This window comes from Neovison vison, chromosome X (assembly GCF_020171115.1).
Source record: "Neovison vison isolate M4711 chromosome X, ASM_NN_V1, whole genome shotgun sequence".
Lineage (NCBI taxonomy): Eukaryota > Metazoa > Chordata > Mammalia > Carnivora > Mustelidae > Neogale > Neogale vison.
Window position 1 is genome coordinate 37,810,148 of NC_058105.1, and position 288,358 is coordinate 38,098,505.

Genomic DNA, 288,358 nt, shown 5'->3' on the forward strand with positions numbered 1-288,358 from the left:
CACCTCAGGAGGTTGGGAAGCCTTTCTTCTCCTCTGCCCTCAAGGCTTTGCCATGTTCTCAGTACTGGAGGGACGGAATCTGAAAACGGCCCGGATGTGGCTGATCAGCGCCGGTACACATTCGCACATGCAGCAGGCCTACCATACACCCAAAAGATGTCCCCAGTTACTTTTCCAGTTCTGGAGTGGCAGGAGGTGAACTCTACTCCTAGCTGGAGTTTGGGGAAACCATCTTGAGTAGAGGGCAAGGCAGCCGGTGGCGCTGACCTTCCGGGGCCAGATAAGAGCCTGCATTGAGAGACGGCGAGCTCTTGGTGGGCCACCTCTCTCCCAGCTGTTGCCTTATCTCTTCCCCCATGGAAAGGCCACCAAGGACATTGCTCGAATACCTCAGGCTCTTTCTAAATCATTTGCTGTCTCAGTTCTAAATCCTATGCCGTCCCATGCATATTTCAGGATTAATCGCTCATGAATGCACGCGGGCTTCTTTTCTGTTGCATTGCCCCAAAGCCCTGCCGCCCGTGTGAATTTGGTGACACGTGTTGATGTCAATCACGGGGGCTAAAAACAGCCATCTCAGATCCCGGAGGACTACTGTGGTGTTGAATAGTGCTCCATTAAGGCAGCCATCTGCTCGAGGTTTATCCAGTTCCATCATTCATGGTTAATGGTACATGGGATTCTTATTTTTTGGGGGGGGGTAACGATGTAGACAATATTAATAGGCTCAGGTAGAACGAAGTAATTGCATGAGCCCACAGCCTTCACTTTTATCGCATTAGTGGTTAACTCAATGGTCTGGACAGATTTCAACTTCAACAATCACACTCCACCTACCTAAATTCTTCAAAGAGCTTCAGCATTTCCCCCTGGATTTCACGCCCCACTAGGCACCTTGGAAATAGCCCCGCTGCTTCAGAGGAGCGGCGCGGCTGTTCCTCTCTGTTGATGGAAAACACTCTCATGCCCGAGGGGTCCCATCGGAGTGAGCTGGGGGCAGTCGGCCGTGGCGAAATCACACGCCGATTCAGAGCTGCCAGTCGGGAGCGCTAGTGAAGGACGGCTTCCCACACTTCCTGCAGCTCTGACCCCGGGAGCCAAGACAAGTGTGGGTGTGGGCAAAGCCGTCGTGGCTTCCCCTCTGCTTGCCCAGGCCTTCGCCTGCAGGAGGAATAACGGAATGGGGGGACACGCATGAGGTGGGCCCTGGGGAGATGGCGTGGGCTCCTACGTTAAAAGGCACCCCCCCTTTAATCCTATAGCTTGTGGGACAATCTCCTGCTCCAGACCCCAGGCATGTGGAAAGAAATCGTTCACGATGGGGAGGAAACTGCCTTAGATCCTAATTAAGTACACTTCTGAAGCCAGCTGACCTCGTCCTGAGAACTTGGTTACGACCGGATTTAAAAATGACCCTGAATAGATTACGTTCAGGTTGCACTGTCACAAATCGTTTCAATGAACTGGCCTAGAGGCCTGGTAAAGGCCATGTGCCTTATATAATTGAACACGGATCCACGCTTGCAGATCTCCCCCATGACCGATGATCACATGAGCCCGACAGAGCTTAGATGTAGGGTGCGCTCCGTGCTCACCAACCGCCCTGGCGGCCTTGAGCTCATGCTCCCATTCTAGAAGGATGCCGCTGAGTCACAAGGAGCTGGTCATTTGCTCAGCCTTTGGTCTCCCTCCACCGTGGGAGGCTCTCTTTGCTTTTTTAATCAAAATCTCAGCTGACATCTCATTATGTTACAAATTCAAGATTAAAAGCGGTATTTTGTTGTTCTAAATTACAAATGCACACCGGTTCCTTAGCTAATGAGAACAACAAGGCTGTGGTGAGGACTATAAAAATTTATAATCGGGGCAACAGATGATGGAGGCAGAGCCTCAGCACCCCATTGATTTCTGTACTCTGGGCTGTCCAACAGCAAAAAGGTCCTGATTTGCACAGAGAAGAGAGGGTATCTTACTCCTCTAGTTTTAGGACAGTGGGCGTGCCTTGGCCTAAACCATGAAATCCTGGTGCTGTCTTCACCTTCTGATCCAGGCCTGACGAGGCCTACAAGAAGTTCAGGCAGCAGACGCATCACTCCTGAGGTTTGAACAGAAATGAGGCCACCCAACCGCTCCCACTAACCCACTGGGATGCGTTAGGGGTTTCTTTCAGGTTGTATTGGTTTTTAAATACCATACATTTATACACACTTTTTTTTCTTTTGAAGTGAATGTTTATGGAAACTTGAATTGGTTCCAACAGAATGCCAGGTCCCACAGGACAATATGAAGATCATGGCTGGAGCCCCAACCTGCCCAGGTATCTTGAGAGCCTTTGGCAAGCTGTCATCTCCTCTCCTCTCCCACTCCGGCCTTTCGCTCCCAAATGTCAGGCTCAACGTGATCCATCAATATTTTCTGAGTGCCTGTCCCCGCAGAGGCATGGCCCCGTGCTTCGTTTAAGAATGATAATAGCGTTAATATCATGAAAACAAATGAACCATCCGCTTGGAGCTTAGAGTTGGTGGGGGGCATCCAAGTTCCGTCTAGTTGGGCAAAGTCGTTCAGACCGGGGCCCAGGCAACATCCGGCTGGATTTACAGGGTCCCTTGAAATTGCTTCCACCTCAGAGGGGCCCTTGAACAGAGTTGTCGCTTCCCCTATGGCCCCCCAGCTATCTTGTTCCCTAGCGGCAATGCGCCCGCTGGTTGAGAAAGAAAACATGTGATCGCAGAAGTAGGTTTGTGTTCACGCGGAAGGGCATTTGGTGGTGGAGAGTTGTGCCTCTCGCTGCAAAGCTGCCCTCTCAAAGGCTTTGGGCCCTTCCCGTGACCGGGAGGGAGAGAACAGCATGGATGAAGACCGGGCTGTTTGTGCTAAGAATCCTGGAGGCCCGAGGAGCCTAAGAAAGCCTATATAGTATGCCGACTGGCTGAAAAATTATCCCGTAGCTGGGGGAAAAATCTATTCACAGAGCAGGAGAGAGAGGATGGTAGGGGTGACCCACCCAGAGAGGAAAATCAGAGTCCCTCTCGGTGTAACTTTCACCGACTCCGTAGGCCAGGAAGGCAGGAAGGCAGTATTCAATCTGGATTCTTGTAAAACAGGAAATCAAGTAGTAGTATGCAAGACAGTAGGTAAATCACAGCTGAACCGACAAGAAGCCGCTGAGAGTTGGGAGTCATGGCCGAAACACCAGACAGCTTTGAAACTAGGAGGTGCTCTAGTCACTTTCCATCGAACCAGCATTTCTGTCTCAGTGATCTTCCGGAACGATCCAAGGTTACGGTAGGTGTCAACCCATACAAGTGGATTGGTGTGTATCGGCATAGGAGATGGGGGTTGAGCAAACAGCTGGATGGGGCAATCATATTGCCCACCTCTACACATCCTGGTGGAGTAGGAAGGGCGTCTTGGCTGGAAAGAGTGGGAAACCCCCATCTTTCTGGAAGGGCCGTACTAGTGTGAGTAATGCACACATTTCCCCAAACTTTCTTCACTTCACACATTCAAATGAATTCCAGGAACTCTGGCCAGGGACAGTGGTGGGTGGCCATAGTCACCCCTGTACATGCAGCCATGCCCCTTGGTGACCTGGTTTGTGTTTACCTTGCCCAGCAGACGTGGTCCCTGGTACACATGAATGATGGGGATGGAAGGGGGGCACAGGGTTAATACTGCTACTCAAGTAGGGTGGGATTGCTCTGGTGGGGCAGACAGACCGAACTAGCTCCCTTGTACTCCAGAAGAATCTGCGGCCTTGGAGGAGGTCAAATCAAAATCGCTCTGGTGGGGTAGATGAGCCAAACTGGCTCCTTCTTCCCCCATTTGGGTTTATACCACTCCAGAAGAATCTGCAGGCTTGGAGAAGGTCAAATCGAAATCACTAATAGGCAAAGTGCAGGTGACACCCTCGTTTCTTTTTTTTTTTTTTTTTGACACCCTCGTTTCTAAGGAAGGCTGCACAGTGAGTCCCACAAGCAGGGTACCAGGACACTTGCGAGGTAAAAAGAAACTCTCTTCTTTTCACCTCCTTTGTTTGACATTTTCTTTTATTGAGATGAAATTCACATAAAGTACAATGAGCCACTGCAAAACACACAATTCAGTGATCTTTAGTGGATTCACAATGCCATGCAACCACGAGCTTGCTCTAGTTTAAAACTTTTTCATCAATCCATAAAAACACCCCATCCCCATAAGAGGTGATTCCTCCTTCTCCCCTTGCCCATTCCCTAAGTAACCTCTAATCTTCTTTTGTTCTGTCTCTCCCGGAATTGACCTATCCTGGATATATATACACATGGAGTCATACAAAGTGTGACCTTCTGTCCCTAGCTTCTTTTACTTAGCAAAATGTATTTGAGGTCCGTCTACGTCACGGCTCGGTAGGTGTTTTATGGCTGAATGATATTTCATTGTATGGCTCTACCACAATTGGCTTATCCATTTATCCACCAATGAACATTTGCACTGTTTCAAACATGTGGCTCTTATGAATAGTGCTGCTGTAAACATTTGTGTCTAAGTTTCTGTGGGCACATGCATTTTCATCTTTCTTGGGTATATACTTAGGCTTGGGATTGCTGCCTCATAAGATCATTCTGTTTACCTTTTGGAGGAACCATCAAACTTTTCCCACCAGTCGTGTATGCTGGTTCCAGTTTCACTACATCCTCACCAATACCCAGTTAGAGTCGGTCTGATCATGGTCATTCTTGTGGGTGTGAACTGATATCTCACTGTGATTTTAATTTGCATTTCGTTAATGACCAGTGAGGTTGAAACACCTTTTCATGTGCTAATCTGTCCACTTGTAGATCTTCTTTGGAAAAATGTCTATTCAAGTCCTTTGCCCAGTTTTTATTTGGGTTGTTTCTTTTGCTTTATACAATATGTATATTGTAATGGTATACATATGTATGTATACTGGTGTGTGTGTGTGTGTGTGTGTCTGTGTGTGTGTGTGTCTGTGTGTATTGGATATTAAACCCTTATCAGAGAAATAATTTGAAAATACTTTATTCCACTCTGTAGTTGGTCTTTTTCCCATTCTTTATAATGTCCTTTAATGAACAAAACTTTCTAGTTTTGATGAAACCCAGTGTATCTATCTTTTTCTTCTGTTACTCATGTTTTTGGTGTCAAACCTAAGAATCAACTGCCAAGTGCTGGATCATAAAGATTTATCCCTATGTTTTCTTTTAATAATTTTAGCCCTTCTGTTTAGGTTGTTGATCTGTTTTGGGTTAATGTTTATGTGTGGTTTGAGGGAGAGGCCCCAATCTCATTCTTTTTAACATGGTTATCCAGTTATCCTGATACTGTTTACTGAAAAACCTATTCTTTTCCCCATGGAATGGTCTGGGCACCCCTGTCGAAAATCAGTTGGCCATGGAAGTTTGGGCTTCTTTCTGTACTCTCAGTTCTATTTCCTTGGTCTATATGTCTACCCTTATGCCAGTACCACACTGTTTTGATCACTCTAGTTTTGTAGTAAGTTTTGAAATTGGGAAGCGTGAGTCCCCCTGCCTTGTTTTTCTTTTTCACCATTGTTTGAGCTATTCAAGGATCCTTGAGATTTCTTATATATTTGAGGGTTGGCCTTTCCATTTATGGAAAAAAAAATTGGACTTCTAATGGGGATCGCTTTGAATCTGTATATTGCTTTAGGGAACTGTTGCCATCTCAATATTAAGTCTTTCAATCCATGAGCATGAGATGCCTTCCCATTTGTCTTCTTTCTTTTTTTTTCCTAAAGATTTTATTTATTTATTTTATTTGACAGACAGAAATCACAAGTAGGCAGAGAGAGAGAGAGAGAGAGAGGAGGAAGCAGACTCCCCGCTGAGCAGAGAGCCTGATATGGGGCTCGATCCCAGGACCCTGGGATCATGACCTGAGCCGAAGGCAGAGGATTTAACCCACTGAGCCACCCAGGCGCCCCTCAGTTATAAGCCTTTCGCCACCTTGGTTAGATTCTTATTCTTTTGGGTGCTATTTTAAATGGAATTGTTTCTCTTAACTTCCTTTTTAGATCATTCATTACTGGCATATAGAAACACCACTGATTTTTGTGCACTGATCTTATATCTGGCAACTAAACTAACCTTGTCTTTCTTTTTTTTTTTCTTCTTTCCTTTCTTCCTTTCTTGTCTTTCTATTTTCCCTTTTTTCCTTCCTTCCTTTCTTCCCTTCCTCCCTACCTTCCTTCCTTTCTTAATTATACACTAGTTGTGTGTGTGTGTTTGTGTGTTATGGGATTTTATATAGAGAGAATCATATCACCTGCAAATATAGTTTTACTTCTTCCTTTCCATTTTGGGTGGCATCTCGGGGGAAAACTTTCAGTCTTACACTACTGGGTATGATGTTAGCTGTGGGTTTCTCATAAATGCCCTTTATCATGTTCAGGTAATTGCATTCGACTCCTAGTTTGTTTGATGTTTTTGTCATGAAAGCTTGTTGCCTTTGTCAAATGCCTTTTCTGCCTTCTGAAATGCTCACTTCTCATTTCTTCTCTTAATGTGGTGTACTTAACACTGCTTGATTTTTAAAGTAGGCTCCATCCATATCCAATGTGGAACCCAATGCGGGGCTTGAACTCACAATTCTGAGATCAAGACCTGAGCTAAGATCAAGAGTCAGAAGCCTAACTGGTTGAGCCATACAGGCACGCCACCGGTTGATTTTCTTATGTTGAACCACCCCTTCATTTCCGGGATAAATTCCACTTGGTCATGTGTAAGATCCTCTTAATGTGTTGTTGGATTTTGTTTGCTGATATTTTGTTGAGGACTTTGGTGTCTATACTCAAAATGGATATTGGTCCATGTTTTCTTTCTTTATGGTATCTTTGTCTGGCTTTTGTATCGGGGTACTGCTGGCTTTATAGACTGTGTTAGGAAGTGTTGCTTTCTCTTCTGTTTTTTTGGAAGAGTTTGAATAGGATTACTGTCAAATCTTTGAATGTTTGGTAGAACTCACCAGTGAAGCCTGGGTTTTTCCTAGTTGGGAGGTTTTTTATTCTGATTCCATCTCTTTATCTATTACAGGTCTACTGAGCGTTTCTATTTTTTCTTGAGTCAATTTTGGTAATTCGTGTGTTTCTGGGAACTTGTCCATGTCCTGAAGACTACCTAATTTATTGGCATACAGCTGCTTATAGTGTTCTCTGATAATCCTTAAAATTTTTGTAAGGTTGGTGGTAACATCCATGTTTCATTTCCAATTTTAATTATTTATGCCTTTTTCTTCTTAATGAGTGTAGCTCAAGTGTTGTCAATTTTGTTGAACATTTCAAAGAGCCAGCTATCAGTTTCATTGACTTCATTTTTTTTTCTATTCTTTTTTCATTAACTCTGTCCTCATCTTTATTATTTCCTTCTTTCTGTTGGCTTCAGGTTTAGTTTTTCTTTTTTGTAGTTCCTCCAGGTATAAAGTTAAGGTGTTGATTTCAAAGCTTCCTTTTTAATGTAAGTGTTTACAGCTATAAATTCAATTCTGAACACTGCCCGTCACTGTATCCTGTGTGTTTTGGTATACTGTGTTTTCGTTCATCACAGAACATTTTCTAAGTTCCCTGGTGACTTCTTTAACCCATTGGTTAAGAGTGAATTGTTTAATTTCCACATATTTGTGGGGGTTTTTTTCAGTTTCCCTTCTGTTGTTGATTTCTAGTTTCATTCCATTTGGTCAGAGAAGATACTCTGTATGATTTTCATCTTCTAATTTGATTTTCATCTTCAAATTTCAAAAGCAATTTGTTGAGAATTGCTTTATGTCCTAACATATGGCCCATCCTGGAGGATGTTCCATGTACACTGGGGAAGAATGTGTGCTCTGCTCTTGTTGGGTAGAGTATGCTGTGTATGTCTTTGATGTCTAGGTGGTTTATAGTGCCATTCAAGTCTTCTATTCCTTATTGATCTATTGTCTAAGTGTCCTATCCATTATATAAAGCAGGGTAAGGAAGTTGCCATCTATCATTGTAAAACTGTCTATTTCTCCCTTCAATTATGTCAGTTTCCTTCATATCTTTTAAATCTCTGTTGTTTGGTATCTATGTTTATAATTGTTACAATTTCTGGATGAATTGATCCTTCCATCAATAAAAATGCTCTTCTTGGCTTCTTATAACAATTTTTCACTTAAAATCTATCTGCCCTGCTGTGATTTAGCCACCCCAGCTCTCCTTCAGTGACCACTATTTCCATTGAATATCTTTTTCATCCTTTCACTTTCAACCTATTTGTGTCTTTGGGTCTACATTGAGTATTTTGTAAGCAGCACATAGAGCTTGTCTTTGTCATCCACTTTGCTAATCTTTCTTTTAATTGGCAAGTTTAACCCATTTACGTTTAGTGATTATGGATAATGAAGGATTTTTTTTTCTGCTGTTGTGCTATGTGTTTTCTATGTGGCATATCTCTTTTCATTCCTCAGTTCCTCCAGTGCTGCCTTCTTTTATGTCTGATGGGTTTTTTTTTTCTTGTGAATCATTTTGATTCCCTTGTCCTTTTCCGTATCTTTCATTTATCTTCTTTGTGGTTACCACGAGGATTATGTTAACATCCTAAATTTAAAACAATCTAGTTTGATCACCTTTTTGTTTTTCTTTCCTTTCAAACAGACTGTATTTTAATGCAGTTTTAGGTTCACAGCAAAGTTGAGCAGAAAACAGAGTTCCCGTATACTCACTGCCTGCCACCCTGCTCTCTGCAAATGGCCTCTCCCCTGACCCCGCCACTATCAGTCCCTCCACCATGAGAGTGGTGTATTTGTTACAACTGATGAACCTACACTGATAATGTCATTATCACCCAAAGTCCAGCATTTACATTAGGATTCACTCTTGATGCTGTACATTCTATGAATTCAGATCAATGTTTAATGACATGTGTCTACCATTTTATTATCATACAGAGAGTAGTTTCACAGCCCTAAAAAGCCTCTATACTTCATCTATTCATCTCTCCCTACCCAGCCCCCGGCAACCACTGATCTTGATCACCCCTTTTAAATAATTAAAATAACCAACCTTCACTGAGTGCTTCCTGTGTGATGAGGACCATGGTATGCACTTTTCAACAGCCTTATAAAGTTCCCATCTTACAGCACAAGAATCTAGTTAAAGAAATGATCAATTATCTAAGGCCACCCAGCTACAAATGGCAGAGCTAGGATTCAGACCAAGTTTGTCAGGCTCCAGAGACTGAGCTTTTTGGCATTCACGCTGATGTCTGGATGAGGATAAGGATGAGGATGAGGTTGGCAATGGTGGTGGTGGCAGTGGTGGCAATGATAGCAGATAGCATTTAACATTGACGGAAACAGTGCTTACAATGTGCTGGCCCTGTGCCAAGTGCCTTCTGTGCCTTATCTCTTCAATCTTCCCCCCAGTTCTGTGAGGTAGGCACTATTATTATTGCCATTTTACAGACGAGTAAACTGAGGCTCAGAGAAGTTAAATCGCAATCTCCCTCAAACACCCAGAACCTACTGAATGGAGGCTGGTGACTATGATTGAAGGCTTTGATTTGATGCTCTGCCAACCCTCGCTAGGGCTGGAGATGGCAAAGACAAGGGAAAAGGTCCTTGGCTGAAAACTGGTTGGTTTGGGTTTTTGAAGTTCAAAGTCCAGGCACTTAGATTTGACGTTATTTGACTTTTTCTTTTACAAGGACACACGAGGTCTGACAGCACTTCTCTCCCACAGGCACGGCAGACTCTGCCCTTGGCTGTCTAGCCTTAGTTATTGTCTTTCTTGTCACAGGAGGATGGCCCTCAGGCTTCCGGGTACACAACTAGGACTCAGAAATAGCCTCCTAATCGGCCTCATCAGCTTTGAAGGAGGCCACTGCAGGAGGGGCCTAAGTAGGCCAACACTTTAACCCAGTTATATGAGGGCAGCTGTAATCCAGGCTGATCATGTCTTGCTAAGCTCTTGTGGGGGGGTGGGGGGGGGAGCAGGGGATGTCCACAAACTGCTTCCTGTGCCCAAGTATCCCTGGGTCTCCCTGCAGACACTCCTTCCCCTTCTGGAAGAGCTTGGTCTAAAGGCCACAGAGACCAAGGTTAACGAGAGTGGCCGCCAGCACCCAGGGAAGGTTGGTGGCCATTTCCCATTGTGGTCAATGTCCATGGCTCATGCTGCTCCAGGCCAAGGTGCTGCTTTTCCTTGAAAGGCCCACTGCCTAACTCTTCTGCCTTGTGGGACAAGGTGAGGAAATCATTGTCTTCCTCCGTGCGGACCAGACAGCTGCTCCGGTCAACCCCAGGAGTTCAGAGCAAGGCTGGGCTCCTTCCCTCTACACCCTTCTTGGCTCACCTCTGGTAATGACGGGCCCTGGTAATTCCCCACGGAAGCAGGCTGAGCTGTCTGGCCAGGTTGTGGTTGGGAAATAAAGAAACCAGAGCTGTTGGGGATGGCTAGCCTGGCTTTTCTGGCTCCCTCCCCAACTCTCTTTCTGGCTTCCTCCTTCCCTCCCTCCCTCTATCCCTGATGGTTGGCACCATGGGTTTTATTATGCAGGTGCGCTCTGCCCCCTCCCCTTCATGGTCCACAAACCATCTGCCCCAAGAGGCAGCCCAGCAAAGTGAGCCCCCCTCTGGTCGGAAGCAGAGAGCTTGCCTGGCCTGCCTGGACGCTGGCAGGAAAGAAGGAGAAGATGGAGTGTTGAAAGTTTGTAAGTTTTTCCGAAGGGGTTTCCTCTACCAGGAGGGGGAGTCTCCTGGGAGCCAGCAAGGGGAATCAAAAGCAACAATTCTGGCATCTCGGCTACTCTAAGGCACCTTGGGTTGTAAGTTGTCCCTAGTTTATCTGCCTCTGGAAAAGAAAACTACGCTCTGCTCGAACTATGTCATGCCATTTGATTTTAAGATGCAACCCAGATTTAGAGATATTAAAACTCAAAAAAAAAAAAAAAAAAAAGAGGGCGGAGAGGCCTTTAGAGTCCACGAAATACAGAAACATTCCTTAAAACGGAGGCATCTAAGAATGGAATAGCACTTAAAAAAACAAAAAACAAAAAAAACCCCAAAACAAAACAAAACAAACCCGAGGCATCACCTCTGCTACACACCCCAGAGACGCCCAACCACACAGGGCACATTAAGGCACAGTGGGTTAAGTGTAGTCAAAACCCCAAAGACCCTTTGCGCTCTGAGAATAAGCATCGTCACTACCCTGTCTGGAAATAGGGCCCCTCTCTGACACCAAACAGGACTTTACAAAGCCATCTTTCTCCCTGGGTGTCCCACAGCCACCTTGGAGTTGAGAGAGGTAAGATTGGGCCAAGGGCACCTGGGGCCTTCGAGGGGGCAGCGAACAGCTGCAGTGCTACTGCAGTGGTTTCTTCAACTATGGCAGGACGACCGCAACCGAGGGCTGGTGAGCGTGGAAAGAAGTGACTTCGACGTCTTTCCTGATGGAATTCTGTACGGAACCTCAAGGTACCGAACGGAACAAAACTGGGAGTTGTTCCAGGTGAAGCAAGAGAAAAAGGCCAGAACCTCACATGCCCAGCCCCCACCCATCCCTCATCCCCAGGTGGCCTCCCCAGACCCCCTATGTCTCTGAGGAACACTCTTCAAGTTTCCAGAGTGAGGGGGCTCCCACTGTCTCAGCAAGGTTGTTTTTGTGAAGCTGAATTTTGGTTATTATTCTTCAGACCTTTTTGGCAGGTCTTCGAAATCTCATTTATAAGAGGCTCGGGAGTAGAGGGTCAGGGCAAAGAGATGACTCACAACCCAGCCTGGAAGCCTCAAGTGAAAACAAAGCAAAACAAAAGTTTGCTTTGCATCATGAGTTGGGGTGAAGCCTGGGCACTGGGAGTGCGGTTAAACTCCCGCGGTGATTCTAATACACAGGACAATTTACAGGCTCCTGTCTTCATGGTTCTCTATCTTGTCAGCTCCAATGTTCTCGAAATCTGAGGGTGTGTTCTGGACAGCACAGGAAGACCCCTCCATTCCCAGGGCGGGCAGGAAACCCCAGAGCCCAGGGCCTCCTTCTAAAAATTTCCTAGGGAAGGCACTGGGGACTCCTGGAAAGTAGGGAAGAAACAGCCAAAGGGACAGCCTAAGCAGGCAGCACCCCTGGCAACCCCGTGAAGGCGAGGCGGGTGGGGAGAGGCCAGAGAGACCAGGGAGCAGAGGGGCAGCTGGGGAGGCGTCGCTGGAAAGAACACTCACGCAGCTCACGCCACTGGCCACGTGACCTATCAGAGCTTGGTCAAGGAAGCATCTGACCTCCTTGCCAAGACCTGCCTTGTCGCGAGACTCCAGGGCTACTGGCTGGCTGAGAAGCAGGAGGAGCTGTGCTGAAGTGAGGACATCGGCTGCAAAGGGCCAAGCCCTCTGGGTCATCCGGGAGCCACAGGAGTGGCCTTCCCTGTTGCCTCCCAGGCAGACGCTGAGCCCTCTTTGCCAGGCAGCTCAGACACCCCAGCGGTGCCATCCAGATGCTGGGCAAACTCTGACTGGGAGGGGAGTGGGGACGGGCGGTAACAGAGAGTCCTTGACTTTGGACGTGGCCCGCCTTGTCCGTTGCCAAGGTTAGCAAACCACATTTCCTTTGAATAAGCCACTGCGTTTGTCAGACTGACGTGGATCTCTGCCCCTCCACTGGCCTTGGCAAAGCAGGACAAGGGGGAAACTCAGTGGGGGGGTGATCACGGTGTAACCATCCCAAGCCACTCCCTCCCCCTCAGAGGGGCTTTGGCCATGCCAATACCAACTCCGTGCACCCCAGGGAACAGAGGGGTGACCCTGGTGGGGACCATAGCAAAGATACAGAGAAGAAGTTGGAAGCCTTGGTCACCTTCCACCCAGGGGCCTGGGGAAGGCTGGGCACGGAGGCCTACACAAAGACACAGCTCCACATGGGAGAGCCCATGGGGTTAGGGACAGCTGATGTGGCACGGTTCCTCCCTTCGCTGGCGGTGCGGCCTCCCACCGTGTTGCATCTCTCTGGGATGAGCTGGGTGGTCACTGAGCACCTGCTATGGAACAGGTCCTGCACCGGGGACAGGAGAATGAATGAGTCCCCACCCTGTCCTCCAGGAGCTCAGTCTGCAGAGGGACAGGCTGCCGGAATGCACTGCCTAGTTGGGGGTGAACCTGCAGTGAGAACCAGGAGTTGGACAGGAGCAGGGTGGCAGGGAGCAGGCAGCGGCAGAAGCCAAGCTGAGAGGTACCTAAGTCAGACTGGGGCTCAGGGAAGCCTGGCCCAGGAGCAGACACTTGAGCTCGGGCTTTTGGACAAGAAGGGAGACTGGGGAAAGGCAAAGGGGAAGACGGCCAGCGGGAAAAGTGGACCAGGAGATGTTGGGAGCAAAGGGTCTCTCCCTCTGTGTGGTCCTGGAGTACACGGGGCTGTGGGGGCAGATGTTTACGGGGCGCAGGGAAGCTGTGCAGTCGGATCTGCATTTGTTGTCTGCAGTAGGAGGGGCCAGACTGGAGTAGAGAAGGCCCAGGGCAGAGAAGGCATGGCCTAGGTCACTGCCATCCAGCTCTTTCTGAAAAGGGATTCACGCAGAAAGGCCATGTGACCCATCTTTCTGTCCTGAGCCAATTCTTGCCCTCCTTTACTCCTGTGCATTTCGGCTATGTTTTGGGGCTCTCCCCGGGGTCACAGGATGTGTTTGGCTCCTCTGCTTTGCACATTCGCGGAGCTCCCCTTCCTCTCTCTTGCTTTCCACATCGCCGCCTGGATCTACTCCCACTCCTCTTGGGGCTGGGGGTCCCTGGGCAGGGGTTGACCCAGTAATGGCGCCCCCCCCCACCCCAGATAGGCAGCTGAGTCCCGGGAGAGCACAAAGCACATGGGCTGTGGAATTTAACACCCAGCATCTCCTTTAGCTCAGAGACTGCTCTCTGGGTGTCTGCCCATCCACTGGGGACAGCATTACCAGCCAGCTCGGCCTTCTGCTGCAGGGATCACAGGAGGGAATGTGTGTGCAGGGATTTAGTGCCTTGCCGGGCACACGGATATAGCCATCCTTCTACAGGTGGAGAACCGGGGGACGTGGCTCGGCCTGAGCTAGCGGTTCTGTGGCCCCAGAATTGCATGGCCCTGGCTTATTTATAGCCTGGCCCAGTGCACCTGGCGGGGCGGGGTGCTGGATGAAGCCAGCAGATGTCCCCAGAAGACAGTACCCGCCAAGAGCAAAAGACCTCCTGTGTCGCTGGTGGTAGCAGGCAGCATGCGTGGGAATTTCCGGGTGCACGGCTCCCGGGGCAGAGCTGCCCTTTGGTGGTCCACCACGGTGTGGGGCACGAATGGCCCCTTTGGTCTCCTTTTCAAAGCAGAGGGACTTCCGAGAGGTTTCTGGGAAGGAAGGCCAAGACACCTAGGTTCTCATAAATCTTTTAATGAGAGTAAATGAAGAAAACATCGTAACATTAAGTCCCATGGTCAGGGGGTCCTTTATTATTCGGGGATCTTCAACCACAGAAACACCTAAGACTAAAATTCTAGAATGCTAGGTACACAAATTAATGACCATTTATTTCCAAAGGTGACTGCCGAAACTATTTCCGTACACAATCAAAGGCTTTTACAAAACAGAGAAAACACATTACCAAATGCCCCAGGGAAGTGGGCAAACTGGTTGTGGGGTGGGGGGTGGGCAGCACAGAGCACCTGAGAACCAGCTTGGCAAAAATAGTCCCCCTGCTGCTGTCTAGGGGGCTTGAGAAGACTGGTTCTACAGGGGGCCCCCAGGAGGGGGTATGCGGAGTGCCGGGGCGTCTGCCCAGAACACAGCAGATTCACCTGGGGATGGGGAAGGAACGAGGAGCGAGCCCAGGGCAGAGGCGCTGGCCAATTTCCTGGCAAAAATCAGACTATCGTATTCTCTCTACCACAGTAACACGGATATAAATGAAGAATTCTTCATAGTACAAAACTCACACCCAAAGAAAGCCAGTTCCCAAAACAACAGCTTTGCTTGAGATGACTTTTGCTTTGCTTTGTTTCTTGCCACGAGGAGCAAACCAGTGTACAAAAAAAAAAAAAAAAAAAAAAAAAGTCATAGACAAGAGCAACCACAAGTGACTAGGTTTTCCTGAGCACAGACTGGTTCACTCTATATACAGAAGAAGGTGGCTCACTCCCTCTCGCGGACTCTGCCCTGTCTGAGAGGGCAGGGCAGGGCAGGGCCTGCAGTGAGGGACCCCTCTCCATATGGGGGCCTGCTGATCTACGCATCTTGCCCCTCGTCTCCTCCCCCACTGCCCCCTCAGTCTCCCAAAGAGGACAGAGAACTCTGGATCAAAGGCAACAAATCCAGGGAGGTCTGTCTGGCCCAGAGAGGGAGAGGAAGGACTTTCTGGTACCCCCACCATGCCCCAACACCAATGCACGGAGATAGACTGACAGTTTGCTGTTGGTGAGGAGGAGGGGAGCTGGGCCCACACCACACAACGCTGAGTTAGCAAGGAGTACGGGCAGCAGAGCCCTGAAGGAGGCTAGGCTGGAGGTAGCAGACGGCAAAGTCAGCCGACCGTCCCGCTCAACCCCACCATCCTCCAAGCAGACAAATGAACCCGTTCCCGGGCCTCTGGGAAGAAGATGGGCCAGACCATATTTGGTGTATGGAACCAAATACTGGGAACAGGGATGGGGCTGTAAGCAGGCGCTATCATCTCTGCTATTCTGAGCTGCTGCCTACGCGCTCAGACACCCTCTCTCTTTCTCTCTCTCTCTCTCTCACACACACATACACACACACACACACACGGTGAGCTCCCCCACGCTGGCAAATGGCATCTGAAAAGTTGGCCAAGGTGGCTAAGGAACCTCCTTGGTGCCACCAGGAAGCCCTAGGCAGGAGCTGGGAAGGCTGGGCCCCCTGGCACGGGAGGCCACCCTCCAAGGCAGGCTGTCTTAGGTGGGCTCAGACCATGTCAGGTACTTGCTACACCCCAACCCCTTGAACAGAAGCCAGGGGTCCCCGTGCAGCCCACGGACTTGGCCCCCGCTCTCTTTCCTCTGCCTGCCTGTTTCGGAGCCCCCCTGGCCCTAGGGCTCCCCCTCCTCCAGCTCCCTCTTCCCCGACAGGTGGAGCTGCCTCTGCCCCAGCCAGGTGCATGGCTTCTTTCCCTTCCTTCCTTCCTCCCTTCCTTCCTTCCTTCCTTCCTTCCTTCCTTCCAAGCAGCAGAGAGGACCAGCCAGAATGGGGCACCGAGCCACAGCCCAGGGAAAAGGTGAGCTTCTAGAAGCATGCCACCGCTGGAAAGACTGGGCTGACTGGCCACCCATGCCCCAAAGACAGGGAGGAAGGGCGAGCGTGCAGAGTCTCTGCAAAACCATGGCATTTGGATGCCAAGCATCCACCTACAGGACTCCGTGTTCTGGAAGGAGACAGAACGTGCCACCAGGGGCTCCTCCTGTGACCTCCCTTTCAACCTCTCCTTTTGTAAAGAGCCGAGGGGCACTGAGGCCTCACGTGTTTTCTTATCAGTCATCCCTACACGCAGCAGCCCGGTGACCGCCGGGGTGGGTCCAGCTGCTCAAGAGGGACCCCTTCTGGAGGACAACCCTATGGTGAGAGACGCTGAGACAAACTTGGCCAAGCCCTTGCGGGGAGGGAGAGGCAGAAAATGGGGTATGTCATGAGGAGCTCAAGGGGAGTAAGAGTACTGGGCTTCCTCCCTCTGGCTCCTCCACGTCCTGGGAACTCATTGTCCCCTGTGCCAGCAGCCTCTGCAGCACGGCGCTTCCTCCCGCAGCTGCTTCCCAGACCTCACCTTACTCCAAGAGACTCTCCTGCACCCTGTTGCCTTCTGTAGGTCTGTTTGCTCAGATCACGACCACTGAGTCACTGAAGCTCAATCTAGGTCTTGACAGTATAGTAACACCTGGAATATGGGACCCAGGCCAGGACTACGAGGTTGCCTAGAGTGGAGCAGGGGATAGGGCCATCAGAGGAAGCCATCGAACCACCTTTTCTGTTCTTGGGCAAACCTGTTCTTGGTTAAAACCCACAAGGAGTCAGCAAATGCCCAGCCACTGGTTCTCTCCTTGAAGCCTGTGTGACTGAGCTCAAGTCTTTGTGCCCAAGGTCTTCCTTTTGAAGCACTTAAACCTGCACCCATGATTTCTTGGTACCTCCTTTGCAACCCAGACATGGGCTGTGGGGGTGGGCCAGGTGGGCGGGGAAGTGTGTGATGCCCCACCACGTGAAACAGTTCGGCATGGAATCTGGCTGCGGTGATGATACATGGCCCTAGGGTAACAACACCAACAGGATCTGTATCTTCCCCCAACCCAGGATGCTGACATCGCCTGTGAAAGCACAGAATGCATGGATAGGAGCCTCTGCGGAGATGGGTTCCTGACCCAAGGATTCTCTGAGTTAAAACATCCAAAAACAAGGGAGAAAACAAATTAAAAAAAAAAAACCCAAAAAGCAAAAAACCCAACTCCAGCTCACCCTTCCCTGAAGCTGCCTTTGAGAGAGAGAGAGAGAGAAATATTTCAGGGGTATTCAAGATTAAAATGGCATCTACTATCAAACATTCAACTAAAATGGAGCATATGCTTCAAATCACAGTTTTCTCAAGTTATCACTTCCATTGATTAATTTCTAACGTTCACCTCTGATAGGGATATGGGTCACTTTTTGGCTCCCTCAGGCAGAATTTACCCAGGGTCCTGCCTAGTAAGAGTGGTGGATATTTTCAACTTATTCACTTTGGATCTGCTATCCCAACAGCTCTCCATTCCCCTCAATGGAATCTAGCCTTGGGGCCAAGGAGCGCCCCCACCACCCACCACAGGCAGCATCTTGGAGGGAGTGGCTGGTTGGCTGCTTGCTTTGAGTCATGAGACACCAGTGGGAAGACTCTGGCAGGTTCTATTTTGGCCACGAGCTGGGAAACCCCTTGGCTCTCGGCTTGCCGCTGGTGTAGAAACAAGGCCTCGGTCCCATTATGGTGGGGGCTGGGCTGGAGACAAATGGGGACCCCAGAGTAAGCCTGGAGGTCCCTGGCAGTGGAGAAATGAAACCCAACCCAATCTCATCACTTCAGTGCCAAGAGAACTACTGCTTGTTGTTCCCCGTCCCTTTAACCAGCTGTCATTAAAGCACCAACAAGCAGAGTGAAAACCACTGACTACCATCGCCTACATAAGGCCACTAGGAGCAGGGAGGAAGAGCCAGAGGGGAGGAGGAGGAAGAATCCAGCCCTTGGCACTATCCCCCACCCCCAGGCTCTAGGAGATGTCCTGGGGGTTAGAGCTGGGGAAGGAAGCGTGGTGGAAGAAAGTGACAGAGAGGAGGGGAAAAAGAAATACACCAAACATCCTACTGCCCTCTCCCCATGATTTCATCAAGAACTGGGTGTTCTCCAAGTCAAGTCAGGACTTGCTTCCTCAGGGAGAAAAAAAAAAAAAAAAGACAAGCACCTTCAGTCTATTTTCTTGGCTGGAAGCCGGAGCAAATCCAGCAGATATTTACACAAGGGCCCAGCCATGTATGAGAACAGGATGACCAGCTTCCCGTGGGTCATGGTCATGAGAGTCTGGTGTCCCGAGGCCCAGATGCGATACCAGGGGCCGTAGAATGGGTCTGAGATGGCCGGACACAGCATGTTGTTCAAATTCACTTCGGTGACCTGCAGGGACAAGGGAGGTAGAGTGAGCGTTCACCATCCTGAGGCTTTCTCTGGCTTCTGCCAGTTCAGCCATCTCTACCTAATGGGGGGCTAGACAAGGAGGGATTGACCAATCCCCACCTGTTCATGATGGGATTTCTCTGCCCTAGGGTTTTGGGGGTGGGTCAAGGCTAGAGCCCTTGGGAGGCGATGGGGGAGGCCATCCAATGGAAAAGCTGTTTGGCGTTGCTCAATCTTGCCTTCCCGCTGGATCCAGAGCCTGCTGTCATTCCTAAGCATCTACCACGTGCCTAGTCCCCCGAGAGGTGTCAGGGGATGACAGAACAGTCAACGACATGGTCCCTGCCTCCACTTATAACTGGCCACCAACCGAGTCGGTACGGGCAACCACATCTGACCTCAAACCAGACGGTGCTCACCAGGTTTTCCCCACCAGGAGATCTGGGGGGAGGGTACAGAATGGGCACGGAGTTCTCAGAGAAGATTTCATGAAGGAAGTGGCACCCTGAACGGACTCATGAAGGATGGATGGGGGTCATGGCGCGGAATGGAGCGAGCGGGGCCTTCCTTGTAGGAGGCGTGGCCTGACCCAGGCCTGCAGGTGGGACTGAGCATGGTTTGTATGGTGACATGAGAACACGGACCCCTCTGGAATCAAGCAGTCCCAGTGGAGAGCGCTCAGAGCCAGGTGTGAAAGTCATCCTGTTGCCTTCCTCAAGTGTGGGAGCGTTCATGCCACTGGCCAAGAGCTCCAGCTGTCCCCCAGGCAAACCAGAGCAGAGTAGAATGCCAGGGTGGGGAAGAGAAAGGGACTGCTCCTCCAGAGGCACTGGTGACCTCGGTCATGTGCCTTAGTCCGCCAGGCCCCACGAGGCCCCACACGGCTGATGCTGCATTCATGCCGCTCGCACACAAAATCAGATACGCTGCTCCCGTCCCGAAGATGGCTGCGGCACCTGCCTTCCACAGCCCTTCCAGCCCATCCACGTTAGAGACACGTCCTCACCACCTCTTGGGGAGGCTGGCGGTTTGGTTCCATGTCTCAGAGGGGGGCCAGCTCGCTGCCCTCGACGGGGAGGTGACTCACCCAGAATGGTGGCAGAGCCAGGACTTGAACTGGGTCTCCTGACCCCCCACAGGCCCGAGTTCTTCCTCCTTCACTTTGGCACCAATATAGACAACCATGCACTCAGCAATGTTGGGCTCTGGATAACTCAACTACTGAGTCCGGCCTTCATCCACGCTCCGGGCGGGTCTGAACACCCCAGAATACCATGGGAGTCACCCCGACACGGCACTTCCACTGGCCACACAGCTCAGGGCCTGGAAGTCGGCCCAGAATGGACCTAAGGTTGGAAACCTCCTCTCCAGGCCCAGGCCAAGGTGGAGGTCCTGCCTTCACCCCCCAACGGGTAAGTAACAAACTACTTTCCAGCCGCAGCTCGCTGTTTGCAATCCGGGTGGTCGTGAACGAAGGGCATCTTTGCCTCCCCAGGGATGAAAGAAACGGTCAATACTGTAGATTTCCGAAAACCCTTTGGAGAGGCCCAGGCCATGGTGCATAAATCAGCAACCCAGACACAACAATCTGACATCCTGGCCTTTGGCATCTTGTATTTTCGAAACAAAACGATACACTAGCGCCAACCAGGATTATGAAGATTTATGGAGAACTCCGCACAAAGGGGAATCAGAGGGGACCAAACCAAACTTACCAGGCCCAGGATCTGTAAGATGCTGAAGTGGTAAAAGAACATGAGGCCAGTTGAGAGAAGGGCCCACCGGAAACTGCTGAGGGGCTCTGGGGTGTAAGCACCTGGAGGAAAAGGGGACACGGTGAGACTCACTTCTCCTTTGCTCCTCAAGGTTACAGGTGCCGAGGCCGCAGCCACCACTGGCCAATTGCCCCCTGTCACTACTTAGAAGATGGGCCCGCTGACATGCCAGGGCCGTTATGGAGGGAGGATTTTTTTTTTTTTTTGGATGATGAAAGGAATGCATGATTGTTAGAGGAAATTTAGAAAATGTTACAGGAGTGGCAATGAGATGGGGAAAATGTAGAGCAACACATCCCCGGCCCTCTACTCCCCACATGCAGCGCTGCTGGCTTGTGGGTGTGCAAGCCGGCAGGACTGCCCTATGCTTCAGGAGTTGGTTTGCTTTTTTTTTTCTTTTTAATTACTAATTGGAGTCTAACTGTATATATAATCACGCATCCTTCCCTTTCACACTGACTTTCATCCTTCCCTCACGTCTCTAAAGAAAGAGCTCTTTCGGCATGGTGGTTGGAAGGGTCCACTTTCATGGCCCACGGATTTGGGCTCAAATCTAGATTCTACCACGTCTGGGCTATGTGGCCCTGGAAAAGTTGTGGAAACTCCCTAAGTCTCAGTTTTCCTGCGTGTAGAATGAGGATACCAGTCCTACCCACTCCTTAGCACTGTGGCAAGGAATGAAGGGAATAAGCTATCGGATGCTCGTGGTCTAGACTTGGGTACCATGTGAGTGTTCCACGGGTGTGAGGTACTACCATGATCACGCTTCCAACAACGACAGAATGTGCTGTATCCAACGGCTGTGCCATTTCCCAACTGTTACCCAACTCCTTCCCCCACCCCGGAACAGCAAGAATGATATATTTTTTCCTTCTAGCCTCCCCAGGAAATGAGCCTCCCGGAAGGCTTGGATGCATTCCAGAGCTGGCAGAGCTGGAGTATGGCTTATAGGATGCTGTGGGGTGTCACTCGGAATGGAAGGCTTGGAGATGGGGGTGCTCCAGAATGAAAGGAAGCTGGAACCCTCCATCCCAAGCAAGTAGGTGGCAACATTACACCCTGGAGTAGTATCTTCCCAAGTCAGTCTTTCACTGATTCATCCATTCATTCACCAGTTATCAGGCACCTATTACGTTTCCAAGCTCTGTACTAGCCTCTGAGGTATAGGAAGATAAAGAAGACAGGCTCCCTACAATTCCAGATTCCTAGTCTGCAGGGGAGGCAGACATGCCAATCGACAATTAGAACCCAGTACAATGGCGGGATGCCATTATCAAGGGAGGACAGAACTCAGCTGGAGGCGGAGGAGGGGGGAGGAAGATGTAGGAACAAGGACTGCTTCTCAGTAGACGGGGCACAGAGCAATCCCAAAGGACCAATGGGACTTAACCAGGGGCCCAGGCATTCTAGAGCCAGAAGCTTACACAAAGACAGACATGCAGACATGAGCCCTGGGTGTAAGGCAATTCAGAGAACTATGGGTAAGAGTTGGGGCCGCAGCGGAGGGTGTGGCGGGGTGGTGCGCAGGAGTAAGACTCGGTGTTGGATGAGGGCTGGCTTGGGCTTCAGCCCATACCTGCAGGGTCATGAGCCCCGATGCCACAAGGCTCAGGTAGGTAACTGGGAGAAGAAAGCCTGTGCGTGCCCCTTCTGAAGATGGCAACCACCACTCGGCTCCATCCAACCACTGCCCCCCTGGAACATGTTCCCAGAGTTGCCAGTTTTTTCAGTTTTGCAAGAAGAGCCAGAAATACGAACCTGTGTGTGGAATTTCCTGATTTTTAAATGTTGGCAAATAATTCAGAATGTTTTAAGAATGCTCAACGGACCAAACAAAACATGTCTTCTTGGATGGATTTCAGCACATGGATGGCGAGCTCGGAGCTCTGCTGCCAAGCCACAGGAAGGAGCAGGAAAGTGATGTGATCAGACATGTGCTTGACAAAGGTCCCGCTGGCTGGTGCAGGGGAAGGACTGGAGCAGAGAACATCGAGGCAGGGAGACGGATAAGGAGGCTGCTGCAGGAACCCACAGAGGGAAAGGGACAGACGGCCCTCTAAGTTTATGGAGGCAGGGCTGGAGAGAAGTGGAAGGAGATCTCAGCAGATGTGAGTCATGGATGCTGGGGAGCAAGGATGAGGACGGACAAATCTAGAAAGGCCTCTAGCTTGGGCCTCGTTGGGTTGATGGTGCCATTGATTGTGATGGAGAAGAATGGGGAAGGCAACAGAAGGCAGAAGGCAGGGAGACGATGAAGCCAATTTCAGACATATTGAAATCAAGGCGTCTGCGGAATATCCGAGTGGACACGTCTCGGTCAGTTTCACTCATCTATAAAATGGCATGCCACCGCCCACTTCATAAGGTTGTTGGGTAGATGAGATGACTTAATTTAAGTCACGTCACACACTCACTGGAGAAGATGGGGCTGAACATCCAGATGTAGGTGTCAGCAGCACCCACTAGCTACTAAAGACACAAGGGCACATGTGGACTGGGAGAGGAAGGCGAGAGGCAGAACACCAAGGAACACCACAGGGGCAGGGTGGGGTAGGGTAGGGTAGGGTGTGGCAGGAAGGAGTGAGGTGGGGTGACTGAAGCCAGGTAGGTCTTCTGGGGGAAAAGCTCGGGCTTATTATGGGCACATGAGCCAGGCTCACAGCACCTGTAAGTCACAAGGCCCTTGGAGAGCATCAAACTCATTCTTCCAGATTAGAGATGGAGACAAAGGCCAGGAGATTTGTGGTGCCACCGCCAAAGTAAGAGCAGGGTGCTGGGCTCTCAGACGCTGCCAGGCCGCTCACTGCTCAGTGCCCCTGTTGCCACTTGTCCAGACCAGCACCACACCAATTCATAAGGTCTCTTTCCATGTCTGTTTTCCTCTCTGGACCAGAGCTCCACGGGGAGGGGGCCCTTGTTGGATTCGTTTCTGTGCCCCTAGCATCTAGAACAGCGCTTGGCTTGCAAAAAGGCACTGGGCTGCGCACTGAAACTTTGTGCACCTCCCTGTTTGCTGAATGAATGGGAATCAGGCACCCTGTTGTCCCCCTGGCTTCTAGGGTGTTAAGGGGAAGAGCGGACCTGGAGGACCCGCAGGCGCCTCTCAAGGCTGGACTTATTTCCCTCCATCCTCTGCTTGGCTCCCCCTAGTGGCAGCTGGGCAGCAGTGACCGGTCCCGTGGGCCACGGGGCCCCTGGAGGAAAAGGACAGGGGCGGGCAGCCAGGAAGTCCTCAGCCTCGAGGTAGTTCAGCCACCAACCTGGGGAAAGCCGGGATGAGGCCCTTTTCCTCATCATGCTCCTCCCTGCCCCGCAGGCCCTGCCACACGCTATGGGGGAGAGGCACACTCAGACACAGCCAGGGGTCCACGTTTTCACTGCCCCTTGCCCCAACCCCCACTTTCCTACAACCACTTTGGGTTACCCCATCCGCCCCACACCAGACTGTCAGTTCCATGAATGAGGGGCTGTTTCGGAATCCCCCCTTTACCTCCAGCACCTGGTATACAGTAGGCACTCCAAAATTCAGCCTGGTGTGAGCGATCAAATGGCAGAACCCTTCCGGAGAAATCATCAAACTCTATAAAACCCTTTGGCCTGGCAATCCTACTCCGAGAACTTCCGTCAAATACCTAAAGAACCCAACAGACCACCCTTATTTGCACAAAGATATTTACACCTGCGCCACCTGTAACACTGAGGTCCTGGAAACAAACCAAGTGGGGAGATAAAGTGAACTCTGGCCCCTTGGTATTGTGCAACCACCATTCAAATGACAACCAAACCATGCGCGTGAGGAGAAGTCCCTGGCTGGTAGTGGCAGATGTCGAAGGCAGAACACCAAACAACATGCCAGGGATGGAAAATAGAGCTGAAGAGGTGAAAACAAAGGGCTTGGAAGTGGAAGCCCTGGGTGTAAATCCCCTGCCTGCCACCGCCTGGGGTCGGGGCAGGGGGACAGTGGTGGCGGGTGGGGAGGTCCCTTGGGCAGATCCTGTTGCATTGCCCTCTCCGACTGCTTCCTGTATAAAGACTGGAGGTAACATCCAGCTCTCAGGGCCATAACATCTACCTCTCAGGGCCGCCAAGTAGGATAAGAGATACAGAAAAGTAAACAGAGCAGCTTGCTTGGCACACAGCAGGTGGCTGCTACTTTTATCATGGAGAAACCACAGCCATCCAAAATCTCCAAAAAGACTGGAAGAAGCCAGGGAATCTTGCAAAGAAGTGCTCTTCTCTGTGAAGGGCTGGGGAAGGGGGGCTTGCCTACGGTTTCCACTATCTTTTCACTGTTGATGGTTCTTTTCATTGTACAGATAATCAAAGATTCAATTTCTCAGAAACTTAAAAAAAAAAAAAAGAAAAGAAAAGAAACCAGAAAGAGAGCCAGCCAGGAAGAAAGCAAGCAAGCACCCTGAGAATAAATGATCCACCCCACATAGATATATGCAAATGGTATGCACACGCGCATCATTCCTTTTTTTCTCCATATACCTGAATGTGGCCCTTGGGATAATCTGAGTGAAAAACTAGTTTTCTTCTAAAGGAAAAGAGAAACTTAAGCACTTTTGGAAAAATTAAACACATAAAACTTTTTTTTTCTACTCTAAGAAAGAAATGTGACATTTTCCTGCTAGCATCGTGTATCCCAGGAGGATAGAAGCGTTTCATCTCTAAAGGTGGGGGGAGCGAAGATAATAGCTTTTTCTGAAATCGATTTCTGCCAGAAGGAAGCATCACACGTGCTGGGAAAGAAGTCACCTGCACCACCAGCGGCAGCAAAGACAGCTCCCGAGAGGCCTCCCAGGGACCGTTCTCCCGTCCTATAATCCTACCCAGGAAGGACTTAGACCAAGGAGTTGAGGCTGGGCAGGGTGGCATCCTGTTCTCCGGTCTTTGTCCTGCTTCCTTCGACCCATTCACTTCATCCAACGCTGGGCACCGGATCCCATGGCTAGGCGGTGGGGACAAGGGGACAGAAATAGTCCCCGCTCCTGATAACTGTCCGGCACTTACAAGTGAACAATGAGGGGAGCACTTAGGTGGCTCAGTGGGTTATGTGTCCAACTCTTGATTTTGGCTTGGGTCTTGATCTCAGGATCCTGGGATCGAGCCCTACATCGGGCTCTGTGCTGTGTGGAGTCTGCTTGTCCCTCTCCCTGTGCCCCTCCGTCCACTCATGTCCTCTCTCTCTCCAACAAATAAAATCTTTTACAAATAAATGAGTGAATCACGAGATGGTGTAGGCAGGTAAGCACAGGAAGTAAGGGGGCACAGAGGAAGGGTAGCTGGACACGACAGCTGAGAAGCACAGGGAGGAGCTGGGGTCGGAGCGTGCAGGAGGGAAAGGTCCTCCACGTGGTGGTTACAGCCTGCCAAGAGGTGTGGAGGCATGATGTGGCACACTGTCTGCATGTCATCTCAAGCATCACAAGGTCTGTGTCACTGCAGCATAAAGTGGGAGGGGACACATGTCAAGAGATGAAGCTGGAGAGACCAGCGAGTGGGGTCAGGTCATGAAGAACATCATTCGCCATGGTCAAGAACTTGGCCTTGATCCTGAACATGATGAGATGCCACTGGGAGGTTTTACACAAGGGAGTACAGGTCAGATTTCTGTTTGGGATGGCTAGGGAGGCAGGCCAGGCAGCTTCCAAGTCTATGACTTCAGAATTCACTACAAGTCTTACCTCAGTAACTGAGTTGAATTAGGGGAAAGAGTTCAACGTGGAATGCGCTGACACCAAATTCCTATGGGTTGTCCCCGTGGAGAGTTTGGGACAGAAATGGCATGGACAGAGCTTGGAGCGGAGAGATCAACGAGAAGAGTCCGTGGAATGAGAGTAAAGTACCGATCGTTCCCAGAAGAAAGTGGACCCCCTGCCCAAGAAGGCAGGATTGAAGACAAGATGAGCCCGCCAGCCACATGTGACAGTTTACTAAAGAAATTAAAATGAGATAAAACTAGAAATTTGATTCCTCGGCTGTGCCAGCTGCATTTCTAAGTGCTCACATGAGTAGTGGCTACCCTACGGGGCAAGGCAGAAGCAGAACATTCCCACCATTAACGAACATTCCACCGGGAGCATACTTCTCTATAGAGGTAAAGACCAACACCTCCCCTGGCTTTAGTGACATGCTGGCCATGTACTCTCGGCAATAGCCATTTCAGGAAAATAGTGATAGGAGCTAGGTGGTCAGAGCTAAAGAGGAGTTTTTTCAGGTGTACAAGGAAGGGAATTCCAGGGGAAGGGAACAGGATCTGCAAAGGCACAGAGAAATCATTACTCAAATCCCCAATACTTCATTCATGTCTCTGAATGTCCCCTTCATCCTTTGGCTCACACCCACCCTACCTCTGCCCGCGAAGAGCCTGCTTCCCCTCTGGCCTTCAAAAGCAGCCTCACTGGTTTTTCTCCTTTGGCCCATGTAGGTAGGGTGGGTAACTTCTTTCTTTGCACTGCTGTTCCCAGACCACTGGCCCCCCTCTCTCCCGGAAACTTTACAACCACCATCCCATACCAGCCCACTTCTCTTCCCTTTTATGGCTGTCTACAAACATCTGCGTCATGGCCCTCAGTATCCCTTGAGGATGTCAGTACCTGGCTTGGTAGCACTCTCTCCAAAACCATCCCTGTCCTACTTCTTGATAATTTCCACACATGCCTGGATGAACCTTCTAGGACCCTGGTCTCTCGGTTCCTTGCCCTGCCCCCCCCCCAATCCTCAGTCCCCTTGTCCTCTCTAGCACATCAGCCACTCACTTCCATGCTCATGCCTGAGACCTCAGAATTGTGAATATCTGCAACCCCTTCTAAGTCAAACATTCCTTCTTCAACTACGACTTCTTCGTTCAGGCTTACACTCTCACCCTGACCCCGACACTTTGACGCAGCCAGAATCTGTATCAGTAGGTCCCACCATCTCTTGCTGTCTCTCGTGGCTCCTGCTTCCCTCCTTACATCCCGCGGCCCATCCCATCGTTCGAAAGATGCCTGGCATCCTCCTTTCACTTCCCAGCGCCTGTCAGGATCATACTCATCTTGGAGGGGGGGAACCCAACAACCCAGGCCTGGTTAAATTCCAACGTGCTCCTCTTCCTTGCTTGCACCCACACAGCTGAATGTGTCTGGAGAAAAACAACAGCGCTGACTGTTCTCACTTCAAATTCGTGATCACAGACCTCTAGTGCAGCCTTCCTGTTGCCAGGCAATCACGCTTTACCTCCCCTGTCCATTCACTCTCTCAGGCAACGATTTCCTATGGTCTCCTCTCTTCTCAAACCTCCCATAGGGCTAGCCCATTCTCATTCTGATGATGACCTTGCCTCCTACTTCACTGAGAAAAAAAAAGAATCAGCCCCCCCCCAAAAAAAAACCCAACCAAACAAACAAACAAAAAACAGCCTCTTAAATCTGGGGCACCTGGGTGGCTCAGTCAGGTGTCTGCCTTCCTGGAGTCCTGGAGTCCCCTGGCCCTCATAGGGCCCCCTGCTAACAGGGGGTCTGCTTCTCCCACTGCCCCTGCTCATGTTCTCTCTCTCTCTTTCTCTCTCTCTCAAATAAACAGAATCTTTAAAATTTTTTTTTTCTCAAAGCTCTCATGATTGCCTCTAACTACGTACCTGCCTCAGTGACTGATGTGCTCTGCCTTCACCCCTCTTGCCATGGATGTCCTGCCCAAGACCCCAGCCAAGGCCAGCCTTCCCCTTTGTATCCAGATCCCATCCCCTAGTCAGTATAGTCAGTATCACTACAGCCGCTGCAAACACCTGACTTTGCTTCCCCTTCCATCCCCAGCCCCTCTTTAGAGCAAAACTCCTTGAAAGATTCCTTTATACGTGGATCATCCAGTATGGCAGCTACTGGCCACGTGTGGCTACTGAGCCCTCGAGAGGCGGCTAGTGTGAACTGACATGACCCATTAGTGTAAAATACACACTGGGTTTCAAAGGATGTAAAATATCCTGGTAGTAATGTTATGCTGGTTACATTGGAATGAGAACGTTTTGGATATACTGGGTTAAATAACATAGAAGAGATGTTAAAATTAATGGCACCAGTTTCTTTAACAATTTCTGAGTGTGGCTACTAGACTATTAGATTATATTCACGCTCACATCTTTTTTTTTTTTTTTGACAATACATGTCCATACTTTCTGTCCGCAATTCCTCTCATCCCATTCTCTCTTAACCTGCTCTAATTAGGCATCTGCTCCTACCTCCCCCCTCCACTCACTCCCCCCAAAACGGCTCCCCGCAGGGTCAGAAATAACCTTTCCACTGCTGAATCCAACGGTCAATTCTCAGGCTTTATCTTACGCATCCTCTTGTTCTGGAAACGTTCTTCGTCTGGAGTCCAGGATACTGCTCTCCCTTCATTTTCCTCCTGCTCCACAACCTGCTTCTTCTCTGTCCTCTCTAGCAGTTCCTCCCCCTCTCTGTGACCTCTAAATGATGGAGGCTGCGGAACTCGGAGGTTTTCTCTTCCCTATACGCTTTCATTCCCTGAGCAGTTTCAGCCGATCTCATGGCTTGAAGGTGATCTATGCACTGATGACTCCAACATGCACATCTCAGCCCGGACCTCTGCCTCGAATTCCAGGCTCACGCATCTCACAGCTTTCTCAATACCTGCACTGGGATACGCAAATGGGCATCTCCCGTTCTCGAACCCAGCTTCAGACCTTAACTCCTATGGTAGATGATTACCGTACTGGCTCCCAGTAAGTCATACCCTCCCAGTATCCACACCCTCATGTGCTCCTCTCCCACGCTGATCAGGCCACGTGACCCATGTGGCTCAGCCATGCAACTTGCTTTGACCCACGGGATTACATCCAAAAAAGTTGCCACTGGAGGCGTGATAAGCACCTGTACCCAGGAGTGTGCCCTCTTGGAATGCTGCCCTGAGAGCCCCATGCCATGAAAGGCCATGAGGATAGAGAGGGACAGCTAGCCTGACTGCTCCAGGCGAGCCCAGGCAAGACCAGTAGAAAACTATCTCAGTCAGCAAGGGCTGCCATAACAAAACACCATAGACTGGGTGGCTTAAAAAACAGATGTTTCTTTTTTCTGTTCTGAAAGCTATAAAGTCTAAGATCAAGTGCACAGGCAGGTTCATGTCTAGGGAGAGCCACTTCCTGATTCATAGGACGGCCATCTTTTTGCTGTAGCCTCCCAAGGTGGGAGGGGCTAGGGAGCTCTCCCATTCATAAGGGCCCCGCCCTCATGACCTAATTGAACCCCAATTACTGCCCAAAGGCCCTATGTCCAAATACAAGCACACTGGGAGTTAGGATTTCAACATAAGAATTTGCCGGGGCTGGGGCACAAACACTTGGGCCATAACAATGAATGACCCAGTCAACCCACACAGTTGTGAAAAATAGGATATCACTGGTTTTTTTGGGGGTACCCCTTAATCCCTCTTCATCAATTTTGCCCATTCCCCCCAAAGCCCCTTCCCTCTGGCAAGCACGAGTCTGCTCTCTGTATTTAAGAGTCTGTTTTTGTTTGTTCATCTGCGTTGTTTTTTAGATTCTAAATATAAATGAAATCATATGGTATTTGTCCTTTTTTGGGGCTTACTTAGTAAAATACCTTTCAGGTCCATCCATGTTGGCACATATTGCAAGGTATCCTTTTCTTATGGCTGAGTAATATTCCACTGTGTGTGTGTGTGTGTGTGTGTGTGTGTATCTCACAGCTTCTTTATCTAGTCATCTACTGATGGACACTCGGGTCACCTCCCTACCTTGGCTATTGTCAACAATGCTGCAATAAAAACAGGAGTGTGTAGATCTTTTCCCATTAGTGTTTTCAGTTTCCTCAGATAGATACCCAGTAGCGGAATTACTGGCTTGTACAGTATTTCTATTTTTAATGTCTTGAGAAACCCCCATACTGTTTTCCACAGTGGCTGCACCAGCCTGCATTCCCACTGGCAGTGTAGGAGGGTGACCTTTTCTCCCCATCCTTGCCAATACTTGCTTCTTGTCTTTGATACTAGGAATTCTGACAGGTGAGAGGTGGTACCTCACTGTGGTTGAGACTTGAATTTCCCTGATGACGCATCATACCGAGCAGCTCTTCATGGGTCTGTTGGCCATCTGGCTGTCTTCTTTGGGAAAAAAAGTCTATTCAGGTCTTTGGCCCATTTTTAATTGGATTATTTGGTCTTCTGGTGGTTAGCTGTGTAAGTTCTTCATAAATCCTGGCTACTAACCCTTTAGCAGATATGTCATTTGCAAATCTCTGCTCCCATTCAGCAGGCTGCCTTTTTGTTTCGTTGATTGTTGCCTTCAGTGTGCAAGAACTTTTTACTTTGGTGTCATCCAATAATAAGTCAGTGCTTTAAGCCACTATGTTTTGGGATGTTTGTTACTTCCATTCCCTATCCCCCTCTCCCAAAACCAATGAACAAGAACAGAGCCCTTCTCCTAGTCTTCCTGATCTCAATTAATGGTCTTCCATCTAAGTTACTCAGGTTATAGCCTTCAAGAGTCACCCTTGACCCCTCCTTCTCTCATACCCTATATCTGATCCATCAGCAAATCCTGCTGGCTGCACCCAATGACTCTCCTCTGGCTCTCCTGTCAGTACCCCCGCTACTAGCTTCTCCTGTCTGAGTTACTATACACATCACTTACAGGTCTTCCTGCTTCCATCCTTGTCCCCCTGCGGTCTAATTTGAGCATAGCAACTGGGTGATCCCTTTAAAAATTCATTCGGATCGTCTGAGTCCATGGCTCAAAACCCTCCAATGGCCTCCCATCTCCCCAAAAGTAAACTGCCAAGTCCTTCTTGTGGTCTGTGAGGCCTTCTATATAATCTGCCCCTCATCTACAGCACCTTTCTGACATCGTCTCCTATAACATAACCCCTTCCTTCACATGGCTCTAGACACACGGACCTATTTGCCGTTGCTGGAATATTCTAGAAACATTCCATGTCAGGGCCTGTATACTTCTTTGCTCTTCTTGGCATATTCTTCCTCTAGGTATCTGATGGCTCAGTCCCTTGCCTTACAAACCTTCACTCAAATGTCACATTCTCAGTGACGCCTTCTCTTTAAATGAGGCTACCTCATTTAAAACTTCAGCCTCCCTAGCCATTCAGTGTCCCTGTACTCCTTAACCTGCTTTAGCTTTTCCTCTCTGACACTTAACATCATCTGATTTACTAGACACTTCACTTGATTCTTTACTGTCTCCTTCCACAAGAATGTAAACTCCCTGAAAGCAAACATATGTGTCTGTTTGGCTCACTGCTTTATCCCCAGCAAGTGCTTGATGCAAAGTAGGGGTTCGATAAATATTTGCAGAACAAATGAAGTGAGCAGCCCCACATGTTCGAGAATTTTCGGCAGCTCAGTATCACTGGACTATCATATAGGAGGGAGGGATAAAGAGGAGATGGGAGCCGGTTCGTGAAGACTTCTGTTTGCCACATTAGATATTTTGGACATTACAAATCACCTAGAGATCTTGGTAAAGGGCAGGTGCAGTGTGTCCTGGGTACAGATCTAGGGTCTGCGTTTCTAACTGACTCCCGAGTGCTGCGGGCCCACAGACCACACTTTGAAGCAAGGGGCAGAGCATGCGCTCTGGCTGCTGACTGAAGTAGAGTGAGGCTAGAGGCAGGGATCGAACAAGTCAGGCATGATCCAGTCTGAACTAAAAGTGGAGCACAGGGAATAAATTTGAGAAATGATCAGGAGGTCAAATTGATAGCATTTGGCCACTGACTGGATGTGGGGGAGAAGGGGGGTGAAGCGCCGATGATTCTGTGCAGATCTCGGCCCGGGTAACGAGTGGACCATGGTACCACGTGATGGGATGGGGACCATGAGAGAAGGCGAGGCCTTGGGAATAGGGAACAGAATGACTAACTTAGCTCCCAACAACATCCCAAACCTTTGTGCCCTCTACACGAGACGCCTCCATTTCGAGCTTTTGCAAGCCTATGCCCCCCAGGGATGATCCCAAGATGACCACGGATATGGGATTTCCCATTCTCACCACTGAGCACAGGCCTAAGTCAGGTTCCCCTTCATCCAGGCATTTGACCAAATGAACTGCGCCTTCTAGTCTGTTCAACGTGTAAGAGGCTGTCCTGAGGTAGATGTCCAGGTAGAAGATCCATCTGGTAACCTCCTATCCTGAGGGGCTGGAGAGCCCCCTCAGGCCATGCCGCCTCTGGCTAGGCAACTTAAAGACCCCCCAAATCTCCAAGGACCCCAGTCAGCCCTCCGACAACCGACCATGGAGTGAGGACCCTGAGTTGGCCAAGTACCCAAGTAGTAGGCCCGGCCTAGCAGCTTCAGCACTGGAGTCAAGAGACCCCGGTCCCCGCGTCCACGCTCATCCGCGCGGTGCAGATCAAAACCCCTCTAAGCAGCACTGCCCCACTTGCAGGGAAATTTCAGGCCCTCTCTATCCTGCAGGAGCACATAGAAAAGCCAAAGGAACGTGGAGCTATTCTACACAAAAAATGGTACTGAAACCCGTAACACAGCACAGCGCCTTGCACACGTTACGCGGTCAGTGTCAGCAAGTAGGGGGCCACTCTTGGAACATTTGAGGTAATGAGGCCTAAGCTTCAGCCTGTATCCGAATCCCTTAAGGGAGTGGTGCTCAGACTTCAGCTGGCCTCAGAAACCCCTTGAGGGCTTGATAAAAGGGACCTTGGCAGCCACCACCGCAGGGTTTCTGATTCAGTGGGTCTGGGGTGAGACCCAGAGTCAGGAACCTGAGAATCTGTATTCCTGATAAGTTTCCCAGTTAGGCAGCAGCTGCTGCTCGTCTGGGAAGCACCCTGTGAGGACCCCTGTCCTTGAGAACCTGTAGGAAAAGCAGGTGTCTGGGCCCCACCCCAGAGACCTCAGTCCAGGAGAGGGGCCCCCCAATCTGGCCCTGTCTGAGAAGCAGTGCCTCCTGGAAGCGGGTAAAATTACAATGGGAAGTACTTGCCTTAATTCTCCAAAGCATGCTTGAGCCCCAATTCCTTCCTCTTCCAGGGGGAAAATCCCACGGTCATTAGAAACTCTCCAATCCATTCCCCCAGCACGAGCCTCGGCCCCTGGCCAGTTTTTCAAATTCCCCAGCCGTTCCCTCACCCCATGGGCCCTGCAGGAGCCTTCAGAATCTGCCTGAGCCCAAGCCGCTGAGCCTTTCCCCTGCCCTCCACCTGGCCCGCAAAGTGGAAGTGGGAAGCCAGAGACAGAGAACATTCCCAGCACCTTAAGGCTAGTTAGTCAAGAGAGGTGGATGAGCTAATGGGCTGGGCGGGGGAGAAACAGGCAGACTGAAGTCAGTATGACCTTGGGGTCAGTTTTCAAGCCTTCACTGGCCACAGTACTCTTGCTTTAACTGTCCTAGAAACTAGCACACCGGTTGTGTCCCAACCCTCATCCTCCAAGAGGTAAGCTTAAAGCTTATCTCCAGAGACATGAGGCTTGCCCGTGTAAACCTTGGGGTTCTCACACCCCAGTTTCCTGAAATGTCCCCAAAGGAAATCTGATCTGCTGTGCTTCAAAATACCTTTCTTACCCTCTGTCAGGCCTGAGTCCCTGGCTCCCCAATTTTGAAACAAGAGCTCCCTCTAGTGAAGTAAAAAGGGGTTTCCAAGTAGCCTGGAGGCTCCTTCATCCTGGGGGGCCCCTCCACAAGCCCCTCTGGGAGTGGGGCACAGATCCCCCTGGCAGCATGGGACACTAGTGAAACCCTCCTCAGAAGAGGGTTTTGAAGACATAAAAGGCAAAGTGTTACAGGAGAAGCCAGTGATATAAAAACAGTCATCAAAATAGGAGAAAAAGATCTTTAACAGTTCTCGTGTGTTTCTTTACTAATGCATTTAATGAGCTCTAGCAGCGAGCATGATTTCAAGGCAGTGGTGAGTATCAACTTTTCCCACTGGAACCCCTGGAAACCTGATCCTGGTACTTCCTCGCCCTGTGGAGCCCTGGCTCTCCCCCAGGACGCTGCTCCTCCCTCGAGCTGCTCTAAGCCAAGGCTCTTCCTCTGCCTTGTCCTGTGCTCGCAGCCAGCTTGTGTGGGGAGAATGGGGGTTGAAGATCCCCCCTCTCATTACTGCTTCTGGGTACTTACTCTTGTCTCCTTCTTGCAAGCTTCACCTTCTGTTGTCACCACGGTCCTGCCCCACCCACCCTCGTCCCAGATCACTCTCACTGAGCTTACAGTCCCCCTTTACATCAGGCCTTTTCCTGCCAGTACTGCTCTGGGGGATCTCACCACCACTTCTAATATCCTAACCTCTAGGTCTCCTTTACTTCCTTAACTCCACACACCCACACCTTCATGCCACCTTCCTACCTATAACCAGCTTCAGGGAGCACCCCTGGCCAGTCCGCCTCAGTTCTAGTCCTCTGACCACAACCTCCCGTGGTTTCAGATTCCATTTTCTCATTTGCACTGGGCACGAGCCCGCTCCCCTCCTGGTGACCTCTGATCTCTTGATTCCGACCCCACCCCCACCCCCATGGACGTCCTCCTCCTCTTTTCTTCCATACCACCTGCAACAGCATGACGATCACTTGAACTAGCCCCCTCAACTCCCAGTCGGGCAGAGGTTGCTCTTTATCCCTGTCGCTCCACACTTCTCCCTACCCGCTCGCTAGCTCATCCCCAAGGGGTGGCCTACTAAGGGCAAGAACCTAAGAAACGGGGCGCCTGGGTAGTTCAGTGGGTTAAAGCCTCTGCCTTCAGCTCAGGTCACGATCCCAGGGTCCTGGGATCGAGCTCCGCATCGGGCTCTCTGCTCGGCAGGGACCCTGTTTCCTCCTCTCTCTCTGCCTGCCTCTCTGCCTACTTGTGATCTCTGCTTGCCAAATAAATAAATAAAATCTTTAGAAAAAAAAAAAAAAGAACCCAAGAAATGGTTCAAACCACACTTTAGGAGACTGGTAGGCAGAGTCATGGTACCTTAGCAAACAGAAACCATTTGAAGAGCAAATTTACATAATGGGAACAAAGTGATGGGCATTATTCCTATTTTACAGATAAAGAAACTGAAGCCCAGGAAGTTCAGGAACTTTGCTAAGGTCACATGGCTCGTAAGCCACAAAACCGAGGTTTAAAAGCAGGTTAGTCCAGCTTCCACAGGGCCGTATCTCAGAACTGTCTCAGCCAACAGCCAGACGCCAGGCCTGTCCAAATTTCCTCTCAAGCTCCTCAGTTCCTTTTCCTGGGCTGGGAAAATGTTCAAGGCCAGTGTACAAACCTGGCCACTTCAGATGGTCGGGGTCCGGAACAGAAAGCTCAAGTAGGTGTCTAAACCAAAGCTGCAGGCTCTAGCCTCACGGGCCAAAGCAGCCTCGCTCAGCTCATAGCAAGGTAAGCACTCTGCTTCCCGTTCTGTTATTGTTCCGTGGGTGACCTGCCCTTGGTCAGAAAACCGAAAGGAGGAAAGTGAGTGACAGGGTTACCAAAACCCTGTCCCAAACCCCAAACACCCCCTACTTTCTGGATCTTCAACACTATCAATCCACCCTTGGATAGATACTTCAAACCCGATGTTCTGCCCCTCCACGCAGGCTGCTAAGCCTTCCTGGAGAAAACAGGGTCACTGTACAGACCACTGCCGTAAAACCGCAAGGAAATCTGTTCCAGGAGGGTCCCCTCCACGCAACTCAACAAATTTCTAGAGCTACACTGTTGGGACATGGTAGCAAAACCATGCCTCGGTCCTAGTTCCTGGGCCACACTACCCCTGTGCCCTCTGCTCGGGACCACATGGAGTGAGCAGTGACCACACTGAGCACAGCAGACCTAGACCATCTCCGTCAGCGCAGAGAATTCTATTGGACAGTGTATGAACAGTCCAGCCTTCTCTCCTGCTCCCATCTCCCGCCACACCCCACCTCCATCCAGTACACAGCCCCTTCCCTCTCAGCAGGGGCCAGCACCCTGTCGCTCCTCCCCTCCCCTGCCTCCCTAGTACCTTCAAAATACTCCCTCTCACTACTGGCCTTCACCTTAGCACCTAAATGTGCCCAGCCTTGGGCAGAGAGGAAAGGGGATGAGGGGGAAAGGAAAGGCAGAAAAAAGGCTGGGGTAAGGGGAGAAAAATTGCCCCCTTGGCTCTACAATACCCTTAACCCCTCCTTCCTTAACACCCTGCCCTTTCCCTCCCATCCCCACTTCTCCAACGGCCTTATTTCACTAGAACTCTCTGAACAGACATGTTCCTGATCACTACCACCTGATGAACCTTTCTCCTGCCTCAGTTTCCAGGACAAAAGCCTACACCTTCTTGCAATCCCCTAATACTCCTTTTCCTTTTTTTTCTATTCACAGATTGATGTTCCCTGAGGCCTTTTCTCCAAATCCTGTTTCTTCCCCACTGGATGTAGCTACTCCAGACCATCTCATTCACTTCCCTGTACGTGTGTGCAACACCTTTAAATCAATGATACGGAAGTCAGCCTCCAACCCAGACTCCCCTAAACATCTCCAGAATATTCCACCAAACTGCATCCTAGACATCTCAGCCTGATAGCCTAGAAGTGTGTCAAACTCAAGTTTAAAAAAAAGTCTTCTGGGGCGCCTGGGTGGCTCAGATGGTTAAGCGTCTGCCTTCGGTTCAGGTCATGATCTCTGGGTCATGGGTTTGAGGCTCATGTCAGGCTCCCTGCTCAGTGGAGAGTCTGCTTCTCCCTCTGCCTCTTCCCCTGCCTGCACTCTGTCTGTCTCTCTCTCTCAAATGAATAAATAAAATCTTTTTTAAAAAAATCTTCCTTCCTAAAACATGTTCCTTTTCTTCTGTGGCCCGAAGTCCATTAGAGGTACCCTATCTCCCCCCAACAACCCAGGCAGAAATCCTGGGGCCTCACAGACTTTGCCCTTTCCCTCGCTCCCATAGCATCTTATCTATAATAAATACTATCAGCTTAATTATATAGGATTATTAATTTAAATTAACATAACAATGATCTTAATGTATAGAGCCTTGGTTCCTGAAAAGACAAAAAGTGGAGACTACTGCCACCTTGCGGCAAAACACTCATAAACACTGATGAGGCCATTGCAGTGCTCAAGGCAAATGAAAGTATAAAGAGAACGTTCAGGAAAGAGTGCTTCAGGCTGCTTAAGGAAGTCAGACACAACTCCGGAGGGGGTGGGGCAGCATCGCTGAGCTAATGTTCAAGGAGGACATGGAGTTTGCCAGGTTCCAGGTAGACAATTTGTTGTGTGCACGGACATGGGGTTGGGGGCAGGTGGACCAAACCCAGCAACAGATGTATTCATTTGGAAGGTAAAGTGATGGGAGTTGAAATCTCAATGATGGGAAATGAGGTCAAAGAGACAGATAAGGGTAGAACTGTATCCATCTTTAATGCCATGTAAAGGAGTGTGGTCTGCCTCCTGGACAGGATTTTTAAGCAGGGGAGCAAAATCTGATCAAATAGGTCATTCTGGACAAGGGAGGGAGGACAGATAGGGGGAGACGTAGGGGGCAATTGAGGGGCAGGGACCTGAGAGGGAAAACAGAACTAGTCCCTGGCGACAGAGGCTGAGAGCCTAGACTTGGGCAGGGAGGGATGAAAACAGAGAAGAAGAGCTGAATTTGCAAGCATTTTGAGAATCTGGATCATCAGGAAACTTCTGAACTGATTGGCGACAGGGCTGAGGCAGAGGAAGAGATCCAGAAAGTTTCTGGCCAGGTTTTTGGCTTTGGCCCTGGGTAGATGGTGGAGTTGGTAATAGAGGAAAGAGAAGAGGAGGAGAAAGAGCAGCTGGGAAGAAGGCGTATGGAACTGAGTAGTCTAACTGCAGACAAGTTTCCTTTGAAGGACCTGTGGTGTTTCTCGAGCCTGCAGTGAGATCTGGGGTGGAGAACATCAGGATGTCTGGGGCAGGCAGAGCAAAGGGGCCCAAAGACCACCCACCAGAAGAGAGAACAAGGAGACAGGGGTGTCACGCAGCCCGAAGGAGAAGCAGGCATCGAAGGGATGCCAGCAAGGTTAAACCTGCCGACAAACACGAACTTCATAGGCACAAGGCTCTGTCACTTCAGAATTAAGCAAGGACCAATCCTGACCTCAAGAGCCACAGTGGAGAAGACAAACACGTAGTTAACAAGAGGCAGTACCGCGGTGCAACAGGAAAAGTACGTAACACCAGGTGCCAGGCATGGTTCTACGTATTTACACATATGAGCTCATTGAACCCTCATGGCACCCCTGTGAGATAGGCACTATTCCTGTCCTCCTTGTACAATTGAGAAAACAGATGCAGAGAGATTTACGACACCAGCCTAAGTGCCAAACTCAGGATTTGAACCCACAATCCATCTGAGCCCAACAACAACATGCAGAAGCAGCACTGGGTGGTGGTGAAGCTTGCTCGCCTGGTTTCCGGTACCGGATGAACCTCTAGTGCTCCTAACCTTTGTGGTGCTATGGATTCCTTGGACAATTTGGGGCCTCCCCTCTCAGGATAAAGGTTTTGGTTGGTTTTTTTGTTTGTTTGTTTAAAGATTTTATTTATTTGTCAGACAGCGAGCACAAGCAGAGGGAGCGGCCGGCAGAAGGAGAAGCAGGCTCTCTGCTGAGCAAGAAGCCCAAAGCAGGGCTCCATCCCAGGACCCCGGGATCATGACCTGAGAGCCCAGGGCAAAAGCTTAGCCGACTGAACTACCCAGGCACCCTGGTGGGATGAAGTGTTTAAGGAGACAAAATAAGAGACACAGGATTAGAAGAGAAAACAGTAATAGTGAAATAGCAAAGTACTTGAAAAAATTAAGGCTTTGAAATGTTTAGGTAATGATGAAGTGCAAACGGTTTTGTGAAATCCTTACAGCAGCCAAAATGGGAGAACAATTGACATTGACAACAGCACCCCGAGTCCTGTGGACAGTCGCCTAGGATTCGGCACTGAAGGAAATGCTGGACGTCAGTTGCAGTTAATGCAAATGAAGATGTGATTTTTTTTCTCCCATCCAAGGTCATGGGCCCCATAAGTCTCGTGGACTTACAAGGATTAAATAGGATCAAGATCAGGCAAGTAAAACACTGACCGAGTGCCTAGTTGGTGGAAAGTGCAAAATAAACGTTAGCTTGTAAGATATGTACAATGTGCTGTGTGTGGCGATAGAGTCCTTCATTCATTCAGCCCCAAAAGACCAAGAACAGAAGAAGGGTTCCTGTCCTCTTGCAGACAGGCAGACACCTGCATTGCAGTGGGAAAGGGACAATCGCAGAACAGCTCCAGGGCCTGCCTGGAGAAACTAACATCCAAGGTTGAGTTTTGCAGACAGAACGGGTTCCGGGCCACCAAGCTGGAAAAGGGCATTCCCGGTAGAAGTCTTGTCATCTTCAGGGCAAGGAGGCATGAAAGCATAGGGGACCCTATGGATTTTGGTATCCCCTGAGTGTGGGGGACAAGGAAGGGAGGAGCATAAAGAGAAGAGGCTGGGGAAAAGGGATCAGGCCAGGTCATGCTGGGCCTTTTGTGCCTCCTAGAAAATCCACAGTGATCCGGGGACAAGGGGGAGCCACTGGAAATTTCTGGAGCAGGGAAGCACCTGATCCTATCTGGGCTTCTGGCACAGCTTTGGAAGCTACAGGAACAGGTTGTTGGCTAGAGACGGGGAGGCCAGAGGTGGGGGGAGACCATGTGGAGTCAACTGTCATGGTTGAGGTGAGAGAGGAGTAAGGCCCAGGCTAGGGTAGGAAGACTGATGGACTTGAGAAAAACTGGGGAGGTCAAAGCAGAAGAACATGGCGATCTCTCTGCCCAGCAGCCAGAATGATTTTTCCCCAAAGCATACCTGATCATGTCCAACTGTCTGCTCAGTCGTTTGGGGACAAATGAGAAACCATCTGGAAATAAAGTCGGATCCTTACTGCACATTGTCTACTGGGATAAATTCCAAGTGGATGAAAGATTAAAAGCTTTAAATGAAAAATGAACTATTAACACAGGAAGGGAAAAAAATGGTAGATATTTTTTGTAGCCTGGTAGTAGAGAAGGATTTCCTCACCATGACTCCAAATTCAGAAGCTATATGGTAAGAGCCAGATAAATTACACAGAAATGTAAATGGGGAAAGATACCCACAGCTCAGATCACAAAGGGGGAACTCCTAATATTCATATACAAATAAATAGAAATATATTTCAATTATATAGAAATAGAAAGTATATATAGAAATATATATAAATCTAGAAATAGAAATATTTATTTCTATTACATATGAATATACAGAAGTATAAACAAATATATAGATTATAAAGAGCTCCTAAGATTCAATTTTTTTGAAGATTTGATTTATTTGAGAGAGAGAGAGAGAGAGCACAAGCAGGGGGAGAGGCAGAGGGAGAGCAAGAAGCAGGCTCCCCCCTGAGCAGGGAGATCAATGTGGGGCTCGATCCCAGGACCCCGGGATCATGACCTGAGCTAAAAGCAGACCCTTTAACCCACTGAGCCACCCAGGCGCCCCCTCCTAAGATTCCATTTTGTTAAAAAGGCCAACAATGCAAGGAAACGATGAGCACGTGAGAGGAACATGGAGTTCAAAGAAGAGGAAATTGAATGCCAGTTCAAACATGTAAAAAGATGTTCTCCTTCACCCAAAGTGAAAGAAATTCAGATTAAGTCTGAATTGCTACACCATTATTTTAACCCAACAGATTGGCAAAAACTGAAAAATGCTGAGAATTCACTCTTTTGGGGAGGGTGTATGGAAACAGGCACCCTTACCCACTACCGGTGGGCATTTACATTCATACGACTTTTATGAATTTGGAAACACCCGTCAACATTATGAACACACATTCACTTTTGATTCAGCAATTCTACGTAGGGGGATTGATCATATTTGAGACCCTCACACACACACAAATTTGCGTGGGTACCAGATCACACAGCGCAGTGGTATTTGTATTAGCCGAAGATTTGAAACTACCTAAATGTCTACCAACAGGAGACAGAATAAATAAATTATGGTGTCCTGTCATAGCCTTACATTTAACACCAAGAACCCCAGAGACATACCAATGGGTTCAAATCCCTGGTCTTCCCCTTACTAGTGGAGCTTCAGTTTCCTCATCCATAAAGGGGATGTAACAGCAGCCCTGCCTAAGAGGACTGCGGTGGGGATGAAATGAGTTCATGTGTGCAAAGAGCTTGAAACAATGGCTGGCACCTCCTAGTGCTCTATAAGGCATAGCTATTTCTATTAGACTGTATTTTAACATCCACATAATGGAACACATGGGCTACTTTGTAAAAGAATGAGGAAGCTTCTTATGGGCTTACAGGAAGAGCTGTCTAAAGAAATACTGTGAAGGCAAAACAGAAACAACAACAAAACAGTTGTGCAGTATGCTATTTTGGGATGTGTGCCTTACAGAGGAGGGAAAAGAAAAGAGTTTTTGAATTTACTTATATATGTGAGAAGAACCTCTGAGAGGAGATGCAAAAAACCAAAATGGCGGCTACCTGGGGAGTTGTAGGGTATACCGCATGGATGGGTAAAAGGTGGGAAGGTGATCTGTTACAGAATGATCTTCTGGATTTTAGAGTTTGAACTCTATAAAGGACTTACATAGGAGAAGAATCAACAGGAAAGCAAGCTGGTGTTACGAACCTTCTTAAAACTTTCCCTGGCTCTCCATAGTTCTTAGAATAAAGGCCAAATCCCAGACCATGGCTGACAAAGCCCTCCATATCTGACCCATGCCTGCCCCTCAGGCCATGTCATCCAACCTCTCCTTGGCTCTCCCTCCTGACACAGTGCCATTATACGTGTGTTTTCGTGAGGTTATAAGGGTGTACCCCCCCACCCTACTCTTGCCTAGTGAACCCCCAGTGATATGTATCCTTCAGACTTCAGATGAAAGGTCACTTCTTCACGGAACTCTCCCCAAACCTCCAAAGTAGGTGTAAGTTTTACTCTTAGCCCTCATTAAAGCACGTTCCCTTCCTTCAGAGTACTTACCTCAGTTGTCACTATATACTTATTTGATTATTCGATTCATACCTGTCTCCTCCCACTACATTATAAACTCTATCAGGGAAGGGATGGTATCTGGTTTTCACTGATCAGGGCATCCCAAAAGCCAGTGGAGAGCCTGGCAGAAAGAAAAGAGTGTACAAATAGGTTGCTTTGGTTTGAATGTCTGTGTCCTTCCACATTCATATGATGAAATCCTCACCACCAAAGATGGATGGTTTTAGGGGTGAAGCCTCTGGAAGGTGTCTTAGGTCATGAGAGCAGAGCCCCCATGAATGGGATTAGTGCCTTATAACAGGGACCCCTGAGAGCTCCCTTGCCCCATCTGCCATTTGAGGACGTGGCAAGAATGGGCCAGCTGGAAACCAGGAAGAGGGTCCTCCCAAGAAGGCAACCATGCTGGTGACTTGATCTTGGACTTTCCAGCCTCTGGAGCTGAGAACAAGAAATTTATGTTGTTTATAAGCTACCCAGTTGGTGGTATTTTGTTATGGCAGCCAGAGAGGAGTAAGACGTATGTGTCAGTTGAAGGGATCAAATAGGTGTGGGGGTAGGGGGATGATTTCCAGGTTCTAGCTGGGGTGATGGGGTGGTACCATCTATCAAGGACCACAGGGAGAGTAGCAGGGCTGACGGGGAAAATAATGAGTGCAGCACAGACAGGCTGAGTTGGAGGTGTTCTGGAGCTTTCAGGTGGAGATGCTGAATAAACTACACGAAACTAAAATCTCATTAAGTCTGGACTGCTGACAGCAACATGGCGGCCATGACTCTTCCAGCTGGTGGCTGACCTGTGTGAACACGTGACTACTTGGGGAGCAGCAGAGCCAAGAGGCAAGCCCAGAACAGAACTCTGGGGAAATGAACATGTCAGGGGGACAGAGAAAAAAGAACCCCCGATGGAAACGTGTGGAGGCATGGTCAGTGAGACAGGCGAGCCAGGAGTGGGAGAGACTTCGGAGGCCCTCAGAGGAGAGCCATCCAAAGAGGAGTGATCAACGTACACCACAGCAGAGAACTCCAGCAGGAGCTGAGAGGGAGCTGTTAGGTTTTATCAGGTAGACATAGTCATCGTCAGCAGTGTTATTTCTGTGAACAGGTGGGCCACGAGGGGGGGCAGGGGTAGATACCCCATGGCAATGTTCTAACGGCTGGGAGGTGATTGAATAGACGGGGTCATGAAATGCCGGCAAGTGCCACCCACAGTTATGTTCTGTTTCCTGGGGTGATTTCAGGTGATAAACAGGGAAACATATCATTTTTAATAGCTATGTATTTAAAAACATTAAATATGTACTAAAAATATTAAATATTAAAAATATGTCACCAGTGTACTGAATCTAGATTTTATTGAGTACAAACATATTTTAGAAAAATGATATATATATTTATAAATTCATATATAAAAATGTAGAGTTTTAAGTATATATAAATATATATATTTATAAATACATATAAATATATATAATATATATATATTTTTTTTAAGACTTTTATTTGAGAGAGAGCAGGGAAGGGGGGTTGTAGGGGCGGGGGAGTAGAATCCCCACTGAGCAGGGAGCCTGGCATGGAAATCAATCCCAGGATCCTGAGATCATGACCTGAGCCAAAGGCAGACACTTAAGCGACTGAGCCACCCAGGTGCCACGCAAACAAATATATTTCAGGACAAAGAAAAATCAGTAGATTTAAAGACATACGTAGATAATAATACAGATGGCTCTGTGGATAAGGCACAAATTATCATACCCAAAGAACCGAGTTTTAGGAAATCTTGTTTGGCTAATAATCTTTGAAAATGCTTAGTTGTGGAGGGAAGATGAAAATAGATGGTGTAGGGTTGAAACATTTTTTTTTCTTTTTTTAAGAATGGGAAGACTTCAGCATCCTTCTTGGCTGAAAAGCCAGGAGTGACAAAAAGAGTTGAAAATCCAGGTAAACAAAAACAAGAGAAGACAAAAAGAGAAGAAAATCCAAGTAAAGGAGGGAGACTTGAGGGCAAGAAGTTCCAGGGGCTGGGGAGGGAGGTGAGGTAAGGACAACACGGCTTCCTCCAAGATGCGGGCTGGAGTGCAAGGACAAAGGCTGGGAGTGGGGTGAAGCAGCTTTCACAGCAGAGGGAAATAACAGAGGGAATCCCTGCCAGGAAGTCACTGTCTTCTCAGTCCTTGGTTGACAGTGGGGAGGACAGGGAGTTTGAGGGGGGTGGTCAAGGTTCAGCCCATGACTTCTCAGGGCAATGTGTAGCAGAGCTGACCAAAGACAGAACACAAGAGCAATGGTGTTAAGAGCACAATTACAATAGACCATGAAATCGGAGGGGCCCCAAATCCGAATGACTTGAGAGATTTCCCCCAGGAGGCCAAGACTGGGCATTGGGACTGGACGATGATGCCTGTTAGAGGAATGAGGGGTTGAGGCACTTTGAGGAGCTGGTGAAATGAAATTTCCAGTAATTGGTTATAGTGGGACGAGCTGATTGGGAGGGTGAGGAGGCTGGAAGGAGTAGAGATTCGGGTCACAGAAAGGGATATAGGGGCTAAGGATCTTAGATAGACGAGTTTTAGGGGGAGGCGGAGGGCAAGGCCAGTTGACGAAGGCAAGAGGACACAGAAGTCACCGCAGGGGAAAAGTCCAAGCTCTGAGAAGCAGGAGTGTTTGGAGTGGTCTTCACTGGAAACCTCTATGGTTGCTGGCCAGGGTCGGAATAGAAAAGCTTGAGTGCCAGGCATCTAAAGGCATCCAAAGGCATCTAGGAATATGGGAGAAATGGCCAAGAGTGGTCATAGTGAGGAAAAGAAAAGGTGGAGAGAATGGTAAAAGAGAAAGCATTTTCACTGAAGGGAGAAATGGAATATTGGTCTGCAAGAGACACGGGGGCCCGCAACAGGCCATGGAGCTGAGCAGGGAGAGCGACGTCCATTAGGGGGCGCTTCAGGCAAGAGATAGGAGGACTTGGTGTTCCAAGGAGAGCTGGTTACTTTGGAGGGGATGGGGTTCTAAAATACACATGGAGCACTGGGTGTGGCGCAAAAACAATGAATACTGTTATGCTTTAAAGAAAAAATTTTAAAAAATAAAATAAAATACATATGGTTGACCCTTGAACACCACGGGTTTGAACCTGGCAGGTCCACTGAGATGAGGACTTTTTTCTGACAGATGCAGAAAAGTATCATAAATGTGTCTGCTCTTCCTTATGATTTTCTTCAGAACGTTTTCTTTTCTCCAGCTTATTTTGTTGCAGGAATATAGTACCTAATACATGTGGCATACAAACTAGGTGCTAAGAGACAGTTTTTCTTACTGGTAAGGCTTCTTGGTCAAGGCTTCTTGGAAGCTATTAAAGCTTTAAGTCTGGGGGGAGTCAAAAGTTGTGCATGGGTATTAGGGCTGTGCCATGGGGAGGGGACTATATTCCTAAGCTGCACATTGTTCCTGATCAACAGTATCTCCAGAGAGCCAAAGGTAAGGAGCTGGGAGAAAAGGAAACAGAAATCAAGAGGCAAGCTGGAGGAAGAATAGAACAGTGGGGGAGAAAGGATGTCCTGTTTCCTACAGCGGTGCCAAAGGACCACAGAAGTAACAAAGGACCACAGAAGTAAAGGAGGGACGGGATCCCTCCTGAGCACCAGCCAGCTACCCAGAAGCCACAGAAAGCGGCGGGACCTTGCCTTTCAGGGAAATAGGGCTCCTGGCCGTGGGCGGTATCTACGGGACAGCTGTCTTGCCTTGGATAGACACTTGGAACTCAGTTATTTCTGGAAAATTACACGACTTCTAGGAAAGTGAATCCCCCAACCCCTCAGCTGTTTTGATTGATAGGGAATCTTCTTGTCCCTGCTCACTCCAGATGGATTTGCCCTCTACAGGGCCCAGGTCCAAGGCTCAGGAACAAAGGTGAAATCAGCCTTAGGAAACCTAGCCTTTTCTTGAAGAGAGCATAATTTCCCCCAAGCGAACAGCAGATGACAGCAAAGAGCCAGAAAGGAAGCAGAGGCATCACAAGAGCCCAGAAATGGTGAGGAATAAATCAGATTATGTTCCCCCAGTGCCCTCTGTTGCACTTAACGCCGATGTAGTACAAATACAATGCTCTCTTCCCCCCCTAGACAGGAACTCCCTGCACTGGGGCATCTCTGATTCCCTAGTGCAAATGCTGGGCACGTAGTAGGTGTTCAATGAATATGCTGTGGGGGCAACTGGCTGGAGGGGAGACCCCCTGACCGGATGTGGTTAGGAGATAGACACCTGCCTTTTAGAACAACAAGGTGTGTGAGGGAAACTTGCTCATCTGAGAGGGAAATCTAGGCCAGGTTTTGAATCCTGGCTCTGCTACTTAAGGCCGGGGGCAAGATACCTAGCATTTCTGATCCCCAGTTTTCTCCTCTGTAGAAGGGGCATTTTCCACCAGGGCTGGTTATGATGACAGAACACACAAAACAGGTCTAGCAAAGCATCTCACACACAGGAAACTCAAAAAGTTGGTGTTCACCATGGTTATAATTACTGTTAGAGTTCTTAGAGGCAGCAGAGGAGAGAGGAAAGAATCACTAACAGTTAGTGAGAAATAAATTGGAATGAGGCCTTGGAATCCCTACTTCCTCTGCTCGGTTCCCCCCAAATGGTGCAACAACAGATCCAACAGAAGGCTGCATTGGCATCTATCACTTCTAGAAGCTGCAGCTTCCCAGACTGTAGGGTTTTTTTGTGTGTGGGGGGGGGGTGGTGGAGGGGGGTAGTGGGGATGCCTACTTGGTATTTGCCAGGTCAGGATAGTCAGCTCAGTTACCTAACAGTTTGTTGTGGGCACCTCAGAGCACCTTTGGCCAGAACCTGACTCACAGGCTCCAGAAAGGGGGGTTGGTTCTGGGGCTCTGAGACAGCTGCCTGCCTGATTCTAGTCAGAATGAGTGTAACCCTCAGACTGAAATATTATTAGGAAGCTGTTTCCTGTGCCACAGGGGACAGACCTGAAAAATGGCCCAGGGCTCCTGGCTACTGAGACTTTCCTTAGAGCTTACACGGGGGAATAGTGCATGGAGAGCAAATTCAAAGGAAGTGCTGACTTGGTGAGACCCCAAGTGGCTGCACAGCATAAAAACAGCCTCAAAGAAGACAAATCCCAAGACATTGACAGAAACCAGGGCACAGGGGGCCAGGCCCTCCACCAGCACGAGACTCCAAGGGGAGCAACTGTGCCCATTCTTCACTGTGTGTCTTGCGGCTGACTGGTCCTTGAGGCTAGCTTAGGCCAGAAGTTCTCGAGATTTGCCAGGATTCCTGAGTTAGAGGAAGCACGACTTCGAAACTGTCCTCCAGTGGCCCCAAAGGCCCGTGTAGCTGCATATCATTTTTAACGTGTAGAAAGGAAGCCCTTGCTGCTTGAATTGAGGTGGGGGGGGGTCTGGTCTCCCGGAAAAGCCCCAGCAACTAACACAGAGAGGCTAGTAGCTGAGACTGAAAGGGGGTGCCTTCAAGGTATAGGCCTTTGAGGAAGGTTAGAGCCTCGAGAGGGAGGGCTCACAACTCTTCTAGAAGGGATGGGAACTCCCCTTCCATCTACCACATGATAGAGGAAGGAAGGGATACTTTAAGGGTCACTGTGAGGTCACAAAGAGTTCAGTCAACTTTCCTAGGCTATCTCAACCAAGTTGGTCGTCTCTCCCTTGTGACGCAATCAAGGTCAATGGTTTATTTTACAAGGTAATCCTTGTTTTCTGACCTGCTTCTCTCCATCCTATAACCCCACAGTCCCTGAATTTCTTGCCGCTCTCAATATCTTCTTTGGTTCTGAGAGGATGGATATAATGAGCAAGGGCATACGGTCCCTCTCTTGAGAAGGCCAGGGGGCTTCTGCCTCTCCTACTCTACGCTGTACACTGAGGCAGGGGGAAGGCACAGTGTGAGGGAGCGACCAAGTGTGTGGGTATAGGGAGGCTCCATGTAAGCCCAATGCCACCACAGACAACGAGCCCAAGGCCTAGACCCTAGGACACACAATCAGCGGCACCGTGCTCGCCCACAAAGGATGGTTCTGGAAATCCCCCCAGGACTCTTTGCAGGCCTTATCCATGCCCATCTCCCCACCCTCTGGTGAATGGCAGAAGACATCCTACAGACACCCAGCCAGGCAGCAGCCCAAGATCCTGGTAGGCACCCAATACCCTGTGATTCCCCCAAACAGAAGGGAGCGGCGAGGGGTGACAGGGGCACGAAGGTGTGCTTTGCTGGCCTTACCTCCTTTCCAAAGCAGGTAGATGGGCACCACGTAGAGCATAACATGCTGAATGTAGTAAATCTCCAATTCGAAGGGGAGCTAGAAGGACAGGAGGAGGAGAGGTGTTTCAGAGCAGGAAGTACTCACGTCAATAGCTTCTCAAGTTGAACATCCTTGCTCTTTGGGACCCGCATCATAACCCCCTCCCCCCGCAGTGAGTCAGGGGCTCACTTCCCTTTACCATGAGGGAAATAAAGAATGGAAGGGACAGACACTTAGGACCTAGGCTGGCATCTTCCAAAACGTATTTGGCAGAGATGGTGCTTGCAGAATGTTCCACGAATAAAGCTGGTTACAACGGAAGAAATGTCACACAGACCAGGTACCCCGAGAGCCACCATGTATCCTCGTGGTAGAGTGAGGATCTGGGTGGTCTCTGCAACTACAAAACCGGCTTACCATGGTCTACCTAGTGTTTCCCAACCTTAGTGAGCCTGTGCCTTTTTGTTCACGTAACACTCAGTACTCTGCGGGATATACTTGAACAAACACAACCTGAAGTCCCTCTTTGCTCCTGGGGAGGAGGCAGCGAACAGTTTAAAAGCTTATTCCTTGGCTGATAGGAAGAATGCGTGGAGTAGGATTTCTTACTCCCATTTTCCAGGTTAAAAAAAAAAAAGTAATTGCTAGGTCTGGCCTGGTCTAGATCCAAGCATAAAGAGCTTCCCTGCTGGATATCTGGGGTCAGTCCAGAGTTAGCCCTCCTTTTGGGTGAAGACCAAGCAGCTGGGCTGATTCTGACAATGGCTTGCCAGAGAGAGCATCCCCACCCTCCCTCCCCGGGACGGGCGGTCTCGCTCACTGCTGCTTTCCACCTCTCTCAAAATGGAAGCTCCAGGTTCTCAAAGCAGAGCACGGATTCCACCTGGCACACGGTCCGCGCTACAGAGTTTGGCAGAGGGCAAAGGAATGGAAACAGCTGGATGGCTAACTCAATTCTAAAGAAGGGGATAAAAAAACTTCAGCAGCTGGCACAAGGCCTGGCCTCTGGGGCTTCCACAGCCCACAATACACACACACACACACACACACACACACACACACACATACACACACACACACACACACACACACACACGCACGCGCGCCTCTAAAGGGAAGCCCAGAGAGACAAGGACACCCCGGGGGAAGGGTCAGCTGCCTCCCTGTTCCCTACAAGGCAAGCACAGAGCCCAGACTGTGTGCTAATGACAACCCAAGCCTGCCTTGTGCCAAGGGCTGGAACCAAAAGATGGCAGAGCGCCCAGAATGGGGGCTGGGACGACTGTGGACCCTGAACAGAGACACTGGCTCTGGCCCTTGAAAATAAAAGCCCACGCAGAGGGAAAATTTCCCGTGGATCCAGACGAGGCCCAACTACTATTTTATGCTCACAGAGGGATGTGAATTCTCCAAAAAAGAGATGAGGTTCTGCGGGGCTCTGTGGACTGTGCTGGAATCACTAGAAAAGGACTGATAATGGACTAGATTTCGCTATGCCCTTAATAGCCTGGTGGACTCACTCTGGCAAGCCACATCACCTCTCCGCCTCTTCTGGCAGCAGTAAAATGAAAATGGTTACAGTGTTCTCAGATTATTTTAATTTTTTTTTAACTTTTAGAGGTCGATCCTTTTTTTTTTTTTTTAAGATTTTATTCATTTGTCGGAGAGAGAGCGCAAGCAGGGGGAGCGGTGGCAGGCAGAGGGAGAAGCAGGCTCCCCGCTGAGCAAGAAACCTGATGTGGGGCTTGATCCCAGGACTCTGGGATCATGACCTGCGCTGAAGGCAGATTCTTAACTGACTGAGCCATCTAGGTATCTCAATTTTTAATTTTTAATATAACAAACATGCATACAATATTCATGTGCCTGGAACAAGTAAGCACTTTCTTCACTATCAAGTCACCCAGTCCTCGTAACAACTGTGCTGTTCTAGTCATCTCCAGATATGAGAAACTGAGGCACAGAAAGTTTTGCTGACTAAGTCTACCCAGCTCATGTGGTAACAGAGCCAGGATCCTACCCCAGGCAGTCCGGCTCTTGAGTTTACAGGATCATCTTGCACTACCCCTGCCCCGCTCTCTCCTCTACTCAAAAAGCCTGACACTGCTGTGATCAGTGGGTATGTGGTAACCTTCCACATGGGAACTGGGCCCAGCCCTTCCCTGTTCACATGCTTCTCACCTCCGCGGCCTGCGCTGGCCCACTGTGATCTCACTGTGAGCCCACATCATGCCATGGCCTGGCCTGGCCGACCACACGGGCCCCTCTGCTCCCGAGACTCTTGTCACTAGCCCTCTGAGTGGCTTCCAGAAACATTTTCCTTCCTCACAGGGCCACCTCACCCCCTATTCTAAGAGTTCCCCACCTCAGAAGGTCACAGAAAGCATAAAACGAGGTGTGGGCACTGGCGACAGCTCCGGCCAAAGAGGAGAAAGAGGATAGAGGCAAAGGAGGATATGTGTGTGTGGCAGGGGAGGGTAACAGGGAGTGGAAGGCAGGGAGGAAATGAAAGAGAAAGGGGCAGCATAAGAAAAAAACACCCAAGTGGCAGGAAGAAGGGAGTGGAATGGGAACAAGAAAATGACTCCTCGTCATTTCATAATACTTACTATATACTATGTGCCATGTGTGGGGTTACACAATTTTACATGCACTGTCTCACTTAACTATTACAAGTCTCTATGTAGCAAGAACAATGGTCATTCCCATTTGACAGATAAGGAAACTGAGGCACAATGCTGTAAAATGACATCCAAAGAAGAAACAGGGCAGGGCGCCTGGGTGGCTCAGTCAGGAGAGTGTACGAGTATGGGTTTCAGCTCAGGTCATGATCTCAGGGTGGTGGGATCGAGCCCCATGGCAGGCTCTGTGCTCAGCATGGAGTCTATTTCAAATTCTTTTTCCCTCTGCCCTTCCCCCAACTTGAGCACACTCTCTCTGTCTCTCAAATAAATAAAATATTTTAAAAAAACAAAACAAAACAAAACAAAGAAGAGACGGGGCAAGGATGGCATTAAAGGACATTCAGCATTGAAGAAAATGGGTAGTTTTCTTTACTGAACACTGGATCTGTCCTGAGTTCCCCAAAACTTTCTCACAGAGCCTCCCCCATCTTCTTTTCCCCATTTCACAAACATGATCTGGAAAGTTCCCTCAGTAGAAGTTCCACTCTGCTGATTCATTTCTGCTCTACAGAACTCACATCTGGAATGCTACTCCAACATAACTATCCTGGTGCCTTTTTAGATGGAAGATTCTGGAGGTTTTAGACCAAAAGTCCTATATCACCGCAAGTGAAAGCCAAAAACCACTAACAATGTTTTAAACCACACAGGTCATTAGCTTCCTTCTCACACCCAAGTCAACATCTTTATTTTATTTTATTTTTTAAAATCCAAAGAGAAGACTGATAAACCCCAGCAGGCCTCTGGGCTCAGACGGCGTAAAAATGAGGGGCATGGACTCTGTCCGTGATCCGAGCATGACCTCCTTTCTCCCAGTGAGCAGCCCTGCCAGCCGTACCCCCGCACTCTGCCATGGAGACAAGCAATCCCATCGTGGCCTCCATCCCTGGTCACTTAAGTCACCGTAAGAAGCCCCAAACTCTGGGGCACCTGCGTGGCTCAGTCGGTTAAGCACCCAGCTCCTGGTTTTGGCTCAGGTTGTGATCTCGGGATTGTTGGATTGGGCCCTGAGTTGGACTCCGTGATCAGTGATCAGCATGGAGCCTGCTTGGATTCTCTCCCTCTGCCAACACCCCCTCCCCGGCCACTTGCTGTGCTCTAAACAAATCAAACAAACCTTAAAAAAAAAAAAAGCCCCAAATCCCAGGTCACCACGCAACACCTGAATTCTAATCCCCCCCCACCACAATCTGACCTCATTAGCCACCTTCCCTCAATTCTAGAAACTCCGGCAGCCTACCCTCTGGAACCCATAGACTCTTCATTAGCAAAATCCCCTGTATCCTCACTGTCCTCCGAGCAGTTCCTTCACCTTCTCGCTTTAACAAAAACCCTGTTTCCTCACCCTCTGAGAACGCTGCCCTCCCAACAGCCTCCTCCAGTGCTGGGTGGTTTGCCTGCCACGTTGTCTTGTGCCCTGCCTGCTTCATTGGTGCTTTCGTGAGCATTCTCTCTGCTTCCTTCCTCACCACTCCCCTGATTTCAATCTCATGCCCTTGGCCTCTGCCACCCACCACTCTCCCCACAGCAGTCCCCTACAGAACCTCTCCCCAGGCATTCCCCTTCATCCTTGAAGACAGTGCCTCCTGCCTCCCTTGCCATTTCTATGCAACACTCCCATGTCAAAACCCGTGTGTTCTCAACCGCCACCTCCTACCTAGCCAACTCACCCACCTCCCATCCACCTTCCAACCTCACTGGCACCTCCGGTCCACTGATCCCACCACCTTTTTACTGCCCCTGACTGGCCAGCAGTCCTCAGCTCCACGCTTGCTTATCAGTCCCTTCGCCATATTCTCAGCTCTCCTGACACTCTCTCCCCCTGCATCCTACTTGCCTTGCAAAGCCACACTGCTGGTAAAATTTGCCAGAGAAAAATCCAAAGCTATGCAGTTGATCCTTTAAATTCATGACTACGGGTTGGAAGTCAGCCCCTAATGCTACCCTATCATCCATCTACATTCCCAGATGCATTCGCTCTCCTCTCTCTTGGACAACTATTTCACAACCTATACAACTTTCCTCAAACCTTCGCCCATCCTCCTCCATGGTGATAAGGTGTCCTATTCCATTTGAGGGGGAGCAACAGGAAAAAAACATCCACGAGCTCCCACTTCCACATTTCCCTCCTCTCTGCACCCATCCCCCCAGCTGCCTTTTCTTCTGTGGCTCTTCAGAAAACCCCCACCACCACACTGAGGGCCAAGGCCAGTCCCCTCCTTTGTATGCTAGATCCAACCTTCCCTTGCCAACTCAAGGACACTGCACCAGCAATCGTCCCTTTTCTTTCTACTGGATCATTCCCATCAGAAAACAAATAAATTACAATTTTTCTCATCAGAAGAGAGGAAAAATTCTTGCCCCACTTCACCCTCACCCAGGTGACTTCTTTGTACAAACTTTAAATAGCCACCCCTTCTTCACCCCCATGCCAGGGTGTCAAGAAGATCTTTGGCACCTCGTGCAGTCAACAACATACTGGTCCTGCAGGTGATCGTTCTCTCGTCCTTGAAATACTTGCTGCACTAGGCAGAGAGTGGTATTTTGTTCTTCCCCTGCCTCGATGACTCCCCTTTGCAACCCCCTTTACTACATCTTCCTTCTGTGCCTCATACTGGAGGAGCCCAGAACCAAGTCCTTGGCTCTCTTTTAGAGCTACTCTCACTCACTGGATCATCTTACCCGGGGTCCTGGCTCTAAAGGCCATGTGGATACTGATGACTCCCAAACGAATATGTGCAGCCTAGAGTCAGGCTGCTAAGACTGAAACGACAGCTCCATCATTTGGTTGCACTGTACTTTGGGGCCAATCCCTTAGTCTTGCTGAGCTTCACCTGGCTCATTTGTAAAACAGGAATAATGATGCCGATTGCATCAAGTTGCGGTGAAATTGGGTGAGGTAAGGCATGTAGGGCTCTTGGCCCAGCGCTGGCACACGGCATGTATGCAACATTAGTGGCTGGCCCATCTTCCTCTTCAGCATTAATCCAGCCAGTAAGCAGTAAAGAAAGGCAAAATTTCAATTCCAGCTAAAACTGGTTTTCTAAGATTTTACTTATTTGATAGCGAGAGAGTGAGTGAGAGAGAGAAGGATCGGGGGAGAGGCAAAGGGAGAGGGAGAAGCAGGAACCCCATGTGGGGCTCCATCCTAGGACTCCAGGATCATGACCTGAGCTGAAGGCAGACGCTTAACCTACTGAGCCACCCAGGCGTCCCTCCAGCTAGTAAGACTCAATGCCAGGCCTCTCTGGGTCAAAAGCAGGAGCACTTTTTACCTTGTCATCCTGCGTTAGCAAGAGCCCCTAGCAAGAGATGGTGGAGTTTGGACCTGTTCCACAGCCCTAAATCACACATCGATGTATTTGTCAGATGATGACCAAGATAAATTTTAGCTTCCCAATGTAATTCATTCTTTGGGCCCATCTCTAGGTGAGTTTTCCCTGGAGACTTATTTATTTCTCAAAAGAATGGCAATACCACTCTCTTCTTCTTACCTATGACAGTCCTATTCTTACTATCATCCAGTTAGTAGAAAAAAAAAACATTTATTGAGATACTACTGGGTGGCAGAGAATGTTCCTGGCTCTGGCTATATAGCCACGATGAACACACAGTCCCCGCCCTATGAGAGTGCGTGGTCTAGTCAAGGAGGCGAATGGATAAAGGGATGAGGTCTGTGCAGCAAATGATCACGGAAAAACCTACAGATCAAGCCTGGGATCTGGTTTGAGTTTTCTCTGAAAGTGAGGGAGAGGGGCGCCTGGGTGGCTCAGCTGGTTATCCCTCCCCACCCACCCCCACCCTGTCATGCTCACTAGCTCACAGGGGACCCGCAACAGGAAGGTCTAAATCAAACTCAAGGTGGAGGAAGCCAGAGAAGGGAGGGTGGGTAGCTGTGAGAGAAGGTAAGGGAGCTGAATCACCAAGACTTTGACTGATTGGACAGGAGGAAGAAAGAAGCCAAAGGTGACCCTGGGACCAAGGGCCTAGATGGTTAGCAGGATGGTGGGGCTTCCTCTTACGTTGGGGCCTACAGTCAAGGAAGCTGATTGAAGGAGACTAAGAAAAGCAGTTGGCTCATGCTGAGTTTGAGGCCAGTCTGCTAGCCTGGCAGAGGAATGCCTACCTCAGTGGGAATGTGGGGCTATATCTTAGGGAGGCCGGAAAGTTGCAAGGCAAATGATATACATGTGTAACGGTATGTTTTGATCTAGACATGTACATTATAAAACACTGGCATGGAAAAATAAGAAGATGATACTCTGAGATGCAGAGAAGAGCTAGTATTTTCTTTAAGCCTCCCGAGAACATCTATGCACTCCACTTCACAGAACCCTGGGCCATGGTCCTTTCAACAAGAGAGTGTGGGTGGAGAGAGATGGAAATCATAACCCCAGGTTAGTAACCACAGAGAAATAACTGTGAAGAATGGGACAGACTCGAACATATTGTTGGTTTAAGGGAAGGAGGCAGTGGAGAGGGAGAAGCCGGAGAAGCAGGACAAGCAGGAGGCACTGGACAGTGAGAGGGCCTACAGCAGGCATGGGCTGGGACTGGGGGCATGGGAGAGGATTAGCATGGGCTCCAGGAGACGAGGAGGGAAGGCCGAGACGTGAGAATAACATAACTGTATGAGGGAGGGGCGTGGAAGAAGTCCAGGGAGCTCACAACCTCGGAGCCCATGCTACACAGCAAGAGATTTGGCCTTACCAGAAGAATCCACGGTTGATGATAAGGTACAGAATTAGGAAGAGGTGGTTACAGAGGGCAGACCCTGGTCTAAGCTCAGTCCCACATTGCAGAATCCCAAAAGAAGTCAGAGAATCAGACAAGATCATTGCTGACAGTCCGAATGTTGTGTCTCTTCCCCAAGTTCATGCCCCCATGTGATGGTCTTAGGAGGTGGGGCTTTAGGATGTGATCAGGTCGTGAGGGGGGATGCCCTGTGAATGGGATCAGGGCCCCTGTAAGAGAGCCCAGAGAGCTCCCTCACCCCTTCTACCCCGTGAGGACCCAGCAAGAAGCCTGCAGTCCAGAAGGGGGCCCTCACCCAACCACTCAGACTTCCAGCCTCCAGGACCATGAGAAATACTTCTCCGTTGTAGAAGCTACTCAGCTCGTGGTATTTTGTTATGGCCGCTGAATGGACCCAAACAAGAATCTATCTCCTGTAGAGGGGAAAGGGAAGGGGAAAGGAGGTGACCCACTCTTAACTGAGGCCTTGGGTAATGTTCCTGCCACTTGAGTCTGGCTTTGGAACACTTTGTCTTCATTAACTGACCACAGACTTGCACTATGGCCTACGGGTGCCACAAACTCCTTGCCACTAAATGCCACTTGTTAGAGGAGCTGCGAAAGGAATACCCACAACCTAAAATAAACCACAAGATACTCATGGAGCAGAATAGCAATCTGCCATTAAAAACAACAATGTGCCATGAGCAGACAGCCTGGCAAATCCAGAATGTGGAAGATCTGTAAAAAGACTGGCCCGGATTCATCAGGATTTCAGTGCCATGCAAAAAGAAGGCGGGGACCATTTGTAGATTAAAAAAAAAATAAACAAACACTAAATAGAACAGTCAAAAGCAATCTTGAAACCTGACTGAATCCTGATTACAAAAAAAAAAAATTAAAGCCATTCTTGGACCCATTGGGAGAAATTTCAATATAAACTGATTATCAGATAAAGTAGACAGTATTATAGAATTGTGGATAATTTTCTTGAGTGCAATCACAGTATTGTGGTTGTACAAGAGCCCTTCTTTATCTTTATTCTTGGGAGCTGCGGCAAAAGTCTTTAGAACTAAAGTGTCAGGATGTCTGTGACTCTGTTTTGAAAAAGAAGAGGTTGTGATAGAAACAGAATATGGAGAAATGTTTAGTTGTTACATCTAGCTGGAGGGCACATGTCATTGTGCACCACACTAACTATCATTTCAATTCTGCTACAAAAATTCCAACAGTAAGAAGTTGGAAAAGTTTAAAAATTTAAATAAATTTAATTGAGGTAAATTTGTACAACCTAATATGGTAGAAACCCTAAGATACAGGAATGGGAGGGGAAAACAAGGTGCATTCATTTTGGAGAATAACTGGTCAATATTTACCCAAATTTTTAAATACCCATTCACTTTGACTCACTTTTACAAATTTATACTAACAGCAATGCTTGTATTCACACCCAGAACCGTATGTGTAACGATGCTCAATGCAAAGTCATTTGTAATAACAAAAAGTGCACAACAACAAAAACGTAAACTGTCCATTAGTGGGAAAGTCATCAAAAAATACTGTGGAGGGCAAACTATGCAACCATTTACAAAAAAGGGAGGTACAACCATTTATCGGTAAAACTGAGCAAATCTAGGGGCGCCTGGGTGGTGCAAGCACTGAGCGCCCAACTCTTGGTTTCAGCTCAGGTCATGATCTGAGGGTTGTGAGATCGAGCCCCATGTCAGGCTCCATGTTGAGTGCAGAGTCAGCTAAAGACTCTCTCCCTTTTCCACTGCCCCTGCTCTCACTCGTTCTATCTCTCGCTCTCAAATCAATAAATAAGTCTTAAAAAAAATCTACCTTGTACAAAGAATGATCCTTTTTGTAGAGAAAAAAGGACTGATGAGTATTTGTGCTTTTAGGTATATGTGAAATGCACAGCGAAAGGACTGGGCAGAGGCAGAGGGTTGGGGAGGAGACGCTGGGATAGGGGAAACCTTGACTTTGGATCCGAGAGACTTATACAGTTGGAGCTTTGTGACAAATGAATATATTCCTTTATTAAGCATGAAGCTAAAAGTTTTTAAAAAGTCAAAGACAAGGTCAAAAGAGGAATGTGAACTGTTAGCAGCAATGAACTCTGTGGAGTGGGAGGGGAGAACTTGCGTGTTATACAGCCTCCTTATCTCTACACTGCAGGAATCCTTAACTAGGAGGACGCCTGCAGCCATTAGGGATGATTACAGTGAATTTTTCTACCTTCTACGAAGCCCCCTCTCAGAGTATCTGAGCACGTAGAGAAAAGAACAAACACGTAACAGAACGAGAGCGGGGGGAGGGTCTTTTTTAGACACCCCCACCCCCACATTCCGGCCAAAATCCTTTGTTCTCCCAGTATCTTCCCTTATGAGCCACCCCCGGCCCCAGTAAAGACAGCTGCCCACAGCCTGACCAAAACCAGGGTATTCCATCCTATTCTCATGGTCTGATGTGGAGAGAGGGACTGGTGAGAGGGGAGACAGGTAGGGGGGAGACTGATCCTTGGCTTCAGAGTCCAAATCCCATCAGGGCTGCTCCTGACTTCCTCCTTCGGTGCTCAGAGGCCACAGAAGAGCAGAACAGAGTCGTGGTTGTCAGGAAGCCGCCTCAGGCCAGCTCCCTAATGTCAGAACAAAATATTTTCAACCCGTGAAAAATGCTGTCTGCTCTGGTGGCCCAACTACTTGCGAAAGCGCCTTTTGGGGTATGAGATACAGCAGCCCAGAGTGGCCTGCCTCGGCCTGGCGTGCCTGTAACAGGACTTAGACTGTCTGAGTGGCAATCTGGGGTCAGTCAGCCATTGTGCATGCTGCAAGGCCTCGCTCAACTATTCCCTTTATGTAAGATGAAAATGATATCCCCTAGCTCTTCTTCCTTCTCCTACCTCTAACAGACGCAGGAACTAGTCAGGAGGGGAGTTTGGGCTTAGGAATTGGGAGGACAAGGTGGAGAAGGAAGATAATGGTGCTCATATTGGTGTATGCTTACTAACTTTTATGGGGTTGTGTCCCCACCCCCGCCAAACTCATATGTTGAAGTCCTAACCCCCAGTACCTCAGAATGTGACTGGCTTTGGCGACAGGGCCTTTCAAGAGGAAGTAAAGATAAAATGAGGCCCGATGGGTGAGGCCTAGCCTAATGCCTGCTGTCCCCCCAGGAAGAGGAAAGTAAGACACAGAGACGCAGAGCAAAGACCACGGGAAGACAGCCGAAGAAGACCGCCATCTACAAGCAAAAGAGAGAGGCCCTCAGAAGAAACAAACACTACCGACACCTTGATCTTAGACTTTTAGCCCCCCAAACTGTGAGGAAATAAGTTTCTATTGTTTAAGCCATCCAGTCTATGGTACCCATCACGACAGCGCGAGCAAAAGCAAATGAAGACACTGACCCACCATATACTACTGAGCCAGGCCCTGTACTAAAGCACTTCACACCTGTGAACTCCTTCCGTCTTCCCAACACACTTATGACGTAGCACCCATTGCTATTCTCCAGTTTTAAGAGGAAGAAATTGAGGCATAGAGAAGTTTTCTTGTGATAGCAAGGTACTAGGAATGACCAAATGCCCATCTAAAGGAGAATGGAGAAAGACATTGGGGTCTATTCATAGGACAGAATGCTTTGCCCGAATGAAAACATAACTAGAGTTATACTCAGTAACAGGGATGAATCTTAGCCATATAATGTTGAAGAAAACAAGCAAATCCCAGAAGACTATATACAATATAATAACATTTTCATGAGGATCAAAAAAGAAAAAAAAAACAACTAAAATGTACAATGTAATACCGTTTTTATATGGGTAAAGAACAACTGAAATTAAATATCTTATGTAGATATATATATATGTATATATTCACTCATATGTACATATGAGAGAGAAAGATGAAACTTTTCAAAAACAGCAAAGCAATAATGACCAAAATTCAGGTTAGTGGTTCTGTCAAGATGGGTAAGAAGGAAGGGAGCCAGGTGGGGGAAGCACACACAGCATACGTCTGTATTACCAAAGGAGCTGGTTCATGGGTTGGGCACATAGCAACAGCTTATTACGTTATGCATAAATAAATAAATACACCCATGAAGAAAATTAAAGCAGGCCATGCACGGACCACTGGTGGAGTCCACTAGGAGTTAAGGATTATAAATACGATTACCACAATTGTGGGCACCCCATGTGGGTTTAGAAAGAAAAGGGGGTGGGGGTTCAATCAAATAACTTCCCCCAGATCTCAAGTCTCATTAAGTGGACTTCCTGATACCTTCTAGAACTTGGCACAATACTAGACACACAGATTAGTGGGTATCTATCAACTTATTTAGAGATATGGCAGGAGAGCACTGAGAACAGACAGATGGCCAGACCCATGAAGAGAATTAGAATGCCCTCCTGACTGCCCCCAACAATAAGGACACCACTGCAGAAGGCTGGACTGTGTGGACCATACAAGACCCAGACTTCCATGTCTGATTATACTCAATGGAAGACCAAATATAGCCACGAGTGGGCCCTGGGCACTCCATCATAGCAGGGTCCCTGGAGCTCTCTCTCTAGGGAGAGCCTGCTGTCACAGGATACAGTGTTGTGCGGTGGTTGTTCCACCTACTGAAACTGATTGACAGGAACGTGGTCTATGGGATGAATAGACAAGAGAAGGCGGAGCTCCACCAATCCTGGCTGGAGAGTGGGGATCTCAGATCCCCCCCTTCTCTCCCAGTTCCTTTTCCCTCTCCACACTGCCAATGCAGCACAGAGGGAGTGAAATTCAAAGGTATCTGGAATGAGAATTCTCGCCTAACGGCCTATTCAGTTCAAGAAGAGAAAGAATTTTTCTCTTGGTCCCCACCTTTGCTACTAAGAGTTGGGTCTTGAGGTACACCGAAACACCTCGCCAGGACCAAGTTGGAGGAGATGATTTTCTCGGGACAGCTCAGCTCAGGCCACACATGTGCTATCAGTGCCACCTAGACCTTGCTCCATGGGAGAAGCATCCATCCCTCCTCTCAAGACAGGGACTGTCCTCTCTGGCCCAAGTTGCAGCTGACCTTTGGCCTAGCTTGGAAACGGAGCAACACCAGTTGCATGCAGTGAATGTGGCGCGAGGCCCAAATGGGAGTGGTCTGATTCTTTCGACACCAACTAGACCAATGACAAACTGCCCTCTTCATCACCAGTCACATCACGAACACCCATTCCATACAGAACCTCGTGTCCTCCCACTTCTCCAACACAGACACAGATTTCCCCAAGCCCTCTTCATGAATTCCTGTTTGCACTGTTTGTGTCTCAGGGTGGGCCTCTGGAAAATGGAGGGGGAGAACAGTAGTTAATGTCTACTTGGAAGAGAATTCTGGAAAGCAGAAAGCCATAGATAGGCCTCTTTCCGAGCCAAAGCAAAGCCCGAGCTCAGCAGAAGATGTCCAGATGGCTCCCAGAGCCAACAGTCTGTCACCGTCACAGGGCAGAAGCTACTGGGAGCCCACAGCTGAGAGTTCCTCATGCTTGGAGACTCCCTGTCCTTGGGAGAGGGGAGAAGTATGTTTCAGATCAGCAAGAGAAAGCGAAGTAGGACTCCCCTGACCCTTCTGTCAGCCCCTGCTCTTCCCCTATGGAACAGACCCCAGAGGGCAGCCCACGAGTCAGGTGAGAAGCAGGGAGGAACCAGGGAGCTTCTGAAAAATTCCGTCTCTTCTCTTCCTTTCTGTTTCCCCACCAAAGAGGCATTTTAAGTTGCTGTCATCTCAGAATAACGTGATCCTGGTCTATATAGCCATGTTTCGCTTCTCTAGAGCCCACTCCCCCCCCGCCACCCACAACCTATTTTGGGCCAACATAATTTACAATTCCCAGAAACGTCTGAGAAGTGGCATACACACTTCTGGTGCCAAAGCCTGGCCGGTTTTACAGATTTTCATTTAGCAGGTGTCTGTTGCTAAATCAGTAGCAGCTGCTAATTGCTTTTCCTCCCTCGAACCTTCAGACAGAATGAAACATCTGGTGTTCTCTCACTTCGGGTTAAAATCAGATACCTTATCATTCCTCCTTTGGGTGCCATTTTTATTAGAACGCTTTCAGCTGACGCCTGGAACAGGCCACACACAGCACTGTCACCTCAGAAGATTGGGGGGGACAATTCAAAGGACACCACCACAGGACACCCCTATCTTGTGCCTCCAGGCCTCCTGCCCAGCTGCGGGGTTGCTGGCCTGTCGCCACAAGGTGGAGCTTTAAGCCCATAACCGCCCAGGGAACGAAGGCCTCAGGATGGTCCCGGTCACCAGAAAGTGATGAGGGGAAGGGGATGCGCCGAGTGGGGAATCCTGAGCCAGGCCCACTGACCTCTGCAAAAGGGTGGCTATGGTTTGGGTTCTGTAAGAAAAACTCTTGAACAACAAGAGCTGATGAGCTTGTCGGCTGGTGAAAACATCCGCCTGTCAGGTGAATGGCACACCCTCCTGCCGTTGGGGACAGAGGCTCCCGCACTTATGACCCTTCTGAACTCTACCCTATATACCTCTTCATCTGGCTGCCCCCCAAAGATCCCTTCCAATAAACTGGTAAACATCAGTCCATGCTTCTGACTTCGGTGAGCTGCTCTAGCAAGTTCATCGAACCTGAGGAGGGGGTCATAGGAGACTCCGATTTACAGCCAGTCAGAAGCACAGGTCAAAAGCTGGACTTAAGACCGGCACTGGAGATGGGGGCAGTCTTATAGGACGAGCCCTGAACCTGTGAGATCTGATGCTATGGCCAGGCAGTGTCAAAATGAGTTAAATGGTAGGATACCCACCTGGTGTCACACAACTCTCTGGTGTGGGGACACCCAACACACACACACACACACACACACACACACACACATACATACACACAGAGCATTCCATTCAGTACTTATGTGACAGGGGAGGCAGAAAGAGCACGGGTCTGGGAGTCAGGAGACCTGAGTTCTGGTCACAAAGCTGTTGTTCACTGGCCATACAACCTAGACATCTCCCTTTCCTGGGCTCTGTCATGTGCAGTATGATGTAGTTAGATAACCTGAATTTCTCAGGACCTCCCAAGCTCGAAAGTGCTAGGATCCAGTTGATTTTCTGAAGCCAGTTTTTGACTCCCATAAAATCTGGAGCCACCTGGACTCCCATAAAATTTCCTTTCTGTTCCTCAGGTGCTACCTTTTAGGATTTTTCGGAATATCAGCACTGTCCCCGACATAGTCGTCTTCCCAGCTTTGGGGCACAAGCAAATCTGGCCTTTTCGGGAGCACTCTGTGCCCTGATCTGAGTCACCATCAACCCCTTAAATTAGTTTAACAAACCATGAAGCCAGCTAACTGCACTGTCTGTTACTAAGACCTTAATACTCTAGCTTAATTGTCTAGCTTGGTTCTTGGGAAAATGACTTACCAACATCCAGATTATACTCTGGCTTCCCCTAATAAGCGTCAGAGTAATCCTATCAAAACAAAACATGGTAAGTTTCACAATAGTGTATTTTGGGGAGCCTATGCTGGCTCCTGGTCCTGTTTCCACGTGGCTGGAGACCAACAGCCTCAGACACCGTTCCTCAGTTTGGCTGGAGGCTGTTCTGCATGGGTATCTCTTAGATCTAGAACGCCCAGTGTTTAACCTTTGCTCCTTTCAAAAACCAAAAGAGCCAGGGCACCTGGGTGGCTCAATGGATTAAGCCTCTGCCTTTGGCTCAGGTTATGATCTCAGGGTCCTGGGATCAAGCCCCACAACCGCTCTCTGCTCAGCAGGGAACCTCTTTCCCCCTCACTCCACCTGCCTCTCCCCTCTCCGCCTACTTTTGATCTCCCTCTCTGTCTAATTAATTAATTAATTAATCTTTTAAAAAATCAAAAGAGCTATTCAACCTTGCTTTGGGTCCCCTCACCTAGTTATGCTCTATAAACTGTCAAATTCACCTGCAGTGGATTTTAGGATTTCAGGTCCTAATCGTCTACTTTCTTTTTTGTTGAGGTATAACTTATATACCGTAAAGTACAAAACACCTCCATTTTTGTCAAGCCCTATAGTCTGGGCCTCAGTTACAACAGCTGGGTCCCTGATCAGCAAGGCCTCCATTTTTACCATGTATGCTCCGCCCACACCTGCTAGAAGATAGGGCTCTTTAAAGGACAGAACAGTAGCAGAATAAGAGCGGAGTAGGACGGAGTTGCCTTTGCTCCTTTGTACACTATGTCGGTCATTTGCTTCCTCTCCATCTTGCTTCCCAGGACTTTTAAAAATTTCGCCTGCACACCAATCCCCAGGAGATCTTGTTAAAATGCAGACTATAGGTCTAGATGGGGCCCAAGACTGCATTTCTAGTAAGTTCCCAGGGGAGGCCAATTCTGCTGGCTGGTGGACCACACTTTGAGTGTCAAGGACCTAGGATACAGGATGGAAGGTGGCGTGGGTACTGGAAAGAGAACGGGCTTTAAAAACAGAAACATGGGTTCTAATTTGCAAGCTGGCCACTCACTAGCTCAGTGCCTTTAGGTGATTTGCTTAATCTCTCTGCTCCTGTAGGCAGGCAGATTTTGCCACCCCAAGATATGCCTCTTGGGCCAATTGGTTATTCTAAGCTGGTTAATTTTTGAAAAAACCTACAGACACAAAAGCAACTCTGAAAATGGAGTTCATTACCCATTTTAAGAGACATTTACATCCGTTATGGTGATCTGAACTAATATACCTACCCTAAGTATAGGGACTATTCTGTAACCATAAGCCACTATATGCCAGCAGTGAAGGATTTTTTTTTTTAAAGAATTTATTTATTTGACAGAGAGAGATCAAGTAGGCAGAGAGGCACGCGAGGCGGGGTGGGGCGGGGGGGGGGGAAGCAGGCTCCCCGCTGAGCAGAGAGCCGGATTCGGGACTTGATCCCAGGACCCTGAGATCATGACCTGAGCCGAAGGCAGAGGCTTAACCCACTGAGCCACCCAGGCACCCTGAAGGATCCTTTTTATCTGCCTTTAATTCTCTCAGGGCAATGCAGTAGCACTGTAAATTAAGAGAAACTCTATTAGCTTTATCTGTTCTTTCAAATATGCTGATGCTTCCATATTTTAATTTGAATGTACATGACTCCAAGCCCCTGAAGTATTGCAATGCCTCCCTTGGGACAAAGTGACATTTTCTCACCCAAAGCAATTCCAAACTTTGAATGACGAAGTAACTCCACATCCAGCAACTGGGTGGAGAACCCCACAGTTCTCCAATAGTGAACATTTATTAAAGGTCACTGAAGAAGCTTCCCCAACCTGATAAGGGCATCTGTGAAAAACCCAGAGTTCAAATCGTACTTGATGATGAAAGAGCAATGCTTTCCCCTTAAGATGAGGAAAGACATGGATGTCCACTCTTGCCACTTCTATTCAACACTGTACTAAAGATTCCAGCGAGGGCAACTGGGCAAAAAGAACAAATACAAGGCATCCAGATGGGAAAGGAGAAGTAAAACTACCTCTATTTGCAGATGACATGATCTTATCTATTTTTAAAAAATTGAAAAATACACACATACACAAAAATATTAGCAGTAATAAATGAGTTCTGAAAGTTTATAGGATACAACATCAATTCAGAAAAAGTGAACTGTATTTCTAGAGTAGCAAAAAGCAATCTGAAAACAAAATTAACAATTCCATTTGCAATACCATTAAAAGGAATAAAATACAGGGGTGGCTGGATGGCTCAGGCGGTTAAGCATCTGCCTTCAGCTCAGGTCCTGATCCCAGGGTCCTGGGATGGAGTCCCATGTCAGGTTCCCTGCTCCCTGCTGAGCAGGGAACCTGCCTCTCCCTCTTCCTCTGCTCTGCTCATGTTTTCTCTTGTTCTCTCTCTCAAATACATAAAATCTTTTTTTTTAAAAAAAGAGGAAAATACATAAGAATAGATACAACAAAAGAAGGGTAAAGCCTATACTCTAAAAACTACAAAACATCATTGAAAAAATTAAAGACCTAAATACATAGATAGAACACATCCTGCGTTCACAGACTGGAGGGCTTAATATTGCTAAGAAAGCAATATTCTTCAAACTGATCTACATTTAATGCCACCCCTATGACTGCTTTGCAGAAATTGACAAGATGATCCTGAAATTCATGTGGAAATGCAGGGCACCAGAATGGCCAAAACAACCTTGAAAAAGATGAACAACTCTGGAGTACCCACACTTCCCAGTTTCAAAGCTTTCTACAAAGCTACAATAATCAAGACAGTGTGGCGCTGGCATAAGGAGAGACATATACGTCAATGGGATAGAATTGATGGCCCAGAAATAAACCCTTACTTTTATTTTTGAATGAGTTTTGACAAGAGTTCCAAGACATTTCAACAGGAAAGAGTCTTTCAACAAATGGTGCCAGGACAACTAGATATCCATATGCAAAAGAATGAATTTGGACCCCTTCCTCACACCATATAAAAATTAACTTGAAATGGATCATAGACCTAAATGTAACAGCTAACACCATGAAACTCTTATAAGAAAACAGTCATAAGACTTCATGGCAGTGGATTTAGGCAACAGTTTCTTACACAGGATACCAAAATTGCAAGCAACCAAAATAAAATTAGAGATTTGACTTCATCAGAGCTTAAAGATTTTGTGCTTCAAAGGATACCATAAATAAAATGCAAAGGCAACCCACAGAATGGGAGAAAATGTTTCAAATCGCATATCTGATAAGAGTCTAGTATCCGAAATACATAAGAACTGTCACAACAATAAAGAACAAATAACCCAACAAAAAAATGGGCAAGAATTTGAAAAGACATTTCCCCAGAGAAGACATACAAATGGCCAATAAGTATAATAAAGTATTTAACATCATTCATCATCAGGGAAATGCAAATCAATCCTACAGTGAGTCATCACTTCGCAGTCATTAGGATGGTTACAATAAAAAAGGCCCAACAATACAAAGTTGGTGAGAATGCAGAGAAGCTAGAGCCCTCATATACTGCTGGTAGGAATATGAAACTGCACGGCCACTTTGAAGAACAATCTGGCAGCTCTCCAAAAGGTTAAAAAACCAAGCTACCATATGATCCAGCAATTCCACTTCTAGGTATCTACCTAAAAGCTAACATTCAAACAGATACTTTTACAAGAATGTTTACCATGGCATTATTCACAATGGTCAAAAGGTGGAAACAACCCAACGGCCATCAGTGGATAAATGGAGTAACAAAATGTGGTCTATCATACAAAGGAATATTATTCACCCATGAAAAAGAATGAAGTACTGATACATGCCCCAAGAACAGTGGATGAACTTGCAACTTTATGTTGAATGAAAGAAGTCACTCAGAAAAGGCCACATAGTATATGATTCCAATTAAATGAAAAGTCCAGAATAGGAAAATCCATAAAGACAGAAAGTTCGTAAGCAATGGGCAAGATCCTAGAGAGGGAATAGAGAGACAACACTAATAGGTAGTGGGGGCCCAGGGCAGTGGCCCCAAGATATGCTTTGGTGGCATATTGATTATTTTAAATTAAAGTTACTTAAGAAACCGCCAGTGTAAGAAAACTCCCCACCTTTTGTCTCCAGAAAGCAAGAAATACATTTTCCATGTGAAAGGTACCTTCCCTGCACCAGAAAGCAGAGGGACATCCTTATCAGCAAAGGCCATGAATCTAGGGCCAAAGAAGCCTATATAAAAAAATCTTATTACTTCTGGTAATTTACTACCCAAATTCTGTTTAGAATGCCTTACAAATTAAAGGTCTCAAACATAAGTTTTCCTTGTCTTGTCAAGTCCTCATAAATTTATTGTTTCTTTGCCTAAAAAGTATAAAAGCTGCCTCTTAGTTACTTCTTAGGTCCCAAATTTATGAGACCTCTGTATGTACAAAGGAATTTTTTTCTCCTGCTAATCATTTTGTGTCAGTTTAATTCTTAGACCAGCCAGAAGAATACTGAAGGGTAAAGTCTTTCCTTACCAACAGGTACACGATGCTGCTTTGGGGATGATGACAATGTCCTAAAATTAAATATAGTGGTGATGACTGCATAACTCTGAGAACACACTAAAAATATTGAATTGTACATTTTAAAAGAATAGATTTATGGTGTATGAATTACGTCTTAAGTAAACCCCCCCTTAAAAAAGTGACTGAAGGGAGAGGTAACAAGGCTCATTCGCGTAGTGCTTTTAACCTTCCAAAGCTCTTTGCTATCTCTTTGTTATCTCTTCTTATCCACTATCCCTTCTTCCTGACCTATCCCAGAGGTAGAGAGAGCAGATATAATCCCATCTGAGAAATGAGGAAAGTGGGGGGGTTCGATGAAGCAACATTATATCATTCAAAGCGCCAGGGGGGCACTCAGCAGCAGGATGGGACTGGAACAGGATGCCTAGCAGAACTGCACATTGGATTTACCTGGGGTGATTTTCGAAAATGGGTATGTTTTTATTTTTTTTAATTTTTTTTTAAAGATTTTATGTATTTATTTGACAGAGAAATCACAAGTAGATGGAGAGGCAGAGAAGCAGGCTCCCTGCCGAGCAGAGAGCCCAATGCGGGACTCGATCCCAGGACCCTGAGATCATGACCTGAGCCGAAGGCAGCGGCTTAACCCACTGAGCCACCCAGTATGTTTTTAAATCGCCTCTGGTGTTTCTATGTGGCTGGGGTCAAGAACAACCGCTCCGCAGGGGCGCCTGGGTGGCTCAGTCTATTAAGCGTCTGCCTTCAGCTCAGGTCATGATCCTGGGGTCCTGGGATCCAGCCCTGCCGCAGGCTCCCTACTCAGCAGGAGGGATCTGCGTCTCCCTCTTTCTCTGCCCCTCCCCGCCACTTGGGTGCTCCCTTACTCTCTGTCTTTCAAATAAATGAAATTTTACAAAAAAAAAAAAAAACAGCTGGTCCACAGACTGGAGAGAGGGATACCACCCACCAGAGAAGGCTTTTATTGCATAAAGATACACTGCTTGGGGTTAATGGCTCAAGGCTGGATGAGAAGCCCTAGTTACAACTGCCGGAGGCTGGCCCTTCTAATCTCATTTTAAGAAAACAAAACAAAGGCAGATAACTCCAAGCTCCGGAGGCAGGAAGGCTACTGCCCGGTGCTCCCTGCTGCCCCTCCCTCCACAGGCTGTAGGGCTTGGGCCTCACTGGCAAACCCAAAGGTCTGGATAGTTTCTTCTCACTGGAAGAAAAACCAGAAGGGGGCCTAATTCACCTGTTAGCATGGAGGAGAGAGAGCTGGCCAGTTCTCAAATCAAACAGGCGGCCTTTGAAACGCATGCAAAAAACAACGGTGCAGTTAGTGTGGAAAAGGAAGCCTGCCAGGGAATTTTAATCTTGCTCAGCATGGCTAATTCCGAAACAAAGCCCCCTTTGCTTCACCATCACCCAACAGCTTAAGGAGCGAGGGTGGGAGGGGCAAAGTTCTGAAGACGGACATCACAGGGGCGCCTGGGTGGCTCAGTGGGTTAAGCTGCTGTCTTCGCCTCAGGTCATGATCTCAAGGTCCTGGGATCAAGTCCCGCATAGGGCTCTCTGCTCAGCAGGGAGCCTGCTTCCTCCTCTCTCTCTGCCTGCCTCTCTGCCTACTTGTAATCTCTCTCTGTCAAATAAATAAATAAAATCTTTAAAAAAAAAAAAGACGGACATCACAAAAAACCCACATGCCAGCAGGAACGCCCCTCGATTTCTAAGATAATATTAGGAACTGCAGGAAGGACAACAGCATCTGACACTATGTGCCAGGCGCGGGCTGTGGACTGCTTACCACACGTAATCTCCATTCACCTGCACACCGTGTCATAGATAAGAAAACAAGTTCACAGAAGCCAGGGAACTTTTGCAAGGTCCCATGGCTAAAGGCAGGGGGCAAGGCACAAAACCACAGACAGGGCGGCTCCAACACTGGCAGTGTGACCCCTGCACCAGACGAACTCTTTTTTTTTTTTAAGAAATATCTTTTTTTTTTTTTAAGATTTTATTTATTTGTCAGAGAGAGAGGGCGAGAGAGCGAGCACAGGCAGACAGAATGGCAGGCAGAGGCAGAGGGAGAAGCAGGCTCCCCGCCGAGCAAGGAGCCCGATGTGGGACTCGATCCCAGGACTCTGGGATCATGACCTGAGCCGAAGGCAGCCACTTAACCCACTGAGCCACCCAGGCGTCCCACCAGACGAACTCTTCACATCTACGCAGAGACAGAAGACTTTGAGACTACACGGCAAACAATGTTTAACCATCGTTATGGCTCAATGATGCGCTTTATTCTGGTGTTTTTCTGTAGTCACTATTTTTTTTCCATTATGAACGGATATTACTTTTGTAAATAAAACAGTTACACATTTGTAAAGACAAAGGCACAACGTCTCACACTTGTTGTTGTTGTTGTTGTTTTAAATGAATTGAAAAGGGGCACCTGGGTGGCTCAGTTAAGCGTCTGCCTTTCGGCTCAGGTCATGATCCCGGGGTCCTGGGATGGAGCCCTGTGTCCAGCTCCCTGCTCAGTGGGGAGTCTGCTTCTCCCTCTCCCTCTGCTCCTGCCCCCTGCTCATTCTCTCACTCACTCTCTAAAATATGTAAATAAAATCTTAAAACAAAATAAAATGCATTGAAAAGTAACCACCTTTGCACTGAGGGTGATTTTTATTTTTCACATATACTTTCACATATTTCATAAATTCTCCCCCATACACATGTCTTTTGTTGTAATCAGGAAAACAGTATTATTATAAGTGGTTCAAAAAAATAATTCACCTGGGAAAAATATCATCTATCATCCCCCTGTTTTCACTCTCAAGATCTCAAGACATGTGTGAGAGGGATCCCTGGGATTTCCCTGAGCAGAACAGAGGGTTAGATTGGCCAACTAATTTATTTATCCTCTCTGTGGATACTTACTATATACTAGGTGCAAGGTCCTACAGGGGACAGACTCCACAAAAGTCTCTACCCTTACCCACCAAGACTAGTTAAGATGTAGTGCTGGGAACCCAGAGAGCACTGGCTGAATACAGAGTCCAACCCAACTACAGAGTGCTAGGCAGCCACTAGAAAAGAACGAGTTACATCCATTATCTACAGTGATCACCGATTACCACTGTTAAAGGAAAATACACTGGAGCAATGTTTACAGTGTAATGTCAATTGTGTAGGAAACCTACACCCAAACAAACCAACAACCCTAAGAAATACGAAAACTCTTTCTCAGCATTTATGAGCAAAAGAAAAATGTAGAAAGATACACAAGCCTTTATTGCAACTTATCCCTGGGGTGCAGCAGGGGGTGGGGTGGGATTGAACATCGGTGGGTAAAATGATGAGCTCTTTCTTTATATTCCTATTGGTTTTGCAATGAGTATATCCTATTTTTATTAAAAAAGAAGCCTAAAAGTATAATCAATCCCCCAAATCTCTAATGGGTATTGTATAAAATTTACTACAAAGAGCTGATTTGGCTCAATAACTGAAAATCAATGTACGTAATTAAGAAAGAGGAGGAAGTCCATGAGCTTTGTATCAGAAAGGCCAAAGCTCTCGGACCAGTTCTGTCTCTGTGTCCCAATACAAGCTACTGAAAACTTTGGATGGCTCAAGGCACCTGGGTGGCTCAGATGGTTGGGTGTCTCACTTCAGCTCGGGTAGTGATCTCCAGGTCCTGGGATCGAGTCTCACATCGGGCTCCCTGCTCAGCAAAGAGACTGTTTCTCCCTCTCCCTCTGCCTCTCCCCCACCCTTGTGTGCTCTCTCCATCTCTCTCTCTCCCAAGTGAATAAAATCTTTTAAAAAAAACCAGTAATTTTGGAGGGCCCAATCTATAAAACAGTTATACTAATTCCACCTCACAGGATTTCTGTGAGGATCCCAGACTAGTAACTAATAGCTAACCCTAATTGAGAGCTTCCAGTTTGCCAGGTGCTGACCTCCATGCTTTACCCATATTAATGACTTAATCTCGGGATAGTTTTAAGTAAGCATTACTATCAACCTTCCTTTTATAGATGGGAGAACCTTGGTCCACAGAAGTTAAGTAATGGCCAAGTTCCCTCTCTCTCCCTCTTTCCCTCCCCCTCTCCCTTCTTCACAGGTGCGCACACACACGGGCAGGGGCACGGGCGCGGCACTCATACACACACAGGGGAGTAGCACAGCCAGGAGGTGAACCTGCATCCCTACCCTTGCTCCCGACATCCACATTCTTTTTTTTTTTTTTTTTTAAAGATTCTTTAATTTACTTAATTGTCAGAGAGAGAGAGAACACAAGCAGGGGGAGCAGCAGGCAGAAGGAGAAGCAGGTTCCTCGCTGAGCAAGGAGCCTGATGCGGGACTCGATCCCAGGACCGTGGAATTATGACCTGAGCCAGGGGCAACGCCTAACCAACTGAGCCACCCAGGCATCCCCCACCCCCACCCCGGACATCCATATTCTTAATACACTAGGGTGAGATATTTGTGCAAGAGCTTTTCTGGCTACGAAGTCCCATCCACCTGTAAGGAATTCTTACCAGTAGAGGTGGAAAAGATAAGAAATGCCCAGGAATCGAAAGGTGGTGATAAAGGGTGAAAAGACTTAACAGAAGCAGGGTTGTGGATATCATCTGGTAGCCTGCAAATAAGTGCCAATGTTTCCACATACAACGAGAATTATGATTCTCCATCCTACTTCTCAGACTCTCGGGGACAGGATGAGTGCACAGTGATGAATGCTTGGTATCCTACCTACCCCCTCACCACCCCCCCGGCCCTGTGCTCTGGCCACCGCCATGGTCACGCCATTCCCTTATCCGAATCACTTTGTTCCTCTGCGACTGCGTGCATATTCTAATCACCCTTCTGAGGCTCAGCTGGAGCTTTATTTCTCAGTGAGACTTTTTCCGACCGCGTAATCCACTGGTCTCTCCAGGAGGCAGTGTATGAGCATGCCCGGGGCATGGGTTTAGCTGCAGCATTCTAGAAACCATGTAACTCGGGCACCTGCATGGCTCAATTGACTAAACGACTGCTTTTGGCTCAGGTCATGGTCCTGGGGTCTCCAGCTCCCTCTGACCCTCCCCCTTCTCATGCTCTATCTCTCTCTCTCACGCATTCTCTCTCTCAATAAATAAACTCAAATAAATAAACTCTTTAAAAAAAAAAAGAAAAGAAAAAGAAGCCATGTAACCCTGAGGAAGTCATTCAACCTCTCTGAACCCCAGTTTTGTCATAGATAAAACAGGGTTCTTGTGCAAGTTAAATGATAACATATGTAAATTACGTGACACACAGTAGGTGCCTGAGAAATGCTAACATTAATCCTCTTCTCATCTCAGAGCTTGGAATGATTGTAAATTTAGCAATTAAGCCTGAACTGCCTTGCGATATACACTTTTCATGATTTCAGTTGTAATGCTGCCATAGTTTAGGCCTCAACTTTCTAACTAAACTGCAAGTTCCTAGTGAGCCTGGAACACACCCTAGCTGTCTCTGAATCCCCTGCCGCGTCTACGGCCATACCACCCTGAACGCGCCCGATCTCGTCTGAATCCCCTGCCGCACGCAGCATAACACATCACACCAAAACATCATAGAAGTCTGGATGGACTGCTGGGTTGGGACAGACTCACAGAGGACTGAAGACACTCCAAGATTAATCCTGAAATAAAGGCAGGGATTAGACATATTCTAGAATAGTCCCTAGCATTTGGTTTAGTTTGGCCCAGGAACACTGGACTCTTGTCCCCATCTGAGGCACAGTTTTGCCCACATCCAGTGTCCAGAAAGCAAAGGCCTCTTCTGAAACGAAGCTTTTCATCATTTAAGTACTCTCAGGAAAGCAAAGGGACATTCTGTCCCTAGTTGAGGTCCAAAATCCAAAGTATACGTTTTTAAATAGCTCAATTTGCCAGTCACAGAAATAACTTTTCTAGGTCAATTAGCACATTTCAATGTGCCAATTAGCAAGGAGTAAGATTCTCAAGGCGAAGAGGCAGACATGAGGACGAGGTGTGCCAGTGGTAAAGCTGCATCTTGAGTACATTAAGATAATGACTGTGGAATCTGGGGAGCCGCCCCAGTAATGAAAACAATCTTTACTAACCCTTCCTCTTGGTCTTGGAGTTAGGGACATTCAGGAGAACCATCTAACAGCACAGTAGCCGAGCAAAAGGGGAAGGAGGGAAGGGAAAGGAGTGGAAAAAGAACTAACATGAGAGATCAACAGGGATGTACAATAATGGGCAATTTTGATAATGAGATAATAATACACACAAGGCTTTGGGCCTTGAAGAAGAAAGGAGCTTGATGAAAAGAATCATTACCATTCTTCTTATTATTATTCTCATAGAAGACAGATGGCTGCAACCGCAAAGAGAGGCCAGGCTACAGTCTTCAGTCAGGAAAGGGGGCTGATACGGTGTTTTGGAAGTTTGTTTTCTGTTTCCATTCCACCTTGCTCAGAACACTCTGCATTCTGAAGGGACTCTTGTGGGCATCTGAGGACAAAAGGCACAGGGCTGGGGATGCAGCTTCTGCCCAGTGCCTCACTCTGAGGACCAGATCAACCTTGCAAGGTACGAGATGGAACTGAAAATCTAATATGTAACCAGGTTCCATGGGCATCCTACTTAGCTCCCACCTCTTGGCTTTCACTTTCCAGAAGGTGTTTTGGCCTTGAAGAGACATGTTCTTTTAAGTTATAGGCAATAGGTAAGGAACCCAGCCTTAACACCAGCTGAAAGCCAATGGCTACAACAAGGAGCTCATAAACTAGGCAGCATCTATTCTTCAAACCATGGACTACTGCCAACTTGGGTGGGGGATCTTAACATGGGCTCCACGGATGGGCTAGGAGTTGGCAGTGGGGGGTAAGGGTGTGGAGGAACAGCAGGTGACAGTCTCCTGAAATTAACTGCAAAACCGTGTTTGTGCATTTATCTGAGAAAGAGGCTCTACGGTATCCTTCAGCTTCTCAAAGAAACCTACGGCCCAACTCTTTCAGGTGGACTGAAGCTGAGAAGCATCTCCAGCATCTGGACTCACCAGCTTTCAAACTCACCCTGAACTGCAGTCATAGAATAGGAAAAGAGCTCTGAAGTCATGTGAGTCAGGAGAGCTGGATTTTAGAGGCACCCACCTTGGCTCCTAAGGCAAGGCATTAATCCATTGAAGGACCCCCCTCTAGAAGGTAAGATGATTCCAGACAAGCCTTTAGCTCCCTGCTAATATAATAATCAATAGTTCTGTGATACATTTCCTCTCTTTCTCTCTAAGAAGCAAAAAAAAAATTGCCCTTAAGACACTTCATCAGAAGCCAGAAACAGACCTACTCCAGAATCCCGGCAGCAAAGACCATTTCCTTGTAATATGAGCCATTGGAATACTTGTTCCTTCCTCCAAGGTGTCAGCTGCTAGGATGGAGAGCCCGGAGAAACTGGAACCCAGGCATTCTCTAGCTGGTCTGCAAATCCCAGAGCCCGTAAGGCACAGGACAGAGCTCAGCAAATGGAAATGCACTGACGACCCCAAATCCTTCAGCTGACCATGGCAACTTCTTGGAACTCCCTCCTTCTCTGTCCTTATATCCGTGAGTGTATGTTTGACTGTGTTACTGAGGTACACACTAGCTTACTATCTTCTCCTTGCTTCCATATAACTACTCAGAAAAACAACAAAGGAAGATTAAAAAGAAAGGGTCAAGAAGAAAGAGCAAAGAGAAGTCAAAAGCTAAGTTCTTACCTAATTGGATCATCAGGCTTAAAAAAGAGTTGCCTGGAGCACCTGAGTGGCTCAGTGGTTAAGCCGTTGCATTTGGCTCAGGTCATGATCCCAGGGTTCTAGGATCGAGCCCCGCATTGGGCTCTCTGCTCAGCAGGGAGCATCCTTCCCCCTCTCTCTGCCTGCCTCTCTGCCTACTTATGATATCTCTGTCAAATAAATAAATAAATAAAATCTTTTAAAAAAAGAGTTGCCTGCTTATTTTAAGTCAATCTGAGCTCAGCGAAGGGGTTGCAAAGCAGAAAGTCCTTGGCCAGAGCTAGCCCAGGAGAGGTCCCAACCCTTTAAAATAACCAAGCCAACACCAGCCGACAAGCCACTTGCAAACAGAGCTCTAACTCTGAGCTCTTCTCAGCTTCAGTTTAGAAAAAAGGGCAACAAGATTATTTACCAGAGTGATTGGAATCTCTCATTAAGCTCATCAAGGAAGTTTCAGTGTTAAAGAAAGTTACTTGAACATTCCTGATGAGCTGGTTGGCTATAGCTTGATATATAATTAGAAAGTACTAGGTGTTACAGCAACTATTATAGCGAATCTGCCATGAGAAAGGAAAAGAAGGGGAGAGGGAGAAAGAGAAAGAAGGGCGAGCGGGGAGGAGAGAGAAACATTGCTTTTTGTACAGAGCAGAAAGCCGTTAGGGGCTGAATTATGTCCCCACCAAAATTTGTATGTTGAAGGCCTAATCTCAGAATGTGACTATAATTGGAAATACCTCCTTTAAAGAAGTGACTATGTTAAAAGAAGGCCATTAGGTGGCCCTGATCCAATCTGACTGGCACCCTCATAAAGGGAGAAAATTTGGACACGCAGGAAGGTACAAGCGATGTGAACGCACAGAGAAAAGACAACGTGAAAAGGCATCAAGATGGTGGCCATCCACAGGCGAAGGAGAGAGGCTTCAGAGAAAACCAACCCTGCCAGCACCTTGATCTTGGGGATAATTATCAGTGCCTTGCCTCAGAAGTTTATTGTGAGGATCAAATACATTAGCCCACATAGAGCACTACCAGACTCACGGTAAATGCTCCGAAAGTGTCAGCTGGCCCTGTGCAGACAGGCCACTGTGGTATGACAATACCAGCTGAAGGAAAATTTCACCACTGCTGTTCTGACTTCAGGTGTCTGAATGAGCTCTGGCCTGGGGCGGAGGTGGGGGGGCTGTATTTTCAAGCTCACATGACGGGGAATCATCAAGTCTGCTGATGCTCAGTGGTTCTGCAAGGCGAAGACTATCTAGCTTTCCTTAGGGAGAAGGTCCCACTAGGAAGAGAGACGCAGGTGACCTGTTTAGAGGAACCTGCCTCCAGTGATGGCAGAGATGGATCAAAGCTGTGGGCTGGAAGCTCTCAGACTCAGGGCCACTGACTATATGAGCCCAGGGCAAGGAGAGGGGGTGTTTTCTGGTGCGCCACCCCTTCCTAGAATCTGACAGAGCTGCTGAAACTGAAGAAGGAGAGCAGCTTTTTCTCTGCCCTACCTCTTCATTAGAGAAAACAGTGACAGGGTGAACGGACAGGTGGGATAAGATAGCGCGGGATCCTCCGCGGTGTCTTAGCCCGGAACCTCCACAGGCAGGGAGCAGACCCCGCCTCCAGCGCTGTTCCACGACCCTGAGCCAGGGAAGAATCTGTTTTCAGTGTGTTTGCTTTGCACCATTCTTGGGTACCTCTCCCCCACAGCTCTGGGACCACTGCAGGAGTTCTGCTGAAAGACTCGGATGAAGTCAGGCAAGTCACAGATTGTGGGGAATACAGAAGGCGGAGCAAAGGTAGCTAAGTTAGCAGCCTGTGCCTGCTGGTCCCAGCTCACAGGGGAACACTGGGCTGAGTGTGCTGGCCTCTCATGACAGAAATGATCCCACCTGCCCCTCTCCCACCCTGGTGTTATCCTCCTCAGGAGGTCCTACAGTGTCCTACACAAAAATGCTCTTTGGAAGAAAGAGGGGGAGGCCCTCTAAACCACCTGTTAAAATGCAGACTCCCATGCAGCAGGTTGGAGGTGGGGCTGAGAATTCTGCCTTTCTAACAGGGAGCACCTATGTGATGCTCATCTTCAGACCTCAACTGGAATTCCACACTTGGAGTAACTTAGGATCATGATCACTTGGGATGCTGATCCTCCAAGAGTGGTCCGAGGACCCCAGCAGTCAACATTACTTGGGGACTTACTATCAGTGCTCATTTCCTGGTCTCATACCAGTTCTTCTTAATCTGACCTTCTGGGGATGAGGTCTGGCAAACCTCATTTCTCAGCCATTTCCTCGGGTGACTGCTATGGACAGACTAAGTTTCAGAGCCATTGCTCAAAATCGGTGGTCCTCAGCTCCACATTAGAAACACTTTTCAAAAACACTATGCTGAGGCGTGTCACAGATTAAGAACTCAGGCACTCAAAGTGAGGGGCCAGGATGTCAGTCCTTTAGGTCTGTTTGTTTTTCATTGTTGTGTTCATCTTTTGGTTTGGTTTGGTTTAGTTCGAAGCACCCCTACATGAGCTGAAGGCAAAATTTTGAGCCTGGGTTCAAAATCACTGCTTTAGATGAATGCTTCTTCTTTTAATTTCTATTGATGTACAATATCCACCTAGAAACATACAACAATCATAGGGGTATATATGAATATTTGTGGGGAGGGTGTGACTACATCTTTGGAGAGAGCAAGGTATATCTGTGCTTATAGGGCCTAGAGGCCTCTCCACTCCTAACTCTGCCACTTAGAACTTGTGTGTCTCCCTGAGCATCAGTGTCTTCCTCTGTAACAAGAGGCCATAATGCTTGCCTTTACCTACCTCACACAGCTGTCATATGAAAAAACCCTGTAAACTAGAAAATGCTATCCAAAGAGGAAGGATTATTATTTTGAGATTTAAACTATGATCTTTAATGCATGAGGCAAATTTAAGCCATGAAAGTAGGAAGGATTTTACAGGTGATTTCTTTCCCTGTGCTTTCTAACATGGCTGGCTAATCCCTCCACAGTCCCACATGAAGAAGTCTAAGGACAGGGCCCTGCCACCCTAGCCCTATAGCTCCCTCTTGTCTCTATGTACGCTTAACACCCAGCCCCTGGCTACAGCGAGATTCTACTGGCTAGCCACTAGGTGTGGGGTGGCCCAGCCCTCCCTGTGGGTTTGGCTAAATGGGGAAAGAAACTAATTCTTGCCCAACAGAGCCCTTGGCAAAGCAGACAGGCTTTGAGTCTCCCCGTCGGATTATTATGGGCCAATGTGGCTGAGTCCAAACTAGAGCCCCTTAGAACATCTGGAAACTTCTAATGAGTGGGGCTCCCAGCCCCTCTTCTCTCCACCAAATCTCTCAAGAGCTCCTGTAGGCTTTTTCGGTCTCTCCTGGTTCTGGCCTGAACATTTAACACAGCCCCAGAGTTCCATCAGACACTCCCACACATACCTACCAAGCTCCCCTGCACCCAAGAAGGGCGATGTCCGAGTACAATAGTAAATACACATGTATTTTAAAGCTCACATGGGTACGTGAGCCCAGGTCAAGGGTAAGCCCTGGATAAGGAAGGAGGGAGCAAACCACCGGTTTGTAGGTTGGCAGTACATTCTTACAAGACGCTACTCACCAGCCGGGTATTTACCACAGGAAACACCAGAGCCAGAAGTGCTCCATTCAGCATGTGCATCTGGAGCCTGGAGGGGGAGAAAAGAGAAAAAAAAAAAAACCGTTAAAGTCCAGGTCACACTCTGACTCTGTTGTACGGGCAGGCAAAAATGTGCCACGTCATGCCCTGCCATATGGGAGGGCATGTAAACAAGTGCACTCTCCGTGTGAGAATGGCCCTAGAGCTGGCGCGCACACAGAGTCAATTTCAAGCGGCCTATTCCACGCTAATGAAATGTTCTGAGCGCTGCCTCAAAAATCCCCCAGATGCTCCCTGAACGCACTTGGGCTACAACACTCGATTACAGAATGAGCTCCGTGCTCCCTAAATGTCCAGTGGGCCGCCAGCAGCAGCTCCGGCCCCTGCAGCTCAGGCAAGAGGTGAAAAGACGGGCTCCACCCAGCGCGGGCCCTATGATTCCAGTACAGTCCTGGGATGCCTGTTATCGTGTAAGACGCCCGTTTGTTTACACAGCCAGGCCCAATCCTTTCACCCAAACAGCGTCCCAGGCGTGAAAAGGCGAGTCAAACCAACCAGCAGAGTGCAGTGCTTTGTCAACTGCGGTCCCGGACTTTCTTAGAAATGTCCTCAGGGCTGCTGCAGGAGGTAGGGACGGCAGAAGTGGCAGGCTTCCAGGCTTGCTTTGATTGATTTTACAGACTGGGTTTTATGACTTAAAAGCAAAACAAAAAAGAGAAAGATCGGGAGGAGGGAGGCAGGGAGAAGAAGAAGAAAACCACTGGTCTCTAGCAATCGGGTAATAATCGTTTCCTAATACCAGACTTGCTGAAGCATATGCTAGAAACCCTTGATAACTCAAGAACAACCAGGCCAGGAACCAACTGCCTGAGAGCTCAGAGGAGGGACTTAAGCAGCTTCTTTCATCATTCAAGGCAAATGGTCCTTTACAACTGAGGGAGAAGACAAGAATGACACACAGTCTTCCTCCTGAAGAAAAGCAGATTTGATAGGTCAGCGCTCTCTCTCTCTCTCATGCACACACACACTCTCACACACAGCAGCACTGCAATACCAGGATTTCCATACTCCGTGAATGGGAAAGCAGTCCATACTGTTTTTTAAGATTTATTTGGGGCGGGGAGAGCACACATGCACAAGAAGGGGGTAGGGGCAGAGGGAGAGGGAGAAGCAGACTCCCTACTGGGAGCCCGATGCAGGACTCGATCCCAGGACTCTGGGATCATGACCTGAGCCCAAGGCAGAAACTTAACTCCTGAGCCACCCAGGTGCCCTTTGAAGACACTCAAGTACTCTAGGTATTCTCTTGAAGCTCACAGATGTGTGCCTAAGAATGAGAGACATTACAAGGAGATCCACAAGAACTGTACAGAAGCCCCAAGGATGGTTTTCATTTCCCACAGTCTGTTTATTACTGTTGCTCATTTTTACCAGTGCCAAAAGGATGGCAATAATGTGCACTTAGCATCATCTAGGCAAGTTATCTAATTAATTGCTTTACATAAATTCTCTCACTCAATTTTTACATCAATCTTCTGATACAGGTACAATTACTTTTCCCATTTGTTGATGAGGCAACCAAGTTCAGAGAAGCAAAGTGGCCTGGCCTGGTTGGTGTCACACATAAGCTAGAAGAGCCAAGATTCAAGCCCAGGTTTATCTATCTTGAGACCCCAAACTCTTATATCTCTCTTGCTGCCTGATACCAGAGCTCCCCCTCCCCTGCCACCGTCCCTCACAAATGTGACCTCAGGTGGAGAGTCAGAGAGGCTCCTGTCTCCTCCCTTTGGGTTTCAGGGGTCTCTCTCCCTTTGGGTTTCAGGGGTCTCTCTACCGCCTTAGCCATCCCCTGGCCTAGGCCTAATATGCTTTCAGGGGGGTGACCAAGGAAAGAATGCTCCGAGAACTGACTGCTGAAGACTCTTGCTTGAGCCTCAAGTGCCTTCAGCAGGGGTCATTAGTGGCCATTCCAGGCCTGGCCTAACTCTGTCCCTGGGCCTGCCTATGGGAGGCCTGGGACATAAGTATTCTTGTTTAACCACAGCGTAAACATTCACTCCGGGAAAGAGAAACATCACATTAATAGTCCAGATAAAGCTGGACTCTGGTCCAGGCTTTGCCACTGGCCTTAAAAGAATTCTGGCATATACACAAAGCCAATTAGCTAGGTGGGCGCCATAAGTTAATCATCATCATGAGGATGATGGAATTGATCCCAAGGGCCCACAAAAGGCCAGAAATAAAGAAGATAAAACCAACTTCCAGGTTCCAAACAACTAAGAAACTCCCAAATAAAGACAAGCCTGTGCTGGGTCCTCAAAATTCAGTTCTACAAGCTATTATATATACCAAAGTGTGGATTGTCCCTTATACTTAACAAGGTCTTATACATCAATAATTACAAAAGGACTGAACATGTACAGAGCATTTCTACATGCCAGTCACTGGGGTAAGTACTCAAATGCATCATCTGATTTATCCTTCAGTTTTTATTATAATCATTATCATCTTCTTTAATTTCACGGCTGAGAACATCAAAACACTGAGTGATTACATGACTTAGCACAAATCGCTGAGTTTCGAGACTGTGCTTTTGCCACTGGACCCTGCTTTAAATCCAAGACCTGAGCCATGAACATTATACATGTTCCACGAGTATAAGTGTGTATGAGAGAGAGAGAGAGACGGAGAGTCAGACTGTAGGACAGGTAGGAAAAGATTCTGGGCTGCCCATTGAGAGAGAGGGTCACACCTAAGGGCAAGAGAACTCCCTGGGCATTTTGGGGCAAAGCTACCCCTCAATTATATACCTGCTCTGCCCTATAGACGCTGAGCACAGCCTAGCAGGTAAAGTGACTGGCCATATGAAAGGCAAAGCCTTTTGTTTTCACTTTATATCCACCTCTGGCCTGCCACTCAGATTTCTATTGTGTGTGGGAAATGGACAATGGGCCACTAGAAAGTCCTATGGGAGTTGCCTCAACTGTACAATGGGAACAAGAGTACCCAACTCATAGGACTGTTTTAAGGAGTTAACATGTATAAAGTGCTTAGAAGAGCACATGGTATATAGTAAGACTCACACATGTGTTTCATAAACCAATGGTAAGAAGTTCGCCTAAATCTTCAAGATGTAAAGGGCGGGGAGGGGAAAAAAGGAAATCATGTGACAGAGTCAAACGATGAAACAAATTCAAAGTATGAACAGGAGGTCCACAGAGAGCAAAAGGGCAGACTAAAGACCAGAACTAAACAGCACAACCTGGAGATGGACTCCTGTTCAGTCAGTCATACTTGTACATCTCCTTGACAGCTCAAAGCCTTGGCCATTATGACTGTCACAAATATTTTGTCAGCTTTTTTGTTTTTGTGCAGGAGAGTGAGCTAAATTAGCTTAGTTGGTAAGAAACTGCGGCAATATGGCAAATGTCACAGGTTTAATTCTCTTCCAGGTCAGTTCATGCCATTAAATTGAGTTCCACAAACATAAATCAATCCATTACTCTGTGTCTAACATGGTTCCAGGTGCTGTAGAGAAAAGGAGATCAGTATAAGACATAGTTTCTGCCTTCAAGAACATAACATCTTACTGACAAGGCAAGAAATGAAACAATGAAAGGAAATGTCGCATAATGGTGAAGAACTCGGGGTTTCGCAACAAACCTACACTCAATTTCCAGATCTACTATGTTGTGGTTGAGCGACTCAGGACAAGTGACTTAAAGTACGTGTCTCAGTTTCCTCAATTATAAAGTGGGGCTAGTAACAGTACCTCGCTGAAAAGTTTGTTAAGAGAATTTAATAAGACCATGTGAACTGATCAGCACAGAGCCTAGGACATAGTAAACACTCAATATATGGCAGCTACAATTATCCTTAATAAAGCAATGAAAATGAATATCACATTACTATTCATAACAAGTGAAGCTACAAAAAACCCTCGTGAAATGATTTATATTTCAACTTAATGCACTTGATTACCACCAAGAACCAAAAAGTGCAGAACAGATGACACGTTATCTAAGTGACTAGAAAGGCAAGTTCATAGAGAGGAATTCTCAAAGGGAATTACAAAATACCTTGAACTGGACAAAAATAAAAAGACACCATACCAAAATGTGTTGGATGCTTATAACATAAAATTTAGAGATTAGGAAAAAAAAGAATCATCTCAACTCAGTAATCCAAGCTTCTGCCATAAAAAATCCAGAGAACAAGAGCAAGATAAACCAAAAGCAAGCAGAAGGAATGAAACAATAATAGGAGCAATAATCATTAAAAGTAGAAACAAAAACAATAGGGAAAAATCAATGAAAATGAAAGCTTCCCTTTGAAAAAGTCAATACCACTGATAAACTTCTAGGAAGAATGACATGCACAAAAGGAGAGAAGACAGGACTTAGCAATGTCAGGAAGGAAAGCAGGGATATCAATGCAGAATCCCCCCCCCAGGAATTAAAATAATAAGGAGAAACTCAGAACAATCTATGCACAGAAATTTGACTTCGATAAAATGGAGCATTTCCTCTAAAACCACAAATTACCAAAACTCCCCCAAGATGAAACTGATAACCTGAACAATCCAACTAAAGAAATTGAATAAATATACAACAGACTTTTATTCAGCCATTTAAAAAAAGGAAATCTTGCCATTTGCAACACCAATGGCCCCTGAGGAAATTATGCTAAGGGAAATAAGTCAGATGGAGAAAGACAAATGCCATACAATTTTGCTTACATGTGGAACATAAAAAACAAAAACAAAAACTGAGCTCACAGGGCGCCTGGGTGGCTCAGTGGGTTAAACTGCTGCCTTCGGCTCAGGTCATGATCCCAGGGTCCTGGGATGGAGTCCCGCATCGGGCTCTCTGCTCGGCAGGGAGCCTGCTTCCCCCTCTCTCTCTGCCTGCCTCTCTGCCTACTTGTTCTCGCTCTCTGTCAAATAAATAAATTTTAAAAATCTTAAAAAACAAAAAAACAAAAACTGAGCTCACAGATATAGAGAACAGACTGGTGGTTGGCAGAGGCAGAGAGTCTAGGTGGGCAAAATGGGTGAAGGTGGTCAAAAGCCACAAAGTTCCAGTTATCCAATAAATAAGTGATGGGGATGTAATGTACAGCACGGTGACTATAGTTAATAATACTGTAGTGTATATTTGAAAGTTGTTAAGGGAGCAGATCTTAGAAGTTACCATCACAAAAAAGTTGTAACTGTGTAGTGATGGATATTAACTAGATTTACTATATGTCATTTTTAAAAAACTGAATTTGTAGTTAAAATCTTCTGAATAAGAAATCTCCGGACTCAAATGGTTTCTGTGACTAAGTCTACCAAATATTTATACAATCTTGTCCAGAAAATAAAACAGAAGGAAACATTTCCCAACTCATCTGATGAGGCTATTATGCAGACAACAAACCAGACAAATATGGTACAAAAAAAAAAAGAAAGAAAATCAAACCTAAATGAATATCCCTCATGAATGCAGAAACAAAACTACTCGGTAAAATTTTAGCCAATCTAATGCAGCAATATAAAAAGATTAAGATTCTGCAGGCACCTGGGTGGCTCAGTTGATTAAGCATCCAAGTCTTGATCTCAGCTTAGGTCTTGATCTCAGGGTCATGAGTTCAAGCCCTGCACTGGGTTCCACACATATGGAGCCTAATTTTTTAAAAAGTGAATAATATTTTGTGACCTAGTGTTTTTTGTTCTGGTAATGAAAAGTTGATTTAATGTTCGAAATTCAATTAATAAATTCCAGCAGGTTAACAGTGTAAAGACTACAAAGTACATGGTCATATCAATTGATACAGAAAAGACATTTGCCACAATTCAACATCTATTTATGATAAAAAATAAATACCAACAAATTAGGAATAGTAGGTAATTTCCTCAACCTGATAAAGAACATCTAAAAAAAATTACTACAGCCAACATCATAATTACTGATGAAAAACTGAATGCTTCCCCCACTAACATCAGGAACAAGAATGTCCACTCTCAAAATCAATAAGGCAACAAAGGGAAAAGAAGAAATAAAACTGTCCCTATTTGCAAAGAACATAATTATATACGTAGAAAATCTCAGGGCCTACCAGAAAACTCTTAGAACTGATGCATGAATTTAGCAAGGTTGTAGGATTGTAAAGCCAACACATAAACATCAATAATATTTCTACATAATAACAGTGCAAAATTTGAAAGAATTTTTTTTTTAATTTTATTTATGTATTTGAAAGAAAGAGCGAGCAAATGGGAGGGGAGAGGGAGAGACAGATAATCTCTAGCAGATTCTGCATGAGTGGAGAGCCTGTTGTGGGGATCAATCTCAGAACTCCAAGATCATGACCTGAGTGGAAACCAAGAGGCAGATACTTAACAGACTGAGCCACTTATGTGCCCCTGGAACCCAGTTTCTTTAAACTATTTAAAATATCTCCCCCCCAAACTGAAATACTTAAGTCTAAAAAAATATGTATAGAACCTATATACAGAGAACTGTAAAAAGTTTATAAAAGAAATGAAGGAGGACCTAAATAAATAGACATACCATATTCAAAGACTGAAAGGCTTAACACAGAAAAGATGTCAATTCTCACCAAAACTATCTGTAGATTCAATGTACTTCTGTACATTCAATATACTATCTGTACAGGATATTTTGCATTCAGATAAACTTACTCTAAAATGTATATGGAAGGGTAAAGAAAGAAGAATATCTAAAATAATTTTGTAAAAGGAGAAGAATGATGAAAGAATCATGTTATCAGATTTTAAGGCTTACTATAAAGCTACAGCAAGCAGAATAGTATAATACTGGCCAAGAAAAAACATCATTCTGTGAAACAGAATAGTCCAGAAACTGACCCAGAGTGATACAGTAATTTGATTTTTCACAACAGTACAAAAGCAATTCAGTGGAGAAAAGCCATAGCTTTTTCAATAAATGGTATTACAGTAATTTGACAGAATATATAAAATAATGTATTTAGCTTAAACCTCACAACTTACATAAAAGCTAAGTCATAAATCTAAACAGAAAATGTAGGGGCTCCTAGGTGGCTCAGTCACCTGGAGTATCTCAGTCATCTTAAGTCCCAGGATTGAGCCCCACATAGGCATTGGGCTCCCTGCTCAGTAGGGGAGTCTGCTTCTCCCTCTCCATCTCTTTCTTCTACTCCCCTTGCTCATGTTCTCTCTCTAATAAATAAATATAATCTTTAAAAAATCTTCAAAGAAAATATAAAATTATAAAACTTATAAGAAAACATAGCAGAAAACCTCCATGACCATTACTTAGGCAAGTAGTTCTTAAATATGACACCAAAACACAAAACATTCAAAAAATGATAAACTGAACTTAGTCAAAATTTAAAATTTTGCTCTGTGACAGACACTGTGTCAAACTGTGGTACAGACATATCAATAAAATGTGGTATATACATACTCAGCAACAAAAATGAATGAACAAATCATACATACAAGAACTTGGATAAATCTTAAAGCTGTGTGAATAAAGCCAGTCTCAAAAAGTTACGTATTACAGGATTCCATTTTGATGATATTCCTTAAACAACAAAACTATAGCAAAGGAGAACAAATCAGCAATTGCCACAGTTTAGGGATGTGCTAAAAGAGTGCTGTAGGTTGAAATAAAAGGACACCAGATCATCACTCGAAGCCATATAAAGAAAGAAAGATCATGGTAAAGGTAAATATATGGGCAATTATAAAAGCTGGTATTATCTTAACAACAGTTTATAACTCCGACATTTTGTTTTTTTACATAATTTAAGAGATTAATACATTTTAAAAACCACAGTGTATAAGAACTATTATTATAAATTTTATTTGTAACTCCACATTTTTTTCTGCATAATTTAACAGATTAATGCCTTTGAAAATAATTACTTTACATTTTGGGGCACACATTTCATAAAGATGTAGTTTTGTGCCATCAATACCTGAAAGGGGTTGAGAATGACACTATAAAGGTGCAGCTTTTTGTATGTTTAAATTAAGCTCATATAAACTCAAAATAAAATGCTATGACTTTAGGTTGTTAAATGTAATCCCCGTGATAACCACAAAGAAAACAGTTAAAGAATATATACAAACAGAAATGATAAGGGAATTAAATTGTTAGACTACTAAGAAATCAACCAAATACCAAAGAAGACAGTAATGCAGGAAATGAGGGACAAAAAAATTATACAACGTATGGAAAACAATTAGCAAAATTACAGAAGTCTCTCATCAGTAATTACTTTAGATGTAAATGGATTAAAACTGTCCAACTAAAGGACAGAGATTGGCTGACTGAATAAAAAACACGATTCAATTCTAGGCTGTCTACAAGGGACTCACTTTAGATTCAAAGACACAAATAGGTTGAAAGAGAAAGGATGGAAAAAGATATTCCATGCAAATGGTAACCAAAAAAAAGAGCAGGGGCAGCTATACTAATATTAGGCAAAATAGACTATAAATTAGAACAGTTTACAAGAGAGAGAGGATATTATTTATTAATAAAAGGTTCAATACTGCAAAAGATGTAACAATAATAACCTTTTACATACTTAATAACAGACCATCAGCATCTATAAAGCAAAAACATGAAGATTCAAAGGGAGAAATAGCTCTACCATAATGGCTGGAGACTTCAATACTCCACTCTCAGTACTAAATAGAACAGCAGAGAAAAGAAAAGCAAGGAAATCAAAGACCTGAACAACACAATAAACCAACTACATCTAACAGACATTATAGAGGACACTTTAATCAGCAACAATAGAATTCATTCCTCTCATGTGCCCATGGAACAGACCATATATTAGGCCATAAATTAACTCTGAACAGATTTAAAAAGGTGGGTATCAGGGTACCTGGGTGGCTCAGTTGGTTAACCATCTGCCTTCAGCTCAGGTCACGATCTCAGGGTCCTAGGATGGAGCCCCACATCCGGCTCTGTGCTCATTGGGGAGTGTGCTTCTCCTTCTCCCTCTATCCCTCCCCCTACTCATGTTCTCTCTCTCTCTCAAATCAATAAATAAAATATTTTTTAAAAATTTAGAAAAGGTAGGTATCATACAAAGTATTTGCTCAAACCACAACATGATAAGGTTAAAAATCAATAAGGAAGTAAAATGGGAAAATTCACAATTTGTGAAAATTAAATAACACACTCTTAAACAACCAATGAATCAAAAAAGGAATCACATAGGACATTAGAAAATGAAATGCAGAACAAAATCCCAATCAGATACTATCTGACACTATTAGAATGGCTACGACCAAAAAAAAAAAAAAAATCCACAGAAAATAACAAATATTGGCAAAGATGTGGAGAAACTGGCACTCTTGTACACTCTTGGTGGGAACGTAAAATGGTACTGCAGCTGTGTAAAACAGTTTGGCAGTTCTTCGAAAAATTAAAAATGAAATTACCGTATGATCAAGCAATTCCACTTCTGGGTATATACCCAAAAGAAATGAAAGCAGGGTCGCTAAGGAACATTTGTACACCCACATCATAGCAGCATTATTTACAACAGCAAAGAAGTGGAAGCCACTCTTAGAACTGTATGCCAAAAAGTCAATTTTATAGTATGATAATTAAATTCAAAAATATAGATGAAAAACAAAACACTGAAACTCCCCCGGTCTCAACAACCACAAAATAAAGATCCCGAGATTCTAAGAAGCCTTTTAAACTATGTTTCTTCCCTCTAGTTCTTTACATAAAAATTTTCTTACATACAGAAAAGTATAAAAAGAGTAAGAACCTCTGTGCCCACCATCCTGCTTTAGACAATTTGAACATTACAGATTCAGCTGAAACTCTGTGGACCCCTCCTGAGTGCTATCCATCCCCCTCTACCCCCTAACCAGAGGAAACTTTTATTCGGAAATAGTGGGATTCCTTTTATGATTGTATAGATTTATTATATTTGTATGTATCCACAAACCCCATACATTGTTGCTTCCTGATGTACTTTCTATCTTTCTGCAAATTACATTTTTCACTCTACACAGCTTGTGTATTGATGGACACCTGGGTCTACGTTCTTTCCCTGCAGCCAGAAGCTATGTTGAGATTTTTTTTCCACAATTTGTATTATACAAACAATAGATCTCTTGCCACTATCCCAGAGCCCAGGGTCCTTCTACTCTGACATTATCTCTTCCATCAGCCCTTGGCCTGAGAGCATTCGCCTTTTTTTTTTTTTTAAGATTTTATTTATCCACTTAACAGAGAAAGACAGATTAGAAGCAGGGGGAGTGTAAGAGGGAGAAGCAGGCTCCCCGCCGAGCAGGCAGGCTGACTGGGGGGGGGGGGCAATCCCAGGACCCTGAGATCATGACAGGAGCCGAAGGCAGAGGCTCAACCAACGGAGCCATTCAGGAGCCCCGAGCGTGCACTTCCTGCCCGCCCTGTGAGCTCTGCAGGACAGTCCTGTCAGACAGCAGGAAATGTAGTCAGGACCTCACATTTTTTAACTCACGTATCAGAAACCAGGACAAAAATCGCTGAACTTAGGTAGCGATCATACAAGTGTTTGGTGTACTGCCCTGCTCCCTTTACTGCATGTTTGAAATTTGTTCAGGATAAGAGCCGGAAAAGAAAAAAAAAAAAAAAAAAACAAGAAAAGAAATACAAACAAGTTTAACAAGAAGGTCTGACTCGCTTTGCCTGGGGCACAAAGATAGAAGACTTGAGAGACTATTAAAGATAGAATACAGGACTGATTGTAACCCCGGATTCCCACCTGCTTGCTATCCACCAAATGGGGCACCAACTGCCAAGGTCACAGAACCTTCTCTTCCTGTGAAGTCCAGATGGCCAAAGCCCCAATGTGCAAGGCACTCGACTAGTAATACAGGCTACTTATCTGAAGGCAGTCTGCATTCTGAAATTTGGCTTTTTTTGAATGAAAACAGCTTTCATTTCCTGGGACCCTAATTCTAACAGCAGGTAAGTACGCAAGACGGTGAGGCATCGAGACAAAACTCAGGCTATGTATTTTTAACATTCACTGATTAGTCTGTTAGGATCCATGCTAAGAAATGAACATGGAGCAGCTCATTTAATTGTTACCACCACTCAAGAAAGCAGTTGCTATTCATAGCATTCTCTTACCAACGAGGAAATGGAGGCTGATGACTGTCAGCCTTGCTCAGAAGTCTTAAGAAGTAGCCAAACCACACTAGATAACCTAAGCCATCTACTTGCATAGCACCATGTAAGGTTCCTTTAAAATAGTATCTGATCATCGAACCCCATGCCAAATAACAGGGCACTGTTTAAATAGATCATATTCTGTTCATCCGAATGATCAACTATCAAATACGATGCTGTCATCAGAAATCATGTGCCTTAAGGAAGGCACCTAAAATGAGCACTGGGTATGCTATACAACTGAAGAATCACTACACTCCAGCTCTGAAAATAATAATAAATTCTATGTTAATTAACTGAGTTTAAATTAACAACAAAGAAATCATGCGCAGTAGAATACTTAATGACCTGGGGAAACACATATATTAACTTCGGAGAGATTACAAATCGTATCTTTGCAGATGTCTAGAAAAATCCCATATTCAGTTTTTAAGAAATGGGTATGGGGGTGCCTGGGTGGCTCATTTGGTTAAGCATCAGCCTTCGGCTCAGGTCATGATCCCAGGGTCCTGGGATCGAGTCCTGTATCAGGCTCCTTGTTCAGTGGGGAGCCTGCTTCTCTCTCTTTCCTGCATGTGCTCTCTCTCTCTGTCTCAAATAAATAAGTAAAACCTTAAAAAAAATAAAATAAAAAATGGGTATGTACACACAGAAGCTTAGGAAGACATTATTCCCACATATTTATTACCAGACGAATTATTGGGTACTTTCATTTTCTACATGATTGCTTTCTGTAACATTTGATGTCTTTCTTCCAGGGATCATGGATGGCCTTTATAAAAACAAAATAGTTTTATCTCTTCATTACCCACCACATAGCACCTACAGATCTTGCCCAAACCTCATCTATTATGCTGCGCTGCTTTTTTTTTTTTTTTTCCTGGAATTGCTTTCGCCTGAAACATAGCATCATAGATATGCCACTTAGCTTCTGTAAGGACTGGGCAGGCTGGCAAAGTAAAAAAGAGGGCCCAAATGATCAATCCCTATTGTTCTGCTGAATACTGCTTCCCACGCTTTGCTGGACGAGAAAAGTTACCTGCATCCCCAGCATTCCTTTTACTGGGAGATGATCTACATCCAAGCACATGTTTGAAGCCAAGCAGCCCGAGAGGAAGGAAAAAGGAAAAAGGAAAGGAAAGGAAGAAAAGCAGTCCTGGCTCCAGAAACCTTCAGAGAGATTTCCTGGAGACGATCTGGTTGGGGCTTTGAGAATACCCAGTCAGAAAATATGGGCCAGGACTGGAGCAGCCCAAGCTCCCAAGAGAGAACAAAACTGAATACATACACGTGGAAAGGCAGGCAGCTTCTCAGGTGTACGGGAGAGGAGGCCCGCAGACAACCTGAAAGCATCTTCCCTGTTCTAAGCACCAAGAAAGATGATGTATGGATGCAAGGCAGCAAGCTGATAGTTAATGGCTCCTAGGAAAGCAGGCGCCAGAGAAGCATTCGGCGTAAGATGAGAAACTGGTCTCCTTGCACGGCTACTTACTTACGATGAATTTTCTCTGTTCCTGGTGTCTCCCCTTTTAAACCTGCAGCATTCATAGACAGGGCTTTCTCTCCCTTGCCAAGAGCAGTCTTACTAAAGCTGCTCAGGTCAGAGACAGTCTCGTAAGCACCCTGTGCAGTGAGGCCAAAGCTAAGCCCCAAAGCAGCTACGCCCCAGGTGAGGGTGCCAAAAGGCTGCTCTTTTGGGGGGTCCTAGGGCAGCTGATGGATGTCCTGTGTACTAGAAAAGGGAGTGCTGCGTGGTCAAGCCATTCCAAGACTTTAAGGCACAGGAGGTCCAACCTGAGCCGCCCCTCCCCTCCTGAACTCAGGACGGTCCCAGCAAGAGGAAGGCTCCCTGCCCCAAGTCCTGCTGTTTAAAAATTGGAAAGTACAATAAGCGGGATCTAGACAAAGAAAAGGTCGCAGGGCTACCAAACTCTCGTAGTATCACGTGGCCCAAAGGCCAACAGGGCATCGATCTTACAACGCCAGGATCGCATGTCAGGCTGCCCTCACTCCCCTCACCCAGCCCCATGCTTCCCTCACCTACCTTGGCTCCACACCCGGCCTACGGTCCTCTCTCCAGCCAGCAACGCGCCCCCTGCTCTGTGCAGCACAGATGAAATTTCATCTCCTCTCCTTCAAAACCCTTGCCAGACTGAGTCAGCAGACACTCATGACCACATAATCCCACTTGCATCACAGATCCACTCCTCTCCATGTGGACAAGAAAATGAGCCGATTGAAGGGTTTCCGCTTGCTCCTGGCGGAAGGGCCATGGTACACTTCCCGAGGCAGAAGATGTGCACTAGCTTCTCTGCTATGCACTTTCCTTATGGGGCAGGGCAGGGGAAGAGTGCCCTGCCATTCAGTGGGCCCGGCTCAGTGACTCACTCCCTGAGGGCCCCCTACCCTTGCAGCACACACTCAGACAACCAGGCTCGTTAAGTCGTGGGTGCTCACAAGGCAGCTGAACTGTCTGATCACAACCCAAAGCCAGGGAAATCTTAACAGCCACTCCCTCTCCCTTCATTTGGTCCTTCGAAATACCCCAGCTCAGACAGAAGAGAGTTCCAAAAGGCTGGCTTCCCTAAGAGGCCCCCAGTCTCTGGTGAAACCAAGAATTTCATCCTCTTCAAAAAAACAAAAGCAAAAACAAAAAACACCAGCAGCCAGGATGCCAGCGAGTAAGCTGAAAACTAAGAAGCTGACTGCACTCAGAGCGCTCTGCGGTGCTGGGATCCATGGAGACTGGAAGGGGGACCACGTGGTGATAACACCCTCCTTCAGCCAGGATAACAGACCCACCAGAGACCAGGAAAGTCCAAACCACCGCGTGCTGGGAGGGGGACCTCCATTTGCTAACTCTGCTCCAAGAACAGCATTAAAAGCACCAGAGACCTGCTTGGGGCTCGTTCAAGGTCTTGGCCAAGCTAAGCTCATGAGGCCGAGGTTGGAGCCGGAAAGCAGGAGCCTCCTGTCCACACCACTCAGAGAAAAGCGGTGTGGGGTCCCTAGAACGGCATTGTTCCTGGTGCCCAGGGCCCAGGTCTCCAGTTGACAGGTGAATCCTGATGGCTCAGGAATCTTGGCAAGGAGGTGCAGAATCAGCTGACTGACCTGTGGCTCCTCTTTTTTATCCAGTGAGTCTGCTATGGTTAATAACTAAAAAGCTAGGATTCTCTAGCCCCAGGAAGAGACCCCATTAGCTACAGGAAGCATCACCAGTCACCTAGAAGGAAGGGCTGGCTGGTTGTTCAGTTGCCTCGGAAGAGAAAAATCCTTGATCTGATCCTTATGCCAAAAAGTGTGACTACGAACTCTGTGTCTCTTTATCTCTAAAGACCAAGGGCTGATGTCACCACAATGAACTGCAGTTTTCCGGAACCTGGCCCCACTCTCACTGAGGTATTCCTCAACAGTGTCACTCTGTCCTGCTGAATACATTTAATTTCTTCCTCCCTCCCTCCCTCTCTTTCCATGTACTAGATTTAATTGCTCTAAACTCAGGGTCAGCAAGATATGGTCGCCCTGTTATGTTCTGGGTTTTTTGGGGGGGGGGGATGGTAAAATAGACATATCACAAAATTTACCATCATAACTATCTTTAAGTCGACAGTTCTGTGGCATTAACCATTCACACTGGTATACAACCATCACCATCATCCAGCTCCAGAACCTTTTAATCGGGTTGTCCTGTGTTTATAAATCAACTTTTATTGGAACACAGCCAAGCCCATTCACTTAGGTACTATCTATGGTGCTTTCAAGGTACAAAAAAACTTACATGGGTAAAACACAGATCACATGGCCCACAACATTCGGAAAGTTTACTATCTGGCCCTTTACAGAGAAAGATTGCCGACCTCTGCTCTAAACCAAAATATACACTGAATTTCTACTTTAAAGTAGAACTTGGCTAATATCCAATAACATAGCCCCTCCCAGCTTTCTACTAAAATTCCTATGAAAAGAGAGAAAAAGGTTAAAAAAAAACAATTAAAAGACCTTAAATCACTGCAAACTTAGACTGATGGTCATCCTATTACAAGACTCTGGAAGAAATCTCCACTACGAATAAGGCTAATGCTGAAATGAGAAAAAAAAAATGTGGCCAATGCACGCAGCGGAAACCTGAAACAAGTCAGAAGACACTGAGTCCTTCCTGCCATTGTCGGCCTCTTGGTGTAGAAATCCCGCAACGAGCACGCTGGGCAGTCATGTCTCCACTCCAGGACTACTGCTTGCAAAGGAAATCAGACTGCTCTACATGCATCTGGAGACTGACTCCTACTCCCTCAAATCCAAAAGGCCAGAAGTGATGGCTTTGGGGCTGGCATACTGTGTCCTGGAAGTGGAAGTCTGACCAAATAGAACTCAGGTGGCAGTGCGTGTGGGAGGTTATAGTTTCTCGTCTACCGTAACTGCTCAGAGTATCAGAGAACCTAGTGGTAGGGTAAGTGATTCTGCCCAGGTCTGACAAGAACCCACTAGATGAAGCTGGCAAACAGGCTAAGAAACCATGGATATCTGTCTACCTTTCACCAAGATGAGGAGCTGAGAAGGGCTTCTGGCCAATACCAAAGAGAACATGAGAATACTCAAAGGCAATCCAGAGACCCTACCTTGAACAAATAATAAATAAATCCTCCTTTCAATATGTATAAACACACCCAAAAAACCAGTATGGTTCCTAGGAGAGCCTCTAGCAGCAGAAGTGCCCATTATTTTTATTTTGAGGAAGCACAAAAGTAAATTTAGTGTCTGAACCGGAAGAAGTATTTTACAAAACCGGAAGAAGTATTTTACAAAACGGCATCCTCCGTAGAATCTGAGAAAACATGGACTTGCTGAAACGGGTAGAGAATGCCATCAGAATAAAGCATATGGCGGAGGGGTGCCTGACTGTCTCAGTCAGTGATGCACACGACTCCTAATTCTTGGGGTTGTGAGCTTGAGCCCCACGTTGGGTACAGAGATGACTTTTAAAAAAGTACTGAGAAGGAAAGACACCAAACTGGGGAGAAAGGGAGTAGCAAAGCAAGAAAGAATTAGAAAGACATTAAGACTGTAGCAGCAGAAATAAGTATCACATTCAAGATGGCAAAGAGCAAAATCAATCAAATTCGCAGTACGGGATCCAATCCTGAATCTCTTGCAGACATGCAGAGGGAAAGGAAAGTTGACCTTAGAAATCCAACAAAGGTTGTTATTAGGAAATCTATTTATTTAACATACCAAATGGGGAGTTCAAAGGAGAAAACTCAAATGACCCTCTCAACTTACTCTTAAAAACCATTAGCTAAATTAGTTAATTTGACAACCAATCCTGATTTAAAAAAAAAACTTGGTAATTTAAGAATAAGAAAATTCTTTAACATTATAAAGGACATCTAAACTAAACCAACAACCTTCATCAGAATCAACAGTGAAACACTAGAACCATTTTCATTAAAATCAGAAACAGGGCAGCAATTCCTGCCAGTATCACTATTATTTAATACTGTCCTAGAACTTCTAGCCAATACAATCAGGCTAGAAACAGGGGTGTGGGATGGGGAGGAGTTTCACTCTTTATAAGGAGCTAAGATTACCATATGGGTGTTGACACCATTAATTTTCAAAATAATCCAAGTGAAGCAACTGAAAAACTATTAAAATAGTTAAGCATGGTGGCCAAAGATAAAACGAACATGTAGAATCAAAATCTGTCATGTGTACCAGTAATAACTACTTTGAAAATATAATAAATAATAAATATACCATAAACTACAAATTGTCCACGAATGACCCTGATGAGAAACACATGGGATACACACATACGCACTCACGGTTAACACAAGAGTTGGATACATTAAGAAATTTACCACATCTTTTCCTATACGTACAGACTCTGTATTATAGTGATGTTAATGGCATTTTACGTAAAAGTCATTTCTGTCAAAATTAATAGAATTTGAAGGAGAATCTGACAAAAAAATTCTAAGTTCATTTGGAAGGAAAAAGTGGTTCAGACTAGCTAAGAAAAAAGTGTGGGTAAAGTAACAGGCTATGAACAATGGCAAAGAGAAATCAGGCCTGCTAGCCTGTTGCAAAGATGAGAGTATGAAACTGGCGAGGATCCAAAAGAGAAATCAGTGGAATAGTACAACAAGCCCCCAAAATAAATAAGAATAAGAATACATAAGAATTTAAGTACACAACGGCAATAATCACAGGGAGTGCTTATTCAATAAACAGTGCTCCAAAAAAAATGACAATTTGAGGAAAAAAATATAAAGTATATCCCTACCTCATAGTAGGCACAAAATAAATTTTAGATGAACTGACAGCTAAGTATTTTTTAAAAAACAATTTAAAAACCAAAATGTCGGGACACCTGGGTGGCTCAGTCAGTTAAGTGTCCAACTCCTGATTTTGGCTCAGGTCATGAACTCAGGATTGTGAGACTGAACCCCATGTCGGCTCCACACTCAGCATGGAGTTTACTTAAAATTCTCTCTCTCCCTCTCCCTCTGCCTCTCCCCCTGCTCTCTCTTGCTTTTTCTAAAAATAAATGAAAAACAAAACAAAACAAAAAAGCCCAGACAAAGAAAAAAGAAAACCAGATTGTCTACCTGATCTTTGAAAGGGAAAATTTTCAGGCATAAAAGCACCAGAAGAAATTATCACGGTCTGAAGGCAGCTTGGAAACCAAGCAGTTTGTCCAATAAAAGCATCAACGGTGTATCAAAAGCAACATCAACAAGTTAGAATACAATCTGGGGTAAACACTTCCTGCAAAGTTGATAAAGGATTAATGCTCTATATATGGATGGTTTGTGCAGACCAACAAGAGGAGAAATAACCCTATGTAGTAACTGGGCAGAGAACACAAAGTGACAATACACAGATTAAAATATATAATGAGTAACTGGCATAATGTGTACGGGTTTGGAGCTTTCTATAATGAAATCTGAAGGGTGGGGAGAGCTGTGCAGGACCTGGCTCCCCTGTGACAAGGCCCTCCTTCCACTCCCTTAGGTTCACAAAAGGGTGCCTTAGGCATCAAGAACCTTGATCCATCAATGGATGGATAGAAAAGCTACAGTCTGGAAAGATGATGGAGTATTACTCAGCCATCAAAAAGGATGATATTGTGCCACTTGCAACAACTGAGATGGACCTAGAGAGTATTATGCTAAGTGAAATAAGTCAGTCAGAAAAAGACAAATACCATATGACTGCACTTACACGTAGAATCCAAAAAACAAAACCAAAAAACAAACCAAAAAACAAAATCAGAAACAGACTCATAAATGCAGAGAATAAACTGGCGATTGCCAGACTGGAGGAGGGTAGGGGGACAGGCACTATGGCTGAAGGAGATCAAGAGGTACAGACTTGCAGTTATAAAATATTAAAGTCACAGGGACGAAAAGTACAGCACAGGGGCTATCATCAATACTAGTGTAATAACTTAGTGTGGTGACAGATGGTAACTACACTTACGCCAGTGAACACTTTATAATATATATAATTGTTGCATCACTATATTATTTACCTAAATTAACACTATATGTCAATAATACCTTAATTAATTAATTGATTATGAACCGGTGACACAGCCTGGTTCATATTATGGGGCTGAGTATGTGTGATCAAGGTGATTGAGACAGGTAGCTTTTTTTTGAAGTTTGTAGCAGGACAGTACACCCAGAACAATCTCTAAAAATGTACGGGTTTTGCTCAAAGCTGAGTAAGAGAGGATGAATTCTGTGGCTTGGATATTGAAGGTACCAGGATATGCCTCTACAGGGAATAAACACACAACACAGCAGGCAGTTCAGGTGCTGTTCTATGAGCATCTGCCTGTTGTGTTGTGTGTGTACCTGGAGCACTGTTCTCTACCTCTCTGAATCTGAGCCACTTTCTTTTCACTCATTTTGGCTGTTTTGAGTGGTTCTTCCCTGAAGAGCCATATCCTGGTACCTTCGATATCCAAGCCACAGAATTCATCCTCTCTTAAAAGAGCACCATGCCCTAGAGCTTCCCTATGACCCTGCAACTGCACTCCTGGGTATTTACCCCAAAGACACAGATGTCGTGAAAATAAGGGCCATCTGTACCCCAATGTTTATAGCAGCAATGGCCACGGTAGCCAAACTATGGAAAGAACCAAGATGCCCTTCAATGGATGAATGGATAAGGAAGATGTGGTCCATATATACTATGGAGTATTATGCCTCCATCAGAAAGGATGAATACCCAACTTTTGTAGCAACATGGACGGAACTGGAAGAGATTATGCTGAGCGAAATAAGTCAAGCAGAGAGAGTCAATTATCATATGGTTTCACTTATTTGTGGAGCATAACCAATAGCATGGAGGACAAGGGGCGTTAGAGAGGAGCAGGGAATTTGGGTAAATTGGAAGGGGAGGTGAACCATGAGAGACTATGGACTCTGAAAAACAATCTGAGGGGTTTGAAGTGGCGGGGGGTGGGAGGTTGGGGTACCAGGTGGTGGGTATTATAGAGGGCACGGCTTGCATATGGAGCACTGGGTGTGGTGAAAAAATAATGAATAATGTTTTTCTGAAAATAAATAAATTGGAGAAAAAAAAAGAGCACCATGCCCAAGGTTGCTGTGATGGTGGGCCAGGAAGGAATCCCTGCTGACTTCAGCTCTGTCCTCCGCATACATGCTTTCTGCTGAGGAAGCCTTTCTTAGTTGCAGACTTAGCCGGTCACATATCAACGGAGGGGCACATAAGTGAAGCAATCTGGGATCCAGCCAGAACACGGGAGAACCACCATTCCCTCTTGTCAAGTGCACGCTGGGAACCCTGTGGAGAATCCCGCCCCCTGCCCACCCTAAAAAGAATTGCCAGCCCCTGCCCAGCATGGGGCGGGCAGCCTCCTGGGCACATGATACCCCTTTCCTGCAGCGTCTGGGCATGCCTCCAAGAAGAACATGCCAGCCCCTGTTTTGCTGGGAAGCAGACAAACTCATGCTTGGCTGGCACAGCAAAGGGCCAATAGAAAAAAACAAGAGATGGGGCTATAGTGCTAGTCAGTGCAACCTCCAAAACATACTGACATAAAGTGGTGCCCATCAGTGTACACTGAGATTTGTGGAGTTTTCATTAGGATGCTTTCATAGTTCTAATGCCTTAAATAATAATAGAAGAGCAAGAGAGCAGAAAACACCAAGGTCACTTCAACTTCCTGAGCCTCCAATAACTTGATGTAACTGGGGATACAATTTCTACCACCCACGTAAGTTTGCTGGAAGAACTAAATGAGATAACCCATGTTAAGTGTTTCTCCCCCATCCCTAAGCACACAGTAAACCTGATTATGAGCATTAGCAGGAAAAGAAGAGAATCCTGGTTCTGCCACTCTGTAATGTTAGACAAGCTATCTAACACCTCTTGGCCCCAACTGTTTGATTTGTAGTATGAATAATATAGTCCCTATCTCATGGCATTATTTGAAGGATTAGATGAGCTTGTTTAAGAAAAGTACTTTGAAAACAGGAAGGATCTATACTGATGTAAGGTGCAGTTATTATTTTGAGAACTATTTTCTGAAATACTGATTTTTAACTTTGCACTGCATGTTGTATTTCCACACAGTGGACTAGTATGCACCCATGAAAAATCACGCTTATGATTAAAACCTTGGATGGATCTGCAAGGAATTATAAGCTTAAAAAAGGCCAGTCCTGGGGCACCTGGGTGGCTCGGTGGGTTAAGCCACTGCCTTCGGCTCAGGTCGTGATCTCAGGGTCCTGGGATTAAGCCCCACATCAGGCTCTTTGCTCAGCGGGGAGCCTGCTTCCCCCTCTCTCTGCCTGCTGCTCTGCCTACTTGTGATCTCTGTCAAATAAATAAATAAAATATATTTTTTAAAAGGCCAGTCCTGAAGGTAACACACCGTATGATTCCATTTATATAGCATTCTTGAAATAACACTGTTTCAGACATGGAGAACAGATGAGTTGCCAGGGGTCAGGGACAGGACGCAGGTGGGAGAGCAGTGAGCGTGGCTGTAAAAGGGCAAGAGTAGGGGCGCCTGGGTGGCTCAGTCCCTTCAGCATCCAATTCTTGGTCTCAGCTCAGGTCATGATCTCAGGTCATGAGATCAAGCTCCAAGTTGAGCTCTACACTCAGCACGGAGTCTGCAGGAGATTCTCCTTCTTCCCCTCTCACTCACGCTCCCTGTCTCGCTCTCTCTCAAATAAATAAATAAATCTTTTAAAAACTAAAATAAATAAATAAAAAGGCAACAGGGAAGACCTGCATGGTGATAGACCTCTGCTATACCTCGACAGTGCCAATGTCAATATCCTGGTTCTCACACTGCACTACAGTTTTGCGAGCGGTTACTACTGGAGGGAACTAAGTGAAGGGCACCTAGCATCTCTCTGTAGTCTTCTTACAACTGCATCCGTATTATGATATGATATTCATTATGCTATATAATTATCTCAAAATATAGAAAGTTTAATTTTAAAATGATGTGGATGATGACTTTGTAATAAAATGGGGATAATGATATTAAGTAAATAAAGCAGAATAGAAAATGATAATTAAAGAAGGCAAGGAGGAAAGGAATAAAAACACACCTTTTGACCATGTAGATATAAAACTATATCCAAAACCAGGTTGTATAAAGCAACCAAAAACAGATAGAGTACTTACTAACCTGACTAAACTATAAATAATGAAAACACAAAGACAGACAAGATTAAACCGAAGAAAGAAGACATGACTATAGATGAGGACAGAGTTTTTAAAATTACAAAATAAGAGGCTACTACATGCTTCACTCAACTCATGGCAACAAATCTGAAAACTCAGAAGAAATGGGTAACTTCCGAATAAAAGATAAATGACCACAACTGACTCAAAGATATGAATAAATTACCAGAGAAGACACTGGAAAGGTGAGTATGGGTGTACGAAATGAAAAAGTCACTAGGACCAGATGAGCTTTGCAGTTGAGTTTTACCTGACCATTAAAAAAAAAACATAATTTCTAAAATAACAAACACCACCCAAGAAAGGAAAGAAAAGTAATTTTTAAAAGTCGAAAAAAAAAAAAAACCCCACATAACTTCCATTGGTAATTAAATTATTCTAAGCCAGAGAAGGAGAAGTACTCTGCAATTCCATTTTAATCCTTACAACTCATGAAAAGAATCCAAAAAAAATGACTCCCATCTTGCTTATGAATTCTGAGGCAAGGGTTCTAAAGAACGGATTGACAAATGGACTCCAGCAATGCATAATAATAATACACTATGACTAGCAGGACTTACGTCACTATATAACAGTAATTTGAAATCAGGGTATTCTTCAACATAACTCACTGTATCAAATACTTAAACAGAAAAAAAAAGCATACTCAAGAGACGTGAAAAAGCGTTTGATAAAATGCAGGAACTGTTTTATTTGAAAATACCTCTAAGTAAATGTGGAAACTTTACATGTAATGGGCTAACAAACACCAACAGCAAATACGGAGACACACAGAGACATTCTCCATTTAAAATCACTTTAGAGAGAGTGGCCCAAGAACACCATTTTTATTTCACTCTGAGTTTCAAGCAAAAGAAAAACCGAAGAAAATAACCAGTGTAACCATCAGAAAGACAGGATAAAATGAAAATAAATTTTACAAAACTAATAAGAGAGTCTGGTAAGATGGTGAGATATGAAGACTACTGTTAAAATCAGTAAGCTTTTTCTATTCTAGTATGAAGCACTTCAGAATGGAAAGGAGAGCAATATTCAACTCATAATGGACAGAAAAGCTATTATTCTTTAGGAATAAATGTATCAAGAAAGGCATAAAACAAGATCTGAACAGATGGGAAAAAAACACAATTTCTTAGATTACATTATATTACATTATATCACAGCTACATAATTTTAAAACATCAGCTCTCACAAAACCAAAATATGCATTTAATGCAATTCTAATTAGAATCCAAACAGGGCTGGTGGGGAGGGTTGAATAAAAGTGATCTTCAAATTTACATGTAAGAAAAAAATGCTGATAAATAGATAAAAAAAATATTTAAGCTAATATAATCAAATCAATATGATCTGAGTACACAAATAGACAAACAGATGGAACTGAATACAGAAACTATGAGTGGAGTCTCATATGTAAAAAGTTTAATAGGTGAAAAAAATGGTAGTTCAGTTCACGGGGGAAAGTAGGGATTATGTAATACATCACGCTAGCACAACCAGGTAGCCATCTTTAAGAAAATCTTCTTAACTAAAACTGGGAACCCAGAAGCTATAAGAAAGTAATCATACTTGAATATAAAAAAAAATGTAAAAAAACACATAGCAAAATATACTATCAGCCAAGTCAGCACATCCAGATTTGGGAATTATATCTATCATAATGCCGATAGACAAAGGGACAATATCCAAAACATACAAAGAAGTCTTACAAATTAAGAAAACCTAAGCAACCCATAAGAAAGGGGCAGATGGTATGAACAGACAATTCAAAGAATAAATTTAATTGGATAAAAATTATTCGATGATACTGAAATTCATTAGTAGCCAAGGAAATGCACCCATTAAGTTGTCAAAATTATAAAAGAATCATAACACCTTATGCTGGTATGGATGTGAAAAAAATAATAATCTCATGTTTTACATACAAAAGGGAAAGCGAATTATTACAGCCTGTTTTTGTATATCAGAATGGAAATATCTATTAACATAAATATGTATATTTATATGTAAACACTTGTGTGTGTATGTATATATATTTACAAATTGAAAGCTCCAGTATTTAAGGGCATATGCACAAAGATGTTGATTTCAGCATTGGTTATAGTAGCAGCAATATGGAAAGAACGAATACAAACATTCAAGAATAGAAGAATAACTAGGGAAACCTGGCTGGCTCGGTCAGTGGAGCACATGACTCTTAATCTCAGGGTCATCGGTTTGAGCCTCACATTGGATGGAGAGATTACTTAAAAGTAAAATCTTAAAAAGGAATGAGAAGAATGGCGAAATAAGTTGTGCATCCATGAAATATTTCACAGCTTCATAAAGGAATAAGATATGCCAATAAACTTTAATAGATTCCTATGAGATATTGTTGAGTGAAGAAGCAAGATGTATTACAGTTAATATAAGATTCTATTTTTGTAAAACCATCAATGAACAACAATAGTAAAACATTCCAAAATCCCTCTGTGTGTGTGTGTGTGTGTGTGTGTGTGTACCAAATGAGTACAGAGTAAAATCTGGAAGGATACATACTGGTTTGGTAATCTGCAGGTCTGGAAAGGCAGAAGTAGGAGTCAAACAAAACAAGGACAAGAGGGAAAAAAAAAAAGAGCCACTCTAAAAAAAATCTAGCAGTCATGTTTATGTACTTTCATATGCATACACGTATACAAATTGAATTAAATTTAGAAGATACAGTAAGAATCCTAAATATGATCTCTGCTTCTTAAAAAAAAGCAGTAACCAAAATTATGTCTTAGTGGTAGATTAAGGATGATGTTTATTTTCTTTTTTATGTGTCTCTGTATTTCCTATAATGAGAATTGTTACTTTAATAATAATGAAATAAAACCAATAAATGTTACTTTAAAACATTACACTGAAAAATAGAGCTCATTTTGGGAAATGAAGGGAGGGAAACAGGGTTAAATAGCCTTCCACTTAGGAGCTTTTCAAGTACAAGATATGTGAGATCAGGATCCATTTGCCCTCATCCAGTAGAATGTTACTCACCTAAGGCAAGAGACTAAGTGGCTATTCCAAGGAGCTGTTTGAAGCAGCAAATGGGGTATATTTCCCCCTACCTAACACTTTAATGACTTAAGTAAATCAGAAAGCCATTTACACCACTCTTCCATTACCCAAGGATCTGCTGGGCCCCTTACTTCCTGTCTCCTCCTTCTGGCCTGCAGCCATTTCAGGAACAGCTCCAAAATGGGGGCCAGGGAAGGGGGAAAGAGATGAAATTAATTTGGTCAATTTAGCTTCTCATTAGCAACTCCAATAAAAGGCTTGATAAATGAGATGGTCACAACTCATGGTTAAAAGGAGGGTTCTGGGTCTCTTGAGAATTTCCTTGAAGCAAATTTGCCCTCAGATAACATGATTTGTCAGCAGTACACTTTAATGGATTTGATGCTTGCTATTTTTAAGAAAATCAGGACTGGTAAAGGTGATATTTTCTTCCCCTTACTTTAATTTGCACTTTAAGGAAAAAAAAACCCACAGAAACAGAAGAACAAAGGTCTTCAAAGTATAGAAGTACAGAAACAGAAACAAAGTACAGAAACAGAAGAACAAAGGTCTTCAGGGGAGCAGCTGGACCACAAAACAGTGATTCTTTTTTTTTTTGAAGATTTTATTTATTTATTTGACAGACAGAGATCACAAGTAGGTAGAGAGGCAGGCAGAGAGAGAGAGAGGAGGAAGCAGGCTCCCTGCAGGGCAGGGAGCCCGATGTGGGGCTCGATCCCAGGACCCTGGGATCATGACCTAAGCCAAAGGCAGAGGCTTTAACCCACTGAGCCACCCAGGCGCCCCCAAAACAAAGATTCTTAAGAGGAGGGAAGGTGTGTGGCCCCCAGCATGCTCTCAAGAGAAACTGCAGGAAGTCAGCAACCTTCCAAGGGAGCAGGACTTGGCCAGAAACCACTACCACAAACACTAGCTAAAGAGGACTTGTCAGGGCTTGACCAAAGCCGAGTCTCTGCATGTCATAGCCCAGTGTTTCACTGGGCCGCATAGCCTTTTGTTCCTTGAGAAGCCCAGAGACAAAGCGGGGCAGGCCCAAGATGTTCACATCAACATGCTCATCACTCTTTGTTATCAAAAAGACCGAACATTTGGAATAGCAATGGCAACAGAGCAAAAACCGGATTTTCCCTTACTTGAAGACGACGATAGCTCCAGGACACGGAGGGCAGGCCAGGAGAAAGATCTGCAATTGAAAAAGAGTTAAGTATGGTCATCAAGAGCAGTACTGGACACAGACAATGTGACTTCAATAACAATAGTAAAATGATCATAGTAACAATAAATAACCAGACTCTAACACAAAGAATGCAATATAAAATAAAAACTTGAAAAGGCAAGCACGTGGTTTTCCAAACGTGTTTCTGTTTGCACAGGCATCTAGGTGTGTGGACGTGTGCGTGTGTGCATGTGCATATGTGTGCGTGTGTGTGTGAGACAGAGCTACAGTGGGGGAGAGGGAGAGACGCAGAGAGTGAGGGAGTGTTTGGGGGCAAGATGGGCAAGATGGGAAAAGCCTTTCTTAGGCTTTTTTTTGGGGGGGGGTCTCTAGAACAGTTCCTTTTAATCTCTAGAACAAGACTCAATTTTTCAACTCCTCAATGTCAATATGATATAGTAGCCAGTCTGAGAAGCTTTTAACCTAAGACAAACAAAAATATATTCCATGAATGGGACAAAGCATATAAATGCCAGCTGCTTTGCCTCCCACAGGGGAAGGTGGGTTAATCAATATCCAGCACTGCCAGATTTAGCAAATAAAAACACAGGAGGCCCTGTTAAATTTGAATTTCAGATAAACAATGAATAATGTTTTGTGTAAGTATGTTCCATGCAATATTTAGGATATACTTATATAAAAACATTATTCATTGTTTATCTGAAATTCAAATTTAAGTGGGCCTACAGTGTTCTATCTGGCAACCCTACCAATATTGCCACCTCCAGGCTCCAAACCTCCCTTTGATTTTGAAGGGGAGCAGAATTTGCCACCCTGAAATATGTCTCTTTGGCATAAGGATTATTTTAGACTGGTTATTTTTTAAAAACAGCAGACATAGGAAAAACACTGAAAAGTAATTAGAAGTTACCCTTTTGTAGGAGATATTTACATTTATAAGGAAAATCTCCATTTGTAAGAATTGTTCCCCCTCTATACCAGGAAAAGAAGGATGACTTAAACTCTAGACACTCTTATCAATGGAGAAGACACTGACCTCAACCCGCATAATGACCTTACCCTTGATTACCATGCTCTTCCTGGTCCCCTCCCATAACTGGCCTTCTGCCCTACACAACCCCCACCACCCAATGTCTTCCCTTTGTCTCTAAGCTAGAGGTGGTATTTAAGGTGGTAGCTTGGGCCATTTCGGGGAGTTACTCAATTTTCCTGGGTCTCTCCCATGTCTGCAAGAGGTACACATGGTATTAAACCTCCATTTGTCTTTCTCCTGTCAATTGGTCTTTTATTACATTGGCCCGGTGGGTAGGAGGGCTAGGGGGAGGAGGTCTCAGTAAAGAACCTAGAAGTGTAGAGGGAAAATTACTTTTCCTCCCCCACATTTGATTGGCTTATTTCTTACCATGACCAGGTAGTTCTACTCTTCTATTCTCCCCAGAGGGCAAACCAAACAAGAACCTCGTCCTTCTAAGAGACAAATCGGTTCCATGCTGGGTTATAGAACAACTGCATCTGTATGACCTTCATCAGAGCACTGGTTCTCAAGAGAGACAACAAAACCTCTGCAGAGCAACTGGTTGAACATGCAGATTCCTAGGCTCCCCCATTAGGAATGCTGACTCCAAAAGTCTGGGACTCCAGGAATCTGCATGTTTAACAAATGCCCCAGGAGACTCGACCACTCCTGGCAGCCAAATATGATGACTGTTTGACCTTGGCCTGGACTACTACAGGAGTCAAAGACATTCAACAGGACTAAGGATTAATGAAAGAATGAAGCTCACGTTTGTGGAGCTCCTTCCTATACAGTGATTTAATGGTGTGGTTTACAAAGTCACTGATACATGTCCCTCTCTAGTGAGCATTTATTAAAATAGGTTATCTGTGGGGCACCGGATGTCTCAGTTGTTGGGCATCTGTCTTCAGCTCAGGTCATGGTCCCAGGGTCCTGGGATCAAGCCCTGCATCAAGCTCCCTGCTCAGCGGGAAGCCTGCTTCTCCCTTTCCCACTCCCCCTGATTGTATTCTCTCTCTTGCTGTCTCCCTGTCAAATAAATAAAATATTTTTAAAATTTTAAAAAACAAGCTATCTGCATTATAAACTTGTTTCGCTCTGTCATGTGTATATTCTTTAGCATTTGTCTCTTTGGTTTCCTCGAAATCTACATTTAGAAATAAAGGGCACTATAAGGAAAATCACTACAAAGAAAGACACCTGCTTGAATCCCTACCAAGAGGAAGAGAAAGAAGAATGGAAAAGAGAATGGGTCTTGAAAGGAACGTGGCCAGGAGTCCATCACCTGAGAACCCAGAAAAGGAAATATCCACTGAGAACGAGCCTTTCCCCCTGTGGATCAATTTGATTAATAATGCAAAACCAATGACAGTTACAGGCCCATAATCCTTCACTGGTAACACCAAATCCAAAAAGCTCTAAAAACCAAAAGATGGGTTTTTTCAAAGCTAATTTGATAGCAAGTATGACTTGAACTGAGCTGAAACTATTCATGGACTCCTTTATTCCACTTATGCTGAGTATTCATATAGCTTCCATAAAAATAGTATCTTTTGGGGGCACCTAGGTGGTCAGTCTGTTGATCATCCAACTCTTGATTTTGGCTCAGGTCATGATATCAGGGGTCCTGAGATCAAGCCCCGCATTAGGCTCCTTGCTCAGCAGGGAGTCTGCTGGAGATTCTCTTTCCCTTTCCCCTTTCTGTTCCCCTGCTCATGCTCTCTTTTGCAATCTCTCTCTAAAATAAATAAATAAGTAAATAAATACATCTTTAAAATAACAATGATATTAATAATAATCTTTTGATTATGGGGTGTTACCCCAGATCCTACTGGGAGGGTATATAAAATACTCCATATTCACTCTATTGACTTTCTGATTTATTTTAAGTAAAGCTCTACACCCAACAAGGGGCTTGAATTTATAACCACAAGATCAAGAGTCAAGTGCTCAACCAAATAAGCCACCCAGGTTCCTCTGTATTACCTTGAAATCCAAAAATTTCTGACTTCTGAAATACATCTGACCTGAATGGTTTGGGATAAGGACTCTCAATTTGGATTCTCAATCATCTGAACATTAATTTATCCCCACTCCCCACCCTACTCTTCAGGAGCAATCCAAGAAAGAAAGAAACAAAGCTGGTATTCTCTACCCCTGACACAGCAGTAAAGTTACTCACCTGAAGCAAGGGACCAAGTTGGAGGTTACACTCAGTTACCAAGCATCAGGCCATCAAAGACTACACTCACTCACAAGGTACAGAATACAGAGAATAGACAGGGGCCCCCAACCACCTTGGAAAGGTCCTCAATACTTTTGGAGTCACCTAAGAGCCATGACAGCAGCCTTCCTGAGATTCTGGAATAGCCAAGATACTTCATGCTAACATGCTAAACAGAGAAGCAAAAATACAACACTGGGCCCCACAGTTAACTCTAACTTTTCCCACAGCCAAGAAGAGATGACCAGATTCCTGGGACAGATTCCCCTACACCTGCTCCATTTGGCTGCCTCTAACTCATGATAGCCCTATGGCAAAAGCCCAGAAACCTACTAAAGGGAGCAAAGCCTCTAGCCCCAACCCAACGATGGGTCTAATCTCTTTTGAGGCAGCTAATCAATCTAGTTTTGACCCCAAATGAGCTCTGCAACAGTTTCACATGGTCCAAGCCACTCCCATCAACACTTTGGCCTTTCTCATCTGGTGTGTCTATTCCCATCACCAAGATAGAGAGTATCTTCTTTGAGCAACCTTTAAATCAGGTACATGTAGAATGCCACATCAGCAGATCTGAAAAAGGACCCCAAATCCATCCTATTCCATTTCCAGTAAACTCAAGGCCTCCCTCAGCAACTTCAAAGATTTATGACATTGAACCTCTCTGCCCTAGCATTCTGGAGCCACATCTATAATCACCATTAACCAAAGGAGCCATGTAGAAATAACATTTTAATTCAGAGGCCCAGTGGGCCCCCAGCCTTGGACTGAACATCCCTGCTTTCTTCCTTGCTGGGCTGCCATTTGCCTCCAAATTTTCATAGCATGTTTTAGACCAAATTTTTGTAGCATGTTTTAGCAGATGGAAAGTTAACGGATCCCTTCAGTTGCAAACAGGGTGGGAAGAAAGGAGACTCAGAAGCACAAACAAGGACAGTAGGAAGATGGGAATGTGTCTGTGTGTCTGAGCGTATCCCATCACCAAGCTGGTGCTTCTGTACTCATGCTGAAATCTACCCAGTTCAGCACCTGAAGAAAAGGACAAGGACAGGTGGTAACAGACAGAAGGAGGTGCTACAGAACAGAAGGAGGTGCTACAGAACACTTCTACTCTCCCATTGTTTGGGAGATGAGCAGGGCCTTGTTATTAAATTCCACTTTGTAGATGAAGTAACCTAAGGGAAAACATTCCAACCAAGTACCAAGATCCCGTAAACTCCCAATTCAACACATCTTCCACCTCACACCTGACATGGTCCACACCTTACGGTATTCTCTTCTTCAGACTCTAGCCCTACTGCTTGACCCAATGGCACATGGAGAGTCACCCCAATGCCCCCACACCTGTACCACCACACAGTTCACAATATGTAGTCACTATAAGGTGAGCCCTCTCCAAACACAATCAAACGGGGCAGCAAATTAAGTTTATATAGATGGGCTGCAGAGTCCAACATTCCCTAAAGACATGCTCATCTTAGCCCCAAGCCACCTCATTCAGAACCAGGTTTGCTGGGCTCTGATACTCTTTAGATCCTTACAAAATGGAGGTCTTTTTCTGGAGAAAAGGTACAGGTTCCATTCAAAGCCATACCCTCTCAGATTCCCCAGGAAAGGTCCCTGTACTACTTCAAGGTTCTCCTTCCCACTGCTAAAAGAAAGCCACAGGCCCAAGGTGGAGTCACTCACCTCCAAGATAACAAACCAAGACTTAACTGCAGTTTCATCTCCCCCCAGTAGAATTTTCAGCCAATCAATCTGGAATTTTCTGGCCAGCACCAGAGAAATACTCCATTCTCCAAAGAAAGATGATGTAATCCAGCTAATAAAACCCTCTGCCCCTCCCCCTAAGGGAAGGGGACCTTGCCTGAAACAATCCTTTCTTTCCTTTTTTTCTCCTTTGCTAATAACTCCCTTGCCCCACCTTACTTCCTATAGAAACCAACTGTTTTGTACAACTCCCCTCCCCTGGCTGGATGGGATGCTGCCTGACTCATGAATCTCTTAGTAAAGCCAATTAGATCTTCAAATCTACCCTGCTGAATTTTGTTCTTTAACATTGGCAATTTGTAAATTCAGCTCTTTTCAAAGCACCTAATCTAGGCAGCTGTCCCAGTTCCTCCTCTACCTCTGAACTGCTCTGGTTCCCCACCCAACCTACCCCTCTGGTATCACTTGTTCTCCTTCCTGTTCCTGTCCTCACAAGTTCAAAGTTCATTGGCATCATTGTCCAGCCTCCCATCAACTGCTTCACTCCAACATTAAACCTGATAAATCCCCATCTTCATGACGCCTAAGGAAGATTAAATTTTGTTCGCGGGAGGAAGTGTCGGTACTATGGCAGTGTAATGGGGGGGAAAAAAAGGCCACTTGCCAAGACTATTCTAAATGAGGAACTAGCCAGGTAAATCAGTGAAGAGGGTAGAAAAACTTAACGAAACAGAAACCATGGAAGAGGACCAGGTGAGTGGTGTTTGGTCTGGTGCACAATCTTCTCAGGCCCTGTCCTATGGCTCTAGTTCCCCTGGTCCTATCTCCTAGGATGGTACACAGCGATTTAGGGATTCCTGAGTGCTTATAACTGTTACCAACCATAGAGAAGATCCATTCCTTGAACTGCCCAAAGTCTGTCCTAGGCTCTAGTCACTAATGATCATACTCCTGGACCCACACCCTCTCTCCCTGGACCACTGAGATAATCTCTTCACTGGTCTCCCACCGCCAGATACACTGCTGAAAGAAAGATCTACCTAAAACACTGTTCTCATCTGCCACTTAAAATCCTACAAAATGACTTGCCAGTTTCTACGGAAAAATCCCAAACTTCTTAGCATTGCAGACAACACTTTCTCTGCTCCAGACACTGTCTACCTCTTCAACCTGGAAGCTTCATGCTTTGTGCCAAATTGTACCCTGAATATACTCCATGTCAATAAACACACTTCTACAACCTCATTTTCTAATTGCTCCATTTCGTTCAATTATAGATATGCAACAATTTACTCAACCAATCTCCTCCTACTGCACATGTTGTTATGTCTACGTTTTCAGATCCTTTACTATTTCCTTAGTCTACATTTGTGCAAGGAGGAGTTCTAGGTCTTCAAAGGGAATATACATTTTAAGGCTTTTAACCTATAATTCTAAACTGCCTTCGAGAAAATTTCTTTGAATTTATACTCCCACCAGCAACATATGAGAAAGTGTTTCTGCTACAACCTGTTTAAAAAGCAAAACACGGAATGGGAGCAGAATTTGCCACCCTGAAATAAGTCTCTTTGGCATAAGGATTATTTTAAGGCTGGTTATTTAAACACACACACACACACACACACACACACACACACACACAACAGCAGACAGGGGACAAGCTCTGAAAAGTAAGTAGAAGTTACCCTTTTTTAGGAGATATTTACATTTATAAGGAAAATCTCCATTTGTAAGAACTGCCCCCCCCCACCAGGAAAAGAAGGATGACTTAAACTCTAGACACTCTTATCAATGGAGAAGACACTGACCTCAACCTGCATAATGACCTTACCCTTGATTACCATGCTTTTCCTGGTCCCCTCCCATAACTGGCCTTGTGCCCTATACAACCCCCACCACCCAATGTCTTCCCTTTGTCTCTAAGCTAGAGATGGTATTTAAGGTGGTAGATTGGGCCATTTCGGGGAGTTACTCAATTTTCTTGGTTCTCTCCCTTGTCTGCAGAAGGCATACATGCTATTAAACTTCCATTTGTTTTTCTCTCCTGTTAATTGGTCTTTAATTATGGGGTCGGGGGAGAGGATCTCTGGCAAGAACCTAGAAGGGTAGAGAGAAAATTATTTTCCTCCCCAATAACACACACATTCAACTTATTCCTTTAATTGGTATGTTTCAAATGAACAAAAATGTTTGACTATTTTCTAACATGTTTTTTGGACAGCTATATTTCTTCTTTGGGTATGTGACCACCTGTGGCCTTTGCCTATTTTATAACTGGTGTGTTTTTTTCCTTACTGTATTGTAAGAGCCATTTATGTTTTAATGATATTTTATACAGATTATTTGATATTTATTGCAAATATTTTCCCCAGGACATCAGTGTTGTCACTTTGCTTATGTTAGTTTTTTTTATATACAGAAGTTTTTTATCTTTATGTAATCAGATATATTTGTCACTTCCTTTATGGCTTCTGTCTCTGCTGTCATGTTTAAAAGTCTCACAACCCTGGGATTATATAAGAGTCACCTACTATTTTCATAATTTTATTTTTAAAATTTCAATCTTTACTGCTAATATGATTCACTCTTCCAGAATGGCCTTCTCATCTTAAATTTTCTGGCCAATCCCTATTTATCCTTCAAATACAAAATTAAGCACCCTTTTCTCCAGGAAGCCTTTCATTAAATGCCCACCCTCTATCCTTCCATTAACTCCTTCTGCTTACCTCTTTCTGAGAAATTACCAATTTTGTCAGTTTAAAGAACTGATGAAAAGAGAGCTTTCTCTTAAGAATTTAGGGGAAAAAAGGAAATAAGCATACTTATAAAGAGTTGGGTTTTAGAATCAACCTAAAATGGATTTAGAAGGTTATAAGGTCATCTTAAAACCAGGATGGTTCCTAGACTTCAAAGAACTGATTGTAACCTGCTTGAATTATACCTTAAAAAAGAATGGGGTGGGGCACCTGGGTGGCTCAGTGGGTTAAAGCCTCTGCCTTAGGCTCAGGTCATGATCCCAGGGTCCTGGGATCGAGTCCCACGGCGGGCTCTCTGCTCAGCAGGGAGCCTGCTTCCTCCTCTCTGACCGCCTCTCTGCCTACTTGTGATCTCTCTCTGGGTCAAATAAATAAATAAAATCTTAAAAAAAATGGGTTTGCTCAACCACTGAGTAATCCAACAAGGAGAGTCACAGAGAGGTGTATTTTGTCATGTCCACACCCAAGCACTAGCAAGGGGCCAGAGAAGCTTAGCTCATAAACACCAAGCTTTCTGGTCCCACTGGTAAATTCATCCCTATTAAGAGAATGAAAGCAAGACAGGTAGCACTGCTAAGTGGTTCAGATTATGGGTTTTAGAGTCAAAACAAACTTGGGTCCACAGGCTGTCTCTGCCATTCACGGCACAGTGAGCTTAGGCAAGAAACTGGAGGAATTCCCGTTTCTCAAACAGGGACAAAAATAGTATCTATGTCTCACGAGGTTTTGGAGAGGATCAAATGCAACAGAGCAAGCAAAGCTCTTGGCACGATGCCTAGTGTATAGCTAGCACTCAATACCTAAGAACTATAATTGTTCTGATCTCAGTAGAAAAATCCATCCCTACTGTGAGCTATATCAGCACAGCTCATGTTAAATTTCCAGGAAAAACAAGAACTTCATGGTGGAGAAATCTGGCAGACACTGTGTTGACTGAATGACTGTGGTTAACATCGCTGGTAAGAAGACATATCATCGTGTACTCCCTAAAATGACACACAAAAAGGATAAAGCTTCACTTCTGTGCTGTTTTTGTCTGTAACTGCCAAAATCTGAGCAAGAAAAAAAATCAGATAAATCTAAATTAGGGACGCTTTACAAAGGAACTTACCAGTGCTCTTCAAACTGTCAAGGTAATGAAAGACAGAATGGTGAACTGTCATGGACAGAAAAGACTAAGAAGACATGACAACTAAATCTAATTTAGTTGGAATGGACCCTGGAATAGTAAAGGGACGTTTGTGAAAAAATCGGTGAAATCAGAATACAATCTATAGTTCAGTTCATAGCACCAATGACAATTTCTCAGTGTTAATAATTTTTCCATGATTATGCAAGATGTTAACATTAGGGTAGCTGAGTGAAAGCATACAGAAATTTTCTGTAATATTCTTTACAAATCTTCTGTAAATCAAAAATAATTTTAGGGGCACCTGGGAGGCTCAGTCAGTTAAACATCCGACTCTTGATTCCAGCTCAGGTAATGATCTCAGTCAGGGTCATGAGATCAAGCCCCGCACTGGGCTCTGCACCAAGGGTAGAGATTGCTGAAGATTTCCTTTCTCACTCTCCCTCTGCCCTTTACCCTCCCCCCCCACCAACATGCATATGCATGCATATGCTCTCTCTCTCTCTCAAAAAAAAAGAAAGAAGGAAAAATAAATAAAACACAGAGTCTATAAAACTACGTCATCTAATCAGTTAACCTATTTTCAAACTTTGGAGCTATTGTTCATGGCACCCCCTTCGTCTGCCTCCACATGTAGTCAGTCCCCAAGTCCTATCATGTTGACAGCTCAACCTTTTCAATATATCTCACATTTATCCTCACCATCTTTTCCTCCTTTAGTCCCTCTCATTTTCTTGAACTACTATAACAATTTCCTATCTGATCTCCAGGTCTCCAGTATCTCCCCTCCTTTACTCTAGGGTTCATACATTACATTACTGTCAGGTTCTTATTCTTAAAATAGAGCCCTCATAATGTTATGTTCCTCCTTAAAATTTTCAGATGACCAATTCAACAAAATCACTATTGAAATCTCGGCTGACTTCTTTGTAAAAAATGACAAGCTAATTCTAAAATTCTTATGGAACTGTAAGGGACTCCAAATAGCCAAAACAAGGTGAAAAGAACAAGAAGAAGGACGCACATGACTTGCTTTCAAAACTCCTTACAAAGCAATAATAAAGACTGCATGGTACTGGCATAAGGAGAGACACACAGGCTAATGGAATGGAGTTGAAACTCCAAAAATAAACACAACTGATTTTCAACAAGGGTGCCAAGACCGTTCAATGGCAGAAACGGTCTCTTCAACAAATGGTCCTGAGACAAGTGGACCCATGCATACAGATGGGTGAACCCCATCTCACAACCACACACCAAAGTTAAGCCAAATTCAACCAAAGACCTAAATGTAAAAGCAAAAACTATAAAACTCTTAAAAGTAAACAGAGTAGGAGCGCCTGGGTGGCTCAGAACTGCCTTCAGCTCGGGTCATGATCCCAGGGTTCTGGGATGGAGGCCTGCATCGGGCTCCCTGCATGGCAAGGGACTGCTTCTCCCTCTGCCTCTCTTGCTCCCACTGCTTGTGCTCTCCTGCTCTCTCGATCTGGCAAATAAATAAATGAAATCTTTTTTAAAAAGTAAACATAATAGTCAATCTTCACGACCCCAGATTTGGGAATGGATTCTTAGATGTGACACAGAAAGCAAAAGCAACAAAAGATAAAAACAGCTAAATGGGACTTCATGAAAATTAAAATCTTCTGTGATTCAAAGGACACCATTATGAAAGAAAAGAGACAACACAAAGAATGAGAGAAAATTTTTGCAAATCCTATGTCTGACAAGGGTCTCTTATCCAGAATACATAAAACCCTTGAAACACAACAATAAAATGACAAACAACCCAATTAAAACTGGGCTCAGGATCTGAATAGACATTTATCCAAAGAACACAAGCAAATAGCCGGTGCACTCATGAAAAGATGCTCAATATCAGCCATTAGAGAAATGAAAATCAAATCCACAAGGACATACCACTTCATGCCCACAAGAAAGGCTAAGATAAAAGACAATCACAGGTGTTTGTAATGATGGGGAAAAACTCAAACCTCATACAGACACATCTCATTTTATCCTGCTTTGCTTTACTGCACTTTGTAGATACTGCATTTTTTTATTTTTATTTTTTTTAACTAATGGAAGGTCAATGGCAAACTTGCATTGAACAAGTCTATCAGTGCCATTCTTCCAACACCATCTGTTCACTTTGTATCACTGTGTCACATTTTGGTAATTCTTAAATATTTCAAACTTTTTATTATTTGTTAAGGTGATCTGTTATGGTGATCTTTGCTGTTATACTGTAATTTTTTTCAGACGCCACAAACAGCGCTCGCATGAGACAGCAAACTTAATCGACACATGTTGTCTGTGTTCCTAACTGTTCCACTGACCAACTGTTCCCCCATCACTCACCCTCTCCTTGGGCCTCCTTATTCCCTGAGACACAATACGGATGTTGGGCCATTTATTAACCCTACAGGGGCGTCTAAGTGTTCAAGTGAAAGGAAGAGTTGCACACCTCTTACTTTGAATCAAAAGCTAGAAATGATTAAATTTTGTGAGAAAGGCATGTTGAAAGCCAGTAGGCCAAAAACAGGGCCTCTTAAGCCAAGCAGCTGGCCAAGCTGTGACTACAAAGGAAAAGTTCTTGAAGGAAATTAAAAGTGCTACTCCAGTGAACACATGAATGGTAAGAAAGCAAAACAACTTTTGGTGAATACGGAGAAAGTTGGAGTGGTCTGGACAGAAGATCCAACGAGCCACCACATTCCCCTACGCCAAAGCCTAATCCGGAGCAAAGCCCTGACTCTCTTCAATTCCATGAAGGCCAAGGGAGGTGTGGAAGCTGTACAGAGAAATGTGCAGCTAGCAGAGGATGGTTCATGAGGTTTAAGTAAAGTTGTCTCCTTAAATGCTGACGTAGAAGCTGCAGCAGCTTCTCTAGAAGGTCTAGCTAAGATAGTTAATGAAGGTGGCCACACTAAACAACAGATTTTCAATGCAGATCAAACAGACTTTTATTGGAAGAAGATGCCATCTCGGGCTATCATAGCTAGAGAGGAAAAGCCAACACCCGACTTCAAAGCTTCAGAGAATGGCGGACTCTCTTACTAAGTGCTAAAGCAGCTGGATACAGATGTTCGAAACCAAAGCTTGAAGTCGAAGCCAATGCTCATTTGCCATTCCAGAAATCCTAGGGCACTTAAGAATTATGCTAAATTTCCTCTGCCTATGCTCTATAAATGGAACAACACCAGCCTGTATGACAGCACATCTGTTCGCAACATGGTTTGCTGAATATTTAAAGCCTACTGTTGAGACCTACCACTCGGGGGAAAAAAAAAAGACTCTTTTCAAAATCTTCCTGCTCACTTACAATGCACCTGGTCACCCAAGAGCTCTGGTGGAAATGTGTGCCATTAATGTTATTTTCATGCCTGCTAACATGACATCCATTCTGCGACCTGTGGCTCAAGGAGTCAAAATTCCAACATGAATGGGAGTTTGGAAAAAGTTGATCCCAACCCTCGTGGATGACTTGAGGGGGTCAAGACTTCCATAGAGAAAAGAACTACAGATGCAAAAGAAAGAGGAAGAAAACTAGAATCAGAAGTGGAGCCTGAAGGAGCGCCTGGGTGGCTCAGTGGGTTAAGCATCTGCCTTTGGCTCGGGTCATGATCCCAGGGTCCTGGGATCGAGCCCTGCATCAGGCTCCCTGCTCGACAGAAAGCCTGCTTCCCCTCTTCCACTCTCCCTGCTTATGTTCCTGCTCTCTCTATCTCTCTGTCAAATAAATAAATAAAATCTTAAAAAAAAAAAAAAGGAAAGAAAGAAGTGGAACCTGAAGATGGAACTGAACTGCTGCCATCTCATGACTGAACCTGAACAGCTGAGGAGCTGCTTCTTATGGATGGGCAAAGAAAGAGGTTTCTTGAGATGGAATCTACTCCTGGTGAAGATGCTGTGAAGAGTGTTGAGATGACAACATAGAATTGAGTCCAATTTTTGTAGAAGTTCTACTGTGGTAAAACGCTATCACACAGCATCACACGCTACATTGAAATCATTTGTGAAAGGAAGAGTCCATCAGTGCAGCAAAGCTCAATGTTGTCTCATTTTAAGAAACTGCCCCGACCACACCAGTCTTGAGCAACCACCACTCTGATCAGTCAGTGGCCATCAGCTTCGAGGCAAGACCAACCACCAGCAGAAAGATTATGACTCACCGAAGACTCAGATGGTTAGCATTTTTCGCAATAAAGTATTTTTTTAAATTAAGGTACATGCATTGTATGCTTGGACAGAATGGTATTGCACACTTAGCAGACCATGGCATAGTGTAAGCATTACTTTTAGATATATGGGGAAACCAACAAATTCATTTAACTTGCTCTACTGTGGTATTTGCTTCACTGCAGTGGTCTGGAATGGAATCTCTGAGGTACAGCTGTACACTGGAAAATGGTGCCACCACGCTGGAAAATGGTCTCGCAGTTCCTCAAAAGGCTAAACATAGTTATCATATGACCCAGCAACTCCATTTCCATGTATATGTCCAAGAGAAATGTCCACATAAAAACTCATACACGGATATGTATGGCAGCCATATTCACAGCCGTCAGAAGGCGGAAACAATGCAAACACTCCTCAGTGAATGAATAGATAAACAAAATGTGGTGCACCCTCACAATAGAACGTTACTGGGCCACTAAAAGGCGTGAAGTTCTCATCCATGCTACAATATGGACAAAACTTAAACACATACTAAGTGAAAGAAACCAGTCAGAGAAGACAGTGTATTATATGACTCCATTGCTATGAAACATCTAGACCAGGCACATCTATACAGACAGAAAACAGATTCGTCATTGCTTAGACCAGAGGTAGGGGGAAGGACAGGTATGGGAGTGACAGCTACATGATATGTAACTTCTTTTTGAGATGATGAAAATATTCAAAATTGTGGTGATGGCTGCACATAACTGTAAATATACTAAAAACCACTGACTGAACACTTCAAATGGGTGAACTGTACAGTAAGTGTTATATCTCAATAAACTATTTTTAAAAACAATCAATTTAGGTTGGCTCCTTAATGCTTATTAAATGAAGCCCAAACTCCTTAATTTGACATCCAGGATCCTCCCCTCCCCCTTCAGCATTTGAAACCACCTGCCCCCAACCAGCATTACTGCTTACTACTCTTCTTCATGTGCTTTTCTATAAAAGCAAGAGAATTTCTCCCCACTACCCACATATCCCACCATGCAGTTTCCCATCTGTCTTTCCTCCCCCTCTTCCCTTTCCCCGGAACTCTTTTCTCACAACCCATTTTCACCTGTTATTTTCCTTCTTCTTTCATAAAGCCCAGTTCAAATGCTCCCTCCTATGCAAATCCTTCTCTGTTCTTCACCCCTCATAAGGTAGTCCCTCAAAAAATGATTTACTGAAAGAGTGAAGGTCAGTAGTCCTCCCATAGGAGAAAAGACTTCCACCTCAAAACCACAAGCAGTAATGCAGGACTCTCCAAAGGCTGGATAATCCCCTCAAAGCCACAACTGCACTTCTCTCTTCCTTTCCAAATCACAGTGGCAGCTCACTGCTTCAGCCCCCTTACCAAGTCCTGGAGAACGTTCCAAACTGCTACTCTCTACCTTTCCCCAAAACCCTGCCCTTGATTTAAAAAAAAAAAAAAAAAGCACTGATATTATGCCAGGGCTGCCGAGTACAGTTGTGTAGGTTGTGCACTGCACAACCCTAGTGGCGCCATTCAATTATAGTCTATGTGAATGGCACCCTCTCCTAGGGTTGTGCAGTGCAAAGCCATTCGTGGCAGCCCTGCTTAGAAACATCAGTACAATTTAGGAACAAAGCCAAAAAAAAAAAAAAAAAACCCTCAATGAGAGAATCACTGCATCTATATTGCTACTGAGAAGTGGATATTCTCCAAATCTTATCAAGAAGATTTTTAAAAACTTGGGGGGTGGGGAGAAAAAGAACATGGTCATAGCATGCACACAGTATTATCATGGAGTTAGAAAATGGAAACACCCAAGAGAAAAATTGTCATTAATGTTTTCCCAGCACTGTAGAGAAAAAAGGATACACATTCTGGCTAATACAGTGGTTTGATGTACCTATGCCGTTTCTCTTGAAACCCTTCAACCCCTGTTAGGTTCTATTTTTAGGTTACCAAACAAGTCCCTGATTAATCTGGCTTCAAGAACCTGGTTATCAGGAAGGATATGACCCGACTGATAGACACAAGTGTTGTCTCTACACGGGTCCCTCCCCCATTGTCAATCCATTCTCCCACCTTGTGGTTTATTGCAATGTCTCCCCTAAGGTTGCAGAGTGTGAAACCAACCTCCCTGGGTGAGCTGATAAAAACTAGGCCTTGAGGGGCGCCTGGGTGGCTCAGTGGGTTGGAGTCTCTGCCTTTGACTCGGGTCGTGATCCTGGGGTCCTGGGGTCAAGCCCCGCGTCGGGCTCTCTGCTCGCCAGGGAGCCTGTTTCCTACTCTCTCTCTCTCTGCCTGCCTCTCTGCCTACTTGTCATCTCTGTCTGTCAAATAAATAAATAAAAATCTTTTTTTAAAAAATTAAAAAAAAAACAAACTAGGCCTTGGACCCACAAACCAAGTTGCTGAGTCAGGGCCCACATCAAACACTCTAAAGCTCAGCCAGAGCAGCCAGCCAATAAGGACCCCCTCTAAACTGCAAGTAGTAAAGCAGGACCCTCCAAATGGGGAGTCATAAAGGGCTGGAGGTGATTAGCTGTAAATATAGGTGAGCTGCTGGTCAAGACTAAATATGCCTGATGCCGTCTTGGTTCCTTCTTTTGGGTCCCTGTTCCAACTCAGTTCAGCCTCCCACATTTCGTTCCACTTCTCCTCCCTCCTCCAGCGACTTCCCCCGGATCACCCACCAAAACTGATCATTCCTTTTCTGAACTACACTGGTACTGACTGGTGCTATACACTTATCATTCCATTAGTCTCCTACAACTGTAAATAATAATGACAGTGGCAACAGCAGTAATAATAGTAATAGTAATGGCAGTACCTGTGCCTGGCCCTACATTCAGCGTCTTCCTTGTACTGTTTCATGTATTCCTCACAGCCATCCTAGGAGATCAGGGCTATTCCCCACCCCACCCCTATTTACACAGGAGGAAATGGAGCTAATAATGAAAGTAACTTGCCCAAGGTCACACAACTAAGTGGGGGAGTCCGGCTTGGAACCCGGGACTGGTTCCAAAGATCACGTCCATAGCCAATACCACCTCCTATCTTCCCTATATGTTACTTTGGCATTTAAAGAGTTGGCTCTGCCTCCACTCCTCAAAGTGTATAACACAGTGTGGGATGCATAAAAGTTCCCCAGGAAACACATGCGATCGAGAGTCTACTCCCCACCCAGCTGGAAGAGAAGGGAAGAGGGGTAACGTGTCCAGAGAGGCTCAACCTTTCAAGGAGCCATGGGAGTCCGCCTCCTCTGACCCATTTAAGAGAGGATCATGCTGCTGACTTGACCTCAATCCCAGAAAAATATTTAGAATAGAATGACCTGGTTGTCTTAAAAACCCTTCCAGACAACTGGGAGGGAATAGAGCCTAGGCCAGCCCATGGGAGGGACAGAGGGTATCCAGTTCCCCACAGGAAGGGGACCAACTATGTCAGGGTCACAGCTATGCGGGCCAGCAAATATTGGTGGAGCCCTGCCACCGAGAAGCTATCTGACTGTGCTCAAGGATCTGTGGGGCGGGAGGAGAAATATAGGAGATTAATTTTAAAGGAGGAAGGTTTTTCTGAATTCCTTGGGCCCCAGTTGTTTTCATCTTTAAAAATAGGAAGAAGACTACCTGCCATGTGCAGTGTGGCCAAGGTATCAAATAGGAATGGAAGTCAAGTATATGGGGCCTGATGCCTATGTCAGTTTGTCCTTGCTGGGGTCCTGGGCTTCCAGCAAGATGAAGGACACAGTTCCTAGCTACAAGAAGTTTATGGTCCGTCTACAAAAGTCTTCTGCTCTACAGTACCGCTAGCACTCTGCCAACCACTGACAAAGCTGGCTGGATTACCCTAACTCCCAGTAAGGCCGTTTTGTCGGACAGAAATTCTGGCGGGGAGAGAAGAAAATCGCTGGCAAGGATCAAGGCCGGGGAGTTATGTCTCTGCTGCCAATCTCCCACCTACGCCTCTGTATCAGGAAACTGGGGAAGGGGACTCTGGATCACTATTCGGAAAGCAACATACATAAACCCTGTTATTTTCCTTCACAACACTTGCTACTGTTTCTCACTTTATAGCAGCCGTGTTCCTTGTTTGTTTGTTTGTTTTAATGCCCATCTTCCCTGCTAGAATGTCGGCTCTTGGAGGACAGTGGCTGTGTGCTGATCCTTGTTGTAGATTCAGAAGCTAACACAATGCCTGGAACATAAAAGTCGCTCAACATGTACCTGTGCGCTCCTTGCATTTATTCACATGACAAGTATTGGTTGAGCGTCTCTGGTACATGCGATAGCATTGGGCACTCTAAAATACTCAAGCCTTGCTTATGTATAGAATGCCTCTCAAGATTTCTAAGGAACTGGTAATGGTGGTTTGTTTGCAGGGAAAAGAAATAGGAGTCGGGTCGGGGGGTTGGAAGGAATCCTACATCCTAGTCTGCTCCATGCAAATTGAGTTTTTAAATGACAACTAATTGAACATGAAACCTGTAGGGAACACATGCTTACAGGGTCTAATCTCTGGGAGATAAACTTCTCAGAGGCTTTTTGTCATGTGTCTTATTCTTGTCATGTTGCAGGCTTAGATTGGGAGCTTGTGCTGCTCTTATGGTAGAATCACACGATAAAAAGGCAATTTTGCAAAGAACAAAGATACAGTGCCTAGCTCTGCTAACCACTCGGGGTATGGACAGGGAGACTGCTAGAAGTTGGGGTGGGTTCAAAAACCCAGGAAGCTTTGTCCAAACGGCAGTGGGGGAGTGAAACTCCTAGTCTTCCCCACAAATAAGCTCCTTCTTCAAGCAACTGGAAAGATTTATTTTAATCCCTGAGACGGCCTCCAGCCACTGTTAACAGCCCAGACACCAAGCCAGAGAGATAATTGGATTTTTTTTTTCCTGAAGGGAAGGTGTCGCATTTTTGTCTGTGACAGTAATGATGGGGCCCTCACAGTGGGCTTGTAACTCCACAAGATTTCCCGGTCCCATCTTCTAAGCAAGAAACACTAACGTAGAGAAAAGTTGATCCTCTTTCAACAGCCCAGAACCCAGGTCGTTGGTTTTGCTGTTCAAACGCAATGGTTCTACATGCTGAAGGCACCTTGGACTCATCCGGACAGTTCACTTAAAGTAAAAACACCAACTCTTGGGGCCCATGCCTCAAGACCCTGAATCACCTGGTCAGGCCTGGGGCTGGGGCAGTCCTATCTTGGAGGTGATTTTCAACATACAACCACCTTTGCAAACCACAGTTCTCTCCACTGCTGAAGAGCCCAGCAGCCTTGAAGAAGAGAGAGTCCTTACTCACTATTTTTAAAACTCCCCTTCGAGCAGTATATTCCCCCTCCAAAAAAAAAAAAAAAAAAAAAAAAAAAAAGAGGCAGGATGAAGAAGTCTGTAACCAAGACAACAAGCCGGGAGCAGCACAAAGAGATAGGTCTTCTGTGATTTGAACCAAAGGAAGCGGAAGAAGAGGAGCAGAGGAGGCTAAACACAGACACCAAGTAACAGACCAGGAAGCTAAAAGTTGAACAAAAGCATGGTGTCCAAGCGAGCACCCAAATGCCGAAACCTCGGGCTCCTGCTCCATTGTTCCAACTGGGTACCCTGAACAGAGCCACTCAAGCTGGAAAGGAACCCTGAATTAGTAAACTACACCCTTTAAAAAAAATGCTTTCTTCTGAATCAGACTTCTGGGATGAGGTAGGGGGAGTGGGACTGGAAGGTCTGCTTTGGCTGAGGTTATAAACTACTTTGTTCCCCCCTTCCAACCCTACCTGCCCTGACCAGGATGACAATGAAACATGATATTCGCATGTGCTCAGGTTGGTTTAAAAAAAAAAAAAAAAAAAAAGCGCTCCTCCTCTGGCTGCGCCCTGACCCTGGAGCTCAGGTTTTGTTCCCAAGCAGGGAAGCACGGAGATGGATAAAAGGGCTGCAGCGGCTGGAAATTGAAAGGCGCAGAGTTGGCCTTTTGTTCTCCTTTTCAGGCAGGGGCTATTCTGGAAAGCAGACATCAAAAGGAAAACTCAGCCTGCGATGAGCTGAAATTGGACAAAATGTGATGAGGCCTAAGTGGGGGGGAAAAAAGCAAAGAAAAGAGAAAGAGGAAAAAGGGCTTTTCATTACCAGAAGGGGCTCTTTTCTGAAAACTGCCTCAAATTACAGCGCCTTCCACACTTGGTGCGCTCCAGGAAGCTTTGCATTGTACCTAGAACCAAGATACTTTTGGCAGAGTGTTATGAGGAGGAACTGAGGCAGGTGCAAAAGGCCCAGAATTTTGTGGTCTGGGAGACACAAGGGGGAAGGAAATGCAGGACTTCCGGGCACTTTCTGCTTCCCTCTATCCAGACGGACAGAGGAGCATTTCAGAGTGATGGCAAGGAAGGTTCAGGAAGCAAAACTGCCCTGGGAAGCAAACTACTGGTGGCTGCAGGGAATGCAAAGCCAGGCATTACCTTTTCTTAAAGGGACTCTAGGAATGGTACTTTCCTTTATTATCCCTTAGGATATGGACCCGTCTTTCTCTGAAGGATTTGGGGTGGGCCCCATAAAAGGACACTTAGCTCTCATAAGCCTTTGTGCTTTTTGGCTTCTGGGCTTATGATTTTTTTTTAATTAGCCATGTGCCAGCAGTTTCCTTTGCCGTGGGGAGAAAGAACCAGCCTGATGAGGGACTCCCGAAGTGTATCCTACCGGAAGGCAGGTAGAGAAATGAGCTACACTGTCCAGCCACGTATCTTCTGCAAGAATCCAACCCTGGGTCATAGGCCTACAACTGGAAAAGCACTGCTTTCCTGTCCTTTCTAGGGACCTACAGATAGGCCTTTTTCCTAAATGCTTTTGAACTTGATCTCTGTGACCCATTAGGCTGTATCCTTTCATTAAGACCTATGGTAGCTTCTATTCTGAGCAGAAGAAACCCACAGGAGTACTATTGAGAAATACAAATAACATTTAGCAACATGTATTTAAGGCACTATACAATTTTTAATAGCTGAAGCAGACCCTCAAACCAAATGGCCTGAAGGCCCCTCCTAGCTTTATGGAACTACATAAAATTCATGACAGAAACAACTTTTAGCAAATCCCCTGCTGACCAATTAAATGCTCGGTGGTATTAAAAACAAAAACAAAAACAAAAACAAAACCTCTAAACAGCTTTCTCATCACACCAGCAAAGCAATTTCAGTCAATCGCATAATCAAGAAATATCCACTGATCATACAGTCATGTTCTCTACTCTCCATAGCTATGGAATTCCGGAACAATGAAAAGCCACCATGTTATATCTCAACTCTACAAGCAAAGATTTGGGTAAGCTGTACTCCCTTAGCTCTCCTCCAGACCCAGCATTAATAAGCCCAACCTAAAATACAGAATGTACTTTCCGAATTACTTTACTCTCCCATTTCCCCCCAACCCAGCTCCAGCAGTGACCCCGGCCAAGTGATTTGAGACTGCCTCCAATATCCACAGACAAGTTGTTTCAGGGCCAGCAGACTTTATTTCAAGAATGTCTACTTCTAGAAGAAAATACAACAGCCTGAGAGAACCCTAGGGCATAACTTCAGAACACCTGCTAAAGCGGGCCAAAGACATGCCCTTTCTAAATCTCAGAGCCCACATCTGTGAGAGGGTTGGACTAGACTGGGGCTTTTCTCAGGGTAGCTCAATGTCTCATTGGATGAGAGAGGTAGGGCAAGTGATTGCTTATGAATAAAAGTTAAAACACAAGTTTGCAAATTACTTGCATATATATTCCTCTGCATGTTCTCCCTCTCATCGTTCACTTTCTTGCCTGCATTCCTATAATGCTCTCTTTGGTCAGAGAGCAAAGGTAATTAGCAGAGACAGCAGGTGGGAATTCTGCATAACCTACATATTCCCTTCTTGTTGATGTGGCCCTTAGTTGAGTCTGTTGAGCACATGAAGGCCATCCATGATGCGCACAGCAGCCACAAAAAGGTTGAGAACCCCCAGACTAAATGATTCATTCATATGCCACATAGTTAGTAAGAAACTGCCATATACTAGGCTAAGTGTTGGGGGTACCAGAGCAATTAACAGACATGGTAGTTGCATTTGTGGAGTGTTCAGGTTGGCAGGACAGAAGAGAAATGGCATAAAACATACAAATCATATTCTAAAATAAAAACTGTGATCAGGGATACCTGGATGGCTCAGTCGCTTAAACCGCTGCCTTCAGCTCAGGTCATGAACCCAGGGTCTTGGGATCGAGTCCCACATCAGGCTCCTTGCTCAGCAGGGAGTATGCTTAGCTCTCCACCTCTGCCTGCCACTCTGCCTGCTTGTGTGCTCGCTCTCTATCTCTCTCTGACAAATAAGTAAATAAATAAAATCTTAAAAAAAACTGTGATCAGATTTCTATAGCCTGTAACTGAGCCATCAACTGGGTAGCAGGCAAGGGGAGGGGGTTCTAGGCAGTGGGAAAGTATGGGTAAAAGCTTCAATGGCCCAGAGGCTACACAGACAAGTTTAGGGAACTTGAAGGAGCTCCTTTTGCCTGGATCATATAGAGTGCCGGGGAAACATGGTAAGAAATGACGCTGTAGGGGTGCCTGGCTGGCTTAGTTGGTAGAGCATGAAACTCCTCATGTTGGGGTCATGAGTTCAAGCCCTACATTGGGCATAGAGCTTAATTAACAAAGAAGAAAGAAGAAAGAAAGAAAGAAAGAAAGAAAGAAAGAAAGAAAGAAAGAAAGAAAGAAAGGAGGGAGGGAAGAAAGAAAAAAGGGACAGGGAGGAAGGAAGGAAAAGAGGGAGGGATGGAAGGAGGGGAAGGAAAAGGAAGTAAGGAAGGAAAAAGAAAAGAAAAGAGGGAGAGAGGGAGAAAGAGAGAAGGAAAGAAAGAGGGAGGGAAGAAAGGAGGGAGGATGGATACTGTAAGAAAAAAAAGAAAAGAAGAAAAGAAAGAGAGGGCTGGAGGAAAGGTGAGAGCATGGGAGGGAGGAAGGATAGATGGATGGATATTACAGAAAGAAAGAGGGGGGAAGAATGAAAGATTGAAAGAGAGAAGAGAAGAAAAAGATGGAGGGAGGGAGGAAACATGGATGGATGGATGGATGGATGGATGGATGAATACCAGAGGTGAACAGAAGCCAGATCATACAAGGCCTAGGAAGCCAGGTTGAGGAGTCTGAACTGTTTCCTCCCACCCTAAATCCCTAGGATTCTGCCCATGGACTGATGCTTGGATGTGTGCACCACAGGCCTGAAACCCTGGTGCTTTTTCCCTTAAAAAAAAAAAAAACACTGTCAGGAGCCCTCATTTGTGGCTAGGGGACTGCTCTTCCATTCTACTTCACATTAAATAGACTTTTGCCAGCTGGTCTGGGAACCTGACCCTCAAGTATACTGTGTCCACGGGAAAATGCAATCTGAATTCTAAACAGACTTCCAAAGAAACTTTTGGAACAAAACCCATTCAACAGTCATTTGGGAATGCCTGGAAAGCAATGAAACACAGGACCTTGCTTTACTCCTCAGAGCCAGTGTTCACAAAGGAAAAAAAAAAAAAAAGAAAGAAAAAAGACTGAACACTCTAACCACAGTTTTAAAATAAGCATAACATCCTCATTTTGATTACGAGGGTTATATTTAGGTACAATCACTGAAAGGCATCATGCAGTTCCTATTTATATATTTAAATTACCACAAAACCCCAAATATGTTGGCGATGACTAGTTGTCCTTATTTGAAGTAGAGACAACGCGGAAACGGAGAAGGGGGTGGTCTCTTTCGAAGGAAACATGCAAAGCAAGCCTATAGCGTATACACACATCGTCCTGCGTCCCAGCGGAACCAACGCTCAATCCTCAAGACAGTAATTCGACCAATACTTGAGGGTTAAGAAGCACTGCATTTTGCATGGTGGCTGGCAGCACCCGTTCTTCTGGGCATTCCTTTCAACAGAGAATGCCTAACTATTTGTACTCAGAAAAACACCCCGTGACACCCGCCATGCCCCCACTTTCCCCCCACCCCCCTCACTTGGTCTACTAGCAGTGAGGGTCACAGAAGTGCTGGAAATTTCCCTGGAGTGCTGGCAATTTCCCAAATGCTCACGGGTCATTTTACAGCCTGGTTATTCACAAAGTGGGGTGTGCCTAAAAATCACCTGGAGAGAGGGGTGGGTTACAACTCAAATTCCCAGACGGATTCCCTTCCCCCAGATCTAGGCTCAATAGGTCTAAGGTGAGACCGAAGAATCAACATTTAATAAGCATCCCCCATGCCACACACACAAACACATACACACACGTAAGTGGCTCAAGGACCAAACTTCGAGAAACTCCACCACAGTTATCTTCACTAGCTGAGTCGCAAATCCTGAACTGAGAATAATGGCCACCAGTCAGAAAGCTGGCTGACTCTGAGGCACAATGCCAACCCAGGGTAGAATAGATGGGAGAGAAAAAACCAGCACCCCCAACGACTTGACCCCAACCACATTTTAGTCTTTCAAAATCCCATATTTTTACTTCAATCAAACAGATGGCGTCTCCTTTCCGGCAATCTCCTACAGGCACCAGAAAAGGAACTCAAGAGGGACCATTTAGAAGGAAGGTATAAAAGTGGGAGAAGAAACAATGTTAATTTGCTTGGCCCCATTTAGAAGGAAGGTATAAAAGTGGGAGAAGAAACAATGTTAATTTGCTTGGCCCTGCCCCAGCTTTGCTGAGCCTCCTTACCTCTCCTGCTAGTTGGTTTCCATTTCTGGAACTCAGTGCTGCTGTAGCAGGGAAGAGAGGCCAAGGTGGGGCAGTCTTCACATTAATGCTTCCCTCTATTACATGAATAATCAAGAGTTGACTGGAAAGAGGAATAAATCAAAGGCAAATATTCCACTGAGAGGTTAAATAGGATAAAGAAGGCCCCCTGTTGGTTGAGAGCTGTGAGGTGATAAATGAACAGTCAGGATCCCTGCCTCTTTCCATTCTCACCAGGAACACAGATTTAAAGCTCGTACGTCAGCGCTGAGCTTGAGAGAAATAATGAGGTATCTGTGTTTTTCCACTGCTCCCCATAATACCTAGAACAGACTGTGGCACTTAATGTTAACCCTAAATATTAAGCAACTGTTGTCGATTCACCTGCAACATCTACAGTCAGAACGGTTGAGGCCTAGACCTGGCCTGACGATTTAATTTTATTTTATTGTGGTAAGAACATTTTATGTAAGATCTACCCTCTTAACAAAGTGCACAATACAGTATTAACTACGGGCACTATGTCGTACAGCAGATCTCTAGAACCTGTGCATCTTGTATAATCAAAACTTTATGCCCACTGATTAGCAATTTCCCAGCCCTCCATAATGCCTAGTAGCCACCCTTCTACTCTTTGACTGGAATGAGTCTGACTCTTCAAACACCTCCAGTATTTATCCTCCTTTTTGAAGGCTGAATAATATTCCACAGTACTTACATACCTTCTCTTTATCCATTCATCCATCAATGGACATTTAGGTTGTTTCCTACATCTTGCCTATTGTGAACGGTGCTGCAGTGAACACTGGCAGGCTAATATCTGAGATCTCAATTTCAATTCTTTTAGATAATTAGCCAGAATTGGGATTGCTGGATCAAACGGCAGGTCTGTTTTTAAATTCTGGAGATACCTCCATGCTATTTTCCAGAGCGGCTGCACCATTTTGCTTTCCTGCCAACAGTGTACAAGGGTCCGGGTTTCTCTACATCCTTACCAACCCTAGTTATCTTTCCTTCTCCACTATTACCAAAACCACAGAAGACAATAAGGGCTGGTCTGGCAATTTTTATTGCAAGAAAACAGAGTCCTACTCAAGCTAGCTCAAGAAAAGGGAGGTTTATGACTAAAAACAGAAACAGGTATCCCAAGAGAATCCCACTGCAGGATAAAGCTTGGACTCGGGAGAACTGGAAAGCAGTTCTGGGTTCAAGGTGGTTGTGGGAAACAGCTGCTCTCTCAGGGCATCTCTATTCCTCTTAGTAGCTTCTTCTGTTTACTCATGGTTTCTGTCTCTTCCTAACTCCAGCATGGATGTGGCATGATGTGATGATCCTCTCCCCATCATCTTTTGGCTCTTGTCCCTGCTGTGGACTGTCTTAGTCACTCAGCTTCATGAGTCTAACTTCCTAGGAGAGAAATACAATTGGCCCAGCTCATCCTGTTAAACCCTCGTTGCTTGCCAGGTGATGAATGGGCTGCTTTGGGGAGAGATGGCCAACTCTTGGTCCAATCAACCAGAAGGCAGGTTCCTCACAGGTCATGGCCCCTGCCTCCCAGCACAGCTGGCACAGAGCAGTTTGCCTTTGAAGGGGATTATGGGCTGGAAGGCACAGTTAAATATGTATGTATAAGCCTGTTGCTTAGCATGTGATCTAAAAGATCACGGCAAGCCCATTCATTAACTCCAGACACCCATATTCTTCTTACCCTCTTAGGAAAAATGATAGCATCTGACCCCCACCCAAACCTCTTAGCACCCACCCCCACACCCCTACTAAACTAACTTCTCCATGCCGGTAAAAGAATGAGAATGTGTCCTATTCCAGGAGGGAATGCCACGCTGCCAACTCTCTGAGGTAAACAAGAAAGGGGAAGAGAGCACGAGATAGACAAATGTTGATCAACTGATACCACTGGCCTTTGGCCCATGTCTGGGCAGGCCTTCAGTCAGTTCGCTTTACGTCCTGTGATCATCTTATCTTCCTCTAAGTTTCCCCGAGTGCCGCGTGAGGTCAGCATTCAACATTAACCAGAACAAGGCAGGCAGCATCACAAACTGACAGATAGCAATTGGGAGCTTATCATTCTTGGATTATTTCATTCCCTGGAGTAGGGACATGCTAGAGAATAAAGCGTGTTATTTTGACAGCCACCTAATAATGGCTGTCAGACACTTCTACTACATCTACCCTTCCCCCAGACAACCTTCTTTTCTCCTATCAGTCCCCAGGAGCAACAATAATAAATGCCTCCCCGGATAAAGTCAGTAAGAGCTTTGCTAGTGACAGGGGCCTGGACAGAGGAGAAAACAAAGAAACGCTGATGACCACTGAGAATGAAGAAACCCAACAGGTTCTTCAGAAGAGGATGAAGAGAAATTAAAAGGCTGGGTTGCCTTCAGGACAATGTTTCTTGAACTCAGACCAGAGCCTGCTGGACTTGAAGAGATTTTTTAGAAGATTTTATTTATTTATTTATTTGTTTGTTTGTTTGAGAAAGAGCATGCATGAGCACGAGTGGGGGAGGGGCAGAGGCAGAGGGAGAAGTAGGTTCCCCGCTGAGCAGGGAGTCAAATGCAGGTCTCAATCCCAGGACCCTGAGATCACAGCCCGAGCCAAAGGCAGAGGGTCCCCAGACTGAGCCACTCAGGTGACTCCCTGAAGTTGAAGAGATTCTAAATAGGGTTTTGAAAGACCAGAGCTGTCCACCTGAAACTAATATAACACTGTATGTTAGCTATACTGGAATTAAAATTTAAAAAAAAGACCAGAGCTACAAAGCGCTATGCAAGAATTTGATGCATACTTTTAAACCTCACAACTACCCCTATGGGGCTTAAGAGATTTCCTGTAACTCCTGACATTGACTTTCACCTTATCATTCTGGGTAAGTTATGGTAACTCTGGACGGGGAGAGCAGACAAAACGATGCTGTTTGGGATACCCAGCAGTGGTTATCAACCTTTTTGTCCCATAAGCTACCTATCACCCCTTCTTCAAAACAACCCTTCACGATCCTTTACACTCCTGTCACATGACAGATACTACGTAGCTGGTAAAAGGAACAAAGTAGGGCTACGGGCACCGGTGCCTGACTGTGTCATCCAGTGAGGGAAGTTTCCGATTGTAAAGCAGCATCCCGTTTTTGTAAAACAATAAAGATGTAAAGAAAAAGATTAGACATCATAAATGTTCACTGTTAATGATGGTTTCTGGTGGGTGGGATAATGGAGGACTTTCACTTCCTATTTTTGGCCATTTCTGACTTGCTTACATTTTCCTTATAAAACATGTGCGTTTTTTGGGTGGGGGGTGTTTGTTTGTTTGGAATCCAGAAAAGAATATCTGTGAACTTCCACAGTCCATCAACAGGTGGATGACAGCTTTAGCTTTCACTTTCAATCCTCCAAAATAGATTTTTAGGAAGGGTGGAGGGTCCAGAATAACAAAGGAATGTGTCTGGGGTTAGAAGAAAGTCATTCGCTCTTGTTTATGGTAGTGGGCACTCAGGAAGTAAAACCCATGTGTGGGACACAAAGCAGTGACACGTGCATTAAACATTTGGAACATGCCTAGCATATGACATGCTCAACAAATGGTAGCTATTCTTACTTTCAATGAGGGAGCTCAAGTATTATAAAAGTCATTCTCATTTACTTTTAGTTGTGACATCTGCAAATTCATTTAAAATATGTTCAACATAGACACAGTGACACGTGTGTGTCTGTGTGTCTGTGTATTAGCTTCTTTCTACACTGTCGGGTGGTTGGAAGCCTAGCACTTGCTAACCAGAGCTGATTATGTGTATCTCTTCCCACTCCCTTATTACTTTATTATTTAAAAGATTCTATCTATCTATCTATATATATTTAACAGAAAGAGAGATCACAAGTAGGCCAAGAGACAGGCAGGGCGGGGGGGGGGGGGGTGGGAGCAGGCTGCCTGCTGAGCAGAGCGCCTGATGCAGGGCTTGATCCCAGGACCCTGAGATCATGACCTGGGCTGAAGGCAGAGGCTTAACCCGCTGAGCCACCCAGGCAACCTTCTTTTGTTACTTTAATAAGGACAGATTGGTAACTTGAAATGGACCGTGGAAACTGGCAAATGCTCTAAATCAGAGCTTTAAAACATTTACCAGAACACTGCAGTTAACATCTAAAAAACCCTAATTGAGAACACACACTCCAGGGGTGATTAGTTAATAACTGAAACCTCTAATCAAAGCCCAGAATCGTGAACTTTACAACAAAAGGACAAACAATTCAGTTTTTAAAAAATGGGCAAAGGACACAAACAGGCATTTCTCCAAAGAAGATGCAAATGGCCACTGAGCACTGAAAAAGGTGCTTGTCATCATTAGTCATTGAAGAAATGCAAAACAAAACTGCAAGGCAATACCACTTAAACAGAGCTACGAGGAAGGCAAGATTTTGAGAGATGGAAAATAAGTGCTGGAGAGGATGTGAAGAGCTTGGAATTCTTGTACATCACTGGTGAGTATCAAATGGCTCAGGTGTTGTGAAACTGTGCAGCTCCTCCACATGCTCAACACCAAATTACCATGTGACACAACAACTCCACTCCTGGACATACACCAGGAGTGTATACTCTTGAAACCATGGAGTTTCAAGAATTGAAAACAGGGACTCAACAAGACACTTGTAAGCTGCCATTCATTTCACAGCAGTATTCACGATGGCCAAAAAGAAAAGCCAAATGTCCACAGAGGGATGAGTGGGTTATTCATAGAGTATCATTCAGCCTTAAAAAGGAATGAAGGGGGCGCCTGGGTGGCTCAGTGGGTTAAAGCCTCTGCCTTCGGCTGAGGTCATGATCTCAGGGTCCTGGGACAGAGGCCCACATCAGGCTCTCTGCTCAGCAGGGAGCCTGCTTCCTACTCTCTCTCTGCCTACTTGTGATCTCTGTCTGTCAAATAAATAAATAAAATTCTTAAAAAAAAAAAAAAAGGAATGAAGGACTGATATATGCCACATGCGTCAGCCTGGAAAATGGTATATGAAGTTAAGTAAACCAGACATGGAAGAGCAAATACTGTATAGTTCCACTTCTACAGGGTACCTACTTAAATACAGCCTTAGAGATGAAAAGTAGAACAGTGGTTACCAGGGGCTGTGGGAGGAAGCAATGGGCAGTCGTCACTTAACGGGTACAGAGTTTCTGTTTGGGGTGACGAAACAAAGTGGTGATGGTTGCAGGACACTGTGAATGTAATTGGTGCCATCCAGTGACACACTTATGAATGGATAAAATGGCACATTTTAGGTCACAGATACATTTTACCACTGTTTTAAAAAATGAGTAATTCTCAAAAAAAAAACCCACTGAATTGTATACTTTAAATAGGTGAATTGTACGGTAGATGAATTCTCTCCCAATAAAGCTGTTTATTTTGAAAAGCCCACAAGCAAGTAATGGGGAATTTGGGGGATGGGGGGGGGGCTGGTGGAAGCAGTTCTTGATCTTGATTAGGGCGGGATGCCGGGGCTGGTGGAAGCAGTTCTTGATCTTGATTAGGGCAGATGCCTTTGCCCAAACTCACAGAACTGCACCCTAAAAAGAAGGTAAAATATGCCTTAAGTTTTTTTTAATGGGAAAAAGGCCACACTCAAATGCTTCAGCTCCAAAATCCTTCAGATGACTTGTTAATTAAAACAACCAGACATTAGAAATTATGCTTCATTGGGGGATGTCTCGGTGCTCGAGATAGGTAGACCAGTTAGAAACATCATTCAGGTAAGATCCACCCTTGCATGAACTGAAGAGTCTGGTTGGCCCAATGTCCTTCACCCCTTCGGAATGACACCCACAGGCTCAGAAGTTGCAACAAATCTCTTGCTCTGACACTTAATTTGAATGTGCCCTTTAATGGGAAGGTAAGCTGAATTCTACTGCTAGAAGAGCGTCATGTCTGCCTCCAGGGAACCCTTCACCTGAGATAGTGGTTGGAAGTAAGAGGAGATAGAACGGCTCTGGACATACAGATCAGGCTGTACGACTGTTTTCTGCCTGACTGTTCATAATGTTCATGGGGCAGAATTAGATCTGAACTGCTTTTGCTATAATACACTGGTTGTGAAGAAGAAACATATAGCTCTCACGTACCTCTTAACTATGAGAGATCCATGATATACACCAAAATAGAATCTAGAAACTATAGACAACCAAACTGGCTTTTCAGATCAGTTTGCAACAAAAATTATTGAGACTTCTGTACAAATAGGGATGTGTCTGATCTGAGAATTCACTTCAGGCACAAATCAAACCAAAGAAATGTAAAAAAAAATGGCCTACTTCTCTGTTCTGGCTCTATGACTAGCAGGGAAGAAGGAATGTGCATCATTAGTGTTCGTTACTTATTTACAAGGTCATATTGTCAAATGGATTTGTTTCATGGAAAGATTTCCCATTTGACCTGTTGTTCACAGAAGTGTTTTATCCAAAGAGTCAGAGCCAAAACTCACAATATGGATACAGGAACAAAAGAGAATATCTAACAGTGGCATCTCCCTAAATCCAGCTAAAAGTCAGGACCCAAATGTCAGTTTTCAGGTGTGTCCTCTTAGCCTCCGAAGCAACATGGGCTTAGCATCTGAGCCCAAGCAGCAGTTAACCTCAGATGGTGGGTGAACAAGGGTGGGGGGGAGGAAATTCAGCAAAACAAGAAAAGTCGAAGACCAGTAGAAGGAAGTAAGCAAAGGTCACTCAGTTTTTTTTTTTTTTAAATCATATCACTCTGTGTTCTGTCATCATGAAAAGTGATACATACAACTCCTTAAAATAAAGGTAGGGAAAATCTGCTGGGAACCCTCATTCTAACTGAACTAACCGACTTACTGCTATAGCTCTAAGGTCTTAAGTCTCCAGGGACCTAGATCAAGTGAAACCATGACACAGGTTCCAGTTCTCTGAGTATTTTAGAATACCCTCTTGTTTCATGAAAAGGAAGCTGTAGACTAAAAATTAGGCAGACTTTGCTTGAAGCAAATCCGACACATTAAAATCAAGATTAATAACCAGGAAATCCCAAAGCTATAATTCATATTACCAACAGATTTTTTTTCCTAAGAGGTGTTCCATGGAATTCCTTACTTTTGCAAGCTGCCCCTCCACACCTGAAGTAGGATTTTAACACACACATTTGTACCACAAGCAATCTTTTAAGAGTACATTTCTTCTCATGATTGCAAAGAAATTCTGGTCCCGGTAGTACAGAAAATCAAAATCTAGACCCACAGCATCCCAAGAACGTGACTCTGCTAAGTGAGAGCTAGTTAGTGTTCTAAGGGAGGGGATAGCATAACTGATTTCCAGTGTAATTTCTGAAGATTAAGAGATCAACTGGAAAGCTGCCCTTAAAGCCAGGCCAACGGAGCATCCCAAGGTGGGGCAACCAGGACTCCCCAACACAAAAGCAATATCCCACACACACCACCCCATCAACTGCAGAAAGTAGAGGCCATTTTCCCTGGACCTGATTCTTTTTTATTTCTTCAAGATTTTATTTATTTATTTGATAGACAGAGATCACAAGCAGGCAGAGAGATGGGGGAAGGCAGGCTCCCTGATGAGCAGAGAGCCCGATGTGGAGCTCGATCCCAGGACCCTGGGATCCCAACTGGGGGCTCAGGCTTGATCCCAGGACTCTGGGATCACCACCTGAACCAAAGGCAGAGGCTTAACTCACTGAGCCACCCAAGCGCCCCCCCCCCCAACCTGATTCTTAAAAAGGCCAGGACTGGGGTACTTGGGTGGCTCAGTGAGTTAAGCCTCTGCCTTCTGCTCGGGTCATGATCTCAGGGTCCTGGAATCCAGCCCCACATTGGGCTCTCTGCTCAGCAGGGAGCCTACTTCCCCCCCCCCCTGCCTGCCTCTCTGCCTACTTGTGCTCTCTCTCTGTCAAATAAATAAATAAAATCTTAAAAAAAAAAAGGCCAGGAGGAGGTACTGTAATCAACCACACCCCACCCAGGCAGGCAGAAATCTCTCAGACAGGTGGCAATTACCTTGGGTTTCCTTAGCAAAGGCAGCTCAAGAGTTTTCGTCAGCCATCCACTACCTAGGTAGGGCCCCTCTTTCTGTTAAGAAAATCTTGTTTATTACATTCATCACACCCAATGCTTCCCACTCTGATGATATGTAGCTCCAGGAAGGCAAAAGCAAGCACCCAGAGGATTGACGGAAAGAGGACACTGGGTCAATGGGCTTGACCTTGAAGCCATTACAAACAGGATAATAATAACTACCTCCTACTGAGTCCTTACTAGGTCCCAGGAACTGTACTCTACAGACCTTCTCTAATTCTTACAACAACCATGCAAGGGAAGCATCCTTGCTTCCATTTTACGGACAGATAGACTGAAGTTCAAAGAAGTCAGGAAACTCCCCAAGCTCCAAGAACTAACAACAACTGGCAGAACCCAAAGTTTAATCCACTGGGTCTAATCCTAGTGTCAAGCAGAATTACTAGCAGATAGTAAACTCTTAGTAAGTACATGCTGCAAGAACCCACACTCTTGACCCTTCAACCACACCACCTCCGTGATCGGGAAAGAAACCAGAAGAGGTCACTTATTTTTGCAGAAATCTGCAGTGTGCAGCTCAAGGTCAATTTTTGCTTTGAAATCTCCCCTTTTCCTCCAATGGCAAGTCAAGACAGGAAGTGTTTGCTTTCCTTGCATGGGGCAATGTAGCAGGGAGGAAGCAGCTTCACCACGCCAAGAGAGGGAAGTGCTACTCACTCTTAACAGCTGTGTCTCAAGAGAGGGAGGTGAGGGGGAGGCCCGCACAGGACCACCTGTTCTTTCAGCCAGGGGCCCCTCAATTTGAATGAAGTGGAGGGGGTACTCCGTTCTCAAGTGCAGAGCCCCACTGACACATGGAGATGAGACAGTCAAGGCCTTGCCCTGGTCTGTGCTTTCTGAAGACTTCCTTCTAGGTAGGATTTAAGTGGAATGTGTTTTCCCAAAAAGGAGGTGGCTTCTGAACTGGGCTATCTCCCTGAGCCAAGCTGGACCTGGAGGATGGGCACCCAGGCAGGGTGGACAATGGCCGCAGTGGCATTCGCTGTGTACGTTGGGAGAGGGTGAGGATAGGGACGGTCCCTTCGATAATGTCTTTTTCTTAAAAATGAGTCTGGGGGGTGCCTGGGTGGCTCAGTGGGTTAAAGCCTCTGCCTTCGGCTCAGGTCATGATCCCAGGGTCCTGGGATCAAGCCCCGCATCGGGCTCTCTGCTCAGCAGGGAGCCTGCTTCCTCCTCCCTCTCTCTCTGCCTGCCTCTCTGCCTACTTGTGATCTCTATCTGTCAAATAAAATAAATAAAATCTTTTAAAAAAATAAGTCTGGGGGCAGAGCTGTAGAACGGTGACAGCTAATTATTATTTTTTAAAGATTTTATTTATTTATTTATTTGACAGAGATCACAAGTAGGCAGAGAGAAGGAAACAGGCTCCCTGCTGAGCAGAGAGCCCAATGTGGGGCTCGATCCCAGGACCCTGAGATCATGACCTGAGCCAAAGGCAGAGGCTTTAACCCACTGAGCCACCCAGGCGCCCGATGACAGCTAATTATTAAGCCCACATCTTAAAAAGTCATGCCAGGGTTATGGAAAGATAAGCAACGTAACAAGTAAGGAGCAGACAGAACAAAGAAATGTAACTGGTCGATGTAAGTGAAAGTGACAAACAGAAATTTCCAACGGGCTCTTCAAGAAAGCAGACAGACCAGGATGGAATGACTGGGCTCCCAGATTGTTTCTCAAATATCGGAGAGCCTTTCAAGGTACCAGGGCCCCTGAGAGCGATCCTGCCCCTGGAGAAGCAGTGGTGACCTGCCTGCCTCCCCCTCAGACAGACAGCCACTCTCTCCCACCTCCCAAAGACAAGCCCGCGGCACTCAATGCTGGAGTGTTTCTGAGACACGGGAAGGCACACAATAACTGGAAGCTAATGTGAAAATAAATCACTTGTGTTTTCTGATGTGGCTGGGCTTGATGGAGTTGGTGAATCACTACTGCCCAGCCCTATTCAATAAAGGCGGGGCCAATAACTCACACCCTCTCCCAGCAGCCTGCATGCCCCCGGCACGGCATGCCGCACGGGTGACCTTGCAACACCACCCTCAGCTGTCACTCCCCTTCTCATGAATGTTTAATGATTCCCTATTACCAACCCTATCAAGCCCAAATGTCTGCTCCTGGCATGCCAGCTTGCCACACTCTGCCTCCAAACCAACCTGTCTGGCACTATCTCCCCCTCCCCCCGCAACACTGGAGTTAGTTACCACTGTGAACCAAACTCACAGCTTCCCCTCTCTCCAAGGTTCTCCCAAGATCTGGGATGCCTCTTCAGACTTCCAGGCAGCTCCCGAAGTCAACATCACTGCAGACTACTATGAATACCAAGCTCTTAGCCATAAAAAAGAATACACCTTTAAATATTCTGTATGATCCTGCACTGTCCAATCTGGTAGCCACTACTACCTATGACTATTTCCGCTTCAAGTATGTGTGTATATATGTATCTATTTTTTTAAGATTTTATTCATTTATTTGACAGAGAGAGAGAGAGAGAGAGAGAGAGCAGGAGAGCAGAAGCAGGGGGAGCAGCAGACCTCCCATTGAGCAGGGAGCCCAATATGGGACTCGATCCCAGGACCCTGGGATCATGACCTGAGCCGAAGGCAGTTGCTTAACCAACTGAGCCACCCAGGTGCCCTATTTCAAGTATTTAAATAAAATGAAGTACATGTCAAGTGCACAGTAACTACATGGGGCTAGTGGCTACCATATCAGAAAACACAGGAAATGTCTCCATCATCACAGACGCTTCTAACAGCATAATACTGTTATGTTATAACTGTTAATAATATATGCGAGAGAGGAGTAGCCGGATGGGTCCTAAAATTGTTGTGTATTGGGGCGCCTGGGTGGCTCAGGCAGTTTTCTCTCTCCCTCTGCCGGCTGCTCCCCGGGTTCATGCAAGCTCGTGCTCTCAGTCAAATAAATAAATAAAAGCTTTAAAAAATAAAAATGTTGCATATCATCACTTGGAAAACTTGAGAGCCCACATTTCACAAAAAGGAGTGCACAGGACTTAGGAATACAGCCCATCTGAAGTAACCAGAAAAGCATTCTTATCAGTGATCCCAACTAGGTCTATAAACATTGCAGGCGATTGCAACACCATGCTTTTAATTTTTTTCCAAAACGATACATGCAGCAGACCTCAGGAACCTCTCAACAAAGTTCTATCAGATTAGTCAGGCCCCTGGATACTAAGCTCTCTGTTAGGTTCTGGGAACCAAGACAAATAACACGGTCCAGTCCCTGCTCTGGGGAGCAAGCCCATACAAAAAAAAAACCACACAGAGGCAGGAAGTTATATAAAGGTCCTAAGAAATACTATGGGGAGCAAAGAGATTAAATAAGTAAGAAGAAGGAGAGAGGACTGCATGGACAGGGAGATTAATTCAGCTTTGGATGGGGCCCTAAAGGATGAGTACAATTTTGATGCAGGAGCTCAGGGGATGAAAGGGGAAAACTGCATTAGCCAAAGGGGGAGCAAGTTAGGGCCCAAGGTACATTTACAGACAAGCAAGCCAATGAAGAAATATGACAGCTTATCAACCATCACTTGAAATTTGTTTCCAACCACCCTAATAATCAAAGAATTACGTATTAACTTTGATGCCATTCTGAAAAAAGACTTTGCTTTTGTGAGAGTATCTGCAGGCAAGACGAGGAGGAACAGACTGTCTTCTGCACGGCCGGTGGGGACATAAATGGGTACCACCTTTTCGAAAAGCCAGTATTAAGTTTCTTAAAAGCATTCAGACCCCTGGCCTGATCATTCCACTTCAAGGAAAACGGGTACAAAATAATCTGAAATACAAAGATTTATGCAGGGGCGCCTGGGTGGCTCAGTGGGTTAAAGCCTCTGCCTTCGGCTCAGGTCATGATCCCAGGGTCCTGGGATCGAGCCCCGCATCGGGCTCTCTGCTTGGCAGGGAGCCTGCTTCCTCCTCTCTCTCTCTCTCTCTGCCTGCCTCTCTGCCTACTTGTGATCTCTGTCTGTCAAATAAATAAATAAAGTCTTTAAAAAAAAAAAACAAAGATTTATGCAAATGGCAGCTTTTTTCAATGTCATTTATAATTGAGAAAACAATAGGAAATGATTAGGTAAATTATGATCTAGTTATAGGATGCATTATTATATAGCCATTAAGAATTATGCTTCTGACAACTTTGGGATGCTTGGTTGGCTCAGTCTGTTGGGCATCTGACTTTGGCTCAGGTCATGATATTGGGGTCCTGGGATAGAGCCCTGAGTCAGGCTCCTCGCTCAGAAGGGAATCCCTTGTCCTTCTGTCCCTCCTCCTGCTCATACACACACACATTCTCTCTCTCTCAAATAAATAAATAAAATCTTTTTTTAAAAAAAAAGGATTATGCTTCTGACAAGTTTTAAATGACAAGGAAAATGTTACAGGAATGTTAAGTGAAAAAAATCTGGGCACAAAATTGGTAGTGTAGAATACATAGTCAACAACCACGCAAAACAATAGGAGTAAAAGGAGAAAAATAAGCAAAAATGTTTACATTTTGGTAACATGATTACAAGTGATTTTTATTCCCTATACCAGGATTCAGCAAACTATGTCCCACAAACCAAGCCTGATTGATTTGTCTATAAAGTTTTATTGGAACACAAACACGCACATTCATTTCCATAATGCCATTATCCATGGCTGATTCTGGGCTACAAAGGCAGAGTTGAGTAGCTGTAACAGACACAAAAATATCGACTATCTGGCCCTTTACAGAAAAAAAGTTGCCAACTCTTCTACTTTCCAAATTTTCCACGAGTATGTGTTACGTTTGCAATCTTTTTTCTAAAAGGCCTATTTCCGCACCGTGGAGGGCCACAAGGAGCAGGCAAACAACATCACAGATTCATCTTGTAACTGGGAGCACTAGAAGTTTCTGAGGAGGGTGGAACACGATCTGACATGATGCCCACTAATAAAACACAAAATATCAAATCTTTTAAAGGGATGGAATTTAAACAGCATGCCAGGCAGAGTCTGTGATTCATCAACAGCTGTCATTCTGGGCTACTCCCCATTTAAAGGGGAAGGTTAACTTAAGATTTGGCTTGTTATTGTTTTCAAACTTCCTCCTCTTACTAACCCGTATGTAATGGCCTCCTCCCCATCCTAATGACCCAATTGTTCCTTCCGAAGAGAGGGGGAGGCCATATGCAAATTTGTGACTTCTGCCTGGAGAGACCATTTGAAAGTTTAGGGTGGTACTCCTGTCTTCTTGAAGTCAGTCCTCTATGTTCCAAGCTTTTTCCCTTCTCCTACTTTTCTTTCCTACTCTAGAAGGACACAGGAAGAGAGACTGATAATGGGTAAAGGGGAAGGAAGGATGGAAAAAGACACAAAAAGGAGAAGAAAATGAAGCATCTGAAGCTTCCCGTCTCAAACGCCCTCAAGGAGCCCCTGGGATTTACCCAGCCTTAGAACCTGGTTAAGACCCTAAAACCTGCCTCCAAGGAATAGGAGCTAACAAGAAGTCTCTACACTCACAGGCTTTCTGTGGGTTCTCCATGCCTTTGACCATCTGCCCCAGATGCGCTGCAAATAACCATTCCATACAAACTACTGTTTCCTTGTTCCATGGTGGAAGTGTGGAAATGGTCTTAAGAGTAGTTTCCTTTCAAATAAACACACCCCCAGTCACCAAGATGATTAATTACCTACAGAAGGAAAAACTCCAAACTACCGTAATTTCAGGTCTGGATGGAATAAAGCCAAAGGAAATAGGTCTCGGGATGTGGTGTTCTTTGTTGCTTTATTTTTAATTTGAAATACATGATATTTTGGGGACTGCGGCAAATTAAAGCTGTGAATTTCATTTGCGGCACCCTCGAAAACAGAACAATTCACCTGTAAATCCGCTGTTTTTCCTAAAATCTATTTATGTTGTGTTATGTTATTGGATCAGGAGAGAGGAGATATGAGAAACGCACCAAGGTACTCAATTATTTAACAGATCATACTTAACATTTTATATTTTAACATATACCCACTGCCAACAATTGTTCTCATGAGCTTTTTGAAACATTAAGCTGCACTACACTCCTTCTTCTAAATCAAATATAAGTAATTTGTTGTCATAGCAATGCTTCTTCCCACTCCAAAATAGTTCAATACAGGCTTTGTTTCAGCAGGCAACTATCTATCTACCAAAAATTGGTCATTATCTTCTCTCTTCTTGACAAATGTCTTATTAAATTTAGCTGCCTGGTTTTACAGTTATCAGGAGACTGCTTTTCAGTGGCATTTTCTCGCACCTGGACGGGAAAGGAGCTCATAGAACTGCCTGGAAGCATATTACAGTTAAGTCGCTGGGTGACAGCCAATCTCACTAGTCATGATGACAACAGTCCTTTGCATTATTACCCAGCTTTACAGTTTAGAGAGTGTTGTCTGTCACCCACTTTATTGAACTAGGAGATGCTTACACATTTCTTCAATTCCTGACATCAGGTGGGTTAATTTCCCTGTGCACATCAGCAGGAAGCTACACTTGTTCTGGGTCTTTCTTCTGGAAGCTTGAGTTCTGCTTTTCTACCCCATTGTTGTGGTACATTTAAGATAATGAGGCCAATTAAAGTAGCTTTTGGAACTGCCAGTGGATACCATTTTGTCAGTTCCTGTGCAAAGGTCCACTGAGAGATATTTCTTAGCTGTTCCGACGAACACCCAAGCCCACACCCCAGGGCCAGTACCAATATTAATGCTAATCTCAGATTCGTAGAGCACGTTAGAGTTTACAGAGCAAAGTCACAAAAAATGATCTAATTTGCATTGCCTCTCTTCAATACCCTTCCCCCCAACACATATAAACAGAGCTGGATCTTATTCCAGGCCTTACAAAAATTTCTCCACTTTAACGGTGAAGCCACTGGTGTTTCCAAATCTGGTTCCTTCCAGCCTTGACCTTTATTTCATGCAGCCAGATTCTGTGGAATCTAGAGTTCTGCTCTCCAGCCCCCAAATCCTTCCCCAACCATTAGGCTGGAATTTCTTTTGCACTAAGCTCTTGGGAGAAAAGCAAATTTGAAGAATCAGGAGGTAGGGAGGGGAGATTCTTTGACATGAGCCAAGGTCTTTAAAAAGGAAGAGAACCAGGGTGGGAGATGAAGTGCCAGAAGCTTTCACTTTTTAAAATACATTCCTGTATTTTTTTAAAAGTTTTTATATTTATGACCATGTGTTACTTCTGTATTTCAAATAAACACAAGCTTGTTTTCAAAAATGAAGAAGGGGGAAAAAAGCAGTATAGTTGCATGTAAATGAAAGGACAGCCAGAAACAGGGGATCCTAACTGGCTCACCTGCTCCCCCATCTTTGAAATGCTCTGGGAGGGAAGGAGGCTCTAGCGGAGGACCAGCTCAGAGCGCTCAGTTAGGAAATATAATCAGAATCAGGGGTTGCCCTAACAGAGCCTGAAAATGAGATTTCACAGAACCATGTAGGCTCCAGAGCTGGAGCTGAAAAGTTCCATTCCCACCCAAATGTGACCAAATGTAATTTGTCTCTCTGTATGACTTCCAGCTTCATGTAGTCTGACTCCCTTCGAAAATCTAATAAAAGGTGTAGTCATTGCCGTCATTCCTGTTGCTTGGTCCTTGTGAGCACTTGTCTCCCACAGACTTTATTTTTTCCTGCAGAATGAGCAGAGGAGCTGATGAATTATTTAGAACCCCCATGCAACTATTATTTCAATTTCTGCACACCTCACCTCTGTCAGGTGGAAGGGGAGTGAGGACTACCCACATAATTACAGGCACTGAGCCTTAAAAAGGCAGAGAGGTAAAAGGATTTGGGCCAGGTCCCACAGAAAATGCTAGGCAGTAGGAAGAAAAATGCTTAAGGGTCTGAAACCTGTCTTCTGACCAGCCAACAGTAATGTCTATAAGGTCCAAGAGAAATAAAGCTCTCCTTCCCAACCTCTTGCCCAACCCAAAAGGAATAAGGCTTTCAAAACTGTTTTAATGATGACAAAAGCCTCTGGCACTAGAGGATATGAGAGTGTTAATTTTGTTTGGCAAAGTCAAATTGCTTTAAGAATTTAATTCTATAACCAGGAAGGTGCAATTCTGATTCTAAATGTGTTTCTTCCCTGGAGCTCAAAATCCAATTTACCAGCCCACCTAGAGGGATGCTTTTGCTTTCACCAAGTCATCCTTATTAATCTATCTACAGGCTAAGTTGCAATGGGAACCCCTGTATTGAACATTTGATCAATGGATGTAACAAAGAAATGTAAAAAGTAACCTACTACACCTAACAACCTAGCTTCAAAAAATACAAAGTAACATTGATAGTACTAAAGGAAGAAATAGATAAATCCACGTTTGTGGTGGAAATTTTAACAACTCTCCCAACCACTGACAGAGGAAGCAGACAAAAAAAATGGGTAAGGATGCCCAAGAGCAGCAAATTTAACAAGGTTGATCTAGTGGACACTGGCCTCATGCCAGGGCACAAAGCAAGTCTTGACAAATTTCTAGAAACAGACCACGCAGACTACAGTCTCTGACCACAATATTATTAAGCTAGGAATCAACAAATCAAACATTTCTAAACAAGTGCTCAGGAAAAAAAATGTTTTAATCCTTCTGAACACCAGGGATTAAGAAATCACATTGAAAATTATGAAATGCTTAGAAACCGACCAACATAACAAAATACTACATATTGAAATTTGTGGGATCTAGCTGAAACAGTAGGTAGCATAAAATTATTAGCCTTTCGTACTTACAAATAAGAAAGCCTGAAAATAAATGAGCTAAGCATCCAACTTAAGTTAGGAAAAGAACAGGAGATAAAAACTCAAAGACAATATGAAGGATAAAACGATTTTTAAAATGAGCAGAAATGAACAAAATGGAAGACTAACATACTCCAGAGAGGATTAACAAAGTCCAAATTGCTTCCTATAGAAGATAAATAAAACTTAAAGCTTTGGGAGAGACAGATTTTTTGAAAAATAAGAAGTCAGTCAGAGAAAGACAAATACCATGTGATTTCCCTCATATGTAGTATAAGAAACAAAATAAATGAACAAAGAAAAAAAAGAGACAGAAAACCAGACTCTTAACTATAGAGAACATACTGATGTTTCAGGGCAGGAGGTGGGGGAGGGGAGGAAAATAGGTGAAAGGAAGTAAGAGTACACGTATGTGGAGCCCCTGGGCGGTGCAGTTGCTTAAGCGTGTGATTCTTGGTTTGGGCTCAGTTCGTGATCTCAGGGTGGTGGGATCAAGCCCCACATTGGGCTCCATGTTCAGAGTACAGCCTGCTTGAGATTCTGTACCTGGGTGTACCCCCACACCCAGCTCCGCTCTCTCATTCTCTCTCAATAAATAAATCTTTAAAAAGAAGTACACAGGGGCACCTGGGTGGCTCAGTGGGTTAAGCCGCTGCCTTCGGCTCAGGTCATGATCTCGGGGTCCTGGGATCGAGCCCCGCATTGGGCTCTCTGCTCAGCAGGGAGCCTGCTTCCTCCTCTCTCTCTGCCTGCCTCTCTGCCTGCTTGTCATCTCTCTCTGTCAAATAAATAAAAAAATAAAATCTTAAAAAAAAAGTACACTAATGTGATGAGCACTGAGTAATGTATAGAATTGTTGAATCACTACAGCTGGAACTATTATAACACTGTATGTTAATTGTACTGGAATTAAAAAATAAATACAATTTGTGGGGGTGCCTGGGTGGCTCAATGGGTTGGGCCTCTGCGTTTGCTCAGGTCATGATCCCAGGGTCCTGGGATCGAGTCCCACATCGGGCTCTCTGCTCGGCATGGAGCCTGCTTCCCCCTCTCTCTCTGCCTGCCTCTCTGCCTACTTGTGATCTCTGTCTATCAAATAAATAAATAAATTTTTTTAAAAAAAAAAGTTAGTAATATTAGGAATGGAACAGGGGTATCTTTCTAATATCTACAGTTTCTACAGTTAAGAGGCTTTTATCAACAATTTATCAAACAATTTATCAACCAATTGATTTGAAAATGTAGACATGATGGTTACTATGTTCATAGATAAACAAACCCACAACACTAACTAAAGAATACTTGAAAATTCCTATTGTCATGAGAGGAACTGAATCAGTAGTCCCAAATCCTCCTACAAAGAAGACACCAAAGCCCAGACAGTTTTACTGGCAAGTTCCAGCAAGCATTCAAGAAACAACTCCAAACTCAGACAAACTATTCCAAAGTTCAGAAAGAAAGCACTACCCAACCCTTTGATGAAGCTGGCATAAACTTAATACCAAAACCTGACAAGGATGATATAAAAAAGGAAAATAAGAGCCAGACTGATTCACAGACCTAGTTGTAAAAACATCAAGTCAAATACTAAGAGGCCATATTCAGGAGCAAAAAACTGAATATATCATGACCATGGTGACCTGATTCCAGAAATGTAAAGTTGGTTTAATAAATCAACCAACGTAATTCACCACAGTGAAAGATTAAAGAACCAAAGCCACCTCAATAGATGAAGAAAAAGGCCTTTGTTAAAATGCAATATCCACTCATGACTAAAAAACAACTTAAGAAATTCAGGGGAGAAAGGAACATCTATAGGCTGATAACAGACATCAACAACAAAATCTATAGCAAACATCACACTTAGTGGGGAAAACACTGTAAAGATATGAAAGCATGTCTTTCAACACAGGGATCAAGATAAAGATAAAGATACTTCTATTAAACATTATCCTAAGGGTCTTAACCAGACCAGTAACACAAGAAAAAGAGATTGTAAAAAAGACAATGGCTGCCAAGAAAGAGACAAGGGTCTCATTATTTGTAGATGATGATCACCAACATAGAGAACCCAAAAGAATCCTCAGATAAATTAATAAGCATTAATGTAAAAGCATTTAGCAAGGTCGCTACATACAAAAATAATGAACAAAAATCTACTGCATTCCTAGACACCAGCAACTGATGATTACAACACATAAGTTAAGAAAGAAAGAAAAAGGGGCGCCTGGTTGGCTCAGTCGGTTAAGTCTCTGCCTTCAGCTCAGGTCATGATCTCCAGGTCCTGGGATTGAGCCCCACATAGGGATCCCTGCTCAGTGGGGAGTTTGCTTCTCTCTCTCCCTCTCCCTCAGTGTGCATGCCCTCTCTCACTCTCCCTCTCTCTCAAATACATAAAATCTTAAAAAACAAAAACAAAAAAACAAAAGAAAGAAAAATGACTAGATCCTGTACAGGGTAGTTGGTGAAGGCCCTGGGTCTGGTGTCTAAAACCAGCTCTACGGCTGGCTGTGTGACCTTGGGCAATCTACTCAGTTGTTCTGTGCTCTACCTGTTAGAACTCTTGCGAGGATTAAATGAGTTAATACATGTAAGGCACTTAGACCTGCCTGGCACAAAGTCGGCACTAAATAAACACGAGCTGATCTTATTAATGTGAAGAAGTAGCTAATAGGCTTATTATCAAGAGCTCCAAGATTCTAACTATTGGACTCCAAGGCATCTCAGGAGGAAAAGGTCAGGTAGCCAGCTGTCACAGGAGCGAATGACACTCACCCATGTTTTCCCTAAGGCTGGGCACCGAACTCCCGAACTCCCACACCCAATACACAGCTCATTACCCACACACCCTGCAGTCTACAGGGCAATCAGCAGAAGCACATGCCCTTTCTCTGGAGGCCTCTGCCCCTATCTTAGCGACTCTGTCATTGGCAGCACAACAAACTCGGGCTTCCCCGGAGCATGCAATCTAGAGCTCTTGAGGGCTCCTTTTCATCAAAAGAAAAGGGTAAACCTCAGCCTCTTAGTTCACACCAATGCCAGAAAGCATTTGTGAGGTTTTAAGGAGACAAGCTTTTTACCACCAGCTCCATTTCTCGGGGTGTGGGGGAGGAGGAACACAGAACCAAATAATCTGAACACCTACCACACACTTTTCTCCGGGCTTTTCAAGTAAAATTCTTCTTCTTGTTTCATTTGCTCCATAGCCTGATGCGGTAGATGGAATTCTTGGCCCCGTTTTATTAGTGAGAAACAGGGTGACGGGAATGATATGACTTGCTGAAAGGCCCAGAGCTCATGAGTGATAGAAATGAGCTTCAAACCCAGATCTGTCTGACTCCAACACCACCACCCCCCCACCGCCACCAAGCTTTAAGAAAGAATGGAAACTCATTCCTGAAATGAATGAGGGGAGTGGCACTGCGTATAGGAAGCTATGGAGTTTGATTCTCCTTCTCCTTCTGAAAACAGAGGCCAAAATTAGAAGGGGAATGCAAACAATCATCATGAGGAGAGAAGGCTGAAAATCAACAAACCAGCAGGTATCTGAGTGAGTGTTTGTGATGTCACCAGATGACACACTGGTGCCATTTCATGGCATGACTGAGCAATATTTGAAAAACCTCACAGAAAGCCTGCCATTTCACCTGTTTCTGAAAGCCAGGCTATTAGAGCTGGAACATACATTCCATATGCACCGACCTAGACTCGGGTGCAAAGAAGGTAATATTGGCTTGGGGTCTGGGACGGGGAGCTGAAGAACAGGATGCGTGAGCAGCTTCAGTTTTGATGCCTGCTGGGCTAATGCACTTGATTGCCCACTAGGGATGAGCATCCCGAGGGCTTTAATCTGGTGCCGGGAGGCGTAAGGCTCACATGTGTGTGGTGCTGATCACGAAGCAAGGGCTTCTGCCATCATAACCCACCTGTCAGGACTTCCCGTCTCTAGCCCCAGGTCAACAAGTCTGTTCCTCCTAATGGTGGAATCTAATCTGAACAGACAGAAGAGGCTGGCTCTGGGGGGAGTCTTTCAGAGCCCTGCCTGACTCAAGTGGATACACACACCATCCAAAGTAAGGGCCTCCAGGTTTGAGAACACACACCCCAACAAGAACATAAAAATATTTCTAAGATCATAGCTACCATTCTAACTATGGCATCACCTATGCCTTACAGATTATTAACCTTAGGGGCACCTGGGGTGGCTCAGTTGGTTAAGTGTCTGCCTTTGGCTTAGGGTAAGATCCCAGGGTCCTGGGGATCGAGCCCCACACTGGGCTGCCTGCTCAGTGCAGAGCCTGCTTCTCCACCTGCCTTCCCCCTGCTTGTGTTCCCTCTCTCTCAAATAAATAAAATCCTTCAAAAAAAGATTACTAAACTTAAGTGTTCTTGAATACAAGGTAGGTTTTTTTTAATGACAAAACAGGTAAATAAAAGGTAAATTGTGGTAGGCCTAGTTATTGTCTACCTGCTTTTAAACCCAGAAGGGAGATAAAGTTGCATAAACGTGCTGTTTAGATTGCTTCTCTCCTAGAAACCACTATCTCCCAAAACCCTCTTCCAAAACAGAACTCAAACTCTAGTAATTCTAGTAATTCTAACTCTAGTAATTCTAGTAAACTCTAGTAATTCTAACAGAGAAATAAAATATGAGCACCCCATTTGTAAGTGCCCTATTACTGTTCATTTGATCTTTAGAAATACTCTGAGAGACTACAAGGCCTGTATAAGAAAGCTAGTAGTTTCTGATGTGGGTAACTGAAAAAAAAAAAAACCTATTTCTTCATAAATTCACAAGGGAACACAGAACCAACATGTTACTGCCTAAGCATGGTAAAGCCATTTGAGGTTAATTGTTCCATCCAGGAAGCTCCTGGGAGCACATTTGATTCTCCCTGCTTTTGCATTTCTCCCCATGATGCATTTTGTCCATCATCCAGTTCTCTGATTTGTTTCAGTATGCCAGGAAGAGAAATGAACCAAAGTGTCACGAAAGTGTCAGAGGTGGAAAGGAGCTCAGGTGTCTAGTCCAACCCTCTGTTTTACAGATGCAGAGAGGGAATTTGATGGAAGAGGAGTGACTTAACCTCATGTGGCAGGTGTCCTGACATAGTGTACCCAACAGTGGAACAGAGCTGCACACAGGACTCTTCTCACTAGTTAGCTCTTAAATGGGTTTTGCAGAAAACTGGCAGATCATTCTTCATCAATACAAATATATGTGTACACACACACACACACACACACACACACACAAGGTAACCTCTTTAAATGACAGGCTCTCTTACCCTACTAGTTAACAACACCAGCTTGGGAGTCAGCCAGACCTAGGTGTCCACTACCAGCTTGAGCACTTTCTAGCTGTGTGACCTTGGATATGTCACTTGACTTCTCTGAATCTTGTGATCCTCACCCATAAAATAGGAGTGCCAGTAAAAGCATCAACCTACAGCATACCTGGGCCATCGTAAGCATTCAATTAATATTAGTTGTGACTATCCCCACCGGACAGCCCTAATTCTGTGAGTGCTGGGAGAGAGTTTTGGGAAGAGCAACCCAGTGTCTCTATGGTGAATAACCTACCCCCCTGCCTCTTCAGAAAAGGTCCCAGACTTGAAAGTAAACTTCTGATTTGGAAATAGACAGGGAACAGGGCTACAAGGACCAGCCCAATGCTGGCACCACTGGAAGCCCACCACGTTGCACTGATTCTCAGGGGCACACACCAAACCATGCACCTCCTACCTCTCGGGTACATTTCACAACCGGTTTATCTTACAAAGAACAACTGAGGGGTGCCTGGGTGGCTCAGTGGGTTAAGCGTCTGCCTTAGGCTCAGGTCATGATCCCAGGGTCCTTGGATCAAGCCCTGCATTGTGCTCTTTGCTCAGCAGGGAGCCTACTTTTCCTTCTGACTGCTGCTCCCCCAGCTTGTGTGTTTGTTCACTCTCTCTTTCCCTGGCAAGTAAGTAAAATCTTTTTTAAAAAGGAACTGAGGAAGAAAAGTCATCAACACACTAAGTTTGGGAAAGCCCCCTAGAAAGAGCAGTAAAGTGCCATGATTTGACACAGGGACTGGGAACTGGGACTTAGAGTTGTAGAGTCACTGGCTGTTTTCAGGAAATGAAAAATTTGCCATCTTTAGGCCTCCTGGGTCTGAGCCTCAGCACTGGCCCTCCCCAGGCAAGGTTTTAGGGAAGACTCAACGTCAGAGTCCGGCTCCCTCAACTGTAAGGAAGTCTTGGAAGCATAAAGCACTGAAGGGAAATCCCATTCAAGTTTTCACATGGGCCATTAGGTTCCCTTATCTTTCAAAGGAGGCACAGAACAGTGTAATCCCACCACGAAGCGAGGCGGTCTGGCACACCAGCCCTGGCTGCACCGTTTCCTAGTGCCGTGACCTTGGGCAAGTAGCTGCCCGCTCTGGACTTCTTTCCCTAGCTGTGAAATGGAGGGCTTGGACTACAGGCACTTGGAAGGGCCTCCAACATTTTCCTGCTTGAAATGCTGCAATCCTGCCACCTAAAAATGCAGGAATTAAGACCAGAAATGAGTCTTGAGAATAAGCTCCCTGGGGAGCAGAAACCTTATCTGCTATTCCTTGTGTATCTCAGGGTCCCCAAGATGATGTGAGGCCCAGAGTAATTGCCTAATAAACGGTGAGCGATACCAGTTCGCTTTACGGTGCCTCTCGCATCGTATAAGCTTCTCTCGTGTCAGGCAGCACTCCTCCAGGCTCTCCCCCCCAACCCCCGCCAGACTTTTCAAAGAGGTCAGATTTTCCCATTCTAGTCTTTTAAATGAAAAAGAAGCATTGCACAAGGAAGCAAAGCTCCTTGTGACTTCACGTGACAATGATTAAACACCTAGGTGCCAGGAGCTCTGCTCTGTACTGGAAAAGGGGAAGGCCAGGGCCCCAGGGCTGGCACTCGTCCGACAGGCTGTGTGGGTCAGGGCGAGGCAATTCACCCAGCCCACTGCTGGGGCTGGTAAGTGCAGAAGCTATTACTGAGGAACTCCTGAATCTTACGGGCCGTGATCTCTCCCGGCAGGCTAGCAACCATGAAATGGGAGGCGCCCTCTACCAAAGATCACCCACTTGAGGCTCTAAATGCAGTTCACCCCATCGTCCCCACTAGCAGTGCGTCACCCGGGTGGCCCGTCGGAATCACTTGAGGAGCTTTTAGAAAAAGGCTGATGCCCAGACCCCTGCCCAATTATGTAAGAATGGGGTAGACAGGGCAGGTATTGGCATTTTTCGAACGCTTCCCCAGTGACTGGTCCAGCAGATAACTAACTCCAAGGCCCGCAAGGGCCCCCAGAATTCCACCTCCGTCACTCACCAGGCCCGCAAGGGCCCCCAGAATTCCACCTCCGTCACTCACCAGACTGTTCTCTGAGCCGTAAGAGAACTCTGTCAACGTGGCCACATTTCTGGCAACCAAAACTTAACTGAAAAGAGGCTTTCTTAACCAACCCTCAATCTCAGAGAAGGCAGTTAGCTAGTCAGTCTATGCCCCAACCATTCCGTTTACTGGAGGCTTCACCGGCCTGAGATCTCATCCTTCTTTTTGGAAGCTTCTCTACTCCTAGGATTGACCCTTAATTTGTCCCTTCTCAAGTGCCCTACTCCCTGCCCCATACTGATGCTTCTCACTCCCCCCACTCAGCGCCCAGTCTCTCCCTGACACGACTTCCACCTCCACCCCTGCTCCTATACCACTCTCTCCCTCTCCCTCTTTTCCCATCTCTCTCTCCCTTCCCACATCCCCTGGCCTCCCTCTGGTGGGATTTGCTTTTTTATTTCCCTCTTAATCAGTCTCTGCCTCCTCTCAGCCACTTCACTATTCTTTCCCCCCTTCTTCCTCCCCCTTTCAGCTGAACCTCCTGGCAACAAAGTAGCTGCCACCTTCCAGTGGTCAGTCGTCTCTCCCAAACACGCGGCAACACATTTTGCCAAATCTTCTCTCATGACCTGGCTTCCTTCTTCCACTGGACCTCTTCTAGTGAAACAGTTTTCCCAGGCTGCCAGTCATCTCCTTTCTTTCTTTAAAAAAGTCTTTTTTTTTCTTAATTGCCCAAGAAATTTGTACTTGCATTGAACACACATGACACAGAAGTGCATTAAGTAAAAAGTGAGAGTGCTTCCCCTGATCACTCAGCACTAAGCACCATTTGGGATACATTCTAGACTTCTACAATGCACTCACAGTCATGCACACATAAGAAGGGTTTGCTTGTTTTCTTAGGGAGTGGGTTTCTATCACACTTACTGCTCGGCAACTAGTTTTTTTTTTTTTTTTAATCTTTAGGTAATCTCTATACCCAACACGGGGCTTGAACTCATGACGCCAAGATCAAGAGTCACCTGCCCTACTGACTGAGCCAGCCAGATGACCCTGCAACTTATTTTTGGTTTTTTTGTTTTTTTGTTTTTTAATTTTTAACAATACATCATGCACATCTTTCAAAGTGCATGCAGAGATCGGCCTCCCTGTGAAAAGCCGCATAGTACTCCCTGGCCCGATGGGCCATTCTGCTACTGGTGGGCTGATTCCCAACATTCTCTATTTACCAACACTGAGGCCATAAATGTCCTTGTATGAGATGCCTCCCACTCAAACATTTCTAGGTGACTATTTAGAAGTGGATGGGCGGCTGGCCACAGGACCAGCCTATACTCACCAATTCCAATCGCCCTTTCTCAAGGCCTCCTGGGTCTCTCCCTCTTTACGTCATATGGCACAGAGGACCTGCTCCTGCTTCCTGAACCTCCTTCCACCTCCTGGATGACTCCTTCGCTGAGTCTTCTCTCTGCTCCCCAGCGCAGGCTTTCCACGGAATACTTCTCTTCCTTCTCATCCCTAACTGGCATGACCTTCTCACCTTATCTTTTTATCCCCTCTAGACAGCTTCCTAAATCAACATTTCTCCATCCAACCACAACTCAATTGCCGGCTGGCCATTCCAGCCTCAATGTCTCAAGCCTCAGAAACTGAACAAGTCCCACAATGAACTTGTGACCCTTTTCCTCTAAGCCTCAGTTCCCTCATCTGAAAAACACAGGGATTTTTCCAAACTAGGAGTCTAGTAGGAACTAGATGGTGTGAGGGATGCAGCAATTCATAAAAACGTACACTTTGCATTCAGGGAACATACACTTTAAGGAGCGGGGAAGATACATAAACAATTATGTAATACAAGGCAGAATTAAATGCTAAAATAGACAAGAGCGGCTAAATCTAGGGTGGAGGCTTGAAGAGAGCTTCACAAGAGGCAGTGTTTGGGCTGAGCCTTGAATGATGACTAGCGTTTCAACAGGAAGAGGAAAGAGAGTATTTCTGGCTGAGCGTATGGCATGAACAGTGTATAAACTCAGAGAGGCACACAGGGGAAAAGAATGCACTAGAGCATAAGGCGGGCAAGAAAGACCGTAGGAGACCCTGAATCCTATCATCATAAGGAGTTCAGGCTTTCTCTATAGAGTTTATCTATTTGCCAGCCCTAGTCTGTGTGCCAACTCCAAATGACTGACTGTCACTGCCTAAAATGCTATGCTAAAACGGATTTGGGACCTACGTGGGGACTCACTGGGGAAAGCATGCCTATCGATGACTGGCAAAAGCAGCCCAGGGCACCATCAGGTATATGCATAAGACGTAAGGTAACAGGGAGCTATGGAAGGCTTTTGAGCAATGGAGTGCCATGCCCCAGCAGGTGAGTCGCTTGTGTCATTCTGACAGCTGTGTAAAGGATAAACAGAGCAGGATCAGTCAGGAGGCTACCATAATAAGCCAGATGGCAATGGTGATGGTGACAAACAACCAAATGAATTAGGGCAGAGGAGTCAAAGAAGGAAGAGACAGATGGAAGAGATGATGAAAGACAGAATCAAGATCACTCCGACACGGTGATGATAGAAGGCAGGAAGAGGGAGGAACGGAAATGTGTCCCGGTTTTAAGGGAGTTACCCGGGGTCACAAGACTAAGGCAGGGCCATCCACTAAGATAGGAGCATTGAGGGAAGAGTATAACTGCTTCTCATTTCAAGTCCTCAAACCACTTTACTTGAGGTGCACGACTCTCAAGCACAGTATGCATGACTTGATGGCCTCACATTTTCATCAAATATAAGCCTACCGGATCACCAGAGAAATATTCGTTAAGTATCTGATCCTACACACAAGATGCGAATAAACCTTTGAACACACGTGCTCTCGAAAGAGAATTCCTCCCACTGAGCGAGCGCTTGTGATTCACAGACCTTATTTCCCATGTTGCCCATGCTCACCCTATGAATTAGGAAAGGCAGAAATCATCCGTATCCTATGGTGATAACAGCCATCGCTCATACTTTCAAAGTTCTTGGGGCGCACCAGACACCATTCTAAATACTTTACATGTAGGGACTCCTGGGAGGCTCAGGTCATGATCCCGGGGTCCTGGGACCGAGTCCTGCACCCGGCTCCTTGCCTGCTTCTCCCTCTGCCCCTCCCCTTGCTCATGCTTTCTTCCTCTCTTTTTCTCTCAAATGAATAAATAAAATGTTTAAATAAATACTTTACATGTAGCCATACATTTCATTCTCACAAGAACCTTACAAAGTAGATACTATTCTCCCCATTTTACAGAGTAAAAAACAAACAAACAAACAGTCTCAGAAATGTCACTGAACCTGCCCATGGCCTTGACACAGCTGGAAAGCAAGTGCTGGAATTTGAAACCAGCCGGTCTGGCTCCAGAGCCTGCATTCTTTTTTTTTTTTTTTTCCCAATTTATTTATTTTCAGAAAAACAGTATTCATTATTTTTTCACCACACCCAGTGCTCCATGCAAGCTGTGCCCTCTATAATACCCACCACCTGGTACCCCAACCTCCCACCCCCCCGCCACTTCAAACCCCTCAGACTGTTTTTCAGAGTCCATAGTCTCTCATGGTTCACCTCCCCTTCCAATTTACCCAAATTCCCTACTACTCTCTAACGCCCCTTGTCCTCCATGCTATTGGTTATGCTCCACAAATAAGTGAAACCATATGATAATTGACTCTCTCTGCTTGACTGATTTCACTCAGCATAATCTCTTCCAGTCCCGTCCATGTTGCTACAAAAGTTGGATATTCGTCCTTTCTGATGGAGGCATAATACTCCATAGTGTATATGGACCACATCTTCCTTATCCATTCATCCGTTGAAGGGCATCTTGGTTCTTTCCATAGTTTGGCGACTGTGGCCATTGCTGCTATAAACATTGGGGTACAGATGGCCCTTCTTTTCACGACATCTGTATCTTTGGGGTAAATACCCAGGAGTGCAATTGCAGGGTCGTAGGGAAGCTCTATTTTTAATTTCTTGAGGAATCTCCACACTGTTCTCCAAAGAGGCTGCACCAACTTGCATTCCCACCAACAGTGTAAGAGGGTTCCCCTTTCTCCACATCCTCTCCAACACATGTTGTTTCCTGTTTTGTTAATTTTGGCCATTCTAACTGGTGTAAGGTGATATCTCAATGTGGTTTTAATTTGAATCTCCCTGAGGGCTAATGATGATGAGCATTTTTTCATGTGTCTGATAGCCATTTGTATTTCTTGATTGGAGAAGTGTCTGTTCATATCTTCTGCCCATTTTTTGATGTGTTTGTCTGTTTCGTGTGGGTTGAGTTTGAGGAGTTCATTATAGATCCTGGATATCAACCTTTTGTCTGTACTGTCATTTGCAAATATCTTCTCCCATTCCGTGGGTTGCCTCTTTGTTTTTTTGACTGTTTCCTTTGCTGTGCAGAAGCTTTTGATTTTGATGAAGTCCCAGAAGTCTATTTTCGCTTTTGTTTCCTTTGCCTTTGGAGACGTATCTTGAAAGAAGTTGCTCAGCCGATACCAAAAGACTGAGATTATTCCCTGCATATTCTCAGATCACAATGCTTTGAAACTGGAGCTCAATCACAAGGAAAAGTTCCGAAGGAACTCAAACACCTGGAAGCTAAAGACCACCTTGCTTAAGAATGCTTGGATCAACCAGGAGATCAGAGCCTGCATTCTTAACTACCACGCTCCAGGTGTTCTAAGACTGGAGCACAGAGAGGTTCCCCCTGACTAGCCAGCACTACTAGGTTCCCTCAGCCAGTTAGTGATGAGTTTTATAACCAAGGCCCAGGGCTGGTTTCGATGACTTCATTGTTTACCTACCTCTCCCATGGAGCTGACAGATTACTCTGACCTTCTTCCCCTTTGCCCTTTGTCACCCCTGCTATGCTAGTCTAGCCAAGGTTTCTGAGTCCTGCTCAAACAACACAAGATTTTTCTTTCTCTACTGGTGGGCAAGAACAGAAGTCCAGGTCCTTTCGTGCTGAATTGGTTAGGGGTGAAAGGGGACCACATGTGGTGTGAGAGAGATGGTGAACAGGGGAGTCTGGGAGACTCAGCTGTGGGTGACTTTGTACAGATGACTTCACTTCTCTGGATCTCTATTTGCTTGCGCAGAACAATGAGGGAGGAGGTGAACCAGATGGATCCCTGGGGTCTCCTTCAGCTCTGACTTGGCACCACTCTGCCATTTTGGCAAACCTGAGGAAGGATCGCTAGACTATGTTATATGGGATCTTTCATCAACCAAAGGGAAAATCAGTTACAACAGAGGCAAAGGAAGAATTAGATAAAACACGGGACGCCTGGGTGGCTCAGTTGGTTGGACGACTGCCTTCGGCTCAGGGCGTGATCCTGGAGTCCCGGGATCGAGTCCCACATCAGGCTCCCAGCTCCATGGGGAGTCTGCTTCGCTCTCTGACCTTCTCCCCTCTCATGCTCTCTCTCACTGTCTCTCTCTCTCAAATAAATAAATAAAAAATCTTTAAAAAAAAAAAGAATTAGATAAAACAAAACTGACCTTTGTCAAAGGCTGCAAATGAGGTAACTGTGTGGGCAGCATACCTAGCACCTTGACTGGGGAGGAGCCTAGGCTCAAAAATGTTACAAGGGTTATTATTGCTACTAACTTTTAGAGAGTATACAGAGATGACAGATAATTCTAGTGAGATCTTTCTCCTAAATTTGATTTTTTTTTTTTTTGCCCACTTGACTCTGCTCTGGGATTTATATAGTATTTAAAAGGTCTGGGCAGATGGTGAAGCAGGGGGGTGGGGGGGGTGGCCTACAGGATCCGAGGCATGGACTATCCTCATGGTGATGGACAGCTGTGAATAGAGAGCGAGACCCTGAACCCAAGCGGAAGGTAAAGAGAGAATGTAAGTGCAAGGGGCCAGGGTTAATCCTCAGTTCACTGAAAACTGTCCATGGAAAGAGGGGGTGTGGTGTGGGGAGGTTACCAAAAAAAAAAAAAACAGGAGCAGACCACAATGTACTCTGTAAATTGTTTTTCTAGGACAGACCCAAAGCAGGGAGTAAGAAACTTGGGAAGATGATCCCAGCCTGGTTTCCACGTGTGTCCATCTGAGCAAACACAGCACACACACGCCCGCGCCACCCCCCACCCCACTGTGAAGTAGGACCAAACACCCCGTTGCAGTTAGGAGCCCCGATGTGGGGCTTCACATTCTTCTCCAAGAGTCCACTGCGGCCTTGGCCCAAAGGACACCCCTGACCTCCTGGGTCCGAGCCAGCAACACCCGCCCCCCCCCACAACAGAGCCCCACCAGGGGAGGACAGCCTGGGGGCTGGGAGGGGGGGCAATCTGTTCTCTTCCCTCACTGGCCAAAAACCTCTCAAGCAAACACAGAAACATGACCTTGGCTTGGTGCTAAGCTTGCAGGGCTATTCTGAGGAGGGCTGAGTTGGAAAATCCAGTGAGGTGCTGCAAAGTTGTGAAAGCAGCCTCACTCCTTAAGGTGTCCCACTCTTCCTTGGGGGCCAGGGAGCCCAGGAAGGAGGGAGAAATGCCCACTTGAAGCTGCTGCCAGGAGAGTTAAGTGGAAAAATGTGGAAGATAATAAGGCACTTAACTTAGGCACATGACCCTCAGCAACATTCCTGCAGGGCTCTGAGAATAAAGGGCAGTGACAGGCACGCGGGCACATATTCAAGTGCCTGGAACTTAAAAAAGGAAACTCTTTTAACAAATGCAAGTGGATGAGGAGCAAGTAGTGATATGAAGAGGGCCCTCTGTTGCCATCTCCCCTAGGTCTTGGAACGGGTGACCTTCCATTTCTGAAAGCTGCCCCGTCTTCGGTCCACTATTTGTTTTAGAAAAGCCCTCTAAGCCAGCTCCAGCCAGGGAACCAGGATTGTTACAGAAAACATGACCTTAGCCTTCCCAGTTCTCTCAACTCCAAAGCTAAGAAACTGCCTATTTACCCACAATGCTTGGGAATATGCCCGGAGGCCTTCCAATGGGGGGGGTTGAAGGGGGGCTGTCTAAGAGGAGCACACCCCTCACTCTAAGACTGTGAAGGAACATGACCATGGCCTTGGCCCTGGAAGGCCGCACTTAAAGGGGGCTTAACCCCCAGAGCAAAGGCAGCTCTGAGAGAGTTAGCCAGTCATGAAAATGTGAGAGGTTATCATGATTGTCTACTTTTTTTCTGTTCATTTGCTAAAAGGTAAGACAAGGCACTTGTCTACTTTAAACCCACCTTCATCATCCCAGGAGCTTTGGGAGCAGCCCTCTCTCCTCTGATAATTACCTAACCCCAGTAACAAGTGGCACTTGAAAAAGTTACACTCCCCTCAATCGGAAGGAATATTAAAGAAAAATAAATAAATAAACCCACACACCTGTCTCTGTCCACCCCTCAAACCACTCCTTCCATACTTCTGTCCTGCACTCACTGGTTTCCTAGGCTACCAATCTCAAAAGACTCTGCCCCACAACGTCAGCTCAGTGACAAAGAGCAGCCCAGAGGTCACTGGAAAGCCAAACTCCTATGAGGGACAGCCATCCTCCAAATTCTTCAGCCAGGACTGGATGATTGCAAGTAACTTTTTTTTAATTTTTAAAAATATTTTATTTATTTATTTGACAGAGAGATGAGAGAGAGCACAAGTACGCAGAGTGGCAGGCAGAGAAAGAGGGAGAAGCAGAATACCCTCCAACCAGGAAGCCCAATGCAGGACTCAATCCCAGGACTCTGGGATCAAGAATTGAGTCCAAGGCAGATGCTTAACCGACTGAGCCACCCAGGCACCCCACAAGTAACTTTTCAAATTACCCAAGAAGCTGTCCTTAGGCCTCAGGAAGCCAAGCAACCCTGCCGCAAGGAGATTACCTGGCCACTAACAGCCTGCAACCAGTATTTTTGTCCATGATGTGAAACGAAGATGCCAGGAGAGCTTTTCTTAGATGAGCTTCCCTTACAGCTGCCTAATCCTTCTCGTCTCATCCCAACATCAGGCACCCAAGCTCCCAGGAGCAGCAGCCATAATAATGATGATGGTCCTTGCTGGCATCTTCTTCATCACAGCTGAAACTGACTAAATGTTTACTATGTGCCAGATACTATCTTAAGTGCGTTAGGAGTGTTTTCTCCTTTTCTCCCACTTCATCTTCACAACAGCCCGGCAGGGTAGGTAGATATGGTTATTAGTCCACATTACACATATGGCAACAGAGAAGTAACTTGCCCAGGGCTAGACAGCTGGTGATAAGATTTGAACCCGGGCCTTTACCACCCTAGACTCTAGGCTCTCACCCAGAACACCACTGCTGCCTTGAAACACATCGAAGTAATAGTGCTACTATGATACTATGAGAAACTGCTGGCATTTACTGCATGTTCACAGTGAGCCACAATGTCCCCTAAATGCTGAATATATTTCAGTAAATCCTCACAACAACCCTAGGGAGATACTACTATTCCCATTTTACAGATGAGAGAAACTGAGGTTCAACGTGGTCAAGTAATATGTCTAACATCACGTGGTGAGGCGGCTCAAATGCAAACCTGGGGAATATAGTCCAAAGGCTCGAGCCACGCAGCTGAACTCACACTAGGAAAAGGAGGCATTTCTGCTGCCCTACTTACTCAGGCTCCTTACAGTGGCCCAGTCAGAATCTGGCAAGTAAAGGCCAATGAGAAAGCCTATCTAGCCCTTCCATGTCAATTCAAATAGGATTCAGCTAGGACAAGAGGAGCAAGACCCTTTCCAGAAGCCTCTCCTCACCCCCATCTTCATCTCCACCCGACTTCTGAAGAAAGCCCCTCAGATCTAGCAGCCTTGGCTACTGCTCTGCCCAGAACATCTAATAAGTGTTTACCCAGGGCTCCCAGAGTCATAGTTAAGGGCCTTACTGTGCAATCTGGCTCTGAGCCTTATTTAATCAGCACCTGAATGAAATGTCTCTTTGCCAGCAACAGCCAGAGCACAGGCAGTCAGAGTCTTTCAGCAAACACAGCTGGTCGATTGGCAAAGGCGATTCAACACACAGGCAAAATACACCCTGAGTTTATACCACCACGGATATGTGATAGAGACGGGTAGACGGAAGGCATCGGGATGGAATTAGGATGGTCCTGTGCTTCCTGCACTCTCCTCCAGAGGATTCTGCCTCTCCCTCTTCCACCCTCCTAAACACCTGCCCATAGGGCAGAGCTCTCCAACCTCCTGGCTCCTGCTGTCCATTCCCGGCCCTGAGAACCTCCAGGCCCAGGACAAAACTCATCCTACCTTCTTCGCTCCAGCATTTCCTCCAGCAGCTACTAGAAAGGAAGCACGGCCAACTGAGAGAGGCCCCAAACCCTCCACTTCAGGATCTCAAGCTGGCAACAAGTCCAGGTCCCCTGACATACTGTGTGCTGATGGATGGGCAAGCCATACCCTGTTCAGCTGGCAGCCCTTTCCCTGAGAAGCAGCTAAGTAAACAAGGGGGGCTGAGACCCAGGAGAGAAGTCCTCCCCAAGCCTTCAGACTAAACTGCTACATCCAAGCAGGGAGACTTCCCCTGGGGGGTCAGCCAATAGGGTGGCAAGACAATCTCTGTTCTGGGGGAGGAGGTCAAAAATTGGGCAAGGAACATGGGAAAGGCCACCTGCTCATAAACATTGGGACGTTCCCCACCAATTTAAGATCATGTTGGGGTAGTGAGGCCCTTTAGAAAAATCATCTCCCAGGGCACCTGGGTGGCTCAACCGGTGAAGCAACTGCCTTGGGCTCAGGTCATGATATCCCGGTCCTGGAATCAAGCCCCACATGGGGCTCCTTCCTCAGCTGGGAGCCTGCATCCCCTTCTCCTTCTTCCCACCCCCCTCACCCCACTCACACGCTTGCTCTCCCTCTCCCTTCTCTAATAAAAAAATAAAATCTTTAATAAAAAATATCCTCTCCCCCACTCCCACTTGGGTCTATGAGCCATTCATGCTTCAGTATGAACCTCTTCAGTGGAACTGTTTTCTTCTTCACTCCCCTGTGGACATCACCTCTTCTGATGGAATGGGCATTTCTGGAACTGCAGAAGGGATTGTTGTACAACCTGGATTATTCTGGAAGGGGGCAAGCTTGGATGGGCGGGGCTGGAGGAGAGACCTGGAAGCAGGGAAGAAGGAATAGGAAAAGGAAAGGCAGCACAGTAGCATCACATTGCATGAGTTCAGTTCTGCTGTGGATCTTAGTGGGGGATAGCAACCATCCCAGGAGCTGCTAAAAATTATCTTCTGGTCACAGGTGGGATGCCTGCTAGCTCATTTCCTGTATTTAATGCCTGCTCGCTCTCATCCATGTTCTTTGTGTCTGTCCTTGACAGGGCAGGCCCTCCTTGGGACAGGACAAGGAACTCAATGCTCCAGCTCACAAGAGCTCCCGCCTGAGCACTGATGAGCAAATGCTGTTGTCTTATCAATGGCGCAGAAATGACAGAGCAGTTCTGGAGTTTTATTCCGTTTGCTAAGGGAGAAATAAGATGCGATATGCCCCGTGATAATCACGTGCGAATGACTCTGGGTTACAGTCGAAATGCTTTCTTGTGCTTTGCATATATATTGGTTCCTATGCCTGCAACTCCCTTCCTTCGTGCGACACCCAACAAACACCTACCCATTCATTCCCATGTGTTTACTCAGCACCTACTATGAGCCAGGGCCTATTAGAGGCCCTAGAATAGAAAACAAACAACGAGTCCCTGCTCTTGTACACCTATTTCCTTCATGAGCCAGCTCAAATGTCACCTCTTCTAGAAGGCCTTCCTTAATTGCAGTAGGTAAAAAACAAACAAACAAAACACCCAGACCCTCTGTGCTGTTTTGTTCAAATCTGTTACTGTACCTATAATATTGTTACTTAGTTGCTCTCCTTCCTGTCTCATCTAAACTGAACAACAAGAGGGGAAAGAATGTTTCTTATTTATCTTTGAGTCTCCAGCAGCTGGCACAATGTATCACACACAACAGGCATTTGAAAAATAGGTGCTGAATGGGTGCAAGAATGAATAAATTCCCGTGAGCCTTTAAAACAAGTGTCTTGGAGCGCCTGGGTAGCTCAGTTAATCGGTTAAGCGACTGCCCTGATTTTGGCTCAGATCGTGATCTCAGGGTAGTGAGATGGAGCCCTGCGTAGGGCTCCACACTGGGTTTGGAGCCTGCCTGGGATTTAAGGCTTTTTTCTCTGCCCTTCCCTTCCTCTCTCCCTCCTTAAAATCAATCAATCAATCAAACAAACAGGTGTCCTGCAAACAGAGAGTTAGCATGCAACAAATATTTGTTGATATCTCCTCCCCTGGGTTGCCAACGACCTTAGAGACTGCAAGGGAGGGAGGGAATGTAGAAGGACTGGAAGGTGATGGCGGCCTGGCTGAAATACTTCAGTGACAGAACTCCCACTCACCAAAAAAGCCACTGGAATGCCAAAGCTACCTTAAAATCTACCTCACAATAACTGGGGGCCCTCCACTTCTAACTGCAGCCACATTATTTAACGCCTGCATAATACACACTGAGGCTCTGCCAGGAGGCTAAATGCCTGGCCCATAAGACACCCAGATTCACTCCAGTAGGAGGGGCTTCCAAACCAACTTGCCACCCAATACTTTAGCTACTAGATAATGTAACTACTAGATAATGTTTCTCAACATAGGGTCTAAGGCTCACCAGCATCAGAATTACTAGGGAGCTTGTAATAAATGCAGATTCCCTTCCTCATCCTCTACCTACTCAGAGTCAGCGGTGGAGTAGAGAGCCAGGCATCTGCATTATAATGTTTCCAAGGTCACCTTTCACAAAGAAAGCTCCAGAATCACTTCTCTCCCCAGGCACAGTCTCTTCATGTCCACTCTGCCAGTTACTGGCAGAAGAGGAAGCACCTAGGACAAAATATTCTCAATTTAACAAAAGATACATAAGACTGTGAATGCATTAACTCAAGGACAGGGAGCCCTTTTACAATGTGTGTACATCAAATCATCACGTTGTATGCTTTAAGTACCTTACAACTTTCTTTGTCAATAATACCTCAATAAAGCTGAAAAAAAATGAAAGTATCAAAAAAAATAAAATAAGAGCTGAAAGACCAGGAGAAGTTGACAAACCTGGCTCTTCCTCTAAAGGGTGCTTCAAAGAGGCAAGATGACAATGAGCTACCCACAGAAAAATCCAGAAAGAGATGGAAAGTGAGTCACTAGCCTAGTAACATTTCTTTAATTTATAGGATATTAAGGAAGGAAAAGAGGAAAGTAGACCCGTCCTGATGTCTGCCCAGGGATTAAGATCAAGATCCAACAGCATAATTTCTTCACTAGGATGAAAACGAGCAGATACTTTGGGCAGAGAGCAGGTCATAGGTCTCATAACTGGTTCTTTGTGATGGAAATTCAACAAAAAATTTGTGTGAGCCAGAGCTGAAACCACCTCTCTCCTCTGGCTATTTCAAAAACCAGACAGAAGAGTCTCCTAATGGGCACAAGAGACACAGGAGCCCTGCCCATCAGACCTCAAGGGAACATAGGACCACCAGAGGGAAACAACAACAACAACAACAAAACAAAAAAAAAAAGTAAAAAAAGATAGGTCTGTCGGTCAGTCAGTCAGCATTATCCCGGTACACATTAAACAACTAATAATGTACACATACGGTATTGTATTAACCTCTGCAGGGAGTTACAAAGGGTGTTAAAAAAAAAAAACGCTACTACTTTCCATTAAAGAAAAATCTGTTTGCGCTAATGGTGGAGACTGAACAAACATGCAAAAACAAGCCAAACACAAAATTACCTAAAAGTATACAAAGGTGTCTATCAACCAGCCAAAGAGTCTGAGGAATGTGCGGAGGGTTGACAAAGGGAGAAAGAAGGTGTTACCAGAATGACTGGAATAACTGGACTCGGGGCCGGGTCAGCACCCCGTGGGCAGGAGCCAGCAACATACTGGTACTTAAAACAGGTGCCACACTGGGCTGTATCAGCAGGTGCTGGAGATGGACTGATGGGGGCGCAGGGCCCAGTTTCAGAGGCTGTACCTTAGGAGGGTACGCAGGCGTGGGCTGGGAACCGGAAAAAAGCACCAGAAATGCTTAGAGGAATGAATTCCAAAAGCTAACAAAGATGCAAAGGAGTTGAGGTTTGTCAGTTTCTGAGTGTGAGATTAAAAATATATATATACATATACGTATGCATATACATACACACATCTCATCTGCCAGCTCTGATCAGCTCTGCCCAGCTTCTGTTTAAGTGACCACAGTCACTCAGAGGCTTAAAATGCTCTCCCCTTCCACACAACCGGTTTCACTGAGAAGGCGGAGACAGGAAAAGATGAGATAATTTGCTCAGGTTTTCATAGCAAGCCATGAGCCAAACTCACATCATAAGGGTCAATCCCAGGGCCATCTGTGGGGTGTTTGATCCACCAATCCACACCACTTCTCCTTAAAATGGACGCCCCCAAATGACCGTAACAACGGAAGGTGGAAAAATTCTCCGCGCATTTCCTTGGGGGAGAAATAAAACAAACTAAAAAAGAATGTCATGCCTCACTGCTGAGACCCACATAAACATCATCTTCTTGTGTCCCCCTAGACTCATGACACGGGACAGTCCATCTGATAAGCGGTCATTGTACCCATTGACCCACCGATGTCAATTCCAAGCAGAAGCTGTTATCCGCACTCCAGACAACAGATGGGGATGAGGAGGTGGGGCTGGTTTCTCAAGTCAAGGAGTCGGGGGTGGGTGGGGGTCACAAAATGCCCCATTCTCAAATCCATCAGGTCCTTCTCTAGAACAAATCCAAGACGGGGCGAATGGAACACTCCACTGTTTATTCAGGCCGTTCCAAAAGGTATCACAAAAAGCTCAGCACCATTTTGAATCTGTGCCATTCTTCCACTTTCAGCAAGGAAGGAGGAAGTAGGATAATCAAACAGTGAAGCAAAAGAACGCCAGCCACATTTGGTGGAAATTAGACTTGGAATAGAGTGTAAAAGAAGATAGGACCCCCAGAGAAAAGGCAAATCTAAAAAAAATTTGTATGAAACCATAAAAGATCCCATTAGTGGCATCTTTCTGTTCTGTCCCTAAGACAGAGACGTGATGACTGGACCCAAGGGTGATAAAGGGTCATGAGTTGAAGAACCCCAGCCTTTCCAAGATACAAGCAGTCAAATGTCTAGCGTTTTAACACTCCCGCTGAGAAGTTGTAGACTTTGGGACTTGAATAGCTCTGAGAATCTTTTTCTGCTGAGGCCTCCATTCCCACACTAGCAGCCCAGTCCTAAAGCCACCTCTGCTACTAACTTGCTGGGGTATTTGGGGCAATTAGCATAATCGCGGAGTAAATTTATTCCCTATCACTCCTACCTGCCCAAAATAACACGCACGAGGGAAGTAGCGAGGACTGAAGAAATATGTACTGGTGACTGGTAAACACCACAGATATTCGCCAAGGGGCCCAACCACGGTGTGTGGGGCCTGGCGCTCCCGGGAACCCTCACACGTCCTGGCTTACGCGGACAGGGGAGATGCTGGCACTCAGACGACACAAAGCACTGTCATCCACAGTCCTGGGGCCTTTGAAAAAGCAGATGAGACCAAAACCAAACCGTACAGCAGGAATATCAATCAAGACCAGAACTCGGCCGCAAGAATGGCCCTTCCTTCTGCTTCTGAGGCTGGCAGTCACCCAAGAGCAGCACGGCCATGATGAGGGGCTGTTTAAAAAGGCCTTGGGAATAAATACTTTACGGACTGAAAAAATGAGAGATGGGGAGACGAACCAATTTCCCTCTAAGTCTCCCACTTCCTGGCCTAAAGCAGTACCGTCCTTGTTAGAAACGGACATAGACTCTGAGGAACAAGGCCTTTCTACGAAGCCCAAATGGAATCATCCTGTGGCGAGAAACACATCAGAAATGTTTCTGCTAAGCTGTCCCTTTCATTTCAGCCAATGTCTCCCTTGCCTTTTCAGGACCTCTGAACTCCACAGAATGTCCTGCCAGCGTGTAGCCTAATTCAGCAAGTTCACTTGCCAAAGCATTTCTCTATACTCAACATCGCCCCTCTGGAATATACACAGCCAAAGGAAACATTTCAACGTCTCTCTTTCCAGGCCCCAGCTAACCTAGCGCGGCCCTGCACAAGATCATGTCAGTGGAAGGGCCTCATAAACACTAAAGTGTCAGGGAAATGTGAGGTATGATTAACCAGACGAGTTACCCTTAGTCCTCGCTGCAGTCAAGTCAGAAAATGGTTTCCAACCATCTGCTGTTCATTTGTCTTCAAGGACTCATACCAACTTTCAAAAATCCCAGCTTCCCTGCTTCCCAGGAAGAGCCATAGGTAGGGTATGGGCTGTGGGACTGACCGAAGGCTGCAGCCCACAGCAGGCCTGAGGAGACTATTTAAATGACACAAAGCACTGTGACAGGAGAAAAGAGTAAAGGAGAATAATCCTGTTTGGGATCAAGAATTCCTTAGCCTGACTCTGTTCTCTGCTTCCACCCTAGGCCTTCAGAGTTGAAACGAAGCACAGGACAAAAGAAAGAGTACAGGTGACAGGAATCAGTCCCTAGAGTGCCACCCCCCGCACCCAAGTGTCCACTCCTCTGCCAGCCCTACATACCATCATCATCTACACGTGCATCCAAGGGTGGCCTGGTCAGGTTGACTTAACCGGGGAGATACAGGAAACAGAAGATGAACAAGGCCCCCTGACCTCAGCAAAGAAGAAACAAGTTTCCTTTTCCCACACATGGAAGCCAGCAGCATCTCCAGAGATGAGAACAGAGAACCTCTCTGTTGCTTCCCTGGCCACTGCTTAAGGAGAAAAGAATCAGAGAACGCTGACAGCCCTGACCTGGGAATGCACCTCTGTCTCATTTTGCAGATGGGCAAACTGAGGCCCAGCAAGCGGACGTTTCCTCAAAGTTGCACAACTAATTAACGCCAGCGCCAAGTCTCTAGAGGCTTGTGAAAGCTTCTAAAAACCTTTCCACTGAAAAGCCTGGTGCTGCCAGGTTTGATGTCATCCCACCAGCAGCAGCCCCAATCAGGCTGAATTTAGTCCTTTGTTGACCTTCTAGATATGCGGCTGCCAGAGGGCTCAAGACCCCTTTGTAGAAGAGGCACCCTTTGACCCTCACCACCTGCCATCCAAAAAAAGCACTCCTGTCCCAAGAGCCTCACGTAGCAGCGGCTGAGATGTGTTGTTTCCTCTCATTAACAAAAAGCCCATTCATACAAAAGAAAGAAAGAGGACTGGCTCATATTTACCCAGAAAGTCTAGCTGGGAGAGCCATGGGCTTCCTGTGAATGGCATCACATCCCAAGAAACCTTCTCTTAAAAAAAAAGAAATGCAAAAAAAAAAAAAATGCTTTCCTCCAACCCTGCTCAGTGATGACAGCCACCCCACTAATAACAGCCTCTTTATTCCAAAGCTATCCGCACCTCCCTGCCACATCTGCAAAGACCAAAAGGGCCGCTAGGCCACTGAGTACATCTTACAGATTGGGAAACTGAGGCCAGGAACCTGCAATCAAGAGTACCTGGAACACAGACTCAGCAAGCATCGGAGCCACAAGTAGGCAGTGCCATGCTGATCAGCTTCAGCCTCTGGCGCCCGGCGCCCCGCCCCCCACAACCCTTTCATTCTACTGACAGCCCGAAACCCCAAAGAGGGTGGGTTAGCTTTCCAACTCTGATGCTAATTCATCTTTTGGCTGCAGGTGAGTGACCTCTGGTCCCTGGGCCCCACCAGGCCTGTAAAACCAACATAATAATCTCAACCTCGTGCCCCACACAGGGTTGTCACAAGTCTCCTGAGAATAAACTTCTACAAATATAAAATGCAATAAAGATGCTAATGACAGGTTTCCAAACCGTCCCTGAATAAAACACACCAGGTTTCTCACAGTCTGAAATCTAAAAAAGATTTTTTTTCCTTTCCTCCTCTTCCTTCTCCTCCATGATTTTATAGTTTTAGAACATCTCTCCACACAGGCTGAGTACAGAAAGACAGTCTCACTCTTGGTGCTCACCCAGATTATTTTTATGTATCTGGCAACTTTCCTTTTCAATCCCATTTGTTTCTCTTAGTACCGCTAATGGGAGGTAAAGAAAACAGCTCTCTGAGCACCCCGGACCATGACCACAGGAAATAGAGTATGAGCAAAAAGATGGAGAGGTCTGCAAAAAATAAACACCCTCTCACCATGGATAGAGGCCACCAACCCGAAGTTCAGAAGTCAGCCTGTTTCAGAGCGCACTTAGTAGGGGCTCAGAGCTCAAAGGCAGACCTTGCCCTAAGAGCTAAAACCTCCAAATGAAAGAGTCATTTAAGGGAAACCCATTAAAGTATTTTCCCCAAAGTACCAGAGTGGAGACAAGAAACCCTACATGACTACCTCCAGGAAAGAGTGTCATCAGGCCTCTGGGAAATTAACTGCAGCAGAGGAGATGGAGGCAGGCTGTGGGCCCCAGATGTGACCCAGAAAGGGCACCTGGCTGGGGCTGCACTTCCAGATTGTGAAAGGCCAGGGCAGGGCTGGGCTGGGGTGGGGGGTTGACAGACTACCAGCATGCCAGTGGGTTCCTAGGGCTCTATCACTATTTCCTCACCTTCACTGCAGGGCTGACACATTGTGCAAAGGTTAGAGGAAGCCAAATCTGGAATCCGCACAAAACCAGCCACTCTTGGAAAACATTTTTAAGGGTCCCACTTCCCGCAGGATGAAGTGCCCTACACTTCCGAGTGTCCTGAGCACACAAAATGACTCATCGCTACGGCTGCCGGGGTGGGGGGGGGGGAAGTCAACAGACTCACATGCATCATGGTGACCAGGTGACAAGGGTTGAGCAGGTAGATGACGGTCTTGGTGGCGAACTTAAAGCCCACCTCCACCCCGAAGGTCAGGCACAGGGCTACTAAGAGCAGATTCTTGCTCAGGCTCTCCTTGCCTTCCTCTGGCCGCTGGGTCACCTTATCTGGCTGGCTGCCACGGCCACCCCTACCGTCCTCCTTCGTCTGCCTCAGGATGTGCCGCAGGGCCACCAGGATCTCCAACAGGGCCAGGGTCAGGACCACCACACTTTCCAGCAGCCGCTGCTGCCAAGAGAGGAAGGCAGCACAGTCGGGGCCCCCATTGCCTGCAAAGCTGGGGTCCACGCCCCCATAGAGCCAGTCCAGGAGACTTTGGTAGCTATACCGGGACATGATGCCAAGTGGTTTCCCTCGACCACCGTGCCAGAAGCGAGAGCGAGATGGAACACAAGCCCCAAGGGTTGCCCGGGTGCTGGGACATGTACGGAGGGCACACCCCCGCACCCGCGCCGCCCCCCTCTAGACACCGGGGCACCTAGGGCAGGGAGGAGGGAAGCTACACGCGGGGCCCGGGGCCAAGTGCTGGCTCTAACTTGTCCCCACGGCTGCCTGGGGAGCCCCCCGCGCTTCTCCAGTGGCCACCAACGAGGCAGGGTTGAAAGGAGCCGTTGGCCAATCTAAAAGGAAGGAGAGGAAAAAAAAAAAAAAGGTCTCAAAGAGGCAATTGCATCGGGAATTACGAAGCGGGGCGGGGTAACTAGCGAGGGCAGAAAAGGGGAACAGGGGCAGTGGCGAAGCAGGCGGGGGTCAGGGGAAGCCGGAGGCCGGTAGGGTCAGGGCGAGGGCCGAGGGGACCCGGCAGCGCCGCGGGAGCCAACCGGGGAGCAGCGCGGGTGAGAGCGAGGGGACACGCGGAGGCCAGGAGAGGAGCTAGCGGAGCCAGTCAGGCGGGGAGGGCGACGGGGATGGCAGGGACGCCGGACTCCTCGTCTCACGCACTCGCCACAGGGGGATCGCTTACTCCTGCAACCGCGTGGCCGTCTCTGCCCCCAGCTAGCAACTTCGGCGCCGAGGGGCCCCTCCGGCCAATTTAGCGCCGTCCCGGGCCGGCCTCCCGCCCCCGGGTCCACCCCCGAGCCCCCAGCTCCACCCCCAGCCCCAGACGCCCGCCCTCGGGCAGCACCTCCCCCCCCCCACCGCCCGCGGCCCGCCCGGGACCTGCCCCCCTGGCGCAAGCGGCGGCGGGAGGAAGCCGCGGGGAGTGGAGGGGGAGGCGGGAGGCCGGGCAAGCCGGGGGGCTGGGCTTCAGCCGGCCCCCTCCCTCTGTCCCGGCGCCTCATCTGCCCGCGCCTCCCGCCCGGCCCCGGGAACCGGCCGCCGCGCCCCTCGGGGCTCCACTCACCCGTAGCTCGGCCCGCGGCCCCGGCTCGGCGGCCGCTCGGCTCCCCGCGCTCCCCGCGCCCGGGCGCTCGGCTCCCCCGGCAGCCGCAGTTGCCGCCGCCGCCGCCACCGCGCGCGGCTCCTCCTCCCGGTCTTCCTCCCCCTGCCGCGGCCGCGCTTGCTTCCTCCTTCTTCCCCTCCCTCTCTCCTCCCCACTCCTCCTCCTCCCCCTCCCAACCCCCCCCCCGAGTCCCGCGCAGCCTCGCGCCCCCCCCACAACGCCCTCGGGCTGCTAATGCCCCGCCTCGCCGCCTCCCCGCCGCGACCTCCCGCGCTCCCCCCGCCCCACCGCTCCCACCGTTCACACCTCCCACCCTCCCTCCATGCCGTCCCTCCGCCCTGCCTTCTTCCTCCTCCCTCCTCAGGCCTCAGTCCCCGCCTCCTTCCCCTCCTCCCCGGCCTGCCTCGCGTTAAGCGCTCCTCCAGCCTGCACGCGTGCACCTCCACCTTCCTTCACCTCCGTCTACACAGTTCGCCCCTTCCGTGAAGCCTTTTTGGCCGACTCCAACTCTCGTGTCCCGGTTCCCCCCGGCGCGTCTTCGTCCGCGGAGCACATAGTAGGCGCTCAGCAGGCCCTTTCCAGGCTCTTGGCTTCGCGGGGTGTTTGCTGGGTATGACCTTCTCCTTGGCGCGTCTCCTCCTTTCCGTCCTGAAACTAGACTCCTGCGGGACCACGATGTCCCCTTCCCTTCCCTTTTTTAGCCACAGTCCCACTCCCCGCTTCAGAGCCTGAAGATGAAGGCCCCTTTGCCCTCTTCTCTGGGCTCTTCCACCTCCTAGGGTCTGCTCCAGCATTTTTCTCTCTTTACCTTAGGCCACAGCCACCCCCTCTCCGGACCCTCCTGCTCCCTTTTGCTCCTGCTTCCCTCCGTGGTAGACTTGCTGCTTCAAAAGAAGCTCCCCCGACCTTTTCCCCTCCCCTGTCCCTGCAAGGCAGCTGCTGCTTCCCACCCCGCTTGGGGCTGAGTGTCCTGACCCTGAAGGCCAGCCAGGACCATGTGGGTATTGGACGGACCCAGGAATGGGATAAGATCCTCTGATTGGAACAGCGTCCCCCTCTGCCTTGCTTTCTATCCTCAGACTTTGCTCTTCTTGGGACAAGGAAGCAGGACAGGGACCTCATCACCTACCTCATGTTGGTTTAATATTGAAGACTCACAGTGAGTTAGGAGAATATCCAGAAAAGCAGTTAGGCACTTTGCCTAGGAAACACTTTCGGGTGTTGGCTGCAAGCCAGACTCAAAACATAAAACACAATCTACTGTATTATCAGGCCATTGTCCTTCCATCCTTTCCAAGTCTAGTTTTCCCGACAAAAAGAGCTTCAGAGCAGGATAGCTTACCTAATTCCAAGCTTTGTAAAAGGCGAAAGATTTATACGATCTGAAGAGAAACCAGAGTATTGTATGGTCTCCACCACAGGCCTGAGGCTCTTCTAGTGCTAATTAATAAAGAATAGCAACAAACGGGAATTAATTCTAGGGCCACTCTTTTCTCCTTAGGTGCTTTGTTAAATCCTCTGCAACATAACCAAGGACCATTAAGGATCAGGTTGTGGGGCTCCTGGCAGAAACCTCAAGTTCCTATTTCCAAGGAAGTGAGAATGAGGTTATAAAATTCAGTAAATGGCTTCATTAATTGCTCTGGTTTTCATGCTGAACCTCGGTTGGCAATGTGGCCTAGAGGGGCCCTGTGTTTGCAAAATGACCCTCTTTCATGACTGTAGCCCAGCCAACTTTCACACTTGAGTCCCGAATTCCTCTTTTTCACAGGTAGGAGAGTCCAGTGGTTTTAGGCCCTGGGCTGTAATTGCCTATACTGGCTCCGTCACCCTAGGCCACTTATGGAACCACTTTGTGCCTCAATTTCCATTCACTGAAGGGCTATCTGTTATCCTCCAATTCCTAGGGTGATGCACTTGTAAATGAGTTGAATTTTGTGGAACCCTCTGTAGTATCCTCTGCAGAGAAAGTGAATGAATGCTACCCATCATCTTCACCCAGTTCTGCATTCGTGTGCACTGGTCCACATGGGGGCCTACACCCTCGAGTTTAGTGTCCTCCCCCACATCTACATAAACAGTCCTACCCAACCTTCAGATCCCCTGCTGGCTCCCCAGCCCCCAGCCCCAGCTCCCAGAGCTTTTTCCTTCCTTTGAACTTCTATACCAGTTACTGCCTGCACTACTCATCTTATCCTGAATCACAGACTGCCTCCCATTGTTCTCGCATTGTTAGTCCTGTCTCCCACACTCAGATCTCTGACAGCAGGGGATGGGTCTTAATCTTTTCTAGTCCCCTCCCCCCACCGCACCTAGCAGAGTGGCAAATACGGGAGGTGCTGAGACAGAAGCTAGGAGATTGTCTCCCCCCCCCCCCCCGGGTAAAAGGGGAGCAATAAATGAACCGAAATGGTGGGTCAAATTTTAGAAACCCGAAAAGACTCAGACAAATGTCCCGATCGTTTCCTTGCTGGGACTCAGGCCAGGGGCTTCTTGTCTCCAGTGATAAGAACAAAGGAACTTTGCTTTTTAAGTGGAGATTTGCAGAACATGGTGAAAAGACAACCTGGAATCCAGCTCCCTTCAGGGAGACCATGGGGGAAAATCCGCTCTCCCCGCTTCAGGGTACTCGGATAAAATGAGGAGGTCGAACTAGAATGGTTTCTAAGACATCTGCCAGCTCTGATAGTCTATGATTCTCAGAACTCAGGCTTTTAGCCTTTTCATCCAAATCCAGTTTGAATCTAAAGTAGAAAGCGGATCCACCTGGCCCCAGCCTCGGCCTGCTGGTACAATAACCCTAAATTCTTTTGTCCAAAGGACCTTCCCAGGTATGAGCTCAGCTGACCTCCCGTGGCAGAATTTATAATATCCTGTGTACCGTGGACAAATGGAGGCTCAGAAAGGTGAAGTGAGTTGCCCAAGATCACACAAATTAGTAACAGAACGAGGATTAGACCAGAGTCTAGTCTTTCTAGAGAAAGCTCTTTCTCTTTGACTTGGCCATCTGACCTTTTCTCCCCCTGCCCTTTCTATTCTTCCAGTCCACTCCTGTCCCTCTACCCACAGTCTAACCTGAAAGTCAACGCATGCATGACCACCCACCAGCAAAAAACAATGCACAATCCTGATATTATATGAAGTATTATCAGTAAAAATAAAATGCATGTGTACGGGCGAAAATGAAGAGAGAAGCCATTGTCTTCACTATCTGCTTACAGCTTCTCCCCTCTGCCAACTCATCCAACACCAGCATTCATTCCATCCATATTTACTGAATCCCTGTTCTGTGCATAGGGATATGCTAGACGTGTGGGCAATTTCTGCCTTCAAGGAGCTTAAAATCCAGCCCAGAGGATGTGACTCCAAAACAGGGAAGGTTAGATAGCAGTTCTTGTGGGAGGTATAAATAAATACAAGGAAAGCAAACAGAAATCACTGCCACAAAAGCTAATCTCACACAGTATCGAGTGAGCTGCCTAGACAAGGGAGGGCAAGAAGAATTCAGGGGTAGTTCGACACCAGGCAAAACTCATCTATGGGAAGAAATGTCCACAGGGTGGTAAAGGGAAGCAGAACTTGTCACCCCGCCTCTTTGGCATAAAGTGTAGTTTAGGCTGATTATATTTTAAAAACAGCAGACACCAGAAAAGCTCTGAAAACTGAGAAGTTACCCTTTTGTAAGAGACGTTTACAAGGGAAATCTCTATTTGCCTTGGGTCCTTGAACTTCTGCCTTGACTTGCTGTCCTTATAGTTGGCAGAAAGGTACAGATCCCAACCTCTCTCTGTTTCACAAGAATATGACTGAGACAAAGAAGATTACACAGATGAGGCTCTTTGTAATCTTGCTGATATAGAATCCAAAAGATTATCATCCTTATATCTTAAGTAGTGGAAAAGTCATGCTTTCACAAGGGAAGCCACTTAGAAGGACATGTGTCACATTCCAACTAAGAAAAGAAAAACTTCAGTGACAGGACACATACACATATCCCAAAAAATGGTCTTTGGTTTGGGGTAAACTAATTTTGAACAGAAACTGACATTATTAAAGCTTTTATTTATAATCTGGAAATCCTGAGCCAAGTTGAAGAAAAAGTGCAAGACGAAAATTTGGTCCTCAAGCTTCCAAATGTAAACCTGCCCTTAATTCTGTTCATTAACCATCAGTGGAAAAATGTTTTCTTGGCTTGTGGTTCCCAAAGCTACCACTTACTCTGTCATCATAAATTCAATTTGGCATTATTTGGCTATTTAAACCATGAAGCAGTCAGGTGGCTGTCTTTTGTCCAGGGGTTCCAAAAAAGGTCCATAGTTAAATGTCCCAGGCTCAGGCAGAGCCAAAAATTTGCTGTGGCATACTGGGCAAAGGAGGACCCTCTTCAGGACCTGGGCTGCTTCCTCTGCTCTTGACACAACCCGGTATTATGTTGAAAGCACAGGAGACTGGCAGTCAGGACACCTGCGTTGGATTTGACTAGCTTGGGCCAATCGCTCCCTTTCTTGGGTCTCAGTTCTGTCTTTTGGAATCCAAAAGGACTTCAGTCACTACCTCTAAATTCCCTTCTGGCATCAATATTCCCTGAAAATAATGGGGGAGTGTTAATGTGGGAGAACTGACATTACACAGTCGGGCAGCAGTCTGGAATCCTGGATACCCCTTTTCTTGTATATACCATGATGCGGTAATGAAGGAATTGCTTCATTGAATAGAGGCATATAGCCATTCATTGAAGGCTAAGTTAGTCACAGATGCATGGAAATGGCAGACCCAGCACCTTCCTGAGGGAGGCTCATTTCTCCTGGCTGTATTTCCTCATATCCTTCGTTACTGTTTTTTTTTTTTTAATAAATACGTATTAAGGGACACTATGTGCCAGGTAAAATGTGCAAACGGGTATTTTATAGCTGAGATTTCACAGAAAACATCTTTCGAGCATTAGAATCATAAAAGCACATTCCTTTTTTGGGCAAAAGTTGAGTATTGCAGGAAATATTTTAAGACCCAGTGCCAAAATTAACATGAAAGTATCAACATTGTTTTATGTATCAATATTGGAGTAACAAAGTAAATGAACGAACTGGCCCTGAAATCAGATACACATGGATTCAATTCCTTGGCAACAATGAGCTTTTGCAACCCCAGGCAAGTGACTTAACCTCTCAGAGCCTTTTTTTTCCTCCTATGTGGTATATGTTATTTGCAGTATTTACCTTGCAGGGTGGTGGTGAGGATCAATGTGGTAATATATATGGAAAGTAGCTAGCACCCTGTCTGGCAAGTAAGGGACTCCATAACTGTTTGCTTTAGGGATTTTCCCCCTTTTCAATTCCAAAAAAAATTCATGCTTTAATCCCAAGGCAAAAATCAAATCTACCCCGAGTAGGTCAAGTGGACCAATTTTCTGTTGAATGCCCTTTCGCAGCTATAGCCTCAGGTGGAACTGACATCCTGTCCCGGCACAACATAGCCGTGCTGTTATTAGGAACCGCACACTTTCCTACAGGGGAAGAAGAAAGGAAAGAAGGAAAGAAAACCAAGCATCTGGTACATGTGTGATTGATTTTGAGATGTGGGCAAGCTGGCGGTTTGTAGTTGCTCTTTTCCTGAATTGCAACGCTGTCGGAAATCAATATGCTGAAAGCAGTTTTGGAAAGCTTGCCTGGGAACCCCTGGAGGATTCTGAGAGCTGTAACCGCATCCTTTCTAGCTCTAGGCAAGTCCCTTACCCTAACCTGGTTCTTCTCCCTTTGTAAGATAAGCAGTCAGGGCACTATCTCCTCCCTGTTACAGTGAAGATAAAGCGATTGGGCTGCTCAAGGGGAGCCCAAGAGCTTTTACCTTCATTGTTCCAGCGGTGGAGCCGGACTGAAGAAAAGAGATAGACTTCATTTGACGATATTACGAAGGAGTATTGATAGTAACAAACCCCCCTCCTCCCCTCCCCGCATGGAGCCTGTTAGAGAGTATCCAGGGCCAGGTGAATTTGCATCTCTTCTGAGAATTCGTGAGGGGAAGAGCGGCAGTAGCAATCAGCTTCCAAATTTACACTTAGTGTCTCAGTCCACACCTGAGAATAACAACATTATTAGGGATAATGAAAAAACAGTAACAACTGTCATTTATTGAGTAGTTAGGTGCTAAATTATCTCAGCCCTGGGGGCCAGGGAAACCAAGGCTTAAGGGGAGAGAGAGACACACACACACACAGAGAATAAGTAATTAGCTTAAGGTGCCAGTGGAGAGTCTGACCCCCTCGCCACCCTGCCTCCTGCCCAAAGAGTCTCACATGACCTGTGGCTTGTTTTTGCAAAAGAACTGACTGGGTGTGGAGGACTAATTTGTGAAGAGGAGTACATTCTCTACTGTTTGGACCTGGGGAGTTGAGAGGCAAATGAGCCACACAGAGTTTGCACCCAGGATCTCAGCCTCATGATCACAAGATTTTAATTATCTGAGCATTTGGTGATACCTTCTACCTTTCAAAATGGGTATGCTTTTTTATTTGCTGCTTCAAATCAGGAAATGATTTGCTCTTTCAAGGATTCATTTGGCATAGCTGGCATCTGTTTTCAAAACCTTGGGGACTGAATATCTTCAGAGCAGTTCCCTCTTGGATGGGGTTCTCCAGATATTGATGGATTTGTTTCTAAGGAAACAGAGGCAGAAAGACCAGAGGAAATAAGACACAGGAGTCCCCATTTTGCCGATGGATTGGACATGCCAGAACATGCTAACCACATATATACACCAAGAGTTCAAAAAATGAGCATTCAATCCTCAGCTTCTTAGTTTATCTGCATGCATTCCCCCTGTTGGCGCGACCTATTGTGGCAAAGCCTTGACTTCAGGGCCACTTCTGCTGTTTTCTTCCATCTATTCTCTTCATCATTTGTTCTTTCTGACCCACGGAGATCATGATGTACTGTTAGTCCCCCACACAATTACAGATTCCTTTCCTTTCCATATCTGATGGTTCCTTTACTCTGGATGATTTGCAGGAACTCCATGTAGGGAAAGGTACAATTTATTATCACAGCAGGTGACTAATAAGATGCGGTGACAGCGTAAGACTCAGAATCTTTCTGTTTTTCTGCTTCAGAATGGGTCATCTCTGATGCGACATTTCCTATGTTTTCAGAAGTCGTGGAGATCATTTATGAACTTCATCATGCAGGTGAAGAGTGACAGGCGACTGGACTTTAAAAAGTAAATATAGCACAGCATCATGCCTGTAATTAACAATGCTGTATTACATACTTAAACATTTGCTAAGAGGGTTGATCTCATATGAAGTTTTTTTTTCACATACAAAAAAATAAATCATGAAGAGGATAATGGGAAATTGCACATGAACCTACAATTATCTTCAAGTAAAGAGTTTAATTTTTTTTTAAAAAAAGCAAATGGAAAATTCTTACCTACAGGATTTGGTCCTGAGTTTCTAAAGGAGAGAGATGAGTGGATGAGTGGGTCCAAAAAGTTCTCTTTCCCTCACAGATCAGAGGAACTCCAATTCTGAGTGCAGAATCCATGCCTCTATTAATAGTTAATTATTTTAATTTTTAATTTTTATGTATTTATCTTTTAGAGATGGAGAGAGAGAGAAGCATGAACAGGGTGAGGAGGAGCAGAGAGAGGGGAAAGAGGGAATCTTAAGCAGGCTCTAAACCCAGCACGGGGCCCACCCCAATGCAGGGCTTAATCTCAGGACCCTGAGGTCATGACCTGAGTCAAAATCAAGAGTTGACTACTTAACTGACTGAGCCACCCAGGCACCCCTCAATTCTTTTGAGGTAAAAGAAGGAAAGAAGAAGAAAAAAAAAAGATGGAAAAAATATAAAGAATAAGATCTGTCTCATGGTGGTGTTTATTCTCTTTTTGCCCTAGGCGGGATTTTGTCCCCCTCAGTTGGGTCTACTGTAATAACCAGAGCTTATTTTAACCCAGCCATGTCATCTGTTTGAGATGGTCATGCCAACCATCAATGGAAGGTATCTTTCCAAAATGCTGCTTCTGGGGAAAAAAAAAAAGGATTTATCTGCCCTCTAGGGCCATTTACATTTTTGGGGCCCCTCCTATCCCTGTCTGCTTTTCTCCCCCTTTCTCAACACATCATCCAAAGATTAGATTTCATTCTGTTTTCTATAGGAGACAGACCAGGATTGCCTGGAAAGAAAACATCTCTGGAGATATTAGACTCTGACTAATTCTCATTTCCAGCATCTAAAGGCAGAGGATTCAATTAAGAAATAAATAACATAATTCTGTGCTCCAATTGCACTATTCGAGCTCTCTAATATATGGCATTTTTAATCGATGCCAGCCAAGGTGGTTCTTAGGAGCAGATGGTGAGTATACATTGGTCAAAAGACCCTCCACACCTAGGAAGAGGACACGAGGAATAACTTAGATTTAGACCAGAAATGACTTCTGGTTTCCTTCTTGCTCTGATGTAAATGTTCGAAGTAGTAAGTTTCACACAGAAGTGTGTGTACTTATGCAAATACATAAAGGGGGTAGGGCAAAAATGACTATCTTATTATAGCCAGCACCCAGGACTAAAAGGGGCCAAATAGCTAGCAGCAGGCAGGATCAGCCTGGGTTTTCACTTACTGTTCTTCTGCCGTCCCTCCAAATGTCTGTCACTGCTCCTTCCTTCTTGCTTTTTTCTTTTCTCTTCCTTACCCTGTCTCCTTCCCTTACATTCTCCTTATCTTCTCCTTTTCCCTTGGCCCAGAAAATTATACTTTCTTTTTTTAATTTAAATTTAATTAGCCAACATAAAGTACATCATTTGTTTCAGAGGTAGAGTTCAACGATTCATCAGTTGCATGTGACACCCAGTGCCTATCACATCACATGGCCTCGTTAATGCCCATCACCCAGTTTCCCCATCCCCCACCCATCTGCCTTTCCACAGCCCTCAGTTTGTCTCCTGGAGTCAAGAGTCTCTCATGGTTTGTCTCCCTCTCTGATTGCTTCCCATTCAATTTTCCCTTCCTTCCCCTATGATCCTCTGTGTTATTTCTTATACTCCACATATGACTGAAATCATATGATAATTGTCTTTCTCTGCTTGACTCATTCATTTGTCATAATACCCTCCAGTTCCATCAACACTGAGGCAAATGGTAGGTATTCATCCTTTCTGATGAGTGAGTAATATTCCATTGTATATATGAACCACATCTTCTTTATCCATTCACCTGTTGAAGGACATCTCGGCTCCTTCTACAGATTGGCTATCGTGGACATTACTGCTATGAACATTGGGTTGCGGGTGCCCCTTTAAATCACTACATCTGTATATATTTACTTTCAAATACACCCTAAAATGTTCAAATAGTGCCACCTCACTGGGAAACCTGGCTCGTATTCTTTGTCCATCTCTTGTCATTGGCTCATATCTCTGGGATGGGCCATCCCAGCCACTCCAAATATCCCACAGAGTAAGCATATCTATATCTGGCTGCCTTTTGGGGAAAATGACTTGCCTTTTGCTAAGGGGACTTCCTGGGTGATTCTCATACCCTACAGAAAAGCACAATTCCAACAGGGTGGTTCTGACATTTCCCTGCTTCCCACCCTCCTTCTTACTCCCATCTGCCAAGATTCTTGCCTATTCTTCTGGGCAGGTGAAAAATGTACCTGCAGAAATGACTATGGTTCCTTGCATTGCTATAATAACCAGCAAGAGCAACATTAGAGCTCTGTAGAGGATAAGAGAGGAGAAACAGAAGGCAGACAACTGTTACAATCTGCCCATTAGGCCAGTATTAAAAATAAGATTGAATAGTCACTGGCCTTGCTTATAGAGCCCATTTTTTCCCCATAGTGACAAATGAAATCAGATAGGGGGACAGAAGAGCTTTTAAGGAATCAGAAGATAAGCTGAAATCATGTTTCCTCAATTTAATTCTACCCCTCATGAAAGGCAAGTGGGAATGGTGGCCTGAATCCCAAGTGCAGATCCTTGGGTATGCCATGAAAAGAGCAGAACCAACTTCCAGGTGATGTCTGATGAGTATTCTCCAAGTAGCCCTGTAGCATGGTGGTGGAGAGTAGGAGGTTTTGAAGGAAGAGAGAGCTCACTCAAATCCTGGCTCCTTCACTAATTCCATTTACACCCTTAATCTCACTTCCTCCCACCTGCTTAAGCACGTGGCTCCAGAAATTCTCACCTCTCTGGCATTAATAATTTCTTCCTATTTACATGCTGTAGCATCTACCATTTCAAAAATCAAGTCCTGCATTTACCCCACATCCCCACCACCACCGATCCCCCAGCTTCTGTCCCATTTGTCTTCTCCATGTGACAGCAAAATTCCTCAAAATAGCTGTCTATATTCACTGTTTCTAATTTTTCTCCACTTCTCCTTTGAATCATCTCCAATCAGGCTTCTGTGTCTTCCACTTCATCGAAGTAGCTCTTCTCAGGTCACAATTGGACCTCCGTGTTGTCAGATCAAATGGTCCATTCCTAGTCCTCATCTTGCTTGATATTTCATCAGCATCCCAAACAGAAACACTCCCCCTTGAAACACCTTCTCCACATGGCTTGCAGGACAATATTCTGTCACCAGCTGCCCCCTGGCTGCTCCTACCCAGTGTCTTTTTTTGGTTTCTCCTCTCATTCCCAACCTCTACCATTGCATTGCCCCAGAATTTAGATCTCAGACTATTTATTTTCTTGATACTTTCCCCTAGGTGGTCACATCTGGCACCATAGCTTTAACTACTCTGGATACATTAAAGATTTCCAAATTTGTATCAGAGGTTCCGGCTTTCCTAAGCTCAACATGCAGTCTCTCCAACTCCATACTCAGCTTTCCCTCTTAGAGATCTAATAATCACATTTAATGCGACACATTGAGATTTTCTTATCCCTCTTCCACAAACTTGGTTCTCCTTCAATCCTTACCATCTCTGTTGATGGCAGCTCCATCCTTCCAACTGCTGAAGTAAAAAAACCTTGGAGTCATCCCGACTCCTTTTTTTCCCCACACCCCATCCCCAAGATGCCTGCAAAACATATCAGACTTTTCTTTAAAATAATATTAGAATCAGACTGGGTATCCCCACCTCAGTCTTACCACCCTGATCCTGGCCACCATCATCTCCTATTTGACTACTGCAATAGCCTCCCAACTGGGCTCCTTCTTTCTGCCCCTAATCTCTCTCATTTTTTAAGATTTTATTCATTCATTTTAGTGGGGGAGGGGCAGAGGGAGAGGGAGAAAGAATCTGAGGCAGATTCCACACTGAGTGCAGAGCCCAACGTGGGGCTCTATCCCACAACCACGAGATCATGACCAGAGCAGAAACCAAGAGTCAGATGCTTAACTGACTGATCCACCCAGGCGGTCCTCTGCCCTTAATCTCTTAAAGTGTATTCTCACTCAACCTACTAGCTAGAGCAACTTACTCAAAATTTAATTCCTCTCTGACTATTCTTCCATGGCTCTCAGTTTCATTCAGAGTGAAAGCCAAAGCCCTGCGAAGCCCTAAATGATTTTGGTCCCCCTCCCATTCTTGCGATTTTAGCATTCTGCCCCAGTCACACTAGTCTCTTTGATGTTACCTAAACATACCACACATGTTTCCACTTTTGGACCATTGCACTAGCTGTGCCTCTGCCTGGAAAACTTTTTCCCTGGATATCCACATAGATCATCCCTTTGCTTTCTGCAGGTCTCTGCTCAAATGTTATATCTATTGAGAGTTTTTACTCAGTTTATTGTTTCCCTTGAGAAATAGCCCCAGCTGCTATATTATAATTTTAGTTGATTAATGTCTGTCTCTTCCCAATGTAAACTTCTTGGGAGCAGGGACTTCATTTTACTCACTGCTCTACTCACCAGCCCTTAGAATAGTGCCTGGCACATATCTTCAATTAATTTTTGCTAAATGAATGAATGGATGAGTAGATGGATCGAATAAGAATCTTCCAAACAGTATCACATAGAACAAGACCTCAGCAACTCTGTACCTACTTTTTAGCCTAATCCTCATACCTGGAAGTAGAGATGAAGCTTTATTTTACAGATGAAGAAAATGATGAGGCTCAGAGAATCTAAGCAACTTTCCAAGGCCACCTAGTTGGTAAAATTCCTCCCTTCATCCCTTCCTTTGCTCATTTCTTCAACAAATATTATTGAGCCCTTACCATCTGCCTAAGCACTGTTCTGGACACTGAAAATACAGCAGCGAATAGGGCACGTGAATTTTCTGCCCTTCATGGAGTTCTTCATGGAGTAAGTGATCCTATAAGCAGAAGATGCTTAAATGTTGTTTCATTGACTTGATCCATTGATAGTGGGTCAGCCAATACCCGTAGATCAGATCTTTTTACAATACAGATTCCCATCCACCAGGTTAGGGGCAGGGCCCAATTTTCTGCATTTTTCAAAAGATCTCAGGTGCTACTCATACTGCTGGTCCACAGACCACACGTTGAACAATGTCTTAGCATAAACCACACCGCCCAGGAAATCAGAACATCTATTTGGTCCCTGTCCTTTCATGTAACACACCCTAGACAGAAGGACTAATTCAAAAGGTAGAGTAAGTTTCAGGGGACCAGGACTTGGAATTTCCTTACAAGTGTGTTAAACAGAGCACTGGAAACTCTGGAAGGATTTGGTGTTCAGAGATACAGGAAACATTGGGGAAGTCACAGTTTGCAAAGTCACAGCCATTGGAGAATTCCAATTCCTTCAGTGGGGATGGGAAACAACTGGCAGAACAGAACAGATTCCCAGTTATGGAGAATTATCAAGGCCCAAACATGCTCAGGAATGAAAGGCCAGAATGTGAACACAGACAGAAGGGGCTTGGACTCAGGATGAAGTTTGTGTCATAGTTCAAGTCAAACTTGAAACTTCATCCTGAAGTTTGACTTGAACCTGAGCATTGACTTAGGGCCCTTAAATTGCTGGAGGGCAGGGTTGATCCCAGAGATGGGGCAAAATTCACTGCCTTGTAGATTGGGGGTTATGTGGCTCCAAGGGGGCACTGTGGAGACAGGAGGGCTTTGGGAACAGGGAACCCAGCAGATTCCACACTGCTCCTACCAGAAATTCGTAGAACTCATGAGGCAGCAAAAAGCATGTTGGGCTTTGTTTTGAATGGCATGATCAAAAAAGAGGAAATTTAATACTGACTATTGGCCAGAGATAATACACACACATACACACACACACAATGATTTCTCCCTTATCTGTCAGGCTAGAAAGCACTTGGATATGAAGAATATTAAACTAATATTGGAAAGGAAGAGATAGCAGAGAGCTGTGTTGAGAGTGAACTGCTGGAAGAGATTAACAAAAGGAATCTGGTATTTATAAAACTATGTCCTTGATGAGATAAGAAGAAATGCGGGAAGAACCCGAGGGAGCCCGGACATAAGGCCATGAATGTCACACCAGTCTGTGTACTCCAAGTGACCTTCTCAAAGAAGAGTGACTAAAGCCCTAGGTTCCTGGAAAGTCACTGAGTAGTCACTGAACCAAGAGAGTCTGACATCTCTCCTTCACAATGAGCCAGAAAAGCAGAGTGGTAACCCAAGTCAGAGCTACACAGCAGCCGCAGTATTGGTTACAAGCATGGCTTCTTGGGCCAGACAGGCATGACTCCATATTCCAGCTCTGCCTTTTAACTTCTCTGGGCCTCAGTTTTCTCATCTGTAGACTGGGATGATAATACAAATCACCTACATCATGGAGCTAAAGTGAGATAAATTACTCCATGCCGTAAGTGCTTCGAGCAGTGCCTAGCACATTGTTAGCGCTCCGTCACTGTGGGTTTTAGTCATTACTGTTGTTTCAAAGAGGAAGAGCTAGAAGAGACACCCAAGTTCAACCCCCCTCATTTTCTAGAAAAGAAGCATGAAGTCCAGAGAAGTAGGGAATTGTTCCAGGTCACCAACAAGCTCATACACACCAAGGCTAAGAACAGAAACCAGGCCTCCTGAACTCAACATCAACTTTTCAAAGGAGTAGCTTCCCAACTTCTCAGATCACAAATTCCTTGTACACTGCAACCCGTACAGGTGCAACATGTATATAATTGACATGAAATGTGCATAAAATAATAATTCAACATACTAGTTCACTGTAATATTTTCTATTCAATTTTTGAGACTGAAACAAAAAATAATGATAATAATTGTGGGGGGGGGGGAAACCCATGAGGGTCAGAAGCCAGAGTGAAGCCAGCTAGGAATATCACACGTAAGGGTGATATACCTAAGAACCCATGAGACACACATGGATGCCTATCACAGAACAAAATTAACCAAATCTGCCCCAGTTACACTGAATAACCATATCCCTTTCTTCTTATTACATCATGCTGCCTTCATTCTGGAATAATCAGAAGTATTAGGGGAGGATGCCTGGTGGCTCAGTCAGTTGAGCATCTACCTTTGGCTCAAGTGATAATCTCAGGGTCTTAGGATCGAGCCCTGCATCGGGCTCTCTGCTCAGTTCCCTGCTCAGTTCCCTGCTCAGCTGGGAGTCTGCTTCTCTCCCTCCTTCCCACCCCTGCTTATGCTCTCTCAAATAAATGAATAAAACCTTAAAAAAAGAAGCATTAGGGGAGAAGGATGGAAGAACAGTCAGAGTTCGAGTCCCTCTGGCCACAGGGCATGCCTGAGCTGAGGGGCATAGGAAAACAGCCCAAATCAGAAATGAGAGTGAAGATTTCAAGTCAGACACAAATGGACTAAACATATCCTATAAATTGGCTAGAAAACCAGGAATGCTGCCCTCATGACCTTATTTATAGGAAAAGAAGGAGCTTTGAGCTAATTTAAAACATTAATTGGAGAAGAAAACATTTCATGTTTGTCCCCCTGTGTTCAGATAGCTCACTAACTTCTTGGCATTTATAGTAGTATACAAAAGTACATACTCATGTACAAAGAGAAACCATGTGTTCTTTAATAGAGAATTGATTATATAAATTCCTATGCAACTGTATGATGGATTGAAAATATGATGTATGCCTGTATCTGCTGATCAAAAATCTCATACATATATATTCTTCTTGACAGAAAGAAAACACAGAGGAGTGTCTATGGATTCGGCTATTCTGGACATCTCTTATGAATGTAACCATGCAACAGATGATATGTTGGGCTTCTTTCACTTAACAAAATGTTTTTCAAGGTTCACCCATGTTGTAGAATGTGTCATTACTTCGTTCCTTTTGATGACCGAATAATATTCTATTGTATGGCTATACCACATTTTGTCCATCCATTCACAAATTGGTGGACATCTGGCTTATTTCCAATTTTGGGTTTTTGTTTGTTTGTTTTTTTTTTTTTCAAATAATGCTGCTATAAACATTGATGTACAAGTTTATGGATAAACGTATTTTCAATTCTCCTGGGTGTATACCTAGGACTGGACTTGTTGTATCATATGGTAATCCTATATTTAACTTTTTGAGGAACTGCCAAATTGTTTTCCAAAGTGGCTACACATTCTCCCCAACAATGCACAAAGGTTCCAGTTTCTCCAGATCCTCACTGACATTTCTTAGCATCTGTTTTTTTTTATTATAGCTATCCTAGTGGATGTGAAGTGCTATCTCATTATGATTTTGATTCGCATTTCTCTAATGATTTAGTAATGTTGAGCACCATCTTTTCATGTGCATTTTAACCGTTTGCTTATCTTCTTTGGAGAAATGTTTAATCAAATCCTTTGCTCATTTAAAAAACTGAATTATACAAATTTTAGATGGCAAAATAAGAAAGTGTTTTTTTTAAGATTTTATTTATTTATTTGAGAGAGAGAGAAAAAAAAAAACGAGCAGAGGGGAAGGGCAGAGGCAGAGGGACAAGCAGATTTCCCACCAAGTGGGGAGCCCAATGGGGCCTTGATCCCAGGACCCTGAGATCATGACCTGAGCTGAAGCCAGATGCTTAACTGGCTGAGCCACCCATGTACCCCCCAAATATGAAAGTATTAGTAAAGCCTCAACTTGGCAGCAAAATTAGATGCAATGTAATCCCCAAATTAAAAATTGTCAAGGAAGACATTATTTTAAAGAGGATGGGTAGAGAGAATTTAAACTGTATTTAACCATTGTCACATGCTGTGATCCTACCTAGTGAACAGAGATCACTGCTAGACTTTCACAGAATTATTCTTAAATTATTAGAGATTTAAATGTTGCAAAACTCTCATAAAGACTCTGGAATAAAATGCAACCACCTTCTGCAATCTGAAAACATTTCTTTTCTTTTTTTAAAATTTTTAAAAGATTTTATTTATTTATTTATTTATTTATTTATCAGAGAAAGCGTGCACAAGCAGGGGGAGCAGCAGGCAGAAGGAGAAGCAGGCTCCCTGCTGGGCAAGGAGCCTGATGGGGGACTTGATCCCAAGATGCTGGGATCATGACCTGCATAGAAGGCAGATGCTTAACCGACTGAGCCTCCCAGGCATCCCTGAAAATCTTTTGAAAAGAAAATATTGTGGTTGCCTTTTTAAAAAATATTTTAAGGTGCACCACCGTGGCTCAGTCAGTTTAAACATCTGACCCTTAGCTTCAGCTAAGGTCATGATCTCAGGGTCCTGAGATTAAGCCCCAAGTCAGACTCTATGCTCAGCAAGGAGTCTGCTTGAAGATTCTCTCTCCCTTGCCCTCTGCCTTTCTCCCTGATGCTCTCTCTCTCAAAAAAATTAAAAAATTAGGGACGCCTGGGTGGCTCAGTTGGTTGGGCAGCTGCCTTCAGCTCAGGTCATGATCCCAGCATCCTGGGATCGAATCCCACATTGGGCTCCTTGCTCCGCGGGGAGCCTGCTTCTCCCTCTGACTCTGCCTGCCTGTGCTCGCTCGCTCGCTCTCTCTCTGACAAATAAATAAATAAAATCTTTTAAAAAATTTAAAAATTAAAAATATTATAAGATGTCTGACATATACATTAAAAGCAAACCCAAAGTCCTAATCATAAATGAACAGCTCCATGAAATTTTATGTATATATATATATATATATATATATATATATATATATATATATACTTGTGTAATCCTTACCTGGATTAAGACATGGAACAATTTTGTAATTGCTTGTGCACCTTTCTAGCCTATAACCCCACCTCAGAAGTTAACATTATTTTGACTAGTGTTGCCATTAATTATTATGGCCTGTTATCCACATCCACTTAATTGGAATCAAGAAGTTATATTCTTTTGTATCTGGCTTCTTTTGCTCAATGTAATATTCGTGAGATTCATACACATTGTTGTGTGTGGAGTGAGAAGGGAATCTGTAGGCAGAAATGGTGATAGCAGAGATGGGAATTTGGTTTACATACAGGAAGATTAAAGATGAAGGGGGCCAAGTGTCTCACTGTTCAAGAAGGGAGTTACACATAAGGAAAAGGGTAAAAGTAAAACGAACCTTGAAATACTGTGTTGGGGGGCGCCTGGGTGGCTCAGTGGGTTAAAGCCTCTGCCTTCAGCTCGGGTCATGATCCCAGGGTCCTGGGATCGAGCCCCACATTGGGCTCTCTGCTCGGCGGGGAGCCCGCTTCCCTTCCTCTCTCTGCCTGCCTCTGTCTACTTGTAATCTCTGTCTGTCAAATAAATAAATAAAATCTTTAAAAAAAAAGGAATACTGTGTTGGACTTGCAAGTATTGATATGAACTCGTGATGTGTGAATTTCTCGCTGTAGCAAATTATCCCAAACTTAGTGCCTCAAATGATTTGTTCTCTTACAGTTCTGGAGGTCAAAATTCTAAAATCAAGGTGTCAGCAGGACTGTATTTGCTCTGGAAAGTCCTAGAAACTTGTTTCCTTGCTTTTTTCCAGCTTCTAGAAGCCACCTACATTCTTTGATTCATGGTGTCTTTCCTCCATCTATAAAGTGTATCATCCCAACCTCTGCTTCCATCATCACATCTCCATTTTCTCTTGTCATGTCCCCTTCTGCCTCCCTCTTACAAGGACACTTATGGTTACACCAGACCTACCCAGGTAATTCTAGAGATACCCTCATTTCAAGATCTTTAACTTAACCACATCTGCAAATTTCCTTTTACTGTGTAAAGGAACATATCCACAGGATCTGGAGTGATTATTCAGCCTACCATAGGTGGTATAGATATATACTTGGCCAAGTATAGAAATAAATATAGAGGGACATCTGGGTGGTCCAGTTGGTTAGGTGTCTGGCTCTCTGTTTGGACACAGATTGTGATTTTAGGGTCATAAGATAGAGCCCCACATAGGGCTCTACACTCAGTGTGGAGTCTGCTTAAGACACTCTCTCCCTCTCTCTCTGCCCCTTCCTCTCTCTCTCTCACTCAAATAAATAAATGAATATCTACCAAAAAAGAGCGAAAGAGAGAGAGAGAGAGAGAGAAATAGCTATAGCTGATTCCAAAGCTGTGTCAAGAAAAAGTACAAGGTGAGCCTGGAAAATCTTATTGTACTTTTTTTTTCTTTTATTTATTTTTTTAAAGATTTTATTTATTTATTTGACAGAGAGAGATCACAGGTAGGCAGAGAGAGAGAGAGAGAGGAGGAAGCAGGCTCCCCGCCAAGCAGAGAGCCCGATACGGGACTCAATCCCAGGACCCTGAGATCATGACCTGAGCCAAAGGCAGCGGCTTAACCCACTGAGCCACCCAGGTGCCCCTAGAAGGGTGTTTTTTTTTAAGATTTTATTTATTTATTTGTCAGAGAGAGAGAGAGCATGCACAAGCAGGGGAAGTGGCAGGGAGAGGCAGAGGGAGAAGCAGGCTCCCCGCTGAGCAAGGAGCCCGATGTGGGACTCGATCCCGGGACTCTGGGATCATGACCCGAGCTGAAGGCAGCGGCTTAACCCACTGAGCCACCCAGGCTCCCAAGAAGGGGTATCTTATTGTACTTTTAAAAAGCAAGGAAATACTCAAAAGATAACAGAGACATGTCAAAAGAAATACAAGCCAGGAAGCTCCTATTGGCCAAAGTGTGACACTCAGTGCATTCAAATAAACAATGAAAGTATCTGATTGTAACACACTGAATTAAATAGAAAATTATGAGTCCATACTGATATAAAGAAATAAATGAGGAACTGGACAAAAATACACAGAGTGGGATTAATAACAGATTAGACATTGCAAAGGGAAAAAATAGTGAACTACTTATTGCATAATGAAACACCTCAAAATGTAGCTGCTTGAAAGAGCACATCAATGTGTTATCTCTGTTTCTATGGATCTGAAATCTAGGTACAATTTACCTGAGTCATTCAGCTCAGGGTCTCCCACAAGACTTCAAACAAGTTGTGGGTTTGGGCCTTGGTCATTTCAAGGCTCAACTGGGGCAGGATTCACTTCAAAGTTCATTCACTAGTTATTGTCAGAATTGAGTTCCTCCCGGGCCATTGGACTGAGGACCTCAGTTCCTTGCTGGCTATTGGCCAGAAACCATCCTCAGTTTCTTACCACATAAGTTTTCCCATATGGACTTTCCTACAGCCTGTCAGCTGATTTCATCAGAACAAGCCAGTGAGAGAGATCAAGAGTATGCACAAGGTGGATATTATAATCATTTATAAACCAATATTAGAAATGGCATCCCTTTACTTTTCCTAAATTCTGTTTGTTAGAGGCAAGTCACTAGGTCCAACCCCATCTCAAAGGGAAGCAATTGCACAAGGATGTAAATACCAGGAGGTAGGGAACTTTGTCAGAAGCTGTCTAGCACAGTCTGCCCTTTACCAACAGCTCAAAGCCCAGAATATTTTTTTAAAGATTTTATTTATTTATTAGACAGACAAAGATCACAAGTAGGCAGAGAGGCTGGCAGAGAGAGGAGGAAGCAGGCTCCCTGTGGAGCAGAGAGCCTGATGCGGGGCTCGATTCCAGAATCCTGGGATCATGACCTGAGCCTAAAGCAGAGGCTTTAGCCCACTGAACTACACAGGCGCCCCCAAAGCCCAGAATCTTTTCATCTAAATGAGATCCAGGGTGCTTGATGCTCCTCAAATGTACTTCCTTATAAACAACTACCAATGCCTCTTGAATTGAAGATCTGTAAAACAAAAGAGACAAGTTCTCTGTCCCCTAACTCCCATGCAAACACCCAACAGACAATGGTGGATCCGGCATAGAATAACTGCTATAGATGTCCCTCTTCAAAATGGAAGGAAATGAAATGCACAAAGGCACCCCTGGGCCATAGCAATTCTGAAATCTACCAGGAAAATGTTAGCACATAATTAAGTTTGGAGTCCCAGGAATAATTCTGCATGGCACATGGCTGCACCTTCTGGGCTCTTGGATCCACCCTCTAAGTCGTCCTTTTTTTTCATGAAAGGTGGCAGTTCACAGATGAGTAGTCTTGTCAGTCTCCTTATTGACAGTAGAATTCCGGGCTGTTCTTGTTTAGTACCATCTCTCTCTCTCTTTCAGTCAAAGCCAAAAGTGCTTCTGCTGACAGAGTTGTCTCGAAAAGTTTGTGGGGCTTTTGTGAATCTCTTCAGGGTTTACTTCATTAGATAAAAACATAATTAAAAATCTCTAAAATTATCCCTTCTCTACCTTGAGACTCTGCTGAGCCAGCTGAGGGACAATGTCCTCAAATTTCTGAGAGCCCTACTGTTCAGTTAGAAAATTTGTGAAATGCACACTTAATTGCTTAGTAGGACTTTAGTGCTAATGAAGAGTACTCTGACTCCTTTGATCCTTCCAAGGTCCTAACAAAAGGTTGCATAGTCACACATTTAGACCACTTTCCCTCAGAGTGCCAGGAAGCTATTTCTTTCTTCTTCCTCCTCCTCCTCCTTCTCCTCTTCCTCCTTCTCCTCTTCCTCCTTCTCTTTTCCTCCTCCTCCTCCTCCTCCTTCGTCTTCTTCATCTTCTTTTACACTAACCTTCTGAGCACATAATGTGTTCCTTTAAGCAGAGTATTCCTGCTATTATATTTCTGGAAAATCTTAATGTTTCCTCCTAAAAGGGGCCTTCTCCATCACTTCCTTTAGTTCTTCCTCTGGAAACTCATTAAGACATATGTTAGAGCTGGTCAACTCAACTCTCATGTCTTTTGATATCTCATGATTTTATTTTTCCTTTCTTTGAATACCACATTCCAGGTGACAGTCTCTATTTTAGTTCTCAATTCCCTATTTAGCAGTGTGTATATTAGATATTATAGTGTCTCTTGGGTTATTGAAATGACTACATATGTTTTTATTTGCTATGATGTAACATTTCCATTTATTAATCCAGATCTGGTGAACAGAATTAAATATTTTTTTATTTGTATGGATGTTGTACTTTATCTCTTTGAGGACTCTAAATTTACTTTTTTTATAGCACCTGTATTGCATCCAAATTTCTTCTAGATAAAATATATTTTTATTGCTTATTTGTTGGTTGTCTTTCTTTAATTCTCGAATTTTAGAATGTTAGTTGTCGGTTCCCTTTGAATGCTTGTATGTGGGCACATATGTGTGTGTGCATGTGGGTGTGCATGTATGTGTGTGTGTGCCTGTGTGTGTGTGTGTGTTTCCCCCCTCTTTCTTAGCTCCCTTCTTTCTTGCCTGGTAGATTTGCAGTTGACTTCTGACCCCCTGCGGTTCTCATTCAAACCAGGTTCTAATATATACCTGGGTATCCTTTCCTGTGACAATATTAGATATATTATAGACTTGATATCCAATCAGTGATCAATTTGTTCAGGTCTTAATTATGGACTGGTTCACCTGCCTCTCTAAAGTGATCTGATTCATATAATAAGTCAGGGACTCAGAAAGTGATCAGCTCAGGTTTTTAAGTCATTTTCTTGGATGGGGGTGTGTCAACTCAGATTTTGTTTTAAGCCAATGAGCCCAGACATTTTTATTCCCTATCTATGGAGATATTATGTTGGGTCCTCTTTTTTTTAATTTATTTTTTTAATAAACATAAAACGTATTTTTATCCCCAGGGGTACAGGTCTGTGAATCGCCGGATTTACACATTTCACAGCGCTCATCATAGCACATACCCTCCCCAATGTCCATATATGTTGGGCCCTCTTTACCTGTTATTGTGGTGTCTATTCTAATCCTTTGTGGAGGGGGGTAATTCAGTATAAAATAAAACAAAATTTGTATTTATGCTAGGTTGGAACTTGGTGTTTTGGTGTCTCTACTTCTGCCTTATTCCAGTGGCAAAAATTCCAACTACTATGTTTTTGGAAGGGCAAGATAGGGTAAGTGCCCTTCATGATTAGATATGCTTGGATATGAATCTCATTTATGCCATACCATAGCAGCATAACTCATTATATTCATAGGTAAAGTGGGGGTAGTCTTGTGAGAACTAAAAAAGATAATACATGTAAATACATGTAAATGCAGGCTCTATAAACAATGGATTGCCTCCACCTGAAGGATGCTTGAGTTTTTCCACAGCCCGCACAGCAAGGCATTTCCCCCCTTAACTTTGGTCAACTTGTAGTATCTTAATATTAGCATCTTTTGCTCTCTGGAGAGCCTGAAAATTTTCAAGACCACCAGTTTCTGGCTCCCTTTTGTTTAACGGTTCTATCCTCAATTTGTTTCTCTCCTCTCACATTTTACTTCAAGTGGCAAGAAGGAAGAAAGTAGTACCTTTAAAACTTTCCTTGGAAATGTCTTGAACGTAGTAAATCATTAAATCAGGTGATTAACCATGACGCATGCATTCTGCTCTCCATGTAATTGCTGACAACAACGCCACCAAGTTTTCTGCCACTATACAACGAGGCTCCAAAGCCATTTTTACATTTTCATGCATTTTGATAAGCAGTCACTCCTTGATACTAAAATCTGTATTCATTATCTAATGCTGCAGAACAAATCATCCCCAAATTTTTAAAGGCTTGAAAAATGTTTAGAAGAGTTTTTGTACATCCAATAAGCCAGATATACCTTGCTGGGTCCTCTGTTTCTAGATCTGTCACAGGCTGCAGTCATCTCAATACCTGATTGGGAAAGAATCTGCTTCCAAGCTCTCCGATATGGTTGCTGGCAGGACGTGATTCCTCCCTGGTTGCTGGATGGATGACCTCAGATCATCCATGGCTACTGGTCAGATGTTGCCCTTATTTCCTTGCCTCATGGGCCTGTCCAGAGGGTAACTCACAATATGGCAGCATGTTTCATCAGAGCAAACCAGCAAGAAGAACCAGAAAGAGAGAATGAAGGTAAGAGGGAAGTCACATTCTTTAAAACCTAATCTTAGAGAAGACATCCCACCAGCTTTGCTTTCATCTATTCATTAAAAGCAAGCCATTAGTTTCAGCCTACCCTCTCGTCATTACAAGAAGTGAATACAGTACAACAAACTATTTTGAGAGAGAGCGCATACACATAACTTTTATTACAGAATATTGTTATAATTGTGTTATTTTGTTGTTGTTGTTACTCTCTTACTGTGCCGAATGTGTAAGTTAGACTTTGTCATAGGTATGCGTGGACGGGAAGATAATATGGTGTATTAGGGTTCACTACTACGCGGACGGGAAGATAATATGGTGTATTAGGGTTCACTACTACGCATGCCTTCGGTTATCTACTGGGGGTCTCAGAACCTACTCCCCATGAATTGAAGGTGGGGGGAGCACTGTATTGAAAAAGTAATCAACTTAGAGTTCCATACCAAGTGAAAACACCTTTTAAAACAAAATATTCCTTTTTATCACAAGAAAAAAGATTTTATAACTATGTATGAACATTTCACAGTGTGTACAAATATTGGATTATTGGGTTATACACCTGAAATTAATATGTTATAGTTCAGTTATACCCCAATTAAAAAAACCCATACCAGTGCTTTAAGAAATTAAAAAAGACATAATTAAATGGAAACACATTCCCCATTCATGGCTTGGAAGATATATTTTGTTTTTATTTCCTTCAGATTTATTTTTTGAAATAAATGGGCCTTTTAAAATTGATAATAGTTAACTACCATATTATCTGTTCACTGAACATTTTTGGGTATCTTGTTTTTTCTCTATCTGAAGTTACTTTTTCTCATTTTCTTCTCTCATTTGCACATTTCCCCAAAGAAACACTGAAAACTTTCTTCCTATTCCTCACTAGGCAGCAATTCTCTTGAATTCCTCTCAAGAAATCATGGAAAACAAAACACATTATATAAGAAGAGTCTTAGCATTATCTAAACAAAAGAATTCCAAGTCCAAGCACTTGAAGCAACAATATAAATCATAGAACTCTTGAGGTGACAGTTACCTAACAGACCACAGCAATGCAGTAAGATTTTGAATGCATTTAAAACCAGAACATCTTGTTAGAATTTGTTAAGACCATTGGCGACAGATATCTTCCATCCTAAATCCTTATATCCAATAGCTGACAACTTATCAGAAATTCCTTCTGATCCCAATGGAGGGAAACCCCGTCCTGTCACCAAATGCACATTGAAGTCCTTCAGCTACCACTGGGGATCCCTTCCCTCATTCCAGAAATATTTACCAAAGATCTATCAAGTGTTGGCACTGAGATTTAATGGATCCAATCTCTAGGTGACAACTCTCTTTCCTCAATACCCATATGTATTGAGCTATAATCGATAAATAAAATTATATGTGTTTAAAGTATGCAATATGATTATTTGATACATGTACACATTATTAAATGATTACCAAAATCAAGTTCATTGACACATCCTTCATATCACATAGTTGCCTTTTTTTCTTTGATGAGAATGCTTCAGATCTACTCTCTTAGTAAATTTCAAGTATACAATACAGTATTAACTATAGTCATTGTGCTGTACATTAAAATTATTCATCTTATAATGGGAAGTTTGTATCCTCTGACTGACATTTCCCCATTTCCCCCATCTCCAGGCAGCCACCATTCTCCTTTCTGTTTCTATGAGTTTGGCAGTTATTTATTTGTTTGTTTGTTAATTTAGATTCCACATATAAGTGATACCATGCAGTATTTGTGTTGCTCTGCCTGGTTCATTTCACTTAGCATAGTGCCCTAGGTTCATCCATGTTGTCATAAATGGCCAGATTTTGTTTTGTTTTAATGTCTGAGTAACATTCCAGTGTGTGTGTGTGTGTGTGTGTGTGTGTGTACCACATCTTGATCCGTTTCATTTGTTGATGAGCACTTGGGTTGTTTCCATGTCTTAGCCACCATGAATCATGCCTCAGTGAACCTAGGGTGCAGATATCTCTTTGAGATAGTGATTTCATTTCCTTCAGTTATATACCCAGAAGTAAAATTGTTATTTTTAAAATTTTTTTCATGAACTTACTTCCATACTGTTTTCCAAATTGGCTGTAATAATTTACGTTCCTACCAGCAGTATACAAGAGTTCCCTTTACCCCACATCCTTGCCAACATTTGCTATCTCTTATTTTTTTTATGATAGTCATTCTAATAGGTGTGAGAGGATATAGCATTGGGGTTTTGATTTGCCTTTCCCTGATGATTCACGATGCTGAATACCTTTTAATGTACCTGCTGGCCATTTGTATATTTTGTTTGGAAAAACACCTATTCAGATCCTTTGCCCACTTTAAATCAGATTATTTACTCATTTGTTATTGAGTTATGTGAGTTCTTTATATATTTTAAGTATTACCCCCTTATCAGATACATGGTTTGCAAATATTTTCTTCCATTCCTTAGGTTGCTTTTGTATTTTGTTGATGGTTTCCTTTGCTGTGCGGAAGCATTTAGTTTGATGTAGCTGCACTTGTTTATTTTTGCTTTTTTTTTTTTTTTGGTTCTGTTTTAATGCCCTACCTAAAAAAAAAAAAAAATCATTGCCAAGACCAATATCAAGGGGGCTTTTCCTCTACATTTTCTTTTAGCAGTTTTACAGTTTTAGGTCTTACATTTAAGTCTTTAATTCATTTCAAGTTACTTTTTGTGAATGGCCTAAAATAGGGATCCAGTTTTATTCTTTAGCATGTGGTTCTCCAGTTTTCCCAACATGACTGAAAGATTTAATATTAAAATGTCAAGCGATGCCTGGGTGGTTCAGTTGGTTAAGCATCTGCCTTCGGCTCAGGTCATGATCCCATGGTCCTGGAATCAAGTTCCACATTGGACTCCTTGCTCAGTGGGGAGTCTGCCTCTCCCTCTGCCCGCTGTTCCCCCCTCTGCTTGTGCTCTCTCCATTTCTGACAAATAAATCAATACAGTCTTTAAAAAAATATTAAGATGTCAATACTATCAGGGCACCTGGGTGATTCAGTCAGTTAAGTGCCTGCCTTTGGCTCAGGTTGTGATCCTGGGCTTCTGGATGGAGCCCCATATCAGGCTCCCTACTCAGCGGGGAGTCTGCTTGTCCCTCTAACTCTCCCATGCTTGTGCTCTCTCTCTCTCTCAAATAGATAAAATATTTTTTTAAAAAATATGTCAATTTTTTTGCAGAAATTAAAAAAAAAAGCCCATCCTAAAATTTATATGGAATCTCCAGGGACCTGAATAGCCAAAACAGTCTTGAAAACGAAGAACAGGGGTATCTGGGTGGCTCAGTGGGTTAAAGCCTCTGTCTTCAGCTCAGGTCATGATCCCAGGGTTCTGGGATCGAGCCCCGTGTCAGACTCTCTGCTCAGCAAGGACCCTGCTTCTCACCCCCACACCCACCTGCCTCTCTGCCTACTTGTGATCTGTCAAATAAATAAATAAAATCTTTTAAAAAAAGGAAAAGAAGAAAAAGAAGAACAAAGCTGGCAGATTCATGCTTCCCGATTTCAAAACAAATACTACAAAACTACAGTAATCAAAACAGTATGGTACTGAAAATATAAAATGTTAGGATACTGAAAAGGTTTTCTGCAATTATTCTAAAATATTTACCCAAGCTTATAGCAATTTCTATTCCACAATTGCAATACAAATAAAAAATAATGTGGTACTGGCATAAAGATAGACACATAGGCCAGTTAAATAGAATAGAGAGCTCAGAAATAAACTGTCACATATATAGTCAAATGATTCATACCAAGATCACTAGAAGGGGAAAGACAGTTTTTTCAACAAATGATACTAAGAAAACTAGATATCCACATGCAAAAGAATGAAGTTGGACCCTTATCTAACATCAAATTACCAGTTAATTACCAATTAATGAGACAAATTACTAATTATGAGAAAGTTGACACCAATAGAAATATTAAAAGGAAAATAAGGGATATTATGAACAACTTTATTCCTAAAAAGTCAACACTTCAGATGAAATGCACAAATTGTGAAAGACACAATCTATGAAAGCTCACTCAGGATGAAATCGATAACTTAAATAGCACTGTATCTATAAAATAAATTGAATTTATAGTTAAAACCCTACCCACAAGAAAACTCCAGGTCCAGATGGTTTTGCTGGTGAACCTAACCAAGTATTCACAGAAAAAAAAATGGTTTAAATTCTACCCAGTCCCTTCCAGAAAATTGAAGTGGAGGGAAACCTTCCAAACTTACTCTATGAGAACTGCATTACCAAAGTTGGTACAAGAAAAGGAAGCTACAGACAAATATCCCTCATGGATCCAGATATGAAGATTTTTTTAAAAGATTTTATTTATTCATTTGACACAGAGAGAGAGATCACAAGCAGGCAGAGAGAGAGGAGGAAGCAGGCTCCCTGCTGAGCAGAGAGCCGGATGGCGGGCTCGATCTGGGATCCTGAGATCATGACTTGAGCCGAAGGCAGAGGCTTAACCAACTGAGCCACCCAGGCATCCCCCAGATGTGAAGATTCTAAACCAAATTTAAGCAAACTGAATCCAATAATATGAAAAATGGATAATATATTATGACCACATAGAGTTTATCTCAGAAATGTAAGATTTGTTTAATATTTAAAAATAAATTAATAATCATAGCAAAAAAATGGAAAATCATAGAATCATCTCAATAAATATGGAAAAAAATGGACAATCCAACATTCATTTCTAAAGAAGACAGAAAATGAACTAGAAATAGAAGGGAACTTCGTCAATTTGTTGAAGAGCATCAGTAACATCACAGTTTATGTGCAAAACTGAAATCACAATCTACAGGCAGAATTTTCTCTTCCTGATGGAATTAGGCCTACCCAGATTATCTAGGATAATCTCACTTACTTCGTATCAACTGATTGTGAACATTAATCACATCTACAAAATATCTTCCCAGCAATACCCAAATATGTGTTTGATTAAATAGTTGAGGACTGTAGCCTTAGCCAAGTTTGAAGCATAAAAGTAACAATCACCAACCCAAATGTCCATCAACAGGTGAATGGGCAAATTGTGCTATACCCATTCAATGGAATTGTATTTCATCCACAAAAAGGAATGCACTATTGATAGATGCAACAAGGATGAATTTCAAAGTAATTATTTTGAGTGAAAGAATCTATAACAAAAGAGTGTATGCTCTATGATTCCATTTTCATAAAATTCTAGCAAGTGCAAATTAGTCTATAGTGACAGAAAGTGGATCAGTGGTTGCCTGGGGACAGAAACAGGAAGGAAAGTGGGGTGGGCCAGGAGCAAGGGATTACCAAGAGGCTTGAAGAAACATTGAGAAGGCGATTGGCATGTTAATTATTTTGATTGTATTGATGCTTTCACAGGCACATACACATGTCAAAGCTTATCAAACTTTATACTTTAAATATGTGCAATATGTCAATTACACCTCAATAAAGCTATTAAAAATTAAAACTAAAAGGCAATTAGACATCCATGAAATTAATCCCCCAACTCGATAACATACGATTTGAAAAGCACTGTGTGGGAGGCTCAAAAGAACATTGCTTTGCTTGTTAGTATACTTGCTTGCTATCTATCATTCATCCTCTTCCTACTTAAAGGGAGAGCTCCCAAGATGTGAGATAATGGTGGGATACAGTACCCTGTTGCAACTACAGAAGTAGAAGGATAAAGATCTCTCCTTCTCCCTCTCCTGGGATGAAGAATCTGGAGAAACTAACTGAAAGACAGGTTAGTTAGTATCTGGTCACCTTAGTTTCAACAATGCCCAGCCTCACCAATAGTGTCCTGGCCACACTGCTTCTGTTGATAGAAGGTTGCCCTGGGACCCCTTTGATTCATGTCATCTTCCAAGTCTCTAATTTCCCCCTTGGTTTTGGGAGCTGTTCACCCCTAGTATCCTTTCAATAAATTCCTTTTTTAAATTGTTTGATTTGGTTAGTTCTAGTTGGTTTCTGCTGTTTACAATCAAGAATCCTGATAATATAGGGGCACCTGGGTGGCTCAGTCAGTTAGGTGTCTACCTTTGACTCAGGTCATGATCCCGGGGTCCTGTGATCGAGCCCCACATCAGGCTCCCTGCTCAGCAGGGAGGCTGCTTTTCCCTCTCCTTCAGCCCCTCCCCCTGCTTGTGCTCTCTCTCTCTCTCTCTTTCTCTCATATAAATAAATAAATAAACTCTTTTAAAAAAGAATCCTGATAATATAGAGAAGAAAGGGGAGAGGCATGGAGAGAAAATTCTGGAAAGCCTACCAAAACTCAATCAAGCAGGAACCAAATGTCCATTTTGTTTAATAAGATACAAAACCACTGTCACAAAACTCTAGGGTATCTTTTCTTGGAGTTCAGGAAAAGGAAAGTGTGTTCAGTAATTTTTATACAATAAATAGAGCCTGCTAGTTTGTTCCAGGGACCTGTACTGTCATCCTAACTTTAGAGACTTTCACATAGGTGGGCATTGAGGGTTTTTTTTTTCCTTTCTTTTGTTAATAGGGACCAGGATGGGTTTATAGAGAGCAGAGAGAATATTAGTGGTTGTTTGCCATCATTAGGTAGTGGGGAAAATGGCAGAGAGACCCTGGATTTGAACCTTCCTTAGTAGGACTCAGGGATACACTCTGTGTCTGGATCCAGGTTTCTTTATCCTTTCCTCTGACCGTGGAATATGCTTGCAAATCCTTACCCAACAATATGGCTTCTGGGAGATCTGGAGCAATGTTTCCTTTGCAAAGACATAATAGGCACAGCAAATGGTACCATTTATATAACATGCTGTAAGGAACAAACAAGCAGGTTGCTTGCTGGTCCTGGTGACTGGCCCGGTGGCTTCTTTGTAATCCTGGCACACTGGTTAGGAAGCTGTGAGCGAAAGCTGTCAAGGTCAAATTCTGTGCCTGACCACTTGAAGTTCTTCATGACCTGTCCCAGCCAGCACTTCTATTACTACCTGTCCCTTACACTCTGTGTCTTACTCACTCTTGTCCACTGATTTCCAGATTGTACTTCAAAAAATGGCTCTAAGTTTTGATGGAAAGGAGACTCAAGACAGGAAAGTTTCAAAAACACAACTCTGTACCAGTGATCTCTTCCTGTCCTGTTTTGTCATGGATCACATTCAGCTTTGTATTTAATATTTCATAGGGTAGGGACACCTGGGTGGCTCAGTTGGTTAAGCATCTGCCTTTAGCTCAGACTGTGATCCCAGGGTCCTGGGATCAAGTCCCGCATCTGCTCCCTGCTCAGCAGAGAGCCTGCTTCTCCCTCTGCCTGCCATTCCCCTTCCTTGTGCTATCTCTCTCTCTCTCTCTCTCTCTCTTTCTCTCTCTTTGACAAAGAAATAAATAAAATCTTTTAAAAATTTCATAGGGTATATCTTGGCTTGTCTTCCCAGTGAGATTGGAAGATTTTGGAAGGCACAATGTCTAGCTCCTTTCCAGCAGTTAGCAACAACCATTGAGTAAATAAACTAATGCATGAATGAAGATAGTTATCATTTATTGATTAATACTTGCCAAGCACCATGTTAAAACAGTTTGTGTGTGTTATGTCTTTCAATCCTTACAACAAACCTATAAAGTGGGTATAGTTAATACACTCATTTCACAATTGCAGGAAGTGAGGCACTGGGGATGGAAGTGACCGATCCAAGGTTACACGGTCAGTACAAGTATTATTTTAACTATAGTTGACCCTTGGACAACATGGGATTTGAGGTGCTGACCCTGTACAGTCAAAAATCTGTGTATAATATTTGACTCCTCTAAAACTTAACTATTCATAGCCTGCTGTTGACCTGATCCTGATAACATATAGTCAGTTACACATATTTTGTATATGTATTATATATTATATTCTTATAATAAAGTAAGCTAGAGAAAAAGAAATGTTACTAAGAAAATCATAAAGGGAGAGCCTGGGTGGCTCAGTCAGTTAAGCATCTGTCTTCAGCTCAGGTCACAATCTCAGGGTTCTGGGATTGAACTCCATGTCTGGCTCCCTGCTCAGCAGGGAGACTGCTTCTCCCTCTCCTTTTGCCCTTCCCCCTGCCCATGCTCTCTGTTTCTCTCTCAAATATAAAAATCAAATCTTAAAAAAAAAAAAAAAAAGAAAGAAAATCAGGGACGCCTGGGTGGCTCAGTCAGTTAAGTGTCTGCCTTCAGCTGGGGTTATAAACCTAGGGTCCTGGAATAGAGTCCTGCATTAGACTCTCTGCTTAGTGGGGAGTCTGCTTCTCTCTCTCCCTCTCCCTGCTCGTGCTAGCTCGCTCGCTCTCTCTTTCTGTCAAAATAAATAAACAAAACCTTTAGAAAAGTAAATTAAAAAAAGAAAATCATTAAGAGGAGAAAATACATTTACAGTACTATATCAAAAAAGTGGGCCCATGCAGTTCAAAGCTATATTGTTCAAGGGTCAACTGTACCACACTAATCTCAAGGTAGCATGATCCAGAGAGGGAGAATGTTAAGAATTTTTAAGACTTAGAGTTCTGAGATACCAGATGTACTCTAACAGACTGGACAGGCCAAGGATCAAAAGAGCAGGGAGGGACACCTGGGTGGCTCAATGGGTTAAGCGTCTGCCATCAGCTCAGGACATGATCTCAGGGTCCTGGGATCAAGCCCCACATCGGGTTCTCTGCTCAGTGGGGAGCCTGCTTCCCCCTCTCTCTCTGCCTGCCTCTCTGCCTACTTGTGATCTCTCTCTTTCTCTGTGTTAAATAAATAAATAAATAAAATCTTTTTTATAAAAAAAGAGGAGGGAAATCTCAGTAAATTGTTTTATTGAAGGAAGAAAGAAACGGAAATGATCACCGAATTAGGACCATTGGTTTACTCTGTGTTTGCACCCTCTGCCCATCCAAGCCCTTGCCAGATACACAGCAAGTGTTTGCTCTCTATTAAGTGAGAGCAGTAACCCACATTCATTCACAAAGCCCTAATTAAGCAACTATTTGTAAAGGAGCTTTCTATGACTCCCAGATACTAAAAACTACACACATGAACCAGTTATTTATATAGAAGCTAGCTAGTATACTGCCTGGCACATACATAATGAGCAGTTTAATAAATGAATCATTCAGGGTATTGTTAGTGTTAATACAAAGGATATTTATTGAGTGCCTAATATGTACAATATTCTGGGTGATTTCATAGTCCCTGGCTTGCATAATTCTTGCAACCATCCCTTGACTTAACTGGTTTTACTGCATTTTAACAAATGAAGAAACTAAAGGTCAGAGTGAAGATTCCCTCAGTCACACTAATCTGATACCAAAAACTATGCTCTTTATGATGGTAAATAACATGTATGCCAAAACAAATAAGTGGACTGAAAAGAAAAATTGACAACCAGTTCTTACTAACACCTTACCAACAATGCCTGTGGTTTGAATCCAGACGTATATGATAGCCCAGGTAAAAACTGCATTTCCCAACATCCCTTGCAGCTACATGCAGCCAAGTGACTGGGTTCTTTTTTTTTTTAAGATTTATTTATTTTAGAAAGAGAGAGAGCTGGGAGTGGGGAGAGAGAAACTCAAGCAGACTACACACTGAGCATGGAGCCTGATGCAGGGCTCGATCCCAAGACCCTGAGATCAAACCTGAGCCAAAACCAACCAACTGAGCCTCCCACGAATCCTGAAGTGACTAAGTTCTTAGCCAACAGGACTCAAGTAGAAGTGATTTGTGTGACTTCTGAATTGGACCCTTAAAAGAAAGAAGCATAAAAAAAAGAAGGAAAGGGGGCGCCTGGGTGGCTCAGTGGGTTAAGCCGCTGCCTTCGGCTCAGGTCATGATCTCAGGGTCCTGGGATCGAGTCCCGCATCAGGCTCTCTGCTCAGCAGGGAGCCTGCTTCCTCCTCTATCTCTGCCTGCCTCTCTGCCTACTTGTGACCTCTCTCTGTCAAATAAATAAATAAAATCTTTAAAAAAAAAAAAAGAAGGAAAGAAACATGCCTTCCACTGCCCATGCTCTGCCTTCCTATGAGTTGGCATGTCAACAGGGTGGGAATCAAAAAAAAAACCAATAGGAACCTGTACTCCTCAAACCTCCATACGAGCCCTGGACCACCTATTTGGACTAAGTAAATGAAAAATAAGCTAATTTGTCTCAAGCACAATATTTTATGGTCTCTTATTAGAGCCTTTGGGCATGTAACTGATAGTACTCATAGGAATATTTTTCTGGGAGTTGACTACTTTGGGCATTTTGCACTAAAGGTTTAGAGATAGAAGGACTTTTATCTGTCATCTAATCCAAGGTCCTGCTATTTCAGATGAGACCCAGAGAGGAAGAAAGGACTTGTGAAGACTACCCAGGCAATTGGGATTGCCATCTGTTACCATCCAGGGAGGCTCTCCTCTTTATTTTTTTTCTCCTCTTTATTTATGTACTTGGCATTATTAGAGGCCAATAATAAATGCCCTTTCTAAAAATAAGGAACCCAACTTGTGCTTGTTTCCAAATAGGCCAGTTTCTAAAAGCAGGTCTATGGTGGCCCCTTGAAGGCCAGAATACTGGTAGACTGTGGTGGTTGTTTTTAAAAACCAACCATACTATGACGTGGTAAGTCAAACTGTAAAATAGTAACACCCAGTTTGTTCAATGATAATCAGAGTTTTTTTCATGCACTTTTTTTTTTCGGGGCATCAGTATAGGTGCACAACCACACCTCCAGGACTGATTTGGTAAAAGTGAAGAATCACAGAACTTGGCTGAAGTTCTGTGGGGGGGTGGTGAAGGGTTCCCAGCTTTGGGCTCAGAGCCGGTGAGGTTGGCAGTCAGGCGACAAGCACACAGAGTGTGCCAGCACCTATCACATGGAAAGCATGCCTTGAATTCACTCACTTTTGCAATGGACCAGCCACCCAAATATCAGTGTCCGGAATGCTGAAAGGTCAGGTAAGTGGAGGAGTTTGATTTACCTGTGGCAAGCATGGGAGAGGGCCAAAGGTGGTATAAAAGGAAAGAGAAAGAAGATTTGGGGAAGCAAAAAAAAAAAAAAAAAAAAAGTCTAGGGACAAAATGACATCAGAGTTACGCTGTGTTCCTCCATAGCACTGACGACTCTGCATCCTACCATTTTCTGGTGTCTCTGAAGGACCACTAAGTTCCATGAGATTCAGCTTTTAGAATAACTATTGGAGTCAAGGTACAATAACGGCTCAGATCACCCCCTTTGGAGATGGTTCCATCTGGATTCGAATCCCGGGTCTGCCAGTTACTCGCTGTTTTTCCTTTGCTTCTTCAAATCTGGATTTAAAAAAAAAAATCTGAACCACAGATAGCATCCCCTGCCTCACTTGGTCATTGTGAGGATTATATATGCAATAGTAATGGGCAGAACACTTAGCACGGTGGCTGGCATGTAGTAAGCGCTCAGCTAATATGTTCGGCCATTATCATGGTGTTTTTCTGTGGTGCTAAACTTGAAACCTATTTGAATGGAAGGAGTAGGAACCCCTAAACCACTGTACCTCACAGGAAGGGCAGCAGTTTGTATCCCAAGTAAATGTGAGAGAGTGCTGATTCTAGAGATTCGTAGTCAGTAGTCTGAGGTGAAGCATTTCCTGACAGGCTTTCTAGATGGTTCTGGTACATGGGCTCCAAGGACTATACCTCAAGAAAGAGTGACCTAAGAACTTAGAAACAGGGGGATGAAGGGTTCCCAGCTTTGGGCTCTCTGGATTGCCTCAGGCTACACATATTTCAGAGTTAAAGACAAACACTTACAATTTAATTTCTTTCAGCTGCTTTTACCTGCTACTTTCTGAAGGCCCGTACTCCCACTCCCCTCCCTCAGGAGACACAAGTGATTGCTGACCAGACAAAAGGAAGGCTGTTATAGTTATGGTTGATTAAGCTGTTAAGTGAGGAGCACTCCACTTAACAATGGTCTTGCTCTCATCAAAATGAGAGCCATAGAGTGGCTGATAATGGGATAAAGAAGGCGTGTTCTCTGGCTGGTGCTCACGGCCCCGCAGTTCAGAATCTCAGGCTCCCCCGATGCCTGCCAGGAACTCTTCAATGAGGATATTGGATTTTATTTATTTATTTGAGCGAATAAGTGGGAGAGCACGAGCAGGGGCAGGGGGAGGAACAGACTCCCTCCTGAGCAGGGAGCCGGACATGGGGCCCAATGTGGGACTCGACCCCAGGATCCTTGACCCCAAGACCCTGGGATCCTGACCTGAGCAGAAGGCAGATGCTTAACCTACTGAGCCACCCCAGAGTCTGTTGGCTCCTTTTACACTGAGATCAGACCTAAGGATGAAAGACCCTTCCCCCAGTTAACTAATTAACTGCTCTTTTGCCTTTCTGTAACCGCTTGGCTTTTAGGGGGTGATACTGGTCTCCTGTTTGAACAAGATACCTTCTGCTAATAGCCGAGGCATAGGCAGGAGGCAGGGGGCCACATAGTCACGTAGGCAGGATGCTTCTCTGCTGAGTAATAAGGTCCAACTCCCCCTACTCACTCCCCCTCCCCGCCTTTTTCTTCACGCGCGGGTCCTCCAAAGCCAATCTGCAAACACCAAGTATGCTTTTTTCAAATGTTCAAGTTGTCAGCCAATCAACTCTGCCCCATCCAAAACTTGTTTGTATCTGTCTATCAAAATCCTGCACCACCCCAGCCTGGTGTGCTCAGCTAGCAGGAGCTGCTGACCACCCGCAGGCGCCTGCGCTACAATAAAGAACCTCTTGCTGTTTGCATCCTGTGGCAGTGTTGAATTCTTGGGTAAGGGGATCCACGGGTCTTACAAGGACAACAGACAAAGTGCCTCACCTTTTTGCACAGGACCTCACAAAATGATTAACCTGGTGAGACGGCCCCCCACCCCTGTGTGAGGGTGCGCTCGCGCACACACATACACACAGACTTCCAGTTAATTTGGCTAAGATAGTGAGAACGAGGTTGAAGATGACACAAAAGTATCTGTAAAGCTTTAAGCTTGATGAGGTTTGCTTTTACCCCCCTCCCACCTTACCTCCAAGGTGAATAAAAGGCAACAGAGACAGTGAGCATCTCCTTAGAGGCCATCACTGAAACGTAAATCTCTGATGTTGGGGGAAGAGATTCAAGGATAGGGGGATAGGCGGACTCTGAGAGGTCACTTGCTCCTTTAAGAAGACCTTGGTTTGCTCGAAGACGCCTTTTGTACTTTGTGAAATGGGTTTCCAGAATAAGAACTGCACCTCCGTGGAGACTTACCAACCCCAAATCATCCCCCTCAGGAGTTTGGTTTTCAGTAAAAGGCACCAGCTACTTTCCCTTCTCCAGCAAGCCCATTAAGGAAACACAGAAACCCACAGGTGTCACTTTTCCCTGAATTTGGTTTAAACGAGATCTGTAGGGAACTATAGGCCTTTCTCCAATCTGTGGAAAGAAGTTGAGGGCTCACAATAGTTTGTAGAACAGTTTGCCTGTTGAGTTCTGCTGTTTTCTGAAAGTCTGCCATGCCATGACCACAGAGATCTGGTATATTTCACAGAGGCTACATTATATTAGCTTTCCAGGGCCTGGCTTATCGGCTCCAGCTAGAGACCCTTGCACACTGCACGTGGTACCCCGTGTTTCTTTGTTGATGATAATCACAGGCAGAAGAGCACTGGCTGAGGAGGAAGGAGACTGGGCTTCTAGTCTCAGCTCTGCTACAGACATGCTGTGTAAGCTTGGGCAAGTTCCCCTCCCCACCTGAGAATGTCCTCATCTGTAAAATGAGGAAGAAGATCTGTCAGGCCCGCCCCATCTCTGCCATTCTGTGAGTCCTAACAGCAAGGCTTAAACTTAACTTGGTTCTATCACATCAGCAACCCTAAGCCAGTGGTTTGTAAGTTCCAGTGTGCACCAGAATCAGCCAGAGAAGAAACTTTAGTTGCGGAAATGTATCCTACATCTGAAAAATGACTCATGTTCAAGGTCATCCATTCCATCCATTGATGGTATGAGTTACCCATGCATCCATCCAAAAGTGACTCAGGTGAAATAAAGTCTGGAACATCCACCATCCAGTATAATGGAATACTATAGAGCTGAGAAAAGTACTAGAAAGTTCTCTGTGATGGATAGGAAAATATATTTTTTCCTTAATTTATATAAGTATATTTAATTTTTAAATTTTTATTTTGTTTATTTTATTATATTTTTTAGAGAAAGAGAGAGAGAACCAGTGTGAGTTGGGGGAAGGGCAGAGAGCGAGAGAACCAGAATCTTAAGCAGGCTCCATGCCCAAGGTGGAGACGGACTCAGGGCTCAATCTCATGACCCTGAGGTCATAACTTGAGCCAAAACCTACTGAGCCACCCAGGTGCCTCTAGTTTACTTTTTAATTATTTTAAATTGAAGTACACTTAATGCAAGATGTTACATTAGTCTCAGGTGTACAGCATAGTGATTTGAAAGCTTTGTATATTATGCTCTGCTCACCACAAGTGTAACTACCATCTGTCACCATAAGACCCCATTACAGGGGCACCTGGGTGGCTCAGTGGGTTAAAGCCTCTGCCTTCGGCTCAGGGTCCAAGGATCGAGCCCCACATCGGGCTCTCAGCTCAGCAGGAAGCCTGCTTCCCCCTCTCTCTCTCTCTGCCTGCCTCTCTGCCTACTTGTGATCTCTGTCTGTCAAATAAATAAATAAATAAAATCTTAAAAAAAAAGACCCTATTACAACACCACCAACTATATTCCCCATGCTGTACCTTCCATCCCTGGGACTTATTCATTCCCCAACTGGAAGCCTGTACCTCCCACTCCTCCTCACCCATTTTACCCATCTCCCCCATCCCTTTCTCCTCTGGCAGCTACCAGTTTGTTCTCTGTACATATGGGTCTGTTTCTGCTTTTTTGTTTGTTTGTTTATTTGTTCATGTGTTTTGGTTTTTTAAATTCCACACATAAATGAAATCACATGGTGTTTGTTGTTCTCAATTTCACTTAGTATAATACTCTCTAAGTCCATCCACGTTGCAAGTGGCAAGAGCTCATTCTTTCTTAATGGCTGTTGTACATATGCATTATATACATGCATATCTTCTTTATCCATTCATCTATCAACAGCCATTTGGGTGTCTTCCATATCTTGCTTATTGTAAATAATGCTGTAATAAACATGGGGATGGGTATATCTTTCCAAATGAGTGTTTTTGTTTTGGGGGGAAGTAAATAACTAGAAATAGAATTACTGGGTCATATGGTATTTCTATTTTTAATTTTCTGAGGAACCTCCAAACTGTTTTCCATAGTGTCTACACCAATCTATACTCCCAAAGATAGTGCACAAAGGTTCCTTTGGCTCATATATGGACAGATTTGTAAGTTATATTATTTTTTCTTAAAGCCACAGAACAGTGTGTAAAGAGAGCTAACTTTTGTTAGGGAGGAAGTGAAAAACATATGTCTGCCTTTGCTTGATATCTAAGAAAGTATCTGTTATAGAAACTCTGATGGGATTTAAAAGAAATGAATAGCCCCCCATCACCTAGGCTCCTATGACAAGTGGGGGCAGGGTAGGGTGGGAATTGGGTAGCTGAGGGAAGAAACAGGTTTGCTAAAAGGCACTTTCACTCTATACATTTTAAGGCTTATGTTTTTTTTTTTTGCCATGTGAATGTACCTGCTCAAAAATTATACAATAAAACAGAATAACAGAACCTACTTGGAAGCTAGTTGAGAAGACTGAGCTTAAGGAGTCAGAACTCTAGGGGTCAGAACTCTAGGGGTTTAGAATCTGCATTTTTCACTAGTTCCCCCAGTAGGTTCTGATGTAAGTACTGAGAAAACTCTACTTAGAAAAAACACTGGCGTAAACACTGCAAAACAGGAAGGTTGGCCAAGATCCCTGTAGTGTAATGTAGGGCCTTCCCTTTAACGATTTTTCTGCCAAGCAGTCCCATATCATTCCAAAACTGTAAGGTCCCCAAATCCATCCCTTCCCTTTCTACCTCCCTACATATCCCAGGGATGTGACCAAACCCTTCTTTGAAAAATCCAAATACTCCTTTATGGTGAGAAATAGTACATCCCCAGCACCTGTGTTTCTATGGGGTTTTTTTTTTCTTTTCTTTCACAGAATTAGGCCGGCAGGACCTGCTCGTTTGGAGGAATAAGTGTTGTTGGGAAAAAGAAAACTACCACCAGTGCCCTTTGCAGATCCAGCTGCCTCCAGTTAAGGGGACCTGCCTATGTGTTTTCAGGTCAGGGTGTGGGTAATATGCAGGTTTTGCCTGAAACTGTCTTACTCTTACCCACTGAGCCAATTGGACACCCTTTAAAGACAATATTCAGCAACATTTATTATTGCGTTTGTGTCCCAAGCACTTACCATGTTATCTTACTTTTTCAACCCTGCGAGGTGTTTTCCATTTCCATTTCACAGATATGGAAACTGAAGCTTAAGTAGGCTAAGTGACTAGCCACAGGCCACAGAGCTAATGAGCAGTACAGTTGGGATTTAAATTCTGGCAGTCTGATGTTATAATCTGTGCTCCTAAGCGCTTCACCGTACTGCTTCTCTTTGTTGGGGGGGGGGAAAGGGTCATCCCTACTCAAAGCCAAGGCTACTCAAACCCAAAAAAAGTTTTTCAAACCCTGTCCCAAGAGCTCAGGGAGTCACCCCTGCCTCTGCCTTTGACCCACTGTCCCTGTCTCTCTTGTTCTGGTCCAGATGGAGTCCAGATTTTCTTGTCTGCCCATTGGTATTGGCATTTCATTTGGACTGTCTGCCTGGATATTTTTAAAAGAGCTTATTTATTTATTCGAGAGAGAGAGCATGCACGGGCAGTGGGGGGGAGGGGCAGAGGGAGAGGGAGAAACAGACTCCCCACTGATCAGGGAGCCCCACTCGGAGCTCAATCCCAGGACCCTGGGGTCATGACCTGAGCCAAAGGCAGACGCCCAACCCACTGAGCCAACCAGGTACACCTCTGCTTGGATTTAAAATTCAGCTTCTCCCTTGATCACTGGCTTTCAGATCACCCTTGGTATCAAGCTCTGAACCCCTCAGGCAGGCCTAATCTCCACCTAAGGCCCCAGTCTCCACCTAGATTCCCAGCCCAGGTCCCCAGCATGGATGTGGTATTCTGGCATTCCTGTTTGTCCCACCAGGAAGAAAATAACAGACTCTCTTGGTCTTTCTTGGACTTTTCTTTCTCAATTAGATGCTTCTGCTGATCCCTCATCCTCAGTCATGTGCAGCAAGTTCTCTCAAACCTTGCCAACAAGTTCATTTCCTCCAGTGCACCACTAAGGAGCCAAAGCAGCGGCCATGACTCATTGGTGGCCCAGGATTGTATCTTGAAGCTATAATTGTATTTGATGTCATTTGCTGCCCCTCCCTACTAGCAGCTGGGATACAGCCCAGGCAGTGTGGAGACAGAAAGAGGAAGTGTCTCATACAACAAACATAGTTCACACATTTTTTTGTTTTTGTTTTTTAAGGAGTAGAGGTGAATTGCCCCAGACCGATGGCCTGTTATTGCCTTGTTCCTGGGTGGAATTTGAAAGACAATTGGTTCCGGTGGGAGAGAGGTGGAATATTTGGCCACACAACAGAGTAAACACAAATTGTGCCCCCCTGGGAGTGAGCTGGAAGCTTTAATCCACGGTGTTACTGTCCCAAGCGTAGAGGTAATAATCAAGCCAGTTCGTTTTTGGATAAAACTTGTTTGCTTCTGTGAGCTATGGTGAGAGCCTAACAATGCTCTGTTCATTTGTAGTTTTTAGCATCTCCTTGTCATCAGCCAAGTCCTAGGGGCTATGTGAGGTTAGACCACTTTATCTCCTGTTGCTGCATTGACCACTTCCTTCCTCTCCTCAAAACCATTCAGCAGTTCTCTCCTAAGAACACCAGAAACACTAGGTCCCACCTATGAACTCTTTACACCGCATACACGGCGTGGACTCCAGAGCCTGAAGGCCTGTGTTGAATCCCAGTCCTGCTACCTACGACCTGTGTGACTTTGGGCAAGACGCTGAACCTCTCTGTTTCCCTGTTTCTCTTCCTGTAAAATGGAAATAATAATACTGCCTACCTTATTGGGTTGTATGAGGCGTAAATAAATTAATATTCGTAAAGCAGTTGGGGGCGCCTAGGTGGCTCAGTTAGTTCAGGATCCGACTCTTGATTTCGGCTCAGGTCATGATTTCGGGGTCGGGAGACTGAGTAGCACCTTGAGGTCTGTGCTCAGTTCAGAGTCTGCTTGTGCTCTTCTCTCTCCCTCTCTCTAATAACATTAAATAAGTAAATAAAGTGTTTAAAAATATATTTGTAAAGCACTTGGAACCATGTCTGACTATACTAAGTGCTATGTAAATGGTTGCTAAATACACAAATAGGTATATTCGTTCTTTAAACAAATATCTGTTGAGCATCCAATGAGCTAGCCAGGAGTTGGCAAGCTTCTGCTGTAGGGGGTCATGCAGTAAATAATTTTTAGGCTCTACAGGCCACACATTCTCTGTGGCAACCACTTAACTCTGCCTTTGTAGTGTGAAAGCTGTCACAGGCAACATGTAAATGAATTAGTATGACTGTGTGCCGATTCAAATTTTATTTATAAAAACGAACTTTGGATTGGATTTGGCCCACAGGCCAAAACAATTTGTGAAGCCCTGTGCTAGGGAATGAGGGATATAATAGTATGCAAAACAGACCCACTGAATCCTGTCTAGCGTGCAAGACAGACTTTAGATAATTACATACCTTATCAATTATGATAGGTGTGGGGGCGGTCAGATCATGACCTGAGCCGAAATCAAGGGGGATGGGTGTTGGAGAAACGTAGTCTGGAAGATCGGCAAGGGCTCCTCTGAGGAAGTGGCCTCCAACTGTGATCCAAGTCGGACGTGAATGGTTGAATGGCAGTGTGGGAAGAGGCCTGTGTCAACCAACTTGTATTGTCACCATGCTCAAAGACTAAGGACGTTCTAAACATCCCAAACAGGTGCATCTGGGTGGCTTAGTCGTCAAGTGTCTGCCTTGCAGACCATGATCCCAGGGTTCTGGGATTGAATCCCATGTCAGGCTCCCTGCTCGGTGGGAAGCCTGCTTCTCCGTCTCCCACTCTCCCTGCTTGTGTTTCTTCTCTCGTTGTGTTTCTCTGTCAAATAAATAAATAAAATCTTTTAATAAAATAAAAATCCCCAATAGCCCCATCTTCCCCTTCAGATTATGGAGAAATAATTAAAAAATTTTTTTAATGCAACCCTTTCCTGAAGCCGTTTTTCATTTTAGCGTGCACCACCTCTTGTGAGAATGGTAGACTTGTCAAGCACATAGACTAGCCCCTGGCCGCCTGGCCCACACACTGGTTGCTCACACTTGGGCAAGTGATTTAACCTCTCTGTGTCAAAGTTACCTTATCTGATGGGGATGACAATGTTGGCAGGATCCTCCTATTTGGATTAGTATCTGGCTCATATGCATCAGCTCTTGCTGGCATGAGTTATATGCTTGAGATCTTTTGTAAGGCATGCTAAGTTTTCCCTTTTTTTTTTCCTGCGAATATTACCTCCTTCATACTGTGAGGAGTACCACTTCACCAAGTTCATTTATTTCAGGATTTAGTTGACAAGCCAGTAAGCTAATGGGTAACATGTATTGAGCACTTAGGTTCCAGAGTCTGTTTATACACAAATCTCGGATCCTCAACATTCAAGGTTTTTTTTTTAAGGTTTTATTTATTTATTTGAGAGAGAGAGAGAGAGAGAGAGAGAGAGAGCTGGGAGTAGGGGCAGAGGAAGAGGGAGAAGCAGACTCCATTCTCAGCAGGGAGCTCAATGCGGGTCTCAAGGTGGGGCTAGATCCCAGGACCCTGAGATGATGACCTGAGCTTAAGGCAGACGCTTCACTGACTGAGCACCCAGGTGTCTCGAAATCAAAGTTTTTTTTTTTTAAGATTTTATGTATTTATTTGACAGAGAGAAATCACAAGTAGATGGAGAGGCAGGCAGAGAGAGAGAGGGAAGCAGGCTCCCCACCGAACAGAGAGCCCGATGCGGGACTCGATCCCAGGACCCCGAGATCATGACCCGAGCCAAAGGCAGCGGCTTAACCCACTGAGCCACCCAGGCGCCCCTTGAAATCAAAGTTTTAATAGCCCACTTAAACTGAAGAGACTGAGGTTCAGAGAAGTGAAGCAATGACCAAATTTGTAAATGGATAACAGCCAGGCCATGAAGGCAGCCTGCTATAAATTAAACATGTAAGAAGTCAGGCTGCCATCTCTAGCCACAGTCCAGGGAGCCAAATAATAACGCCTGTAACAACTGGCCCCAAATGACCAGGATGTGATCAATAACTGACAGCTTCTGTAACTGTTTTCCCTGTTTCCGACTTAGGGCCAACCCCAGAAAGTCAGTTATGCACCTGTACCCAATCCCATAGGACACCCTGCTCCTAAACTGGTGCAGCCACTCTGGAAAACAGTGTGGGAGCTCCTCAAAAAGCTAAAACTAGACCTACCCTGGGATCTAACAATCGCACTACTAGGTATTTACCCAAAGGATACAAAAATACTGATTCAAAGGGACACATGCATTCTGATGTTTATGGCAGCATTATCAACAATAGCCAAATTATGGCAAGAGCCCCAGTGTGCATCAACTGATGAACAGATAAAGAGGCTGTGTATAGGAATATATATATATGTGTGTGTGTGTGCATGTGTGTGTGTGTATAAAATGCCAAGCGAAAAATAAATAAATTGGAAAATAAAAAAAAATAATAAAAAAAAATAAAATGCCAAGCGAAATAAGTCCATCAGAGAAAGATAAACACCACATGATTTCATTCATTTCATTTCAATATGTGGAATTTAAGAAACAAATGAGTGTGTGGAAGAAGAGAGAGGCAAACCAAGAAACAGACTCTTAACTGTAGAGAACAAACTGACGGCTTCTGGAGTGGAGGTGGACAGGAGGATGAGTTAAATGGGTGATAGGGATGAAGGAGGGCCCTTGTGATGAGCACGGGGTATGGTACGTAAGTGATGAACCACTAAATTCTACACCAGAAACTAATATTGCACTGTATCTTAACTATGATGGAATTTAGATAAAGACTTTTAAAATAATTTTTTTAAAAAAAGGATATCCTCCTTCTAGTTAGCCTGCCTACAGCTTGTCCGGGCCCACAGCATCCAACTGGGGCACACCTGACTCCTTTCCTTTCTCCACCATAAAATCATTCCCACTCCTCTGCCTGCCTTCGAGTCTCTGCCTTAGCCTATGGGAAAGTGACTGACTCCTGCTACAGCAAGCTCACAATAAATAGCCTTTGCTTGTTCTTACTTGGTTGGTCTTTGTTTAGATTCACAATGACATTGTAAGGGTCGCAAAGATAATAAGTGACAGAGCCAGAATGTAAACCCTAGTCTATCAGACTCCGGAGTCCCAAGTGCTTAACCAATATGCTGTATGGCCTCTCTACCCATACTTTCTGGACGCTCTTGTATTATACGTTTTGATGGTATCCTCTTCTGCGTTTCCCACAAGAAAGAGATATTCTGTCTAGGACTCCCCTAGGCAACAGCCCATGTTTCCACAATTATTGGAGGCTTGCTTTCTGTGCCTTCTCCAGCTCATTGCACCATTATATGCGAGTGCAGCCTACAGACGATAATTACAGGGCTGGCAGCACCCAGTGTAAGAATATGTGTTGTTATTGTTGTTGTTGTTTTTTCATGGCCACCATTATGAGCAGGTGGTATAGTCAAGACAAAGATCTAACATTTGCTTAGTTCTTATGATGTGCCAAGCACTGTGCTAAATACTTTGTATGCATTATCTTATTTAATCTTCAGAACAACACTAGAAAGTAAAGAAGGCTATTAGTCCCACGGTACAGCTGAGAAGTCCGAGGCAGAGAGCGCTCCCCTGGTGTGATCCAGGGGATGGAGAAAACTTCTTTGTTCCCCAGAACACTTCTTGGCAGCTTGCCTCCCTGGAAGAGCTAAAACATTTAGCCTTCTCAGCCCTTCACACTTCAGATGGAATTAACATACTTCGGTTCCATTCCTGACAGCTGTTTTTTTTTTTTAAGATTTTATTTATTTCTTTGAGAGAGAGAGAGAGAGAGCTAGAGAGGGAGCACAAGCAGGGGGAGTGGCAGAGGGAGAAACAGACTCCTTGCTGAGCAAGGAGGCCGATGCAGGGCTCAATCCCAGGACCTCGGCATCATGACCTGAGCCGAAGGCAGACCCTCAACTGAATGAGCCACCCAGGTGCCCCCTGAAAGCTGGTTTTGACAGGCAGAAAAGTGGCCAGAGCAGGGACATACCCGGTCAGGGGGCAGATTTTGGGGCACTTATTGACTAATGCAATGCAGGCAAGAACCAGAGAACTGGCATCTGTTCTGTTTCATTTCTGATATCCCTCCTAAGAACAGTGTCTGAGACTTCCCGCGTTTTTCCTTTAAGATCTGAACCAGGCAAGCCCTTCCTCCTAATATCTCTCATGACTTCATGAAAGTCACGTTTTCAGACTTTTCTCTTGAAGTTCCTTCATACTGTCACTTCTTCCAAGCAGCCTTCTTTGATTGAGATTAGATCTATTTTCCCGAACAACTGGAGCAGACCGTTGCCAAAGCTTCTAGTATAGCCTGACCATTCAGCTGAGGACCACTGCATGCTCCCATCTGTGATTTGATAGAACTTTCTGAAGCCCACAGGTGGACTGGAGGGACCTGGTGTTGATACAACCTGGTTGTCTCATGTAATCAGAATGTAAGTCATCACCCTGTCTTCAGTCCTCGGTCCTTTCTGTCTCCACTCCTCTTTTTAGGAACTTGCCAAATTGGCGATTTGGGCCAATTAGCTGCCATTCGTTCAAAGCAGTTGACAAAAAGAAAAAGAAAAGAAAATGAACAAATCAATATGCATCCACTAGTAGCTAAACCTTTTTTTAAAAAATATTTTATTTATTTATTTGACAGAGATCACAAATAGGCAGAGAGGCAGGCAGAGAGAGAGAGGAGGAGGAAGGCTCCCCGTTGAGAAGAGAGCCCGACGTGGGGCTCGATCCCAGGACCCTGAGATCATGACCTGAGCTGAAGGCAGAGGCTTAAACCCACTGAGCCACCCAGGCGCCCCAGTAGCTAAACCTTTTATCTGTTATCCAGATTTATTGGGAATTGGTGTGTTCATAACAGCTGGCTTGCCCATGTTGCCACCCAAAGTTGCTGGGGGAAAGAGAGAGAGGAGGCTGGAGAGAGAGGAGAGAGAAGAGCTGTCTGGAGAAATTCTACCTACGTGTCCCATCCCGCACCATCCCTATCACAATACCCAACGCCTAGCTGAAAATGGGACCGGACAGTCAAAGGTGGCTCAGGATTGCAGGGGAGCAGGTGGCTCTCCCAACTCAGCCCGAGATCTAGTGACATTCGTGGAGACCGCACCCCTGTTATGTGTGCATAAAAGCACCATTGCCCACACATGCTTTTTCATCTTGACCTTACCCCTTTGCTCCGACAAGTGTGCACCAAGAAATACATGGTTCTCTAACTCTGTGTTCCACGTACAGGTGGCTTAGTCTGAGAAAGGCAATTACATTTGCTTTCCCATTCTCCTTCTCCTTTATCCTAGCCAGTACAGGTTTCCCTTCAGCAGTACATGTGTGCATACACGTGTGTGTGCATGTGGGTCTGAGGAGTGTCAGTGGAAGGGAAGGAGGAAAAAAGAAGAGCAGGAAGAAGGAGGAAGCATCCATCACTGGTATAGAACCAGCTCTAACACGGGTCTAAGCCATGAGTACCTGGCTGGTTCTGTCGGTAGAGCATGTGACTTGCAAGTCCCACGTTGGGCCTAGAGCCTACGTTTAAAAAAAAAAAAAAAAAAAAGAATGGTCTTGGAGTACCTGGTTGCCTCAGTTGGCAGAACATGGAACACTTGATCTTGGGGTTGTGAGTTCAAGCCCCATGTGGGGTGTAGAGATTACTTAATATTGATAATAATAAAATTTAAAAATATAAAAAAAAGAAATGGCTTAAGTCAAAAGTCTGCAAACCTTTCCTTTAAATGGCCAGATAGTAAATATTTTATATACAGTTTCTGTCACAGCTGTACAACTCTGCCATCCTTGCATGAAAGCAGCCATAGACAGTATGTAAAAGAGCAAAAATATGTTCCAATAAAACTTAATTGCAAAAATAGGTGGTGAGTTGGATTTGGCCCTTGGGCTCCAGTTTGTAGACTCCTGACTTAAATGAATGGGAGGGCTGGAGATCATGAACATGTGACCGTCGTTTGAGGCTCTGTTGAGGTGGGTGCCCTGCAAGTTCATGGGTCATAATTGTGAACACCACTGGGTGCTAACCAGACGTAGGAGAGGAAATCACCCCAGGAGAAGGATTGCCAGGGACTTGGCCCCTTGTGGCCAGACCTCAGGACATATTCTGGTAGTATTTTTTTAAAATGGAAATCCTGGGGGAACCTGGGTGGCTCAGTGACTCTTGATTTCAGCTCAGATCATGATCTCAGGGTCTTGAGATCAAGCCCCACATCAGGCTTTGTGCTGGGCTGGGTCGGGGGGTTGAATCTGCTTAGGATTCTTTCTCTCTTTCCTCTAAGCCCCACTCGTGTGTACTTTCTCTTTAAAAATTAGAAAAACTCCAGAAATCCTGACAAGGGTTTGTTTCCTTTCTATTTCTTCTACTTCTACTGTGGGGTTTTTTTGTTTGTTTGGTGAGGGAGGTTGGAGAAAGATCTGGAGGTTTCCAGTGACTTCAAATTCTGATGAATGGGATTCCAGTTTAAAGAGGTCTGCCTGCCTGTAAGTTACCAACAGAGTCAGCTTGCCCACCAGTCGGGGCTTAGCACTGCCAGGGCTGGTATACTTGCCTTTCAGTGTCCAAGGTTCCCAAGTAGCCTGCTCAAAACTCTTGCAGGCCTAGAATATGCCTGGGACTCAATGCCCCTGGGAGGGTATTGCTGGCAGAGTACTCTGCCCTGGGAGGTATGAATTTGCTCAAGGCCTGGAACGGCAAATAGATTCTGCTTTGCTTTGTAGTAGGTAGCTGCCATCTTTTGAGAGGGATGTTGAGGCCACATCTGGGGTGAATGGAAAAGCAAGTGAATCTGCTTGATTAATAAGGTCTGCTCTGGGCATGGGAAGAGAGAGCAGGAAGCATAAGGGCCCCCACTCTGCTCCAGGCTTGGCAAACTGGGAAGGATATCTAAGAAGTGCAGACTATTTGCTGAGTCCTACCCACTATTGCCTGGCTGGCTGGTGAGAGACATTCCTTCAAACATCTGAGTGAATCAAGTGACTCATGGGAAGGTGACCCAGTTAAGGCCTATTTTTGTGACTGTTATCACCCATCATGCCAATGTCTCTTGTAGTACAATCTAGAGCACACCCCTGATGGGGGGTGTGCCGTAAGGAGGGCTGTGTTGCCTTTACTGAGAACCTTCTACGTTCATTACATTGACACTGAGGGTACAAACAGAGATGGGGAAAAGAGAGCTCTAACCACTATGATTTTTTTAAAAAGATTTACTTATTTATTTTGGGGGTGTGGGGCAGAGGAAGAGGGAAGAGAATCCTCAAGCAGACTCCCCGATAAGTGCAGAGCCCAGTGTGGGGCTCGATCTCACAACCCTGAGACCGTGGCCTGAGCTGAAACCAAGAGTCAGACGCTCAACCAACTGAGCCCCCCAGGCGCCCCCACTGAGATTGTTTTTAATCTGGGAGAAACCAGGATACAAAGTATTATCTAAACCATAAAGTGGACTGAGGAGAGATTAAAGAAAATGCGCTGGAAGCACAGAGGAGTGAAATGAGCTTTAACACATAGGAGATGGGGTTGGGGCCTCAGCGAGGGAGGTCAAGCAAGTCTGTATGAAGGAGTTAGCCTATGAACCAGGCCTTGAAAGTGAAGTTGATTTTAAGGTATAGAGAGGACAGTAAGGACCCGCTTGCTTTTTTGTTTTTTAAGGTTTTATTTGTCAGGGAGAGAGAGAGAGAGGTCATGAGCAGGGAGGAGGAGCAGAGGAAAAAGTAGGTTCCCAGTTGAGCAAGGAGACTAATGCAGGACATGAACCCAGGATCCCTGGATCATGACCTGAGCCAAAGGCAGACAGACGCTTAACTGACTGAGCTACCCAGGTACTCAGTAACTGCTTTCATAATAGTCTTACTTGGGCCCCAGTGCTTCTCAATCTTGTTTCCACCCAACAGACCTGAGGACTGTTTATTTACATGTCTCATCCATTCATATTTTTGAATTTCTGGAGCACCAATGGCGTGACTGGTTGTGAGCCAGAGGTTGCCACGGTGTGGCCTAACCTCTCCGCTAGGGGGCCATGCTTCTCGGGAGAATCTCCACTCCAGGCTCCCATTCTGCCAACTCCCCCTTCACACTGCAACTAGAGCCTGCTTGCTTGGTAACTGTTCTTTGTGTATTCTGTTGGAGAGAGTCTATGCAAACCTGAGCAGCCGGGCCCATGCTCTTACCACCAATGGCATCATGTCGTACTCATTGCTCAGCAACTTGCTTTTTTTTGCAGAACCATGCATCTTAGCAATGCTTTCCATAAGTACATGCAAAGACTAGCCATTTTAAAGCGGCACCTATTCTTTTGTGTGGTTTGTCGCAAATTATTTGACCAATCTCCTATTGACAGATATTAAGGTTTTCTGCCATCTTCTGCTAATGAATAATCTTTACCTGTGTGGGGGTATATTTGTATGATAAATTCCTAAGAGTGGAATGGTTGCTTTGAATGGTGCAGACTTTTGTAACTTTGAGACACGTGGCTCCGTTGCCGGTTATCCCCACCAGCACAGTGTGTTATTCAACTTTTTCATGTTCCTTGATCTGCTAGCTGAAAAAATGAGATCTCATCACAATATTAAATTGCATTTCTCTTATGATAAGTGACATTGAGCATCTTTTCATACATTTAAGAGTCATTTATGGGGGGAGGAGTCAAGATGGCGGAGAAGTAGCAGGCTGAGACTACCTCAGCTAGCAGGAGATCAGCTAGAGAGCTTATCTAAAGATTGCAAACACCTGCAAATCCATCGGCAGATCGAAGAGAAGAAGAACAGCAATTCTAGAAACAGAAAAACAACCACTTTCTGAAAGGTAGGACTGGCGGAGAAGTGAATCCAAAGCGACGGGAAGATAGACCCCGGGGGGAGGGGCCGGCTCCCGGCAAGCGGCGGAGCAACGGAGCACAAAATCAGGACTTTTAAAAGTCTGTTCCGCTGAGGGACATCGCTCCGAGGCTAAACCGGGGCGAAGCCCACACGGGGTCGGCGTGACCTCAGGTCCCGCGGGGTCACAGAAGGATCGGGGGTGTCTGAGTGTCGCAGAGCTTGCGAATATTGGAACGGGAAAGCCGGCTGCAGAGACAGAGCCGACAGTAAGCTCGCAGCTCGGAGTTGCCTTGAACCGGTCGCAAGCTCGGTGAGCTCGGAGCGCGGCCGGAGGTTAGGCAGACGCGAGTTACTAGGAGCTGTTCGCTGAGGGCGCACAAGGGAGCGAGGCCCTGGGCTCTCGGCTCCTCCGGGCCGGAGACCAGGAGTCCGCCATTTGTATTCCCGTCCTCCGGAACTCTACGGAAAGCGCTCAGGGAACAAAAGCTCCTGAAAGCAAAGCCGAGCAGATCACTCAGCCCGGCCCCTGGTAAGGGCGGTGTAATTTCACCTGGGGCAAAGACACTTGAGAATCACTACACCAGGCCCCTCCCCCAGAAGATCAACAAGAAATCCAGGCTAGACCAAGTTCCCCTACCAAGGAGTGCAGTTTCAATACCAAGGAGAGAGCAGCAGAATTCCAGAGGAGGAGAAAACAAAACACGGAACTCATGGCTTTCTGCCAGTGATTTTTTAGTCTTTCAGTTAATTTATTATTTTTTTCTTTTTCATTTTTTTTCTCTTCTTCTACTAAAATTTTTTATAACTTTTACCCTTTTCTTTTTTAACGTTTTTTAACTAGATTATCTAATATATATATATATATATATATTTTGCTTTTTTATACTTTTCTTTATTCATTTTCTTTTTTTTTAATTCTTTTTTTTTCTTTCTTTCTTTTTGAACCTCTTTTTATCCCCAAATCAGAAGAGATCCTAATCTCTTCAATCTTTTTTTTCTTAATTCTTTTTTAAATTCTTGATTGAATTTTTAATTCAATCTCTTTTTTTTTAATTCTTTTTTTTCTTTCTTTCTTTTTGAACCTCTTTTTATCCCCAAATCAGAAGAGATCCCAATCAGAAGAGATTGGGAGATCCCAATCAAAGGAGATCCCAATCAGAGGAGATCCCTCACCCAATCGTGAGGGGGGAGAAATCCCCCCTCATGATGTGGGATCTCTTCTGATTTGGTTAAAGCATATTTTCCTGGGATTGTTGCCACCCTTTTAGCATTTTACTTCCTCCTTCATATACTCTTAGCTGGACAAAATGACAAGGTGGAAAAATTCACAACAAAAAAAAGAACAAGAGGCAGTACCGAAGGCTAGGGACCTAATCAATACAGACATTGGTAATGTGTCAGATCTAGAGTTCAAAATGACAATTCTCAAGGTTATAGCCGGGCTTGAAAAAGGCATGGAAGATATTAGAGAAACCCTCTACAGAGATATAAAAGCCCTTTCTGGAGAAATAAAAGAAATAAAATCTAACCAAGTTGAAATCAAAAAAGCTATTAATGAAGTTCAATCAAAAATGGAGGCTCTCACTGCTAGGATAAATGAGGCAGAAGAAAGAATTAGCGATATAAAAGACCAAATGACAGAGAATAAAGAAGCTGAGCAAAAGAGGGACAAACAGCTACTGGACCATGAGGGGAGAATTCGAGAGATAAGTGACACCATAAGACGAAACAACATTAGAATAATTGGGATTCCAGAAGAAGAAGAAAGAGAGAGGGGAGCAGAAGGTATACTGGAGAGAATTATTGGGGAGAATTTCCCCAATATGGCAAAGGGAACGAGCATCAAAATTCAGGAGGTTCAGAGAACGCCCCTCAAAATCAATAAGAATAGGCCCACACCCCGTCACCTAATAGTAAAATTTACAAGCCTTAGTGACAAAGAGAAAATCCTGAAAGCAGCCCGGGAAAAGAAGTCTGTAACATACAATGGTAAAAGTATTAGATTGGCAGCTGACTTATCCACAGAGACCTGGCAGGCCAGAAAGAGCTGGCATGACATTTTCAGAGCACTAAACGAGAAAAACATGCAGCCAAGAATACTATATCCAGCTAGGCTATCATTGAAAATAGAAGGAGAGATTAAAAGCTTCCAGGACAAACAAAAACTGAAAGAATTTGCAAACACCAAACCAGCTCTACAGGAAATACTGAAAGGGGTCCTCTAAGCAAAGAGAGAGCCTACAAGTGGTAGATCAGAAAGGAACAGAGACAATATACAGTAACAGTCACCTTACAGGCAATACAATGGCACTAAAATCATATCTCTCAATAGTTACCCTGAATGTTAATGGGCTAAATGCCCCAATCAAAAGACACAGGGTATCAGAATGGATAAAAAAACAAAACCCATCTATATATTGCCTCCAAGAAACTCATTTTAAACCCGAAGACACCTCCAGACTTAAAGTGAGGGGGTGGAAAAGAATTTACCATGCTAATGGACATCAGAAAAAAGCAGGAGTGGCAATCCTTATATCAGATCAATTAGATTTTAAGCCAAAGACTATAATAAGAGATGAGGAAGGACACTATATCATACTCAAAGGGTCTGTCCAACAAGAAGATCTAACAATTTTAAATATCTATGCCCCCAACGTGGGCGCAGCCAACTATATAAACCAATTAATAACAAAATCAAAGAAACACATCAACAATAATACAATAATAGTAGGGGACTTTAACACTCCCCTCACTGAAATGGACAGATCATCCAAGCAAAAGATCAACAGGGAAATAAAGGCCTTAAATGATACACTGGATGAGATGGACATCACAGATATATTCAGAACATTTCATCCCAAAGCAAAAGAATACACATTCTTCTCTACTGCACATGGAACATTCTCCAGAATAGATCACATCCTCGGTCCTAAATCAGAACTCAACCGGTATCAAAAGATTGGGATCATTCCCTGCATATTCTCAGACCACAATGCTCTGAAGCTAGAAATCAACCACAAGAGGAAGTTTGGAAAGAACACAAATACATGGAGACTAAACAGCATCCTTCTAAAGAATGAATGGGTCAACCGGGAAATTAAAGAAGAATTGAAAAAAATCATGGAAACAAATGATAATGAAAATACAACGGTTCAAAATCTGTGGGACACAACAAAGGCAGTCCTGAGAGGAAAATATATAGTGGTACAAGCTTTTCTCAAGAAACAAGAAAGGTCTCAGGTACACAACCTAACCCTACACCTAAAGGAGCTGGAGAAAGAACAAGAAAGAAACCCTAAGCCCAGCAGGAGAAGAGAAATCATGAAGATCAGAGCAGAAATCAATGAAATAGAAACCAAAAAAAAACCAATAGAACAAATCAACCAAACTAGGAGCTGGTTCTTTGAAAGAATTAGTAAAATTGATAAACCCTTGGCCAGACTTATCAAAAAGAAAAGAGAAAGGACCCAAATAAATAAAATCATGAATGAAAGAGGAGAGATCACAACTAACACCAAAGAAATACAAACTATTATAAGAACATACTATGAGCAACTCTACGCCAACAAATTTGACAATCTGGAAGAAATGGATGCATTCCTAGAAACATATAAACTACCAAAATTGAACCAGGAAGAAATAGAAAGCCTGAACAGACCCATAACCAGTAAGGAGATTGAAACAGTCATTAAAAATCTCCAAACAAACAAAAGCCCAGGGCCAGATGGCTTCCCGGGGGAATTCTACCAAACATTTAAAGAAGAACTAATTCCTATTCTCCGGAAACTGTTCCAAAAAAAAGAAATGGAAGGAAAACTTCCAAACTCATTTTATGAGGCCAGCATCACCTTGATCCCAAAACCAGACAAGGATCCCATCCAAAAAGAGAGCTATAGACCAATATCCTTGATGAACACAGATGCAAAAATTCTCACCAAAATACTAGCCAATAGGATTCAACAGTACATTAAAAGGATTATTCACCACGACCAAGTGGGATTTATCCCAGGGCTGCAAGGTTGGTTCAACATCCGCAAATCAGTCAATGTGATACAACACATCAATAAAAGAAAGAACAAGAACCATATGATACTCTCAATAGATGCTGAAAAAGCATTTGACAAAGTACAGCATCCCTTCCTGATCAAAACCCTTCAAAGTGTAGGGATAGAGGGCACATACCTCAATATCATCAAAGCCATCTATGAAAAACCCACTGCAAATATCATTCTCAATGGAGAAAAATTGAAAGCTTTTCCACTAAGGTCAGGAACACGGCAGGGATGTCCATTATCACCACTGCTATTCAACATAGTACTAGAAGTCCTAGCCTCAGCAATCAGACAACAAAAGGAAATTAAAGGCATCCAAATCGGCAAAGAACAAGTCAAATTATCACTCTTCGCAGATGATATGATACTCTATGTGGAAAACCCAAAAGACTCCACTCCAAAACTGCTAGAACTTATACAGGAATTCAGTAAAGTGTCAGGATATAAGATCAATGCACAGAAGTCAGTTGCATTTCTCTACACCAACAACAAGACAGAAGAAAGAGAAATTAAGGAGTCAATCCCATTTACAATTGCACCCCAAACCATAAGATACCTAGGAATAAACCTAACCAAAGAGGCTAAGAATCTATACCCAGAAAACTATAAAGTACTCATGAAAGAAATTGAGGAAGACACAAAGAAATGGAAAAATGTTCCATGCTCCTGGATTGGAAGAATAAATATTGTGAAAATGTCTATGCTACCTAAAGCAATCTACACATTTAATGCAATTCCTATCAAAGTACCATCCATCTTTTTCAAAGAAATGGAACAAATAATTTTAAAATTTATATGGAACCAGAAAAGACCTCGAATAGCCAAAGGGATATTGAAAAACAAAGCCAAAGTTGGTGGCATCACAATTCCGGACTTCAAGCTTTATTACAAAGCTGTCATCATCAAGACAGCATGGTACTGGCACAAAAACAGACACATAGACCAATGGAACAGAATAGAGAGCCCAGAAATAGACCCTCAACTCTATGGTCAACTAATCTTCGACAAAGCAGGAAATAATGTCCAATGGAAAAAAGACAGCCTCTTCAATAAATGGTGTTGGGAAAATTGGACAGCCACGTGCAGAAAAATGAAATTGGACCATTTCCTTACACCACACACAAAAATAGATTCAAAATGGATTAAGGACCTCAATGTGAGAAAGGAATCCATCAAAATCCTTGAGGAGAACACAGGCAGCAACCTCTTCGACCTCAGCCGCAGCAACATCTTCCTAGGAACATCGCCAAAGGCAAGGGAAGCAAGGGCAAAAATGAACTTTTGGGATTTCATCAAAATCAAAAGCTTTTGCACAGCAAAGGAAACAGTTAACAAAACCAAAAGACAACTGACAGAATGGGAGAAGATATTTGCAAACGACATATCAGATAAAGGACTAGTGTCCAAAATCTATAAAGAACTTAACAAACTCAACACCCAAAGAACAAATAATCCAATCAAGAAATGGGCAGAGGACATGAACAGACGTTTCTGCAAAGAAGACATCCAGATGGCCAACAGACACATGAAAAAGTGCTCCATATCACTCGGCATCAGGGAAATACAAATCAAAACCACAATGAGATATCACCTCACACCAGTCAGAATGGCTAAAATCAACAAGTCAGGAAATGACAGATGCTGGCGAGGATGCGGAGAAAGGGGAACCCTCCTACACTGTTGGTGGGAATGCAAGCTGGTGCAACCACTCTGGAAAACAGCATGGAGGTTCCTCAAAATGTTGAAAATAGAACTGCCCTATGACCCAGCAATTGCACTACTGGGAATTTACCCTAAAGATACAAACGTAGTGATCCAAAGGGGCACATGCACCCGAATGTTTATAGCAGCAATGTCCACAATAGCCAAACTATGGAAAGAACCTAGATGTCCATCAAGAGATGAATGGATCAAGAAGATGTGGTATATATACACAATGGAATACTATGCAGCCATCAAAAGAAACGAAATCTTGCCATTTGCGACAACATGGATGGAACTAGAGCGTATCATGCTTAGCGAAATAAGTCAAGCGGAGAAAGACAACTATCATATGATCTCCCTGATATGAGGGAGTGGTGATGCAACATGGGGGCTTAAGTGGGTAGGAGAAGAATCCATGAAACAAGATGGGATAGGGAGGGAGACAAACCATAAGTGACTCTTAATCTCACGAAACAAACTGTGGGTTGCTGGGGGGAGGGGGGTTGGGAGAAGGGGGGTAGGGTTATGGACATTGGGGAGGGTATGTGCTTTTGGGTAAATTGGAAGGGGAGATGAACCATGAGAGAATGTGGACTCTGAAAAACAATCTGAGGGGTTTGAAGTGGCGGGGGGGTGGGAGGTTGGGGTACCAGGTGGTGGGTATTATAGAGGGCACAGCTTGCATGGAGCACTGGGTGTGGTGAAAAAATAATGAATACTGTTTTTCTGAAAATAAATAAATTGGAAAAAAATAAAAAAAAAGAGTCATTTATGTTCTCTTTTCTGGGGACTGTTTCCATCAGTTGCTCAGTTTTTCTTTATTTTTTTAAAAAGATTTTACTTACTTATTTGACACAGAGAGAGATCACAAGCAGGCAGAGAGAGGGGGGGAAGCAGGCTCCCCACTGAGCAGAGAACCTGATGCAGGGCTCGATCCCAGGACCCTGAGATCATGACCTGAGCCAAAGGCAGAGGCTTAACCCACTGAGCTACCCAAGTGCCCCTCAGTTTTTCTTTATTAATGTGAAGCAGCTCTTTATGGAGTCAGAAAATCAGCTCTTTGTGATGTAGATTGAAAATAGATTTTCCCCCAAGTTAAAGATCCTTCACTGTAGTCCCAATACTTCTTATAGTTTCTCCCCTTTCTCAATCAGAGCAGGTAGTAAAGTGACTATACTGAGAATCTTTTCCTGCATCTACCTACAGTCCAAGGAAGTTTCTTTTCTTCTGGATCCTATTTTTGTAATTCCTTGCAAAATATTAGCTGGTTAGTGATGATCTTCTTTAAGGCAAGGGATCTTTCAGAATCTGATTAAAGCTGTGGCTTAGAAAGAGACTCACACATAACACACCTACAACTTTACATTTACTTTTAGGGCATTCCCAGCTATCTGAAGTGGTGTTACCATGGCCTAAGGAGAATCTGTAGCAGAATCTCTTGGGAACTTGGGACACCCGGGTGGCTCAGTCATTTGGGGTTCTACTTCTGGCTCAGCTCATGATCCCAGAGCCTGATCATCAGGCTCCTTGCTCTATGAGGAGCCTGCTTCTCCCTCTGACTGCTGCTCCCCCTGCTTATGCTCTCTCTCTCTGACAAATAAATAAAAAAAAAATTTAAATAAAGAAAGAACCTCTTGGGAAACTTGTTTAAAATCCAGACTCTTGAGCACCTCTTTAGAGAGAAGAAACTAGACTCTTTGCAAATGGATGAGGCCATAGAATCTGGATTTAAACACATCATGCTAATTGTGATACACACTAAAGAAGCATCCATGGATCCATGTTAAGAACCGCTGGTTGAAACCTCCATCTCCAACCAGAGTATTTAAATTCTGATGAGAAAATTTGAAAGAGGAAAAAAAAAACCCTTAGGATTCAAGACAAACAAAGCTAGAAAGTTGGAGTGACGGATGGGGAAAATGACACTTGCACAGTGGCCTCTCAAATTATGCCATGGGGTCCGTCAGTTATTACACCACCCCACGATGTGTGTGTGTGTGTGTGTGTGTGTGTGTGTGAGAGAGAGAGAGAGAGAGAGAGAGAGAAGGACAGGGAGAATCACATGTGATGCTCTATCTTTTTTGATATGTAGATCAGAAATGACCTTTTCGGAACGCCTGGGTGGCTCAGTTGGTTAGGCAACTGCCTTCGGCTCAGGTCATGATCCCAGGGTCCTGGGATCAAACCCCGTGTCAGGCTCCTTGCTTGTCAAGGTGTCTGCTTCTCCCTCTCCCTCTCCCTCTGCCTTCTGCTCCGCCTGCTTGTGCTCTCTCTCACTCTCTGTCAAATAAATAAATAATTTTTTTAAAAAATGACCTTTTCAATATTTCTCCCTCTTTTTTCCTCCTCCTCTCCCCACCCCCACTTCTCTTTCTCTCTTATTTCATTAAAGTACAAGCAAAGCACATCCTCTTTCCAAGAGGGAAATCAGGCTTTCATAGAGACAGAGTCTTACTTAAATAAGCTATTAATATAAACGATTTGGTGGACATTTGATTTTTTTCACAGGGTTCCCCAGACCTTTTGCTTTTGCTTCCTGGATGCCACAGTGTCATTCTTCTGTGTTGGTGGCACTTTCTCCTTCGACAGGCAGCTTTCCCCAGAAGACCCCCTGGCCTCCTCTGTGGGTTGGTGTTTCCTTTTTATTCCCATGAAATAAACAGTATGTTCTGACCACTCTCTTACAGTAGTGTCTCTTAATTGTGTGGGCCTCTACATGGACAAAAGCACCAAATACACAAGTTGCATGGGATGCTGGGGTCTGTGGGTTTCCTGAAGCCCATCCATGAGCTCCCTAGGACACTACTTCCCACACTCTAGTCTTGGACGGCTAAGCATCTGGATCACTCAGGGAGCTTGTTAGAAATCTGGGTCCTGAGATTGAGCCCCATGTCAGGCTCCCTGCTTAGCACAGAGTCTGCTTGGGATTCTCTCTCTCCCTCTTCCTCTGTTCCTCTCTTTTCTCTTTCTCTCTCAAATAAATAAATAAATAAATAAATAAATAAATAAAAATCTTTTAAAAAAAGAAAGAAAGAAACTCCAGGGCCTATGCTTCACCCCAGACCTACTGAACCAGAATCTCTTGGGCCTCTGCCCAAACAAGCTCCCCAGTTGGTTCTGATGCATACTGCAGTAGGGGACATACAGATCAGACTTAAGAACCCTGCTGGAGGGTTCCTTCCTGTATTAACTAAGGGGTATCCTTCCGCCCATAGGAGTCTTTCCAAGGGAAGTCAGTGAGTTCAGGGGAGTGCAAGGAGCTAGGGACCATCACATGGGCCCAATATGGGAGTCTTTGAGTAAGGAGTCTAGCATGCCAATTATGTTTTATTCTGTGCTTAGACTGCATCAGGGAGCATGCTGGGACCCTGGGTATTCTTGGGAGATGAGATAATAGGATAGGGCAGCCTGAGAGCTATTAAGAGATTATCTTTATAGTTACAGTCTATAGCCCTCTATACATAAACCTGTGCTTGAACATTGAAGTGGACAGCCTGCATTGCTTGGCGGGGAGAGGAGGCTCAGGTGAACCAAAGCCCAGTTAATAAAAGAGCATCTGGTCATGGCAGCCTGTCTCACTTCTGACAGCCTGAGCATGTTTGCTGGAGGATAGGCACCCTCTCCCCAGCTCCATTCCCCAGGCAGAGTCCCCCAGCTCCCTTTGAGGGAGCTCAGGTAGAGGCTACTCTCTGGGGATCTGTCCGGCTCCCCACCTCTGCCCTGCTACCTTCTAGCTGATGAGCAATATTTGAGGAGACAGAGAGGGCAGCCCTCCCGGAGGGCCACACGTGCTCCTCTCGCCAGATGGCTGGAAGAGCCACAGCAAGGTGGGGGGGAATGGAGGCAGGATGCACAGGCTGTTTAGTGTGTACCCGGAAGATGGAAGATTCCACTGAACATTCAAGCCACTGCCGGGTCTTGTGGTGAGAGAGGCCCATCATGGCTCATGGAATGACAGCGTACCTCGAGATGGTCACCCTTGGTGCAGGATTTTCTCCATCACCCCAGAACTCAATTCAGCTATCAGTCCCAAGAAGAACCATCATGTCCTAATGGAATCAATCAAGAATAATATCAGCAAAGCACAGGAGACTGATTTCCAAACTGACCTCCAATTTATTTACTTATTTTTCATTACATTTTTTATTTGAATTCCAGGATAGTTAACATACAGTGTTATGTTAGTTTCAGGTGCACAGTACAGTGATTCAGTGCTTCCATACATCACCATTGCTCATCAGGACAAGCGCTCTCCTTAATCCCTATCACCTATGTACCCATTCTCCCACTCCCCCCTCTGATAACCATCAGTTTGTTCTCTAGAGTTAAGAGTCTATTTCTTGGTTTACCCCGTACCTTTGATCTTTTTAAAAATTCTTTGCTCAGTCAGAGAAAGACAAATACCATATGATTTCACTCATATGTGGAATTTAAGAAACAAAACAGATGAGCAAATGACCTCCCATTTATTAAGTATCAGTGACAGTTCTAACCGCAGCAGCAATATGTTCCATATTTGATGTGGTTTGGGTAGAGGGCTAACTTCTTCCAGGCCCTAATTCTAAAGCATCTCACAATGGGCTCTGTGCCTGTGTCTACAATCTTCACCATTGGAAGTGCTTCTCTGCATTAGAGGATCCATTCTCAGTGGGAACGGTATCACTCCTGAGGGGGCAAAAGTTGGTTCTTGAGGGTAGAAGGATCTTAGATGTTACAGTGGGGTGTGGCCCTCCAAAGGGCAACAGTGCATAAATAGATCTCCACTACATCTGTGGCATTAACATTTCATGGGAAGACATTAGGGAATAAAAGTCTAAAAAGTCTCCTTGGTGGAACGATAATACAAAAAAAAAAAAAAAAAAAAAGAAAGAAAGAAAGAAAGAAAGAAAAGAAAAAGGTTTAAAATCACTTGTTTAGGGGAAAGGTAAATAACTTCCAACTCCAGGACCAGATCTGGTCCTTGGCCTGTTTATTTCCAGCTGGGCCTGTTATTTCTCTGGGCCCTGCTGTAGGAAGCCAGAAAATAATGTGTTTTTGGGCAGACTGCCCTAGCTGAGTCATTTACAGGGAATCAGTAGGTAGAAGGATGAAGGACAGATGAAGATTTGTGAAGGGTGACTGGCTAATAACCTAATTGGAATTTCAAAGGCCAAAGCCCGAAGCCTAAATTAATTTCAAAAAGCAGCTTATCTTACTAACACCTCCGAATTCTCAGAATTTATAGTGTCTCTTTCTGCTTCAAATTTGATGAGGGTCAGAAAAGGGCTCTGAATCAGAGAAGGGCCCTAGGTAATCTTTGCAATGAGTCAATGATGCCAGATGACGAAAATGCTCTCTGCCACTTGGTTTGGGCATTGACTTCTTCACCCAATGTCCTCGGGTCCTGATGCTTTAACTGAAACCTGGTTTCCTGAGCAGACCTGCCTCTCAGAGGCAGCTTAGTCCCTCATAACCTACCAACTTCCACACGAGGGGGCCAGGTAGGTGCCCTCCTCTCTCCCCAGTGTGAGTATTCCTCCACATTCATGTCAAAACCTCTACCCCTTTGAAGCTCCTTTTAGCTAACAATACCCTGTTTTCCCCCTTGTGCACTGTGCTAAAGTCCCCATTACTCAAGGAAGGTATAGGCACCTACCTTTCTGTCTTCCTCTTCATCCCAAATCCTGTAGTCTTTCTAGATCTCCACTCAGCACTTTACAAATTCAGTCTACGCTCTCCCTATAGTGAAGTGATATTTTTAGGACAGAAATTAGATCATGTCTCCCATCTGCTTGAAACCTTCCAATGGCTTCCCATTGCTTTGAGGATAAAGTCCGTGTTATTCACCATATATGGGTTACAAGGCCCTGCATGATTGTGTTCCCAACTACTCACGGTCTCCCTTCTAGGGTTCTTGGGTTCTCTTACTCTGCTCTAGCACATGAACTCACCAAGTTCATTCCTTAAAGTCCCTTATGTTTGCCCTTCCCTTTATCTGGCAAGTTTTGCTTCCAAATTTCAGCATGGATAAATATTTCCCATCCTTCCAGTTCACAACTGAAATTTTGCTTCAAAGAGCCATTCCTTGGCCACCATATATAAAATAATTCCCAACCAGTTACTCTCTTTCACAATAGCTTACTTTATTATTTTCATAGCCCAAATGTCCTTAAATGATCTTGTCTGTATACTTGTTTTTGTCTGTCTCCCCCAACCTGCATGTGTTAAGGAAAAAAGCTTGGTCCCTGCTGTACCTCTAGCATCTAGAATAGTACCCTACACAAGATAGGTGTGGTAGGGAGCCTCTAAGATGGCTCCCACGGTCCCCACCTCCTCTCATTCATGCCCTTGTGTTATTCCCTCTCTTTGAGTATGGGCTGAACTCTGACTCCCTTATAACAAATAGAATGCAGCAGAGGTGACAAATGTCACTTCAGAGTCCAGAGTGCTAACCACTACACCATGGAACTGCCACTGTCACTTCAGAAGTTAGGTTACAAGACCGTGGCTTCTGTCTTGAATACCTTCTCTCACTCTTTCGTTTGCTCAGTCTAAGGGAAGTCGGCCACCATGTTGTAAGCTGCCCTGTGGAGAGACCCAGGTAGCAAAGAACATCATGATATCTCCGGTCAACATGCAGAGAGCCCCTGAGGTCTGCCAGCAGCCATGTGAGTGAGCTCGAAAGGGATTGGAAATGGATCAGTTGAGCCTTGAGATATAGCCCTGGCCAACTCCTTGACTGAAGCCTTGTAAGAGATGTTCAGATGGCAACAAGTAAGTCATGCTCAGACTCCCGAACCACAGACACTGTGAGATAATAAGTGTTTGCTTTTATAAGCCTGTAGACTTTGGGGTAATTTGGACACAGAAATAAGTAGCTGATATAGTAGATTCTCAATAAATGCCTGTTGATTTACTGAATTCTTGGTGACCTCACCATTCTCAATGACTCTGCCTTTCATCCCACTTGAGCCACCGGATCTCTTGGCTACCCACCTTGTCCTTGTCATCATCCAGAATTGCTCCACTTCTGAAATCACCAGTCAAGATATCTTACCTGGTGCCCACATCCTTTCATCCTTCAAACTCGATCACTTACTCCCAGTATACTAGTCTTCAACCTCACTGTGACTCAGTCCAGAGACACCACATCACAGGTTGGTTGCTCCAGAAAGCAAATTCTCAGACAAAGATTAGCATGCAAGACATTTATGAAGAAGTGCCCTTGAGATTAATACGTACTGGTAGGAAGGAGGCAAAGGAAGCAGAATTGGGCAGGACTGGGGATACACTATAAGCTCAGTGACAGCTTTGTTCAATCCCTCAGAGAGGCTCTGAGGCTACAAAGGCCCTTTAAGTGTTGCTCGGAGTTGGGCCAAGATAGCTGGGCCTTTATACCCCTGTCTCAGTCATTGGAAGTGGGCCACTGGAGAAGGGGTGTGGCTTTGGATAAGACAACTAGCTCTCTACAGCTATGAAGCAATCCCTGAAAGACCTGGCAGGACAACTGAACGAAGTCTGTGACAGCATTCCCAGCAACTAAGGTATAAGTCCTTCACTGAAAGGTGATCAGGGTTGCATGTCCCAACCCAGGTATGTGTATATGAGGTATGTGTACCATACCTCAGTCTATTAGTCTCCTTCCTGTTCTCTTTGTTTCCCCTACTCAGCTTATATACCATCATTTATCCCTCCAATTGTACTCAAATTCTTGCTGCATTGCCTTTCTGTGTGGCCTGTCTGGGCAAAACCTCCAACCTTAAGTGAATTCAGGTAACCTTCCTCCCCATTCCTGTACCTGAGCTGTTGAACATAGATAGAGAAAATCAAATAATTTTGCACAGTGATGTTTGCATAAATCTGTAGTAGTTCTAATCTCCATATAGGTCCTCAATGCTGTCTGTCAATCCCAATATTGTTTTCCTTGTGAGCATTTCCCTGCTCACACCTCCAGCTGTTTCATATCTTCTCCATATCCTTCAAAGCACTGCACTTCCTACTTCTCCCAATCCCATCTGAACAAATGACCTCACCTGCTGTTCAAGGAGAAAATCATTATAAGAAGAGAGTTTCTGCAACTTCTTTCCAACAAATCTCCAGGTAGACAAGATCTATTGATTCTATTTCCCAAATAACTTCCAAATCCACTCACTCCTTACCACCTCTACAGCCCCTTCCCTAGTTCAAGTCCCTACCCTCTTGCATTTGAATGGCTGAAGCTGTCTTTCTAACTCATCTTGACTGTTCTTCACATCCATTGGAGGACAACATCACGCTTACTTTCTTCTCTCCTCCACATATAAGTTTTTCTGTGCCCAGAATACTTCCTCTTTTATATCACTCCCTATGCCCTGCCTAACTCCTCCTTTCTCTTGAGGTCAGCTTAACCAACTCCTCAGCAAGAACTCATTTGACTCACCAAACTAGATTAAGGTCCTTTCTTATATGTTTTTATAGCACACTGTAGTTCCTTTTTCGTAGCACATTTACACTATATATTCATTATTTATTGCTGTGTAACAAATTACCCCAGAACTTAGTGGCTTGAAACAACAAGCATTTATTACTTCACAGTCTCTGTGGGTCAGGAGTGGCTTAGCTGGATGATTCTGACGTAGGATCTCATGTGAGGTTGTAGACAGGATGTTCACTGGGAGCCTTGATTGGAGTTGGAGAATCTGTTCATTCACATGGCATTTGTCAGGACACCTCGGTTCCTTGCTATACAGACCTTCCCATAAGGCTTTTTTGAGTGTAATTTAAAAATGGCAGTGACTTCCCCTCAAGCAAATTATCCAAAAAATGGAGAAAGAAGGAAACTGCAGTGCCTCTCTGACCACGTCTCAGAAGTCACACATCATTACTTCTGCCACATTCTATTTGTTAGAAGTGAGTCAGTAAATTCAATCCACACTCAAAGGGAAAGGAATTGGGGTCCCTGGCTGACTCTCGGAAGAGTGTGTGACTCTTGATCTCAGAGTTGTGAGTTCAAGACCTATGTTGAGTGTAGAGATTACTTGAAAATAGAATCTTTAGGGGCTCAGTTCATTAAGCGTTCAACTCTTGATTTCAACTCAGGTCTTGATCACAAGGTCATGAGTTCAAGCCCTGCATTGGGCTCCATGCTGGGCATAGAGCCTACTAAAATAAAATAAGATGAAAGTAAAATAAAATAAAATCTTTTAAAAAAAAGGAAGGAAAGTGAGTTTCACCTCTTGAAATGAAGAGTATAAAGGAATTTGTAGACAAAATTTAAAGCCATCATACATCTCTTTATAATTCTGTGCCTGTCTGCCTTTACCAGACTGCAAGCTCCATTAGAGCAGGTACGATGTCTGTCTAGCTCGCTCTGTGTCTCCAGCATCTATCACAGGACCTAGAGCATAATGGGAGTTCAATAAATGTTTGCTGAAGGAAGGAAAGCATTAATTAATGAATTGATAGATTTTATTAGAGTGAAGGAGAAAATATTATACCATAATTCTTTATGAATCATTAACCTCTTAAATAAAATTAATGTATCAGATTAGCTTTGGAGAGAATGGGGTCCAAATGAAGAAGTGTTATATGACAGGAGTAAAAACTTTTGATGGAGGCAGTGCTATCTCTGCCTCCAATGCTCAGAAGTTTTCTGAGCCTAGGAACCTTGGATATATTTCTGGAAGAGCCACAGGAGAGGATGGGAGGATGAGGCTCTTTTTTGCCTTCTTTCTGGTAAGGTGATGAATGATAGAACCAAGACTTCGGCTTTCATTCTAAGATCAGTCAAATTCCTCTTCGGGAACTCACTGTTCCCTGATTCATTAGATGATGATGAGATGGAATTGTCAGGACACCAAGAAAGTGTAAGTCTCTAAACATTGTCCAGATATTACCAGCACTGCTTCTAACCCTCTGCCTGAATATGGGAATCAGCAGGGATTCAAAGAGTACAAACTGTGGCACCTAGTGCTTGGAGTCTTTATTAGTGGTGGTGTCGGGATATTGTCGGGATAAGTCCATAGTGTGGTTCTAGATATTGTTTGTGGCTTCTTGCCCTCAACCTTGTCCTTCCTTCCTTCCTACCTTCCTCCCTTCCAACTGTTCTGCAAACTACATTTAAAACACCTAGTCTTTGCTCGAATCAACTAGGTTTAGTTTCTGTTACTTGCAGCTAAGAACCCTGACCGACAGCTGTTAGAATGGCTGTCATCAAGAAGACAAGATATAACAAGTGTTGGCGGGGATGTGGAGAAAAGGGAACACTGGTTCAGTGTTGCTGGGAATATAAATCGGCAGCCATTGTGGAAAACAATATAGAAGTTCCTCAAAGAATTTAAAAAAGAGTTACCATATGATCTGGAAATTCCACTTCTAGGTATATATGTGAGAAAAATGAAATCCCTATCTCAAAGAAATATCTGTACCTCCATGTTCATTGCAGCATTATTCACAAGAACCAAGATAAGGAAATGACCTAAGTGTTCATCAGTGAATGAATGGATAAAGAAAATGCGGTTTATATATAAAAAATAGTATTCAACTACAAAAAAAAAAAAGGAAATTCAGGGGGCTGGGTGGCCCAGTTGGTTGAGCAACACTCATGATCCCATGAGCTCCCCATGCGATCCCCATGAGCTCAGGGGGCCACCTGAGGGTCACGAGATCAAGGCCCACAATGAGCTCCGTGCTCGGTCTGCTTAAGATTATCTCTCACGTGCTCTCTGCCCCTCCCCCCACTCACACGTGCACTCTCTCTCTCTAAAATAAAATAAATAAAATCTTTTTATTTATTTATTTACTTGACACACAGAGGGAGAGAGTGCACAAGCAGGGGGAGTGGCATGCAGAGGGCAGAGGGAGCCAGAGGCGGAGCTCCATCCCAGGACCCTGGGATCATGACCTGAGCCAAAGGCAGACGCTTAACTGACTGAGCCACCCAGGGGCCCTAAAATAAATAAAATCTCTAAAAGTAAAAGAAAGAAATCCAGCCTTTTGTGACAGCATGGATGAACTTAAGGGCATTATGCTAAGTGAAATAAATCTAAACAGAAATAGACAAATACTATATGATCTCATTTATAGATGGAATCTAAAAAAAAATCAAACTCATAGCAACAGAGACTACATCAGTGGTTGCCAGGGACTAGCTGGAAGGGGGAAATGGAGGAGAGATTGGTCAATGGGTACAAATTTCCAGTTAAAACATTAATAAGTTCGGGGGACATAATGTACTACATTGTGATCATAGTTAACAATATTCTATTATGCACTTGAAAGTTGCTGAGAGTATACTCTTACTTAAATGTTCTCACCACACCAAAAAAAGGTAACTATGTGAAGTAATGGATGTGTTGCCTAGCTGTATCATATTAATCATTTCCCAAGATATACATGTATCAAAACATCATGTAGTACACTTTAAACACACACAAGATTTGTTTGTAGATTGCATATTATAGATGAGGTCATCCAATATTTGTCTTTCCCTGACAGATATTGTTGTTTCCATGTTTTGGCATTGTAATAATGCTGCAAAAAAAGTGGGGGTGCATATATCTTTTTTGAGTCAGTATTTTCATTTTCTTAAGATAAATTCATGTAAGTGCAATTGCTGGATCATATGGTAATTCTATTTTTAATTTTTTGAGGAAACCATACTGCTTTCCATTGTGGTCTCACCAATTTACATTCCCACCAACAGTGCATGAAGGTTCTCTCTTTTGTCCACATCCTCACCTGTTATTTCTTGTCTTTTTGATGATAGTCATTCTAACAGTCATACTGTGATATTTAATATTTTCATTTCATTGTGGTTTTGATTTGCATTTCCCTGATGATTAATGGTGGTGATCACCTTTTCTTGTACCTGTTGGCTGTTTGTATCTCTCCTTTGGGAAAATGTCTACTCAGATCCTCTGCCCATTTTTTAATTAGATAGTTCATTTTTTTTGTCCACTGGGTTGTATGAGCTCTTTATAAATTTTGGATATGAACCCCTTATCAAACACATCATTTGCAAATATTTTCTCCCATCTGGTAGTTGCCAAATGTAGGAAATGTGTGCCCAGGAAGAGGCAGATGAAAGGCATTTGAATAGCATGTTTTGTGTCATAGCAAGTTACTTAACTTCCTGTGCTTTAATGTGTTCCTCTGTAGAATGGGGTAATAATAGCATGTATCTTATAGACTTATTGTAGGTATAAAATGAATCAACACATGTAAAATTCTCACAGCAAACCCTAACACATAATAAGTGCTTGGTAATTTTTATGTTTGTATGTATTTTCCTAAAAACACATGGAGAAGATTACTGACAGCCAAAGAAGGGGGTTGATGAGACAGTCTATTTTACAAAGAGAGGAGACAGCATGAACAAAGGGGCAAATGAGAAGTGTGGGCTGTGTTTAGGGACTAATGAGTGTTTGGTGTGAAGACGGTGATGGTAGGTTGGGACCCCTCAAGAAAGGCCTCAAATACCCAATCAGCAGGCAATAGGCCACCATTGAAAAACTGGAAGTGAAAAAAAATCATAAAAATCATAAGATTATATGGAATTGTAATAATGGAAGAATGACTAGGTGACATGTAGTCTGATCTCTTCATTTTACAGGGAATATAACTGAGGCAAGAGAGAATGAGGTGACTTGTTCAATGCAACATAACTTGCTGATGGCATGGCTGAGATGACTACAACCTTCTTCCCTCCCCAACCTCTGGTTTTCAACCACATTTTTTTTTCTCTTAACAATTGTAGGAGACTTTAGGAAGATAAATTTGTCAGGTTCTAATCTCAGGTTTGCCACTAACTTGTTATAGGCAAGTTACTTTGTCTTTGGATTCTGGCTTTCTCTTCTTTAAAATCAAGATTTTGACATATGGCCTCTAAAGGTCCTGCTTCTAGTTCTAAAATTAAAATTAAATTTGAAATTGAGTTTGGAACCATCTCAGCTTGATATTCTAAGGCAGAGACTGATACTTATCTCCCATTATCAGTTCTTCTTTAGTATAGAACCTCCAATTTTTACCTGGGAATATGGCTGTCAGAATCAACTTTGTATTTCCAGTCTCCCTTGGAGCTACGGGTGGCTACGTGACTAAGTTCTGGTCAATGAGCTATAAGCTATGTTTTGGTAGTGGATACAACTTTCAGGAATTATCCTTCTAAGAAGGATACTTCTCTTTCTTCTTCCTGGTAGGAATGCAGACATGATGACTGGGGGTGGAGAAACCATCTTGAATCATGATGTGACATTGGCCCAGGCATGGAAGTTGTGTGTTGAGAAGTGCAGAACAACAGGATAAAAGAGTTCTGGATCCCAGTGATTGTGGAGCTATCACTAACCCTGGACTTCCTATGTTAATATTAGCAAGAAATAAACGTCTACCTTGCTTAAACCACTATTATTTTTGGTGTTCTGTTGTGTGCAGCTGAACCTGTGTTATAACTGATAAAGGAGAAAACTGATGTGTTCAGGGACCAAAGAGTGTTTGGTATGAAGTGGGGGATGGTAGGTTGTGACCCATCAAGGAAGGCCTTAAATACCCAACCAGCAGGCAATAGGCCACCATTGAAAACCTGGAAGCGTAGAAAAATCATAAAAATCATAAGTTTATATGGAATTGCAATAATGGACGGATGACTAGGTGACATGACAGATGAGATTGAGAGTCCGAACTATAAATAGTTTGGCAGCAGTGACTCTAGGAAAGTACCAGTGAGTTGAAGATTATCCCAACGTATTGACACTGAATGACTACTATCAGAAATAGGGAAGTTGGAGGAGGAGCTACTGGGAGAGGAAAGATAATAAATTTGTCTGTAGATACGAACAGAGGCTTCATGAAGAGATCGCATGAATATTTAATGCCCAAATGACACCAAATGCAGGGTCTCAGAGACACTTCCATAAGGAGGAACGTAGACTGGCCTCAAAGACTCCAACAGTTTTATTTGTGAGTCTCAATGGGCATTTCACTTTATGCTTAAAAACATGTCCTCTCATGTTCTTTAATCTAACTTCCTTTTTTAAAAAAAGACTTTTATTTATTTATTTGAAAGAAAGAAAGAAAGCACACATAGGAGAGAGCACAAGTGGGAAGAGGAGCAGAGAGAAAGAGAGAAGCCAGCTCCCCACCAGGACCCTGGGATTATGATCTGAGCCAAAGACACCCTTAACTTCCTTATTAGAGTCCCTTGTCATAGCTTCTTCTCCCATCAGCAGCACTCTGGACCATGCACAGCTTTGTTGTCTATAGCAGAGTGGTAAGCAGGGGGAGGGTTGGTCTGTCCCCAACTTTGTGACTCACTTTGTCATCTGAGCCATGAAGCAACACACTTTATGCACAAAATCACCCAAAGTACATAGGTTTTATTTTTTTTAAGATTTTATTTATTTATTTGACAGAGAGAGATCACAATTAGACAGAGAGGCAGGTAGAGAGAGAGATAGAGGGAAGCAGGTTCCCTGCTGAGCAGAGAGCCCGATGCGGGACTCAGTCCCAGGACCCTGAGATCATGACCTGAGCCGAAGTCAGCGGCTTAACCCACTGAACCACCCAGGTGCCCGTACATAGATTTTCCAACACCTTGTTTTAACTGGACCCAAAATCAATTTCTTTAGAACCACAGAATCACAGAATCAGTGACTGTAGTGCACAGACTCTAAGATAATCCCCATATCCTGGTATAACATTGCATAATATGCTCTTCATGAGTGTGGTCTGGCTAAGCAACTTGCTTCTCAAGAATATGGCAAAGGTGATAAGAAGTTACTTCAGTCCTTATGTCTTGCTAGCTGATTCTTTCTATTGTCTTCACTGTTTACATGGCTTGATGAAGCAAGCAGCCTGTTGGAGAGACCCATATGACAAAGAATTGAGGGAGGCCTTTAGCCAACAACCAGGAGGGAATCAAGGCTCTCTGTCCAACAATCCATGATGAACTGAATCACACCAATGACCATGTGAACTTGGAAGTGGACCCTTCCCTAGTTGAACCTTCCAGTGAGACCTCAGCCCCAGCTTTAACTGAACCTTGAAAGAGACCCTGAAGCAAAGGCTCCAGTTAAGCCATATCCAAACTCCTCACTCACAGAAACTGTGAGATAAGAGATGTGTTGCTTTCAGATGATAAATTTGTGTTAATTTTTTTATGCAGCAATAGATAACTCATAGAAAAATATTTCCTCCATTCTCCTCATCACTCCTCAGGCCCCTGCCTCCTCCACTCCCAAATCTACACCACCCGTATCAATTTATGCAAATTTATGTCTTCCTGGATCACCAGCCCACTACTGCAATCACAGAATTTGGGCATCCAATTTCATAAAGTGAAAAAAATAAAAAAAATTTTTTTCATAAAGTGAGAAAATAAATAATCAGACACAAAGTTTTATCATTCCCTCACTTATTTTACAGTACAGTTTCAGCAGACTCTGGCTTCACCTTCTGACATCTTGCATTTAGTTATCTTGGTGTGTTTCATTTCTCCTAAAGTTGTCTTGGGCTCTCAGGCTCCAAGGGAGGTCAGTTGTGAAGTCTCTAGCTGTTCACAGATGCCTCTCTCAGAGCCCCAACTGGTTTATTGAGTTAGCTTCAGTTCATGGAGCTATTCAGGTCTCAGCTTCGATTTTCTGGCTTCTGGGAATGAGTATTCCACTCTGGGTCTTTCACATTACCCATGTCTTCATTCTTCCTCTGGCCTAAGTTTTCTGAAGGTAGTTACAGAAACTTCTATGTTCTGCCCCAAGCCTTCCACCATCTCTAATCTGTAACATTATTTTCATATGCTTTAGTAAGCAGAACTTTGTCAAACAGACACTCTTAATTGAAAGCACATGTACTTTTCCATAAATAATCATCTAAACAATTTCAGCATTTTTCACAGAAGCCTATACTAGGGGAATATATTTATTTTCAAGATCTTAACATTCTTTCTATCTCTTCCTAATAGCTTTATGTCATTTTCCTTAATCTATCTTTATTGTTAAAAAAAACCCACCCCAGTTACTTGGGATGTATGCCATTTGTTTTTCATTTGTAGGTGATGCCAAAGATTCTGCTATCTCTTGCCATTCTATACTTGCAATCCATGTTTGTCACCTCCATGTAAACCCTACAGAGACATCTTTCCCAGAAATGTTTTCTAGTCTTTGATTCATTCAACAACAAACATCCATAGATCAAGCATTGGTGACACCTCTGTTATGAGTTAGGTTCTCAGGCTCTAAAGATGACTAAGACAAGAATTTTACCCTCAAGAAACTCTAGGCAAGAGACCTCACTTGTCTGTGTGAAAGATAAGTAAACCACATGCTAGGTCCTAAAATCGGAGTGTATACAAAGGGCTATTAGGAGCATACTTGTGGAAGTGAATAGTCTCCCCCAAGGGAGTGGGAGGAATTTTATCTGAAAGATAGCTTTCTAAAGAAGATGTATTTATTTATTTATTTATTTGAGAGAGAGAGGAAAAAAGAGAGAGAGAGAGAGAGAGAGAGAGCATGAACAGGGGAAGAGGGAGAGGAAGAAAATCTCAAGCAGAACCCACACTGAGCACAGAGCCTGACACAGGGCTCAATCTCATGACCTGAGCTGAAACACAGGATTGGATGCTTAACTAATTGAGCCACCCAGATGCCCCTGAAAGACAGCTTTTCAGATGAACCTTGAAGCTTGAGTAGGGCTCTTACATGTGGAGAAGGGAAGTAGTGATTTTTAGGCAGAGAGTACATAGTATTATTTTTGTCCAAGAAGATATCCATTGAAAACCACTTTTAAAGAGAGCTTATCAAGATCTTAAAATTGATTTCAAGTGATACCATTATGCACTCTCCTAATGTTTTTCATGGCTACTTCAAATGATAAAAAAAAATACTAAGATTTGAAGTAGATGGTGAGTGTATTTCCTAACCCCCAGATTAGGACATGCAATTTGAAAAATACAATGGTAATATTAAAAATAACAGAACAAAGTGTTTGAATTTGTATCTCTCTAGGAAAATCAGGTCAGACTACACATTCTTTTAGATATTAGTACACAGAAACTCCAGATAGATAAATTTATTATTACAACCCTTGACAATCAGATAAATCAGCATATCTGCAGACTGCTTCACGGAATTTGCCAGCTCTTTGGAACCAATCATACTGAGAGCTAATTTGGAGGCTCTGCTATGGGAGTCTAGCCATCCTGGCGTCTTTTGTATCTTTTGTCTGTAAGTAACAGACACTCTAGGTAGCTCATGGGAGTATACAGTGTTGAGGGGAATGCTTTGTGGGATTCTGGAGTATCTTATAGACTCAAAGGTGGAGTATGGTAGTCATGGCACAGGAATAGCAGAAATCAGGGCACCCAGTAGCATGCCCTCAAGGTGCAAGCATCACAAACTCAGGGGCTCAAGCAGAGTTGAAGGACCCTATAGTAAGCAGGCCAGTTGCTACTTCCTTTGCCAATTGTTACCATATAGGAATTTGGCCCAGTGCTGCTGGACTGAGTGAAGTCAGAATTGTGGATTGTTAGATGACATTCCCTAGTTGTTAAATATTGGCTCCTCCACCATATTAAAAATGAAAAAAAAAAAAAAACACTGTAAGGGCCAAACAAAACATGCTCCAAAGTGCTGCCATAAAGGGACAACTCCAACAGCTTGTCCTCTCTGCCTTACTCCATTCAAAATTCATGTTTCCTGGAGTAAGAATTCCACTGGCCCAGTCTAAGCCAGGGATCTATCCCAGAATTATTCAGCTATGACTGGAAGGCAGTGTCACTTAGCATAGGCATAGCTACTTTGTGTGTGTGGGAGGGGGTGTCCACCTTTATGTATTAAATGGGTCATTCTCAGGAGATAATAATCATGGCTAACACATATGTGCTTACCACATGCCAGAAGCTGATATAAGTATTTAACATACATTATTTTATGTTAGCCTTATGACACCCTGAAGAGGGGATACTCTCATTTCTGTATTACAGATGAGGAAATGGAGGCTCAGAGAAGTTCAAAGGGATTTGCCTGAAGTCACAAAAGTGGAAAAGCCATTCTTCTTCATGATCCTGTGCTCTCAATCACTTCACCATGAGACATCCCTCTAAGAGAAGAGGGATTATGAACAGGCAGACACACCACTTGATTGACTGGGCAAGGAGTTTCAGGAAGCACATATATGACAGAGTTAGAGATGAAGGGGCAATGGATCTACCAGATTCTGACACCTAGGAAATTGCCTCTTAGGCTGGGAAAGTGACTTGTCCACGGTTACAGAGCTAATAGTAGGCTAGGAACCCTTTAAGTCCCCCAACATTTCCACAACAGCCTCAATACACATGGTCCCCAATACCTCCTTTGCATTTGTGGGATCTCATAACAGAACTCCTCCCTTTTTGTTTTCATTCAATCCAGCATCTCAACTGCAATTTTTTATATCTTCTTTTTTATCCTCCCCCCACATCTGCCTGTTTACTTATGAAAGTCAAGGGAAGCCCTAGAATGCTTTCCAAGGCAGGAAGCACACCATTTCCCATCTGCATTATTTTTTTTTCTGTTTGTCAGAACTCACTAGTCATGAATTAAAAGCAGCAGCTTTCCAAAACTGGCCAGGATGAGTCCACAACCATGTAAATAAGTACTCAGAAGTTCAACTCAGAGGTCAGTGTCCACTGCCATCCTTTTCATACCATTGTGCTAGCCTTTAGTTGAAAGCACCTTCAACTAAAGATCTCAGAAATGAGAAGATGAGTGTGGGGAATGTGCTTGTACTTGCGTCAGCCTTGACAAGTGGCCTGGAACTTCAAAACACATGGGGGAAATGTCAGGCCTGTTGGTCCATCTTGTGTGCTTTGGGGAGATGCCTGTGGGCTTTGGGCTTTCTGAAAGAAGACTGTAGTGAGAAAGATCCTGAGCATGGGTCAGACTGCAGAAAGGAGAAAGTGGGAGGAAGGCAGACCTTTAAGTAACCCTTTTAAGTCACCTAAATTTCCCTGTGTCCTCATGTTATCTTCTTTGTTAAAACCTCTGGATTGAATCTGTTACACTCATTCACACTGATAGATGCTTACCCATCCCAGGGAGATGGGTGTTTTCATCGGCTAACCTCACCTGGGACTTTTGTGCCCCTAAAGTGGTGGTGCATGAATGGGCTTTGGGAAATCCTAGAATCCTCTGAAATTGTACATAAAATGGTATGGAGATGTGCAATTTTCCAAGAAAAGTCATCATAGATCTGATCAGATAGTTAATGGTTCCATGATCTTTTTTCTTTAATTTTATTTTATTTTTAGAGAGAGTGGGGAGGGACAGAGGAAGAGGAAGAGAGAGAATCCCAAGAAGTTTCCACATTTAGTGTGAAGCCCTACACAGTGTTCGATCTCACTACCCTGAGATCATGACCCGAGCCAAAATCAAGAGTCAAAAGCTCAACTGAGGAAGATGTGGTCCATATACACTATGGAGCATTATGCCTCCATCAGAAAGGATGAATACCCAACTTTTGTAGCAACATGGATGGGACTGGAAGAGATTATGCTGAGTGAAATAAGTCAAGCAGAGAGAGTCAATTTTCATATGGTTTCACTTATTTGTGGAGCATAACAAATAGCATGGAGGACAAGGGGCATTAGAGAGGAGTAGGGAATTTGGGTAAATTGGAAGGGGAGGTGAACCATGAGAGACTATGGACTCTGAAAAACAATCTGAGGGGTTTGAAGTGGTGGGGGGGTGGGAGGTTGGGGTACCAGGTGGTGGGTATTATAGAGGGCACGGCTTGCATGGAGCACTGGGTGTGGTGAAAAAATAATGAATAATGTTTTTCTGAAAATAAATAAATTGAAAAAAAAAGAAATTTAAAAAATCTTTTAAAAAAAGAGTAAAAAAAAAAAAAAAAGCTCAACTGACTTAATCACCCAGGAGCCCCTGCGTACATGAACTTTAAAAAAAAAAAAAAAAAAAGCACAAGGTGCACCTGGGTGGCTCAGTTGGTTACATGTCTGCCTTTGGCTCAGGTCACAATCCCAGGGTTTTGGGATCAAGCCCCATGTCAGGCTCAGTGCTCAGAGGGGAGTTTGCTTCTCCTTCTGACGCTCCCCCTCATGCTTTCTTTCTCTTTCTCTCAAATAAATAAATAAAATCTTTAAAATAATAAAATTAATGTACTAACCAGTTACCCTGGAAGCCTTCAGATGAAGGAATGCACTTGTAATCATGTCATTTCAGGAACAATGAGCTAAGGTGGAGGGCAGGGATTTTCCCAGAGTCCTTAAAAACCACATGGAGTTCATGACCAAAGTCACAGAGAGTTGGCCTGGATGAGGTAGGTCATCTTGAAATGGACTGAAGGAAACCTGGAGAGGAAGACACTAGCAAAGGCAGCAGAGATGTTGAGGGATTAAGGAGGAAGCTGGAATCAAACCAAAGCCAGACATTTTGAAATAACTTGAGCAGAGGAGCCAATCTGAAAGTGCTCTGCAGAGCTCAGCTGAATGAGAGAGACAAGATCTGAATGGCTGGGAACAGAAGCTGCCTTGAAGATTTGTGTTTAACTGTGATATTTAATATTCCTTTGCAAGGCAAAACAGTAGCAATCAATGTGAAAGTAAGGGAGCAGCTGCTGCTTCCCAAATACTGTCAACAAGACAGAAAATGTACGTGGTGTTGTGAATAATGGCTGTAATTAAAGCAGCGCAGGGATCCCAGGGTTATGATTATCAAGTTCAGTCTCAAAGGCACTTCTTCCGTGCGTGTGTGTATACATGTGTGCCCATGCATGTGAGTGTGCACACATGTGCATGTATTTCTATGCACACAACTGTGGAGAGTTGAAAGAAAAGAAGGATAGGATTTGGAGAAAGTATGTTGGAGAGGAGAGGAAAATGTGGGGGAGAGAAGAGGAAAAGGGAAAATATGGAGGAGAGAGGAAGGAGGGTTGGCTTTTGCTCTATAGGTCAAGGCTCAGCAACCTACCGGACCTGATTATCTCTGTAAAGGGGGTCTACAAGCATGCACACATGCACATGTCCATGCACACTGATACTCCCTTTCAGGAAATATTATTTCTTGTAGTAGTCTTTTCCCTCTTTCTCTGATTCTTCTTCCTTATTTACTATATTTTTTTTCACAGAATTATAATCTCCATGAGGACAATGACTACATCTGTCTCATTTCCAGTTTGTGGTAGTCAGTGTAGTCTAAGTTATGCTGTGATAACAAATGAATCCCCAAGCAAACATTCATTTCTTGCTCATATTGCATGTCGGCCATGAGTTGGTTATGGCTGTGCTCTATGTGTCTTCACTCTGGGACCCAGATTCACAGAATAGCTCCTACCTGAGATATTGGTGTTGTTATGGCAGAAAGAAGACAGACCTCAGTGTTATCACTCTATGGCTCTAGAAGAATCTCCTTGGACGTGACACAGTCTCTTCCACTCACATTTCATTAGCCACACAGGTTGCATGGCCACTCCTGATTTTAACAACACACTCAGGGCTGGGTGACAAAATAATTAACCAGTAATCTGCCTCACCACTATATTCTCAGCACCTAGCACAATTCCTGAAACAAAGTAGATCATCCTATCAGTGATGCCGTGTGGTCACTGGCTCTTGGAAAGCATTGTTCTTGTATGAGACTGACCATAAGAATGTCCTTTTGGTTTGTACTATGTGATATAGAAAATGGATATTTTCTCAGTCTTATGTAACATATAAACAAAACCATCTCTAGAAAAAAATTACTCTTTTTATTGCTTTGAATAGCACATGATCCAAGTGAAAGCCATGTGCTTTTAACACAAAGGCTGCTTCAAGAAAAGTCCCCTGCCTGCCTTCCAAAAGAGATTTCTTCAACACAGAAATTTCAAAACCACCACTAGGTGCGGAAATGGAGCAATGGGTTAGGCTGGGGTGGAAGCTTCGGAGCATTCAAACAATTAAGGAAAGTGGAGATGTTGTTGCTCTTTCTTCTTCTTCCTTTTTTTTTTAAAAAAAGATTTATTTATTTATTTATTTAAGACAGAGAACACACAAGTGGGGGTAGGAGCAGAGGGCAAGAGATGTCAAGCAGACTCCCCCCTTGGGTGGAGCCCAATGTGGGGCTCCATCCCAGGACCCTGAGATCATGACTTGAGCCAAAACCAACTGACTGAACTACCCAGGTGCCCTTATTGTTGCTTTTTCAAAGTCTAGAACTCAGGACAGTCTATGGGAGAAAGATTGAACTCTGAGCCTAGCTGGCTCAGTCGGTTCAGTGACTCTTGACTTCGGTTCAGGTCATGGCCTCAGGGTTGTGGGATTGAGCCCTATGGCAGGTTCCTTGCTTCACAGGGAGTCTACAGTATATTATCTCTCTCCCTTTCCCTCTGCGCATCCCCCCTCATGCACACATTCTCTCCGTTTCTCTCTAAAATAAATAAATAAGTCTTAAAAAAAAAAAAAAGAATCAAGTTCATATCCTGTCCTTGTATCTCTTCATTCTGGGACCAGCAGCCAGTTCAGGAATGTTCTTTTCAAGGCAGATGGCAGGTGTGCAAGAGACCAAGCTAAATCAGGCAAGCATGTTTAAAATATTGGCTAGCATCATGTCTACCAAGATTCCGGTGGATGTGGCAAGTCATGTAGCCATGTACACCAGCAAAATAGAGTCTGCTTGCTCTGGAAGGAAGTGCTGCAAAGTCACATGGCCAGGAAATGTATATAAGATTCTAAAGCAGGAAGGGAGTGAAAATTAAGGATAACAATCCAATCTATCATCCTCTCCAACTGTTCTTGTTTCTGTCTTTTTCTTCCTAGACCTTATTCTCAACACAAGTCCCTGCTTCACCTTTTGTTCTCTGCTCAGATGTCATTTTCTCAGAGAGACCTTCCCTGTGCACACTGTTTAAACCTGAACCCTTCCCCAACCATCTCAGCATCTCTGCCTCCCTTTCCTGTCCTATTTTCCTTCAGTAGTATTCGTCTCCTAACATACTCTGTTTATTTCACCTATTTAGTTTATTGTCTGTTACCTTTCAATAGAATGTCATCTCCCTGAAGGCAGGTATTTTGGTCTTATTTGGTCATTGATGTATCTTGAGTTCCTACAATAGGGCCTCACACACAGTAGCCCTCAATAAGTATTGAACAAATGAATGAATGAGCTCTCAGCAATAGGAACAAGGTGACAGCCAGGCTTAGAACAGGAAGAGGTTGAACATGGTAGTTGAGTATGGCACTTCCCACCAAAGGCTCTGCCATTTTTGGGAAGAGAAAAGAAGAAAACAAAAGCACATCTGCAGGGGAGGGAGATTAAAAAACCACTTCATTCATGGTCATTTGGGACGTGTAGACAGTGAGGTGACATGATTAAGTCATGAAGAGATGTCTGCTGTATCTTTAGGTTACCTCCTTCTTGTCTTCCCCCTCATTCACATGCAGAAAAGCTGAGCCAGAATCACAAGTTCAGGTTTCCTGAAGGGTTTTGTTTTGGTCCACTCTTTCCCCTTGACACCACACATCCAGCAATCTTCAATGGCAGAAGCTTCACTTGAGGCAATGGGATCTTCTAGGTTGGATGATTTTTCCCTGTGTGAGTCCCAGTGGGTTACTGCCCTGGGATAGAACCCTATTTGAGGAGTTCCCTTGGTGTCTGTCTCAGAAGAAAGAAAACATTCCATGTAGGTAGGACTCAGGGTCGGCCCTAGAATCATGGCCCTCTAAGTTATTGGGATCTGGGAGACCTGGATAAGCTACTGGAAGGGCACTGAAACACTTAGTGGGATCTATGTCTGGGAATGGATATCAATATTCAGTAAGCCTTTTGACATATGGTCAGTGGTGGCAGAGTATGGGTCAAAAAATCTGCAATTTTTGGCTTTTTTCATCAATTTTGATGTGTGTGTGTCTGTACAGAAACATATGAGGTAATATATTACCTTATATAAAATATAATATAAATTATATATATATATATATATATATATATATATATATATATATATTCTATATGTAAGTGGTGTGGTAGTCTCCAAAGTTGGCCGCCATGAATTAATTCTTTCAGTGTATGTGCATACCACTCCATTCATCTAGGAGTGGAGTCTGTTATTTCTCCTCTTGAAGCTGGCCTGGTCTCTTGCCTTCCTTTGGCTACTAGAATGTGGTAGAAATAACACTGTGCTTAGTTCCAGAAGTGTGAAAGTGTCTGCATTCTCTCAGAGCCTACCAGCCACCATGGAAGAAGTCTGATCACTCTGAGACCACCACGCTCTGAAGAAGCTCTAGTTACCTGGATGGAAAGGTTATGTGGAGGAGAAGCTGGGAGCCTAGCAGATAATAAGGAACTGGGGCCCCAGACACCAGGGCCCAGTCAAGCCATCCTGACCAGGCCCTGCTGTTTTGAGTTATGTACATAGACGTTCCAGACATCTTATGTGGAGACAAGCCATCTATACTGTATTGGGACTCCTGACCCGCAGAATCACTGACAAGGAAAAAATTGTTGTTGCTTTAAGCTATAAAGTTTGGGGGTAGTTCTGTAATAATGAAACCCCAAAACAATAGAACGTGTGTAGCAAGAGGCAGGTTAGTGTAGTATACGGAAGCGTGGTGTAGCAACAAGCCAGTGATCCCTGGATAAAGGCTGTCTGGGTGCTGGCTGCATGACCCTGGACAAGTCACTCAAATTTTCTCTGTACTTTGGTTTCTTTGCTTCACAGTCAGGGTTAAAAATATCTCAAATCAAGAGCTGTGACATTTGAGTGAGTTCATCCCTGGCACCTAATAGGTTCTATGAAAGCATTAGCTGTCTTTGTGATGATGATGATGTTGATGATGTTGATGATGACGGTGGTGGTGGTGATAATGAGGATGAGGTAGAAATTTTATAATGTGTCCATTTTTTCTTAGACAGCTACCCTCTTCCAAGCTTGGGACGCCTGATGGAACAAAAAGCAACCAGGTTGAATAAAAGGACTCCCTCCCTAGCTACCAAACTGGGGCCTTGGCACATAGTCTGCCCTCAGAATTTGGGGATTTCATTGAAGACCCCCAATTATTTCTGGCTGGCATAGGAAGGAACTAGAACTTAGCAACCCCCACCCCCAGCCAATTTTCTTCTGTAGTTCCATGTTGCGTAGGCAAATGCTCGAGTTTGCATTCCTTAAGCACACATCCACAGGCTGTCAAGAGATCAGGGGGAAAAGACAGTTCAGAAATCGGCTGGGGAGGCAGGGGAAGTCAGCTTAGGGAAAGGCATTAGCAGCAGATAACCCGCCAAGTGGATAATTCATGGGAGGAATCAAGGGTTGACTCTAATAAATTACCACTTCCCCGGCATTCCCAGTGGCCTAAAAAGTTCATGTGGCCTCTCCAAGTACCTACCACTGCTAGAGGGGACTAGTGTGGGCCCTGGGAGGATTGCCTTCAATATAAAATAAAGTAGATAATAAGTATTTCCACCCTTCTTGTCACTCTCATGGAAATGCAAGCTGCCAAGGCTGAGGGGAGGTGGGTGTTAAGCATTCATCTGACTAATCTGTAAATCCGTATGATGCAGCCTGTGCCCAGGTGGTAGGAGGCAATGTGGGGGACAGAGCTGGGACCCTGAGCAATGGTGTGTGTATGGGGGGTGCAGGGCACACTGAGAGAGGCACAGCGGATATGGCCTAGGCTGGAAGTCAGTAAGATGGGGAGACATGGCGAAAAACATTACAGTAGGCAAAGTCCCCCTGCTTTTTCCACCCCCTCCTGCCCCCTGAATCCACTCCCCTCCTTTTCTGCACTGCCTGGATTGCATAGACGGTGCCTGATGGGTAGTCCCCAAACACCAGAATAATAACCCCAGCTTTGGCTGCCCCCGCCCCCAGGCTATGTATTCAAAATTGCACCACACATTCAAAACTGCTGTTTCCCTGGAGAGCTGAGCCCATTCTAACTAAGCCCAGAAAGCAAGCTCAGCTGGGAGAAGCAAAAAAGAGCTGCCCACAAGGGAGGACTCTGAGAGGGGAGAGGTGAAGAAACAAGGAGGGTTCTGGAACCCTGCTGGCATTTGGAGAAGCAGGGCAGGGAGTGATAGATGGGTTCATCTGGGCAGTTGCCTGCCAGCTGGAGGAGCGTCACCTTCCCCAGGGGTTCACACAGACTCCTCAGGGCTCTGGGATGCTGGGGAGGGGGTGTGCTATTCAAGGACAGGCTCCCAGAATGGGAATGGCCAAGGGGCAGCGCAGAGTGTGCTGGGAGTGGGAAAACCACCAAAAAGCCCTCTCCCCAGAGAGCTGCCAATTGCTACATCTCTTCACTCTCTCAGATTGCCAACAGGGCCACTGTCTGCCCAGCATATGATGTTGTGAGAATCAAAAATAGCCTCTGGTCGCTGCAAGAGGGTCTGTTTATAGAGTTCCGGCCTTCACACCACCTGTGAGTTACACGCCACCGAGCTATCTTTTCGAAAGAACGAATCGGTTCTTTCTCTGAAGGGCCCACTGGCCACAGAAGGCGGATCGTTTTTGGCACTTGCCTCTCCTCCTTTGAAGCAATACCTTCCAACTCTCCTCCCCCGACGGGACCCCATGCCTTCCCACCAGCGCCTCCATGCCAGGGCTATGCCCTCGGGCTCTGAGTTCCTTTTCACTCTCTCACCTCAGCAAAGCTTATTTGTCCTGGGTCTCCTTCCCTTCCTCTCCCTGTCTCTCCGTTGCTGGAGATGAGCCAACATTAGCAATCCTAAATATCTCCCAAGGTACTTCTAAGGCAGACCCTCTCCCCTTCATGTAACTTGAAACTGGCCTAACAGCCTAACCTCCCATGGGACACGTTTTCATCTTGAAAGGGCAAGATAAAGCCCTTAATCCTAAGACGGGACTGACGGTGTGAATTTCAGACAGGCACCACCAGGAAACTACTTTCGTGGCATAGGGGCTGACTAGTGGCAACTTGTCCTGCCCATCCATCCATCCATCCATCCATCCATCCATCCGTGCTGGCAGCCACAGACCCTGCCTGTGTCTCACATCAGCCTTGTGGTCTTAGACTAGGTTAGGAGTTAGAGACTCAGACACAGACTTAGTGACGACAGGACCCAGCGAGGCAGTTGGAATAAATAAATCTAGCAGGCATGTTGGGCTCAAAGGGGAGAGCGCCCATCCAGATTATGAAACACCAATGCAGAGGAAGATAATAATGGATACCTGACTTCCTGCTTCAGTGCTGGACGGATAAGGAGAGCTGGATAAGGAACACGTGTTCTGTTCAAGCAGGGCAGACGCTAGCCAGCACCAGCCCCTTGTGACCTCACATCAGACTACATGTCAAAAGTTGGCAGAGCTTCAGATTGTCAAGAAACACCAACAGAGCTGATGTGGTTGTTGTTTTTTTAAATCAAGGTATAATGGACGTACATTATATTGATTTCAGGTGTACAACATCACAATTCAACATTTGTATACATTGCAAAAGGATCGCCATGCTTCGTCTAGTTACCATCTGGAGAGCTGATGTTCTTAAATGCCAACTCCCCTGGCTGTTTGCTATTTTCAGATGGTCAAAAAATAATTCTCAAATGTCAAGCAGCCTGGGCAGAAGACATCTTTGGGATGCATGCAGCCCGCAGGCCGCCTCTGCTGCAGGCCGTCAGAATATCCAACCCCAGCTGCTGAATCAGTCCAGAATGTTTAAGTCTGGACGACTTTGGACCTGGCAATGATTCCATGTTCATGAAGAGGAGACAGAGAAATGGAGAGAGAGGGAGGAAAATGACCAACGTAGAGATTAACCACCCCCCTTTCTTAAAAATCTCATGAAAGGTGTTTGGGTAAGGCTCCCAGCTGAAGAATCCTGAAATGTAGGCAGGAACTGAATTCAATCACGTTTCAAGCATCCATGGATGATGGATCACTTGCTCTAGGAATTTGTTGTGGGAATTCTGGAGCCCGCGGCCACTTCCTCTGACACTCAAGCAATCACTGGATGCTGACTGCCAGTCACCCACACTGGAATGGGCACCCACATGGCACTGACCCACGCACACGACAGGAAAACCATGCTGTGGTGAAGATAATCCCAGCATCCATCCCCCAATCCCATGCTCTTGTGCCTCTCTGACAGAACAGGTAAGAGGGAATCATCTGCTGGCTTTAACTTCATCTCATTAATATAAGTTGGAAAGAGGAATTCGCTTGGATCTATCTAGGCAAATTTCTTGTCTCAAGTCTTCTCCAGGGATCCATAAACACCAACAGTATCCATGGGCCAAAAATTCATTCCTTTTCCCTCTTTACTTTTCTCCTTTTCATCTTCGACAATTATTTAATCAGTACTTTGTATGTGCCAGGCATGGTGCTAGTCACTGAATATAGAAAACAAGACAGGTGTGACACCTGTCCCCTGGAGCCAATGGAAGCCTGGGCAGATAGGGAGAATGGAATTCACTGGAATACAGCCTGTGAGACATGCATGGGCTTGCAAAAGCTCCTCAACACATACCTTTGGTGATTTCATTATATTCTGAGGCCCTAGAACTATATTATGCTGTGCAAGAGAAAACACATGAAACCATCAAAGATAACCAAAACAAAAAAAGGCTGAGAAACCTCTATGGCCAAGAGGACCCCAAGGAGACCTGACCACTAAATGGAATGTCCTGGAACAGAAAAATGACATTAAGTAAAAAGTTAGGATATCTGAATGAATATAGAACTTAGTTCATGGTAATGGATCCATATTGGTTCATTGACTGTAGAAAATGTCACATAATTTTACACAATGTTGATGAAGGGAAACTGTTTCCCTTCCCTTGATATTTTTTAAAAAAGTGATTTGGTATCAAATTTACCATAGGGGCTACGTTGTGGGCTCAATCGGTGAAGAGTGTGTGATACATAGGAACGCTATATAGTCTTCCCAATTTTTCTGTAAATCTAAAACTGTTCTCAAAACAAAACAAAACAAAACAAAACATATGGGTCTTGGAATCAACCAGGCTTCTCTTTGAATCCTGGCTCTACTACTTGCATCACCTTGGGCAAGTCACTTATCTGATGCTTTAGCTGTCTCATCTGTAAAATGGGCATAATAGTAATAGCCACTTTAAACAATTTCAGGCTTCTCAGAGGGACTGGCTCATAGTCCTCAGAAAATGCCAAAGTTCCTCCTTTCATTCCTTGGATTTCAAAAGTGATGCCACTCACCATGCATTTAGGATACGCACCTGTGGGCCATTTTTTGTGGTGGAGATGGGTAATACTGATTCATCCATTGTTCTTTTTTTTGGAGGTTCTAGCAGGGGAGCGCAGCTACTCGTATACCCTTGACCGAAGAACGGTCCTCTCCTCTATCGGGGATGGTCGTCCTCTTCGACCGAGCGCGCAGCTTCGGGAGGGACGCACATGGAGCGGTGAGGGAGGAAGGGGACACCCGCCTAGCCAGCCAGATCAGCCGAATCAACCCTGGCGATCAATGGGGTGACAGATGTCGCAGCCAGATCACCCTCACATTGTTCTTTTTTTTTTAAGATTTTATTTATTTATTTGACAGGCAGAGATCACAAGTAGGCAGAGGCAGGCAGAGAGAGAGGAGGAAGCAGGCTTCCTGCTGAGCAGAGAGCCCGATGCGGGACTCGATCCCAGGACCCTGAGATCATGACCTGAGCCGAAGGCAGCGGCTTAACCCACTGAGCCACCCAGGCGCCCTCATCCATTGTTCTTAATTCTGCCACTCTTCCTGCTGGCCCTGGTTGCCTTTAGTATGAGTCCCAGTATCATGGCCAGGGTTGTGTTGGAGTCAACTTGTACCAGCTCACAGAGCTGTTTGGGCATATTTTGCAAGTCTTATTTTCAGAAACATCGTATTGTGACAGCTTGAAATTGGCCATGGTGGGAATATCTATGCCACAGAAATTGGCACACATTGTTGTGCAAATTGGGGTATCCCTTTACACACACACATACACACACTCACACACACACACACACACACACACACACACGAGCAAGTTGGTAAACACCAGCACTCTGCTGCCCGGGCCAAAGGGAATCTCACAAGGTCATCTGGTCCATTCCCAGCTTCCGGGCTAGGAGTGGGGTGGTCAAGGGAAGCACCTAGGCTGCAATGTGTAAGGTGGCAGTCACTCTCAAGGTCAACCAAGTCTGGCCCAGAACACTGTCCCAGGAGTGAGCACCTCCTTAAATGTTCTGCCCTGGGCACCTCGCTGGCCTCCTTGTAGTGCCTCATTGCCATATAATTATGCTGTCAGTTGATACTTACCAATCATCTACTCTTTGCCAGGTTCTTGTCTAGAAACAAAGGATAGCCCTGGTTTTTTGGAACTTATATTCTAATGGAGAGGGGCAGGAAAAAAACATGGTAAATAATCAAACATACAGTGTGTTAGATAGTGGGAAGTGCTAAGACAAAGGCAAAGCAGAGAAGGGGATCTAAGAAATGTTTTGAGGCGAGCTGTAATTTTAGATAGTGAGGTCAAGGTAAAGTGTCACTGAAAAGTGACCTTTGAATAAAGACCTAAGGAGGGGAGGGGGTAAAAAAAGTTGAGACTAATGGTTTTCTTCCATAGTTTGAGAGCTCACTAGGCAAAGAGAATCCACAAGCTTCAATTCGAAGCTCACTGATTTATGCAGTCACCCAACACTTACAGGTTGAATGCCTGGTGCTAGGCATTATGGTTGCCGATAATAAGACAATAGTCTGTATTCACTGTATATCTTCCATGTGCCAAGCACTGTTCCAGGTGTTTCACATGCATTAACTTGTTTACTGATGGTGACAACTCCAGTAAGGAAGTAGCATAATTATCTCCATTTTACAGGTAAGGAAATCGAGGCACACATACAGGGATAACCTGAACATGTTACCTGTTCTCAAAATGTTCTCAGCCTAATGAGGAATGTAGATATAAAAATGATTATAATGTAACCTGGGAGGAGGAAGGACAAGATGTTATCGGAACACAGAAGGGCCCTAGTGAAGCATTGAGTAGTTGGTGGTCGTAGCTAGCAAAGATTTCTCAGAGGAAGCCATTTTTTTTTAAAAAGAGTTCACTTATTTATTTGAGAGAGAGAGCACACAAGTTGGGGATGGGGAGAGGGAGAAGCAGACTGCCCATTGAGCAGGGAACCCAATTCAGGGTTTGATCCCAAGCCCCTGCGATCATGACCTGAGCCAAAGGCAGACACTTAACTGCCTGAGCCACCCAGGAGCCCCTCCGAGGAAGCCATTGTTTTGCAATGAATGATATTTTTTTAAAAAGTGATTTGGTATCAAATTTACCATAGGGGCTACGTTGTGGGCTCAATCGGTGAAGAGTGTGTGACTCTTGATCTCAAGGTTGTGATCTCACCTTGGGTATGGAGACTCCTTAAAAATAAAACCTTAAAAAAATTATCACAGGACTGTTATGGAGAATGGCATGCACCAAATCTTAAGGTATTTTCTCTTTATCTTTTCAAAAGATTTATCCATCCATTTGAGAGAGAGAAAGAGAGAGAGAGAGAGAACAGAGGGAATGACAGAAAGGAGAGAGAGGATCCCCAAGTAGACTCCCTGCTGATATGGAGCCTGACATGGGACCTGATCCCAGATCCTGAGATCAGAGCTGAGCCGGAATCAAGAGTTGCCTGCTCAACCAACTTAGCTACCCAGGTGCCCCCTCTTTATTTATTTATTTTTTTGGGGGGGGGGATAAAATATTTTATTTGATTTTTGAATTTTTTTCTTTAAAATTTTTATTTAATAGGGTATGTTTCTCTTTTGAGAAGCTTCAGAAGATATTTCTCTCAAATTCCAGAGGAAAAACTGAACTTCTTTTAAAAATGGAAATGTGGGAGAATTTTTTTTTTAACTTAAACACCATGAATCCTGCAACAGATCAGGTCACCTATCCTTGCCTTGGCTGCCAGTACACTTAGAAATAAATGTGTGGCCTACCTTTCTAGAAACAGAAGAAGCTCTCAGCAGGCATTTTCCTAGATGAATCTTGCCTTGCTGGATCTTTGTTTTCTCCCCTAATTCTGTGTTTCTCTTTGCTATGATTTTATCATTTATTTGAGGTTTTTTTCCCTGTTATGCATTTTTGAAAGCCATCTCAAATACTCTCTAGAATAAAATATAATACAAAAAGTCGATTAATTATAAGAGACAATTACACTTGAAGCAAGTCTTAAAAGATGAGTTTATTGGGGTGCCTGGGTGGCTCAGTCGGTTAAGCATCTAACTTGATTTCTGCTTGGGTCCTGATCTCAGGGTGGGGAGATTGAACCTCCAGTTAGGCTCTGCACTAGGTGTGGAGCCTGCTTAATATTATCTCTCTCCCTTTGACCCCCCCCCCCCCCCCGCACCGGCCCACAGGCTCTCTATCTTTCAAAAAAAAAAAACAAACCAAGATGAGTTTATCAGATGGACAGAGAGGAAGGGCCATTTCAAGCAGCATGAGCAGTAGAAGGAAGACATGAGAACACTGTTTGCATTGGAGAAAATAAGCTGGGTGAGAGAGTGGCTCTAGGCAGAGCCTGGGGAGTTGACAATCAGGGGTCTGACCTTAGCTCCACACTTTTATGACTTTTATTTAATGTCGCTAAGTCTTAGTTTCTTTTCTGTAAAATGGGAATGACGGTTATACCTATCTCGTAGAATTGCTGTGAGGATTCTATTTATCCAAGCATCAGGAACTATTTATCAAGGACCTTGCATGTGCCCAGCACCATGTTAGACATTGTGGTCGAGTGGTAAATAGATAGAGATGGTGGTTTTGCTCCTCGTTGGGCTTACAGTCTGGTGGGGATAACACATGGAAGAAGCTAACGTGTGGCAAGTACTCAATAGATAGTATAAATAATCATATAAATAACAATTTAATAATAATAGTGTAAATAGCACTATGTGCTCAGGGCATGAGCTCTGTGGGACTTCCTGTCTGAGCTGCAGCATAGAGGAAGAAGACCGGAAGACAATGATCCTGGGAAAATATCAAGGGGACAGAGACCCTTAAAAGTCTTTGAATATAATGCTAAGGAGTTTGGAGTCAGATTTTTTTTTAAGTGTGTGTGTGGTGGGGTTGAGAGGAGGGGTGAGATGATTTTTTAATTTAAAAAATTAAGAAATTAAAAAAAATTAAAAAATTAAGAAATTTGGAGACTCCAAATTTGGAGTCACTAAGTTATTGTGTTTGAGCCAAATTTCTCTTCCTGTAGCCTTTCTGTACATTTCTGTCTTCCTCCTCCTCCTCTTCTTCCTCCCCCCTCTTTGTCCTCCCCCTCCTCTTCCTCTTCCCCTTCCTTCTCTTCTTCCCCTCCTCTTCCTCTGCCTCCCCCTCCTCCTTTTCCTTCCCTTCCTCTTTGTCTCCCCCTCCTCCTCCTCTTTCGTCCCTCCTCTTCCTCCCCTTCCTCCTCTTCTTCTTCCCCTCCTCTTCCTTCCCCTCTTCCTCTGCCTCCTCCTCCTCCTCCGCTTCCTTCCCCCTCCTCTTCCTTCCCTTCCTCCTCTTCTTATTCCCCCTCCTCATCTTCTTCCTTCCCCTCCTCTTCTTCTTCCCCCACTCCTTCTCTTCCTCCCACTCCTCCTCCTCTTCTTCCTCCCTCTTCTCCTCATCTTCTCCTTCTACCTCCTCGCCCTCTTTCTTTCTCACTGAGAACTACTCCTACTGCTTCTACTGTCACTTCTTGAATGACTACTATGTGAGGCACTGTGGTAAGTTCTTAACTTGTGTTTAATGGTGCTTGCCTCATAGGGTTGTGAAGATGCTTATCTCAGGTTTATAGTTGTGAAAATTGAAGTTTAGAGAAATCAGGTAAGTTGCCCAAAGGCCCCATGGTTAGTAAGCTGTGGAGTCAATTTCTGAACCCCAGGTATCTGCTGTAATGACAGCTACCTACTGAGCGCCAGGGACGCACTGGCATACCTATCTCATCCCATCCGCCCAAGAACCTTGCTAGATAATATCATCATCCTTATCTTATAGATAAGTGGACTCTCTGGGAGGTTAAGTGGCTTTTCCCGAGTCCCGCAGCTTCTATGTAGTCTAGCTTTACAGTCAAATTTTGGATAGTTCTGTTGTTTAAAATGGGCAGATTTACAAAGTTTGTTTGGAAGTTCTAGGGGCTATAGCCTAAATGCTTGAGGACAACAGACAGGCCAACTAAACAGTCATTTTTTTTTCTTTTTTAAAAGATTTTATTTATTTATTTGAGAGAGAGTACGAGAATGGGAAAGAGAGAGCAGGAGAGGGGAGAGGTCAGAGGGAGAAGCAGGCTCCTTGCCGAGCAGAGAGCCCGAAGTGGGACTTCATCCAGGGACTCTGGGATCAGGACGTGAGCCGAAGGCAGTTGCTTAACCAGCTGAGCCACCCAGGCGCTCCCTGAACAGTCACTCTTGTTTCACTTTTTTTAAAAAAGTGGAAGTTGCTTTATTATTTTTATTTATTTATTTATTTATTTGTATTTTTAAGATTTATTTATTTATTTATTTCAGAGAGAAAGAAAGAAAGCAAGTGAGAGAGAGAAAGCAAGTGAGCAAGAGAGAGCGAGTATATGAGCAGGGGGAGAGGGACACAGGGCTCATCCTAGGACCCTGGGGACCTGAGCCAAAGGCAGACGCTTAACCCTGACTGAGCCACCCAGGCACCCCTCACTCTTGTTTTAAATGGGCCCCCCCTTTCATTGGGTGCTCTGTGAAAGAACTATGAGCAATTAGTGAACTGGGCTTCCCATTGAAACAGCTTTTCAACATTTCCTCAGGCATCTGTGTTTTGACAGGGATTAGAAACCAGAGCCCATACCCAAATCAGCCTTGTCCCCTGCCCCTCAGGTATACATGACACTCTGTCCTAGATACACTGATGCCACAAAACAACCTGGAGAAGGGGATTGAGCATGGAGACATTTGGCCTGTCTGAGGAGGAAGCCAATCGCATCAGAAACTAATGAGTCTGGGCTTGACAGGCCTCGTTACACACACACACACACACACACACACACATCATTATAAAATGTTGCTGTCTCTTGAAATCTCTCAGCTCGGCTCCTGATTCATGGACGATAAGCTCAGAGTTGCACGCCTGCCACCTTATTGTCACACAAAACATTAATCTTCTGGGTTTTTCCACCCTCCTGACAACACAGGGTAATCAGACAGAATTACAGCTCTGAGACATTCATGATCATAGGATTTGCACCAGATAAACTGCTCAGGCTTTGATATCGATGGCTGGCTATGGCTTTTTCTTTTCCTGTCTATTTTTTTTTTCTGTTTCTGGGAGACCAAGGGCATCTTTCTACATTTCCATTGTACATATATTTCGTCAAAGAGCCTTGATTCTCCATTAGCAAAAGAAATTCATTTATAGTACCCAGGGCTAGTATTTGTAGATATTGGGCCAACTGGGGCCTGGTATTAACCCTGGGTTACAAGAGCTTCCTTCTAGGCTTTGTTTGCTGAATGTGTGGTCATGATGGCGAACAGGGGGTGATGACAGGGGGCCTTGCGAGGCTCCATCCCCTCTCCCTCACTATACTGCTGCTGATGCCTGAAATTTGACCATGCGTGGTTGATTTCTTTGGCTTCCGGTTTGAGTTCCTGTTTGAACACAGGTGTCCTTGGGAAAAGCATATTCCTATGTTTCAGCGAATGAGTTTGTCTTTTCAGCTGCATAGCTAGCTACAAGAAGGCTGTTTTTCTTGTAATTTAGTGTTTTGAAGTAAGTATTTCATTCATATGATTCAAAATTCAAACCATTAAGAATGAATACATTAAGAAGGTCTGCATCTCACCCTGTCTTCATTTTATTCCGTTTTTTGCCCAATCCTCTTGCCTCAAAGTAGTAACCACCTTTACTGACTTCTTGTATAACTCTTTAATATTTGTGCAAATCAATGTATCTTTTTTAAAAAATATGTCTCTGCTTTCTTCCATGAAGGTAGCATGCTCTATTTCCTTTTCTGTACTTTGCTTTCTTCACCATAGTATGGATCATGAAGATATTTCAATTTACAGTACAGAGGCAGCTCCCTTCTATCATCTTTTTTTAATGACTGTGTGATGCTACATTGTTGATGCTACATTGTACAGATAGACCACAGTTTATTTAACCAGCTGCCTGTAGATGAACATTGGGTTATTTACAACCATTTGCTATTATAAACAACATGGCAACAAATACCCCTGTCTGTGAGTTGTTTCATAAGTGTGAAAGGCTACCTGTAAGACAGATACCCAGAAGAGCAAATATTTGTTAAATGTGGATGGGTCTTGCCCAGTTGTTCTCCATGGGAGTTGTGCCATTTTGCACTCCTAACCGCAATGCATGACAGTGTTCACTTCCCCAAGTCTTTACGACTGAGTACTATCAGATGTTCAGAGTTGGGCCAATTAAATAAGAAAGGAAATAGTCTGCAAGTTTGGTTTTAGTTACTATATTAATTTAATTTAAGTTAGCTTTAATTTAGTAGAAGTGTGATTGAATGCCTTTTCCTATGTTCAAGGGCTATTTGCTTTGGATTCATGTACTTGTTTTTTCGTTAAACCTTCCACAACACTCAACAGTTACTTATTGAGCACTTACTCTCTAGCAGGCATTATGCTAGACATTTGGGGTACATCAGTGAACAAAGAAGGCAAAGATAGCTGCCCTGATCCCCAGAGCTTACATTCATTCACCCATTGGTTCATTCATTCTATAGGCTTTCAAGCAGGGAGACATGAAGACATAGTTCCTTCCTCAAGGTTCAGTTTGGCTGGACAAGAAAAATGCTGAGATAAGTGCTGAGAGGTGGGTACAGAGTGTTAATGGAGCATAAGAGAACAGTAGGCAACTCAACTGAAGGGGATACAGGGACCCAGTTTCGAGGAAGACTGGGAGGTAGCTGGGCTAAGAAAGAGGCAAAGGCTAGCTTAGGCAGCACAAAGCACAAAAACATGATAACTCATGTCACCTTTTGGGATTGAGGAACAGCTCCTTATTACTGTTATGGGGGTGGACAAAGGTAAGGGAGAGGGAGCAGAGATGTAGCTTTCCTATTTGGTACTCATTAAATGGCTATTGGCTGAATGACTGACTGAATGAATGAATGAATGGAGTATGAAGTAATATACTAGAGTAGTGCCCTAGTTATCTACAGCTGTGTAACAAATTTCTGCCAAATACAGGCAGCTTGAAACCACAAACATTCATTATCTTGCAGAGTTGCTACGCGTCAGGAATCTAGGAGTGGCTTATCCAGGTAATTCAAGCTCAGGCTGTAATCAAACTGTTGGCTGAGGCAGTCATCTTGCAAGGCTCAGCTAGGACTGGATAATCCAGTTTCAAACTCACTCACATAGTTGCTGCTAGGCCTCAGTTCTTCATCAGATGTTGTCAATTTATATCTCAGAGGACTACTTGGCATATATTAAATACTACATAAATGCAAGTTGCAATTATTATTACCTAAAAATAATGAGGTGTTGCCAAAAGATTTTAAGCAGATGCTTGACCCAATCATTTTTCTGTTTCAGAAAACCCCTCCTAGCTTCCATGTGGGGAGGGGTCTGAGTAGGGGAAAAACAGGAGGGAAGGGGACCCACTAGAAAACTGTTTCAGATGAGAGATGATAGTGACTTGGATTAGCATGATGACAATGAAGAGAAAGAAGTGGATGCATTCAGAATATATTCTAGATCTATCTATCTACATTGATTAGATGTAGGTGATGAGTGAGAGGGAGATAGGGAACACAGGAGGGGAAGCAAGGTCTTCTGTTCATAGGCAAACAAACCTAACTTGAATTAGAACCAGGTCGATTTGAGGTGCTCATAAGACATCCATGAGGAAATGTCCACTTGACAGTTGGATCTATGGGTGCAGAACTCATATGAGAGATCTGAGCTAGAGCTTTAGAAATCATCATCATTTTGGGTCACTGAACCCATGGGTGTGGAAAAGATGACACAGGGGAGAGTATGTCCAATGGGAAAACAAACCTGAGAAAGAATCCTGAAGGTTAGCAGGAGTTAAAAGATGGGTGGAGGTGGGGTGCCTGGGTGGCTCAGTGGGTTAAAGCCTCTGCCTTCGACTTGGGTCATGATCCCAGGGTCCTGGGAACAAGAGACCCGCATCGGGCTCTCTGCTCAGCGGGGAGCCTGCTTCCTCCTCTCTCTCTCTGCCTGCTTCTCTGCCTACTTGTGATCTCTGTCTGTCAAATAAATAAATAAAATCTTTTAAAAAAAGAAATGGGTGGAGGAAGAAGGGCTTGCAAAGGAGAGTCAGAAGGAAGAGCCAGAAAGAGGAAAGCCTCAGGGTGTGGTGTCATCTCCATCAACACAATGTGTCATGAAGAAGAAAAGGAAGACTTGATCATGCCACTGTTGCCTGCTGACAGAAAAATGTTGCAAGAGATAAGGGCTGAAAACGGTCAATCAAAATTACCAAGGAAGTGGCCATTAGTAATCTCTGTGGCAGTTATGTCTTTGGAGTGGATAGACAGGGGTCCCAGCCTCTTCCTCTAGGATCTGAGTTCACCATCATGGGATTTACAGACCTTGTTGAGTCCCAGCTCCTCTTCCAAAGCCAAGCTTTGACCTCGCAAGGATCAGCTTCTTAGAGATGTAGATTATGGGGTGGAATTCACTGGACTGACCAGGATGATTATCATATTAGCATCATTACCATATTAGCACCATTGTCATAGATGCCAATATTTTTTGCGTGCCGAGTCCTTTACATGGGAAATCTGATTGAATTCTGACACCAACCCTATGAGGTGGGTACAATGCTGCAGGGCTTACTGTGTGCCAAGTACTATGTTAAGCACTTTACCTACGTCAGCTTCTTTATTATCCCCGGTTAAGAATCTCTCTGGCCCACATCACAGTCTAGACACAGGCTGAGGTGAGTCAGGCCAGGATCAAGCCAGAAGTTAACCAAGATCTTGTCATTGGAAAACCTTGGTTGCCTCTGGGTTCCAGGAAAAAACTCTTCTTTGAGGAATGGGGAATTTTGAAGGCGTTTTCTTTTTTTTTTTCTTTTTTAACTTTAATTTTTAATTTAAATTCAGTTGATTAACATATATTACTACTTTCAGAGGTAGAGGTCAGTGATTCATTAGTTGCATATAATAGCCAGGGCTCATTGCATCACATGAAGGCATTTTCTTGTACGGGTTGTTGGGGCAGGACTGTCTAGTGAAGGGACCATAAGGTCAGGGGTGTTTCAGAGCATCATTCAGGAGACCCTGGGTCATCGGGTCATCATTACCTCAGGGGGTCATCTAAGATGATGCTTATTAAGCACTGGAAGGCCCCAACCACGGGTTTCCATTGCTCTCCTTCTTGGGTTCAGAGGAAGCTTGGGGTACCTCGGAACCCTGGAAGACATAAGCCCCTACAGGTCGGGAAGCACCGGGAGCACTTTGCCATTTTGCACTGTAGCAGCATGGAAACTGTGCAAATCACAGCTCTTCTATTAAGACACACAGGTGTCCACACACAGGCAGAGGGCACATCTGCTTAGAGCTGTCATTGACCTCAGTGTCTCTCACTCAGCCCATTAAATCACAGGCAGATATGAGTGGCTCATCCCTCCCACCAGACCATGAATTTCTCAATGGTAGAGACGAAATTCTGTTTACATGGTGCCTCCAATGACTTTTCTGCTTCTGGCGTGGTGCTGGACTCATAGTAAATATTTGTCAAATTAATGAATAGAAGAGCAAATGAATTTTTCCTAGGGCCAGTCTTTGTTCCAGCTTAATTCTTATTTATATTCACAACCAGACTAACCTCCCTAACCAGCAGAGCATCTGTTGCTTTTTGTAAGGCAAGGATAACAAACAATGAGGCTGGGAAGGCTAGATCAAATTGATTCCATTCAACAAGTATTTAGCAAACCTGCTGTGAATGGAGGACCATGTCATGTGCCCTCTCAGAACATACATGAATCTATGTCATTCAAAGGTTTTAAAAGTTAATATTTTACACAGAGGTACCTGGGTGGGTTTAGTCCGTGACAGGTCCAACTCTTGTTCTCAGCTGAGGTCTTGATCTCAGGATCTCAGGGTCCTGGGTTTGAGCCCTGTGCTGGGCTCCATGCTGGGCATGAAGTCTACTTAAAAAAAATTATTATTTTACACATACAAAGAGGTATAAGCAGTAACATGACAAGCTCCCAAGTACCCATGACCCAGCTTCAAAATCAAGACATAAATAGTGTGTGCAATCTGAAAGATGCCAAATCAAGAGGGTGTTTTGTTTTGTTTTGCTTTAAGCTTGGCATCAAAATTCAGTCGGTGCCAAAACCTAATCTGAACTGACCTGAGGCTATTTCCTAGTCTTTGTCTATTCCACTAAGTGTGACAGATCATGAGTTTAGCTACAGAAATATTAACATGTTCAATTATGGGGCATTGCCCTGGACAACACTGGGTATGTTACCTAAGACCTAGCATGTACTCGCATTACCTTTCTAAAATCCCAACAATTCTGAATTCTCAAACAGGCATGGTCACAAGGTGTACAGGTAAGGCATGATAAGTCTGTGGTCTATTGGGCCACAGTCTGGGGTTTCGTTACTGAACAGTGTTTCCCAATGTTCTCCCAAGGGAACGAAGGAGGGGAGCCATCATGGAAACTGGGTAAGTGGCCAAGAATGATGTACCTCATAACCCTCCCCAAGCCCTCAGATTGCACGCCCATACTTTTCCCTCGAGCTCCACCTTTCCTTCAGCATCTGGCTTGCCTAACTCAGCAGCAGCCTCATCTTATGCAAACTACTTATGCCCGCATTTCTTTCTTTCTTTTTTAAAGATTTTTTTTTCTTTTTAAAAGATTTTAGTTATTTATTTGGTAGTGAGAGACACAGTCAGAGAGGCAACATAAGCAGGGGGAGTGGGAGAGGGAGAAGCAGGCTTCCCACTGAGCAGGGAGCCCAATATGAGGCTCAACCCCAGGACCCAGGGATCATGACCTGAGCCAAAGCAGACGCTTAATGACTGAGCCACCCAGGCACCCTATGCCAACATTTCTATACCAGCCTCACATCCTCCTCATCCCAAGGTTCTACGCCTTCCTCTCCCTGTCTTTTGTCCAGCTTTCCCCTCACAGTTTTGAGATCCCTTTTTACACATCTGCCTCCTCCATCTTTTCTTCTGTCGACTGGTCTCGGTCCCTTGTCTCTTGGATCACCACCTCCAGACCCATGATTTCTTCCCATCAGTCTTTGCTGCAGCTCTTTCTTTCTGGGGCCATTGTGTTTTTCATCTATGTATGCCTCTTTCCTCCCCCCTGCCCCACCATCTTCCAGTTTACTTCTAAAATAGGCATATATAAGTTAAAAATTAAGCCAATTAAAAATATATATATTCAAAAGAGTATATAGTAGGGGCACCCGGATGGCTTAGTGGGTTAAGCATCTGCCTTCGGCTCAGGTCATGATCCTGGGGGCCTGGTATCCCAGGGGTCTGGGATCCAGCCCTGCATCGGACTCCTTCCTCCGTGGGGAGCCTGCTGCTTCTTCTTCCTCTGCCTGCTGCTACCCCTGCTTATGCTCATGCTCTTTCTGTCAAATAAATAGTTAATAAATAAAAATCTTAAGGATGAAACAAAACAAAACAAAAGCGCATATAGTAATAAGCTATGGTAGGGCTGAAATTCATGAAGGCAATACTCAAATGATTGTGGAAAACTTGATCAATAGACCTTTTCTGAATGAAGGATTTTTTTGAATGATGGGCCATCTAGTGGTGAATGGAGGACGGCAAATCCTTCTGGTCCGAGGAAGTAAGGTGGATCTTTAAAAAGAAAAGGGGGTTCAACCCTCAGCCACCCTAACAGGCCCAAAGCACTACCCGACAAAAATGTGTGTTCAGGGGCACCTGGGTGGCTCAGTGGGTTAAAGCCTTTGCCTTCAGCTCACGTCATGATCCGAGGGTCCTGGGATCGAGCCCTACATCGGGCTCTCTGCTCGGTGGGGAGACTGCTTTCTCCTCTCTCTCTGCCTGCTTCTCTGCCTACTTGTGATCTCCATCTGTCAAATAAATAAATAAGATCTTTTTTAAAAAATGTGTGTTCAGCCAAGTTCACGTCCCACCCGGAACATAGTTAGAGGTGATGGATGACTTTAGCTTGGCATTGTTGATGGATATAATATGTATGTATATGCATATGTTTGTGTTTATGTATATGTATCTCGGATGACTTATGGCCGAATTCAGAAATTCCACAAATGCTCTTTACGGACATCCCAAGGGCCTCTTCCCCAGGACAATGTAAGTGACTGGTATCATACTTGTATTCTGGGAAGCCACATTAAGAGAGAATTAGTGATGCACAAGGGAGGAAATTGCTGTCTGAGAAGGAGATGACTTCCAAATTGTATCTCTCCATTTCATAAATAAAGTCTCCAAAACACCCAAGTCAAACCGTCTTCATTGGTAGTCACTTCATCCACCTAACATTCATTGCGCCACCAAATAGCATCTTAAGACTATTCCAGATTGTTAATACACACCTGCGTTTTTACTAAAAGAAATATATCACCTAATCAAGAAATAGAGACATTATAGCTGGGCACATTCCAAATATAGGGAATTCCAGGAAACCTAGAAACATACTTCCCTCCCATGCCCTTCTCTCCTGGTCCAGCAAGGTAGGAATTGTAGCTGGAGCAGCTAATAGATACATAAATTCTCAGATAACTTTCAGCAAATATTGCTTATTGAATTAATAAAGACTCTGAGGCTTAGAGCTAGCTACTGTTTACCAATAAAAATAATGTATGTAAATAAGTACTTGAAGAGCTTCAAAAATGTTCTGCCGTGAGAGTGACCAACCATCCCAGTTTTCCCAGGACAGTCTTGGTTTTAGCACCAAAACTCATGCATTCCGGGGAAATGTTGGCCACTCTAGCTCCCTTAGAAACTTCAGTAAATTGATCCTGAGCAAAGGACCTGCTCTCCAAACAACCCTGAAAAGAATAATAATTTAAGCTGCGTTTAAGTGGTTGCTAAAAGCTCTTTACTTATGTACCACATTCAAAACAACCTTATGGGGCAAATACGATCATTAGTCCCACTTTATAGATCAGGCACAAAGGCAAAAAACCTTAAAGCTCACCTGAGATGACTTAGCTAGCAAGTGGTGCTGTCAGGATTTGAACCCAGACCAGCGCAGCACTGAATCCCACATCCTTAAACAACATCCCATGCTGGTCCTATTCAAACAGATCATGCAGAGCCCCTTATAGGCTGTCAGATTCCACTCCAGCTCCCAAGCCATTCAGTAAGGGAAGTCTGGAACTATCAAAGATCTTGATATTTCCTTAAAGTGTTTTGGCAACAAACTTTCAAGATCATAAAAGGTTAGACAAGTGTTTTTGCCAAGTGTAATTTTCCATCTATTGGATTCTAAGCCACTTGAGGTGCCTACTTAAAAAAATAAAGCAGAGGGGCACCTGGGCAGCTCAGTCAGTTAAGTATCTGCCTTCAGTTCAGGTTATGATTCCGGGGTCCTGGGATCGAACCCCATGTCAGGCTCAGCGGGGAGTCTGCTTCTCCCTCTCCCTCTGCCTGCTCTTCTCCCTGCATGTGCTCTCTCTCAAATAAAGAAATAAAATCTCTCTCTCTAAAAAAATCAGGAACTGGAGCCCCAACTAAGACCTACTAAATCAAAGTGTTTGGACGTCTACGCTTTTTTTTTAATTGACAGATAGTTGACATAAAATTTTATATTAGTTTTAGGTATACAACATAATGATTTGATACTTCTATACATTATAAAATGCTTGCCAGGATAAGTGTAGTTAGCATCTGCCTCCACAGAAAGTTATTACAATATTATTGACTATAGTCCCTTTTCTGTACTATTTATGAGGGTCTATGCTTTAAACAAGTGCCCAAATTGACCTAGATGCATGGAAGTTTGAGAACTGCTGGGCTAGAAGGTTCTGAATAGATCAGCCAAGATCTTAGAAATTCACTCTAATCATTTTCTTGATTCTTGTGTTCTGTCACCCCACCTAATTTGAATGCACACCAAGTTCCAATATTAGGTCCTTTATCTGACCTTCTCTCTCCTCTCTTCCTCAGAAACCTCCATTATCACCTACATTATATGAGGAGCCAGAACTGAGTCCCACATCTATTCTAGCATTAATTCTGTGGCACTGAACAGATCAGTTCTCTTCTCTGGACCTCAGCTTGTTTACCTGTAAAATGGAGCATGATACCTGATTCTCATGTAAAGGTCTTTCCAAGCTTAAAGTTTATGGTCTACACCATGATTCCCACAGTGGGGTATGAAAGATCCAGCTGTAACAATTACTGAAAGTGTTTACTAGAAAAGTACATCCAAAGAAAAAGAAGAAGAAGAAGAAGAAGAAGAAGAAGAAGAAGAAGAAGCACGTCCATTGATGGATGAATGGATAAAGAAAACGTAGTCTATAGGTCTCTATATACTGGAATATTATTGTGCCTTAAAAAGGAAGGAAATCTTGGGGCACGTGGGTGGCACAATCAGTTAAGCAGCCAACTCCTGGTTTCCGTTCAGGTTGTGATCTCAGTGTCGTGAGATCAAGTACTGCATGGATCTCAACACTCATCGTGGAGTCTGATTAAGACTCTCTTTCCTTCTGCCTCTGCCTCTCTTCCCAACCCCACCAAAATAAATAAATAAATAAATAGTTGTTTTTTTTTAAAGGAAGGAAATCTTGTCACATCTATAACATGGGTTAAACTCAAGGACATTATTCCAAGTCAAATAAACCAGTTACGAAAGAACAAATGTATGGGGTGCCTGGGTGGCTCAGTGGGTTAAAGGGTCTGCCTTCGGCTCAGGTCATGACTCCAGGGTCCTGGGATCAAGCTCTGTATCAGGCTCTCTGCTGGGCAGGGAGCCCACTTCCCCCCTCTCTCATTGCCTGCCTCTCTGCCTCTCTGTTTGTCAAATAGGTGAATAAAATCTTAAAAAAAAAAAAAACAAATGTATGATTCCACTCGTATGCAGTATCTAAAGTGGTCAGAATCATAGAACTAGAAAACAGAAAGGTGGTTGCCAAAACAAGAGAGGAGGCAACTAATGTTTCATGGGTAAAGAGTTTCAGTTTTGCAAAGCGAAAAAGTTCTCGAGATCTATTACACAACAGTGTGAATATACTTAACACTACTGAACTATACACATAAAATGGTTAAGATGGTAAACTTAATGCTATATAGTTTTTCCACAATAAATAAAAAAGAAAAGCAGAGTTCAGAACTCCAGCCAAGAGCTATTGAAACAAAATTTCGAGGGTTGGAGCTGTGAATGTGTATTTTTTTTAACAAGTTCCCCCCATGTGACTTTATCTCCTTTACATCCTGAGAACCACCAAAAAAATGTATAGTGAATCCTTTCCTCACCACAACAAATTTGATATCATGATCTCAGCTTCCCCTTTTCTTTCTTTTTTTTATTTTATAAATTTTATTAATTTATTTGACAGAGAGCACAAGCAGGGAGAGTGGCAGGCAGAGGGAGAAGCAGGCTCCCCACTGAGCAGGGAGCCCAACATGGGGCTCGATCCTAGGATCCTGGGATCATGACCTGAGCTGAAGGCGGGCGCTTAACCCACTGAGCCACCCAGGTGCCCCTTAGCTTCCCCCTTCCCCCAAGAATATTTATGTGCACTTTTACTTGATGCCAGCTAGTGTGCCTAGAGAATGTAAATTCATTTTATTTTTAGCCAGAGCAGGAAAGAATCCAAAAGGTAGATGTGCCACAAAGAAGGTCATCCAGTCCATTCCCAAGCCAAAGAGAGTTAACTTTGGATCCAGCACAGTTTTGGATTACTCATGACTTTGATCTTCTCCATTAGAGTGAGTAATTGAAAGCTGGCTCTGTGTATGCTTACAGAAATCATTATTTTAAATTGTTCACATTCAATAAATCTCAGCCTCTGGTGCTGTCTGTAAGAAATGGTGGCAAGCATATTAATGAGCACTTTGCTGAGAACCATATTTTATAACTTCTAAACAACCATGAAGTTTACTGTTTTCATTGTCACTAATTAGGAACTGCTGAGAAGGGGCTTGCATGATTCAAGGTCAGTGTTAGGTGAAGGGTAAGAACATTAGCTCACACTTACTGGACGCTTACCATGTGTTAGGCACTAGGCTCAATTCTATCCACGGAGGATCTCATTTAACCCCTTACTTTGGCCTACAGATTGATGTGATTATTAACTTCTTTGCAGAAATGGAGGCTCAAAGAGCCTCAGCAATTTGTTGAAGATCACTTTCTGGCTTTCTGGCCCATCCTCTTAATCATGACACTATGGCCTTTCTTGCACACAGTCTTCCTCTTTCCACACTTCCTACTCCCTGGTACCTTTTGTCCCAGACCAATAGCGGACAGATGAAGGGCATTAGATAAGGATCTTTCTTAGCTACTTGGAAGTTAACTTTTCACCTTGGTGAAAAGTACCTGTTCTTTGTTCTTAATACAAGCACACCCTGATACCTAAGCCTATGTTTTCTTACCTGCCCTTCCCTGTGTCTCAGTTCCTAAGGCTAGAAACCTGTCTTTCTCTTGCCAGTCCTTCCATAACTCTCCAATTTCCTTTCTTTCTTGGAGGTGTTTGTTCACCTGCTTGGACTTTCTACATTCATTGCTGCTGCTCTACTCATAACATGCATGCTTTATTACTTCAACTGCTGACTTCATGGATTCATAGAAAATTACACTAAGTTTTAAAATTAAACTACCACTGGAAACACAGCCCACAAAAGTAGGCTAAGACCGCTGTGCTAAACCTCAACAGGGTAACTGCTTGTAAAATTAAAAAAAAAAAAACTTAGAGAAGACCCAGAGTCTCCCAACATAGTAGACAGGATGTTCAGGATGTCATTGAAAGTTGCCTATCATACCAAGAACTAAGAAAACCATAACTTGAATTAGAAAAGACAATTAACTGACAACACTGAGATTAATCAGATGTTGAAATTATCTTTAGAACAACCAGCGTAAAAATGCTTCAATGATGCAAATGCTCCTGAAACAAATGAAAAAGGAGAAAAGCATAGCAAAGAAAGAGAAGTCACAAAAAGAGTCCAATGGAAATTATAGAACTGAAAAATGTGTCGCAGAAATGAAAAGCTCACTGAATAGATTCAATAGCAGAGTAGATATGACAGAGGATGGAGTCAATGAATCTGAAGACAAATCAATAGCATTTCCCCATTCTGAATAACAGAGAAAACACAGGCTGAAAAAAAAATAAGCAGATCCTCAGGGACCTGTGGGACAATACCAAAAGTTCTAACATTCATATTATCAGAGTCTCAGAAGGAGAAAAGAAGAGAGTGGGGCTGAAAGAAAATATAATGACTGAAAACTTCCCAAATTTGGCAAAAATTCAAATGTACAGATTCAAGAAGCTGAGTAAATCCCAAACAGGATACACCCCAAAAAATCCATGCCAAGACACACAGTCATTAAACTTTTGAAACTTAAAGGCAAAGGAGAAATCTTGAAAGCAGCCAGGAAAAAACAATGAACACCATTACATCAGATTTTCAAATGAAACCATGAGGACGAGAATGAAGGGACAATACATTTTTCAAGTGCTGAGAGAGAAAAATGTCAACTGCGAATTCTATATGGTCAAAAGTATTCTTCAAGAATGAAGGAGGCATGAAAGCAATTTCAGATGAGAGATAGGCAAAATAATTTTTCACTGGCAGACCTACTCTTAAATAATGGTTTAAAAAAGTTCTTTAAACAGAAAAAGATTATAAAAGAAGGAATCTTGGAGCATCAGGAAGAAGAAACAGCAACTAGAGCAGACATAAGGGTGCATATAACTGATTATCAATTTCCTTGTGGGTTTTACAAATCATATTTGGTGGTTAAACAAAAATTATTATACTATCTGGTACTGAAGAAAGTGGTAATTAAAAGAAAGGAAGGTGGAGAGGGGTGCATGGGGGGCTCAGTCAGTTAAGCATCTGACTCTGGATTTCGGCTCAGGTCATGATCTCTGGAATCTGTGCGGCGTGGAACCTGGTTAAGATTCTCTCCGTCTCTCTCCCTTTGCCCCTCCCCCCACTCTTTAAAACAAACAGACAAAACGAAAAAAGAAAGAAAGGTGAAAGAACCTAGTCATGTGTGGCAAAGACTGCTCATCAAAACCTATTTGCCCCTTCCTCTATAATAGAATTGTGCCTGCAACATGGCTGTCCAGCTAAGAACTCCCTTTCCTAGCCCTAAACCCTTTTGCAATGAGGACAGTGTGTGACTTAGTTTCCACCAATGGCAAGTGAATGGAAGTGATACGTGCTGCTTTCAGGCCTGAGCTAAGCAGAGGCAAGATTATCCAAGTTCTAGTCATTCCCGGGAAGAGTTTGGATTTTCTAACACTGCTGGTGGGAATACTCTAGAAAACAAAACGGCAATTTCTTTAAAAACTAAACATGTTCTTATAATAGGACCTAGCAATTGCACCTCTTCAGCATTTATCCCAGAGAAATGAAAACTTCTACTTACCCAGGACCCATCCATGACTGTTTAGAAATAACACAAATGCCCTTTGAGGGTTCAGTGGAGACACTGAGGCACATCCATGCCATGGAATACAACTTGGCGCTAAAAAGAAACAAATCACGAATGCATGCCACAGCCTGGATGAATCTCCGGAAAATCAGGCTGGATGGAAAGAGCCAATCCCCAGAAATAACATGGTGGATGATTCCATGTTAATGTTTTTTTTGAAATGACAAAATTATAGAAACAGACATTAGGGGCGCCTGGGTGGCTCAGTGGGTTAAGCCGCTGCCTTCGGCTCAGGTCATGATCCCAGGGTCCTGGGATCGAGTCCCGCATCGGGCTCTCTGCTCAGCAGGGAGCCTGCTTCCCTCTCTCTCTGCCTGCCTCTCTGTCTACTTGTAATCTCTGTCTGTCAAATAAACAAATAAAATCTTAAAAAAAAAAAAAGAAACAGAGATTAGTGGTTGCCCAGGGTTAAGGAGGTGGCAAAGAAAGGAAAGTAAGTATGATCATAAAACTGGAATATGAGGGATCCTTGTAATAATGGCACTGTTTAGCCTCTTGACTGACTGTGGTGGAGGATACATGCATCAACTTGCACAGGTAACTAAACACGCACACATGCACACATGCGAATACAAGTAAAACTAGAGAAATTTGAATAATATAAGTGGATTGTATCAATGTTAGTAAACTCATCATGATATTATAGTTTGCAAAATGTTACCATTGGTGGGAAACTGGGTAAAGTGTATAGGGATCTCTATTATTTTTAAAACTGCATGTGATTCTGCGATTATCTCAATAAAAAGTTTATTTTTTAAAAAAAAAAGGTCAGCATTTCCTGGGGCGCCTGTGTGGCCCAGTCAGTTGAGCATCTGATTAGGTTATGGCTCCGATCACAATCTCATGGGTCATGAGATAGAGCATCTCACTGGGCTCCCTGCTCAGCAGAGGGTCTGCTTTTCTCCTTCTCCCTCTCCCTCTGCCCCTCTGCATGCCCTCTCTCTCTTTCTCTCTCTCTAAAATAAATAAATCTTTTTAAAAATCTTAAAAAGAATTAAAAGACCAGTATTTCTGGAGCTCAGTGGATAAAAACTTAATGGAAGCCATTGGAAGGGAGACATATGAATTGATTTATATTTGAACAAATCATTGTAGTTGCTGTGTAGAGAGGAAAGAGTAGAGACACGGAGACCAGGTTGGAGATCACTGTGGTAGACCAGTATTTCTCCTTTTCTTTCTACCATTGTAGCAAGAGACTCTGGTAGCTTGGATTGGAAATGAGTGAAGATGGAAAGAAGTAGATGGATTCAGGATATGTTTTTGAGGTAGAGTGGACAGAAGTTCATAGCTGGATGGATGGCTATGAAGGTCTCAGTCCAGAGGATTTCCCAGAATGGGCTCATTCTACTGTCTGTTATTTCAGCTTTTCAATTACTATGTCTTCTCAGTAGCTTGGTCTTCCTGCTATGTATGAGAAAGAACAATAAAACTACTTGAAGCAGGTGATCTAACTCTACTGCATGGGCTGAGTTTTAGGGTCTTCCTTGGTTTCCCTAAGATAGATGATCTATAGACAAGAGGTGTTGATCTCCTGATGGCTGGGCTCCAAGACCTCGAAGGGGTAGCTGGTCACTGACTCTCATTTCCACTGGGAAATTGACTTTGACTAGCACCAACTTTCTGGAGACAGGCATAAAGATGGCAGTCATGTATCCTCCTTCAGCAGGATGGCATGTATTAGGTTTTGGTTTTGAGGGTGTGGGTTCTAGCTGGGTTGAGATTCACCAAGACTGGAGTATAGGTGAGGAGTCTTTTTGGAAGCTGGAATGTGATAACTAGTCAGTAGGCAAATGGCTTCCCTCTTTTCAGATGAGTTATTAGTGTTATCTGGGTGAGAAAGACAGCATGAATCAGTGGGACAGTTTCTGGAAAACCTGAGAATTGCCAGACAACTTTAATCATCCTGAAAGTCTCCAAGCCTAAGACCTTGTTGGGCACCACGCTTGTCTTTTAAGAAATTTCACTTGCACACTTAGACATTTTTTTCCCAAATGGCCCAGAAAGGGTTCTGTGAGACTTAGTCCAGGTTGATTTGAGTCCAGATTAGGCAATATATACCAAAATGTCTGCCTGAATGACTATTACTCTGTTCAGTAATTCATACAAAGGACAAAGGTCCTTTCACTGATGACTATGTTAATTAGGATAAGTCTCTGCTCCTTGAACAAAAAGATCCAACAATAGTTTAGTGGCCTCAAGAAATTAGTCTCTCTCTCAAATAACAATGAGGGTGAGTAGTTCAAGTTTCTGGGAACACTGCTCCACGTGGTCACTCAGAGATCCAAATTCAATCTGTTTCATTTCTCCATCACCCCCCTTGAACTTTGGCCCTAGCAGGAGAGTCACAGCCAGGTCAGGTGTCCCTGTGTGAATCAGCTCATGGGAGGGGAAAAAGATCACAGAGAAGCCCTTGGAAAGATTTTATAGGCCAGACCTGAAAGCTGTACTCATTGCTTCTGTTTATTTGCCATTGGTGACAACTCAGTCAGACCACCGCTATAATTGCAAAGGGTTTTAGGGCTGGGCACGGGAATTCGTAGGCATGGAGCCATGTCCCAGCTACAATTCTAACATCACAGAAGAAGAGAATAGATTTTAATGGGAAGTCTGCCACATATGATTATATGTATATACTCTGGGCAAGGTGCCCTTTCTACATTCTTCACTTTTCTTGATCTAGGGGACTGGGATCATGAATTCACATGCCTATAGGAGGCAGGCTGGTAAAATAGTGAAACAGCCTTAATTGACCGGAGAACATGTGACCTATATCAAAGAAGTTGCCCTACTTAGCTGTAGCCAGTTGTTGCCAGTAGGGGTTATAGGCTCAGAATCGCCAGTGCCCTAATCAGGCACCCGCTGGTGTCCACTCATGCAAAAGTGGGCTTCAGTCAGATGTGTAGGAGAGGTGATGGACTAAAGCTTGGAGCATGAGATTTCCCTAGGCTCCTGAGTGTACCCAGGGTGTAGAATAAGGCTCAGACATTTTCTTTCCTCTTAGCGCATTCCACACACACCCTGAACTATTTTATTTTATTTTATTTTACTTCTTTATTTGTCAGAGAGAAAGCGAGAGAGCACAAGCAGGGAGAGCGGCAGGCAGAGGGAGAAGCAGGCTTTCCACTGAGCAAGGAGCCCGATGTGGGACTTGATCCCAGGACCTGAGCCCAAGGCAGACGCTTCACTGCCTGAGGCCAGGTGTCCCAACTCCAAGCTATTATTATAAGACACCTGAATTTGCAAAATTAAAAATGGTGCTCCCCTAGGCTGAGTGCATTCTGGACTGCGTGGCCTGTGGTATCGGGCTTGTGGTAGCCTATATGGTATCTTTAGAACTTAGGAATCTCTTTTTTGCTGTTGTTGTTTATAAACAATTTATTACAAGGACTTCCATCCAGTTATCAATAAGATACTTTGCAGCATTATGTCTAAGAGATAATGTTTAGAAATAGTCACGTATACCTTTATTTTATAAGGAAAATACCATAGTCTGGACATCTTCAGAAAAGGAAATCCCATGTTATTTTAGTAAAGTTATTCAATATTGAGTTACCATTGCCATCTGCACACTTCTCCCTATCCGATGTTTATTCTGCTCTATAAGGCGTTTTAACGGGTCCTACTACTCTTAAACACCGTGGAGACTCCTAAATGAGGATTAGAAAAAGATGGCTCCTATGGGCAAATTCGAAGAAGAGGTCAGCTCCTGGCGGATGCAGCCCTGTGTGGGACACAAGCCTTGGTGAGGGAGAGGACAGACAATATTTCAGTCTCACATCCCTCAGCCTGGCCCCTTAAGGCCTGCAACCCTTACAGCCCTGCTTCCGGACCTGGTATTCTTTACTGTCCAGCCTCCTGTCATTGCGGCCTGCAGACACCAGGGGGCAGCCAACTACTTAAATTCTGTCCTCCCCTGGGCCTCGATGGCAGCGTCTGCTGTGGGGGCCAGCAAGGGGTGGGGGCGGCTGGCGTTCAGCTTCAGGTAAAATCTGTTCGTTTCCAGACGCCCCCGGGCTCAGCTGATCCGGGAAATTCATTGCACGTCGATCCCTTTGGGACTTGGAAGAATGGGGCTGCCAGTTTATTTCATACCACCTGCGGCACCTCCTGCTTCAGGAAGGAAAACGAATTTCCTTCAGACTTGATTATCCCTTAGCCAGATGGAGCCATGGAATCTTTCGGCAAGTAGTTCAGAAATCTGAAGAACTCGAAAATATTCTACCTCGTGCCAGCCTCACTCCTGCCTATTCCCGCTGGCAGAACAGATCCCACCGTATGGCCTTCCTGCCAGCTAGGAGGACGCTATGCCCTTGGGACAAATCCAGAACAGGGGTATCTGATGTCCCCAGCTAGGTTCACACACCTGCACTTCTCTGGGACACTGACCTTAGTTAATAGGTCCAGGTCCCGGACAATGAGTGAGGCATTCTGTACCTCCCATCTAGGCTTACTAGGCACTGTCTGTCCTGTACCGAGTGGGTAGCAGACTTACTATGACGTGTGCCCCGGCAAGACATTCTGCACATCCTCCTCTAACAACAAATACACTTCAGGGGACAGCCTGGCCCCCTGAACTGCTTTTATGAGGAACGTGTGTTATGATCCACAAACCATGAACCCACAAAAGGACTTTTAAGCAGCAGAGCCTGTCACTGCCACTGGTGATGAGGCTCGGCTTTCCAACAGAGGGCAGCACCTGGTCGGTGGTATTGCCGCGTGTCCAGCCAAGTCTGGTGACAGCTTTAGGGACATGGAGAGGGTTGTGGCCTGGAAAATGGGAAAGAGGGTGGATTTGCTCATGTGACGTCTTCTCTTACGGTGTCAGGGTGTGTCCAGGGACTCAGTTACTAATGAGGGTCTCTTTTCTCCACTGAGCATGGTGAAAAACCATACGGGGGCCAGCAAAGCTGATGAGGACTTCGGCTTTTTTTTCCAAAGAACTTTGTGTAAAAGAGTGACCTTTTGTTTGGGAGGGGTAGCTACTGGAGTTGCCTGTGGTGTCCGTTGTTTTCTGTGGTCTGTGAAAGCACTGGCTTTATCTAGTTGTGACCCCGCCTCCCCACAAAGAAGGTTTATCTCAGAATGAGTTCATCTTCCTTCTCCTTTCCAAGGAAGCCCTACCCCTGCGGCGCTATCAGTAACTGGCTCACTTCCTTTTAGAGGCTCCCACATTTCACTCTGGTGAAAGGAGGAACTAAGAATGGGTAAACTGGGGACACCTGGGTGGCTCAGTCAGTTGAGCATCCAACGCTTGGTTTCAGCTCAGGTGATGATCTCAGGGTCATGGGATCGAGCCCATGCTCGATGGGATCGGGCTCCAAGCACAGTGGGGAGTCTGTGTGGGGGATTCTCTCTCCTTCTCCTTCTGGCCCTCCCCCTGCCTCTCTCTCTCTCTCTCAATAATGAAAAAAAAAAAAGAATGGATAAACTGGTTCAAATTTAATATCCCTCCTTGCCGGGGGCTCAAAGATGCCTTCCCACCTCTCCCCAAGTTTGGTCAGCAATAACCAGGACTTGTGTGTCTGTAACCTATGGGACCCCTTGGAGAGGAGCTTGCATGGAACTTGGTTCCCCTTTCCGTTGAAGAAAACCCGAGCAAGTCTTAGTCACTCAGTGATAACATGATGAGTAAGAAGCAGATGCGGTATGTGAACAGAGGCCTTTTGACTGCAGATCTAGTCCTTGTTCTATGACACTGGAGGACCTTATGAACAGCGGCCACTTAATGTTCACTGAGAGACACTGTAGACAGCACTGTGATTAAGAGCCCAGCTCTGACAACTGAAGGTTTTGGTATGTGTGGTAAACTATCCATAACATAAAATTTATGTTTTTAGCCATTTGTAAGTGTGCAGTTCAAGGACATTAAGCATATTCACAATGCCGCACAACCATCAATACTATCCATTTCCAGAACTTTTTCACCATGCCAAATGGAAACTCTATCCTGACAACAGGTTTTGAATTTAGGTTCTGCCACTTAGTAGCTGTGTAAACTTGAGAGATGCTGTAAAGGGCTCTCAATTTTCTCACTTATAAGACAGGAGTCATTATAGCACTTGATCTTTGGGATTGTGTGTGTGTATACACACATACATTGTGATACTAATTCATGTAAATTAATACCAATTGCTCAGTTAATTGATTAATGTTTCTTCCATATTTATTGAGTTCTCATCCTTTGTCAAGCACTGTGCTTTTGTTACTAAGTGACAGGGTGAAGATTTCAAATTCAAGTTGTCTTGACTACAGGGCTTTCATCTGTACTGTTCATACTGTGCGGATTAAATGAGCTAAGGAATGTTCTGTACCTGCCACACAGCATCCCCTTAGCCAATGCTAGCTATTTTATTGTTACCATTACTTTATCAGATTGAGTTTGAGACTCTTGCTTCCTTAACCTTGCTGGTGACGGTTGATTGCTCTCTCCTACACAGGGAATGTTCCAAACAGAGCAATGACTTTTCCTCTACACTAAAGTAGAAGAAAGAGGGAAGGCGCCTCTGTTGATCTGTGGGCGACTAACCACGCATGCCTGCCACCAAGGAATTATGGCCTCCGCGTGTGGCTGGAAAATGTGCCCCTCCTTTTCCGTTTCTCCCCCATTGTGGGCTCAGGGCTTGGGGCCCAGCATGGCTGGCAGTGACAAAAAACAAATTCTGAAAGGTGAAGAAGAATGAAGGGAAAATCCCTTTCCACCAGCGCCTTCCACAACTTCTCTCAACTGCCTACCATGCCCTGCCGCCACGAGCACCACCCCATGCCCTCCCAGCAGGAGGTAGTAGTGTCATGGGGAGACTTCTGGCCCATTCCCCATGTCAGTCTCTTGGGCTGGCCAGAGGTGAGGGAGAGGGGAGAGCAAAAGGAAGGCAGAATGGGAGAAAGTGGGGGTAACTAAGCTCTGCTCATTTTTCAGACCTCACGTAGAGCTTCTCCTCCAAACCCCCAAGCCTCCTCTCCAACCCAGAGTCCTTTCCCCAGCAACTCCCAGCCTTCAACCTGCTGGGCTCCCCACCTTCACCCCCTCAAGCTGCCTTGCCTAAACTAGAGGAGTCATCGCCCGGCTCCAAACAGGAGTTGGAAGATGGAGGTTATCCCTGCTTCTGCCATCAAGGGTAGCCTGGGATCTTCAAGTCACACATCTGGATTCTCCCCTAATACTCCAGCTTCACGGGAGGGATTATTCCCTTTTTCTATGCCCCGTCTTGTGTTTTTCCTATTTCCATGGCTTTGCCTCATTTCTTCCATCTCCTTGAAACATCCTACCCCCTTTACTGCCATAATTGGTCACCAGTTCCACTGCTTTCTTAAAACCTTCCCTGATTTCTCCTCCCCAGATGGGGTATCTTCCTCTTTTCTTTCTTTTCTAATCTTTTTTTTTAAATTTTCCTCTTTTCGATCTTCGCTGCTCTCTGCATGTATCCCATGTGTCACTTCAGTCTGCTTCTTCTGGTCATTCACGTGAGGGTCTTACCTCCCCTTATAAGACAAATCACTTTTTTGGAGACAGACACTCTGCCTGAATCATATTGGTAGCCTTGCGGTGCCTTGCACACTGGGGAAGCTTGGGAAAGAGTTGATGCTAACCGAAAGCATTCTCCATAGAAAATTGGGTAGGTTTGGATTACCTTACGGATTTGGTGGGGAGGAGGGGATGATCCTGGGAGCCAACCACCATGTGTAACAGTGCTTCTGTTTATGGGAAGATGCCGGCAGGCTGTAAACAATGGATTTCAGCCTGCACGTGGTGTTTACAAATGAGGGAGAGCCTAGATGGATAGGAAAAGAATGTAACCAGTGGGCTACAAGTTGCGTTTTCTGCCTGCAGAGGGCAGCGTCAGCAGCATCCATGCTGAAAGGACCATGAACCCAACCAAGTTCCTTTTCCGGTCAGTGAAGGAGGTAGGGGATTCTCTGGCAAAAGACAACAGAACCCCCTATCAGTGGTGTGGAAATTCAGGGTCAAGCTGGGAGGTGGTTGTGGAAGGGAAAGAACAAGACTGCCCCCATACATGTTAAACTTCCTTCCTGCGGATCCAAATCACTACAATTTGTTACATTTGGATATTAGAGTATACATTAAAATCACATCAAATGAGGAAGGACATAACTTGTAGCAATTATAGTTTTTCCTTCAATTTGCACTACAATCCTATTTTTGTTTGGGTTTTATTTGACTGGAAGGGAATCGAGAGGATTAGTGGTCTAACCACTTTAGGTGCTTGTGGAATTATGTTTTGTTGTAGTTTTTTAACAAAGCATTATGGAGGTGCCTCATTGGCTCAATCAGTTAAGCATCTGCCTTGGGCTCAGGTCATGATCCCAGGATTCTGGGATAGAGCCTTGCATTGAGCTCCTTCCTCAGCGGGGAGCCTGTTTCTCCCTCTACCTCTGCTCTCCCTGCTTGTACACTCTCTCACTCTCTTTCTAATAAAACCTTTTTTTAAAAAATGAAGCATCATTGACCTATAGCCTTATGGAGTTTTTTTTTAAAGGGCTTTAAATGAAATATTTCAGGCATATAAAAAGTACAGATATCATATCCACCAACCAGCTTACAAAGCAGAACTACGATAGAGCGCCAGTGACTCAGGTGTGTTCACTTTGTGAGCATTGATTGAGCTGTGCTCCTTTGTTTTGTGTTCTTTTTTAGGAGAAACACATGTTATATTTCAATAATGTTTACCAAAATACAGACAGACACAAGTGTAACTTCTATGTATTTTCCTGATCTTCATTCTCTTATGATTTGCAGAGGTCCTGACTGTAGAGATTCTCATTCCCATACAAGTTTTTATGTTTTTGCGCTGCATGCGTGCACTCATAAACAATACATGATGTTATTCTGTACCTTTTTAAACTTCCTGTAAACTATGGTCTGGGTATATCCTTCTTCAATCTGTTTGTTTTGCTCCATGCTGCTTTGTGTATTGTTAGAGTCACTAGGACTACCTCAGAAACGAAATGCTTGTAAACTATGCATCTCCGTTTATACCTGCGATGACTTTTCTTCTGCCATGTGGGACTACATACATGAAAGTTTTTTTTTAAGATTTTATTTATTTGAGAGAGGGAGAGATGGAGAGCATGAGTGCAGGGCGGTGCAAGCAGACTCCCTGCTTGGCCCTCAGCCCCCATCCCCATCCCGAGGACCTTGAGATCTTGATCTGAGCCACAATTAGATGCTCAACCAACTGAGCCACCCAGGGACCCCACTACTTGGAACTTCTGAAGAGGTGACTAGATTTGGGGGAAATCACCCAACTTGAAGGAATCCCTTAAAAAAAAAAAACAGCCCTTCTGAGACACCTGGGTGGCTCAGTCAGTTGGACATTTGCCTTTGGCTGAGATCATGATCCCAGGGTCCTGGGATCAAGTCCCACATTGGGCTCCTTGCTCAGTGGGATCCTGCTTCTCCCTCTGCCCGCTGCTCCTCCTGCTTCTGTGCTCTCTCTCTCTCTCTCAAATAAATTAATAAATAAAATCTTTAAATAATTTTTTTAAATTAAAAAATTAAAAACAAAACAGCCTTTCTTCACCCTGCGTGGACCCTACTCTCCACCCAAGGCCCTACCTCAAATTTGCTTGTTCCAGACTTAAAAATATTCAACGAGCAGTTTCAAACAAGAAACACTTCCTAAAAGTCGTCCTTAACATCTCTGAAATGCAAAGTTGTGCAGATGTGAAAATGTTACACAGCTCTGATTCCTTCTCAAATGTTAATGAATGATTCTCTCAAAATTCACACCTATTCAGTTCAGCTTCACTATTTTTTTTAAGCCTCCACCTTCCAACAGGGGCATATGAAGGCAAATTGAAGCAAAGTAGGAAAACATTTTGCATACAAATATTGACCTCATTTTCCTATTAAGATCTGAGAGGGGAAAAAAACCCTCAGATAATATCCCTTCTCTTCAACCCATGTACCATTTATTTTACGCAAATGACTGATAATCAAGGTCAAACAAGGTTATCACACAACGTCTGTCTTTCCTCAGATAAAAAGATGTAATAGATACTGCTCTTCTTAGAAAGTTGTCTGATTTTAGAAACATGTGAATAGTACAAAATGTGTTTTAATTTTTATCTAAAGATTAGAAGTCCAGGCATTTCACGGAGTACCTTGTTTTTCAAAGGAGACCCCCCCCTCCCAGGTTACAGCTCTGCAATGCTGGGCATCTCACTTCTCATTCGTACTCACTGGAGTTTTTGTTGTTGTTGTTTTACCTCAACCCTCTCTTCTACTGTAATTTTAGGGGGTTGTCACTAAACGCATAGGGCTTTGGTTCTGCAATTCCTGAGGTGGGGGTGAGAGGCGCAAATCTAAGTTAAACTATCCACACGTTCTTTGCTACAGACACTTCTATAATTTAAGTGGGTGAATTTTTACATTTCCCAAAGAACAATGAAGAAAATGGAACAGCACTAAAAGAGTCATCAGTAGATTTGTGGATGGGCACTCTGGGTGGGAAAAAAAGAGCAAACATTTCTGCAATAGATTCATTCAAGTAATCAGTAAATACTGAATGCTGTCCTAGGTGCCCAGAGAACAGCAATGAGCAAGAGTAACAAGGTCCCTCTTCTGACAGAGTTGATGTTCTAGTGGGGAGACACAGATGGCCAATAAGGAAACTAATAAACAACATTACTCTAGGCAGTGGTAAGGACCATGTGGAAAACAAAATGGGTTAAGGTGATAGACGGCTGCGGGCGTGGGGGTGATTGTTTTAGATAGAGTGGTTAGGGAAGGTTTCTCAAAGGAGATCGTGTTTGAGCAAACTCCTGAATAAGAGTGAGCCAGTCAACAAAAACACAGAGTCACCATATGACTAAGCAATGTAACTTTCCCCTATATACCCATATGACTAAGCAATGTAACTTTCCCCTATATACCCAAGAGAAATGAAAACTCATGTCCACACAACAACAAGGAGAATCATCCTGAATGTTCATTAACTGATGAATGGATAAACAAAGAGTGCTATATCCCCACAGAGAAATTATTTTCAAAC

The 288,358-nt window shown here is 44.6% G+C and overlaps 1 protein-coding gene across 6 annotated transcripts; it reads right to left on the bottom strand.

Annotated features, from left to right (window-relative positions):
• Positions 1 to 14,356: 14,356 nt before the first annotated feature.
• Positions 14,357 to 172,784, bottom strand: TMEM164 (transmembrane protein 164). Of its 6 annotated transcripts, none has more exons than XM_044235704.1 (7): positions 172,747 to 172,771; positions 171,348 to 172,021; positions 105,514 to 105,563; positions 79,401 to 79,467; positions 48,617 to 48,695; positions 20,337 to 20,437; positions 14,357 to 18,621 (listed from the first exon to the last, which is right to left on the bottom strand). In XM_044235704.1, the coding sequence occupies exons 2-7, from the start codon at positions 171,735 to 171,737 to the stop codon at positions 18,415 to 18,417; spliced, it is 894 nt and encodes a 297-aa protein (XP_044091639.1). In that variant the 5' UTR covers positions 171,738 to 172,021; positions 172,747 to 172,771; the 3' UTR covers positions 14,357 to 18,414. The 6 variants fall into 6 exon arrangements, with proteins under 6 accessions (XP_044091639.1, XP_044091637.1, XP_044091638.1 ...); XM_044235702.1 differs by lacking the exon at positions 172,747 to 172,771 and adding an exon at positions 172,366 to 172,418; XM_044235703.1 differs by lacking the exon at positions 172,747 to 172,771 and adding an exon at positions 172,344 to 172,396.
• Between the last annotated feature and the right edge of the window lie 115,574 nt (positions 172,785 to 288,358).

Excerpts from the sequence above, each read along its gene's own strand:
- TMEM164 (XM_044235704.1), bottom strand. The coding sequence starts at position 171,737 with ATGTCCCGGTATAGCTACCAAAGTCTCCTGGACTGGCTCTATGGGGGC. Across the intron at positions 79,468-105,513 it reads GGAGCTATCGTCGTCTTCAA|GCTCCAGATGCACATGCTGA; the intron begins GTAAGGGAAAAT and ends CTCCCCCTCCAG. Across the intron at positions 18,622-20,336 it reads TCTTACAGATCCTGGGCCTG|GTCACCGAAGTGAATTTGAA; the intron begins GTAAGTTTGGTT and ends TTGTCCCTGCAG.